The 235,000-nt window shown below is 41.4% G+C and overlaps 19 protein-coding genes and 2 long non-coding RNA genes across 56 annotated transcripts in view; 12 read left to right on the forward strand and 9 right to left on the reverse strand.

Annotated features, from left to right (window-relative positions):
- Nucleotides 1-15,537: 15,537 nt before the first annotated feature.
- Nucleotides 15,538-19,955, reverse strand: LOC124953815 (15-hydroxyprostaglandin dehydrogenase [NAD(+)]-like). Of its 7 annotated transcripts, XR_007102346.1 has the most exons (9): nucleotides 19,809-19,955; nucleotides 19,599-19,651; nucleotides 18,253-18,386; nucleotides 17,911-18,034; nucleotides 17,729-17,835; nucleotides 17,458-17,631; nucleotides 17,198-17,352; nucleotides 16,603-17,009; nucleotides 15,538-15,764 (listed from the first exon to the last, which is right to left on the reverse strand). XR_007102346.1 is itself a non-coding variant. In XM_047505758.1 (8 exons), exons 3-8 carry the CDS (start codon nucleotides 18,343-18,345, stop codon nucleotides 16,895-16,897), a joined length of 768 nt encoding a protein of 255 aa, XP_047361714.1. In that variant the 5' UTR covers nucleotides 18,346-18,386; nucleotides 19,599-19,651; nucleotides 19,809-19,955; the 3' UTR covers nucleotides 15,538-16,894. The 7 variants fall into 7 exon arrangements, 6 of the variants coding, with proteins under 6 accessions (XP_047361714.1, XP_047361716.1, XP_047361715.1 ...); XM_047505758.1 differs by having other exon boundaries at nucleotides 15,538-17,009; XM_047505760.1 differs by lacking the exon at nucleotides 19,599-19,651 and having other exon boundaries at nucleotides 15,538-17,009; nucleotides 19,809-19,952.
- Nucleotides 18,714-24,855, forward strand: LOC124953819 (kelch-like protein 10). The gene is made up of 9 exons (XM_047505771.1): nucleotides 18,714-21,083; nucleotides 21,332-21,669; nucleotides 21,751-22,082; nucleotides 22,157-22,338; nucleotides 22,609-22,820; nucleotides 22,882-23,217; nucleotides 23,306-23,428; nucleotides 23,518-23,685; nucleotides 23,806-24,855. Exons 1-9 carry the CDS (start codon nucleotides 20,683-20,685, stop codon nucleotides 24,000-24,002), a joined length of 2,289 nt encoding a protein of 762 aa, XP_047361727.1. The 5' UTR covers nucleotides 18,714-20,682; the 3' UTR covers nucleotides 24,003-24,855.
- On the reverse strand, nucleotides 24,816-45,990 carry LOC124953801. Of its 11 annotated transcripts, none has more exons than XM_047505720.1 (18): nucleotides 45,918-45,990; nucleotides 35,402-35,651; nucleotides 35,101-35,177; nucleotides 34,584-34,797; nucleotides 34,046-34,180; nucleotides 33,862-33,891; nucleotides 33,703-33,784; nucleotides 33,424-33,618; nucleotides 33,212-33,346; nucleotides 32,906-33,146; nucleotides 32,569-32,797; nucleotides 32,033-32,478; nucleotides 30,926-31,881; nucleotides 30,043-30,827; nucleotides 29,403-29,715; nucleotides 29,062-29,311; nucleotides 28,661-28,888; nucleotides 24,816-28,492 (listed from the first exon to the last, which is right to left on the reverse strand). In XM_047505720.1, the coding sequence occupies exons 2-18, from the start codon at nucleotides 35,476-35,478 to the stop codon at nucleotides 28,287-28,289; spliced, it is 4,599 nt and encodes a 1,532-aa protein (XP_047361676.1). In that variant the 5' UTR covers nucleotides 35,479-35,651; nucleotides 45,918-45,990; the 3' UTR covers nucleotides 24,816-28,286. The 11 variants fall into 11 exon arrangements, with proteins under 11 accessions (XP_047361676.1, XP_047361677.1, XP_047361674.1 ...); XM_047505721.1 differs by lacking the exon at nucleotides 45,918-45,990 and adding an exon at nucleotides 45,673-45,691; XM_047505718.1 differs by lacking the exon at nucleotides 45,918-45,990 and adding an exon at nucleotides 45,533-45,647.
- Nucleotides 45,991-46,360: 370 nt separating this feature from the next.
- On the forward strand, nucleotides 46,361-48,808 carry LOC124953809 (galactosylgalactosylxylosylprotein 3-beta-glucuronosyltransferase I). The gene is made up of 4 exons (XM_047505746.1): nucleotides 46,361-46,625; nucleotides 47,156-47,676; nucleotides 47,826-48,122; nucleotides 48,209-48,808. Exons 1-4 carry the CDS (start codon nucleotides 46,490-46,492, stop codon nucleotides 48,305-48,307), a joined length of 1,053 nt encoding a protein of 350 aa, XP_047361702.1. The 5' UTR covers nucleotides 46,361-46,489; the 3' UTR covers nucleotides 48,308-48,808.
- LOC124953802 (fasciclin-2) lies at nucleotides 48,538-116,430 on the reverse strand. Of its 6 annotated transcripts, none has more exons than XM_047505732.1 (11): nucleotides 116,382-116,430; nucleotides 66,950-67,115; nucleotides 66,103-66,126; nucleotides 65,022-65,191; nucleotides 64,410-64,675; nucleotides 63,203-64,262; nucleotides 62,578-63,036; nucleotides 55,476-55,607; nucleotides 55,263-55,332; nucleotides 54,201-54,326; nucleotides 48,538-52,883 (listed from the first exon to the last, which is right to left on the reverse strand). In XM_047505732.1, the coding sequence occupies exons 1-11, from the start codon at nucleotides 116,413-116,415 to the stop codon at nucleotides 52,742-52,744; spliced, it is 2,649 nt and encodes an 882-aa protein (XP_047361688.1). In that variant the 5' UTR covers nucleotides 116,416-116,430; the 3' UTR covers nucleotides 48,538-52,741. The 6 variants fall into 6 exon arrangements, with proteins under 6 accessions (XP_047361688.1, XP_047361687.1, XP_047361684.1 ...); XM_047505731.1 differs by lacking the exon at nucleotides 116,382-116,430 and adding an exon at nucleotides 101,701-102,161; XM_047505728.1 differs by lacking the exon at nucleotides 116,382-116,430 and adding an exon at nucleotides 67,308-67,661.
- Nucleotides 116,431-128,186: 11,756 nt separating this feature from the next.
- LOC124953820 lies at nucleotides 128,187-130,343 on the forward strand. Its single transcript, XR_007102348.1, has 2 exons — nucleotides 128,187-129,287; nucleotides 129,765-130,343. It is a non-coding gene; the product is annotated as an uncharacterized LOC124953820 (long non-coding RNA).
- On the reverse strand, nucleotides 129,644-131,599 carry LOC124953808 (mitochondrial genome maintenance exonuclease 1-like). Its single transcript, XM_047505745.1, has 5 exons — nucleotides 131,441-131,599; nucleotides 130,468-131,359; nucleotides 130,171-130,378; nucleotides 129,892-130,024; nucleotides 129,644-129,807 (listed from the first exon to the last, which is right to left on the reverse strand). Exons 2-5 carry the CDS (start codon nucleotides 131,288-131,290, stop codon nucleotides 129,664-129,666), a joined length of 1,308 nt encoding a protein of 435 aa, XP_047361701.1. The 5' UTR covers nucleotides 131,291-131,359; nucleotides 131,441-131,599; the 3' UTR covers nucleotides 129,644-129,663.
- On the forward strand, nucleotides 131,088-134,109 carry LOC124953818 (glycine-rich protein-like). The gene is made up of 5 exons (XM_047505769.1): nucleotides 131,088-131,367; nucleotides 131,505-131,653; nucleotides 132,380-133,224; nucleotides 133,360-133,495; nucleotides 133,721-134,109. The coding sequence occupies exons 3-5, from the start codon at nucleotides 133,213-133,215 to the stop codon at nucleotides 133,939-133,941; spliced, it is 369 nt and encodes a 122-aa protein (XP_047361725.1). The 5' UTR covers nucleotides 131,088-131,367; nucleotides 131,505-131,653; nucleotides 132,380-133,212; the 3' UTR covers nucleotides 133,942-134,109.
- Nucleotides 134,110-134,414: 305 nt separating this feature from the next.
- On the forward strand, nucleotides 134,415-138,350 carry LOC124953816 (40S ribosomal protein S12, mitochondrial). 3 transcript variants are annotated; one of them, XM_047505766.1, is made up of 6 exons: nucleotides 134,415-134,578; nucleotides 134,933-134,980; nucleotides 135,062-135,109; nucleotides 137,277-137,501; nucleotides 137,579-137,707; nucleotides 138,037-138,350. In XM_047505766.1, the coding sequence occupies exons 1-5, from the start codon at nucleotides 134,515-134,517 to the stop codon at nucleotides 137,704-137,706; spliced, it is 513 nt and encodes a 170-aa protein (XP_047361722.1). In that variant the 5' UTR covers nucleotides 134,415-134,514; the 3' UTR covers nucleotide 137,707; nucleotides 138,037-138,350. The 3 variants fall into 3 exon arrangements, with proteins under 3 accessions (XP_047361722.1, XP_047361723.1, XP_047361721.1); XM_047505767.1 differs by having other exon boundaries at nucleotides 138,049-138,350; XM_047505765.1 differs by having other exon boundaries at nucleotides 134,416-134,578; nucleotides 138,084-138,350.
- LOC124953813 (zinc finger protein 511) lies at nucleotides 134,744-145,408 on the reverse strand. Of its 5 annotated transcripts, XM_047505757.1 has the most exons (5): nucleotides 145,268-145,408; nucleotides 145,035-145,179; nucleotides 144,705-144,906; nucleotides 144,171-144,631; nucleotides 134,744-135,026 (listed from the first exon to the last, which is right to left on the reverse strand). In XM_047505757.1, the coding sequence occupies exons 2-4, from the start codon at nucleotides 145,082-145,084 to the stop codon at nucleotides 144,194-144,196; spliced, it is 690 nt and encodes a 229-aa protein (XP_047361713.1). In that variant the 5' UTR covers nucleotides 145,085-145,179; nucleotides 145,268-145,408; the 3' UTR covers nucleotides 134,744-135,026; nucleotides 144,171-144,193. The 5 variants fall into 5 exon arrangements, with proteins under 5 accessions (XP_047361713.1, XP_047361710.1, XP_047361709.1 ...); XM_047505754.1 differs by having other exon boundaries at nucleotides 134,828-135,022; nucleotides 145,060-145,395; XM_047505753.1 differs by having other exon boundaries at nucleotides 134,831-135,026; nucleotides 145,060-145,395.
- On the forward strand, nucleotides 141,697-143,951 carry LOC124953810 (transcription factor VBP). Of its 2 annotated transcripts, none has more exons than XM_047505749.1 (2): nucleotides 141,697-142,122; nucleotides 142,381-143,951. In XM_047505749.1, the coding sequence occupies exon 2, from the start codon at nucleotides 142,411-142,413 to the stop codon at nucleotides 143,437-143,439; it is 1,029 nt and encodes a 342-aa protein (XP_047361705.1). In that variant the 5' UTR covers nucleotides 141,697-142,122; nucleotides 142,381-142,410; the 3' UTR covers nucleotides 143,440-143,951. The 2 variants fall into 2 exon arrangements, with proteins under 2 accessions (XP_047361705.1, XP_047361704.1); XM_047505748.1 differs by having other exon boundaries at nucleotides 141,699-142,122; nucleotides 142,377-143,950.
- A 116-nt stretch (nucleotides 145,409-145,524) lies between the features above and the next one.
- On the forward strand, nucleotides 145,525-148,815 carry LOC124953803 (kanadaptin). The gene is made up of 6 exons (XM_047505735.1): nucleotides 145,525-146,823; nucleotides 146,955-147,259; nucleotides 147,343-147,485; nucleotides 147,578-147,741; nucleotides 147,836-148,204; nucleotides 148,321-148,815. Exons 1-6 carry the CDS (start codon nucleotides 145,909-145,911, stop codon nucleotides 148,753-148,755), a joined length of 2,331 nt encoding a protein of 776 aa, XP_047361691.1. The 5' UTR covers nucleotides 145,525-145,908; the 3' UTR covers nucleotides 148,756-148,815.
- A 657-nt stretch (nucleotides 148,816-149,472) lies between these two features.
- On the forward strand, nucleotides 149,473-152,883 carry LOC124953807 (protein DDI1 homolog 2). 2 transcript variants are annotated; one of them, XM_047505743.1, is made up of 6 exons: nucleotides 149,473-149,886; nucleotides 150,241-150,462; nucleotides 150,525-150,794; nucleotides 151,091-151,396; nucleotides 151,505-151,624; nucleotides 151,714-152,883. In XM_047505743.1, exons 1-6 carry the CDS (start codon nucleotides 149,625-149,627, stop codon nucleotides 151,935-151,937), a joined length of 1,404 nt encoding a protein of 467 aa, XP_047361699.1. In that variant the 5' UTR covers nucleotides 149,473-149,624; the 3' UTR covers nucleotides 151,938-152,883. The 2 variants fall into 2 exon arrangements, with proteins under 2 accessions (XP_047361699.1, XP_047361700.1); XM_047505744.1 differs by having other exon boundaries at nucleotides 149,479-149,886; nucleotides 150,540-150,794.
- A 595-nt stretch (nucleotides 152,884-153,478) lies between these two features.
- Nucleotides 153,479-161,151, forward strand: LOC124953862. Its single transcript, XM_047505863.1, has 20 exons — nucleotides 153,479-153,704; nucleotides 153,776-153,902; nucleotides 154,016-154,122; nucleotides 154,200-154,376; nucleotides 154,529-154,674; nucleotides 154,758-154,890; nucleotides 156,111-156,203; nucleotides 156,413-156,539; nucleotides 156,631-156,737; nucleotides 156,847-157,020; nucleotides 157,117-157,247; nucleotides 157,321-157,471; nucleotides 158,786-159,026; nucleotides 159,126-159,158; nucleotides 159,239-159,396; nucleotides 159,482-159,608; nucleotides 159,719-159,825; nucleotides 159,924-160,097; nucleotides 160,216-160,370; nucleotides 160,489-161,151. The coding sequence occupies exons 1-20, from the start codon at nucleotides 153,609-153,611 to the stop codon at nucleotides 160,718-160,720; spliced, it is 2,796 nt and encodes a 931-aa protein (XP_047361819.1). The 5' UTR covers nucleotides 153,479-153,608; the 3' UTR covers nucleotides 160,721-161,151.
- LOC124953805 (protein LSM14 homolog A) lies at nucleotides 160,937-168,927 on the reverse strand. Of its 3 annotated transcripts, XR_007102345.1 has the most exons (8): nucleotides 168,701-168,927; nucleotides 167,142-167,296; nucleotides 166,714-167,014; nucleotides 165,619-165,832; nucleotides 165,165-165,449; nucleotides 164,731-164,910; nucleotides 163,455-164,642; nucleotides 160,937-162,983 (listed from the first exon to the last, which is right to left on the reverse strand). XR_007102345.1 is itself a non-coding variant. In XM_047505740.1 (7 exons), the coding sequence occupies exons 1-7, from the start codon at nucleotides 168,819-168,821 to the stop codon at nucleotides 164,330-164,332; spliced, it is 1,569 nt and encodes a 522-aa protein (XP_047361696.1). In that variant the 5' UTR covers nucleotides 168,822-168,927; the 3' UTR covers nucleotides 160,937-164,329. The 3 variants fall into 3 exon arrangements, 2 of the variants coding, with proteins under 2 accessions (XP_047361696.1, XP_047361697.1); XM_047505740.1 differs by having other exon boundaries at nucleotides 160,937-164,642; XM_047505741.1 differs by having other exon boundaries at nucleotides 160,937-164,642; nucleotides 166,819-167,014; nucleotides 168,701-168,926.
- On the forward strand, nucleotides 168,662-172,319 carry LOC124953811 (cytochrome c1, heme protein, mitochondrial). 2 transcript variants are annotated; one of them, XM_047505751.1, is made up of 9 exons: nucleotides 168,662-168,665; nucleotides 169,693-169,778; nucleotides 170,402-170,449; nucleotides 170,707-170,855; nucleotides 170,932-171,064; nucleotides 171,221-171,385; nucleotides 171,444-171,557; nucleotides 171,665-171,799; nucleotides 171,883-172,319. In XM_047505751.1, the coding sequence occupies exons 2-9, from the start codon at nucleotides 169,707-169,709 to the stop codon at nucleotides 171,985-171,987; spliced, it is 921 nt and encodes a 306-aa protein (XP_047361707.1). In that variant the 5' UTR covers nucleotides 168,662-168,665; nucleotides 169,693-169,706; the 3' UTR covers nucleotides 171,988-172,319. The 2 variants fall into 2 exon arrangements, with proteins under 2 accessions (XP_047361707.1, XP_047361706.1); XM_047505750.1 differs by lacking the exons at nucleotides 168,662-168,665; nucleotides 169,693-169,778; nucleotides 170,402-170,449 and adding an exon at nucleotides 170,464-170,550.
- A 1,514-nt stretch (nucleotides 172,320-173,833) lies between these two features.
- On the reverse strand, nucleotides 173,834-175,815 carry LOC124953817 (ubiquitin-conjugating enzyme E2 variant 2). Of its 2 annotated transcripts, XR_007102347.1 has the most exons (5): nucleotides 175,546-175,815; nucleotides 174,879-175,021; nucleotides 174,656-174,781; nucleotides 174,202-174,522; nucleotides 173,834-174,111 (listed from the first exon to the last, which is right to left on the reverse strand). XR_007102347.1 is itself a non-coding variant. In XM_047505768.1 (4 exons), the coding sequence occupies exons 1-4, from the start codon at nucleotides 175,568-175,570 to the stop codon at nucleotides 174,382-174,384; spliced, it is 435 nt and encodes a 144-aa protein (XP_047361724.1). In that variant the 5' UTR covers nucleotides 175,571-175,815; the 3' UTR covers nucleotides 173,834-174,381. The 2 variants fall into 2 exon arrangements, 1 of the variants encoding a protein (XP_047361724.1); XM_047505768.1 differs by having other exon boundaries at nucleotides 173,834-174,522.
- A 546-nt stretch (nucleotides 175,816-176,361) lies between these two features.
- Nucleotides 176,362-201,605, forward strand: LOC124953804 (tyrosine-protein kinase Src64B). Of its 3 annotated transcripts, none has more exons than XM_047505736.1 (7): nucleotides 176,362-176,760; nucleotides 195,648-195,846; nucleotides 195,923-196,114; nucleotides 196,398-196,608; nucleotides 196,724-196,977; nucleotides 197,062-197,772; nucleotides 197,861-201,605. In XM_047505736.1, exons 2-7 carry the CDS (start codon nucleotides 195,804-195,806, stop codon nucleotides 198,073-198,075), a joined length of 1,626 nt encoding a protein of 541 aa, XP_047361692.1. In that variant the 5' UTR covers nucleotides 176,362-176,760; nucleotides 195,648-195,803; the 3' UTR covers nucleotides 198,076-201,605. The 3 variants fall into 3 exon arrangements, with proteins under 3 accessions (XP_047361692.1, XP_047361694.1, XP_047361693.1); XM_047505738.1 differs by having other exon boundaries at nucleotides 176,364-176,760; nucleotides 195,923-196,054; XM_047505737.1 differs by lacking the exon at nucleotides 176,362-176,760 and adding an exon at nucleotides 189,300-189,320.
- LOC124953812 lies at nucleotides 199,799-203,990 on the reverse strand. The gene is made up of 2 exons (XM_047505752.1): nucleotides 203,451-203,990; nucleotides 199,799-202,841 (listed from the first exon to the last, which is right to left on the reverse strand). The coding sequence occupies exons 1-2, from the start codon at nucleotides 203,564-203,566 to the stop codon at nucleotides 202,154-202,156; spliced, it is 804 nt and encodes a 267-aa protein (XP_047361708.1). The 5' UTR covers nucleotides 203,567-203,990; the 3' UTR covers nucleotides 199,799-202,153.
- Nucleotides 203,991-216,395: 12,405 nt separating this feature from the next.
- Nucleotides 216,396-235,000, reverse strand: part of LOC124953806 (AF4/FMR2 family member lilli-like) — a 52,092-nt gene continuing 33,487 nt past the window's right edge. Inside the window, exons 3-4 of the mRNA XM_047505742.1 lie at nucleotides 223,667-224,005; nucleotides 216,396-222,861 (exon numbers count right to left, since the gene is read on the reverse strand). Coding sequence (XP_047361698.1) covers nucleotides 222,475-222,861; nucleotides 223,667-224,005 — 726 coding nt within the window. The 3' untranslated portion in view covers nucleotides 216,396-222,474. The remainder of the gene's footprint in view (nucleotides 222,862-223,666; nucleotides 224,006-235,000) is intronic.
- The window catches only part of LOC124953822, a 1,537-nt gene continuing 649 nt past the window's right edge, over nucleotides 234,113-235,000 (forward strand). Inside the window, exon 1 of the long non-coding RNA XR_007102350.1 lies at nucleotides 234,113-235,000. This exon is cut by the window's right edge and continues 356 nt beyond it. This is a non-coding gene — a long non-coding RNA (uncharacterized LOC124953822).

Here is a 235,000-nt window from a genome sequence, read left to right on the forward strand (position 1 = left end):
CTGACGCAACCCTGACGCAACCCTGACGCAACCCTGACGCAACCCTGACGCAACCCTGACGCAACCCTGACGCAACCCTGACGCAACCCTGACGCAACCCTGACGCAACCCTGACGCAACCCTGACGCAACCCTGACGCAACCCTGACGCAACCCTGACGCAACCCTGACGCAACCCTGACGCAACCCTGACGCAACCCTGACGCAACCCTGACGCAACCCTGACGCAACCCTGACGCAACCCTGACGCAACCCTGACGCAACCCTGACGCAACCCTGACGCAACCCTGACGCAACCCTGACGCAACCCTGACGCAACCCTGACGCAACCCTGACGCAACCCTGACGCAACCCTGACGCAACCCTGACGCAACCCTGACGCAACCCTGACGCAACCCTGACGCAACCCTGACGCAACCCTGACGCAACCCTGACGCAACCCTGACGCAACCCTGACGCAACCCTGACGCAACCCTGACGCAACCCTGACGCAACCCTGACGCAACCCTGACGCAACCCTGACGCAACCCTGACGCAACCCTGACGCAACCCTGACGCAACCCTGACGCAACCCTGACGCAACCCTGACGCAACCCTGACGCAACCCTGACGCAACCCTGACGCAACCCTGACGCAACCCTGACGCAACCCTGACGCAACCCTGACGCAACCCTGACGCAACCCTGACGCAACCCTGACGCAACCCTGACGCAACCCTGACGCAACCCTGACGCAACCCTGACGCAACCCTGACGCAACCCTGACGCAACCCTGACGCAACCCTGACGCAACCCTGACGCAACCCTGACGCAACCCTGACGCAACCCTGACGCAACCCTGACGCAACCCTGACGCAACCCTGACGCAACCCTGACGCAACCCTGACGCAACCCTGACGCAACCCTGACGCAACCCTGACGCAACCCTGACGCAACCCTGACGCAACCCTGACGCAACCCTGACGCAACCCTGACGCAACCCTGACGCAACCCTGACGCAACCCTGACGCAACCCTGACGCAACCCTGACGCAACCCTGACGCAACCCTGACGCAACCCTGACGCAACCCTGACGCAACCCTGACGCAACCCTGACGCAACCCTGACGCAACCCTGACGCAACCCTGACGCAACCCTGACGCAACCCTGACGCAACCCTGACGCAACCCTGACGCAACCCTGACGCAACCCTGACGCAACCCTGACGCAACCCTGACGCAACCCTGACGCAACCCTGACGCAACCCTGACGCAACCCTGACGCAACCCTGACGCAACCCTGACGCAACCCTGACGCAACCCTGACGCAACCCTGACGCAACCCTGACGCAACCCTGACGCAACCCTGACGCAACCCTGACGCAACCCTGACGCAACCCTGACGCAACCCTGACGCAACCCTGACGCAACCCTGACGCAACCCTGACGCAACCCTGACGCAACCCTGACGCAACCCTGACGCAACCCTGACGCAACCCTGACGCAACCCTGACGCAACCCTGACGCAACCCTGACGCAACCCTGACGCAACCCTGACGCAACCCTGACGCAACCCTGACGCAACCCTGACGCAACCCTGACGCAACCCTGACGCAACCCTGACGCAACCCTGACGCAACCCTGACGCAACCCTGACGCAACCCTGACGCAACCCTGACGCAACCCTGACGCAACCCTGACGCAACCCTGACGCAACCCTGACGCAACCCTGACGCAACCCTGACGCAACCCTGACGCAACCCTGACGCAACCCTGACGCAACCCTGACGCAACCCTGACGCAACCCTGACGCAACCCTGACGCAACCCTGACGCAACCCTGACGCAACCCTGACGCAACCCTGACGCAACCCTGACGCAACCCTGACGCAACCCTGACGCAACCCTGACGCAACCCTGACGCAACCCTGACGCAACCCTGACGCAACCCTGACGCAACCCTGACGCAACCCTGACGCAACCCTGACGCAACCCTGACGCAACCCTGACGCAACCCTGACGCAACCCTGACGCAACCCTGACGCAACCCTGACGCAACCCTGACGCAACCCTGACGCAACCCTGACGCAACCCTGACGCAACCCTGACGCAACCCTGACGCAACCCTGACGCAACCCTGACGCAACCCTGACGCAACCCTGACGCAACCCTGACGCAACCCTGACGCAACCCTGACGCAACCCTGACGCAACCCTGACGCAACCCTGACGCAACCCTGACGCAACCCTGACGCAACCCTGACGCAACCCTGACGCAACCCTGACGCAACCCTGACGCAACCCTGACGCAACCCTGACGCAACCCTGACGCAACCCTGACGCAACCCTGACGCAACCCTGACGCAACCCTGACGCAACCCTGACGCAACCCTGACGCAACCCTGACGCAACCCTGACGCAACCCTGACGCAACCCTGACGCAACCCTGACGCAACCCTGACGCAACCCTGACGCAACCCTGACGCAACCCTGACGCAACCCTGACGCAACCCTGACGCAACCCTGACGCAACCCTGACGCAACCCTGACGCAACCCTGACGCAACCCTGACGCAACCCTGACGCAACCCTGACGCAACCCTGACGCAACCCTGACGCAACCCTGACGCAACCCTGACGCAACCCTGACGCAACCCTGACGCAACCCTGACGCAACCCTGACGCAACCCTGACGCAACCCTGACGCAACCCTGACGCAACCCTGACGCAACCCTGACGCAACCCTGACGCAACCCTGACGCAACCCTGACGCAACCCTGACGCAACCCTGACGCAACCCTGACGCAACCCTGACGCAACCCTGACGCAACCCTGACGCAACCCTGACGCAACCCTGACGCAACCCTGACGCAACCCTGACGCAACCCTGACGCAACCCTGACGCAACCCTGACGCAACCCTGACGCAACCCTGACGCAACCCTGACGCAACCCTGACGCAACCCTGACGCAACCCTGACGCAACCCTGACGCAACCCTGACGCAACCCTGACGCAACCCTGACGCAACCCTGACGCAACCCTGACGCAACCCTGACGCAACCCTGACGCAACCCTGACGCAACCCTGACGCAACCCTGACGCAACCCTGACGCAACCCTGACGCAACCCTGACGCAACCCTGACGCAACCCTGACGCAACCCTGACGCAACCCTGACGCAACCCTGACGCAACCCTGACGCAACCCTGACGCAACCCTGACGCAACCCTGACGCAACCCTGACGCAACCCTGACGCAACCCTGACGCAACCCTGACGCAACCCTGACGCAACCCTGACGCAACCCTGACGCAACCCTGACGCAACCCTGACGCAACCCTGACGCAACCCTGACGCAACCCTGACGCAACCCTGACGCAACCCTGACGCAACCCTGACGCAACCCTGACGCAACCCTGACGCAACCCTGACGCAACCCTGACGCAACCCTGACGCAACCCTGACGCAACCCTGACGCAACCCTGACGCAACCCTGACGCAACCCTGACGCAACCCTGACGCAACCCTGACGCAACCCTGACGCAACCCTGACGCAACCCTGACGCAACCCTGACGCAACCCTGACGCAACCCTGACGCAACCCTGACGCAACCCTGACGCAACCCTGACGCAACCCTGACGCAACCCTGACGCAACCCTGACGCAACCCTGACGCAACCCTGACGCAACCCTGACGCAACCCTGACGCAACCCTGACGCAACCCTGACGCAACCCTGACGCAACCCTGACGCAACCCTGACGCAACCCTGACGCAACCCTGACGCAACCCTGACGCAACCCTGACGCAACCCTGACGCAACCCTGACGCAACCCTGACGCAACCCTGACGCAACCCTGACGCAACCCTGACGCAACCCTGACGCAACCCTGACGCAACCCTGACGCAACCCTGACGCAACCCTGACGCAACCCTGACGCAACCCTGACGCAACCCTGACGCAACCCTGACGCAACCCTGACGCAACCCTGACGCAACCCTGACGCAACCCTGACGCAACCCTGACGCAACCCTGACGCAACCCTGACGCAACCCTGACGCAACCCTGACGCAACCCTGACGCAACCCTGACGCAACCCTGACGCAACCCTGACGCAACCCTGACGCAACCCTGACGCAACCCTGACGCAACCCTGACGCAACCCTGACGCAACCCTGACGCAACCCTGACGCAACCCTGACGCAACCCTGACGCAACCCTGACGCAACCCTGACGCAACCCTGACGCAACCCTGACGCAACCCTGACGCAACCCTGACGCAACCCTGACGCAACCCTGACGCAACCCTGACGCAACCCTGACGCAACCCTGACGCAACCCTGACGCAACCCTGACGCAACCCTGACGCAACCCTGACGCAACCCTGACGCAACCCTGACGCAACCCTGACGCAACCCTGACGCAACCCTGACGCAACCCTGACGCAACCCTGACGCAACCCTGACGCAACCCTGACGCAACCCTGACGCAACCCTGACGCAACCCTGACGCAACCCTGACGCAACCCTGACGCAACCCTGACGCAACCCTGACGCAACCCTGACGCAACCCTGACGCAACCCTGACGCAACCCTGACGCAACCCTGACGCAACCCTGACGCAACCCTGACGCAACCCTGACGCAACCCTGACGCAACCCTGACGCAACCCTGACGCAACCCTGACGCAACCCTGACGCAACCCTGACGCAACCCTGACGCAACCCTGACGCAACCCTGACGCAACCCTGACGCAACCCTGACGCAACCCTGACGCAACCCTGACGCAACCCTGACGCAACCCTGACGCAACCCTGACGCAACCCTGACGCAACCCTGACGCAACCCTGACGCAACCCTGACGCAACCCTGACGCCACCCTGACGCAACCCTGACGCAACCCTGACGCAACCCTGACGCAACCCTGACGCAACCCTGACGCAACCCTGACGCAACCCTGACGCAACCCTGACGCAACCCTGACGCAACCCTGACGCAACCCTGACGCAACCCTGACGCAACCCTGACGCAACCCTGACGCAACCCTGACGCAACCCTGACGCAACCCTGACGCAACCCTGACGCAACCCTGACGCAACCCTGACGCAACCCTGACGCAACCCTGACGCAACCCTGACGCAACCCTGACGCAACCCTGACGCAACCCTGACGCAACCCTGACGCAACCCTGACGCAACCCTGACGCAACCCTGACGCAACCCTGACGCAACCCTGACGCAACCCTGACGCAACCCTGACGCAACCCTGACGCAACCCTGACGCAACCCTGACGCAACCCTGACGCAACCCTGACGCAACCCTGACGCAACCCTGACGCAACCCTGACGCAACCCTGACGCAACCCTGACGCAACCCTGACGCAACCCTGACGCAACCCTGACGCAACCCTGACGCAACCCTGACGCAACCCTGACGCAACCCTGACGCAACCCTGACGCAACCCTGACGCAACCCTGACGCAACCCTGACGCAACCCTGACGCAACCCTGACGCAACCCTGACGCAACCCTGACGCAACCCTGACGCAACCCTGACGCAACCCTGACGCAACCCTGACGCAACCCTGACGCAACCCTGACGCAACCCTGACGCAACCCTGACGCAACCCTGACGCAACCCTGACGCAACCCTGACGCAACCCTGACGCAACCCTGACGCAACCCTGACGCAACCCTGACGCAACCCTGACGCAACCCTGACGCAACCCTGACGCAACCCTGACGCAACCCTGACGCAACCCTGACGCAACCCTGACGCAACCCTGACGCAACCCTGACGCAACCCTGACGCAACCCTGACGCAACCCTGACGCAACCCTGACGCAACCCTGACGCAACCCTGACGCAACCCTGACGCAACCCTGACGCAACCCTGACGCAACCCTGACGCAACCCTGACGCAACCCTGACGCAACCCTGACGCAACCCTGACGCAACCCTGACGCAACCCTGACGCAACCCTGACGCAACCCTGACGCAACCCTGACGCAACCCTGACGCAACCCTGACGCAACCCTGACGCAACCCTGACGCAACCCTGACGCAACCCTGACGCAACCCTGACGCAACCCTGACGCAACCCTGACGCAACCCTGACGCAACCCTGACGCAACCCTGACGCAACCCTGACGCAACCCTGACGCAACCCTGACGCAACCCTGACGCAACCCTGACGCAACCCTGACGCAACCCTGACGCAACCCTGACGCAACCCTGACGCAACCCTGACGCAACCCTGACGCAACCCTGACGCAACCCTGACGCAACCCTGACGCAACCCTGACGCAACCCTGACGCAACCCTTTTTTTTTTTTTTTTTTTTTTTTTTGTTTCGTCAGGAGGAAAAACCTTCAAAAGGCACCCTGAGCCCGGTACTCAGGGTAGTGTCGGATTCAACCCGCCTGAACATACATTCAGGATCGGATCGCCTACCGACTAAAAAACCTCCCGATTCTTAATACTACCATGCAGAGAAGAAAGGGGATTGGGCGGGATCGCGCATGTGCGTATTACAAATTCACCCAATCCCCTCCTCGGTGAGCCAGGCCGGAATTCGCCTTACTCTCATTCATTCATGCATTCACACACATACCAGTACGGCACACTCGACAGGGAGCCATGTGTCCCCGGAGACGCATTTACTTACTAACTATCTACAATAGTATCTGTGACCCAGTCTCCACCCCATGGTGCACTGACCAGGCCCATTCACTCCCGCGTGTTGTACGTCTATGAAAAAGCGACGCTTGAGTCAGGCGCCGCCTGAGCCGCTCGGAGCCTTGCCCGAGGTGGCCGCACTGGAGCCATTCTCCTATGCGGCCTATCGTTCGCACTTCCTTCCACACAAACACTATCACTCATAGGTCTTTGACCACGCGACCGCTCCCGGCGCCTCTCAGCGTCCTCTTTGGTTCGCATGACACGCCCAGCGAAGGTCCGAAAGGCCGCCCATACCCCCGGAACAGTCAGGGAGACCCCGACTATCCCGGGCAGCGTTAGCCGCCCTCCACCTATTGCCTCGATCAATTCGCTCCTAGCATCCGTCCATGCCGGGCAGTCGATCAAGGTGTGCTCCGCCGTATCCTCATTCCCCCCACAGTGGAAGCACCGTGGGGAGGGGATCTTCTTCATACTATATAAATACGCTGAAAAGCAGCCATGGCCGGTCATCAGTTGAGTAGTGTGGAATGTCGTCCCGATGGAGAACGGCCTCCCAATCCACTCAACCAACCGTTCGGCAATAGCAGCCCTCGCGCGCACCCCCGTTGCTGCAGTGATACCTGCTAATGCAAGCTCCTCAGCCTTCCATGCTTCCATTGCCCTCCTTCTGGCAAGAGCACCCAATACAGCCTTAGCACGCGGGGAAGCTGGTTCTTCCGCGTCTCTAACAGCCGCGTACGCCTCCGCCAGCCGGGGTGCCAGATGAGCGAGAGGAATTATCCCCGCAATCATCATGGCCGCATGGAAGGAGACCGTTCTATAGGCACAGCACACCCGGATCGCCACCTTCCTCTGGAGGCTCCGAACTGCCCGCCCGATCTTCGTATCCTCCACGACGGCGCGCCACCACACCGGCACCCCATAAAGGAGCACCGAGTGGATCACGCCGCCGTAGAGGAGTCGCTTCTTCTCCCCCGGTCCGTGAAGATTCGGAAGGAGTCTCCTAAGGGACCGAAGGATACCCTCCGCCTTAGGGATTAGGGCCTCAAAGTGGGGCCTAAATGACATCCCCGAGTCTATCACTATGCCCAGGTATTTCACGCTGGGCCTGATATCTACGAAAACCCCCCTAAGGCAAATCTTAGGGGGTGGGACAGTCCTGCGTTTGCGTAAGGCAGAGGCAGGGAAGGCCATGGCCTCCGTCTTGTGCAGCGCCACTTTAAGACCCAGTCCCTCGATCTCCCTCACAAGGACGTCCAGGTCCCGCTCGGCGTTCGCGATCGCTTGAGACAGGTCCCATCCCGTTGACAGGAGGGCCGTGTCATCCGCGTAGCAGACAACACGGGAGCCACCCGGCAACGGGATTCGGAGGACACTGTTATAGGCAATGTTCCACAATGTAGGTCCCAACACAGATCCCTGTGGGACCCCACAATAGACGCGCCTTTCCACATAGCGTCCATGCCTATTCGTATAGGCAATCGCGCGCTTGTCCAGATAGCTCCTGATGATCTTAATCAGGTAATCCGGAAAGCCCCCACGCTCCATCGCCCCGACGATAACGTCCCACGGCAGGGAGTTGAAAGCGTTCGAAATATCCAGACTCACCAGGATAACCACCTTCCTGATCCGCGTCGATGCCTCCACGAAGTTTTTAACATCGAGGACGGCATCCACGGTGGATCTTCCCGTTCTAAACCCATATTGCGATGGCGCCAGGGCTCGAGTCTCCTCCAGGTATCTGTTGATACGACCAACAACTACCCGCTCGAACAGTTTCCCCAATTCGCCAATCACACATATGGGTCTATACGATCCCGGTGAGTCCGGGGGCGCGTCCCTTCTTTTTTTAATAAGGACGAGCCTCGCTATCTTCCACGCTGTCGGGAATCGACCCGTCCTCAGGCATGCGGTAAAGCAACGCGCCAACCCGTTTCCACAGTATGTCGACGCAGCACGCACAACCACACCCGGTATTCCGTCCAGTCCAGGAGCCTTTCTTCCTTTTCCCTTCTTGGCGGAAGCCAAGACCTCCTCCGCAGAGACGACCACCTCTGCGAGCGTAGGATCCTGCAGCTCATCAGTTCCCGGTTCTCCTGGGAATAGCTCGGAGAGGATGTTTTCCAGTACTTCATCCTCCAACGTTTCAGTTACTGGTGGGGCATATGGCCTTAGTTTCCCCAAGACCAGCTTATAGGGTCTGCCCCATGGATCCTCTTCTATGGAGTCCAGCAGGTCCCTCCATGAGTTCTTCTTGGCTTCTTTAATAGCCCTAGCCAGTGCCCTCCTAGCGTCTCTTCGAGCGTCCAAGCACCGCACTATTTCCTCACTGTTCTTCTTTTTCTTCCTGGCTCTGGAAAGTTTCCTTACTGTGGTCGTCGCAACGGCCCTAAGGTTCGTTAATTCGTCCGACCACCAGTAAGTACTTTTACTACCACGGGTCTGTCCCCTCACCCGGGGCATGGCCATGTCACATGCTTGCTTCAGCGTAGATTGTGCCCACTTCACTAGCTTGTCCACACAAACTACGCCGGCCGCACTTTCCTCGCACAAGTTTTCACCTGTCCACTCCCCTGAGATAAGGGCCGCATCCAGGTAGTCCTCCTTCATGGAGTTAACCTTCCAACGAGGGAGCTTTCTTCCTTGTGGACGAGAAATTCGGTCCCTTGCAGCCCCGTGCCTGTAGCTATAGCTAATGTACAGGTGGTCTGACAGGGACTCAACCTGATCCACCCTCCAGTCCGAGAGGCGGACGCCGGCCGCTGGCGTGCCCCACGTTAGATCTACCACGCTCGAACCCTGCGGACGAACGCACGTGGGACAGCCAACCCGGCTCAACAGACCCAGATTCACTCTGTTGGCCCATGCATAGAGCAACTCACCTCTGCAGTTACTCCTGCCTTTCGGGTCCCATCTGCTGAACCGGGCATTAAAATCGCCAGCCACCAGCGCTGGGAGAGTGGGGAATGTCTCTAAGAGCTCCTCGAGCTCGTCAAGGAGCCTACCGAACATGTTAATGTTCTCGCTGGGAGGAAAGTAGACGGAGACTACCAGCGAGTCCCCCCATTTAACTGCTACGTAATAGAGACCCCGACGCACCAGGCTGCAGGGTCTTCCATTTTCGCCCACAAGCACCGCGGAAAGTGAAGTCCCTCCTAGGGATGAGAACCACCTCTCATCCCCCGAGGGGACCCACCATGGCTCCGCAATAACAGCTATCTCCACATTGTTCTCGCGCATACGCTGTAACAATATGTCCTGCGCACGGCGCGCGTGGTTCAAGTTTATTTGTAGAACAGCAGAAGCCATTGTCTAGAGATCTTCCGCTGCTTCTACACCTATTGAGGTGTCCGGTTCACCGTGTTCCACCTCCATATCTTCGTCACCACCACTATTGTCCTCCTCAGTCGCACTCACTGCTTTTGTCGCAGTTCTTTCCACGACATTACGCGGGTCATTCTGTGTTGTCTCCCCGCGGACATTTGTTCCATTCCCGTATACCTTGTCCACCCATTTCTTGGGAGGCACTATCGGGCATTCCCAAGAACCAGCACGATGGTTGGTCGGCTTCCGGCCGGCATCCGTACAAACCGGGCACGCTGCCCTGTTTGTACAACTGCTTGCCAAATGGTCCGATTTTCCGCAGACATAGCATAAGTCCGCCCGGGGCTTCGTAGCCGGGCATCTTACTGCAACGTGCCCTCGCGCAAGGCACCGGTGGCATCTGAGGGGCTGCTGTCTGAGCTCTTGCACCCTCGCTACAGAAAGTCCCAGGAGTATTCTCTCCTTCTTCAGTGCCGCCTGGATGACAGGTGTCGGAGCCGTGACTATCGTCGAGCCGACATTACCCCTGCCTATCCTGATCTCTCCCACCTTGATGAGGTTGGGGTTTGTTCCGGGATGCAACTCCAGGAGTGCATTCCTGATCCAGGTACCATTGGCGGCCGGATCTAGTCCCACCATCCTCATGGTACTCGTACGCTGGGGGCGTGTGACCCTTACCCCTGGGACTGACCTCCTTAAGACCTCCGCTACCTGGTCGGCCTTCTCGTTCGCCCCTTTGCCTCTTAGTTGCCATATAAAGGCACCTGTGAGGGCTCTCTTACAGATCAAACCACCGCCGATCCCCAGATCCTTGAGGTTGACCTTTTCCGTGGCCCGAAGGATTACGTCTCTATACGTAGTCTCCTCGGCACACGATAGGGAAATAGCGGCCACTTCTCTTTCCCTTCTTTCCCTCTTCCTTCTTCGCTGCGCGTCCTTCTTCCTCTTCCCATCCATCCTAGATGCTGCCTGTCCAGGCAAAGGATGACGGTCGCTGACTCCATCCTTAGGTGTAGTTAGAGGGAGAGAATTCGCGTTCTTCTTTTGCGCCCGTCTCTCCTTCCGGCCAAGTACCTGGACAAAGCTCTCCTGTCCGATCAGTGGCTTATCTCTACTTACCTCTTGTAACTGGAGCCGAGTGGGCTCAGCACGGGGTGTAGGACCTTTGTGTGGCCCACCAACTCCCGTCGCTGCTCCACCCGTTGTCTGCTGCCGCTGCTGCTGCTGCTGCTGCTGTTGCTGCTGCTGTGTTTGCTGATGCTGTTGCCACTGCTGCTGCTGCTGCTGCTGCTGCCGTATCTCCTTTATCTCCTGCTGCACATTGCGGAGAGCCTCCGTCAATGCCTTCATAGACTCCCTTATGTCCGGAGACTTTGATCGGCTGTTCCCGGCCGATGGATTCTCCAGAGCCTTCTCCATCTTCTTATTCGCCCTCTTGAGGCGAACGTTTTCCTCCATGACCTCTTTAGTGCGCAGATCCTTGGCCCGCAATTCGGCCTTCAGCTGCGCAATGGTCTCCTTAGCTGATGGAGGATCGTCCGTCTCGGTTTCGCGCCTCTCAATCAGGGTGTTAATTCCCTCCATAATGGCCGCATAGGAGTTCTTCATTATTCCAGATAGCTCCCCCTTAAGGTTACGGCTTTTCAGCCTGGCACCTTCTGCCGCCTTGGAGGCATCCAGCATGGTACTAAGCACCCTACCAGTCTCCATTTTAGATATGGGAGTCTCCGTCGGGCAACTCTCATCTAGTGCGGGCCAGCCAGCCCGCGGCTCATCCTCCTCAGAGGAGTATATCATCTGCCTTGCACGTTTGTTCCTTCTCCCCTGCTTTGGGGAGGTCGGACCAGAGAGCCGCATGCTCTCAACCGCAGTGGCAGTCCTCTCTAACTCCTCCTGGGATTCCTCATACTCCATACTTCCTGGCGCATTCGAAACACCGCAGGCCAGGTCGCCTACCTGTGATGCCCTTCCTGACGCAATATCCAGAGCTGAGGCCAGGTTGCCTACCCCGAGCTCCTGGCAGTCGTTGGATGACGACGGCGGGTGGCCTGCCCTATCACCACCTGACACCGCCGTGGCGTGGGTATCCCTCCCACGCCCGCTTATTGTTTCCGTTGAGCTGTCCATCATAGTTTAAACTTAATTATTGGGAGCCAAGCTCCACAGCAGAAAGGAACGGAACGGAAGGAAGCTGGTGAGAAAGAGATAGAATAGAAAAGAAAAAGATGTCTAGAAGTATAAAGGAAGGAATAGCCATACAAGAACATTCATACACCATTCACTCAGTCCCTTTTAGTCGCCTCTTACGACAAGCAGGGAATACTGTGGGAGTATTCTACTTCCCCCCACCAACGGGGGGAACCCCCTACCCACGGGGGGAACCCTGACGCAACCCTGACGCAACCCTGACGCAACCCTGACGCAACCCTGACGCAACCCTGACGCAACCCTGACGCAACCCTGACGCAACCCTGACGCAACCCTGACGCAACCCTGACGCAACCCTGACGCAACCCTGACGCAACCCTGACGCAACCAGACACAACTTTGAAAAACAACCAGACGCAACGTCAGTCGCTACCCTGTTGCCACCCGGACGTAACCAGACGCAACTGCAGTCGGAACCAGACACAACTTTTAAACACAACCAGACGCAAGGTCAGTCGCTACCCTGACGCTACTCGGACGTAACCAGACGCAACTGCAGTCGCAACCAGACACAACTTTGAAAAACAACCAGACGCAACGTCAGTCGCTACCCTGACGCTACCCGGACGTAACCAGACGCAACTGCTGTCGCAACCAGACACAACTTTGAAAAACAACCAGACGCAACGTCAGTCGCTACCCTGTTGCCACCCGGACGTAACCAGACGCAACTGCAGTCGGAACCAGACACAACTTTTAAACACTACCAGACGCAAGGTCAGTCGCTACCCTGACGCTACTCGGACGTAACCAGACGCAACTGCAGTCGCAACCAGACACAACTTTGGAAAACAACCAGACGCAACGTCAGTCGCTACCCTGACGCTACTCGGACGTAACCAGACGCAACTGCAGTCGCAACCCGACACAACTTTGAAAAACAACCAGACGCAACGTCAGTCGCTACCCTGTTGCCACCCGGACGTAACCAGACGCAACTGCAGTCGCTACCAGACGCAACTTTGAAACACAACCAGACGCAACGTTAGTCGCTACCCTGTCGCCACTCGGACGTAACCAGACGCAACTGCAGTCGGAACCAGACACAACTTTTAAACACAACCAGACGCAAGGTCAGTCGCTACCTTGACGCTACTCGGACGTAACCAGACGCAACTGCAGTCGCTACCAGACACAACTTTTAAACACAACCAGACGCAACGTCAGTCGCAACCCTGACGCTACTTGGACGTAACCAGACGCAACTAGTAGGCAAACTTTTTTTTTTTATTTTTTTTTTTTCAACTTGCCTGTATGGTTGACCTTTTTTAACTAGCCTCTATTAGACGAACAGACAAGGGTTAGGTACAGCGAAGACGCGACCAGGCTATACTATGAAGTGAATAAGAAGTATTTAAGAGGTTATTAAGAAATATGTAAGACGTAACTAAGAAACAACTAATACTTCTGTGTGAAACAAGCAGACGTAACTCCTACGCGTGCCAAATAAAATCCAATAATAATAGTTGTTTTCATAAATTTGTTCGTTATTATGAAAACAATATAAATAATGTTTTTTGTTAACTGCAATCATAATAATTCGTATAATAATAATAACAATCTGGATATTGGTAGTATTATTTTGATAATAGTAATAGAAATAAGCACTACAATGTAACAACGTAACTACATCAGGTAAAAATAAAATTTATCTTGAGAAAAAGTGGTGAACGAATGTACGTACTATAAAAGTTTGTATCATTTAATGTGTTGACGTAATTTAATGTTTTAACGCGTTGAATACCATGGTGGAGAGAAATTGCAAAGAACGAAGGCTCTTACGACTACTGCGGCAACGTTCAGGCTAGATGATGCGCACGAACTGTTTATATATTACTTTTATTAAATAAACAATAGTCTCTTTTTCTGAACCTTACGTATACATTTTTTTACGCCAAACGTTTAAAATATTTTCTACGCTTTCTTATTACAACGATGATACCAATAATATTCTTTTTACTTTCCAATTTCCGAACGACATCGCAACTATGTCCGAAGGTAAGGAATCGATTGTTGTACGTTACTATATAAAGGCAATAATCTCGAAGGACGGGCGGGTCTCCTTCTTTCGATAGAGGAAAATTTAAGTGCATTATCCCACTCCGATTTTAACAGAATGCAGAGATCACCGAGATGTCCAAGTTTCGTTATCAGCTACATCGCATCTTCCGACATTCCTTTCTTTTTTTTATAATCTTTTTTTCCACGTTAAATACTCGAGCGATGCAATCGGTGTCGTTGACTTTTTTCCAACCGTGATCCATTACGATAGCTGTGGGATGAGGGTTTTGAAATGATGCCTTCTGGATTCAATCGTGAAGAATCGGAGCTGAATTTTGGTACAAATGGAAAATACGATTAATAGAATATAAATTATTCGGGTAAATACTATTAAATAACAAGAAACATAACGTAAATGAGGAAACTAAGTTACGTATAATTATCATCAATAATTCAAGGTAAAAATGTGCTGTTGGAAACAACGATACCACCAAGGACGAATGATAACTATTCAGAGGAATATCCCTATCAAAAGGTTACAACGACGTCTCGTCGGCTGATCCTCTTCTTTATTTTTTCCTCTTCTATATTTTTTCTTTATGTTTTTATGTTTTTTCTTTATGTTTTTATCTGTTTTCTTTATCTTTTTCTTTATGTTTTTTCTTCTTCCTCTTAACGGGATTCTGAAAGTTTCACTGTGCGACTCTGTAAGAGAAATGATTGCCGGGCCGTAACATGGTATCATATTTTACTCACGGCAAGCGTGGAGCCACGTTTTGTTTTTACTAAATGCTTCGTTCTATTCTTAATATCTTTCGTATTGTTTGCAAAAAACAATATTAAAACGTAAACTACGTACTTTATTACTATTACCAAATCTACGTGATTTTCTTCTCATCTGGAAAACTTCGTTGCAAATCGATTTCATTTTCCTGAATACCCTTTAAAAGCGACAATGCCTAAATTTGCGATTGCGACCTCACGTCTTTAACTATCATTGATATATAAGAAAAGGATCTATGTTAGAAAAAATCTGCAACGTACCTGAACTCAACGAGGACGATACGAAAGCGTATCGAGCTGGTATCGGTCGTACGGATATGTACCGTTTCTGATATTCAAAAACATTTGCTATTTTATCTAACGCCTCTTACGCGCTATGAAACGCTTTACGAAATGTAAAATTATTCAATTAATGTCTGATCGTACTACGAGTGCATTGTACAATGTTTAAATAATTGTAAAATGACCGGTTTTACGTTTGTTCGAGTTTTCTGTTTTTCTCTTTGTTCGTTTTAATCGATACGATGACGACGTAAAGAAAATAAAGGGAGAAAAGACAAATAGGACATGTTCTTCTTTTCGATTTTCTTAAAAAGCTATGCGATTTTATTGGCAAAGCTTGCAACATACATTCTCAGCAAATCATAACAAACAAACCAACAACAGTTTCCACTACCTATGAAGATTTTTTTTTTCTTTTATATCTCGTCGATCCAGAATACGTAATATACATATGTATGTATGTATGCATGTATTTGCTTTGAACGTGTTTCATCCTCCGAAATCTCGCTCGTCACCTATATTATGATATATTGAAATTAACTTAACATATAAAATTATAAATTAATATTGACAATAGAAAATAATCAATTCTAAATCCTCAATTGGTCGAGGCTTAAAACTATATAAATCGTGTATACAAATGTGCGATCGAATAGTCGATAAAGCAATTATGATATTATGCACATTATAAGTATCAAAATTATAAAGTCAGCTCACCCAAATCGTTTTTCGATGATTAATTATTATTAATGATTAAGCTTCGATCTTTAAGATCGTTACTCTGTCGTTCTTAAGCATCATTGGTACAAATAATTATCGGTATAAATAATTATTGACAAATTGTTACTATTATTAACGACGATATCAGTTATTTTATTTTGCAAGTAAAAGAAATGAGCTTTCTATCGTACGGTAAGAATGCTTCGCATCTTCGAAGAAGCGATTTGTGAATATTATTTGTCAGGCCCTCGCTAATTGCCCCAGTCCTTTATTCAAATTTGCTGTCTTTTATTCGGCCGCAAAAATATGTAGAAAAATGTGGTATATTTAATGCTTTCTTATTACTTTTTATAACTTCATGTTTTTATCTTCGTCGACGCACGACGGACGAATAGTACCTATTTACTTATAATACGAGTATGTACTTCATGTGTCAATCGCTCTCTTTCTCTCTCTCTCTCTTTCTCTCTCTCTCACACACACATACACACATACACACAAACACACTCGCTCACTCACTCACACGTACTTTTTTCCATTTTTAAAAGCGGATGATCAACGGACGTATCCGTTAACGTTCAAGCGATCGACGCGATTCTAGCGTGCTAATTTTATCGAATTGGTGCTACTTACAGCTCTGTTGAATGAGTAAAAACGTACAAAATGTCGACAGATCGTCTTTCGACATGATCATCGAGCGAACATCGATCGATCATATCGTAATCGTGATCCTGAGCGTGATCGTCACGGAGTTCGATCGAGAACTTACGATTTCGGCAATGTTCGACTATAAAATCGATACAATTATACGTAATATTATGGTACGGCATAGTTATCTTGTGGTCAAAGCGAGGAAGAATCACGTGTCGTGCAAGACGGACGCGTTAAAACTTATCTTTTTATTATTTTCTCTTAAGTGAATTATTTAATACTTTGGAAAGTTCACTTCGCGAGGTGGTTCACCGTTCTCGACCATCCAAATGCTTCCGCTTTTGCCCATACTCAAAATATGAATCAACGCTTTGGCAACGTGCTCCGCTCTGGAAAAAGAAAAAAGAAAGAAAAGAAAAAGAAGAAAGAAGACAAAGAATATCTTTTATCCAAGGAATACGATATTAATTTGGGTATAAATCGATGATAAAAACAGTAAGGCTAAGTATATGTATCATTTAGCAAATTCGTTTTACTATAACGATTAATTATACGATATTTATTAATTTTTGCTCACTTTTGTGGAACCGAAGAAGCAGTATCTCGACTCCAGGCATCCTGATATCGCGGCGAAAGTAACTGTTTTCCAACATCTGCCACCAAATTACTGTCCGTGGCACTTGGACAAAGTGCCATCACTTTGACGCCCGTTAGCTCCACGTGATACTGATCCTATTTGCAACAATGAACGTCACATTAATAATATCTATTAATTGAAATAATAAAAATGATTTTTCTCATCTATATCCCTTATATAAACTTTACATACTGACGTACCCCAAATGCTCTGGTAAGACTAACGATTGCCGCCTTCGTAGCCGAATAGATGGGCACGCTGACGTAGGGGTTGATACTGATATTGCTTCCGGTATTCACGACTACACCACCCTGTCCACCTTTATCCGTACCCATAAATCGTTGAGCCAAGAGAGTGCCACGTATCACACCGTTCTAAAGAATTAAAAACAATGAGATTCGCCGTATAGAATGTTTCTCGCTATATAAATGGTCGTTCTCGATTGCCATTTAAAGGAAAATATTCACTTACAAGATTGATGTCGACTTCGAGCTCCCAGAATCGATCGTTCATGATACCGGCGTTGTTGATGACGATGTCGATATGTCCAAAAGCAGCGATCGTTGTTTGAAACGACGCTGTGAAAAGAGATCAATCAGAAGAGAAAAATTACTTATGGTACATTTCTATGATCGTGATCGTGATGACGTTACCTTCGAATTGTGGATAATCCGTGACATCGCACTGGGAGAATATCACTCGATCTTTTCCATATTGCACGGTCAGTTCGTCGGCCAATTTCTCACCTTCCGTACTGTTGATATCACAAATCGATACCTGTGTCAAATCGATAGAACGGCCTCATGATCATAAGATTTACACACAGACTACAGAAACGAAGAGAGAGATTACAATGTTTCCAAACGTCTTCTCTAATTAAACATCCTCTATTTTTCTGTTAACTGTCCGTCCACTCTTAAATATAGTATTGTGAACATATAATATTTACAATTACAAGACGCGAAAACAGACAAGAAATATCGCTATTAGCTCACCTTGGCTCCTTGATTTAATAACTCGATGGCGTAAGTTTTGCCGATACCGGAAGCAGCCCCCGTTACCAGGGCAACTCGCCCTTTAACTTCCATCCTTCGATTGATTTCCTAGTTCTGAATCGTAATGCCTCTCCCTAAACATGAAAAAATAAGTACAATTTATTATATATCGTATAATGTTGTGAATCAATCCAAGTCACTTGCCAATGAACTTGGCTGCGACCGATTCGGCATTGCTCGGCCTTGCTCGGCCTTGACAATGCTCACCGGATTGTCGTGCATAAAACGAGATATCGATTCGTAACTTTGAATTTGATTCTCGACGAGTTGATTTTGCTGATGCTATCGAATGTTTCGATTTATCGTGAAAGACCGCGCCATCATTCAGGGTGGAACGGAACAAAAGCGCGTCTACTCCCTCCCTCCTAGTCTCTCTCGCTCTCTCTCTCTCTCTCTCTCTCCTCCTCCCACACACCTCTGTCTCTTTCTCTCTCTCTCTCTCTCTCTCTCTCTCTCTCTCTGGCTCACTGTCTCACTGTATTCACTCGCTCACTCCTCGCATGTGTCGTAAGTAAGTACATGAGTCACTGAATTTAGTTTGAAAGCGTCGTTTACCGCACGCGCTTACTCCCAACGTGCCCTCTTCTTTCTCCGTTCCTTCCTACCAATGCGTCTCCCACCGCGAATCCCCTACGAGGTTTTTGTATCTACATATGTACGAGAGAGGTAACGTGCGTGCGCGTGTGCGTGAGTCTGGGTTGGGATACACGAGACAAAGTTCTAAGCGCTTTACCATACGCACCACATGTCAAACATAGCGCGTATCAAAGTAACTTTGCCGGTTGACACGTGTATGCCCCTTTAGAATAAGACTCGCCGATTGAATGATCGCATATATTTTCCCTCGCGTTTATTTTGTCTCGTCTCGCCGTAAAAAGGAAAGCAAATTGTTCGTCTGATTCGCGTTACGATGTAGAAAGAAAAGAAAGAAAAGAAAAAAAAGAAAAATGAAAAATTAACAAATACTTTCGGAGATGAAAAATCAAATTGTATCACTTTCATTCGAACGAAAATAAAAATCGCCGGCCTATTTAAACGTCTAATTAAACGTCATTCGAACGTATATGATCGTTCTGTAAACGTGAAAAAGGAGAAATCTTAATAAAAAGTCGTCTTGATAAAAACGACGATGAAAAAAAAACGAAGATAAAATTAATAATAATAATAATAATAATAATAATAATAATAATAATAAACGGAGAGAAGGTAAAATCGAAGCAGTAAACAAGATGCAAGCTAGTAGCGCGAAAAGTCTCCCTTTTGTTATATTTAGACGTTTTCCATACCTTTATAATCCCGCTGGTTCTCCCGAAGTCACGAGAAGCCGAGATGATAGAGACTGAAACGAAAGCGAAACGTGTCTCTCGGTTAGAGTACGCGCGCACACAAGCACATACGCAGAGACGCGCGCGCGCGCGCGCGCACGCACGCACGCACGCACGTACGGAAATGGATAAGAGGAAAAGGGGGCAAGAAACGAAGAAACAAACACGCACGAGAGTATCGAGATTCCAGGCTTCAACGAGGTGTGGTTGGTGATCGGGTTCCTACTGAAAGATCGAGACTCGCCTAAATTCCCACGGCAAGTGAATGCGCACACACCCTATATAGCTGGATATTGATTGGCGCGGGGTTGCGTGCCAACACGCGACGCACGTGTGTACGTGTCGACTCGCTGCGTTAGCGACTCGCGCCCCCTAGACAGCCCTTAACCTTCCATCCAATGCTGCTCCTCCTCCCTGTATACCCCTCAGCCGCCGTAAGATTAGGGATTCACCATTTCACGAAGGGCGAGAAAGCGACATCGACCCCGCCCTTGAAATGAGAACCTGCCACCGTCGTCTTCGAACGTCAAATCTTTCATTTGTATTTTCTTAGATTTGCTTAAAAATTATATTTTCAATTCACAAATTTGTCCGTTTTCCTGATAAACTTTTCATCTACATACGCGAGAAGAATTTTCTAATTCAAAAAATATTGTTGAAACATTCGAAATCTTTGATAAAACGATGATATTTGGATGTTCGAATGAAAGGAAGCGTCCGAAGTGTAATTTTCCCCGTATCGGCCAACCTCTCTCGGCTCACAACTAACTATTTAGGAGGAGTGATTTAAAAAAAAAAGAAAAAAAAAAAAAAAAAAAGAAATAGAAAAAAAAAACAAAAGAAAACAGAGAGAGAGAAGAAGAGAAAAATAAAAATGTCTCATTTTCAAATGATATTCATTCAAAATGGAAGAATTCCAATCGGAAGTACGATACGAGTCGAATTCGATTAACGACTTTCTCTCAGCCGCGATCGAACACGATCGATCGAGCTAAGAGTAGTATCAGGCAAACTCGAATGTGGAAATTTTTGGCCTTCGTCTGTCATGGCCGCGAGTCTCCGCGGTTACGTTTGGACAGGGTTTGATAATAACGAGAGCGAAGAGGATTCGAGGGAGGAAGATTTGAGAGGAGTTTTTCGTCGGCGAGGAGGAACCAATAGAGGAAGACCAGCACGAAATCCATTGCTGATCCTCCGGCCGTTACTTTCATCGTTACCAGGTCGTCGACTTGGTTCAAGGCCACGAACCGACGGACAATTACGTCAGGATGACGCTCAGGAAGCTATCGTTGCCCAATCAAATATTACGAGACGTCGTTTTCGTACTGCCGCTGTTCTTGCACTTAAACAGTGCAAGAGAAAACAGGCAGCCAGAGTGAGGAAGTGTGTTTGTCTCCCCTCCAATTACGCCCTGGTCGAGTTCCCAATTGTCTGGTCGGAACTTAGGTTATTTTTTCAGGCTATTATCTAGATCGACCTAGCGGCATGGACTTGGATTATTTCTCTATAAGCTAACATAGATATGAATCGAATGATGATATTGTGCGAACGAGGATTGTCGAATAATACACCCAATAATATCGATTATACAAAAACAAAGAGGCTCTTTTCTTTTTTCCTTTCCTCTTTCTCTCCTTCTTCCTCTTCTACTTGGGAAGGATAGAGCGTACGATCAACGAACGATTTATTTTCAGAGCAAATCGACAACTTTGCGACGGTGCTATCAGATGTGCCAAGGATGAGTTTTTTCCTGTTCATCGAGCCATACTTTCAGCGGTTAGTCCTTACTTCAAAGCCCTCTTCACCAATAGCCTCAAGGGTGGAAAGAGCGAGACTACCGAGGTAGTCATCGACTCGGTACCCAGCGAAATCTTCGCTCTGATACTCGATTATGCTTACACTGGCACCTGCAACGTTAACGCGGACAACGTAGAGCAACTCTTACCTTTGGCAGATCAATTCGAGGTCCTTGGCGTTGTCCAGCTCTGTTGTCAATTTCTCTTGCAAGAACTCAAACCGGACAATTGTCTAGGTATTAGGGAGGTCAATACGCGACATGACTTTGACGAAAAGGAATGTTGATCGATCCTAAGTTCGTTTTGTACGATCGTAGGAATCTTCAAATTTGCACGTCATTATTTCTGCCGGGATCTCGAAGAGAAAGGCCGAAGATACATTCGTCATCACTTCAAACATATACTTTACGAGAGTTCAGAGTTCAAGGAATTGCAGTCGGAGGAATTGGAGTCAATATTAGAGGACGACGAACTCAACGTGAAAAATGAAGAGATAGTATTCGAGGCCGTTAAAACCTGGGTCGAGTATAAAGTGGATGAGAGGAAGATTCACGTGACAAAGTTGCTGGAATGTATTCGTTATGGATCAATGAGCTACAATTATTTCGCTGACAACGTCCTCAATTGGAAACTCATTCGGGAAAACGAAGTAGGTAAAATACGAAGGGAATAAACATAAAACTGGAATGAATTTGAAATGTTTCCGATTTATTTTCCTTCCAGGCCTGTCAACGAACATTGCAGTCGGCAAAAGCTTACCTAACCGAACAAGACAACAAACAGAACGGAGAAATCGACATGAAGAATCCGTTGTCGAGACCACGAGTACCCTACGAAATACTTTTTGCGATTGGCGGTTGGAGTGCCGGTTCACCGACCAGTTTCGTCGAGACTTACGACACGAGGTAAAACTGGTCATGTCGTCGCGAAACAATTGGCCATAGTAAAATAAAGAGAACGTGCGGAGAAAAGAATGAAGGAAATGAAAAAAAAAAAAACAAAAAAAGAAAAACGAATAAAAAAAAGCAAAACAAAAGAAAGAGAAAAATAAAATAAAATAAAATAAAATAAAATAAAATAAAAGGAAACAAAAAGGATAGATAGCGAAGAAAATATCTGCGTAATCCATGCCTTAAGAATCATATTTGTGTAAATGTCAACTGTGTAAACTACAGAGCTGACAGATGGTTTCTATCAGTAAGCACGGATCTGACGCCACGAGCTTATCACGGGATATGCGCTCTCAACGATCTCATCTACATGATTGGAGGATTTGATGGGAATGAACACTTTAACACCGTCCGATGTTTCGATCCAGTGACGAAGGAATGGCGTGAACGAGCTTGCATGTACCACGCTAGGTGTTATGTTAGCGTTTGTACGCACGGTGAGTTATGGTTAAACTTCGAAAATAAGTTAATATCAAGTGCCCTCTATTTTTCCAAAAGGTGGCAAGATATATGCATTAGGAGGATACAATGGAAGAACCAGAATGAATTCGGCCGAACGATACGAACCACAGAAGAATCAATGGGAAATGATACCGCCGATGAATCGACAACGTTCGGACGCTAGTGCGGCTGCACTCCGCAATAAGATTTATATCGTTGGCGGTTTCAATGGTCAGGAAATCCTCGACTCCGCCGAGGTCTACGATCTCGAAAGCAATCAGTGGAGTTACATTCGATCGATGATCAGTCCTAGATCCGGTGTCTCGTTGGTTGCTTTTCGAGATAGTCTTTACGCTCTGGGCGGCTTCAACGGCTTCATTAGGCTAAGTTCCGGTGAAAGTTTCTTCGATACTCGAAACCCGAGCGACAATCAGTTTGTCCTTTCTACTTTTCTTTAGCCATCTCCTTGATCTCCTTTTAGGAGAACGTTACAGTCCTAACAACTCCGAGGATTGGCAGGAAGTCACCGAAATGTTCAGTCCACGAAGTAATTTTGCCACCGTGATCCTCGACGATATGATCTTTGTAGTTGGAGGTTTCAATGGTGAGTCAAAGAGTCTCTAACTGGCTTCTCGATGATCTATTTCAATGATCGAAACGAGAAATAGAATCACTATCGCCCATAACCATTAGGTACAACCACTATCGCCTACGTTGAGTGCTACGATGCGGATAGCAACGAGTGGTACGACGCGTCGCCGATGAATCTCAATCGGAGTGCACTCAGTGCCTGCGTGATATCTGGTCTATCAAACGCACGAGAGTACTCCTACCTCAGCAAAGTACGAGATCTTGGTCAAGGTAAGTCTGATCTATCTTATTTTATTTTACCTTTAATTCTCCTATAATCTTTTTCTCTTTACCGCCTATATATATTTTAAATATTCGATTTATTGTTAATAGTCTCTCATTGATATTTAGGTCAAGCAACTACGAATGGTCGTGTAAAACCGGATCAAGCTGGAGAAGGTCCTACCGAGACGAACATTGCCATGATCATAGACGAAGCAATTGGTATGAATGCTGCTGGACCTATTGACGGTATGGCCGAGGGTGCTCTTGGAAATTTTCACGAGGAAAACGACGAAGCGCCAGAGGACTTTCGTAACGTCGAATAGGACGGAACGCTATCCTTTCTAATTATTTATTATTATTTTAAGAAATTAAAAAAACGCACACACATGCACACGCACACACACGCACACGCACGCACACGCACACGCACAAAAGCACACACAAAATCATATCGTTAATCGGAAGCAAAGCAACATTTCTACAAAAGATTCAAGATCAAACAACTTTACAAATTTTTATCCTTCAATCGATTTAGCAATTTATCGTTTTAGCAAATTTTTTATGCGATATTGATATCTTTTTTATTTTTTTCTTTTTTCTTTTCTTTTTTTTAATCTTTGTAAAATTTACAAGGGACACGTTAATTTCACGCGTGTATATACGATTTTAATTTCTCTGATTATCACGTACGTCTATGACTTTTATCTATAGTGTCTCAAACACGTTTATTTTGAAGATATAAAGAACGAAATGGTGAAAATTATTTCGAATTTTTATTCTCGCACGTGTATCTTCCGATTGTGTTCGTTATCGTGATTGTTATGTAATCAGAGAGATATTTAATCCTATTAATAAAACTATATAAATGTGTCTTTATTCCTTTCTTTTTTTTCTTCTTTATGAAAGTATAGAGCAAGCTGAAGATAAAAATCAGGTTATTGGCATGCAGCCGGTCCCCTTCATTAATAAATCGAGATTTTGTATTAATCTATCTCTTTATGTATAGATTTATTTCATTTTTTCTCATATGTACGCATATATTATGTATAGTGTATACATTGTTACTTCTTCATTGGTGTTTCTCCTTTAACGACAAACTTCTTTACTTCTTGTACTTCTCTCTTCCCCGCCTCTCATTCTCTCTCTCTCTCTCTCTCTCTCTCTCTCTCTCTCTCTCTCTCTCTCTCTCTCTCTCTCTCTCTCTCTCTCTAATCCCTCTCGCACGATACACGATCTTATTCCACAAAACCATACATAGTTGTATTGATAAATACTTGCTGATTTCATTGGTTAAACTGAATTAAAAATATACCACTAATCAACGAACGAACGAGTCAGGCGTGTTCCCCTCTTATTTTTTTCTTTTTTGCCAATCGTAAGATCTCAAACATGATCGAACGTAATGTCGAGCACGCCGATCGTTTGTCGTTTGGTCGATTCTCGTAATTAAAAATAGTATAACAATCGATGCACGTACGCGCGTAAAAAAAGAAATCAGATTAAAATCGATGACGCGCTCGTCCTACTGCCGAGAAATCCATCGAGTAAATTCTTCTAAAATTGCGAATGTGCATTTTTTTCACGGTTAAATGATATACCTACGTGTGTTTATATACATACACACACATGTATATTGATCGATCGATCGATCGATCGATCGTTAGAATCCATCGTCGGATCGTATCTTCGTTTGCAGTTTTCGCAACTGTGTCCTCGTCAAAACGAGTTGCTAGAAATATTGTGCCATGCGTACGACGATAAGAAACTAAAACATTACACAAATCATGTTCATATGTGTGTGGGTGTGTGTGTGTGTGTGTGTGTGTGTGTGTGTATGTATGTATGTGTATACACATATTGACTTATGTAAAATCAATTCAAATGGTACACGTATGTTAATTCTCGATATGATTACAAAGACTCATATGCGAACGAACAACTAATTATGATTTTAATGAAAATTCCTATGGCATATGATTTCACGATGAATGAAAAAATTATCTCTCGAAGATCAATATTCAATATTGCCTAATTTTCTTTATATTATTCGATTTCAAATCTTTTCTTATTATTTTTCCTTTCTTTTGGCGGTCACCGTATTTTTTCTTATAATGCGATGCGACGAAAAAGGGCCGGTTTGCATTTCGTCGAATCGTAAAAATGAAACTTTGTTTACGCTCCAACAAATTCATTTATAATAATCGATTCGTTCATATAATTAATTAATATGCAAATGTCGACATTGTTAATGCCTTTTAAAAATCGTTAATAATTTTTTATCATAGATGGTCATATAATAATTATTTATCTCTCTCCCTCTCTCATGCACACAAACACACACACACACACACACACACAAGCATTCTCTTTCTTTTTATTCTTTCTTTATATGGGATACCAGCCCATTGAAAAAGCAAAAAGGAAATATGATGAGTCGCAAAAATCTATTTAATTTATCGTAAAAAAATCGATCAAGGTTCGCGTTCAATTTCTACTGGATCTCTTTTTCTTTTTCATTAAGCATACACTCGCGATAAAAAGGAACGATATTACCCAAGGCTTTTAATATTACGATAAAAAGCGGAACAAATCGGTCTTGAATATACATATAAATAAATGATGATGAAGAAAGAAATGAAGATTTCGATACTTAGCACCAACGACTTAAGAGTCTTGTAAAGAGTCTTAGCTATAATTAATTAAAAGCTAATCGTACGATAATGATCGACAAGCTACGACGATGATGCTACGAAACTATAACGCCATTTCACTTTTCTTTCTTTATTATTAATATATATGTATATATATATATATATATATATATATATATATATATATATATACATATACTTCGTTTCAGCTTTCTCTCTCTCTCCCTCTCTGGCGCGCGCGCGTCTCTCGTTCCAACGACGATTGATCGATCAATGTAATAGGCGTATCTTCTTATGTAGAACATCCGCAGGTCGAGTTATTTAATTAATTATAATTCTTCATAGATTGTTACGAGCAATTGAGATCTAGTACTGGAGGGATTTCATATACCTGAAACAATTTTTTTTCTTTTCTTCTCTTTCTCTCTTTAGATACGTTTCCGTTTTCTTCGCACGCAAATAGAGCGCCCTTTCATCTTCCATTAGCGCGACATGTATTCTTCGTTCGCAAGCTCGTTCGCGTTACGCTCCTTCAAAAGTTCTAATCGAATTGTGCACGTTTCGTTTCGCCGTGCAACACCAACGAAAATCGCACAAATATAATACTCCAATTCATGTTGTCTTTTCTAGTTTATTTTTTTTTTCTTTTCGTCCATCATCCTTTTTTTCGTTTTCTTATTTGGTTCATCCATCCTCTCCACACGCACGGGACGCACTCACACTTATCTGAGGGTAACAATTGACATGCGTTTCGTAACTTTCCTAACGCCTAGACAATGCTTTCTTTCTCTCTCTCTCTCTCTCTCTCTCTCTCTCTCTCTCTCGCGTACTTTTTATTTTATATTTTATTTTTTTTTTTATTTCTTTTTTTAACTTTTCTCCTTTCTTTTCTTTTAAATACGCGGCGAATCGCTGACTCTTACAAAGAGAATTATCCGTGACTTCATTGACAAAAACTGATCGGAGAAAATTGTATTTGAGGTGTCAATTTAAAAATGTGAAATGAGAATTACGAATATACGAATATTTATTAAATACGATTTTCGATGAATACGATAATCGATCGAGTATCATAATTTTGTTCGTCTCTTAGCGACAAAATGCATTAACAATAACATTCGATTAACGTAATGAAAATTTGAGCGTTGCTGTTAATAGGTTTAACGTGCATGTATGAAAACTAAAACGAGTTATGTTTATATCATTAGCGGGTTAACGATGAACTCTTATGTTAGTCTAACAGAGTCAGCGAAACACTGTCTGCGTACTTTTTAACGCGCGGCAAGTATATTGCGACGAATGACTCGAGTCGATTGCGAGTTTTTTGACATTCTTGAAAAGAAACAAGGAAGAAAAATAGAAAAAGAAATGTACATTGCGACGCATACTTGCCCAACCAATTGACCAATCTCGTTCGACGATCTTACAATTAAATTAATGTAGGTATGTATGACTTTTCGTCGCGACATATCGATGAAATTGGCGTTACGAGGATCCGTCGATGATTCCCGATAATTTTTGCTCGTGATTTTATTTTTATTTTTTTCTTTGATTTTTGTATTCTTTCCTAAAAATCGTCGATCGATCTCGAACTAGGCCGAAAGATTTTTAAACCGATGCGATCGTGGGAAAATCGTTTACTTTTAAAATGTAATCGTTTTTTTTTCTTCGTCGTTAATCAAACTACCTAATCAATAATCATGCGGTGTCTCCCATACTTATGATTAGAAACGGACTAGCTATTAAAGAAGCGACGATAACGCGCCGTTCTCTCTCTCTCTCTCTCTCTTTCTCTCTCTCTCTCTCTCTCTCTCTCTCTCTCTCTCTCTCTCTCTCTCTCCCTATCAACATACTCTTGTTCCTTTTTGTCGTTCATCATTCTTTGGCTTTTATGACTTAGAATACACAACAGATCATGACCGTACTCTCATCCGTGAATGAAACTGTGCCCGTTCCTTATCTGAAATATTTGAGACCAGCAACGAGGAGAAATTTCTCGATGAAAAGCTCGGAGTCAAGGACGGCGATGTGAGCTGCTCGACCGATCAGAGCGTTAGCTGTCGGTGGAAGCGCATGATGGACATCGTATCTGACCAAACTCACACCGGATGCCGACATCACGGGATAGAGTATATTTTGCACCATCTCGCGATACGCTGCCCCTACAAATAAGAAAACTTGTCATGAATTAAATATAATACATATGAAGATAGACACATTTATATATTTGTGTATGTGCGCATAATTATAAAATACTCGATTGAGAGAAAAGAAAAAAAAGTTAAAATATTTTCTGATGGTTTTTTTCCATAGACGAGATATTGGAATACCTTGATCGGACGGATCACGTACGGCAGCCTTGCAGAGTTCTATTCTCGCCGAGTGAAGCGGTACGTACCGATCTTGAGCGCTTCCGCACAAGAGTACGTGCTTGAATTTTTGCAAATTGCTCTTCTGACTTAAACGAAACATGAAGGAACGCCTGACATCTGGCGCGTCCTTCATCGCCAGTTGGAGCAACGATCCGGACTTTTTCCATTTTTGCATGAACCACATACCTAGCGATATATGAAAAAGATATACCAACAGATGTGTGTATATACAAACATATATATATATATATATATATATATATAGATAGATAGATAGATAGATAGATAGATATCTGGCGATATCGATATCGGTACTGCACGTCGCACACCGACTCCCGTTTAAGTATAATCTCACTAACCAGCATTAACCAATCCACTGGTATTATAAAGAGTGCCTAAATGAGGTCCGCTTAAACTAAGGAAGGTATGCAAACGAGGAAGTAATGGCCGAAGTTGTGGTCGCGTTAGAGCACTTCGTATGATGATGGTCCCCAGAGAGTGCCCAATGAAGCTCACTTTCGTTGGATTCAAGCCCGATATTTCGATATGATGACGAATCTCAGCTACTAGTCTATCCGTCATCGTGTCAAAGTCCGAAAAGGTATCACCCTTAAAAGCGATAAGATTTAATTCAACAACAAAGTCATACACAGCAAAGAAGAAAGGAGAATATATATGATGTAAAGATGGAAACACTTACTTGATTCTTTTCGGACATGAGAAAGTCCAAGTGTGCCCCAGGTAGACCCAATTCGAGATAAGTCTTGACGAGACGTAGATCAGCCGCATTACCATCGAGCCCGTGTACGCAAACGATTAGATGAGCACCTTCCGGCGAGAAGAGTCGGTACTCGTCGCTGATGTGGAAATACGGCAAGGTCGAGGCCAGACTCGGGTAATCGCTAAGAGGCACATTCGATCTTAGAGGTTGAATCGACGACGGGGTCAGAAGGTCACCGTATCCGAAAGAACGGGCACGCTTATGGAAGCGATACTGCGCTTCCTTGCGTTCTCTAAATAGGGTAAGGTAGATAAAGAGAACTTAAAATACGAACGGAAAGGTGGAGCGGAGTGAGAGAGAGAGAGAGAGAGAGAGAGAGAGAGAGAGAGAGAGAGAGAGAGACTAGAAACGGCGAATCAAAACGCCTCGACTCAATCCATCCAAGACACAGAACACGCCATATTACAAATACATTCTTGCGTTAGCGGGAAGAAACAAAAGATAAAAATTTCGAGAGAGAGAGAGAGAGAGAGAGAGGATCGTTGCGGTCTGTCGGAAGAGTACCGGAGGAACCGAAAGCATTGGTCAGGACAATCCTCAAAATCCAATAAATACACACCTATAAATCCTTCCAGAGAAGCTCATCTGTCGCTTAAACTCCTCCTTGCATTTTTTAAAATTGATCAAGTCGTCCTGTGTGCTCTGCAAAAGTTCCTTGCCTTCTTGATAACAATCCAAACAGATGTCCCTACCAGCACCGTATGCATTTTCCCGACTACGTTGAGGACTACAGGGTGCCGTCTTGTTTCGCTTGGGACTCCGAGTTCTCTTTACCGTCTCGTAAACGTGATAAAGAGGATTGTCGATAGGGACTGGTGGATCACGAAACTCTTCGGGAGGTGGTGGCTCGTCCTGGAACATCTTGGGTGGCGGCAATCTAACTTCCTCGTAAGAATGTTCGATCGGACTACTCTCCTTTGCCGGACTCTTTTTCCTCGGTACGATCTTGGAAAGCTTCTGACGCAACTGCTCGCTGGACAATCTCGCGTTACGCCTTTGTTCCGAGCTAGACGTGTCGCCGCTGCTGACCCAACCAGAACACTCGGACGTCAAGTTGCTAGAGCTCGAACTCGTCGTAGGACTACTCGGTCGAGTGGACGGCGGACTAAGGGGATTTGGAATGACGGGATGATTGTTACTAAGGCTATCTTTGCTATCGCGTATCGGCATGCATGGTAGCGAAACGGCGCTACGCGGGACTACGATTTTGTTCTGTGCCACGGGTACGCTGGCACACCTCAGTCTTTTCACATTGGGCGGCTGTTCACCGGTACTTGAAATCTCGGACGATGGCGTTTTCCCGTTCGTAACCGATATCTCGATCGGGGACTTTATCGGTTCAACCTGAAAAAGAATATGTTATATGCAGGTATGTATATCGGGTTCGTCGCAAATCAGACGAAACGGAAGAAAAGAATTCGAAAGCAAACCATTATCATTACCTTCAGAATGATCTTATTGTTGTTCTCAACTTCGAGGACACTGGTCGTAGGCGCTGGCGGTGGATGACGATACTTGGGCAAAGGTGCCATAGCCGGATCTTGATAAGCCGGAGGCGGTGGTGCGGCCTTCCTGTTCCTATGCGCACACTTTCTAACGTCCTCGGGTGGACGTTCGGTGTCGAGAACGGGAGCGGAATGTGGCCTCCTACCGTGCTTATCCCTTCTTCTTTCAACGCGCGTTTCCCTCTTTGGTTCGACCTTGAGCGTAATTACCTCGTAGAGAGGCTCGTTAGGTGATTCGATAGTTTTCTTTTCGCGTTGACCTCGCTTCTGCTGTTTCTCCTCCATGTAACAAGACAAAGTTACACCGTTTCGTGGTGACTTTGTCACTCTCTCATCTTTCCGTTTCGTTCTCTCTCTCCTAAACTCGCAACATTCGTTCCTCTCAACCTCATCGACGAGTCTGTCGGTACTCTTTGGTCTCTTTGGTCGATCAGTCTCGTCGCGGGTACGGCCGCTGGTGCCGTTCGTTCGATAAAAGAACGAATCCGTAGTGGTCGAGGAGTAATTCGATACTCTGTACAACGGTTCCATCAGCAACGAATGACTGCTCGTCAGGGTCGTACCGTTCATCGAATTCTGCATTTCCCGATTGCGTTGTCCATGACCCGAGCCAGTTTTTCCGATTGTGTGATAACGTCGTGATTCCAATCCGTTCGTTTGATTGTATTTACCACCTGTTTGATGTGCCTGCTTTCTGCCATTTCCACGATATGTTATCCTGTCGAGAGTGGCCGTGTGAAGAGGCTGTTGTTCGCGCAATAAACCATCAACGTTTGCACCCGACTTGCCAAGAGGAAAATTGTTTTGATCGTTGCCGGTAAGACCTTGGCGATTCAACAATCGATGACTCCTTGGCTCCAATCGTATCCTCCTGGTGTCCAAAGAGTGAAAGTCTGAAAGAAGCACATAAAAGCTCGCCTCAACGTGAGATAATACGTTCGTTCATTCGATATGTAAAGAAAACAAAATTAAGAGAGGGGACCGAAGGAAAGGAAAAAAGAAGAAAAAGAAAAAAAGGAAAGGAAAGAAAGAAAAAGATCATACCTTCGGAGATTTGTGAAGATTTGCTCTCGGTATTCAAGCAATCGGCCAGCTGGGCCAAGTCCAACGTTCTGATATAGGAGGGTACCGTTAGATTCTGTTCGCAGGATTTACCGGACGGCCGATAGCCAGGGAGTCGAGTGTCCGACGGTAGCTCGGGAAACATCGCCACAAGGAGCGAACCGATGGACGCGGATTGCGGATCGACTTGTTGCCGATTTTGCACCAACATCTGCGTGGATTTGGCACGAGGAAGAGGTATCACCGGAGTGGAACTCAACGATGGATTTGGCGCCGAACATGCCTGCTGCTGTCCGGACGGTGGTAAGAGGGTGTTGCCGGACGGTACCGTTGACCTTGGCCTTCCTCCTCTCGACGGAACCGTCGCTGGCGGGGTCGCATTTCTAATTCCGCCACGTTGTTTGGGAAATAATTGCGTCGAGACCGATCTTTAATTATACGCGTAAATCTCGTAAGGAATAAAGATTTTTAATTGGCTCGCACGAGTTGAACGATCGATCAACGAGGCTCAAACAAACCTGGGTAATGTCTTAGGAGACGACCTTGGCTGCAACGGCGCCATTTCGGGGCCCAGCTGATCGAGAGACTTGCTATGCCTGGCCGGCAATGTCGAAGGGCTGGTCGCGAAACGAGCCTGCATCGCTCCAATATCCTGCGCAGCACCTTCGCTTCTCGGCGACCAGATACCCATAGACCTGGACTCCAAAATCGCGGCGATCCCACAGCTGCAATCGTCCATGCTGGGAACTGAAGGATAACACATTCTACGTATAACGTATTATCTCTTTTTCGTTTTAACGAGAAAACGTCCGATAACCGATCTAGATCGTATCAAACGGACGGTCTTCTTCTTACTACTGTTTCTGTGTCTCTGCTGCATGTCGGCATATTGATCCTCGAATATTAAAGGCAACGAATGAAGATCGCCGTCCAATTCCGGGCAATGTACCGGCAACGGTGGCAGCGAGGCGAGATAACGCGATCTTCGTGCGGTCTCGCTCACAGCCTGATACGATTGATAATTTGCGTCGTAACAGCCCGCCGCCGACATTCTTGGATTTTCCAATACGAAGAAACCCTCGGCGAAGCGTTTGACCTGAAAAACGAGCTTGGTGAAAACAAGTACGATCGAGGAAATACGATCGAGCCGCAATATCTTACTCTCAACTGATGATGAATCCTAGCGAGATGTTGATGCACAGCTTCGCGACCAGAGAAAGCTTCCAGAAAGTGTTGCCAGAGGACGATATTTTGTGCGCATAGTTGAGCTATATCTGCCTCTTCCGTATCCATCATCTGCAATCGATTACATACATGACATGTTATTTTCACAATAAACCGATCGGATATTGGATGGCGAACTAACATACGACCTTGGTGATCTCTTTGTGCGTGTTCTGTGCAAGCTCGAGTGCCCTTTGCTGCCAAGAAGGTAAAAGTCTCGCTAGATCGGCCAGATCGTTCAACAGGGATTCCCTAGCGGCTAAAAGTAATCTCGTCACTTCCTGTTGTACCAACCTGGCGTGTTGCATCCTGGTAGCCGAACCGACGCACCTTGTCGTGCTTTCCTACAGCCAACAAAAATGAGGGGAATTCAATCGCAGTCAGTTTAAGGAGAAACCAATGAACCACCACTTGGCTGCTAAACTTACAACGTTCCCGAATGTTGCGTTATTCTCATTGTTCGCTGTCGTCTGTTTAAACTGCAACCAAGGCTTCCCACCGCGTGGTGCGCTACAAATTACGTAAATGGGTTGATCGGCCGAACGGGAAGATTAATAAATATGCAAAGAAGATTTCTCAAAACTTACCAACTCTGAACATAATGCAGGATGCTCTTCCTGATTGTTCGCGCGTGAAAATCCAATATAAGAAACGAAAGAGAATAATGAACAGCGTGCCAATATATAAGCAGAAGACAGAGAGAGAGAGAGAGAGAGAGAGAGAGAGAGAGAGAGAGAGAGAGAGAGAAAGGAGAACGAAAGAGATACCGACTTGATGTACGGCTGATGAAGCGCCACGAGGCAAGCGTGGATCGTGATGGATACGGCGGCGAGATGAAAGTAATCGAAGAGAACCGGGAGATGATAATGGAGGCCCTTCGTTGGCGCGAAGTTTAACTGCAATGCCCTGAAAAGGAATCGAACGGAGAATAATGAAAGAAAAAAACGCGTAAAAGAGAGGGAGAGGAGGAGGAAGAAATAGAGAGAGAGAGAGAGAGAGAGAGAGAGAGAGAGAGAGAGAGAGAGAGAGAGAGAGAGAGAGAGAGAGAAAGGAGTGCACGAGTTGTTCGAAAGTATCGATTTTCGTCCGTTTCATCGGAACACTCATTCGTTGTATCATTTCTAATACGTGCGAGCTTACGTGTGGGTACGTGTGCGTGCATGCATGTGTGCGTGAGCGTATCCACGAGTCCTCGAGTTACGTCAGTGTGTTTCATCGTGATCACGATAAACCGATTGTAAATGAGAGAGAGAGAGAGAGAGAGAGAGGAGGGAGAGAAAGGGAAAGAGGCAGCCGTTAAAGTGCTCACCTCGATGACACGCATGCCATGTTTCCGGGTTGTGTATGTTCACTGAACCATAGTTCGACGCCGAGATTGAAGTGGGTGCGAGACAGGGCCTCCTCGATCTTGTGACTGTGTACAAGCACGTGGGCACGAAATAGGACCGAAGTACCCAGTGTCACCTCTTCGTTTCTGTACAAGATTGGAAAGCGTTTGCTCGTGCCCGGTGCCTCCAACGAATCTAAAACGACGTCTTTACGTTCCCCTATTGCCCAATTAGAGGGTGACGATGATTCGATTAGACCCGAGTAATTGATTTCTTCACTAGCAAGGGAAACTCGTGATCGTTTTATCACAACTTACTCTTATTATAGATTTTTAATTGAACTTGCTACCTCTATCTCTTTTCTTACTTTTATCTATTCTTGAAAAATATATTTCTAATAAAAATTGAAGCAATAAATCTCTGATACGATCTCTGATACATCCGTATCGTCCTTGGTTCGCTATCATTTACCCAGGTCTGATCTCAACGGACACTCACGGTTTCGCGGCTGATTGACTTCCACCTTGACCGGCAATTTTGGCGACACTCGAAGAGCCGTCCGGATTTGGTAATATCTACGTGAACAGAGATCGGACATATTTTCATCGGAGGATTATTACTGGGCAGGGGGGCATGGGAGAGGGAGGGAGGAGGAATGATAAAAGTGAAACTTTAGTTGGGACTTTGATTTCTCTTCTCTCCTTTATCCGTTCGCTTCTATTTCTACGACTCTATCGAACTGGACTGGAGCCTTTTCATAAGTCGTGCAATAAAAGAAGCTTTCAATAATGCTCCTTACCCTCGCTGAAAGAGGTCAACATTGTAGAACTTGCAAAGCTCGAGGGAGAACTCGAGGGTAGCCTGTAGATCGCTCATTTCGATCCTCAGAATGGAAGGAAGCACCCTCTCCCTTGCCAATCACCTTTCTACCTCGATTCTCTCTAATCGTACGGGGGCCAACTTCGTGCAGGACGATGTCTCGTCTGTCTAGATACTATACTCCATCCTCCGGCCATCTTCCTCGGACCTTCCTCAGCGCCAAAGGTCCTCTGCCAAGACAGAAAATAAATACGTGACTTGTCGAATAATTTGTCCGTTTCACAATTCCTCGCGATATCTCGGGGATAGGTCTATGTCGGTTAATATCTACCGTCCTTCGATACAATCATATTATCATCAAATTAAAATACTAGTTAAGAAGTCAAATGAAAAACATTTCAAATCCAAGATTGAACATTTTGTCGCTTTTTAGCAATGAATAAAGGAGAGAAAGGCGAATTTTCATACTGCATCTACGAGAAAATAATGAGAGTCGACGTAGGCACGACCGTTACAAAGCACTTGGACGTAACGATTTCTCGCACTATTCGAAAACGACTTTTTTACTCGGAAATTAAGTAGCCGTGATAAAAAGCCGTTGAAAAGTAGTTCCCTTTAAACACGTCCCAGTGTCAAGGTCGCTCGAAGGCCGTATGCCCACAAACGTGCTCCTCTCTTTTCTCTCTCGCTCGGAAGATCAACGACCTCTTTCAACGGACGAAGACAAGAGATAGACACTGGAACGAGGAGAGAGAGAGAGAGAGAGAGAGAGAGAGAGAGAGAGGGAGGGAGAGAGAGAGCGTTAAAGAAATGGGAGCCGCGCGAAAAATCCCAACCACGCGTCATCTGCTCCATCGCAGCATCCCTCTTCTCTTTTTCTCGATTTTTTTCAGTTTTTCTTACTCACGACACCGTTCATTCCTCGCGATCGACGACGTTACAAAAATATCCTTCTATTCGTCCTAACGATACAATTTTGTTAATCCTTTCCTTTAAAACATCTCCAATGATTTCCGTCTTTCAAAACGTGTATTTACGCCTTATTACGAATTCAACTTTGAAAATAGTTTAGAAAAAAAAGTCAAATGGAAATAATGAATCACATGTTATAGTGAAACATATGTGAATGAAATCATTTTGAACATTTCCTTCGAAGATTCTTGCCAAGATTTTCCTCGCAATTTCTCACCCAAAGCGATAAGTAAATCGCTATTCCTCAAAGGACAAATCCCATCCCGATAGCGTAGAATTCTTTATCTGCGAGATAATGTCGAAGCATCGAAAATGCTTTTATCGAAGGCAACCAAAGAGAAAGAGAGAGAGAGAGAGAAGGATTCTTTTTTTATTGAAGCAATTTCAACCTCCTTAAGGAGATTATATTTTGCACAAAGAAAAGAGGTGATGTTGTATCCTTTTTCTCTCTCCGTCTGTGATAGGCGAGATTGCTCGTGCGAAGAAAATAAAAGAGACGAGGCAAGGCGAGAGATACCATCCATCGAGCCTGCTATGTTAAGCCTTAGGTAAGTTAAAAATATCCCTACGGCGTAAACGGTAGACGGAATCGAAGAAAAAAGGAGAAAAGAAATAGAAAAGAAAAGAACATAAATTTCCGAGACAAATGAATGAACGGACGGACGGATGGACGGCCGGCTGACCAATCGTGCTTTGTCATTCTTTTTCATCTTCGTTTCTTTATCGAGCTTATAGCTTGAACATCCGACGATTTTCTAATCGTTGACGTAGAAGAGAAGAAAGAAGGAGGAGTAAGGGAAGGATCGACAATATTTCTGGTGTCGAGGCCGACGCACCGTGGCCCAGTTTAACCCTCCCCAAACGGAATGATTCGAGACACGACTTACGCGCGAGCTTTCGTACTCTCTGTGACCTACTTACGATCAACGTCGACGACTTCTACTTTCCGAAGAGAAAAAGCTTTCCCAAGCGAGGAAAGACGATACCGATTAGCTTTCTCTTTCGAGCAAATCAATTCTTCAAAAACTCGTTTTGTAGGCAAGTTAAACCGAGCGTTATTAGAGAGAGACAAGATAATTGCTTATCGATCTCTCGAGGGATTAATCGTTTACGTAATTAATCGAGATCAGCATTATCGGATTATCCGTGATCGTTCCAATCTCTAGTATATCGTACTCGTTATCTCTCGATCGAACGTAATCCTAGATATTGCTATTTATTTTTTCCCTTTATCGTTATCTCTTTCCTCGAGAGGAGTACTCTGTCTAGAGAACTACACACAGTATATATATGTATATATATATATATATATATATATATATATATATAGAGAGAGAGAGAGAGAGAGAGAGAGCCTTGGTTGGCTCGAGATCTCGACGCAATCCGAAGGTCGTTGGATAACATCCAAGGGAACGCGATCCAGGCTTCGAACGACCAGGTTCCGCTGATACACACACATATACAACGTATGCTACATATGTAGAGGTAGGACAACGCGTGCATTGTCTTCTTCCTAGAATCGCAAGAGCATTCTTGGACGGGAAAAAAGGACTCTTTTTGTCTTTACGTGCGATCGACGGAGCATCAATCTGTCTGTATAATAAAAAGATCCTCTCAACCCTGAACAAGAGCGTTGCAACATAGCCGATTAAATAAATATGGGCCCTTATAAATATCTTTTTAACCTGAATCCCGATATGCCAAAGGTCGATCAATCTATCGAAGTGGGGAGAAAGAAGAAGAAAAAACATTTTCGAACAATGAAAATATCTGTTGGAAAGCGAAAAACGTAAGAAAGTTATCGGGGTCGATAAACTCTCGCATTTAATATACGATATCTTTCTCTTTCATCCAATTAGGATATAGTCGAAGTTAGCGATTCTACGAGTAAACCGAGTGTGAACGAGTGAAACACAGATTTACGATTTACTCTTTCAATGGATTATAACCTTGAAGAATCTTCCAGTCCAATCTCCGTACTACCACTCGTCACGTAACAATGCTATATAGACTTTTTCTTTATCTTACAAGATTTAGCCGAGGTTCCATTAACAAAGACTAGAAATATCAACGTTGCTCGATATCCTCCCGGCTTAATATATTATTTACGACGAACTGAAAATGTATGCGAAGCAAACGCATTATGCCGGACCGCACGATAGCTGTTTTCCTAATACGAATGCAAACTAATAGAACGATCGAATAGAAATCGAATGGAAAGTGACAGATGAAGTCGGCCATCGCGCACAAGGGATACACCTTCCTCGAAGAGAGGGAGGAAATGAATCTGAGAGGGTGGAAAATTGAAATTTCATATCGATTTGCGACTCATTTCGTTCGACCGACACGAGTCGCAGACCTCTCTACCTCCCATTTCTCTCTCCCTCTCTATTATCACCGGTCGTCGATCGATAGGTCGATAACTTCTTGAATTTGTTCCGTCATTTGTCGCCGACTTTCCCAAGCTCGTACGAAAACGTTTTAACTCGTCGCGCATATCTGTTATTTTCTTCTTCCGCTCTCTACGAAACACTGTCATTCTTTTTAACGAATAGCAGCACCTCGTTATCGTCGTGGATCCAAATTCTTTTTTATCCCACATGTGGCTAGACAATGTAATTCCGTCGCATTGTAAATAACCTTATCGTACAGATAACCTTATCGTAAAGGTCATAAAAGTCTACGATTCTCCCAATATTATTTCCGATATAAAATGGATAGTCGACTAATTCGTTACTCGCAACATCTCTCGATGTTAATCTGTGAATTATAATAGTGGTACCTGAAGATGCGCGCGCGTGTGCGTATTTGCATCAGCGACCTTAAAGTTACAGAATGTTAGCGAAGTTTGATCGTAAAATCGCAAATTCCAAGATGATTCGTACGTTTACGAATGAAATCTTTTTAAGCGGAAGAATTACGAAATGCCCCATTCGTTCTTTCGGGCGTTCGCCTCCTTTGTTTGACCTTCGCTCTTTTTTCTTCCCCCTGCTCTCGCCTCTCTGTCCTCTTTATTAATCTTCCGTATAAAGCAGCAAATCTTTTAAAGCAACTAATATCTAAGATCGTGGGTAAGCGCGTCGTTCGCAATGAGGTATGTTCTATTTGTACCAGAGATTTGAACACCTCTTCCATCTTCCCATCGACTTGGTTGTTCGATCGAATCGATAAAGAATCACCCCACGAAAATAAACAAAGGAATGATGCGAGACGAATTTCTCTCGCGTATCATTTTTTGCATTCGATCAACAAGTTGCATACCGTAATATATACCCAAACATTTGTCACCCGGAAATGTTGGTAATAATTATTTCATTAAAAAACTTGTTTTCATTTTCTTCTTTTCTCTTTTTGTTTTGTTTTTTCTTTTTTTTTCCTATTTCGTAAGTTCTTGAGAAATATTTCTTATCGTCGACTTTATCCCTTTCTCTCTCTCGAAGAAGAAGAAGAAGAAGAAGAAGAAGAAGAAGAAAAAGAAGAAGAGGAGGAAAGAAACTTCTTTTGTCTTGGCACTCGGTACTTTTTTAATATTTTTTCGGTCTCTTCGAACGACTAGAAAAGAAGGCTGCTACGCGAAGAGAAAGAAAAAGAAAAAGAGAGTTCGAGGGTCGGTAAATTGTTGGACAGGAATCCTCGAGATGATGCGAGAAAATACGAAAGGTGTCTTACATAAGTACGAATCTCGACGTATCGTGAGAATGCTCTCTCTCTTTCTCTCTCTCTCTCTCTCTCTCTCTCTCTCTCTCTCTCTCTCTCTCTCTCTCTCTCTCTCTCTCTCTCGTGAACTCGCAAAGCAGAATTCATTGAAATATCAAGATCGCCCCTCTTTTTTTACTTCCCTTCTTGTATCCATTCGGTCTTGAAATGCATAGCTTCGCGATGCCTCTTAAAACAGCAATATGACGAGGCATTATTATTCCTCGACAATAACTTTTCGTATTATTTGTCTCTTTCTCTCTCTTTCTCTCTCTCGCAGTATCGGCAGCAGCAGCAAAGCCCTACTCCGCCGTCGTTCCAACAATAAACCGCAAACTCGATACTAACATTCCGTTCCTTACTTCGTTACGATCACGAATAAATGCATAGAGAAATACTGTTTCGCAAATACTGTTTAATATTATTTCGAGATTACGTCGTACCGACTACGGTACGTGGCCGTCGTATATAGTGCTGAGTAAATCCGCACGGTTCAACCCCGGGCATGCTCGCGTGCTCGTCGAGTTTCGAGCCTAAAACGATAAAGCGTGCTTTATTACGGTGATTCGTAGACAAACGTCACCGTGTTCGAGCCCCATTTATCTATGTCTTTCTCACCCTCCATCTTCGTCTTTCTCCTATTATATATTTTACAGACACGCGCCAAACTGGTAGATAAGCATCGTCTCGGACGAGAGCTCACCGTCGCAACACCCCATCCCCCTAAATTTCTTTTTGTTTCATAAGCGACGCGCGTTCGAATACTCGCCGTCGTTCGAGCAAGTAGAGAAACGGTATTGTAAGATCTTGCCGAGAAATGAGATAAGGTATGCGTGTGCTTATAGTATGGAGGTCAAACAAATTAATATTGCTTATAGTGATGCTAAATCGTAAAAAAAAAGAAACAAGTAATTGATATGAAAATATCTACTGTTGCATTAAACGATAACACGTTCCGAATGCATAGATGAATATATAAATATATGAACAATAGAATGAGCAGGCTTCTGTAAAAGTTAAAGAATATAATATCGAATATCGAAACTTTATCGTACGGCGATCAAACTGAAATGGAAATAAGGCTACCAGCTTTTATACGGAGCTTTTATAATCGTCGTTTAAATGAATTCTTAAACCAAACAACGATAATAATAGATCCTTAATGGTTATCGAGGACGGCGGTGCAATTCGGATCATAATATATAAAAGAAGAAGGAAAGGAAACAAGAAAGTAGAAAATGGGGATTGGCCGTTCGTATGAAATACCCATTCGAAAAGTAAACGAGCATGAAAGATCTTGGAAAGAAACGGGAAGGTCCCGTCGCTAATCGGGCAGGTGGTGCATCGAGCCAAGAATTTAATACATCTTGACCCGAATAGTTTGAAAAAGCGCCTTCGACGCTCGTTATTTCTTTCGTCCATCGTTATGTACCTCTCTCGGTTTCTCTCTCGCTCTTTACCACCGGAGTAGAGTCGGTTGGATTATTTATCCCGTACTCACAAATACCTGCCACAAATACCTCCACACGGAATAAGAATTCGGTACGAGCGGATCGATCGGACTGGAAAGCGTTCGTCGTTCTCTTCTTTCGTGACGTTTCAATAACGGACTTTCTGAAAAGACGAGACACTCTCGTCGGAGTAACTCCGAGAGGACGAGAGAGAGGGTGAGTGAGTGAGAGAGTCTTGTACTCGGCTTGATTGCGAAAGCAGCATCGATTCGTAACGGTGATATCACTTTGAGGAAAATATTACACCAGTAGGAGTTTCCTCCTTTAAATTTATATACAACATCTATTATACGAGGGTTCTTCTCGAATATCCTTTCGAGATCTTCATTGTTCCCACTCGTAAACAAGACACGACGTTTCACCGTACGTTAACCTTTAAGAGTCGGCCAACTCTACGATCTATGTAAGTATGTCGAGTGATGCTCGAGGTTGGACAGTTTTAAGCGTTAACTTTACCCCTCTTAGTATATTCCTTGTTCGCCGCCACTCGATCGATCTCTAAGATTTTATAGGAAAGCTCTTCTAGGATGTGTTCCATTTAAATCGATCGAAATTAACAACATACCGATATTCAATGATCGATAGTTAACGTCATAACGGCTCTTGTGATTTGTAAATTGGAGAAAAGGCCAATCAAGTATACTTGTATCTCTCTCTCTCTCTCTCTCTCTCTCTCTCTCTCTCTCTCTCTCTCTCTCTCTCTCGCACTCCCTTCTTTGTCGATCAAAGATGAATCGTTATAGGCCACTGGATTTTTCATACTTCATTTATAATCTCTCTCATCGAGATAAAGTCACCGATGCGTCCGTGGCTGATTCCCCCTGAGACATTACCTGCCCCAGCTCTCGAAAACAAAAATTGGGGCTGACCTTTCGGTAAGCAACGAGAAATGTCAGGGTGCGAGCTTTGTTCTCTATTTATTGTTCGTATTAAAATCCCTCCTCCTCCACCTCTCTCTCTCTCTCTCTCTCTCTCTCTGCTATTCCTTTTCGTATGTTCGCTGCAGGTCTCCTTCTTTCGAAAATGAAAATGCCGAAGGCAAAGGCGATGCACTTTGCAGGGCGATTCGCTCCGAGCCTTTAAAAGGTTGGTAGACCGAACACGTTCGCTCGAAAGTGGCCAATCGAGGAAAAATTCGAAAGAATGCATCCCTTCTGCTCTGATATTTCGTCGTTGAATAAAGAGCAAACGAGTGGAAACTTCGTATTGAAGTTATTTGTAAGAGATGTCATCTGTGATTAGAAAAGAAAAGGTGAAAAGACGCGCCAACACAGGCGCGGGCGAACAAACAAAGAAGAGAAGGGCGAGCGAAGGTAAAGGTAACAAAAGGGTACTATACGCGTAATTCATTACACGTATCCTGGAATGCTTTATAGCTCGATTCTTGAGTTTTCCCTATCGATCAAGCTTATAAAGTTTCCCTCGTAAAGTGTAGCATGAACGAAATTTCCCCTAGTGCCGACATTGTTTTATATTTCATCTCGCAAAGTCCAAAGTTGTCTTTGTGTCATACTAGAGAAATCTTGCAAAAGCGGTGCTGTAAAGTACACAGAAAGAGAAAGAGAAAAAGAGAGAACGTATATAGGAGTATACTTGATCGGAACGATAACAACGAACTCGATGAATCACGATGAGACACGTTTATCGATACGCCGTGATCGATAAGATCGTACCGACTCGTATACACGTAATCCGGTTCGTGGGTTGCGCGTAAACGTGTTATTAAAATTTTTCCAATCTATCTCCGACTGCTTTTTCTGAAATGTCTGTTTCACTCAGATAGATTGGAAAGATAAAGTGAATGAAGGGGAGCGAAGGGGAGCGAAAGAGAGAGAGAGAGAGAGAGAGAGAGAGAGAGAGAGAGAGAGAGAGAGAGAGAGAGAGAGGATAAAGTCATCTGTGGTACTAAATTACAGGGATGGATATATACACGAGTCAAGTACCTTGATAACTTTTGATCAGTCACAACGTATTCTTTCAACAAAGAACTTAGCCGAGGTACCTCCTAATGCGGAACGATGAACTCGATTATCGAAACAAAAGGAAAACAGATAAAATATAAGTACAAAGGATGTATAAAGCCTTGCCGAATATCGACGACATCGCGAGAAATCATTAAAGTTGTCCTCACGATGGCCTTCGAGCGAACATGGACAAACGTTTGTATGTACGTACATAGGTCGTGGGATGTTGGTGAAAAGAATGGTAGAAGAAAGAGGTTGACGAGCGTGTCGAGATAAAGAGAACGAGAGAAAGAGAGAAAGAGGGAGGAAATGTGAGAAAGAAGGGTCTGAGCTCGATGGTGGGGGATCAATTTAGAAGCCGTGACTCACTCGACACGGTGACGTCGTTAGCGAGTACCCCTCGCAGCCCTGCTTGAAAAAAAGGAATAATCCGGTAGCTCTCTCTCTCTCTCTCTCTCTATAAGCGGGGACTAATCGAGGCCAGTGCACACACCTCTCGGAGGATGGGTGAAAACGTGGGGGAGGTGGAGAGAGAGAGAGAGAGAACGTTCGGTGGAACTCGTGGAGGTAGCGATGAATGTGGAAGTAAAGAGGAAGAGGAAGGGTGAGGTTAGAGGGTTGAGGAGGAGGTGGTGAGGAACTTCTCTCGAGCTGTCGACGGGCCTCGAGTATTATTCTCGGTATTCTAGTGTAACACTCGACGCCGTTTGTAGAGGAGAAGAGGAGAAGGAAGAGATGATGGTAGTGGAAAATAGAAAAGAGAGAGAGTGGATCGCGGCGGTTCAGGAAAAACGTGGAGTGCAAAAGGGCACGAGCACGCTGTATACAATAACGCGACTAGCTTCTCTTCTCGTTACGTCGGAAAGTTCCACTGACGCGAGCTTTGCGCACCGGCGGTCTCCCTCTTCTTTTAGAAAAACAAACGAAAAAAGGAGAGAGAGAGAGAGAGAGAGAGAGAGAGAGAGGGAAGATGGAGGCAAAGAAGGGATGGTCGGAGGTTGATAAGAAGAAGTAAAAAGAGAGAGAGAGAGAGAGAGAGAGGGAGAGGGGCTAGAAAACATCCCAATCTACGTTAGGAGTCTTAACATCCCTTCGCCCCAATTACCGTCTCGTTCGCGATCGTAATTTGCATCCGACCTGTATATTTCCTCGACGAGTACGAAACTATGCGATCCTTCTCGAGTCTCCTCCAATCTCCGCCAACAGAGATGCACCTAAGATTACTCTCGAGCATCCCTTATTCAACGAATTATCCCTTAACGAATTTAATATCGGATATTCGTTGGTAAGCGAAATGCATCGGTAGTACAAATGGCAGATTAATGAGAAAATATTTTCTTCTCTTTAAGAGGCACAACATTAAAAAGATTGACATGACTTACTCACTAAACACGAAATTTACGTCGAGGACGCTTTGATGACGTCGATGACTCGTTGATCGAGAATCAACGAAAAGTGGCATCCTTTTTTAATTCTTTTTCTCTATCTCCTTCTTTATCCTTCGTCGTATTCTAGCACGCCACCACCTGTCCGGGCTCCCGGCATGTCCCTCGGCAGCTCCCGAACGGTCCAACACGTTACTTCGGCAACACCCACTTTCTCCTCTGGCCTCGTAACCTCGAGGGCTATTTCTCTCTCTCTCTCTCTCTCTCTCTCTCTCTCTCTCTCTCTCTCTCTCTCTCTCTCTCTCTCTCTCTCTCTCTCTCTCTCTCGCTAGCTCTACCTATCTTTATCTTTCCCTTTTTCGACGAAGGCGCAGCACAAGCACAAGCACCTGCCACTATCTATCAAACGAGCACAACCACCACGATTATCGCCTCCACAAAAACCTCTATCCTTTAGCAGAAAAAGATAGCAGCAGGAGCTGCGATAACAAACGCTGCCAGCAGCGGTTGCAAATAGCAACTGACCAAAGAAGAGTCGGCTCACTTTTGCAGCAGCCGCTTTGCAATGCGTGGTGGAGCTCACCTCTTGCAAGGTGAGGACTCGACGTTCCCTCTTTCTCTCTCTCTCTCTCTCTCTCTCTCTCTCTCTCTTTCTCTCCTGCCCTATCGACTAGCCCCCGCCGCCGTGACCCATCCCCCCTCTCACCCTCTTGAAAAGCGTACAGTGTTGTGCCGACACTGTCGAGAAGGCTACTGGCGGCGAGCAGAGAGACGCTGCACCGTGGTGACAGAGAGTCCAAGATACGCACGTGCAGTACCACCGTCTCGTCCCCTATCCTACTCCGATATCAAGTTGTTCAAATGCAGACCATAAAATCGTATGGATATACTTAACATTATGAGTGCGAGGCTAGAGATGTTAAAAAAAGAAAAAAAAAAAAAAAGAAAAAGAAAAGAAATAAACCTACCCTCCCATTCCTCGTCCCTTGTGTCTTCGAACAATAATCACAATGATTAACTTTGTTCATCGTTCTCGAGCTTCAAAGTCTGGTAGAATATCGCTCTTCTTCTCTCTGCCGATGGGTATATATTCTTTTTTGCATCATTCTGACCACTCTCGCCACCTACCGTATCATTCACGTTAACATGGCAGAATCGGTTTAGGGACTTTTCTCCGTTGGAAAGAAAGAGAAAGGAAGAGTCAATGGTTTTGTCACTAGAAGGAATGATCGCTTCTAGTCCAGCCTTCTGCGAATGTTGGCTAATAGAATTTTACTTTGTTCAATTTACTTCGCTTATTACAATACATGTGTATGTATGTATGTATATATATATATATAATATTTCGAGATAAGAAGAAAAGAGAGAAAAAAGAAAGAACTCGAATTGATAATTGGCACTCATGACGGAGACACGCTCGAGAGCGCCATCACGAGTGAATGAATCTAAAACTATTGGAAGGATAGAAAGTAAGGGACGTAGATGTCAGCTCATGGTTCGAAGAACATGAACGACCATTTGGACAAGGTGTGACCTAGAGATGAAAGAGTGTGTTTCGTTGAGCGACCAATTTATCATGAAACGCGTTATGCTTTTCGGATACTTGACATACTCCTGTGGGAAGGGCTTCCTCGGTCTCTTCGTAATTAGTCTTATCGCAGTACAACAATTTACTTGTGAGTATGTTTGTCCAATCCGTAGGTTATATTTTCCCCGTGTCTTTGCTTGCTGCTGCTGCTGCGAGTGTATGATGCATGTACAAAGGAAGAGAGAGAGAGAGAGAGAGAGAGAGAGAGAGAGAGAGAGAGAGAGAGAGAACCTTCACGCCAATGGCCGCTTCCGTAGACAGTTTTGATGTCAAATATAAATAGTTCGAAAGAATGTCGATCAGACGAGCGCTCGACTGAAATCAGTGGATAAAAATTTTAGTCTGCGTAAAGTTTAAGTATATAGTTTGTCGGGCTATTCTCGAGGGGGCAAAAGAGAAAAAATATCAGAATGTTGCCCGCTTCGATTCGAATGTACCCGCCTTTTTACGTCTCTTTTCTCTCCTTTTTACGTGGCGGGGAATCGTATACTTTCACGATATCCAAATATAATAGATATTTATTAACGTTGGATTTATTAAAGTCTCGATAAAGGCGAAATTGATTTTGGCCCGAGACGCTTTTTCGAATATTTCTTACGCATGATTTTTCTTTGCTAGATTATCAGGAACTGCAAAGGTGGCAAGAGATGAGGAAAGAAATAGAACTGTTGCTAGCCGATCAACGTGAGACGCAAGATATGCTTCAATATCAAATAATGTTGGTGAGACAAAAGATATTCGATTTGAACAAGACGGTGACGGGGAACGATAAAACAACGGTATACGCGATAACACCGACGTTCGCCAGGGCCGTACAAAAGGCCGAATTGACGCGACTCTCCCAAACTTTTCGACTCGTACCGAACTTCCATTGGATCGTAGTCGAGGACTCGCCCGAGAGGACGAGGCTCGTCTCGAAGTTGCTCGAGGAAAGTTGCTTGATTTACACCCACCTGGCGGCTGCTACGCCTCCCAATTATAAGCTCGGAAAAAATGATCCCAATTGGAAGAAGCCTCGAGGGGTCGAGCAACGAAATGCCGCTTTGCACTGGCTCAGGAAGAATCTAAAGTCGAACGACAACGGCGTAGTGTTCTTCGCCGACGACGACAATACCTATTCCCTGAAATTGTTCCAAGAGGTGAAGAGAGGTCTAGAAAACAATATAAAAAAAATCTATAAAGCTTTTCCTAAACGGACTCTATTGTTCTCTAACCGGCAATTGCTTTCCTCCTCCTCCTCCTCCTCCTCCTCCTCCTCCCTATCCCCCGCCCGCTCCATTGATTTCAGATGAAGAAGATTCGGAAGGTCGGTGTTTGGCCGGTTGGTCTCGTCGGTGGTCTAATGGTGGAGAAACCCATCTGTGATAATGCTACCAATAAAGTAATTGGTTTTAATGCCGCTTGGAAACCCGACAGACCGTTCCCTATTGATATGGCAGGCTTTGCCATTAACCTGAAGCTCCTCTTAGAGAATAACGATGCCGTATTTTCTTACGATGTGCAGGGTGGATATCAGGAGAGCGAGATACTTCGACAAATTGTTACCAGAGATGAGTTAGAGCCTTTAGCAGACTTTTGTACAAAAGTGAGTATCTGGGATAATCTCTATTTTTGGATAATTAAGAATACACAATATTATATGTTTAAATGAACTCTTTACACGAATTTTAGATATACGTTTGGCATACGCGAACAGAACCACCACGGCTGAACGTCGAACAGCTATTGATAAAGAAGGGAAAACGTTCGGATACGGGGATAGAGGTCTAATCGTTAATTCTTATTAATGTTAATGTAATTTTTACTTGCCAACAAAGAAGTGTCTTCGATTACACCTCCTTCTGTCTAAGCACGAATCGAAGCGAGCGATGAGAGCACCGATACGTTTTGCATAGTGAAACGTGTCGTGACCGTGTGCCATCAAGATAATAGTTTCGCATACGAAGACGACGAGACGTCGTTGATTCTTAGGATAAAAGAAAAAGGAAAAAGAAAGAAAAACGAATAAAAAAATTAATATTTTTTCTTTTTTCCTTTTCGCGCGCACAATTAGACGCGCGCGATGGGAATCGTCAATAAGGTAGGAATGTATCATACCAACGAATCATAATGATATATTATCGTCCGATGTTTATGTTTCGTCAGGTCAATCACTATTTAGAGATTTTTTCCTTTTTACAATTTTTCAATATTTATTAATACTTATTAATACTTATTAAATCAACCGCGATAGGGCAATGCTAATAAATTATTTTTTTCTTTCAACGATAATTCACGCCTTTCATTTACTTAGTTTTGATCATTGACGTTTAATTTCATCGATATTGCCTCTTAAGGCAGCTATTTTTGTTCAAATAATTCAAACAATTTTATAATATTCCTTTTATTACGCGCATGCTTCTATCAGACGCGGCGATCCAATTTTTTCCATCTTATATTTTTTCCTGATATTAAAATAAACCAATAAAGGATAAATGTATTTATAAAAAAATTCCTATTAGATTCGATCATTGCGAAAATTTCGCGAGTCCCTTTTATCATCATTCCTTTTTCTCTCCTTTGGCTTTTGGAAATGTCTTTATGTCTTTATTCGGGTACGTTTCTTCGCGTACAGAAAAAGCATACATAAAAAATATGCCTTACACCTACGAACCTTTAATCATAATAATAATAATAATAATAATAATAATAATAATAATAATAATAATAATAATAATAATAGTAATAATAATAATAATAATAATAATAGTAATAATACTAATGATAGTAATAATAATAATAATAATAATAATAATAATAATAGTAATAATAATAATAGTAATAATAATAATAATAATAATCATCGTTAATATTCTTTTTTAAACTGGAAGCTGCGCAGTAATATTTTTTGCCCTCTTTTGATTTTCAGGAGAAGCTGTGCAGAGCTACGCTCCAGTTTCCTTTTTTTTTTCTTTTTTCACTTGTCCCATTTTACGATCATTTTAGCGGTGGATACAAAAATCGCTTGAACGAGTAAAGTGTAACGTTGATGCCTCCTCCAATTTGAAACATCATCGTCGAGAAAGAACAAACAACTTTGCGTCGATCTCGATAATTTTTGTTTCGACTTTTCTCTTTGTCTCGATCGATGCATGTGTATATACATCATACACATATACACACATATATATGTATATGTATATACATATATATATATATATACACACACACACGCATACACGCACGCACATACATCATTAGTTCTCACATGTCGTTACGAGCTAATAAAGACTTAAGAGCTAATAAGTACTTATATATTTGGCAAAACTCTTCCTTGTCACGTTACGTAAAAAAGCTACTCGCGCTGAAAGTCGCCTTCGCAAGATGAAAACTAAAAAATCAAAGTTTCGACGGATCTTTGTAGAATTTTTCGAAATCCAGTTCGAAAGAGACTTTAGTCTTTTGATAAGTTTCTTTCTCGCGAACGCGACTTTCAGCGAACTCGCGTACAATGTTTTAATTCTATCGAAACTTTCCCTAAATTTATCATCCTTAACTCTTACAGGGGAGGGGGCGAAAAACGTTTACAAGCACGTAATTACAAAAACGTATCACATTTTTAACTGCGTTTTTGCAAAGAAGCCGTCTTATACAACATATTTTTAATATATATATATAATATATATATATATATATATATATATTTTTTTTTTTTCTTTCTTTGTTCTTTAGAAAGGGCAAGAAAAGTTCACGCGTGTCTCACGTCGTGAACTTCCTCCTACGGTACAACCTCGAACGTTCGAATTTGATTTTGGAAAGTCTTTTTCTTTTCTTTTCGATATACGAACAATATGTATAAACTCGAACGAGCAAAGTTTTATCGTAGGTGCGGACTCCGTGTACAACAGGCAAATCGTTTCGTGGAACAGGCAAGCTTACGTCCGCATTCTTATTTTTTCTCCTTCTTCTTCTATTTATAATTACCATCTTAAAGAGTTACGAAACGATCCCTCGAAATGCCATCGATTACGTTCACCTTATATACGCATGTATCTAAGTATATTCGAAGAGAGATAGGGAGGAAGGTGAGGAGGAGGAGGAGGAGGAGGAGGAGGAGAGGGGGGGGGGGAAGAGAGAGCGAGCGGATTTTTCGTTTTGTTCCAACGCCAGTTAAAAGTAATATAAAATAAAAATTAAAAAATTACAATTAATAATACTAGAGAGTAGTAGCGGATTGAGTTTCACAAGGTTCATACAATTCCTCTATGTCAAGTACTTGCACGTACATGGATTCGAATAACGATCTCATCAACGAGCAAATTTCTTTTTCTATCGTCAAGTTCGCCAATGTAACGTTCTATAGGGGAACGCGAGTGGTGGTCAGCTACTTTGCAATTCTTCTCAATACTTATCGAAAATTATCGTAAGTACGCACCTTAGTTCGAAACACGCATTAAAAAGAAACGAGAGGGACAAAAACAGGCGCGTTTTTTTGTCGTTGTCCTCGACATAAAATCTTGTCTAACGCGAGAAAAGACAATCCTCTTACTACGAAAATATACACAACGAGAAAAATCGTAGTTTCGCTCGCGAAACGAAATGTACGATTGAAAGACCAAGCGATAACGATTCAGAGAGAGAGAGAGAGAGAGAGAACACGTAAATCTTTTGGCATGTTGGAGGAAACAAAAAGAATGAGCGTTCGATGAAAATAAAATGAATTTCTATGAAACGACGAAGGAAAGAAAAGATTTGAATCTTAATAAATATGATTTCGGGATTAAACGAAAAAGAATCAGTCAGTTAGTCAGTCAGTCTTTAAAAAAACGAAGGATACGAGAGAAAATAAGAAAAAGAAAGAAAGAAAGAAAATGCGGATAATCGCAAATATAATTGAAAATCACAAGATCGACTATCGTTTCTTCAAATCAAGGAGAATACCGAATGGATTTAGATAGATAGACAAGTAAGCGTAGGAGCAGGGAGAATAATATTGAAAAATATATATACACGTTATATAGAGTAATGAAACTCTGCCGACCTTCTTCCGAGGAGCTCTTATTGCTCTCGTCATTGCTTTCTTTTTTTCTTCCACACTTTTCTCATTCAAACGTATCTCTTTGTCTTTTTTTATTCTATTCTTTCTTCTTCGCTTCGGAAGGTCATCGAGAGAAGGTAAGAAACGACAGAGCACGATTCGGATCTCGTCTTCGTGCCTGATATCTCATGAAAAAAATAAGATGATCCGGCATGAACGCACTTATGCTACCCAGCGTACTAGACTGCGTGATTATTCTCTATTTTGTTAAACAGTGCCTCGAAGCAGCATTGATAAACTAATTATCGATACATCCTTCTACCAATGCTCGTGATGAATTTTGTACATTCTTTTTCTCTTACTTATCGTTGCTGTTTTCTTTCATTCTCTTCTTTCCTTCTTCCTCTCATAAAACGATCGATCTAACCCAACTTTAATTTTTTCTCCTCATTTTTGGATATATGTAAGTAATACATTAGAAATACATTCAGAATGCGTTCCTATCTCTAAAACGACGATCCATCGATCGAAATTCTCTATCGTACTTTCGTTTAACTGATTGCCCTTGCTTTTTCGATCTTTTTCTCCAAAAAGGAAAAAAAGATCGTTAAGAGAAAGAGAAGAGGGAGAGAGCGAGCGAGCGAGCGAGCGAGAGCGAGAGCGAGAGCGAGAGCGAGAGCGAGAGCGAGAGAGAGAGAGAAAGAGAGACATAGAGAGTAGAGAAAATTGAAATCTGATCTAAGACTTCCTTTACGATTGTTTATAAACAGCTACGTTAATATTACATACACGCACGCACGCACGCACGCATACCACACTCACAAACGAACGTCTCGAATGCGATCTTCCCTTTTTTCGATCCGAGCGATTAATTGGAATCAAAAGGAAAGAAGGAATACGAATCAAACGTAACGTCGTAAAGTGTAATCGACCGTGGGAAAAATTATTTTAAGAGATCTTTTTACGATAGAAAAAAGATTTTCCCTTGGTACGCGTATATCTGTTATTAGGTTACATGTATGAGCGCGGGTTCACGAATGTACCGTCATCAAAATTTATAATTTTTCGTTGAAATTTTCGAGAACACTTTTTCTTTGAACGATGCCCGAAAAAGAAGGCGTACGTAAATATATATCGTATCTACTTTGAGAGAGGATCTTTTACAATCTAGTACGCCGGAAGAATATCTAGACGGCCGAATCCTTTCCAACGAAACCAGTCTTCGAAACGGATCGTTTGCCATCGAAGGTGACCGACGTTTCCCTACGTAATCCAGAGTCGATGATCGGTGTTATCTTTTTCTCCTCCTTGAGTGGCTCCTTCTCGTCTCTGAAAAATCCACATTTATTATTATTTTTCTCGTTAAAGAGACAGGAAAAGTTTCACGTCGAACGAACTGATTATCTCTTTTCTCGGTAAGCACACCGCGCGCACACACACACACAGAGAGAGAGAAAGAAAGAGAAAGAGAGAGAGAGAGAGAGAGAGAGAGAGAGAGAGAGAGAGAGAGAGAGAGAGCGCGTGTCGAAAGATGCGTCGCAAAGGTGCAACATGGATGCAACGTAATGTACCGTAGCAGGTCAGACATGCTAATCACTCGTGGAACATTATGCACGCGCACAAAGAAAAAAAGAAATAAAATTGATAATCGATGATATTTGTTTTTTCTCTGCTTACGTGAAACACCGGGGATACTCGCAAACGGACCAAACGCGCGCGAGCGCTCATGTGTGCGTGAGTGTGGTATCAAGTATACTCGATGAGAGCTACTTGTTAAGCCCTTTTTTTTCTTTCTCTCTCGTTCAACGTTTCTCATTTGTCCCTTTCGATCGACGAAAATGAGAAGACGTTACGAGCGTTTATTACAACGAGTAAGGAAGAAAAGAAAAGTGGTAAGTGCGCTATTTATAATCGTAAACTAATTATTTCGAGTGTCTATCATGCAACATGGCCAAAGCTCTAGCGATATTAGTTGATCGATTTACGAGAAGCGATGATGAATATGCTCGCGTAGATTGACGAGAAAAATGAAAGGAGAAGGAGAAGGAGAGAAAAAAGAGAATAGAGTATAAGCCGAGCAATAATGACGAGCAAACTAACTGAAACGTAATAAGAGCTGTGAAAAAGAATATAAATATATTTAGCAACGTAGTCGATTACGATGAACCGAGAGCGATGTACGATTTTATTGACGTTTCTTTGGTTGGCGGTAAAAATAACAAAACGTAGGAAGAAAAATTTAATGCAAAGAATCGTTCGCTCTTTCGTCGTTACGAACGTAAACAAAAAATTTTTTTTTCTATATGTACTATTTATCCTTTCTTACTTTCTAGAAATTTCGACATTTTATAGATTCACATATATAAAAAAAAAAAAAAAAAAAAAAAAAAAAAAAAACGACAGATGGTTGAAAAGGGGGGAGAATGCGCGCGCGCGCGCGGGGACAGGGCAGGGATAAAAAAGAAAACAAAAGCAAAAGAAAGAAAAAACGAAAACAGGGAGAGAGAGAGAGAGAGAGAGAGAGAGAGAGAGAGAGAGAGAGAGAGAGAAACATGCCAAGTAGAAAACCGTGTCAGAAAGCCCTCGTACGGGTCATTCATGCTTCTTACTGATTCACTTATATACGTATCGTCATATTTCTCTTACATGGCAGTGTGTTTGACCAATCTAATGGTATTTTTTCCACTACCCGAGTCTTGGATGGCCGTCACCCCGGCGACATTGGCCATTTTTTGGTCGCAATACGGCAATGGAAACCGCCAACCGTAAAGACTACCGGTAAAGAAAAAAAAGAGAGAAAAATGCGAGAGGATCTTTAAAAGTATTTGTCCTATGTGTTGCGTTTTTCATTATATTCTTTTGTTTATTTTTATTTATATTCTCGCGCCTCTAATAAAATTCGAAAAGGCTGTATATGAAATTCCGTCTTATATAACGATCTTCCCATAGTATTTCCGCATTAAAGTCTTTTGCGGAAGAAATTTCTCTCCCGCAGCTTATTATCGAACGAGTAGTAAAGTAGACGCGGTAAGTAAATACGTCGAGATCAAGAGACGCTCGTTGAAAGAAGGAGAGAGAGAGAGAGAGAGAGAGAGAGAGAGAGAGAGAGAGAGAGAGAGAGAGAGAGAGAGAGAAAGAGAGAGAGAGAGAGAGAGAGAGAGTCTTCGGACGGTATAAATTAGAAAAAACATGATGCGATATAGATAAATATCATGTATGTATGTATGTATATAGTATATACTATAGCGCCAGACTTGCCAAAGCATAAATGTAGGATGTAGAAGATGATTTATATAAGGGAGAGCGATTCTCGTTCGATTATTATTCACAAATATTATTATCAACGATGCATATTTATTTCATTTACCTGATTTCATTGGCCTTAAAAAGACTTTAATGAACGTGCCCTGTTAATCTATGTTTCGAGTTACATCGTCGATAATATTCGTAAATAATTATTTATTCGTTTCGTTTTCTTCTTCAATTGGAATCAACGGAACAATCTCGAGATATATATGTATGTACGTATGTATGTATATTCACGAATCGCAAATAGATAAGATATCTTCAAACTATCGGAAAAGTCGATCGTACGACAGATGTACGTGCGCGTGTGCATTTGTCAAAAATATGTCTGTGGATGTACGTAGTGGATACGTAGGGAAAATTTTTCGCGCACGAAAAAATCGATAGAATTAATTAATTTACCTGCCGAGCTTGGCGTCCTCCTCGTCGACGGGCTTCCGTCGAGATCGTTCGCATACATAATATATGATTCCTGAAATCATACCATACGTGATACGAGTGAACGTAGCAACGTTCGATCAATTTGCAATGTTACTTACGCGGGAAAAAAAAGAAAAAAAGAAAAAAAGAAAAAAAGAAAAAAAGAAGGGAGGAAAGTTCTCTCGCTATACGTACCCGTCTTGTGCGCGCAACAGCATATCACGTCAATGATCACGATGATGATGAAGAGCACAGCGATAACGATACCGATTATCGCGGCGCTGGATATCAAAGGACCCTGATGATGTACCACCGTCGTATCTAGACCTTCAAGAGGAACAAAAAAAGAAAAAGGATGAATGTATCAAGAACGTTTTATGTCGAAAGCTTTTGCAAAAATAGTAATAGCCTTTTTCATTGCGGTTTCGTTAGTGCAAAAAGCTCGAGTGTCGCGAAAATGCCTGGTGACAAGTCGAAATAACATTTTCGACGAGACGATTGAACGAGATTTCGTGTACGAATTTCATCTTTCCATCTTTTTTCTTTTTAATTATTTTACACAGTAACTACAATCAACATAATCCTATCGCAATGCTCGTCTCGACTCGTCGACGTCACCTGACACGTTCGCTTCGTACAATCGTTTTTTAGTATCCTGAAAAGAAACAAGACGGTAGGTTCGGCTGATGGGGGCTGGAAGTAAAGGTGATACCGTTGTCGAACATGGGTTTTTGGGTACGTGCCAAAAATCCGTCTTTACCAAAGCGGGTTTTTATGGAAAGACCAAAGTTAACGATGGTTTTACATACGTATGTGTAGTACATGTCACGATTAATAAGTATAGAATATGTGATAATATAAAAAAAAAAAAGAGAGGAATAGCGTACACAAGTCAGGCGTTAACTCTTTACGAGTAGCAGTGCAGCAACAGAGATAAAAGAAGCGGTAGATTAACAACGATACAGCGACGCAATAACAACACTGAGAGAGAGAGAGAGAGAGAGAGAGAGAGAGAGAGAGAAAGAGAATAGGGTTAGACTATTGGTCGCGATAAAGCTGAGAGAAAAGAAAGAAGGGAAGGGAAATATCCGTGTAAGAGGGAAAAAAATGGGATGAAAAAGCTACGTTCGATAAATACGCCTATGACGAATACGCCTAGTGTGTTAATTGTTTACTTGGTTTTTTCCTTTCTCTTTTAATTCCATCTAAGCCTTCGCTAATCTACATAAGTGCTACCTTCACAAAAAAGCATTTCCATCGAGTGCCTCCTCGCGCGCATCCTCCTTTGCTACTTTTTTTATTTTGATTCGTTAGTATTATTATTTTGGTTTTTGGGTTTTTTTTTTTGTTTTTCTTTCAATTACAATTCACACTACTGTAGCAATAAAATGTGATATACATGTGTGCGTGTGCGTGTGCGTGTGTATGCAGATAATAGTAGATACGTGTAATAATACTACTTTGTTGTATCTTCTCTTGTTATGCGTGTGTAGTACAGGCATATTTACCGTCCTTGCTTGCCGCGCGTTGCTTCCCGTTGGACAATTTCGTTTTTCTTTCTTTTTGTATCAAAAAAAAAAAAAAAAAAAAAAAAAAAAAAAAAAAAAAAAAAGAAAAAAAAAGGAAAAAAAAATCAGATGGAGAGTGTATGAGAAGCGAGAAAAACAAATAAAGGAGACGGCTGGCGAAGAAACCATCTCAAATTCGTGCAGATCTTTGGCCCAAATTTTCTTTTGTTTTTTTTAGAGACTCGAGAAACTTAACAGTTTCCTCCCCCATTATTCTTTTCCTTGTAGTTTCGGTCGATCAAAGAAAATGTGAAAAATACTGACGGATTTGACGATGGCTTCTCCCTCGACACGTTTTCGACGAGATCGCTCGTTTTTTTTTTTTTTTTTTTTTTTTTTCTTTCCTTTTCTTTATATCTCTTTTCCTTGGTACATAGACATATATTTTCCGTTTGTTATGCGTCTAATATTTACAATGTTTTGCACGTTCCTCAGGAAGGAAAATGACGGCTACACACACGTTTCTAAATTCTCACCATAAATACGAGCATGTTCATGTAGGCACTAGGCTAATACATAATCCTTAAACGCGCGTGTAAATGCTATCTAAGATTAACATTTAATACAAAGATACGTTTTTTGTACATGTTACATCATATAAGTGTTGTATATTTTACTGGAATACGACCAACGACGCATGTGCTGTTTTTTCTTTTGTTGATTTTCTTCCACTTAATATATCCCGGATAAGAGGACGAGGTGGGTACGAACGGGTGACAGATGAGAGAAAGAGTTTGAGAAAATTGTATGAAAGGCGTAAAAACAAAACACGACAAGAAAAAAAAAAAAGAAAGAAGCATAGACATGAAAAAAAGATAAAACATGAAATATCAAACGGACCGTTCAAAATAAAAATAAAATCCAAATTCTCACGGTTCCTTTTCGATCTTATTTCAGAAGCGAGGAAAAGAGAAGGCTTAAATGTGTTTTCGTCACGAATGCGACCAAGCGATAAACTTTCTAACGTTCGGAACACAAATGAGAGAAAGAGAAAGCCAAACGCTATTATCGCATCAACGTCGTCCATGGCACGCGGGCAAATTCTCTCTCTCTCTCTCTTTCTCTCCCTCTCAAGAGACTTTGGACGAAAGAGCCACTTCGAAAATAGATCTTTGCGGTTTCTTGACCTACGTTTTCTACGTGTTTCTCTCTCTCTCTCTCTCTCTTCTAGCCATCGTTAGCACGCGAATATCACGAATCTTTCCCTTTCCTCGCTATCCTCTCCTCCATCTTTCTCAATTTCCTCTTTAAAGTGTACTATTTATAACAACACCGTTCGTTTCTCTACGAGAGTTCCTTGAACGAATTTGCTTTCAAGAGCATCAATGATATCTCTCTCTCTCTCTCTCTCTCTCTCTCTCTCTCTCTCTCTCTCTCTCTCTCTCTCTTATCGTCGTCTGGTCATCCGTATATCGATAAGATCAAGTAGAAGACCTTTAAAAGACGATGCAACGCAGAAGCTTCGCGAATGCAACAACCCCGAGTATCTTGTATCCACTCGAGAATAATTTTCTTGGTAGAAAGAGAAAGAAAGAAAAGACAGCTTTTCTATACGTTTTTCTTTTCATCTTTTTCGCTCTTCATTATTAGCAGGAATGATTTCTTTCACCTTTCCGACATTGGATCTTTCTCTTTCTCCCTCGATACAAGTGCGTATTTATATACATATATATGTATACATATATGTATGCATGTGTATGTATATTTCTACTATCATCCTCGAATATATTATTATCCTCGGCAGATCGATCATAAATTTCTTAAGAGCTAAGGATATATTTACGTACATACACACATATACACACACACGAGCGCGCGCACGCACGCAGCATATATATATATATATATATATATATACACATGTGTGTATGCGCGCGCGCGTGCGGGCCCGCACGAGCAAACACCCGTGATGACATCAAAGTAGAAACCGAAGTAAAAGGAAAACTAAAAACGAACGAACGAACGAACGAACGAACGAACGAACGAACGAACGAACGAACGAACGAAACAAAAAAATAATAATACGAGATTAAAAAGAGAGAGAAAGCAGCGCATGCCATGCGAGATGGTATAGTGGCCTTTAATATACATAGGTATATGTATGTATATATCCAAAAACCCAGGCACACTCGAATAAATAATAATTTATGTCGTATACGTATACACTAGAGGGAAACAAAATAAAAAGATTCGCAATGAACGTCTTCGACGAAAATCTCGCCGTCGTTTTTCACATTAAATTAGGCACTTGAGTAAAGTCGATAAAGATCGAGACAAATTTCGAATACCAAACGACGAGATTTTCGTTTCGAGTTGTGCTTCGATCGATAGATCAATCTCAATTCGCTGTTCGTGAGAAAAATTGATACTTCCTGTAACAACTAACAATGGTTGCAATAGTAATGGTAATGATAATGGTATTGGTAATTACTAATACTAACGATAATATGTTGTAGTAATACAGTGGTACAATATCAACAGATATTATGATAATATATTGATAATAAAAATAATAATAATAATAATAATAGATTTATAATAACTACTACTTAAAGAGATGATGATGAACATAATAATGTTACCTATGCGTCATCATGATGATGTTGATGATGATGATGATGATGATGATGATGATAATAATAATAATAGTAGTAGTAGTAGTAATAAGTAAATAATAATTATAGTAGTAGTAGTAATAATAATAATAATAATAATAATAATAATAACACATAGACCATGCGCACTAAACACGTATTTTCCAAAAACTAATTAAGCAAAACTAATGACTGAATAAAATCCCAATAAAAAGAAAAAAAGAAAGAAGAGAAAAGAATCGTACGCGACTGCGCGTATAAGTGAGCCCAAAACTAAAATGAGGAAGAAAAAAAGGAAAATATTTAAAAATGCAAGAGTCTATCCAATCGATCGATTCTCTCGTTCGTCCTCGTATGCGCTCGCACAGTAACGTCCGCTTTTCACACATTCGCGTCTTGTTAACGTCGCAATAACGACGTCCGAGATCCGAGATTCGATTGCTTGAGGATTCTTTGGTTCTCGAGAAACACGCGCATCGTGCAGACGAGAGAACATCGAGTGAGTCTCATTTCAACCTTCTGTTAGAAGGGAATACACGGAAAATAGGAAGAAAGAAGGAAAGAAAAAAAAAAAAAAATCGCCAAATTATTCTGCAAATATTATCCGTTGGCTTTTCTTTACGCTTTTCTTTTTTTCTTTTGCTTTTGTAGCATTTAACCTTAGGCCAATCTAAAGCAAGTAACTTTTATTTCTCTTAGATTCCACGTGAAAATAGAAACCTATATGTGTGTATTATATTATCGTATATGCACCAAACTATCGTCACGACTGTACAAAACACGTAGAGCACGCGCAAACGTATGCCGTGGTATAAAAAAGAGAAAAAGATGAAAAAAAACAAAAAAAAAAACAAAAAAAAAAAGAAGAAGAAAAAAACAGGAAGAGAAATAAAACAAAACGGAAAGAACAATTATTCCTCGTTTGTTTCTCACTTTTTATCGTTGCACCGACGTTTCCATTCGACGAATAATTTCGAGCCTGTGTTTTGTACAAGACCGATATATTTCGTTAATAATTATAATAACTATAAATTTATCTTTGCGAAAGAAACTAGACGCACCTATGATCAAAAAATAATTCGCAGTTCATCGTGCCGAGCACTAATATCGCTTCGAATTGAAATATGAAAAGCAAGTTCGTACTCTGTAACCCTTTAAAACTTAAACAACACCGAAGAGACATAGCGCGTTAAGCTTCGTCTATTGAAAAAGAAGGAAAAAAAAAATTGAAGGAAAATCAAAAGGAAGAACTAACGTACTAATAAGTTCGTCTAAAGGAGCGAGCAATTAAGAATAATTATCTATAAATACGCTATGTGTGTGTAACGCACGTATATACGTATATATACATCATATATAAATAATATGGAGATATAAAAATGTGGGTGAATAATTTGCTTTTTCTTTCTTTTTCTTTCCCTTAAACGCTATTTTCGATGCACTACTAAATTCGGAATGTATGTGTATGTGTGCCGATAGTTTTACATCATTTCTATACGGACGAGGAAGAATTTTAACGGAACTCTTTTATCAACTCCTTTCCTTCTTGTCTCTGTTTTGTTTTGTTTCGTTTCACTTTTATCCGTTTTAACGCGTAAATCGACGCATAAAAAGTCGATGCTTCGTAGCGAGAAGAATGTGTATCTTTTCACGCGCGTACTCTGATATACAATGTAATCGTGTACGTATGCGACCGAGTATAGCTCGTTTTCACGGGCGGATTAAAGGCTGGAGGAACCGAAATATTTTCTTGTCTTTTATCCATCGAGAAAAAGAAATGAGAGAAAAAAAAGGGGTCCTGGGGATAGAGGGGCGGGGCGGGGGGGGGGCGGGGACGGAGAGAGAGAAGAAGTAATAATAATAAACGTGAATCGTTGACGGCGATGAACAAATAAAAATCCCGGTAAAACATAAATGTCGAACGATAATAACGTAAGCGATACGCAGTATATTTTTTTTTCTATACGTAGACTCGTCGTATAGCCAGCGGTGTAAGTAACGGGTAGCAGTAAGTGCCGTAGGTGTTTTGTTTCGTTTTCGCTCTGAGAGAGAGTACTAAATTTGCGTGTTATACAATTTACAGAGAAAGAACAACAACAGGAGGGAATTAATTTAATATAACGATACGGTCCTAAGAGAGACGACGATTTTAAATGTTTGAAAATAGAATCATTATTGTCGTGGCAATGGCGGTCACGGCGAGCTTGGAAGTATCCCCAGATGATACTATTGTGTAGTCCACAACGCTGCCTGTAGATTCTGAATGATAAAAAGCGTCTCTTATAAAGGTATGTTTTTTTTTCTCTTTTAGTCGGGAATGTACATTGTGTGTGTGTGTGTGTGTGTGTGTGTATGTGTGGTTTTTTTTCGTTTTTTTTCTTTTTCTTTTTTTGCTTTTCTGTAATTTTTTGTTTCTAACACAATCTACTACGGGGACCCAACGAGATCGGACAGAGATAAAAAAAAACTAGACTAGATGAGAAATCTCAGATGCATGTCTCTACGCGAGGGGCGAAGGGCCTTAAAATTATCATGAAAATCATTCTCTTGCAAACAACATTCGAGCAAAAAAATTAATCGTGAAATTAGAGAGAATCGTGGACAATGCAACGTGGTCGCGCCCTTCTCCCTGCTCATTTTGTTATATAGAAGAAACAGAGGCAAAAGTACGACTTTGAATCGTTAACGTAAAAACAAACAAAAAAAAATATATATATATATATATACACACACACACATATACATACATACATACATACATATATATATATATATATATATATATGCGTGTGTGCGTGTACATACATTCAAGTATATATAATATATGTTAATTGTGCGCGAGAGCCTTGTGCATTGGTTTCTCTAATGTAGATTAATATTTTTAGAGTAAAATATATATATATATATATATATATATATATATACATATATATATTTATACTGAACATCGAAAAATAGTAGGTAATAAACTATACGAAGAAAAAGAAAAAAAGAAAAAAAGATGAATAAATAAATAAATAATAAACAAAGAGAGAGAAAAAAGAACATAAGGGGGTGCGATCGGTGAAGAAGAGAGAGAGAGAGAGAGAGAGAGAGAGAGAGAGAGAGGGAGAGAGAGAAAGAAAGAAAACTTACCCCTGGCAGTCTTGAATTTGGTGACACCCGGGTTGCTAAATCCCATAGCGTTGTGAGCCTTTACTTCGACGCTGTAAAAATTGTCAGAGTGAAGATCCTTTAGCCAATATTTCGTTCTTCCGGCACCCTTAACGTCCAACGTTTTGCAGGTATCCTCCTCGGTTTGCCAGCCACCGTCGGTTACTCGTTTGATCTGACAATATCTAATAAGATACATGTCTATTGGTTCACCGTTGTCCGGTGGAACGGTCCAGAAAAGTTCATACTGATTGCTGAACGCCGAGACGTCGTACTCGCTCGATCCTTTCGTTATGATCTTTGGTTCTTTGGGAAAGGTCCTTCCGGGTGTGGTTTCGCGATAAAACGTACCCCAATTGCCCTGACCGACCTTATTTATCGCAGCAAATCGATAATCGTAAGAGGTTTGAGGTTTCAAGCCTTCGATGACGTAAACGGAATCTAATAGAAGTAAGAAAAGTTTCGTTAAAAAAAAGAAAAAAAGAAAAAAAAGGAAAAAAGAAAAAAGAAAAAAGAAAAAAGAAAAAAAAAAAAACGAAAAAGAAAGAAAAGATCTTCGTTATAAGAGCGTTTTGGCGTAGGGGAATAAAAACTAAAGGAAACTCACCTATCGACCAGGTCCTATTCCTAGCCTCGGCCCAAGTCTGAATCTCCTCTTTGTACTGTACGACGACACTTTTAACGGGCAAATCTGGATGAGTAGGCGGCGGTACGAGATCGAATCGGATGGTAGTGGCCGTGATCTCGGCCATCTTGGCTTGCAAGAGTTCGTTCGGCCTCGTGGCTTGTCTCAATTCGATAATAATCTCTCGCGTGCCGTGCGAATTCGCCGCGATACATTTGTAATCCGTGTAATATCTGCTGTCTAATGGTACGATCATGAGCACCGAGTTCGGGCCCTTGCCGTACTGTTTGATCTCCGGCACGTTCTCGATCTTTTTATTTCCGGACATCATCCACGTGATCGTGGCGTTCGGTATGCTTTCGGCGATGCAGGTCAAATTGACGGGTCTCCTGTCCCAAGACCAGACGGTGTTGTTCTGCATGAAAGCGAACGACGGGGGAAATTCGACGGTTACGTGACCATTTTTATGAGCCACCCCACCGGCGTTCTCGGCCACGCACTCGTAAAGACCATCGTACGATCTAAGAACGTCGCGAATGTTAAGAGTGCCAACCGTCTCGCCGGTAACCTCGTCCGGTTGATTAACCAAAACTATTCTGCTGTCGTCCGCCTGTGTTCCGATGACGTAAGCTTTCTCGGCGGTGTGCTTCCTGAAGGTCACCCTGGGTGGTGGCCTACCAAACGCTTTGCACCTGACATCAACCTCGTTACCCTGTATCACCGTCACATTAGGGAACTCCATGATTTTTGGCTTTACGATCACGTTTACGACTATGTTGCTGGTGGCCGAACCTGCCGCGTTCGTCGCGGTGCACTGATACTCTCCGGCGTCTTCGCGATTTACAGTGATAATGGCCAGGTCACCGGTATCCGGATTAACGGTAAAACGATCGGCGTTCGAAAGATTTTGCTTCGTAAGGGATTTCACCCAGGTATACTTTGGCGGTGGCTTGCCTTTCCCTTTGCACTCGATGTTCGCGTTTTCTCCTTCGATTATGTCGACCGGAGTGGAACGTTCCTCGATGGTTGGACGTACGTGGACCTGACATAACACGTATTAAAATCTTAATAAGACATCCTCTAACAACGTTCTCTATAAACGTTCTTCCTAAAAGAGTTCGTAATGTATGGCTGCGAACGAATAAATATCTACAAAGGGGATAAATAAACGATTATCGTCGATATTTACCTCAACGCGTATTGGCCGTTCCCGGAGTTCACCGGTAGTCGGCACGGAGGCGCGACACGTGTAAATACCGTCGTCGGACTCTTGAACATTTTTTATCTTTAGCGCATGGGTGTCGATGATGTAATGATCGTTCGTCTTTACCAGCTCCCCGTTGTAAAGCCAATCGACGGAGGGTGAGGGCCTGGCGCGGACTTTGCAAAGGATCGAGAAATCCTCACCGAGGATCGGATATTGATTTTTCGGTGCGTCGTCCCAGGTAATCGCAACTGTGACATAGACACGTCGTCCATTTTCAATCTCTCCTAACTGCGATCAAAGTGTTAGCAAACTGTGCTAATTGACGTTTCTCGTTGACGTTTCTCGTGGGCGATTAAAGGAAAGAAGAAGAAGAAGAAGAAGAAGAAGAAGAAGAAGAAGAAGAAGAAGAAGAAGGAGAAGAAGAAACAAACAAAAACAAAAGAAAGAAAAGAAAAAGGAAAGGTTTGCGCGAAAGAATTAGATGTCATTCGTTATAGATTCTCTATCGAGATATCGGTTAGAGAATCTTCTTCGGCGGATTAAAATACCCATTGATATTCTATCCTCATTGCGACTAAGCTTCGAAAAACTCACCAATGGTATCGATCGTGACCGATTTATTTAGAGGCACCGAGTTCGCGTACGTTCCCTTGCAGGTATATCTCCCTGCCTGTTCCTCTTGAAGCGAGTTGAAGAAGAGAGAGAGACTGTTGTCCTGATGCAATTCCGTATACATGGCCGGCTTCGAATGGCCCGGCGACGTACTGCGAAAAAGAATTGTCCTCAAGAGTCAGTCGTTACGAAGAAGGTGACGCTCGTCGAATAAAATCATCGAGGCAAACGATTATAACTAGATTATAACTCGAGTTACAATTGGATTATCATCGCGCACAATGAGAAAGAGAGCAAGGAAGCAAGTAAACTACGAAGAAACGTAGTTAACGTGACTTTGCACGATATTCGCATGGGATATTGCATGACGTGTGTATGTGTGTAACGATGCTGCGATAGGATAATAAACAGGCATAATTGGAAATGTACTTATAGGCGCGCGGGTAGGTGTGATGACACGCGCTCGATTAATTGACGTTTTTAAGATACCGATCATAGCCTTTTTAACTGTATACTACACTGTTTGTATTTTATAAATTTAATGACAGCCGCGCTATGGCGCCCACTTGCGTGCTATATCGCTAGGCCACGATTACGAATTAACTAACGATCGAAGAAACGAAATTGTCACGAAAATTTGTTCGAATAATGACGAGAGAAAAGTACAAGTTAAGTAAACGTTGTTAAGCGCAGTTGTACGCATGAACTACGTTACGTTATCGTCGACGTTGAAATTTCCAAAGGCACAAGTGTGTTTCGAATATTTACAAGTTTGTAATCATCGAGCAAACGATAACTTTTATCGTTGGTGGGTATTCGTACGGAAGCTCGGAGACGTTTGTTTAAAAAGATGTAATTAACGAGACACGACGCGTTTCGATAGCGAATCCGAATCGATGCCGGGGATGTTCGATGATTGTACGTAGGACCGACGCATATGTATTCTCTTTTTCTTACTAAATGTGTATGCGCTTGATAACATAATGAGAGAAAAAAAACAAAAGAAAAATCTGATACGCTATGATTACATGTAAAAATCTTGTTTAAATATGTGTATACTCGCCTTTCGATCGGCAATACGACGAATCTGTGTGTGTGTGCGATAGAAATGAAGAGAAATTCGTTAACATTAGTGCTCTCGTTGGTTGTCGGTTCGCTGCCTTTCATTTTTTTCTTTTTTCTTTTTAATACTGCATAGTATTAAACAACAACAAGCAACAATATATATACATACATATATATATATATATATATATATATATATATATATATACACACACATATATACAAAAATATCATACATAAAGAGGGAGAAACGGTACGCAAGATCGCAAGTGGTTATATCCACTTTATTCTCGGTCAAATTGAATTTAACTCCGTACAGTGCGGATACGTACTGCGGTACCTCGATTATCCAAATTCGATTACGCTTCTCTTTCGTTCGAATTCACTCATTGTCGGATATTCGCGGCCGAGTTCCCATTACCATGGAAATAGCGAAACATAATGCTGTAATATACGTGTGCCGAATAGAAGGAAGAATAATTGGGGATAATCGAGTTTCGTCCGTGTTGGAAAGAAAGAGAGAGAGAGAGAGAGAGAGAGAGAGAGAGAGAGAGAGAGAGAGAGAGAGAGAGAGATCTAACGAGCGAATAAAACGCTTTTCAACTTTTATCCGAGAAAAGATTAATACATAGAGAATAATTATCTCTATGTATTTCGTATGCACGTACGTATAATATATACTGGATCGATCGTTGGACAATTCCGCACACGGACGTGGAGAACAAGCATCCTTAATTAATGCAAACTCGCGTATTACCGGCGACTCTAAAACGCGTATACTCGATTGGAATTTTTCGACTGGACGATAAAAAAAAAAAAGAAACTATACTTTAATCGCTACTCACTTGAGAGACTCTATAACGCGATTCTGCGGATCGAGCCATTGCATGTTGGTGATCAGCTCGAAGTTATCGACGTTCGGCTTGCACATAAAAATGTTGCTAGATCCGATAGGCTTTGTTTGCGTTTCGCCGCTCGGCAAAATCTCCAGAGAAGCCGCATTCGCGTACGCTGAAAAAAAATTAACAATTTCATTATTACAATTCACATTTGATTTCATCATTTCATAATCCAAGAGGTGGGGAGTGGGGAGAATCCAAGAGGTGTGGAGAGAGAGAGAGAGAGAGAGAGAGAGAGAGAGAGAGAGAGAAGACACGGTATATTAAGTTTAATTAGATGCAACACCAGAGGGTTCCTTCTTACCTAATCGAGCCGTGGCAAGTGACGGCTGTTGCTGTTGCGGAAGCGGCGCTAGCACGTAAACGCAGAGTACGGAGATGCAGATCGACATCTCGGTACTCATGCTCGTGACGCGATGCCTGCCATAACCATTAGATCTCTCTCTCTCTCTCTCTCTCTCTCTCTCTCATCATCCGGAGGTAGGTAGGTCGGTAAACGCGCGAAGCGAACTACGTTACGCGGAATGTGCGCTGGCATGCGTGCGTGCGTGACGGGCCTGAAACGCCTCCTCTCCCTTCACCGCTCACTTGATAATACATCCAAGACAACAGGAAGCGAGAATTAAGCTAATTAATTGCGACGAGCGAAAGTGTGCGGAATTGCCCTAACTAGGAAACGCGAGGGACCTCGCCTTTTTCCTAACCTATCGCTATTGCTTCCGACGACGAGTTTCTTTTACCGAGTCCGTCTCTTAGATCGGAGATCCTTGTCAAGTGATCCTCATGTTAATTATGTAATCATCGATTCCCGTGCGATCAATCCTTTTCCCTTTCGATTGATCCTTCGACAAATTTACATTGAAAATAATATATATGTCGCTTTTTACGCGCTTCCAAAAGCTTACGAATCGTTAAACCAAATTGAAATTATTTCGAGTACTTGAAAAGTTAGATTTCTTTTACGATCTCCTCGTGATATAATCCACGTGCGAGCGAAACGCGTTTGACGCGTAAAATGACTTCCACGGTGACTGACGTAATCGCCAATTGTGAGATAATTAAAACGGTTTGACCGCGTCAAACGCGGTGAGGACGACGACGACGACGACGACGGTAAAAATGTAAAAATGTAAAACAATGTAAAAACGTCCTTCTAGCTTTTCACAATCTTACAACAACCGTGTGATATTCTCCTCCTCGATTTCGAGACCGTATTTGTAATGACCGAGGGAATTATCACGCACTCCAAGAGAGAGAACAAGAAACGACGAACAATGAAGATTTCTTCTTCGAACTAAAACAACAACGCAGCAAATACGACTACACCGTTTAGGATCGCTCGATATCGATTGCAAATATTTTCTACTAAACGATATAACGCCGACGAAATGTTCCTTGTATTTTTATTTAAATTATCAAGCTTTTCATCGATTTATATATGCGAGTTTTCACATGACGAGATCGAAACGAATTAATTCGTATAGGCGGAAATTACCTTACCTAGAACATACCGCTACACTCCTCGGTAATGCGATATAATATAGGATAACGTGTTTTGCGCGATAATCAGCGGAAGAAAGACGGTGGGTAGTAACGTAATGAATCGAAATCAATGCCGATGATTTCCAAGAATTTTCCAAGCCACGTAGTACTTATATACTTACATACTTATGTGGACCGGTAAGCACACGGAGTAATTACGTGCCTTTACTTTTTCCGCTCGGTATAATTGATCGCACACATGGACGGACGCGTTATAGATCGATCCTCTCGTTCATGAAATATGTTCAAGAAAGTTCCTTAATCGGTTTGCGAAGGTTATATAATACGCGTACAAGGGAAAATAATATTCTCGTTCGATCGACAAATTTCTCCTTGCTTTTTGATCTGCGTCTGGATTTGCGATCGAGTCGAAATCGTTTCGAAATTACGTTCGACGAGAGTAAGAGAGATGATTACGATTTCTGCCAGAGGTTTGATTTTGAATTTCACGAGCTCCGTTGTTCTCTCATCGAAATACGAGTGGTCTTTAGTAATCGAAAGAAAATGAAACGAGCAACCCCTCGTACAGATTCGTATCCTAAATACAAAGGAGGAATAAGGTATAGTAAAAGCAAGTTCTTCGTTCTTCTCCCCTTTCCATCGCGATAACTCTACCATCTTTCTCTCTCCTTTCTCTCTCCTTTCTCTCCCGATAAGCCTCGCAAATTCGTCATCTCCTGCTGCTGCTGCTGCTTTACACCAAGAAAGAGAGATAGAGAGAAAAGTATCAGGGGTCGAGTCTCCTATGACAGGGAGGAGAAATTAATGATTTTCTTATATATGTATATGAGAGAGAGAGAGAGAGAGAGAGAGAGAGAGTTTAATGTGTTTCGGAGAGCGAAATAATGGGGATGGTTGGGAGAGCATTCTCAAAGTCATTTCGTTCGGCACGAAATAACTGATAACTTGAAAGTTAAAAAACGACTGCCCTAAATATAACTGCGCTAAATATAAATGTGAAATAGATAAGAATGTACCGTGTTCGATTAATAAAACTACCGGCAATAAAGCGACATGGAGTACACGCATGCACGTACATATGCAAGTCTCATCGTCGACGCAGACCGAGCAACTCGAAAACGTTTGATCTATATCGTTTCTCTGTCGTTCCTCCTAGAGAACAAATCTACGATGTTATCCGAAGAAAGAAGAGAACGATAAGAGAATCTCTTAGCGAAAACGTTAAATCATCTCCCTCGACGATGTGTAACTACATATCGTATCTATCAGCGTGACATTTTTCGAGCTGGGTACGCTGTTCCAACCCATTATAAAAATATCGTCGTATATATAATAATAAACGCCCTCGATAAAAAAGCGAATCCTCTCTCCGCCTCTCTTTCGAGGGCAAATTCTATAATCGCTTAACAAATTTGGACGAGTCACTGGGCACAACAGAACGTTTTCCAAGCCTGCAAAAGCACTCCCTTCTATACATACACGAACTATTGTACGTTATTACGTTGGCCCTTTCGTGAAATTCGCGAAATCATCGTTTTCGTCGTATGCATTCGTAGGATAATCGTTAGGGCGTGCGAGAGAGAGAGAGAGAGAGACAAGTTTCTCCTCCGGAAATTTTCGCGAAGAAATCCCATAATTGGCCGGAGGGTTGCCTTCGGACTGCGAGAGATAGAAGGAACGAGATAGTTGAGAGAGAGAGAGAGAGAGAGAGGCGGAAGGGAGGAATAACTATAGTCAAGATGTTAGAAATAGAAGAAGATAGCTAGAGGGCGAGATCTACCCTCGTAGGACATCTTATTTACGTTAGTTAGGGTTTGTTGGCACAACCACCCTAGGGGCCATTCGACGACGAAAGCACCCCTCCCCCGAGCCCGGGCCATTTTAGCTACTCCACGCGTACATATATATTCCTCTTTCTCAGCCCCTGACTGCTTTAGGAAAAGCCAAGGGGGTATCGAAAAGACCGGTGTAAGTGCTTGTATATACGCGCACGTGTAGATACGCATGTATACCGGAGAGAGTACATTGCCTTCAAAGTGTCATCGGTGGGCGTTTCTGTACGTGTATCGGAAGGTGGTTCCTTTGGTTACAAACGCATTCCCCCGTTGGCCGGTATATGCAAGGCGCATCGCGGGAGGTATCCACCACTACGTGGGGGGGCTCGGGTAAACTCGCCGACATGTTGTCACTCGAGCTGGAAGAATTCGATCTAGGAGGGTTCGAGAAACAGAACGAGCCTCCTCTGTTCGTGGATACGTTTTCCTGTCAGGGTAGCGTTTTCTCTGACGCGAAGAGACGAAAATAGAGGGGGCCAAGAGGATTTGATCAAATTCCACGATATCGAATTGGCTGTATAAGAACGAGGTCTGGCTTCCTGAATTTTCAAACTACGACCATACCTGCCAAACTTGAAAGATATGAAAAGAATCGGCCCGATCGTCCTTCTTTCTTTCCCTCATTCCGCGAGAACTCTTTCTTAAGAATGCTCTTAATCAGAGCTTTTATCAGAGCTATGTACATACGTAACGAAGATACGATCGATGCTCATCTTATATCAGGGTAAATATACATAATGCGTTCTAAAAAATAAAGACAATTGCTTTCCCAGAGATAATAAGTCTAACCGAGACAATTCGATATATACTCCATGGGTAGTTTCTCAAAGTTTCTCGATTAGGAAATCCTAATTCCCGTTCTAATCCTCTAGATAAATTCTACCGATTAAGGAAGCTCGATACAATCGATCGAGCTAGGATAATTCAGAACGAAACGATCCGAACATTTCTCATCGGCGATCGTTTAATGTCTCGTCTCTCTCTCTCTCTCTCTCTCTCTCTCTCTCTCTATCTCTGTTCCAACGAAACACTTAATTTTAAACATCGACAAATGTATGAAATTGTTTTACATCGAAAAGAAGAATAGGAAAGTATATAAAAAAACTTTCTACTTATACGACTTATCCTCGAGATCATTGAATGGCGCGAAAGATGTAAGAAATTCGATTGCAAAAATGGTCGGGAAAAATATGCGAAAAGAGATGAGAAGCGTAGATATATCGATCGTTTTCGATGACCGGTTCTTCCGTACAAAGTTCCGGTCATGCGATACAAACTTTTAGCCGCATCTGCGAAGAGGACGCACACATCCGGTCGAACATGATCCAACGTGTGGAAGTAAGGTGAGCGTAACGATAAAATTCGCTCGCCGGAAACGGATTGGAAATTATTATCAGCTAGATAGAAATTTGTTTTATTTTTTTTACATAGACATTTTGCAATGGAAAAAAAGTTACAAATCGAAAAAAAAAGGAATACAGGATCGGTCTTTCTATTTTGCACGTTTCTCTTTGCAAGATTTACCTCATAAACCTTTTATCTCCGATAAAAGTTCCAAGGATCGAGCCAACGTGCGACAATAGAGTAAAGCTCGAGCAAAGCTCGCGTGTGCGTTAAAGGTGACGCGTAAAGGTATAGGATTAACCCTTTTCTCGTAAAATTACGAGAGCGGAGCTACTCGTTTACTAACAACCGGCTTCTTCAAAGCGATCTCGTTAAACGCAAGCCTTTTCTCTCTCTCTCTCTCTCTCTCTCTCTCTCTCTCTCTCTCTCTCTCTCTCTCTCTCTCTCTCTCTCTACCGAGAGAAAGACAGGACACACTCGTTACACCGCTTGCACGTGTTTATCGCGTTACGCGAGTGCACAGACGAGCTGGAACTCGAGCGGTCACACGCTTGGATTCGTGCACGTGAACGACGAGTGCGTCTCTTTCTTTCTCTGTTCTTTCCAACTAGACCGAGCCAAACGTATACGCGTACGCACGCGCATCGTGTTAAATCCATATATGTTTACGCTAGGTATATCTATTATCGAGTCAACGCGCTTATATCGACTATTTTAATTAACTACTCGAATAAGAAATTTCGCGAAAGGACAGTTTTCCATTTACTTTTGCAGAAAAAAAAAAAATTACTCTTAGGATTAAGATTAAGTTCCTCGATAAGTGAACGCGCATCTGCGCGACACCGCGGTGTATATAGATATATAAGTATAGTGTATAGTCAGTGTGTGCGAGAGAGAGAGAGAGAGAGAGAGAGAGAAAGAGAGAAAACGCATATACCCGGGCAACACAGGATCTAGAGATACCCAGCAATTTCGGTAAAAGGGTTCTGCTATATAACGGAGCAGCCTGTCGCTGCTCGTACACCTGATGACGCTACTACCGTTACCATCGCGGTAGTGGTACCTCAACTAAAAGCTATTTTCCCCTAATTCATGGGCTTGTCTCCTATGGAAACGGCTTCCACGTGAATGGTACACGCAACGTTCCGCTTTCCATCGATTTTCGCGACGTTCCGGGGTATTCCTCTCATCTCTCGTCTCTCTCACCCTCTCCCTTCGAGTGTACGAGTCGTAATTCACTACCTCCTTCTGCCCACTTTCCGTTCTTCCAAGAGAGCTCGCGAAGAAGAGGAGCTTCTGCAAGCCCTCTTCTCTCTCTCTCTCTCTCTCTCTCTCTCTCTCTCTCTCTCTCTCTCTCTCATCCCTCCCCCGACTTTCTTTCCTTCATTCGGTGCCGACACGTTTCTCTGACACTTGAAATTTAGGTGATTCCTTTCCCCAACTTTTTTTCTCTTCGGCCCCGATAGCTGGTAGAAGCTAAGTTGATAAGTTCAGTTACGTTTGGGAGAACTTTACATTTTTCATTTCTTCCCCTTAATTCTATAGAAAACGACGTTGGGAAGAAAGTGAATTAGGAAGGTGCACTTGAAACATCGAAATTAGAGATAAAGGAAATGTAAATGGATATCAGAGGAAATGGCGTTTGATTAGTTTTCGAGTTCGTGCATGTTCGGGCTAAAAAAAGGAACTAAAATCTTCATGTTGACTAGTTTATCTCGATGGTCCGATTCTACTCGCGAGTAGAATTCAGTAATTTTCCGAAACTAAAACGAGAAACGGCAAGCTGATTCCAAGGAGTGACTGAGGCGCAAAGGTCGGACCGAACTTTCGAGAAACATTAAACGTATCCTCGAAGGGGTGCTCGCCGGTCCGGGAAATTCGGCTTCAACGAGACAAACCTTCTTTGCTCCTTGGTTCGAGAAAGAAAGACGCAACCCAGACGCAAAGATGGAAAGAACAAAGACAGATGGATGGATAGACATGGATAGATAGTTAAAGAGAAAGACAGAGAGAGAGAGAGAGAGCATGAAATCAGACTTAACGCAAAAGGGACTGCACAATTTTCTCTGGACGTGTAAATGAAATTTACATGTTCCGTCTAAGAGAAAAAAGACAGTGCGAGCGCTATTGGGATTTTATTTCGCTCCGAAAGAGCGAAAATAAAAATCGTCTTCCATTATTTTCTCACTATAATAATAAATTGGTATCTCTTTTTTTTCTGGCACACGAAATATTTTCTTGTTTTCGAATATACTCTTCTGTTATACGAGTATTAAAATTTCAGCTAGATTTTAATCACGTTATATCCTCTTTTTCATCTCTATCTACATCTCTTTCTCATCGTTCAACTGCAACGCGAAGTAGGCAACGCTAAAGCTAAAGCTAAATTAAAAGAAAAGTGCAATTTCTTTATCGTCATTTCAAAGTCGCGTCAAAAAGAAAGAAAATCTTTATAAGTGTCGAATATCTAATAAATACGAAAGGTGACTATCAGAAAATGGTAAAGATCCGATTACACTGAACTCGAAGGAATGGAGAAACGTAATGTCTCAATAACGAGATGTTAAAAAAGAAGAGATAATAAGAGAATATCAAGGGAAAAAGAGAGAGAGAGAGAGAGAGAATCTAAAAATGGGATCACGGCAAATACGTGTAATAAAACGAATACGTATCTAACGCATACACATATCTATCTATGTGCATACGTTGCTCTTACATCCGAGTGGTATAAATCTTGAATTCGATTTATTGCCTCTACTAAATTACGTTATAAATTCTTTCTCTGTGAATGTTTCGAATTCTTTCTCTCGATATTTCGAAATCTTATCGGATTTCCCAATATTCTCGTGGCGAGAAGGAATTTCAAATTAAATTTAATACATGAAAGAGCGAACGTCGAGATCGCGTTAGAGTACTTGAAAAGGTATATTTAACTTTTGTTTTTTTCTTTTTTTCTTTTTTCCTTTTCCGATAGATTGAGTGTTTTGTTAAGACTTCTCTTTAAACGATCTCGTTAGGGCCAATTAAAAACGATTTCTAGAGTTAGCGAGAAAGACAAGGAGGATGAGTGGTTCTCCGGAAGAAAAAGCATGGCTCGAGACAAGAGAGAGAAAGAAGGAGGAAGGACCGTTTCTACTTCTCCAAGAGGGACAAAATTAAATTTCCTTCGAGAACTCACAGCGGTAAGGGAAGAGATAGAGTTAGTCGAGGGTTGGACGAGCTAAGAGAAAAGAAGAGAAGATGAGAGAGAGAGAGAGAGAGAGAGAGAGAGGGATCGTCGGTTAAGATGGGCCACGAGACTTAAATAATTCACTCGTGAGACTCTTCGCGAGGCCTCCAACAACTTTCTCTTCTCGAGCTTCTCCACCCTTCATCATGGGAGAGCACCGCACAGCTGCCATTTCGCATTCCGCCAGTTTTTCGTGCCATCCGCCCACAAAGGGCGAGAGAGAGAGAGAGAGAGAGAGAGAGAGAGAGAGAGAGAGAGAAGCCGAGGGAAAACCGAGAGAAAACTGGAAGGTTCTTTTAGATAAGAAATCCAAACGTTCTCTCCCTCTCTCTCTCTCTCTCTTCTCTACTTTTATCACGTTTTAGCAAGGACAAAACGAGTCGGAAAAAAAAAAGAAAAAAGAATTTTTTCCATCCGTTTCCATCGTTCGCACGTGTCGAGAAAAAAATCTGCGTCACCGTTTCGAAATTGCATGAGGACATGGTGATTAATGATAATTCGAAAAAATATACGAGTATAATATTCCGTTGATTTCGTGTTTCAAATAAAAAAGATCATTATTTGCGACACAAATATTCTAAATACAACGTACGTTTCCAACGTACAAAATTGCGTTAAAATATGGAGAGACGATATTTTTAAATAAAAATCTTCCAATTCTCCATATTGATTATATAATCCGGAAAATCGCTACTGCACACGGATTATTAATAGAAATGAAAAAGAAAAAAAAAAAATGGCGCGATGCATGGTGCGTATACAAGCCACGTACGTACCGAGCGCGCACAACACTTCTCTCTCTTTTTTTCTCTCATCTTTATGGAAAAATGCAATTATACATATTTTATCTCCGATCGTGGAACGGATACATGAATATTTATAAACACGAAATATCTATTATACGAGAAAGAGAAGAGAAACATGGAAATATTTATTTTCTCGCGCTAGCTAAGTATCGAATGAATGTTGTTTTACTACGGCAGTAATGAAAAAATGAAGGAAAAGAAGAAAAAAAGTATTCGTCAAAGTTTCACGTCGAAATGAAGAAAGTTTTTGCAAAGGAGAGAGCTAAAGATTCGTGGGTGTCCAATTAAGTCCCTCTGATAATAATAAATCCGGAGAGGCGGCAAAGGCACAACGCTGATGTTTAACTCCATTAACTTATTTTACGATAAGTTTTCTCAACGATAGGAAGGATAAAGAATTCGAAAGATGGAAGAAATTAACGATGAGTTATTTATTTCTCAGCCGGTACATGAGCAAAGTTTTCATCAACGCGAAAATAGCTTAAGAAGGCATATGGAGGAAACGAAGTAAATTGAGCGTCCCAGCAAACTCGATTTCCTCTCTCTCTCTCTCTCTCTCTCTCTCTCTCTGCGCGTAATCCGAAGCTTCCGCTTTTAAGGGGTGCCTCGTCGTGCACCCTTTAGCTGTCCGAGAGTTAGAGAGAGGAGCCGCCGTTCCGGCGGGATGTTGCAGAGATTAAAAGCGCCACCCATGTCGAAAACGAGAATAATTCTCGCGCATGGTGTGACCACGAAGGCGCGAAGACTACTGATATTAATAAATTCATTCTCGAGAGGTCCACTGGCTTAAAAGGTGGTGCTCTTTTAATTCGTTCGTTGTTCTCGTGACGCGTAAAAAGAAAACAAAAAAAGGACAAAGCGAAAGGACCGAATGAAAAATCGTAGCGAACGTTAGTTCGTTTGGAAAGATTAGCACCGCTCGAACCATCTTCGACATCTCCTTCGATATCTCCTACAGAACATGGGATCTTTAATGGGATATTTTAGGCGGGATCTCTCCTCGATGGTTGAACTTGGTTCGGCCGAGCGGAAGGTCAATCTCGACGCTTCGAAATTTCGGACCAGCCAGCAGCAACAAAAGCGGCACACACAGCGGCACAGGACGTAGGACGACGAAATTAACTGTCAATCTCAATTTCTCCTTCTCCTCTTTGGGTTTACCCTCCTTCACTTCACACACACGCGCGCGCGCGCGCATACACACGTACACGCACACGCACACGCACACACATGTCAGACACTCATATGTCAGAGGGAAACAGGCGGTATGAGCTTAGGAGCCCACCCCCGAGAAACGTCAATTATAAAGCAATGTGACTGCCAGAAACGTCAAGATCCCCTCCCCTCCATTCTTCACCCTCGCTGTTATATTTAATGAAAAGAAGGCTAATCCACGATCGGTCATAATACGCGGACGGAAGAACGACGACAAGTACGACAACTACGACAATGGGTTGGGTGAATTCTCTCTCTTCTTTCGACGAGAGTTTCGCGCTCGTACGTACGCGCGATCGAGCCCTCTTTCCTTCTTCCGGGCTACTGACCCCGTTTATGTTCCTCTTTGCTCCTATGTGTATAGATATATACAATACTATGTATTATACACAATATGGCATATGCCAAGCGTTATCCATCGCGTCGATTTACAACGAAGTGCTACGACCATTCGGCTATCTGTTGCTTCGCGTATAAAACACCCAAGTCTTTGTCGATCGTATCACGCGACTCGGCTAACAAATGCTTTTCTGGACATACATACGTATGTACAAGACTCTCTCTCTCTCTCTCTCTCTCTCTCTCTCTCTGTCTCTCTCTCTCTCTCCCTCCCTCTCTCCCTCTCTCTCTCCGCATCGCATCGCATAAAAAAAAAGAACAAAGAGTCCCGTAGTTTTTATTTCCCGTCGAATTTTGTTCAGCGATGCGTTATTATATTGCTTTTCGGTGGTCAGCACGACGCCCCACCGCCATCGAGTCACGTATGTTTGTCAGACAGACAGGCGCGGGCAGGCGAACGGTCGTTTTGTTTTATTTTCAAATAGAAAGGGTTTGTCATTTTTTACGAGCGTCACTCGTGGTGACGGTGGTGGGTAGGTGTATATTATCTTTTACAGTACATTATCGCTATGTCGACGATAAAGCGATAAATTATTGACTTTTGCATTTGTTGGGGTAATAAAAAAGGCAACGAAATAATTTAACGTTGGACAGTAGCCTGAAATTCGATTCGTCCGTTATCGAAACTTATAGGAAAAGTCATAAAAGGGCAACGACGTTCCACGTAGACGATCAAATACAGAAAGTGGAACAGCGATACTTTACTAGACTCGGCTCGACCGATCGTAATTTTCTCTTAGGTCATAATTCTTAAGTCGTAAGAGTTCACTCTAGGATCAAGGTTTAAGGGTAGCTATTTCTCTCTCTCTCTCTCTCTCTCTCTCTCTCTCTCTATCTCTGCCTTAATGGCTCTACGGTGCAACGATCTCATGCCGCAGGCACGCCCACGAGATCATCCGTGAACAAGAGTCGTATATATATATAAAGGTACTTATCAGCTTCCTCGAGCTCGAAGAGAGCAACGCGCAAGGCCGACGACGACGCAACGTAAGCGGTAACGGCAATAGCAGCGGCAATGCAAATGGCACACCATTGTTATTAACTCGATACATCCTTTAAAGTCTCAACCCTCATTGTTCGCCTACGAACTTTGATTGCTCTTTCGTTTAGCGACGTCCGCCTCTTGGCTTCTTTGCGATAATTTATGCTCCCTGCAAAAATGACCATCTCAAGAAAGATAAAGACTCGTCGAAAAATATACGCCTAAGTACGTATCTATGTAGTTTTCCTTTTCTCTCGAGCGTGGAAACGCAAGTAGAAAAATCCCTAGGTCGAAATTTCTATGAAAACGAAGCAAGCGAACGTTAACGAGTAACGTACCGTTGCTAAAGCACTTACTCGAGAGAGCTCGGAATGTTCTCACGAGAAATATACGTATGTACATACATACAGACGGACAACACGAGAGAGGGAGAGAGAGAGAGAGAGAGAGAGAGAAGTGGAATGTTCGACTTCTCGCGGGTGCAATTTATAGGGAGCGCATAGGGACCCTATAGCGGAGTGTTACGGGTTTACGTGTTCGTATCGTGCCAATCTACTCTGGACACGGAAAAAGAACGTAATAGATATATACGTATATACCCATAGGATCTCAACGAAATATCCCATAGACGCTACGTATTAGATATAGCGAGAGGAAAGAAGAATACAGTACATACGTACCGTACGTTGGTCGATCGATCAAACTCACGTGGAAAGTGACTAAATTTCCTTTTCGTGGCCAACGATAACACAACGGGACTCGTGATAAATTGCGTAGATCTTTCGATAACATCGTAAGAAAATCATAGTCAAAGTCGATCCAAAAATGCACCCTCCGAGATTCAATAGATCCCCGCGATCTATATAAATATATAGCGCATATGTGTCATAGATCCTATACGACAATAATTCCGAGAGAGAGAGAGAGAGAGAGAGAGAGAGAGAGAGAGAGAGAGAGAGAGAGAATAAAGATTAATATGGAAATCGTGACGAATCGTCGATGGGCTACTTCTCTCTCCCTCTCTCTCTCTCTCTCTCTCTCTCTCTCTCTCTCTCTCTCTCTCTCTCTCTCTGTGGCTCATGGCGAGGGTGCCAAAACGATTTTTATTCCGAGATAATAGACGATCTGAGAATTGGACAGGAAATTGGCGTCTCCCTCTGGTCGGCATATTTACATATTAACGAGAGCAGATATGGAACATATTTTGTCCATGTCCACTTTTTGAATTTTGCACCGCGTACCGACAAAGAGAGAAAGATATACTACAGGCCTTTTGATTTTCGGAAACGTCCACGGAATGTTGACTTTGGCGCTAGTTTAGCATTACGATCGATGCTATTGAACGTATGGTTCGTTGGTTCAGACGCGATAAGAATAAAACCGTCAAAATAGTCGAAAATGGCGATATTTTGACTATGCGAGGATACTTGATAAAATTGAAAAAAATCTTTAGGCCCGTAGGTGGATGTGAATTCTCTATCGACCAAAGGTTTTGTGGATCCACGAGAGAGAGAGAGAGAGAGAGAGAGAGAGAGAGAGAGAGAGAGAGAGAGAGAGAGAGAGAGAGAAAGAACAAATACGTTTGTTATTCGCAACGCGGACGACGCGGATCGATTGCATAGAGCAGCTCAACGCTCGTTTCTGTTTGCTCCAGCGATCAAATGTCTCTTCGATGATTGTCCCTCGGTCCGTCATTCGATACGATATGAATTTCCTCGGAATCCACCCACCTCTTCTCCTCGTCCATTCTCGCCCTCGTCTCGGTCGCGTTAGTTTTTGCACGGCGTTTTTGTTCGATCCCTTCTCTTCCGGCTCGCAACCGAACGGAAACGCTTTAGAATTCGACGCAACCGAAATTCACGACGACGAACTATTCGACTACGAAAAGTCGGCTAAGCGATCAAACTAATGGCAATGCTATATTAATGGACTTTAACATGAAAGAAAGAAAGAAAGAAAGAAAGAAAGAAAGAAAAAACAAAAAAGTCGATTTTTAACTTGGAATCGAACAAACGTTTCTCGATAAGCCCTCGCGTATACGCATTTACGATGCTACCTAACTGAATTGGATCGCGTTTCAAGGGAACATTTCGCCAAAATATCGAGAAATGGGGAGAAGAAGAACAATGATAAGGAACGAGAGAGAGAGAGAGAGAGAAAGTAGAACGTATCGAGTGTCGTCTACGCTTCTCGTACTTCTCGATACACGCCTATCGAGTAGGGTTGTTTGCATATCATTTCCTGGAGCTACGACGACTCTCATCCCTATAGACAATTTTTATCCTCGATATCAGCTCACATAATTCCCTCCTTACTTCGCTCCATTCTTTTTCCACTCATCGATTTCAAAGGGCTTCCTCGTTGTTCGTCTCAACTTACTTCTTTTGCATTTCGCTTTTTTTCGAGGATCTCGGACAAAAGTTCGTTATCCCTTGATCCCACGATGACATTATTTCTTTTCCCCGGTTTCCTCTTCTCCTACTCGAGCGTTTTATCGAGCGTGCTTCGTTAAAGCAGCGCTCGTGTATCTTAATGAAGATGCTCGGAAGGTATTACGCGTCCAGTCTCGAGGCCATTTAAATCGTACTAAACGTCTTTCTCTTTCCGTCTCACGCATTATGAATTAAGTGGAACGGTAGGAACTCAAAGGGTTAAATCTTACATCACGTTGAATGAGTCAGCCTGACCAAGCTGTCTTGTCCTTACTTGAGAATCCTTCTCTCTCGCTCTCTTTCTGAGCCCTTAGTCCGATTCCATTGTTCCCATGACTCATCGCCGATGATCATGGACACTAATAATGGGTCAAAGCTTCGTCGAAAAAAAAAAAACGATCCATTCCTTCCCATCGTTCATACGTTCTCGATGTAGGTATCGAGTAACGCGCCTTCTTCGTTTCTTATTTTCTTCTCGAAACGGCATATAATAACGGACGGTCAATCATCGTTAACCGTTCATAGGATCCTCCCACGTCGAAAGCTCGAAAATTCTGTCTCCGCTTGAACGATAGAGAAAGAGACACTTATTGCTAACTAGCGTGCGCACTGTGCGCGTGGCTCGTAGGACATATATATATATATATATATATATATATTAGGAATAGCTATATGTGCATGGCTTGATTAGGTCGTCGTTGCCCATTAGACCGGATCTGCCAATCCTCGGAGCAATATAAGCCACGACTTTATTTACGCACAGGACATTCTGCACACGAATGTAAAGGTAAATATGAGCCCGTTCGTCTGTGTGCGCGTGTCACGCGTAAAGATGACGAGTGGGGAAAGCGTACCGGCGCACAGCACAGCACAGCGCAGCACAGCACAGCACAGCACAGCCACAGCACAGCACAGTTTCGAATTAAACGCAAGGAAACCACGCCCTTACATAAACAGAGTAATTGCGAGGGCGTTCGCGCGAGAAAAGAGAGAGCATATTTCGAAGAGGGAGAAAAACCCATCCTCTCTCGTCTCTCTTCTTATTCTCCTCTCTTTTCTCTCGCTTTTATCGTCTCATTGTGACGAAACGGCTTGACGCGCAAACAGGGAGTAGCTCTCTCTCTCTCTCTCTCTCTCTCTCTCTCCCTCGTCAGCACCCTCCTCTTCGTCCCTTGTGTATGAGGAACAAACGCCGTACAAGTGCGAAAACGATCTAAGATTTAGCCCTCGCAATAACGTGATACAAATTTAATCGCTCGTGCACTACGCGCGATTCTCCATATCCTAATATTGGATTATACAGAAAACAAATGAAATGTAAAATATTGGATTTGAAAATATTTTTCTCATCTATCACATAGGCATCTTGTTATATACATAAACATATAGGCATATGATCTACCTTGTCGTGCATGGACGAACAAAGGATATGCAACACGTGGTGGCTGGTTCTTCGTAACCATCGAAATAACTTTCGCACGTAATAATAATCGAACTCGTTGAGCATATTATAACGATGCAATGAATGAAAAATGAAATCAAACGAATATCACTGGCGCGCTCTTCTTTCTCGATTAGATAAAAAAAAATGCGTTTATCCGCGACATGTGTACTTTGCTAGGTACGCGCATAAGACTCGAGTGGAAGGGTTTCTAGCTGGCGTCGCCTCTCCTCATTCGATCGAACTTTCCCTTCGTCTAGCTTGATAATACTAGGTTGCACGACGTCCCCTTCCATTCTTTTGTACCAAAATATCACTTTCATCTTTTTCTTTCGAAGGATCCTACCGTTTTCCTTCTCTCTCTCTCTCTCTCTCTCTCTCTCTCATAAAACAACTAGGCGACTAACAACAACCAAAGTGCAATCTTCCGCAACGAAGTTACGTCGGGTCTCTCTCTTTTATGCTACCCATCTTTTTCTTCGGCCATTGTGTCGTCCCAAGCTCGCTTTTTTCTTCTTTTTTCTTTTTCAAGCAGAAGCGCGGCAACGTTCAAAAAATTTGCATTTATATGTTTACCGTGTAAGGGCTTCCATCAAAAAGTATCTCGCTCGATCGCGAGAAGAGAGAAAATCTCTCTTTCTCTTTCTCGTCAGATTACAAAGACACCCTCTCCGTGTTCCGTACCTACAAACACTGACGCATAGATGGGTCAAAGTATAACCCTCGATTCTCAAAGACCACCAAGGTAGAATCTTTTCACGCTTCAAGACCTTCCTTTTTACTCTAAAAATGAACAAGAAAGGAAAGGAGAAAAAAAAAAAAAAAAAAAAAAAAAAAAAAAAAAAAAATAAATAAATAAAAATAAAAATAAAAAAATAAAAAAATAAAAAAATCAGGTTCGATCCGCTGAACGTAATAAAAACACTACAGGCTAGTGATTTCTTTCCCTGATAATTTTCTACCCTAGTGGTTTTTATTACCGATTCTACGGTTGTTTATATTCGTTGTAGTCGTAGGACTCTCTCGCAAGGAGAGGAAGAACGTAATTTCCCTCCCTTCTGTTTCTCTACGCTCATTCGAGTAATAATAATCATAGTTAATCGTAAGTTACGATGCTATATAACATACTTACTCTCCTTTTATCCTTTCGGAAGGTAGGATATATTGCTAACCGTAATAACGTTATCTAGCTACGCAACATAGTCACGTCTCGCGAGTTAAAATATACGAGGTGGAAGAAAGGAGGAAGAGCCAGGAAAAGGTACGATAATAAAGTAACGAGAATCGGCGAATTTTCAAACTTTTTTCGATCGTACGATAAAAGAGATTATACGGACTTTTCTTTTTCTTTTTTTTTTTTTTTTTTTTTTTTTCTTTTTTTTTCGGATAATCCCCAATTTAGGGACGGAAGAAGGAACAAGGCTATAGGCCGATCGACAAAAGTTTACGTTTACTACGTAACGCCGCCTATTATGATTAATAAGTCTCGCTATCTCTCCGTCTGTATCTCCATTGCTCCCGCGTATCCTATGGGAAATGTATTGTTTCAGCCGACAGTAATCGTGATTCATGTATCGAGATACGTTGGCAATCCGATCGCCCAGAGCCGCATGGACAGCATTCGGGAAAGTTAACCAGAGTGGCTAGCTGGTCCTCCTCTCTCTCTCTTTCTCTCTCTCTCTCTCTCTCTCTCTCTCTCTCTCTCTCTCTCTCGACGCGCGAATAGAAATTCCGACGATGCGATAAATCTTGAAGTTGAACGGAGATAGATAGATAGATAGACAGGTAGATAGAGGGGGAGAGACTTCGCGTCAATAAAGAATAAATGCGACTTATTTAAATATTATAAACGATTACTCTTGAACGATACTCTTGACGATGTCATTACGTAGATATATTTAAGAGGCTTGCATTTTGCTCCAATAATATGCAATGGCTCGTAGAAAGAAGGATACTCGAGAACGTGCAACGATTTTCTTTCGAACGAAATCGCACAGTTTATCTTAAACATTCCACTTAATTGCGCGTTCGTTCGAAAAAGAAAACGAAAGAGGAACAAGCATAGCCCCACGACTGGTTTCCTTCAACGTAAAGCGTTGGATTTATAACGGTGAGTAAGAACGGTTCTCGTTGATCCCCACTGGTCAGGATTGAGACTCTCTCCGAGGATTAAAAGGAGGGTCCAGCGAGGCAAGACGGATTTTCTTCTTCGGAACGGTTAATTCGAATCGACCTTTCCTTCGCTCTCGATACCGAGTACTACTACTTTAGCCAACCAAAAAGAAAATAACGATCCGAAGATCGTTCGATTCAGTCTTTCCTGGCAGCTAGGACGGCTACTAAAAAAAAACATCAAACGCTTTCTCCTGCGAAAGGTATAACGAGAGAATACCCTTTAATGCGATCGTCGGATTGTAGCGAACTTTGACCGAGAGCCGACCTCTAATTTCCTTCTCTATCTGACTTCTTCTTAATCGCATTTTCGATGCCAAAGAGCGCGCGCGCGTTCCAGACTCTATCCATAGGATTAATGGCCGGTCAAGTCCGCTCGAAGAGAGCAACAGGGCTAAAGGAGATGGAAGAAAAGTTATCAATTGAAAGGAAGTCGCATGCGCGCGAATCGTCGCGTGAATGAAACATCTGCTCTACGCCATTTTGCGAGACTCCTCTTCTCCTTTCTTTGGCTTCGAAAAGTGAACACCACTCTATGGTGGTTTTCAAGGAGGAAGAAGAAAAAAATAATTCTCGCCAAACTACTCGGAAGATATTCCTTTCCGAGTGCCACGAATTAATGATGCCTCGTGAAATCGACAAACAGAAAGAGAGAGAGAGAGAGAGAGAGAGAGAGAGAGAGAGAGAGAGAGAGAGAGATCAAAGCTAGAGAGCTTAGCGAGACGATGTGAAATATTGAAATCAAAGAGAGATAAGATATTCGCGTAAACGAGGAGCCGAGGAAGAACTAATCTAAGAAGTTAACACCGAGAGATCAAAGACGTTAACGTCGTTCCATATTCGACACCAAGGATCAACAACCGGCGGATCCTTTAATTAAAGAATTACCTTCACCCACGCGCAAACGAATACGAGAGAGAGAGAGAGAGAGAGAGAGAGAGAGAGAGAAAGAGAGGAAGCCGAATTCGATGCGAACGATGGCCAAGGGTACTTTAATTTAAAACGGATCGTATCTGGGCAGTATATAGCCGACAGAAACACATCACACGCGACTCGTTTTACAGCAACCATTGAAGAACGTGAAGCGGATTGAATCAACGAGCGGTGCCTTTAATCCTTTGACGTGCCTATATTTACGTGAGTGTAATACGCACGATGTGCGTGCTCGTCTATCGAAGTTTTGAAATTAAATTTTCAAGCTTCCCGCGAAACGTCTTCTGACATTTTCTATGTCAAAAAGAAAAAGGAAATATTCTACAAATTTTTACCGTATACGTTTGAATTTCATTCCTAAAACCTTGAACGATAAATTGCGGAAGTTTTGAAATCTGGCAACAGATGTCTATGTATATGAGAGGAAAGAGAAGAGGCCTCTAGAACGAGGAGCACGTGAAGGACAGAGAGCCCTTTCTCTCTCCGTGGAAACGGAAACCACGAAGGAAGAGCAAAAGAGCGAGGAAAGAACACGTGGAACGTGGCGTCGGCGCCTAGGCCCCCAAGGAGACACTACAAAAGTACAAGTGGAAACGTAATATAGCTGAGGCTTTGTGTCTACCCCACTCAGACTGTCGGCGAGTATTCCTTTCCTCCACTCTCTCTCTCTCTCTCTCTCTTCCTCTCTTTGTTTCTCTCTCTCTCTCTCTCTTACAAGCTACTAGAACTCGTCTTCGCTTTGGGTCTCTCTCTCTCTCTCTCTTTCCAACGCAACAATGACACTATAGAAAAACCGCGAAGGGATAATATGGCCGGTACGCAAGACCCTAGACAAAATCGATTACACCCTTGGCCATGCCATAGACCGACCCCTCTGCACCTTTTTTTCTTTCCTCACACCCCCGCCCGACCATCTTTTATGCCCCTGCCCCTCTCTCTCTCTCTCTCTCTCTCTCTCTCTCTCTCTCTCTCGACCCATCACCTTTGATTCAGCGAAATTCGAGACGTCTTTCCACGCCACTCTGCCATTGTTTCACGTGGGAAGAGAGGGGAGAGAAAGGGAGAATTTATCGAGAAATTCGAAACTCCACCCTTAACCATCGCTACTCTCTATCTCTCCCCCTCTCATTCTTCTTTTAGCATAGTAGTCTTCTCTTGGCTATTTTTTTTTCTTTTTTTTTTTTTTTTTCCTCTTTAAGAGAAATAGGTCGAACGGAATAGGATAGTTATCGAATTTCGTTCGATTCATTCGCTAAAAAGCCCTTTTTGCTCGGAGTTTGTTCGCCTTTCTTGTACGCTATTATCGAGAAGAGAGACAGAGAGATATAATATCGCGAAAGGATCATCGTCGTTTACGATCCTCGTGGTTAATCTTCTCGCTTACATTTTTGAACGGCCAAAAAGAATCGTAATGGAAAATACGAATTCGGGAGTGTAGGGAGATGAAGTTAAAGACACGTCATCTTCTTCTGAGAATTGCAAGAGAGCAAAAGAAAAAGAAGAAGAAGAAGAAGAAGAGGCATTTGCTGTTGCTTTTCCAGACAAAATATTTTTCACGTAGATCCAATTTTTAATAATTGGTCCAATGACCGATTACTCGAATGAAAATCTCTGAGAGTAGATCTGAAAGAATCAAAGATAAGCCAAGTAGAATTTCGAATCACGTGTCACATAACACTCCTAACAGAAAAAGAGAGAACGATATCTATCCGTTCAAAGTGTGCGGATCGTTCGTGAGGTTGCATAAAACGAACAAAGGATAGAAAAATAAAAGAGAAGAAAGGCAAGAAGGTAGTAGATAGAGGAAAAGGAAGCTGAAAGGAAGGAAGGAAGGAAAGAAAGCGGAACGAGCGGTCGACCAACCAAAGAACACGTACAATATCGCAGCCTGCCTTCTTCTTTCCCTCTCCTTCAGGTATTGATCCTGTTTGCCCACGTGGCTTTAGTATTCGGCGCGCAAACTTTCGCGAAAACGTGTCCCGCATGCCAGTGTCGCTCCATAATTGTAGATTCAAAGGATATAATTCGAAAGAGACACGGAATGGAGTGTGGGAGCCTGGAAGCGAAGGGTGGAAGAAACGAACCGAAGAGGAAAAGGGAGGGTGCTTCCTGGATCCCCGGGGATCTCGCGTTGAGGGAGAGAGAGAGAGAGAGAGAGAGAGAGAGAGAGAGCGCGCGCGAGAAATCGAGGAAATACGCCCTGGCGTTTTAACAAAGTGAAAATTAACCATCATTTTTCCTCGTCGAATATTCGATTTAATTTCTTATTATTTTCTTTTTTCTATATAGATGCATACGTGCTACGTATATTTCATAGGTAATCTTTGCATTTGTCGAGCGAATCGAGAGCAAGAAAAATTTACCTTTATTAAAGAACCAGAGCGCGAACCATTTGTTCGTCCTTTCTTGCTCGCCTCGATGGTTAATTCTCTCTTTTCTTTCGTTGTCAACGTTACCCGATTTTCCCCTCAGCCTGGGGAGGGTCGGAGATTATTGGGTCTTAATTAAGACCAGGAGAGTCCTATCGACTCCTGCAGCGCGAACGTATTAGTCTCTGATCCGCTAATATGGGGTGGTTACATCGAAATTGAGAGAGAGAGAGAGAAAGTATCGGAAGAATCCAGTTACTATTAACACTATCGAGCATTTCCTCGTGAATATACGTATACTCCACGTTAATACCAATCTGTAAATACATCCAACAAATATGATCAATATCGTATATCGTGTTAAGACATGATATACGAAAAAATGAAGAGAAAATGTTCTTGAAATTCCCACATCTTGAAAGGAGAAAGAAGAAAAAAAAAATGTGTAAATAATCCAACGTCTCGTCCAAGAGCCGAGATAAAAAAAAAAAAGAAAAAAAGAAAAAAAGAAAAGAAAAAAATTGTCGACTGGACTCGTGCGACGAGTGTGGGGATCGGTGGCACGCGTTTGGGAAAGCATGGAAGTCGCGTTCACACGGGAGTTTCGGTGTTGCACAACGTAGGCGAAACACGTGTGTGACCACGAGAATAGGTAGTACTTCTTCGACGGTCGTCGCGGAGACAGTCATCGCACTTTCTTTCTCTCTTTCTCTCTCTCGCGCGCGCGCGCGAAGAGGAGCCCGATAAGACGCGGACACACGACGAACTCTTTTGATATCTCATTCTCCTTGTCTCGGCTTTCTGCCAACGCATAAAGAGATACGGCAAAGGAGTTATTCAAAGAACAGCGAGAGCGTGAAAACATTAAAAAAAAAAAAAAAAAAAAAAAGACGTATCGAGATAACGAAGGAAGAAAGAAATGGAAAAATCATAATCGAAAGAAAGTTCGAAGAGTAGCTTGCTCTTGTTTGTTTATTCGTTTGTCCCTTTTTTTTCTTTGTCTCTTTTTTCATCCAAGTATTCTCCAATAATGCTCGAATGCAAACGCTTGCGGTTTGACAGCTATTGAAAACATCTATCTGTCCAATTAAAATAGGACGATGACAAGTGGATTCGCGATTTCATATGCTCTGAACGCGTAATCAAAGATCGCGAAAAGATTTATGAGCTTCGACCTCCTGTCTGTCCTCTTCTATCTGTCTATAAAAAAGGAACAAGAAAGAAACAAGTTTTTTCTATTATTCTCCATGACCGTTCGTCTTTCCAATTTTTGCAAACGTCCAAGCTGACACTCAAAACCAGCGCCCGCTTGTCGCTCGAGGTATAAAAACAGAAATAACGAATTCTCTAGAAAGAAGAATTTCTCTATTCGAAATTCACAGTTTCTTGGCCGGTCGCCAAGTATCGGATACGTTACGAGAGAGATCGAATTCGGGGGAGAAGCTGGGAGGAAAAATGGCAAAACTATTGTAAAAGACTTGCTTTAATTTCTTTCTCGTTACAGACGAAACGATAAGAAAAAAAGAACGAAAAAAAGATTTCACCTCGAGCAACACTTTGTTGTAAGAACCTCTAAAGTTTCTACTCTTTCTCGAGAGTACGAGCCTAAACAGGTCGTGCTTGCCTACGCGCGTCTCTCTTTTCGTTTCTTTCGCTGAACGAAAACAATGTAACTAGGAAGAGGAGGGGCAAGGGGGGAGGAGAGAGAGAGAGAGTAAATTGAACTAGTTCCGAGGCAACTTCGGAATTGCCCGAAGCACAAAGTGTGCTTCGCCGTTATCTCGAATTTTCTCATTCCGTCTTTCACAATTTAATTCGAGATCGTTGAAGCGTGTGTCCCGAAAAATTAACAGTACTTACGCTACAGCACCGCTACTATTGCAGTTACCATTACAATTTCTTTTTCCATTTCTATCACTTGTAACTCTGAAAAAGTTTCTCTTAAAAAACTTTCTAATAAATCCGCTCGCTCTTTCGACTTCTTTTTAGTTCGATTAATCTTCCTTCGTACTTTTTCAATGAGTAGCAGATAACAACAAAGGTAGCGGCAGTAAGGCGAACTCGTAAAATTCTTACCGAGAACGCTTTCGAGTTGTAGAAAAAGAATTGGCTCTCCTTCTTTCTCTTTTTTCCTTCTTACTTCTTCACGTTTACTACGAGTCGACTACGAGAAACGCGACGTAAAGCATTAGTTGACTTAGGACGCCTCATTTATCAGCTTTAATTACCAGGATTTTCTAGAAAAGCCTACAAGTAGAAAATTGTTATTTTCTAACGTTGGGAGGGAAAAAAACTTAGACACAAAAGTACATATTTTTTACAGACGAGACAAAGAGCGATACTAACAAGACGAAACTACGGTTAACGTACTGACGTCGGATATAATCTTTCAAAATCCGATCTACTAGTAAGAAGATCTCACTGAGAGTCACGAGAGACGACGAGTCTTTTAATGATTCGGGCAAAGTGTACCAAAAGGAAATGCGAAAGATAGAGTAGTGCGAGAGCGAGAGCGAAAGAAAGAAAAGTACGCTGTGTATCCTCTTCTGTCGTAACGAAGGCTCTCGTGTTTCCGCAAAACGTCTACTAGGCCAACAAACGGACTCGTAAAAAAGCCGGGGAATTCTTCATTTCTTTTTTTACGGTACACGCGACCCTCGGAACACTCTGTTAACGTTTCCGTGTCACTTTCCACTTCTCGCCTCGAGCTTCTGAAAGATGGGTCACGAGATTATACGAAGGATATCGAAGGCTCTACTGCGACGACGACGACGACGACGACGACGACGACGACGACGACGACAAAGAGAGAGAGAGAGAGGCATTGCGAGTAAGAGGCATTGCGAGATTTCCTGGTACTCGAGTTACAAACGCTTTGTCTGCCCTTAAATCCAAGTAGTTAGTGTCATGTTATAGAAGTCTGCAGTATCTAACATCACGATTTGAACAACGAACTGAACAGTCGTGATTTTTGCGTGAGCTGAAAATCACATTTTCTACATCGTCGCAAAGTTTGCAGATATAATTAGTAAGATACTTGGTAAATATACATAAAAAAGTACATCAAAGCCTTTTTTTATTTACCTTTTTCTCCTTAAGTTGTTTCATAAAGAGCATTTTCTTCCGTCGGAAAAATACTCTCGAAGCTCTCTCGCAAACGATCCTTCGGAACACCGTGGTTGACGCACGGGGGATCCATTAAACGTAATACATCATTAATCTCATCATTAATCCTACGAGAAATTACCAGTGTATTCGCCCCACTCTTTCTCTCGAGCCGACTTTTCGATCGTGTTTTCTTACTCAGCTTCAGATCGAACTTGGTTACGTCACGAAGCGAATTTTCGATTTCGCTTGATAAAAATGTTCTTTCGATTAACGATATATGCATATGTATGTATGTATGTATTTATCTATGCATATATGTATGCACGCATGCACGTACATATCTTTAGTCGACGAAAGCGCAGAAAAGGACGAGAGAGCGAACAAGAAGGAGATTCACCGTGTCCTGGAAATTATTAGGTATAGATATTCCTCTAGACTGCCGATAGACATATTTATCAACGAAAGTAGAAAACGCGAGAGCAATGAAAGTGGCTAATGAAAAATACTTTATTTACGATAGTACATAATCTACGCAGTCTCTACTGGATTACTCTCTCTTTCTCTCTCATACGTGGGTACACGCAGACGCAGGCAGGAGTCATTAATAATTCATTTCGCACGCACGTTCGTAAATTCCGCGACGCATTCCATTGCCCCGAGGACGACGACGCAAGTCGCAATTTAAAAAGTGGAAAAGAAAGGAAAAAATTGTCGGGGGAACAGAAATGAGAAACGTTCTCTCCATTTCCATGTTTGTCCGACGAATAAAACGATGGAGAAGAGAAGGAAGGAAGGAAGGAAGACGCGTAATAATCTTTATCATTGTCTCCTCTTTCGATTGAAGAAAAGACGAAAGTCTCTGCTTACACTCAAATTGAGACAAAAATGATGGCACATGGAGTTGGAGTCGTTATAATCGTCCGTTTTTCCCCTTCTAATCTCTTTCAACTCTTTCCTTTTCTTCCCACAATTTGCAGGATCATTTTAAAAAATTATATATATATTATTTTACGACTTCTTTTAAAAATCCTTCAAATTTTTTACAAACAGTTAATCTCCTTTTTTTTTTTTTGCATTCAATTTCCTTTCAATGAGCCATATCGAAGCTCATTCGAAATAGTATATTTGATTATCGATAGATCGAGAGAGAAAGGCCAAGGGTAGAGGACAAAGCAAGTGAGAGACGGCAAAGAAAACAATGCAGAGTCATTGGACAGTGTTTTTCCAAGCGCGGAAGACTTACAAGGGATGAATCCCGAGAAAAAGTCTCCCAAGGTAGGGGGAGCGAAGATGAGGATAGGCACGCGAGAGAAGCCTCACAAATTAATTGAGGAAGCGAAGCGACCGTAAAAAGAGAAAGAGACTGACTACGACGAGTGACAACACAGCCCTTCGATCTAAATTCAATTATTGTATTTCCTTTGGCGTCTCCCTTGCCCGTACGCGGTACGTACGGTATTATATCGGCGTTCGTACGCTCGAAAAACTCACAGCATGCGATTCCCAAAAGTCCCGTCTATCTAATAATCCGAATGGGCAAAAATGATTTAAAGACTTTTATTATTCGTTCGATCGTGCGGGATGCGCCCGATTTATAAGTAAAAATGAACGATTCAACGTTCTCGAGAACAAATTCTATCCGAAGGAAAAACTTTGGCCAGGAATATGTCCCTATTAGAAACTCGCAATCTCAAGTTGAGTGCCTTTCTATGTCCTGTCTATGTCGAGCGAAGAGAGCTCTCGTCTGGTCAGATCCCACGGGAAGAAATTCGTCGAAATTCTCTCCCGGCAACGGAACAAGGATAGGATGATATCACCGAACGATCCATCAAAATCGGCCCTGCGCGCAATTTCTCGTTCTCTGTGCCGTAGGCCGACAAGATGGCTGCGTGCGTCGTCCTAACAACGACGACGACGACGACGACGACGACGACGACGACAAGGAGGCAGGCGAATCAAGCTCTATTCACAAAGAAATCACAAGTCCACGACCGAATTACGTTCCATTCAATTGAAAACGAGTCTCCTTCTCTCCTTTAATTCTCTCCTTTTCCATCTCTTTTTTGCCGTCGTAGGACTTTGCGGGCTATTAATTACAATGAACTCTCTCTCCCTCTCTCTCTCTCTCTCTCTCTCTCTCTCTCTCTCTCTCTCTCTCTCTCTCTCTCTCTCTCTCTCCATTTTCATTCCTCTCAAAAATGCTTCTACTTGTCCAGCGTCCTTCCCGCTCTATCACGTCTCTCTCTCTCTCTCTCTCTTCCATCCGAGGGTAAATATTTGGAGTCGAGAATAAATAAATCGTTCCTTTGACGAAGCATCGAACGGGTAGCACGGCGAAAAAGTCGATGACGAATCGCGACTACGCGACGCGACGGCGCTTCGAAAATAAATGCGTCGAAAGAGGAGAGAGGGAGGGGGAGAAGGATTGCCCCAATGAATGAATGAAGACGTTGATCGGGAAATTTATTACTATGAACGTTCCTCTACGAACGAAATAATCAATTTAACACGACTACTAATCGCGACGTCCCTGTATCGAACGTTCGACGAAAAAAATGAAATAAAAAACGAAATACGTACCAAATTGCGAAATAGACGGCCGCAGAATAGAGAGAAAAAGAGAGAGAGAGAGAGAGAGAGAGAGAGGATCCTTTCGGTCGTGCATTCGCGCACGAATCATACTCTCCTCCGCATATATCGTTTATTAAGCGAAATTCGATTTCTCTCACCCTTCGACCATTTCCTCTCGTCTCTCTTTCGTTGGATGAATACACGGCCCATACAGGATGCAATGACGCGATTAATGGCCGATAAGCTTCGAAAAATAAAGCCGGGAAATTATCGAGACCGAAATGAACGAAATGAATATGAAATCTTGACATATTTTTTGTTAGTCCTTATCACGACTACGAGGAGATGAAAAGGTAAAAGGGAAGGAACGACGAGGAAAACTCTAATCTAAGAAAATGGAGGAATTTCCAATTGAATCGACTCGGAAGTAGCACGACGACGAGTATCGCCATCCGATCGAGGTCTCAGTTTGTAACTTTGTCTCGTTCCGAGATACTCTCGCTCGCGATCTCATAAGCGCGATCGAATGGACCCAGACATCTTCCTCCTCGATCTCTACTTACGCTCTACTTTTCTCCTTCTTCCTTTTCTTTTCCTTTCTTTTTTCCATCGCGACAACGTCGAGAACGGGAAGAGGGAAGAAGCTAAGAAATAAAAAGAGATAAAGGAAGGGGGCCTATTCTATACGGAATAAAATAGATAATCTCTTTATCCTCATCGATAAGGAAACGTTCAAAGTATAGCGTGCCTCCTATTTACCACCAATGGCTCTCTCTCCCTCTATCTCTCGGTTTACAACATCGAAACTTTTAATAGCCTTCGATCGTTTGGCGGGCATTCCATGAAAAAGCCGTTAGCCGAGGACTCGACGATTATTAGAAACTTTTTCCTCGTTTCATTTCCGACGACGAGCAAGGTGACAGAGGTTAACAAGGAGGATGACGATTTCCCTCAGACTCATTAACGACGTCCCTTCGCGATCGCTGACTTTACGCTAGGTCCGCTCAATGAAAACTAGAGGTTCGAAATGAAGTGGGCAAAAGCGAGAGACGTAGAGAGATGAAAGAGATCGATGAACGGGAAAGCAGAAAGTCTGTTTGGTCTGTTGCAATACAAAGAGAGAGAGAGAGAGAGGGACGAACGCGAGCAACCCTCTTTACTACGATTCGTACGTACAACGCATTACGGTTAACAGAGCGCGCGCACGCGCGAGAGAGAGAGAAAACGCGAGAGTGAGAGTTCATGAGGCGCATCCCATATACTCCCTGGATTTTCGATAATTACGAGATTCGATGCGCCGTACTAATTTATTAATCGAACCGATGACCCTCGATCGAGAGTGTAAGCTACGTTTTCTACCTGCTGGTGTGATGTTGGCCACGTTCATACGTGAGAGTGAGAGAGAGAGAGAGAGAGAGAGAGAGAGCTAGAGGAACTCGTATGTTTCACGTTCTCTTTTAGAACGCACCAGGGGTGAGAGAAGGAAGGTTACAATTTTCGATCGATTCCCGCGCGAAAACCCCTGTTTTATGCAAATCTCGCTGCGCACCGCACTCTGGTAATAAATTATTCGCTCGACCGGCTCCGTTTATGGTACACAGCTTCTCTCTCTCTCTCTCTCATATATCGTTAGAGGTACACTCCCGACTATTATTTGTCGCTGCTACCGCCGTAATACGGCCAAATATTTGCTGGCAATAGCCCGTAGCGAAGGATAAATATTTATAGAGACCGTCGACGATCCTCGATCGTTTCGTTTGTTCCAGGATCCTTTGGATGGAAAAAGAAGGAACAGAGAGAGAGAGAGAGAGAGAGAGAGAGAATTGCAGATAAAATGAAAAAGAAAAAAAAGTAGAGTTGAAAAAATACAACACAAAAAAGTAGATAACATTAGAAATTATTACTAAAACGATTAAGAACGTCGATTAAGATCTTATCGTCCCCAAGAGGATATTCTCAGATTGGAAAGTAGTAAGTACAAGCGTCTTCTCCGTGGAAAAAAATTGCAAAATGCTCGTGAAAATTAGTCATCGATATCACATCCAGAATTCTAGAAATCCATTATTCATCGATTACGCGCGTTAAAGGGAACGCAAACTTGACATCGTTCTTGGTCATCGTGCTCTTTTCTTCTTTCTCTATCTCCCCCTTCCTTGCTCGATTATCTATATCTCATCGATGCTTTATCGATTATCTCGTCGCTCTCGTTATCGGTCGCGCGTAAAATTACTACGAAAAAGGAGAGAGAGAGAGAGAGAGAATCATACGCGAGGTCGTTAACGCGCGTGTCTAGATTTACGATAAAATTATGAAGCACTGGCAGAGAACTAGACTAGATTTATACTGGTTTCGTCTAAGTATACAAGTTTGAAAAAAAAATTCAAGCGGAGGAGCTTGGCTTCAATTTTAATAAGCCGACGCAAAAGTCCCGTAGGTAGGTACAAGTATGTATCCTGTAGGAGCAACGCGAGAGTTCCTTTCTACCGTGGGTACCTCGTGCGCTGCTTGAATACCACTTAGGACCAGATATTTCAACAAATTGGAGAGAGAAAGATGAAACGAGCTCGTTTCAAAGCGTTTACTTCTATGGAGAGGGACTCGTACCAAAGATTTACTTTTCCTTATGCCCTTTTTTTGTCGAAACGACCCTTTGAATGCACTATCGGCAATAATAGAGAAGGAAAGGGAGGTGGTCGACAATTTTTAATAAAAGGGAAAAAAGGAAAGAAAAATAATAATAAAAAGAAAATAATGATTACAATAATCGGCCTAAATAACACGTCGTTTATCGCGCGGCATTCGCTTCTCGACGAAAGCAATTAAGCGATCGTTCCTCGCTTAAAAAAGATGACAATAAAGCTCTCGCAGTAGATGAGACAATTGCGAAAGCGCCACCGACGATTCCTCCTCCTCTCTCTTTCTCCTTATCCTCTCGAAGATGAAAAAGGGAAAACGATGAAATCCTTCAAAAGGATGAAAAGAAAAATTAAAATTAAGAGCATCTTATCGCTTTCAAGAAGAAACCTTTGCTAAACTAGCTCTATTATCGTAAAGGGTGAGTAATATAGAACTTGGAGGGTGGGGGGAGACCACACTCGACTCTTTGACACCGAAGATTCTGATTTATTCTCACGTTCGTATCGGTCGACGCGAAACTAACGGAAAGGAGCTTAGAACCATGGGGAGTCACGGCTGACCTCGCGTCGTAACAACGACGAACTTTCTCTCCCCCCGTCGACTCAAAGGAGAGAAGACTTCCTCCAACGGGCTCCGAAAACGAACAAAAAAAAAAAAAAAAAAGAAAACTCGAGGGGCGAGAGAGGGCGGTTTTATGGGTTCTCCTTTCTTACGTTTCTTCGACGGTTAACGAGCCTTCGAAATAAATTTCCACGGCGTCGTAGAAAATGACGAGTTCCTGAGAACTTTCGATACGATCGATCGAGAAAGAGAGTAACTTTCAATGGTCCCGCGGATGAGATGCGGAGAAAAAAAAAAGTTCGAGTTTCTTTTATCTCGCGTGATAATTGCAAAATGCAACAAAGTCGGTTGTTCCCGATTCTGTACTTAGGACAAATTACGTCGTGAACGTTTCGTGCTCGACGACTTACGATTTAGTTTAGACACCCGATATAGAACGAGGCCTTTCCTTCCTACCTACCTACCTACCTACCTACCTACCTACCTACGAAAGGCACGCACTATCTCGAAGGGGAAGCAGCACTCGGTGGTCCGTTGAAAAGTTGAAGAAGGGGCCCTTTGTCCGTACAGGTGCACACGGCAGGTTGCTGGCAGAAGCCCAAAACAGGTTTCCACAAAAATCCGCGCAAGGGACAAGGCATTGAAATTCGACGGATCCGTCCTTTCTCTATTTCTTCCTCGTGGAGGGAATGCGTTTTGAATTGGAAAACACAGCGAGGAGAGCTCTAGGCAGCGAATTCTATCATCAAAGAGAAGAGAAATACGTCGCTAACTTCTCTTACCTCGAGCAATTTAAAACGAACGTTTCGTAGGATCTTTCCAAGACCATTTTGAAGCTATTTCGAACCTCGATATACATATTCGCTCCGTCTCTTTGCGATCGAGTTCCGTGCTTGGGAAAATAAAAGGAGACGCGGCGAGCGAGGGAGAGAGAGAGAGAGATAACACAGGAAGGAAATACATGCCAAGAGGGTTTTAATTACCTAGAATGTCTCATTTATCCCGTGAGATAAGAGGTCTACCGTTTCTCTCGCCTTTCCCGAAGATATCTCACCTTTTCTTTTTTTTTTTTCTTTTTCCTTTTTCCTTTTTTTTAACCGGGATGATTTCGAACAGCTATCCTCTTTTTTCTACCGGTTTAATAGCAATAACTGGCGAGGAAGAAACAAACGGTGCTGGGGAATATTTTAATTAAATTCTATTTCCACAATGTCTCAAGCTTCTTTTTTTTTTCCCCATCTCGCCGAGGACAGCGTTGTAAAATACGAGGCGAGGAAAAAACGAAAAAGAATCGTCGTATAATGTCTAGGAGCGATTCGGGCATCGTTATTTGTCTCTTTTAAACTAGGACGCGTTTAAAGGATTCGTCAAAAACGAATATTCGACGAGAGAGCAACGTCGGAAGCGCATGGAAGTGAAAAGAGTCCTATTGTTATAAACGGGGAAGAAGAAAAAAGAAAAAAATTACGTGCGTAAATGAAGAATCTGAAATCGGTTGAGTTCTAAATCCTCAAATTTCGTATTAACCACGACGTCGTCGACGACGATGACGAGTCCACTCCTATATTTTCCTCCTCGAGAGAGCGATCCATGCGTTCTCCCTTTCTCTCATTAAATAACAACGTCTGTTATTTTAGTAAGTCACCGTCCGACGTGCCTTCGACGAACGCACGGGTGGGCAGTGGATTTAATTCGCGTCAAGTATTTAACTGTTTGATCCTACGGGTTGCTCGATGACGTCACATTTCGGCTCGTCAAGAGATACAGAGGGCGGGAAGAGAGATGGAGAGAGGAAGAGATAGAGACCAGAGGAAATGCGTGCATCTAGTCGTAGTACGTCTTCTTTCTACGTCCTTTCATTTCTCCCCCTTCTCCTTTTTCTTTTTCATTTTCTTTTCTTTTCTTTTCTTTTCTTTTCTTTTCTTTTCTTTTCTTTTCTTTTCTTGCCTGCTGGTATCTCTAATATCCCTCCTCTCCAAACGCATGCTTCCTCTCTCAAACGATAAACCCTTGGTATGGCTCGCTACGATTCAAATCAATCTCCCTTTCCTATTACGTCCATTAACGTCGATATCGGTGATAAAAGAAAACGTTTAATCGATTAATTATCCAAACAAAACGTTCCCAATTATCTTCTTTCCTTTTTGCATATATAATCGATTCAATCTTTTTATTAAAAACGTAAAACGTTTTTATCTCGTACAACAACTCGTTCGACGGTCTAGAGTCGATTAAAGTTATTTTGAGTCGTTCAAAGGATATATCGTTGAAAGGTCCAACGATAGTGTTGTAAAAGAAAAGAAAAAAAAAAGAAAAAAAAAGAAAAGAAAAGAAAGAAAATCAAAAAGACTACAAATTCCCTTATAATGACTCGAAATGGTAGTTAGGGAGGCGGGCGGGCGGGCGGGGATCGTGAATTTAAGAATTAACAGAAAAAAAGCGAAGCTTCAGGATTTTGGTCTTTCTAAAGGTGGTCTTAAATTCGAGATCGAGAAAAAAGATGGCTGTCTCGTTCTCTCTCGTCTAACACGGAGAGCGATGTGCGTGACGATCGAAATAAAAGGTCTCGTGAGAACGAAAGAGGATATCATTGTCTCGAAAGTATAAAGAAATATCTTTCACGCTTCGAGAACACGCTCTTCTCTACGCATATTTCGCCATCGTAATCTTTGTCGTAGAAATTGAAAGAAAAAGATCGTTTAATGTAACTTAATGATTTTACTACCATAGTAGTACTCGTTTTCCATTGATTCCGATTTATCTCGTCGTTTTATCGATAAGATAATATATATATATATATATATATATATATATATATATATATATGTACGCACGCATATATCGCTATCTTTTCACGTTAATGTTCCAACGAATTATCGCGTTCCCGTCTTTTCTTATTACATCGAGTGGAAAAAGCGTGCACAACGAGACATGCCATTTTCTTTCGGAAAATTCCAACATAATGGAATAAATTCCCTATAGAGGTGTACTCGAAACGCGGAATTGTTCGAATAGGAAGTTTCTTGCGACGACGACGACGACGACGACGACGACGACGACGACGACGACGACGACTACCGGAGGAAGGCACTTCGCGTCGAACGTACATAGATACACCGTAGGTATGTAAAATATTGTCGTCGAGCGAAGAAAGAACGGAATGTGGAGAATCCGTAATCCATAGGCGCGCGCGGGTCACGGTACGACAATACCGTGTGTTAAAAGAGAGAAGTAGAAGATTGACGACCTCCTCGCTCGCTTCTTCTTCATACACACGCGCATGCTTATTACAACGCAACAAGAGAAAGAGAAGAAAAAGCGCGCGCGCGTGTGTGCGTGCTTGTCAGGGAATGAAGCTTCTTTATCATCCATACGATACGCTTTTCACCTTTCCATCGTTTATTGTACGCTGAAAAAGAGAGATAGATAGAGAGAAAGTGTATGAAAAGAAGAGGAAAGGTGTTCCTTCCTCGGCTTTGTAGCAATGCCCGCGCGCACCAACAAGGCGATCTTTGCTTTCGCCTCGAATAAAAGGAGCGCCTTTTTCACGCCACTATTTCTACATTTCCTCTTATAACGCTTTCCTTAGAAGGAGGAGGAGGAGGAGGAGGAGGAGAGAGCTCGAACGATATCGGTAAGAGCTCGAACAATTCGATATGGAATGATATATGATCGTTGTACTTCCTCTCGATCGGTAAGACGAAATATTTCATTTTCGCGAACGGACTGTAGGGTGTCGCAAACCACTTTTTTCGTCGCATCGAAATCGCTCGAAAGTGAAACCTGATATCGAAGGAACGTTAATACATATATATATATATATGCGCGCGCGTATCGTATACAAGCGCTATCCTTCGGCTATCTACCTTCTCTCTCTTTCTCTCTCGGCACGCTCCTTTAAAACGTAAATTAAAATCTACGAGAGGCTACGAGCAGTAACGCGCTCGTACGCTTGGAAACCAAAGGGACAAGAAGAGAAAAAGAAGAAAAGCAGGACGAGCTCTCGGAGGCTAGCCGTTTGAAACCGGACCAAGAGAAGCGAGAGAAAGATAGAAAGAACGAAAGAGCAAAGGACGAAAGGGAAAGAGAGTTTAACGCACGGCCTCGCAGAAAAGACGGGGGGATAGTAAAGGAACGAAACGAATCGCGTTCGAGAAATGAGAGAAAGAGTCCCCCCCGCCATCTCTCTTCGACGTCTTTCGACGATTAGCACCGGTCGTAGAAAAAGAAGCAATTTTTCTATCTACGTGACGATTTTTTAAGAAACGAGTCGTTACCGAAAGAGTTTCCTCCTTTCTCCGAAGGTATATAAAAAAGATGAGAGAAAAAAAAAAGAAGAAAAAAAGAAAGAAAGAAAGAAAGAAATGCTCGTCGATTTCTCTCTCTTTTCCGTTCGAGAGGTGTCGTAATCCGAAGCGCCGCCTCTAACAGGTGCGTGGCAAGGCCCAACGAGCCCTTTAGAAAAGAAATTCTCTGTGCGCGCGTAAATACGTACGTAGGTACGTGGAAAGAGAGACGAGGGTCAACGTACGTCCTTTCTTAATGCGTACTAGGTTTTACGTTGCCGTCTAATTAGCCTCGAACGACACAAGTTCACGCTTATTAAAGAAGACGATGAATCACCGCTAAGAAGGTTGAGAACGTGGTACCGCGAGACGAAGTCATGGCAAAGAGACGATTCTAAAAGGTAGCGATCGCTCGAACCAGGCGGCGATCTTCTCCTTTCTCTTTCTCTCTCTCTCTCTCTCTCTCTCTCTCTCTCTCTCTCACTCTCACTCTCTCTCTCTCTCTCTCTTTCTCTCTTCGCCTTCTGTCGCTAACTTACGAGGAAAAACGTGGTTGAAATCACGGCGCCAACAGCGTATGAATCCGCGATCGCCAACGAATTCCAACCAATGTAACCGCCATCTACCAATGGCGGAATAGAGAGAGAGAGAGAGAGAGAAGAAAAAAGACGCAAGTGTTTTTCGCCGCCTATGCGAGATCGAGCGTCGTCTTTTTCGAGACGAGACTTTTGCTAATATATCTCGATGATGAAGTTGGTGGTGGGGGAAAAAAAAAAAAAAAAAAAAAAAAAAAAAAAAGAAAAAAAAAAGAAGAAAAACAGAAAAGAGAAATGAAAAAAAGAAATAAAATTTATCCTTTTCTTTATGCGCTTACCTATAAGATAAAATAACGCAAAGAGCCATACTGGTGGAGCCGGATGCCCGTGATCTGCCATCGTGGATTAACCGATCGCCTTTTCTTTCCTTTTCGTCTCTCCACTCTGATTCCACTCTTTTTCTTCTTCTTGACTGTCGTCGACGGTAAAATATATTCTTCTTCTACTATAGTGGAATCTCACCGTTCTCCGATCTCTCTCGCACTATCGTTTTTTCACCACACGCGAACTCTCTATTATCTTGGTCAACGAGCGACGGTTAATAATCACGAATGTAAAATAAAAAAAATTCGTTATATACTTTGCATTTTGTGCGCCATCACCGGCATAAGAAGAGAAAAGAGGGGAAAAAAAAATGCAAAGGTGAGAGTCCACACGGTGCGCCTCCTCTTTCTCTTTCTTTCTTACTTGATTTCCACGTCGTATCGTCACGCTGGCCGATCTCAAACTGTGACGGGGAGCGCCGCGAACGCGCTCGGCTCGGCCTTCGTTCGAAATCGTCGACCTTCGGCTGTGCTCGTATTCTCTCTCTCTCTCTCCTCTGCCTACACGTATTTCGTTGTATACGCACGCGTATACGTACACACATACGCGTGACGGTAGTAGATATATATATATATATATATATATATATATATATATATATATACGTTATAATACGCATTTTCCGTTCGTACATACCTCCTACACGCAAACGCGTTTATACACGGTGTACAGGTAACGAAATTCGCGAAAGAGAATTTCTACGCCAAATGTAGAGTTTGCTTTACTAAAAAAGAGTATAAAAGAGAAAGATAACGAACTAACTTTACTACGGCCTGTTATGCATTGTCGAACGTAAAAAAAAGTCAGTATTTAATACAGATAAATTTGAACAATGAAACGTCTTGTCCTTGGTATATTAGTATCATTTTCGACTGCGTTGTCGTTTTCAATGAATTGCTGCTATTGCTACTAGAAAGAAAGAAAAAAGAAAGAAAGAGTGATATCGATGAAGCAATCGACGATACGTAAAACGGGGATACGTTAGAAAGCGTAACGTAAACGATAGAAAAGCCGATGGCGTATCGATCGACATTATCCATCATAGACTATAAAGAAAGTGTATATATCTCGCCACAAATATTATTCGAATCAATTAAGGGTTGTATTAATGAACGATTCTGTTAGCTAATTAAACTATACGACAAAAGCAAAGAACACGTATTCGTGGAAAGGAGGCAGGCGGGCGGGCGAGTGTCGACGCGTCCTATTTGCATTTATTTCTATAGACGCGCAAACGCTACGATATTTCATTGTGTACATCGTATATATTAGTCACGTTTTACGTCAATATATTTGGTAAATTGTTTACATTTCCTAAAATTTACCTCGATTCGACATTACCTCCGTTCGATTTCACTCCCCCTTCTCTTTCTCTCCCTCTCGTTCTGGTAAATACGAGATAAAATACAATACTGTCGAGAGAAACTGATACGTAAACGATATTTAGCTATGCTGCGTGCATTATATATCGTTTAGCTTTGTAACAATGCTATGACTACTACCATATTGTTACGAACGAGCAAGCTTATGTTGTAATTCTGTGAGCGATCCATTTTGAAGAAAAAAAGGCATGAAATATCACGTAATCGAGGTTAGGTACGATTTTACGAATCGGGTTATGTCTTCTTTGATACGGCACACGTTTCCACGGATATATATATATATATATATATATATATATATATATATATATATATATATTTCTTTATCGCGACACGGCACGATCTCTATCTTTCTTTGTTGACACGCGTAAAAAATGAAAGATAAAAGATTTCGAGTCGAAGAGGTAAAAATTAAATCGTGTAGCAGGTTGCTAAGTGCGACCTATACTCGACGTCGAAGATTTTGCCCCTCTCGTTAACTGACGAGCAAGGAGAACCAGAGAGAGAGAGAGAGAGAGAGAGAGAGAGAGAGAGAGAGAGAGAGAGAGAATTACGAATGGTCGATGATTCTCGAAGATCTGGAAGATTGATGGGCTCCGTCGTAAAACTCGAACAAATATCGCCATCGCGATACGACTCTTCCATTGTAATTAGGCGCGTGATAATAGCTCGTGTGTATAATGCCGAGCATGTGATAGTACCTAGTTCAGCATTATTCGAGCCAGACGCCTAGAATCGGTGTGCTGTTTGCACGAAGATTTGCTTATGATGCTTGGAAAATTATCTCTTTCTCTCTCTCTCTCTCTCTATCCATCCATCTACTCATGTATCTTGCTCTCGATCGTAGAACACAGAACGAGTGAAAAGTAAAGACGCAGGTACTCCTCTGGAGTCGAATTATACGACTTCGTTTAAAGCTCGCGTTATATATGAGAGGAAAGATAAATCTGCAAATTTATGCGAATAATCGAGTTATCATGACAAAATACCTCGTGCAATTTGCATATTGCTTTATGATCGGCCAAACACGCGTAACGACAACCAACCGACTCTCCCCCGAACAAATCAATTAGAATTTGATCGTATGGTCGTAGTAGTAGCTATAAATTATTTTCAAGGCATATTTATGTTCGATTAACATAAATTTAATTCGACGATGGGAAAGTAAAAGAAGACAAAGAAGAGAAATTAAAAGGCATCTATGTGCGAATATCAAAAGATACGATAGCGATGCAAATTAAGAGGCGGTCCGATTACGAGGCGAGACGACAAACCTACGTTCCGACACTGAACGATACTCAAAGTCAGGGCTTCTTTCGAGTGCTTTTCTCTTATTTAGAAAAACACCCTCTCTCCTCCATTTCTCTTTTCCTTCCTTCCCTTTATCTTCTTCTTGGCCCAAACCGAGCCTTTTTGTCTTTCTCCCTCTCCCTTCTGTCTCTCGAGATTCGTACTTGTTCAAATAAACTCGTCGACCCCACAGTGATGGTTTATGTTCTCGCGTGTACCCTCCTCCGCTCGCTCGCGGCATCAACTTGCCTCTCGTGACGCAAGGAAACGCGATGCTGCCGAGTCTAACCGACTATCCACCTCGGCAGAAAGAAAAGAGAGGATTGGAGAGGAAGGAGAGGAGATGAGAGAGGGCTCTTTACATATTTGTCATTTGTCACGGTGCGTGGCGTGATGTTTACAAACTGAAGTAAGAGAGAGAGAGAGAGAGAGAGAGAGAGAGAGAGAGAGAGGGCCGTTCATTTTTTAAGTAAAAAACTTCTCGTTAGCAGAACGTTTATTCTTCGAACCGAAAAGACGATTCTCTTTTTCCCACGTATTTTCCATCTTCTTCGTCCGTTTATCTCTTTCGCAAGCGATCTATCAAAAAGATCTCACTCTTTCGAGTCGATTCTTTCAAACTTTGCCACGAAAGTAATTCGTTTTTAATTCAAAAAAAGACAAATTTCTTCGTTGTTTTCGCGTCACAATCGGCGTGATTGATAATCCAAACGTTTATATAGGTTTATGCGCGTGCCGGTGCACGCGTTCTACATAAAGCGGAAGAACAACGGAGAAAAACTTTTTAACGATTCCTCCTCTTACGATTCCCCTTTCAAAGACCGTTTGCAAACGTTCTCTAGAATGAGGAGCAGTTGGAACATTCCAATAGTCAATCCAATAATTCCATTCGAATAACATATTGTAGTTAATGTCGAAATGCACGAGCAATATCGACGTTGATCGACGACATTCCATGAGAATTTTTCAAAGGTATTCTATTCTCTAGAAAAAGACGACCCCTTTTTGCATGGCTTTTCTTATTCGAACAGCCCTTGTTCGATTTTTTACCCTTCTCGAATGGTTTTATTTCATTTTCTAGAGCGGCACCGTTGCACCGACGGAAGGCACGATTAATAAACGCCTGTCGAGGGTATCGTCGATTCATGGAGACACGTCAGAGGCGAAGGCAATGAAGGAGGAAAGGCCAGAGAGAGAGAGAGAGAGAGAGAGAGAGAGAGAGAGAGAGAGAGAAGTAAAGTGCCATCGATGCCCGATGAACGTCGACTAGAATTTTTTCTTTCCGTTTCTCTTGAACGCCGCGAGAGAAATTTTCGGTTATTAAACACTTAAATCTTCCTGCCTGGATAGAAAAGCATTGCTTTTGAGAATGGGGATCGGGGAAAAAGGAAAAATATACAACGGGTCAAGAAACTTCGAAAGAAGAAAATACGAACGTTAAATAAATATTTGCGTTACGTTGCGATCGAGAAAAGTGTCGTGCGATTCGAAGAGGTTCGTCGAACTTTTAAAGAACGTAAAAGAGCGCAGCTAGGTGGAAGGGCTCGAGGGTGAGCTCGGAACGACGAACGCGAAGAAATGGATGACTCATAGGATGAGATAAATCAACTCGAAGAGTCTACCTCTAAAAGAGGTAAAAGTCGAAAGAAAAAAATGTGCCTTGAAAAGTGTAGCGCGGAGTAGCCCGTTGGAACGACATATGAATTTTCCATATAATATAATTTTGCTTCTTTATCATTTAGAAAAGTATGAGGTAGGTGTAACTATTGGAAGAAATGAAACGAAACAAAATGGATCAAAGGAAAGAGGAGGAGAAAAGGAAGACGCGCAGGATGGATGAAAAAGAAGGAGATGATGCACCGCTAGCTGATTTTCTCTCTTTCTCTTTCCCTCTTTATCTCCCACTACTCTTCCTTCGAACTAGGTTTGCTGGCGCCTGAAAGGCAGGCAGCCAGGCGGGCGCCTCTGCTCGAAAGGGTTTCGCATCGACCAGACGAGGACAGCATCTGTCGTCGGTATACGTATTCTTGGTTAGAGCAACCGAGACGCGAGACGATATTGCGGGGAGTGAAAGATATTTGTGTCGTCCTACTTCGACGAGAGCGAGAGCGAGAGCGAGAGAAAGAGCGAGAGAGAGAGAGAGAGAGAGAGAGAGAGAGAGAGAGAGAGAGAGGAAAGCATTTACAAAGAGAAACTAAATGTTGCCGAACAAGAACCGATACCAAATCGCGTTGCAAAGACGATTATCGTTGATTCGCCGATATAAGAATTTTTCCAATGTTTTAATGCTTTTTCTCAGTACCGAGAGGAAGATAAGAATGCCGGGATCTACGTTGAAAATCAAAGTCTCTCTGGACTCACCGAATCGGAATATTCCGCGGGACAAATCGATAGGTCCGCTGTTCGAAGGAAAAGGAGGACACGTAGAATTTAGGTAGGGTGGACTGAGTTGAGAAATATTGCTCCTGAGACTACCCTACCCCACCCCACCCCTTTGGGGAAAAAGAGAGAGAGAGAGAGAGAGAGAGAGAGAGAGAGAGAGAGAAGGGCGAGGCCGTGAATCGTCTTAAGGAGGAAGCCGCACCGTCCCGGTAAAGTTACATTTATTCGGTCCTACGAGCACGACCAAAAGAAAGGTGCTATTTCTCCGAGGGGAAAACTTTCGAACGTAGACAGTAACCGCTTTTTATCCGTAAAAAGGCAGCATTGTTCGTGTCTTCTTGGTGCGTACTTACCTACTCCTTCTTTAACCTTTTCTCCCTCTCCTCCTCCTCCTCCTTCTCCTCCTCCACCTACCCCTCCCCTTCGAGGATATATAAACACTTTTCGACTGGCGGAAGTAAAAAGTTTAGATTTCTAGATACGTATATAGATGTGGATTTATTTCTCTTCCCTTTTCTTCGTAGTTATCAATATTAATAGGAAAAGTGGTTACGACGATGTACGATAAAAAGGAAAACTTTTTAATATTGTTTTGATATCGATAAGGTTTAAAAATAATCTAAAGGAAATATACTCCGGATAAAAGATTTAGTTTCCCTTCAAGTTGGAAAATAATCGGCATTCTACCGTAACGATCGTCTGTTCCCTGTCGAAACCGTTAAAGTAGAAATTCCCTTTCTCGGAGATATAGAGAGTATATCGTCCCCGAGTTTCGAAGGAATTTTTGCCAATTAAAGTTTACATCCTTGAAATTGTAGCGTCTATTAAGCAAGCCTATCCATGCAATTGGATAACTCCGAGGGATCGCGAAACAACGTATTTCGATTATCGTACCTTCTTGCCGTACCTTAAGCAGATGTTTCCTTATCATCGTTGTCCCTCGGTCGAGAAATTCGATCACGATAAAGGACGATAACGCGCTAGAAACGGTAATCGCTTATCGTCCTGCGAAGAATTCTTTTTTATATCGTGTAAAATGATGCATTTGCGTCTGCGTTTACTCAGGGAATCTTGGAACGAGTAATCGTTTTCTATTTAAATATTTTCATGACATCTTTATCGAGCGTTTCTGAAAAAAGGAACCAAGAGATTTTTTTACGATCGTCGGCTCTTCCTCGAAAAATACATTTTATGAAAGAAAAACGAAGAAGGGGATGACGATCGTAAATGACGATTATTAATTAAGAGGGAAGTCGCCTAATAAAAATTCGACGTCCAGTAATGTGGACCTCTTCGTTGTCGGGTGATATTCGATCGATGCAAATCGGACATATGCACGGTACGTAGGCCATGGCATATCCTTGGAAAAAGAGAGACCGACAGCAGATGCAAACGGCATGGAACGTTACACATTTGCAACAAAGAGAGAAGAAGAAGGGTGCATTGTGCCGATCCTAATCGGATTACACAGCCCATTGAAGTCAGAAGTGCGATCTTTTAAAAGGGGCTAACGTAATGCGCTTGTTAAACGTCCAGAAGAGAAGGAAGATCGATATTTTCCGCGATGCGCCGTCCGAGGGGGTTTCAACGATACACGCGAACCCTCCTGCCAAGTTCTCTCTCTCTCTCTCTCTCTCTCTCAATATACGTTTATACATAGATGTGCGCGTGTACATATATCTCCCTTTCAGCCCTCCCAGGTCGCCAGCGAGCGCCAGATAATCCGACAGGAACCTCGTTACCCTCGTCCGACGGCGTATCCTGGAATTACCGGACTTGGCGAATTTGTAGCGCGCGAGTTCGGGGAGAAAGGGATGCTGCGCTATCTTTCCTCGATTTCCAGTAGAAAACAGGGAAACAGGATTTTGACCTTTACCCATATAATCGAGAAAAGATTGTTTTTTCGCAAGAGTATTACCTGTCTCTACCTGTTTCCGTGCCGTTAAAATTTTAACGAGTAGCTTTTCATGCACACATGCGCGCCTTTTATCGAGCGTCTTGTCGATATCGGTGTTTTACGTGCGCACCGATAAAGATGTAACTACGCAAAGAAAGTGCTCTTTCAGTTTTGTGCGATTTGAATAGGAACGGTACAATTGCGATATTTTTCTGTACTTGTCCTCGATAAATTGTCCGGATAAATTTTTTAAACGTTTCTCGTCCATGTGCGTCACACGCAACCGCTTATTTTCTTCTATGACTTATCAACCGTCTTAACCGAACCGAGATATTATTATCGTTGCCGTCGTTGCTTTCCTATTTTTCCTCTTTGCTTCTTTCCTGAACGAATACAATAGAGCAAAGAACGTTAGAACGGGGAAAATGAGGAAGGCAGCGAGCGCGGAAATTGCTATGCAAATTACGAATATGACTGGTGCGTTATGCAAACGGAATTCATTCATTTCTGTCAACATTCTTTTGTGAAGAAAATACACGTATCTTCGCTTAGAGGAAGGGAAGGGGGTAGGCTAGGTACGATCACGTACCGAGTTCATCCGTGCGCTGAATTATCCTGACAAATTGAAAGAAAAAATGTTGGCAAGTAATTAAAGGGGGAAAAAAAAAAGAAAAAAAAAAAAAAAAGAAGAAGAGACACACAAAGTCCCTCCTCCTTGATGTCTCGAAAATAAATGACAAGTTCTGTGCATCGACTCGCGATCATTTATCGTTCCTTACTTGGATGCTTCTCGATCGGTCGCGGATGGAAGAGCACAGCGAGGATCGTTCGGCACTTAAATAAAGGGAAACTTGGTCGTCCGGAACTCCGTGGACGTCTAAATAGATGGGCAATGGGTTCTTGAATTATCGCGCTGGAACGTCGCTTCGACCTAATGCAATTATTGCATTAGCAGAGTGTATTGCCTCCACTTACGTATTAAATTCAAATTCTTCCACGGGATACTTGTCTATTGTATGTACAAGCGTGGCACAAAAACGGGTCGGATTAGCTCCCGTGATGTTCCATGTTCCGAAAGGACAGAGCGATTTAATGGATTTTAATCCGCGTAAGTGCTAAATTTAGGAATAGAAAAGATTTCCCCGTCGTCATCTTTTTTTATATCTTTCGTCACGATCTCTTTTGGTCGCGGCTTCCAAACATTGAATACTCTATCCCTCTTCCAGCCCCCCCCCCTCTCTCTCTCTCTCTCTCTCTATCTATCTATCTCTCTGTGCGTATATCGTCGCACAACCCCAATTTATAAATATGCAAAGGGTAATAAAGAATATCATAAATTCACGGTACGTATCAATGTACGTTCTAATTCGAGCTCTAACGCGTATAAACGAGCTTTTATAAATACATAACGATTCGATTCTGGTTTCGAAACGCGTTAAAGTACGCAAGTGTCGTTGTAGAGAGAAAATAAGAGAGAGAGACAGAGTATAGATTTATTAGAATAATAATATATACGTAAATTATAACATTGAAATAATAAATTCGTTTTGCTTATAGGAAAAGTTATAGAAAAGAGAGAAAGCAAGAAAAAAAAGAAAACTAGAACGAGTAAAGTCGAGCAAACATTTTTATCGTCGCCGTCGTCGCCGTCGACGAATAGATCGATGGTTGCAAAAGTACCTAGGTAATACGCAAAGGTTAGATTTTCGAGGCGAGAACAGGCACAAAACTCGGCGCGAAAATCGTTTCTGATCCCTTTTACGAGCGAGCAGAGACACGAATTTTGTTCTCTGCTTGCCGACAAAAAGGTCGGACGAGGCGCTTTTCCATGGCGTTTTGTCGGACTCCGGGTCTCCTGGCAACGAACACCCCGTCGGCTGGACGATCTCCAAGGACGACGATCCGTGTTAACGTCGCGAAATCGTGTCGCCGTTTTCCTCCCGTCTCCCACCATCCACCATCCACCATCATACTCGAGTCTTCTGCCTTCCACGCTCTACGAGTTGCCTTTTCTATGCTTGCTTACGAGATTCAAACAAAATCGATAACTCCCGCCTACGTTCTTAGCTATTCTGACCACGCCAACGAAGAATTTCTACTTTGAAAAAGAAAAGACAAACGCATACTCTTGTTTTCATCATTTTTATATACTCCATCTACCTCAAAAGTTATGTCACCATCCTATATTGTGTAAATTTTTCTCTATCTCACTCTTATCTTTCTTTGCTGTTTTCCTATCTTTATCTGAGAGTGCCGGGAGAGAGAGATTCTAATTGCGAGAATATGATCTCGTTTGCCGTGTGTAAATACAGTTTCCGTGATACGCATATGCAGTCGTTTGTAACATTAATTGCATACTGTGCAAATGTTTAACCAATAAATTAGTCGACATTACGTTAGTCTCATAGAATATAGTATCGTATATCGTATCCGAAGGTATTATGTTTCTGCTTTTGGCAAATATTCTCTTCATCTAAGTCAAAAATGAACGATCCGATCTTGAAAACGATTAATTCTTTCTACGATGCACTCGATAGCTCTCAATTATATTAATTTGATATATAATAATGATTATATAGAATTTATGAATTTCTAAGCATATGCGTGTGTGTATGAGCGCGCATACATATTTGTTCATGAAGCCCACAGGCTAGTTATAACATTATATTTGTCCAAGATCGATGCGTTTAATTCAATCTGTTCTAATGTTTCGTGATACGTGCCAATATGGTTACGCATTGTTTGGCTTTAGGAAGTGCCTGAGAGGGAGAGAGAGAGAGAGAGAGAGAGAGAGGGAGGGAGGGAGAGAAGGCTCGCAGAGCGAAATTATATAGTGCGTTCAACCTGCGGAAGGGTAAACTTGACAGATGCAACGATATCGATTAGAAATACTCCGTCTACCATGACAAATTAGATACCAAAGGGTAACGACGAGTTTTACGGTAGAAAATCGCTCGTATTTTTCCTCGAATATATGACATAACGAATTAACGCTGAAATTCGATAATTTATTTATCAATAATGTAGTTTGGATCGATACGCGTGTGACATAAATGGATATAAACGGATGATAAACGATCCCTCTATCGGTTCGATGTTTCTGTAACGGTACAGATACGTGTACAGGGATACTATTGGATTATATAGGTATAATTATGCGCTCGTGCTCTTTAGATATTTAGACCAACTATCTAGAGTTGGCGGCAGAAGATCTCTCTCATCGAGAAACAAGATTCTCAATGATCGAACTAGCACGGAATTCTAACAAAGGAATATCTCGCGATGTAACTCGATAGTACGGAATAAATGTTACAACGTGGCGGAATCGTCGTTGTCGATTTACATTCATAGAAGGTAGTATCAGAATTATCGAACAGCGTCCTCCTCTCGACGACGTGCTTGGTTGGACGCGAATGGATGGTGCCTGTTCGAATGATCGTTTTCGAAAGCGTTTATCGTTTCTATGCTATTGTCACCATCTTTCTCTCTCTCTCTCTCTCTCTCTCTCTCTCTCTGTCTCGCTCTCTCTCTCTCGCTCTCCCTCTTCTCCTCGCTCTAGACGGTGAGAGCTAGTGAGTCGAGAACGATAGTAATTCGAGGTGTAAAGCTACGTGCCAATCACCTGCAAAATTCTAAACTGCGAGATTCTCGTGTGTTTTTTTTTTTTTTTTTTCTTTCAAATCTGTTATTAAACATTTTCGAAAATTTACCACTTAATCGCAATAAGTTTTCAAGAGGAAACGATGAAAGTGACAGGTGCAAAGAAGAATGAAGAAATACCTATTATACCAAAGTACCTATATAAGCTTATATAATTGTAGTCTCGGAAATTCTCTTTCGTCTCGCAAAGGAGAAAAGACAAGGTGGCTGTCTTCCTTTCCTCGATAGGTGGAAAACGAAAGTAGAAGCTAATTAAGTGCACTTCATTTTAGTAATCGCATTACCTAACGTCTAGGCGAGCGTTAAAGCGCGTCGCTACCTTTACAGATACCGTGTAATTTCTGTCTTTTAATTCCCTTTCTCGCGGAAAGCTCCATGTTTCTTTTCTTCGATAAATCGATGTTAGACAGCGCGAACGATTGAAATGCATCTTGCTGAACTAGTTCCAAAATGATAGTCGAGAGAACGTTCAGGAATACGTATGCGAAGGGATTCTTCGTTCGTGTGTCTGTAAACTTCTTGGAAAAGATATGACGTTCGTTCTTAAACGAGGCCATGTATCGATCTCTCGACGCATCTTTCTGTCCCTTTCTTCCGGTCTCGTCTCTCTCTCTCTCTCTCTCTCTCTCTCTCTCTCTCTCTCTTGACGCATCAGAGAGGATCGCGATACGAAGTCGGATTCTGGGCTTGCGTGCATTTTTCCAACCTAATTTACAGTCTGTCAAATCTACGTGCCACCCCATCGCTCAGGCACTCATATCGCGGAAAATATGCATAATTCATGGAGTACGTCGTGTGTATATATATATAATATTCCGACGAGAGACCGAGGAACGAGAGAGAGAGAGAGAGAGAGAGAGAGAGAGAGAGAGAGAGAGAGAGAGAGACGAGACCGATCAACCACTTGAAAATTCGTTCCTCGTCGAGATTATATGCACCGATGTGAAACGTCATGAAAAAGTGATACTGGGAAAAGCAATGGGTGAAGAGATAAAAAAAAAGAGAGAGATGAAAAGAAGGAGAAAGAAAAACGAGAGTCGTTTATTCGATAACGCTCGACTGAAACCTCTCATCGACGTCAATTAAAAAATACTAAAATGCTCGTTCATTCAACGATATATGTATGTACGATTAAGACGACGACAATGTCGACAAAGGGAATAAATACAACATGGAATATTGAATCGCCATTCCTCCGTGAAACAAATTCATAATAAAGCAACGAGTCTCTCTCCGTTCATCGGTGCTCCACTGGTTGGAAGAAAAAAGGAAAAAAAAAAAAAAAAAAAAAAAAAGAAAAAAGAAAAAACTTGTTGCAACGCGTGCATGATCGTGAAAGGAAAGCAAAAACGTCGGTTGCAATTTTATCGAAACAAGCTGCACTTGTCTCTATTTTATGTGCGCGTGCACGAAACCAGGTATGCAATAACGGATGAATGCTACAACGCAGCGTAGCGTATAACCGAGCTTATTTATTTTTCAAAGCTTTTTAGTACGCGTCAGGTACGCGAGCCGACAGGTAGAAAGAGAGGTTGATCTCGATATGAAATAAAGGAGATGCTCGCTCGCCGACGACGACGACGACGACGACGACGACGACGACGACGACGACGATCGCCTTTAAGCGAAAATCCATAAGAAAATGTGCGCATTAAAAGAAGAAAAGGAGGAGGAGGAGGAGGAGGAGGAAGAATATCTGGACGAGAATTGTACACGTTCTTATAGACGTTATTCGTTGCCTTCTAGTCTATCGACACCCTCTCCTTGTTCGTAAACAACGTGTCATCGATGTAACCTCTTCGTCGGTCAACGTTGTTATCGTCGACGCCCTTTCCACCTCTATATTCTGAAACTTAATCACTCGTGTGCCTGCATCGGAGTACTGTAAAATAAACGAACAAACTTATCTGTTTTCCATCCGAGATGATCGCGAAAACACGTTGCTTATGCGCTTGAAATGGCTTGAAGATTCGAATAAATAATCTGACGTATGCGTATATACAGAGAGTTATTCGAAAGATAAATAATTTTCTAGTATAATAGAAAACTGAAATATATAGAAAAGCATTCATATAAAAGATTAATCCAATGGGATCAAAACAATAGATATTTTTTCATAATTCCAACGTAATCCAAGATATTAAAGAGAATGCATGTCGAATTTTAGGGTCGATTCTCACGAAAAAGGAATTAATGGAAGCATACCCGCCGTCGTCGTTTGTCATGCGTCAAAATTTAAAAGCGTAGAGGAAAGTACGCTGGGCTCGAATCTGATGTAAATTCTCTCAGAATTCGAGACTATGGCGAGAGATTGTGTATCGTTAGGATTTTCATTTGTAGCAGCCGATAGATCTAGACGCCGATAGATTCTAACGACTTAACATTTTTAACATTTTCCTATCCGATTCTCGTTACAGAACGCTAAATAATCCACCATCGACTTTCTCCCCGTCTGAAAATCTCTCTCTCCCTCCCCCGTCTCTCTCTCTCTCTCTCTTCTCTCCCGACGACCGCAAAGGTGGAATAAAATTCATCGACTCCCAAGAGTCTCGGAGTACATCAAAGCCAATGAGAGGGACGATGCGCTTAGCTGTACGCGACGTTGAGAGAAAGAGGAGGAGGTAGAGGGTTGTCCGACTAAATGTAGCGTATAATTTAGACAGCAGCTGCGCCATGCGACAAATATAATTCGACGCATCAATCTGCGGCTTCGGGGGCTTTCGATGAAGGGGGTAAAAAGAGAGGACAAAGTGTTAGGAGAGCCGACCCTGAAAGCGAGTATATGTGAACGTGCACGCGCGTGTCCGATGGGACGAGCAACATCCATGTACGATTCTTTTTCTCGAGCGAGATATTTACGAAAAAAACATAATCATTTATAAATACGTATAATGTTAGTCGTTAATAAATATCGCGTCAAAGCAATTATCGAAAAAGTATCGAGCAAACGTCAGCGAAACAGCGATAATAGATCGATATCTCGCGATTCCTTTCCACGAAGAGAAATTCGATCGGCGCGGTTGATCGCCCTAATAATTTTCGCCCCGTTGAAAAGACTGTGTTGAAAAAAGAAAAACTCCTCTTATATCGGGAACGTGACCGGCTTCGGCTTTCGAAGCCTAAACATCATCTAGAGAGAGCCTTTGATACGGCCCCGTAACAAAAACGATGACGCCATCAGTCTCGAAACGCATTACTTCACGTCGTTACTCCATTCGAGAGGGAGACTCAAAGCTCTGTTAAACCATCGAATAGCCATTTCAATAGTGTACACATAGGCCTACTTAGTCTTATCCATGGACGAAACGATCGAGCCATCATTACTTTCTACATTCTCTCTCTCTCTCTCTCTCTCTCTCTCTCTCTCTCTCTCTGCGTCGGTCATTATTAAATCGAACAAGCCGTAGAATCTACGTATTTACATGTGTATATATATATCTTGCAAGGAAGAAATATTTTATCGAATTTCTATCTACAAATATCGAATCATGCGTCATTTATATCATCAAAGTAATGCATCATGATTCGATAATAGTCGAATGTATTATCGAGAAGAAGAAGAAGAAGAAGAAGAAGAAACTAAAACGATATATATGTATTTACATAACGAAGGAATACATTGTATGTACATAGACGGTGGAAATGAAAAAGAGACCACGACATATATTTTTGGATGCGACGACTAACCTATATAAATTGTAGAACTGGATCGACGTACTGACCTATGTAATTTCTTAGAAAATATCCGATTTCGATGCGGAAGAGAGGACGAAAAAGAACTGTCGCTTTTTTCCACACGGACAATGCAGACGTGTAGACGAACGTCGAGCTCGGCGACGACAATACGCTCGTAATAAGTAGTTTTTTATACACACACTCGCTTATATATATATATATATATATAACCACGTACATAGGCGAACAAATTCTTGGAAAAGCCCAACCTTCCGATCATATAAAATAACAGGTTATGTAGCTTCTTATACAATTATCGAGGAAATATTTAAGAAAGAAATTTACTTACCTGATATATCGTTGATCCTTTGGATTATGAACATCCTCCTGACCAAGGAACACGAAGAAATGATACACCAACAGCTACTTTGGCGCTCTGCTGTTCCATTTCGTGAAATTTTGGGAAATCTCTGAAAAGCGTAAGATCTTGCATTAGTATTAGGATAAGATTAAAAGAGTGCGTGCGTGCGTGCGCGTAGGAAATATATGCGCGTGTGTGTACAGGAGAGTATATATGAAACTCGAATTCGATACAAGAGACATCGCATCTATTGTTATAAAATTATTGATCGTAAAAAGCGAGAAAAGTATCGATATCGTGAAAATAAGAGGAAAAAATCCGAGAGAAGTTATGACGTAATAGACCCCACTCGGAGATTATATCTTCGCAGATATCTTTCGAACGCGTTAATCCCCCGACTCGCGATCACGGCCTGTTAAGTATCGCACGTTCGGCTATCGATTGATATATCGAAAGAGGGTATATGTTAGAAAATAATGTCGTAATTACCTGCAACTATGAGGAGCGATAAAATACCCTGTACATCTGTCAGGACGCGAAGTGGACCCCGTAGTTCGGATAATGGCGTCACTGTGGGTACACAGCGAGTCAATACAAATATTAATTTCTTTGATTAAAAATAATAAAAAATATATAATATGAATACCTAGGTGTATGATATGCACGAAGAATGTAATTAATTTCGATTTTAAATGTAAACAACAATTTTCTAATCAAATAATTAAAGTTTTTAAATAAACAGGCATGTAAAATAGACGCGTACATGTATCGCGCGTACCTTCCCTATAGTTTTTATATTAAACGCGAATTAATGGATAAAGGAAATATAATAAAAGAATTATAATTAATCTCTATTCGTCATATGTCTCTCTCTGAGAGAAGAAGTACGCGTTAAGGATAAATAGATTCGATGGGGACGAGGAAACGAATCGATAACAAATGCCGTTCATCCGTTTAATTCCTTTTTTAGGAGATTTTCCAAGTTCTCCTGTGAGATATCATAAACGAGAGGACATCCTTTTTGGCGTCGAAAGAAGGAAAACGTGAGTAGTACGAAATGAAGGGCCATCGTGGGCCTGTTTTCTAGATAGGGAAGAAGTCGCCCTCGAGGGACGCATCCATGCGAATAGGTTTCTCGTCCTCGATGACTGTTACTACGCGTTGGCACAAGCTAACCTTGCTCATAGGAGCAAACTTGCACCCACCCTTCGCATACCTTTTCACTTCTCTCATATATATTCCATTCATAGTTGCACGCACCCCATAAGAGGAAAATAATCATCTTCATCCGTTATATGACTTTTCCGTTACGCAATCGTTTTCTTATTTGCAAGAATGATGAGCCAGCTTTATATTCTCTCTCTCTCTCTCTCTCTCTCTTAGAAAATGGTACGTTCTATTGTGGGTGTAAAAAATGTATAGCATAATTTCAATAGGAACTCTCTTGCGTTATTTAATGGGCACATTATGTGCATACGTGGGTACGTTAATATTTGCGTTCGTACAGGCGATCGATTAAACAGTTCAGTTTCTACCATTGAATGAACGAACGGTCAAACGGAGCGCTGGCTTTGGAAAGTTTTCCCTTCGGGCAAAAGGTATCCGACGATTTCGATAATTTTTTCATTGCCAGTCAAGTAGCCGTTCGTTAAAGAGGAGAGGGCTTGATTCTTCTTTGTCCTCGGTCCTCGATTTCGAAAGTCGAAATAGAAAAAGAAAAGAGGGACCGAAAGATAATTGAAAGTACTGAATTTCATTAAAAATGCCTTCGTTTGCTTCATTAAAAACTCTCTGCGAGGAGAATACTCGATATTTTATCGGCGAATATTATACGATTATAGTTTCATGAGTAAGGGAGTAACGCGATTCCTACAAACGCATCTCCGTACGATCCATGTTGCACGCGGAAAAAAGGAAGAGATCGAGTAATTCTCGTCCCGTTGCGATTAATTCGACGATTAAATTATTATGCGTTGTTTTTGTCTCTCTAAATTGTACCTCTGCCTACCTCTAACTCCAAAGTTGGGTACGACAATTAACCGACAATTACTTACCTTGCTTCTTTCCAACGTATGCATATTCACGAATGATTTATATCTTTCGTTAAGTACCTTCTCTTATAAACGATCGGGCCAGACCCGATATTTATTTCTCCCTTTAGATCTTCATTAATTATAAGACAGAGCACAAAAGGTATAGGTATAACGGTCATAGGTATAACGGTCTAGACGGTTAAATGTGAAAGTGAGCGCGTCAGAGAAAGAGAAAGTGGAGGGACGATGCAGTCGACAACGATTATTACATGGTTAATGAGAGTACGTTAATTGGCTGTGGGCAACCACGGCCAACGTTCGACCAACGTTCAACAGCCCTTGGCGTACGTCGGGTATTTATCGGGATTCTCCGCGCGATCGTAACACAACCTGTACGTAGAGAGAGAGACCTGTACATACCTAAATGTGCGTTAGACGCCACATAGGCGAGGTAATAGCTGGAAAAATACGAAGGACGTATCTAGGACGCGTTCGGGAAGCCGAGTGAATTGCCTTGCAAATTGTATCGTCGGCTTTATCGATGCGATCGATCAAATCGAGATTAGGATAAATCTTTCCAACGATCCTTCCCTTTTTCTCAAATAGAAACGATGAATGTTCGATTTACGCGCGAGTTCTCTATAAGCATTATTCGAACGAAAGTTACGTGCTTCGAGCTATCCGAGTTGAAACGGGAGGTTAATTTACACGATGAGAAAGTCGACTAAATCAAAATCGCGTTCCGCTCGACACCCGATGTGATTCCATTAAAATCTGTCGTACACGTTTGTAAGGCGATAATAGACTTTTCGCATGATCCACGATTAATCGGATTAATGAGGAAACGGTAATTGGCTGCGGCTAGTTCGTACTGGAGGCTGTGCTCGCCACATTTCCAGCCCTCTCGAGGGCACCCCTTTATAAGCTCCGTACGCGCGTGCGCACATCTCTATGTGTATCAATCTCTATCAGTAAATATATATACTTGTAGTGTCTCTTATGACGTGTCTGTGTGCGTGCGTGCGTGCGTGCGTGCGTGCGTGCGTGCGTGCGTGCGGGAACTCGGACGATCGGATATTAATCCCCATTGCGGAACGTCAATAATCGCAAGACCGTAAGTACAATGATCTCTTCGGATCACTCTCATGGACGGCACGCAAAATGGTATGCAATATCGGCAAGGAAACAAAATCGTAGGTTGACACTGAGTACGGATGCAAAAGCTTCATACAGCATAGAATTGATTCGTAACATTAGCCCGATTTCTTCATGAAGATATAAAAGGGGGTTGGCTCGACGTTAAGACGATAATAGAATTTTCATGTAATCCTTAGTAATTCCCACCGCGGTCTCTCAGAAACCCACGATCCCCAAGGGGCGGGGGCTTCCTTCTCCCCACCCCACCCCCATGAATTTCTATATGTATACGTGTGCCTATCCTATGCTCCGAGTTCTTCCACTCGTTGCTTTTAAATCCCCTCGAGGGTTAATTGGCCGATGTTTTGACGCGCGTTTCAACCGCGAAGGGTTTTTCGGAGAGCCACAACGTTTCACAAACGTTTTATTTCACTTCCACAGTGAAAATTCACGACGTTAACTTTTCAATTTCATTCGATTTGGGCATTCATTCACGTTCGATACCTATTTGATTTTTTCTTTGGCGACGACTCTACGATGATATGCGAAAGAATAAAAGGAGAAAATGTTTTAGGTAAAAAGATTAAAAGATTCTCTTGAATCTTAACGTCGTTCGGAGTCACCCTTTCCTGTATATTATAAAGCTTTCGGAAAGGAAGGAAAAAGGAAGAAAAGTCCGTGCTTAAGAATCTTACGAACTTTCTTCTCCGACGAATTCCTTCCGGTCGGGTGATGGCAAGGAGACGCTTATTTATCGTGGCATCTTGTCCAAGAGGAAAAAGGAAATAAACGCGAAAGAGAAAAGAAAAGATATTACATCTTTCGTATAGTAAGATTCTTCTCTCAGACTTTTTCCTCGTCATAGTGAAAAACCGATTGTCCTATCTCTCTCTCTCTCCCTCTCTCCCTCTCTCCCTCTCTCCCTCTCCCCCGCCCCCCTCCCCCCAATACTCTCCCTTTCGACAATCGCTTCGCACGTGCTCGCAGCTGAGACTACCACGAGTTTCACGAGTAAGGAAAAGGCGACGAGAACTCGACTCGTGCCATTCTTATAATGTTTTTCCAGAATGGATGGGCTTTCCAGCGAGCGCGGTGGCGTTGGTAGCGCCGGTTCCATGGGGTTTCGTCGTCATGGCAACTCCGTAGCGCCATTAACCGGCTACAGGGATTCTCCCGACGAGGGTTTCCACTGGAATACGGTCGTTTTCTCTCTCCCTCTCTCTCTCTCTCTCTCTCTCTCTCTCTCGTTGCCTACCGAGCAACGTAGGGTTCGAATCCTGTAGAAATTTCGCGGAGGAAGGCTAGGGAAAGCCCATAAAAATAAATAACTCGCGAGGCTACGAGTATAAAGGTGATACGCGAGCAGATCCCTTTTTCTTATTCCCGTCGTGACGACCGACCGACCGATCGACCGACCGACTGTTGCGTTGTTTCCTGAGTCGCGAAGAGAGAAAAAGAAAGATGGCGAAGAAATACGATCTAGCATAAAAGGTATAAGAGTTTAGCGAGGCTGGGTAATTCTATATATATATATATACATAAAATGAATGTTACACGAAGCTAGCGTGGATTACACGAGCTTAGGTAAGCAATGGCATTCCCAACGTGCGGCAACTGTGGGCACGATAACCTTCCCTTTGAAAACGTGAGCTGTAAAAATGAGCATAGCAACGTGTTAAGCCGCGGCATTGTCTCATCGGAAAACCAACAAGTACGGAGAAAGTTATTTTTGTTACGCCCAGCCGTTTAATATCATTTTCAGAAAGCTGACTGAACAGTGGGACTCGTAGAGGATAATGGAAGAGCCAATGGAACGATTAGAAAAGTTTCCTTTTCTTTGGCGAACGGAACATAGACGAGGAGCGAACTTGATAAATTCGATCTTCCGTTAATAGGACTCTTTCGAATGCCAACGATTATCCGATCGGTTGTCCGCTTTTATCTCCAAGATAATCTAACCGCCCGTAAATCGTCTCTCTTAATGGCCAGTAGGAGGCCAACGATACCCTAAGATACAAATTATATAGCATTTCGAGCAGACTTGTCATCGACACGTCTATCCATATAACCATCTGTCTGTCTGTCTGTCAGTCTATCTCTATTCATTTCTCTCCCTCCCTTTCTCGTATGTAATACATATGACTCGACTTATGGCGCATTTCGATTCGCGTGCAAACTTAACGTAGCGGAACCCTGTACTCTTCCGTTACTCCGTACGTCTTCTAGCGAAAGAACAGACAGGATAGAAAATTTATTTCGTTCCTTCCGAATGGTTTAGAAGATAGAAATCGAGGGATGCATTCTACGAGAAACGAGTTTTCGAAATGTCTTTGCTCGATACAAAGATGGATATACATATATAAATTACGCGGAAGCACGCGTTATTCATCGCGTTTCTCTCTATTTCTTTCGATCAGACTCGTCGCCTTCTTTGTTCTCTCCCTTCTTCCCCGCCCCCCCCCCTTCCCTCCTCCCCGCAGATTCTCAGACGAAAATTTTCTATCGTAATTATCGTTTCTCGTATTATGGATAAAACGTTGTGCGATCGAGTTCATTTAAATACAGAAAAATATCAGTTTTTCAATAGCCGTAGGACTTTGATTGGGCTCCCATTATATGCTATACCTTCTCTTCTCTTCTCTTTTTGCGATTCATTACATAATTTGAATTCCGATTTAGTCGCTCGAAATGTACCTATTTTCATTATACCCGAATCAAATAATATAATTAGGATTCGTCCTATTATCGAGCTCAACGCGTACTTTCGAAAGGTGTGCTCGAGTTTCTTTCGTGATTTCATCGAAACAAACGACACAATCTTAACTCGAGATCATATTTAATAGCATTACAAATTACACGGCCAGGTATCGAAAGTCATTGTCAAAGTTGCATCGGTTCGTTACTCTCCAATTATTTCGCTGATACCTATATGCGATGGTTTGAACGTTGTACGAATTAGGTCGTTACGAAAATCTGTTTCCAGGAATGGTATAATTAAGGAGAAAGAGACTGGCGTCTGTCGTTGATGTAAATTTCGCCGAGACGAACACCTGTTTGATCGAGGAACGAAACGCGGAAGCCAAGGTAAACGCAAGAGCATTCGATCGTCTCCTTGCTCGATAAGGTGTACAAAGTTAGCGTAGGATCAGCTGGCTTAACCTTCCATTAGCGGGGTTGAACTCGACGATCCGAGCACGCTAAATCTGGGATTAAGCGGAACTACCCCTCTATGCTTCCAGAATCACGTATACGTGGATTTGTATGTGAGTACAGAGAGAGAGAGAGAGAGAGAGAGAGAGAGATGGAAGGACATATTCGACTTTGCGTGTCCCCAATTTGAAACGTCTCAGTTACGAGATCTCGAGCTTTACGAACTCTGCAGTGAGCGTTTTAAAGTTTAGCCAAAGAGCCGAGTCTTTACGCTTTCTGTCTCTCCTTCTTTGCACTTATTGACTTTCCTTTTATCCGAAAGTAGTAAAGCTCGTTTCTCACGAGTTCTTCCTCGTATTTCCACGTAGTTAACAAGCTAGAGTCATTTCTTGATCGAGGTAATACTCCAAAATTCAACATTACCGTTGATCCAATTATTATTAATACAAACGTGGATTTCACGATACAATTTACGAGGGCGAAAAAGGAAGGTACATAGTACTTGATTAAAATGAAATTACTTTGGAAGCCTCGGTCGGTAGGGCAAAAGAATCGATCGAAGGCCTAGCTAGAGCACAATTACCTAATTATGCGTTCCTTCTCCTCTTCTTCTTCCGTTCGCGCCTCCTCCAAGCAAGTTGATCCAATTATCGTTTTACGAAGGCCCACTCTCCCTCCTTCTGGAACGGAGGAAAACGACTCTTCCAACCGTGACGTTTCTCGTCTCTTTGCGTCCTTTCATTTTCCCTCCTGTTCCCTTGGTAAAAAAAAAAAAAAAAAGAAAAAAAAAAGAAAAAAAAACAAAGCTACCCGTTAAAACGAGGACGAGGTATTTGCTTGAATCGCAAGGTAATTCGTCCAGAAAGAGGCTGCTCGCGACCTGGAAGAGTCGACGAGAAAGACAAACGAGTGGTTTGACAAAAGTGTCATCGATGCGTGCACGTTTCCACGCTTTTGTTTCTAACGGGAAAACTTGAAAGATCGAATCGCTATTCGATTTACCGATCGATTCGACTCGAGTTATAGATCATAGAGCGTGTCGGATTGTTTTGCGCCTACTTCGTGCAACAGGGTATAATCACGATCCTCGAGGAATCTCAAGGATCGAACCCACCTCGCATTTGCCCTTTGACGGAATTCAAGGGATTCCGGAGCAACAATGCCACCCGTTGTTCCTCGACGAGGACAACTCGAGGAGAGAATTTGGATTCTTCGTCGTCGTGACTAAAGGATATCGAATTTGTATACTTACACACTTTCGAGACTCCGGCTTAATCGACGATACTCGTACATGTTAGAATATTAGAAAAAGGTCGCGAGAAGAGAAGCATCGAGAGAGGAGAGAGTATATTTAGCGCTACGGTATATCATGAAGTGGGAACGTACATGAAATTAAACTTTCTCGGGAGATGCCAGCGAGAATGTTTCGTGGTCGATTTTATTACTGTCTCTGGGAAAGTTTACGAGCGACCCTTGATCCTAAAACTCGACGAATTACACGATATGGCCGAGTTCGACTCGCGCGTTTGCCGCAATAACACTCGGAAAGTGGAAAGAGAGGAAAATTGAGAGAGAAAGAATGAAAGAGGGAGACTCGATCGATCCTCTTGGGTTCCTTTGGACGCGTATCAACAAAACCCTCAAGAGTTGAAAAAGCTCTTCTTTCTTCCTTCATTGAAAGGTAGAGTCGATGAGTTCATGTTTTTTCTTTTAATTTAGACGATTATGTCAGGGGTGAAAACGGACCGTCGACTTAATTGTAAAGATATTCGTAAAGGGGAGAGGGAAAGATCGATGGATAAATCAATAGAAATTGGTAGATATCGCGAAGAGAAATCAGGGACGAATTAGGGTTGGCCTACGTGAATTGATTTCGAAGGAACGTGAAGCTCGAACGCCCCGTCTGATCGATCCATCGTCTTGCCAAATTTCGACCGACGAAAAGCAGAGATATACGTACTCTGGATGCAACGATCTAATTACGCCCTGAAATATCCGATGCTAGACACGTATCTCATAAGGGGTTCCACTCTCTTGTTGATTACGCACCGCGCATCCAACTTTCTATCAGGTTTCTCCGATACCTTATCGAGATGAGAAAGAGAGAGAGAGAGAGAGAGAGAGACAGGCGCGCGGCGCCCCGTCAGTACTCCTCGTGTCGGAGACTTATCCGAGATATTTCCAAAGGGAAAGGTCAAACGACGTCTCCTGTATGTTTCAAAACGGTCGCTCGAGCGGAGATGACGATTTTCTCCCTAGCGAATTCGTACTACTTTGAGATACTTTGAATGATACAACAAAGTTTGATAGAATTTTTCTTTTAAGAAAGGCATCCCGAGCGAATGCCGTCAGAAATAAATACAATCTATATATGTATGTATGTATGTATGTACGTATATATGTATTTGTAACGCACGCGCGTGCGGTCAGCATCGCCGAGGGTTTAACTCGCGCGCGACAAGATGAAAAGAAGCTTTAGCTCGGCTTCACGGTCCGTATTGATCTCTTTTCGAGGACTGCGTGTCGGGCTGATATATATATATATATATATATCTTCTCTTCCCATATATTTTTTTCGAAAACCAGGCTGATCGCGAGTAACGGATCATCAGCGTTTCAATTAACTGAACGGCTTTAAAATCGATGCGAAATCTATTTAAAATTCGTACCGTGCGTCGCGTCGGTTATTCCTCGATGACCGTGCTCCATTTATTCGTGGTTCATCGAAAACTCGTTAAAACAACGTAAATCGTTCGGAATCGAAATGAACTCGCCAACGTAAATTATTAAATTTTCTCTCTCCATTTTTTCATCATATTTCAAGGAATAAAAAGCATCGGTAGGATCGACGAAAAAGTCCGGCTCTCTTTTCTTTTGTACGCGTTAAGAAGTGAAACAAATTGAAAGGCACGTCGAGAAGAAAATCCGATCTATCTTTGCGCGGGTAGGTAAGCGGAAGAAGAGAAGAAACGCGGTACGGCCTAATCTTCAAACGAACCAAGTCCCTCTCTCTCTCTCTCTCTCTCTCTCGACCCTTCGGTCAAATTCAATCGCTTGTTCATTGCGTTCGCAAGCTCGTACGAGCAACGTCCAATTCTCACTGCCGAGAGTTCGACTTTCCTCGAGGGAGACGAGGCCTTTCTTCTTGCAAAAAAAAAAAAAAAAAAAAAGAAGAAAAAGAAAAGATACGAGGCATCACGGGAAATGTCGTTTCTCGCGAAAACCTTTAATAACGGGAAGGGACGATGTATTTTCTTTGATTTTGCGCCCTTCTCTAAGCCATTTGCATGTGCCAGGTGAATAAGCTCCAAATATATCTTATGGTTATTGTCAGCACGTTTTAGCGATAATCGCGTTTAAAAGAAAAAACTTTCAATTGGAAACGCTAGTCGAAGCCATCGATTTCAAGCACGGCTCGTTGTTTTTTCAAGCGAGACCTATATATCATTGTTAGCGCGATGCAATAGCTATGTTAGAGATATAAGTTACAGTACTATGACATTCGTTGTGCGAGAAATAAATTTGATGAGCGTCGAACATGAATAAGAACCCATCGAGAGGAAGGAGGATATTTATGGTGGCTCAAGTTAGCAGCATGACGAGACAGCATGTATACGTGGTCACACGGTATTACTCTAACGCGAATAGTGGTCACATATTTTGGTGACAAGCGGCGCAATGCCATTTATTACGTTGCGTGCGATCACATCATCGTCCCCGATACAGAGGAGACAATAAAGAACCTTCAATGTTCGCGGGGCCGATACGTTGAGTCGACCTAGTCGGAGGCAGGCAGGCAGCCAGGAAGGAAGGAAGGAAGGAAGGAAGGAAGGAAGGAAGGAAGGAAAAATCTTAGTAGTTCTCCATGAAAGCGGAAAAGCTTACGTCGGAGCATAACTCAGAGAGAGGATTAGGACGTCGAATAAAATTGAAGAGAAGATCTTTTACTGGAACGTCCGAGGATAAATTTTATCGTTAAAGAAAAGGCGGTAGATGAATTGCCAAGTGCCGAGAAATGATAATTTTGGAATATTATGCGATATTTTTCCACCACACGGTCTATGACGATTTTTAAGTTTCGCAATGATTTTTGCTAAGGCGCGACATGCAAACGTTCGAAAACAAAAGAAAGATCCCCTCGAGATAGATTGTCTTTTCCTCTGTGCAAGAATAGCTTCGAAATTTCTTGAACGGATAGAATAGAGAAAAACGGAAAAAGAAAAAGATAAAATCCGAAGAAAATAGGGAGTAGCAGCCAAGAGGCATCCTCGAAAGAAGAGAGGAAACCCTTCTGATAGGCGAGATCGAAGGAAGCGCGTTCGTGCAGCATCCTCCTCCGTAATCTGTATCCGCGTCCTTCTCCTTCTCTCGCAGCTTTCGTATCCCGGACTCTCCTCGTCTTTCCAAAATCGATTTTGGTCGGTGCGGGGCCGCGCCCAGCTCTGACGTACCGAGTTCGACTACGAAGAGGGAAAAGACGGAGGGTGAAGATCGAGAAGGAGGGAGAGAGAGAGAGAGAGAGAGAGAGAGAGAGAGAACTCGAGTTAGCCTCATTTAACCGAGAAGGTTCCTTCACCATCTACCTACGATACTCCCTCTTCCCTTGCCCATTTCATATTTCTAGCCACGCGAGCACAGAACCGAGCTAATTCCTATCTCTTAAACGTTTTACATCTGAGAAATTTTTCATCCCCACATCTATGCATTCTATATCTTCTTATCAAATATCGTTTAATAAAAATTGGAAAAAATTGGGAAAATAAAAAGATTCGAGAGACGATCACATTTTTGACACGATCCAGTTAGAAACTAGTTCTCTTTCTCTCGAGTACCGGAAGGAAGATAAGGCGTTCTTGGAAATGCAACGACATCACGCGTGAAATCGTGCATTTTCCTCCTTTCGTATTGAATCGCGGAATCGCGAAATCGCCAAGGTGAACGAGAGATCCGCTTCCGATTCGAAACTCTCTTTTTTCCAACCTTCTCTGCGTAGAATCCTTTCTATCTTCCTAATGGAACGGACGGACCAATCCGATATCGAGCAGATCGAAATGCTTAAACTTTAAACGGGGCTTTCTATTCTTTGTGGAATAGAAACGGAACGTTTTAAAATGCAATAACGATATTTCGTTTCATACGTCGAGAATACCTACCCTAGAGTCGAAAACAATTTGATTGCAATAGGAAAAATCTCATAGGGAAATATCATTTCTATATTTCATCTATATATATATATATATATGTACATCATCGTCAACTATAAACCTCATTTTCCAGGATCCCAGAAGACAGAATTTTTCGCGAGAGGATTATATTTGGCGTAATCAAAATCAAAGGGATCGCGTCCGATATAATATCGACCGTGACTACTTCTATTGGCTAGCTTACGATATTATATAGCTTACGTAAGCATCACTTTGAGGACCGAACTCGCTTCGATAGGCGACTAATCTCGGAAAGAGGAAACGTCTTCTTCTCGCGTCTCTCAAAATTTTAACCCCTAGGATCCTAGGCCAACAGGAAAGATTTACTAGAGTAGGATGGTCGGACACAGATGATCGGCCATACCAAGGCTTTCTATCCCGTGTGTAGTCCGAGACTCCTTTGTAGATTGGCTCCCGTGGCCGCGCTTCGACGGATTATTAATTATCATTGGCAAGTAAATGTAGCGTAAATTTGTTGGTACGATGACGATCGATCGATAGCCGTTTACGCGAGAAATGTTCCGTCACACCAAGCGGAGAATTAATTCGACGAATATATTAAGCGGTAAAAGCCAACGTGTTCTTGCTGCTCCTCCTTCTCCTAATATCGATCGAAACTTTTGAACATTTCTCGTCCAGTTAGGAAAAGTCGAAGAACATCGTCGGAGGGCGCAAAATGAAAACTTTATCGTTTCGGGTCTATTCCACTTGTTCTCTTTCACACCGACGTTTGACGATCTTGCTTTTAGATAGATCAGCGGTTACGTCTCCAGCTAGCATTATGGCCATCTATTAACGGGGTCAACTAGCGAGGTAGCTACTGGCGCCGCCTCAAAAACAACTAAAAATTCGATAGTTGAACTCTATAAGTTTTATAACCTGAGGACGGGGACAGGAGGAGAAGAGAAGGATGTGTCTCGCAGGAAAATGATCGTTTTCATAACTCATCGGACAGTAGAGTAGAGGGTGATGTGTCGTACCAAAGGGGATGACGGATCAATGGAAATATTTCCTTGTTATGAGAGGATTGGCGAGGATTAGTGAGAAAGATTTAGACTCATCCGAAAGTCAGCGTTCGTTAAACGCCTAAATCCAGATATTCATATATCCTTGTCTTGTATCGTCCTAAGCAGTAAAGCAGTAGTTTGATCCAATGATTATGTGGAAATGCGACAAAGTAAAAATGTTGCTTAAATAAAGAAAAGAAGAAAAAGATTAAAAAGAGTATTGACTCGCGGGATAGATAGATCCGTTAGATCGGAGGAAATACAACGTAAGATATAATTACGAGTAGGCAGCTTTGGCATTAGTTTATGGTACTCGAGGGACAGACGAAGGGTTGTGACCATGTTTCTAGGGCTCTGCTAACGGTGAGTTTTGTTACGTAATTCCATGTTGCGTAGGGATGCCAGCCAAAAGTTATAATTACTATCTATGCTAAATTACCGATGACGTTCAACTTCATACACACACGCACACACACATGCGCGCGCATACACCTGCGCTGGCATTATTCCTTTCTCTCGTACGTTGTTTCGGTCGTTCATTTCTTCGTCGTCCCTTTGTTTAACTCACGCTGCATGTCCACCCGTTGACTCTTCCTTAAGGAATCCGTCGCTTCTTAATCAAGTACAAAGGACAGTTGAAGAAAAGTAACTTGAAAATGAGGGTTTTTTTTTTTTTTTTTTTTTTTTTTTTTTTTTATAGAATTGTCTTTTCCATTTTCTTATTCTAATTCGAACGGTTTTATTGATTATTAACGTTACTCCAATATTGTTTAAGTCTCATCAACCACTTTTCCCAATATGTTTTTAATGCCTTGTCTGACACGATATATATTTTCGCAGGTTTCCCAGTTGTATAACCGACAGCTATCAAGCCGCGGTCGATCTACGATAAAACAATGTACAATTTTACAATTTGGAAAACAAAATATTTGAACAAATCTGCAATGGATAAGGTATGACGTTATACCGTGAATGGATATCTTTTGGAAGAATTAATAGCGCCTATATAAGCAGCAAGCTGTATCGGCGCATCGTACATCGAATTTATATTCTCTTTGTCCTTATCCGACTTTTTCCAATCGATGGCATATAATTTGCCCCTACGCAGAAAATACATTCATTCTAAAGTAAGCTAATCGACATGAGACAGAGTTTACCAAAATAGTGGTAAAGCTTCATTAAGTTCCATAAAGCCATTATTTTACCAATGCAACAATTTTTTACCATGGAACAATAAATAGATTACCTGAACGAAGCTATACAATCGATCTTTCCCTTATAATACAAATCCTTGTGAGAAACAAACGATTCTACCGCTCTAATATCTTCCAATTCATTTATTATATCGCTCAAACTATCATAAGCCGGGTAAATATGTTTTGGTATGTCGACTTTTTTCCCTAATAAAGTATCTTCTATGCAAGAATGAAATTCAGTACCATCGTTCAATAGGTCTGCAAATTGTGAAAAATTCGTTATGTCAAGTCAAGTTATATCGTTATATCTCTCAAGATTTTTTTAGACAATTATTATCAATAATTACCTTGCTGATACTCATTGAATTTCTCTTCCCCCATTTTTCTTATCATTTTTGTTTTCCACAATTCCAAGGCCTTTTGAGATTGCGGTAACATGGTGGCAAATAAAATTTTAGTAACGGAAGGATAATGAAGCGCTTCCGTTTCGTCTTCCAACGAAATCGTTAATATTTCCAATTTATCTCTCGCCATAGGCTCTTCTTTTTCATCGGTAAAAATAGGATAATGATCTATATTATTTAATTGTACATCTTGTAATTTCATATCCTTCTCCTTCAGACTTTCAAAATCATTTGGAATAGCTATCATCGTTACAGTATCGTCATTTTTATTTCCTCCATGTTCTTTATCGCATCTACTTTTTATTTTCTCATGGTCTTTGGATCTTTTTGATTTAATAACACCTTCCTCGGTATCAATTTTATCATTATCGTAAGCAAATAAAGGATCCTTAGAAATTAACTTTATGTGTTTTATATGTCGTCCTCCCTTATAACCTAAACCGTGTGAATTGCTACGTTTAGGTTCCATCAAGTTCAATCTAAATTTACTAAGTTTTAAGTGCCACCATAACTCCCCTGTCCTCGACTTTCTGCCGTTTGAATCGTCTGGCAATTTTTTCCAAGTATTTTTTCTCTCTTTATTCAACGGCCCATACATGAACTTCTCTTCTCTTCTTTTCCGGTGTAATGCAGATATATTACGAGTCTTATGTCCTAACAAATGTCTTGACAAGTGATCATCGTTACAAGCAGAAAAGAATCTGATTAGATTCCGTGGGAATAGAACAAATAAACGATGATATAACGGAACTTGTGTAACCTTCATATTAAATGAAAAATTAACAATAAAGGTAAAAAGTAAAAGACGTGACGAATTTACATGTCAATTTACGATCTAGAAAAGTAAGAAATCCATTATATTCTTCTACTACTATATAATAATAGAGATAGAAATATATTTCAATAATAAACATACATCGTGACATTCCATCGTAATGTAAAGTACAGAATAATTCACCATAACCTCTTGTACTTTATAGGTTATAACATCGAGTACCTATTAGACGAGACGTTCCACCGTTCGATCGAGTAGCGCATGCGACTTCGGCGACACATACGGACAAAATGCGTACTAGATGTAACTGTAATGATATAACTGTTCCCACTATGTGAATATCATATATCACAGGTATGATAAATACGCTTGCGTGTTTTATTTCAATAATATACAACAAGGGCTGTTAATCTAACTAACAAAGGCAGGAAAAGAAAAAATGCCGAATTATACACTTCCTTGAAGATGTATCAATCGAAGAAAGTATTTCTTAAAGTATTTTCTGTTTCTAGTTAAGCTTATAGTTTAAGAATAGTTAAGGCGTATTTATGCCTTAGTCAGTGATATGTGGATAAGTAAGAATAGAAAATATAGTTATATTTAATCTGAGAAAAGGGTAAGCAAACGTGATTAAATATAAGAGGGAATGAGGACCAATGAGAATAATAAAGAAATCAGAATTTTTTGAATGCGTTCATTTTTCAAGAGATTATATTGAAATTCTACGATACCGGTATAATTGACAGGGGATTTAATTACTTAAACGTATAGAGTTGGAATTGGAAAGAATAGATTTTGAAAAGGCATTTACTTTCTGAAACGTACATGGCCAGGAATTATCGTTTAATACCAATGGCGGTGATAAATAAGAAGGAAGTGCGAATCGAAAGAACCCACTGACCACGCGGAAAAATCTCAATACTCGCGTACCTTTTTACGTAACGCTGCAACCGAAAACCAAAAGCCGACAACAAGGCTGCTGCTAGTCCCCTAGTATATATAACGGTGAAAGTTTCCTCTTCGCCTTTTTTTCTTTTTCTTTTTCTTTTTCTTTTTCTTTTTCTTTTTCTTTTTCCGTAGAACAAGAAGGAGGAATGAAATTGGAGATGCGCGGAAAAGAAAGATCCTCCGGCGGGATTTTCTATCGGGATCGAGCGCGCAACCGAGATCGCGTTCGATCGTCCTTTTCTTCTTCCTCTTCTTCTCGTGACAACGAGTCAAACCCGAGCAACGTGCGACTCTTCCTCCTTTTGCCCGACCTAGTTATGCGATATCAATAAGATGCTGTAATGATACCTAATGATCCAATTTTCTTCCGAACGGAATCATTATTATCGGAAATTATTTGAAAGAAAAAGAAGGAAAACAGAAGGATACATAGAAATTAATCTGACGCGAATTCGCTGCATCGATGATGATACTTTTGATTTAATAAAGGCTCTTTAATAAAGCCTATTTTGCCTTATTATACAAGGAGAGATCATCCGACTATATTTCCATTCTGATCGATCTCCATTCTGTCTCCATTATTCCCTTAAAATTCCCATAGATTCCCGCTTTCGACGACGAAATTGTTATAACGTACGATCTCTCAAGAGAGAATTTTTCAAGAGCGAGGAGGTAAAAATTGCTTTAGAAAGGTATCGCCATGGAGACCACGCATCGCCATGTAACACCATACTACTCTCAGTCCTCCTTTGAACCATTTCCCCCGTATGGCATGTACGTATGTATATACGTTTCTAAAACGTACTACACCACCTACTACGTGCGTGCATTCGCGTGTAGGTGTGTACAACTCGGCAGAATCAAATGCTCTGATGGCTAAAGACTCCACTCCGGTGGTATAAAAGGGGTGTGTCTCGTGGTGACCGAATCAGTTTCAGTTCAGCGCCGAACCGTTCATTCTCGACATGAATGCCATAGTGAGTAGCACTCTCTTACGTTATTCCGACGTTCGTTATTCTAACAAAAGTCAGAAAAAGAAAAAATCGATCGTATATACCGTATCGCGCATTAAATGATCATATAATTTCATTTTCTTTTTTTCCCCATTACAGCTATTCTTTACCTTCCTCACTCTGATCCCACCAATTTTCACCGAGGAAGTGCTCCATGCTAAGAAACACGAGAAAAGGGGTATCCTAGGTCTGGGCTATGGTGGTTATTACGGAGGAGGAATTGGTGGACTCGGAGGTAAAGAAAAATGATTTTCCTCTTCCCTCCCCGTTTAAACGTTATCGTAGATTTATCGAAGAAAGCGAACGTAGACGACAACTTTCCTGTCCGGTCATTCGAATCCTGACCTTTTTTTTTTAGAGAGCAAATCGAAACGATCTATTTCGATCCCTTCCGTAATTGAAACATCGAACGAATTGTTGCGCTACCAAACAGTTTTACTTTTTCTCTTTTCCCCTTTAGGATTTGGCCATGCCGGATATGTGGGAAATTCAGCAGCGAGTTACTCTTTAGGCCACGGTTACGGTACTGCTCCTCTCGTCTCTCATGGATACAACAACGTACCGATTCCGTTGTCTCATGGATATAGCGCCCCGGCTTATCCAACGTCGTATCTCGATCATTCCGGTATCGCCCTTGGGCAAGGCTTCGGTGGTCATGGTTTCGGTTACCACGGACTATAAGAGAGCTCAGCATTAATACTCTTAATCAACGTTGTTTCACCTACGTTTATACGACTTAGGTCTCTAACTTATCTTCCCTAGACAATATTTAATAATTATAAATAATTATATAATACTTTTTCTACCAATCAATGTTTGCGTATCTCAAATAAATGCGTTATTTCTGTCGATCGTCTTTCCTTTATTCTATATATCTATAAATGTATCTTCTTTTTTTGCCTTAAATATTATTCGCTATAATTCTAACCTTATTTAATTCCCTTCGAACTCTCACATGCGCGTGGTAGTTATCGTTAATCGAACGTAAGTTTCAATCAACTTCAATTATTCATTACTTCTTTTATTTACTTCTTTTATTTACTTCTTTTATTTACCCGACTTAATATCGCCGGATAAATCGTAGAAAGGAATGCCTAGAGATGTGAAATTAACCGAGGATAAATTGGATTTCTACTTTATCCAGCGAACCATAATTAATTGATTTATTGGCCGATAGGCGTCCGTTGCGGCATCTGGTACGGTGTTTTTTCGAGATAGATAATTGTTTTGAAATATTCGTTAATTAAATTCATCATGAACGTCTTGACAAGAAAAGTACTGAACGTAGCTAAGTCCTTTATAGGAAATTCCATTGGAGGTACTGTTCTGTTACATTTATAATTTCTTACTTTACTTTCTAACCTCCAAAATAAATCCTAATCTAACCTCTTAAGGAAATATTTCTTTCATTGTTTATCCATAATAATAAATAGAAGACGACCAACGTGAGTATTTGTATTGGTTGAACAAGTACCGTTTAAATGTCAATTATTTTTTTGACATTTGCATCATTAATAATGTCTATACATTTATAATATCTTTGTGTCTACAATGTAAAAAATTTTTAACTGCTAACTGGTTGATTTGTCTCAAAGATTTATTTCAATATAGATAACAGAATGTCACTGTTACATTTATTAAGTAATCCTCATTCTTTTTGCTTGTTTCACAGCCAACAAATTTCAAGTCACAGGGCATTATGGCAATATTGGTATTCAAGGTAAATCCATAGAATGGCCTCGATTAAATATCACGTATCTGTCTATCTGCGAATAATGATTTATGTACTTATTTTTTACAGGCGATTTAGTAAATAGTATGAGAGCATCCTTGGGCAATATGTTACAAGGTAAAACATCTCTTCGTTGCAATAAATATCATATGATAACTAAACTTCTATCACGTTTAATATTGTATACGACGATGGATACAATTCCTAGAATTGAATGAATTCAAATTGAGCTTGCGTAAAAATCGTGGCAAAGATCGTCGAGTCGATTACGATTAGATATAACAAGACCGGACGTTCCTAAAGATCGGTCAGTAATATTTCTAGCTCTTGTAGTCTTTCTAACAGATGCATATCTTTTTCCATATACTCGCTGGAGTAGCCTGAGAGAGAGAGAGAGAGGGGGGGGAGGGAGGGAGGGAGGGAGGGAGGGAGGCAAAGGGATAGATGGTCGACTTAAGGAGAGACAAGTTCCCATCGTAGAAAGGAGCACCGTATTCTTTCGGTGAAATGCGCGTGGTCCGCAAAAGAGCACGCAGCTTTTACCTCTTTCATCCGTACGGGATGAAGATCTCGAAATGCAAAAAGGGCGCACCGTAAGAAAGGATTCGAAATAGGGAAGCTATTATGGGCGATCGGTGGGAATCGAAAGGGGGGGTGACGTGTTCATTTGCGGTTGACCAGTTGTTAGAGTTCCGTCATGGGTATGGCTAAGGGTAACACCCTTCTCTTTCACATTTTCCTTGAAAAATCTCCAAGAATCGAAGGAATCATTCAACATTCGAATTTCATTCAGGCTGCCTCCCGAATCAGCGATTTTCTCAAGCTCGTTAAAGTCTGATCTTTGGTAAGATCGATCTCGATGTAAGGCGCAACCCTTAGGCTAGCTAGGTAGACTTTTTTTTTTTTTTTTTTCTTTAAGCCATCTTCCTACAATGATTTCATTGTTTAAGACGACGATTTAGCGATTAATCGGAGTTTCATGCTAAATGTGAAATAGTCGCCTCGAGGGAGAACGACTTTCGAAGGAAATTTTCTTATTTCAAATTTTGCGACAAAGAAAAAAAAAATACGGCAAAGAAAGGCGTAACTTGAAAACTTTTGCGACGTTGAAAATTTTCGCTATGTAATCTTACGCATTGATCTTGGGAAAAAAGGGGTTGCCTTTGCCGTGCATAATAGGTTCTGCTGGTCTCTTGGCTTAGTTGAGTCCAAGTTAGGTCGGATTAGCAGTGCCAATCTTTGGACATCTGTCGTATTGACAATTCGGACGCTGGTCAGCTAGATTTTCAAATGAACAACAATGGTACGGTCTAACAAAAAAAAGAAGAAAAAAAAAAAAACGATCGATGATCAAGAACCGACGACAATTCGAAAATTGTCATGTCATTCGGAATATTTTAGTCGAACGATTCTCTTCACGCGTATAAATCACAATGTCGTTCTGATTTGCGCCCTTCGTTGTAACTTACAGGAGCATAATTTAAAGAAAATTATATTAGACAGGGTTAAATTTTCCACTTTATACTCTACATTATATTCGTCCTTAATCGCTATATCAAATAAGTGTGAATTTTCACGATAGAGTTGAAGTTTTCGAGATTACGAGAAGCCTTGCGAGGGACTTCTTTGTCGCAAAAGAAACGAACGTCGTGTATAAGTTGAACATAGACGTAGCGTTTGTAACAATGTTACTTAATAAGCTTATGCACGCTTGACCAAAAAAGGACTACTCTTGCTGCAAGCGGCTTGCAGATGTCAAACGTCCATCATATTTGATATTTCGATCCCATGCTAAAGAACCCTCTTCTTCTAGGTTCATAAGATTATTTGCGAAAGAGTTTTCGGTTTCGGGCAGTACCGTTACCCCGCCCACTAGATCTCTCATTTTCGTTTTTCGTTGCCCTTGTTGACAATAGCCCCCGTGACTGGACCATACAGGTTCCCGTAAATGTCTTTTCCTTTCTTTCCGTCTGGGTTGTGTCTGTGTAGTCATAATTTTTTCCTTCTTTCAATTCGACGAAACTTTACAAAAATTTCTCGATCTTATCTACTAAGCTATTAAGAAAGGTTAAGAGAATGAAGAGAGAGAGAGAGAGAGAGAGAGAGAGAGAGAGAGAGAGAGATTGAGCCATGTAACAAGGCTGTTAAAGTTCGTCATAAAGCGATTTTGGAATCTTACGAATGTTTCTTGCGACACGTAACAACAACGGTTTTAGTATGATTGAGTAATAGTCGGTGGCATCTCGTTAATCGACCATCAACTTCGTTTATCAATATTTTTCAGTTTTCGAACAGATCAGATGTAAAACTACGTTACAGCGGTTACATAGAATAGGATTGAAAGATAAGAAAATAAAGAAATCGAAGAATCCTTTCAATGGGAAGCCTTTTGCGAAGGGCATCATTCTGAAAACTGTTATTAAAAAGCCAAAAAAGCCAAATTCTGCTAATCGGAAATGTGTTATCGTTAAGTTATCCACCGGAAAGGAAATGACTGCCTACGTACCTGGTAAGATTAATTTTATTCTTTATTGAACCTTTAAGCCAATATTTATGATAGTTCTCTCTTCTTGACCTTGGCTTTAGGAATAGGTCACAATTTACAAGAACACAATGTCGTATTATGTGAAGTGGGAAGATTGCAAGATACGCCCGGTGTTAAAATAAGATGCATTCGTGGAAAATATGATCTTCCGCATGTAAAGAAAACTTAATGTACGTGTGCTTGATAATTGAAGTAAAATATTGTAATAATAATAAAATGTATACATATGCATAGATTTTGTATATACATATATATATATATATATATATATATATATATATATATATATATATGTATATATATATATAAAATCTGTGGAAGAGTTCAAAATGTGTGACGAAAGTAAAGTACAGTTATTTTGCTATTCGATCTCGGCTACGAGTATAAATTTGGCGTGGCCATGTGCTTTTGAATCCTGATGCGCCCGTAAATTGCGACCCTTTGACACACATTTCGAATACCGTATTCTCCTGTATTTCTATCTAACGGTAAACGTTAGTCCTTTACATAGACGTGGACCCACGTACAATGCATTCTGACATCTAGATGCCACAATGGAGAAAGGGTTCTGGTACAGCCCTCGTCTTTCGACGTTATTACGGAAGGGTTGCACGCAGACTTTTACGCATCTGCACTTTTCACGTTCACCCACGCCGGTCACTGCCTGCCTATTGACCATATGACATCCTGACCAACATCTAGATATTTTCGAAAAACTGGCTCTCAACCAGTTTTACGAAATAATTTGTTGTCAACGATTTTATTTATGTATACGATTTATTACAATTAAACGATTTTATGATTTTGTTCTGATTTCTGACATTACAATATATATATATATATATCTTAAAAGGGATGTCGCATTTGTATATAAAATGTTAAGAAAATTTCATTGAATTTTTGCATCTCATTTGGAAAATGACAGTGCTCGCTCGTAAAACTATTTTATATTTTTAAACAAAAGAAAATGTAACTGAAGGGGCGAGATTACGAGAAGTGAAAAATATTATTTAGAAATCTTACTGAGATACTTCTGTACGTGCTTTTTGTCAAGAGTTTCGAGTCTCGTAGGAAAGACGTAGGATACTCGTCCGAAGATGAGAACCCCATATCGAGCACGCCCAAAATCATCTCTTAAGAAGGGATGACGATGACACCGAGATCGCCACGAGGCCTACACGCGCCAACATCGCATCCGTGTGTTTCCTTCAGTTTTTCGATATTGACGGTAAAGCTGACGTCATCGTGGATAATCCGACGAAAATGTTTTTTTTTTTTTTTTTTTTTTTTCAATACTTGAATGCGACAACAGCGATAATTATGAAATTATCGAAGCACGAGATTGCCCTAATTGCGTGGCATATCGCTGTCGTTTGGAATTTGAGAGTCTTTATAAGCATATATCGCCAAATAAGTTTAAGTGCAACGTAAATAATTATCTATGTTGAAGGAAAAACCTATTGTGTTTTATTCGTCTTTATATTGGAAGAAGATGTGGTAAACCTTGCTTGAATTCATTTTTTTCCTTCATTCTCTTGTTTTTTTTGAAGGAAAGTCCTTAACCAAGGCTGAAAAAATACAAGTTGAGCCAATAAAAATAACAACATTTTGGAAAATTCCGTCTTTCTCCTTCTCGAACAGATACACAACGGTGTACGCTTGGTCGTACATAATCGATCTGCATACTTTCTTCGTTCTTTGTTTAAAAGATCGAGAAATGTGAAATTCAAAACTACCTTCTTTAATCTTCTAAATGCTTTTTGCTCGGGGTTGTGTCAACTCTTTACCGTACGGCTTAGTAACGGGACACCGCGAGATTTGCTCTCGAAAGTTTTTGTCGTCAGGACCATGATTTCGAAGGATCTTTGTGGTCCCTCTCATGGATTGTTCGAGATCCATCTTTTGCGATCGCAGATGACCGATCGGCCGACAAGCGTTTCGTATACATACAGATGTGTACGATCGAGCGAAGAAATACGAAAAAGAAAGGAAGTATTTTCAGAGAGGAATCGCGCATTTTCGAGAAGGGCGTGTCACTTAGCAATGCCCAATAAATGAAAAGGAAAGGAAAGATGCTTGTGCTAAGATTGGAAATATGCAAATCTCGAAAAGTCTGTTGGCAAAACTTACGGCCGGTGGTCCATGACCGAAGATAAATCTTAAGTTGAGTAATTATTAGGTTACTAGGTTCCTTTCCTTAATGTTCTTCTTCTTTTCTTTTCTTTTTTTTTTTTTTCTCTTTAATCCTTCTTTTCGATTAATCCTTCAAATCGTCCGACCTCCGTCAAATGCATCTTTGCGTTAATGTACGTAACATATTATAAATAACGAAGCGCAAGATGATTTATTGAGAAAAAAAAAAAAAATATTGTAGAAGAAATGTCTAATGTTGTCGATTTTATATACTGATTATGCCTTGCGTAATGACCAAAGCTTACAGCAAATTATGAAGAAATACTTTTACGTCCTTTAATCGTTAGCAATATCTCGTTTCTACGGGATACCCAATTCTTGCTTAATATCTAACCATTCTACATTTTTAAATGCCCTTAGGTATATATATGTTCATTATCGGAAAGTTATACGAAAATTCTTATGCAATAGCGAACGACTTAGATATTAATTAAGGAAAGAAACTTTGTCCCTCACAAGATTGTGTTGTTACGAATCATCGGTAAAACTTCACGGCCCACCTTTCTTGCCCCTTCCTTTATATCTCCATTGTTCTTTTCTATTATTAGGAAAATCCATAGGTAATTGCTGCGTAATTCCTTCTTCCACTTTTTCACATATAAGTTTTGAGCGTAATTGGAATCATTTATATAATCATTAAATATCACAATCGACGATGAGAATAATCGAGGGTACGTAATTGTGACATTTTTTTGATTCAATGCGTTACGGTCAGCATTTACGGCATCAAAATCGTCGAATTGCGATAGGGAATTATCTTGGAAAATGAGCTAAGAAGCAATAACAGATTGTAGATAACGAACGACGGAAAGAAAGTTTTCGTGGAGAAGCTATTGAAAAATCACGTAGGCGCTATTGTCATCGAAAATGCGAATCGAAGTGCTTCGTCTCTACCTTCGTACGCGGAGCATACGGCGAATGGAAAATATGATTATCGCAGACGCAAAAAGGAAGCACGGTTAAAACTTGAAAATAAGCAGGGTAACCAGGGGACCCGTTCACATTCGCATATCAATGCGAATTGAAATGTGAGAGGAACAAACGGGGAGGAGAAATTTATAAACAAACACAGACAGGTTTCTCCTCTTTTTTCCTTTTCTCAAAGTGATGAGATGCAACTCGCGACGATGAATAAATTTATCGTTATCATATAACGGGAAAGATAAGGATTCCGCGATCTCTTACTTTCGGTCAGATCGGAAAGTAAACGAAAGAGTTACGAAGAAAGATCTAGGACCAGAGAGATTTGGGAGAGAGAGAAAAAAAAAAAAGAGGGATTATTTTGCTCGACATATGCTCGATAAGAAGGATTCATCGAATAATAATGAAGTCTGTTAATTCGTGAAACACAAGTCCGAAAAAGAAGATAGATGTCCTATAGGTCATAAATCACAAAAATGCGAATAAAGAAACGACGTATTATTACCAATGGAATATAGGAAAAATGTGTGGAGGAGGGCTTACTAGCGTGCGAAAGGGTTAAACGAAGCAGGGTATTTAACGAGTTCCTCGACCTGGAACAACGTGACGTCCTATTACAGCTAAGAAAGTTTTCGTCTCTCAACTATGGATTTTCGTGATCTCCTCACTATTGCGTGAAATTTAAAAGGATCCTTGACAAATGGATCTCCATCGGCCAGTGAAATTTTTGACAAATCTTACGGCACGTCGTAGAATTGGACCTATCGTTCCCTTGAGACATTTTATTACAATACTTTTTCCTCCTTGTAAAATACACTTCCCTTCGTTGTCTTTATCTACAAGTATACAGGACACATGCGCACAGTTTTCATTTTCAGGTAGACGCATACATAAATATATATATACATATATATATATATATATATATATATACATATATATATATTTTCGATTCTTATAAAATAATAATTAACAGGCTAGATAATATTACGTAAATAACAATTTCATTTAAGATCGATCGAGGATGAATCGCTTAATAACATGAACGAGAGACATGAACGAGATTTATAGAGCCTATGAATAGATTGTAAACAAAACATTTAGAAGAGATTTAACAACATCCTATCTATTTCTACTTAAGGCTTTCCCCATGCCCTACGCCCCACCACATTTTCTAAGAAAATCTCCTACCTATGGAACGTACAAGGGTTGCCGGGTATATAAGCGAACGAACATCCCCTCTCGTTTTAAACGATCTTGGTAAATCTTCGAGCGAAGACCGTAGTAAGCACCGTAGAACTCTTCAGCAGACCGATTTCTCAATGTCCAAAATCATTTTATTTCGTCTTAGTGACTATCATCGCTTTAGAAAGTATCATTAGTGTTTTCATAAGAGTAATTACGGTGTGACCTCATATTAATAATCATTAAGACCTCAAGGAGTGCTCTCCTCTCTATTCTCTACGTAAAGGTATTAAATCATTATTTACAATCATTATAATTAGCTGCGAACTATATAATAATGATATATATAAATGATGTAATAGGCAAATATTTTCGATCTAATCGTGCAAGTTGTTGTCAATAGACGTAGCGCTTGTAAAAGTCACCTTCGACTTAATCTCAAAATAACATATCGTACTTATTAATCCTGTGATTCATTTCTATCGATAATTACGAATTAATTGAAAACGAGTTAATTGAAAAATTGGATTTTTGCGCCAGAAAGACGAAAGACGAATAACGAAGGACCCGAGAGATGGAGACCAAGATGGAAGATTTGGCGAACGAGATACAACCTTTAGACTTTCGAAACTATTTGCCTTCTTTCGAAGGGAAAAAAGACTCCTCGTCCCCGACACATCAGCCGCTCGACTTTCGATCCCGTTTATCGCTACGAAATAGTTTAAAAGAACCATCACCATTGCAAGAGAAAGAACCGGTTTTAGATTTGTCGTGCAAGAAAACTCTCATTTTAGCCACGACCAGCGAAAATGACGTTCCTGAAGCAACCCAAACTATGCTAGAGTCGTCGACCGAAGAGAGACTATCTACGGACGTAGTTAAAACTAATAGGAGAACGGATAGCAAAAGTCTCTTCGAAGTTCGCAGTTTCATGGTTACCCCGCCATCGGAATCGGAATCGCCGAAGAAAATCAAGTTCAAAGAGGATAGTGGTAGTGCGTCGATAGTGGTCGATGACAACGTCGACAGATATTCTCTTTTGCCGATTAACGTGCCGATAGTGCCACCGATTTTACCCACCTTGCTCACGGCAAATTCCAACGGGACGACAGAAAAAGTACGGGGGAAAATTCAATCGCCCACTACGACGACACCGACGATGTCGGCTAACGCCGTATCGCCAACGGAGGCTCCGAGAAAAATACCTAGGCCTTTTAAAGCTTATCCTCTGGCTCTCACGGTGAACACGCCGGACATGATTTATAATCAAAATTCCAACGAAACATACTCAGAATTTCGAAGTCGCATGCTCGAAAACGTTAGACGTCAGAACGAAACGACGAATCTTAAAATGCGCAGATCTAACAAAAATACAACGATATTGCCGACGAGTACTGTGGATGAGAAGGACGCTGCTTACTGGGAGAGAAGGAAGAAAAATAATGAAGCAGCTAAACGATCGAGAGATGCTAGGAGAGCGAAAGAAGACGAGATCGCGATAAGGGCAGCTTTCCTTGAACAAGAAAATATTAGACTCAAGTACGAATTGGCCGCGCTAAGGAACGAAACTGCTAAGCTCAAGTGTATGATATACTCGACGTAGAACTTTTTATCGAATTTTGATACAAAAATAGTGTCGTTTTTTACATTCTGTTGTCCCTTCATTTCCAACTTATCAAGGAAATAATCGATCATTTTCTGTATATATGCATAATATACATATACATATATATATATATATGTATATATATATACATATATATGTGTTCGCAAAAGGTTATTCGGAGAGTTATTACGTCGTTCAACCTAAGCGAAAGACAATCGACATGGGAACCAACAAAATTAGATTCGATTTCAAATACTCGATTTTTTTTTAAATAGTGTAAAGTTTTAAATTTTATTGCCAATTTTCTCCTTATTTTTAATTATTTCTCAAGCTCCACAATACTTCTCTTTACACAATCCTGTGTAATAATTGTTTAGTTGCATTTAGCGACATGTAAATAAAATGAATTACCGTATTATGTAGCTAGTTCTTACGCTGTGTACTTATATATATATATATATATATATATATATATATATATACACACACGCACACGTACATGCATACATACATACGTATATATATATATATATATGTGTATATATATATATATGTATATATGCACGCACATTATTTTATTATACATATTTAATATATATTTATAATAAAATATTTTTTTAAAATATTACTTTGTGTCTATCTTGTTAAATTATAAGCATATATCTTTTACGCAAAGAAAATGGCCGAGTCTGTTTTAAAATATAAAACTTAGAAAACATTTGCGTTACCTCATACGTATAAAAAATAACTTCTAATAGGGTAGAGATTGCGCTATATCCGACATGCATTCTGCTTCGAGTACATTTCGTTTTCTAGTTTGGTTTTTGCTAAGCGTCGTCGCATAAGATCTGCCCACTTGTCTAGGTACAAACATTAAAGATGCATTCTCATTGATATTAGTAAAAGTCGTGGAACAAGTTGCGCTAGACCTTTCTACGTCACTCATTTTGGATGTTTTATCAAATGTTCTAATTTTTTGATTCTTATTTAATCGAATTTTCTCATTTCTTTTCTCTTTCCGATCTGTAATATCGATATCCATTTTATTACTATTATTTTCTTTTGCTTTGCGGTACGATGCATCGTCAAAGCGACAATTTTTTGGATATTTATGTACATCGACGCAGTGATCCAGCCTTTCGTTCGGATTATTGAATTTCACGTTACATCGTGAAACGTAGCACTGGTACTAAAAAAATATATTTATTATTAACCATACCGTGTTAGAGGAAATATAAATGAGACGCGTAAGACACAAATACCATCGGTTGTTTTTCTGATAAAAGCTTGAAAAACGTATCGTGTGTTTCCTGGATATGAATTTCTAATAACCTAGGATTGGGTTTTGTTCTTTTACACTCCACGCAAATATAACGATGGCAGGAATTATAATGCATTTCAAAGTCTATTAAAGTTTTAAATAACGCCGTACAGTGTGAAATCGGACAAGAAAACTCTGTAATACTGAAACCAATAGAAACAACAATTAATATCAATTGACGGGGTATTTTGGCCTTGTCTTTTATGCATATATATATATATATATATATATATATATATATATATATATACACATATATATATATATATACATATATGTGCGTGAGTGTGTATTACAGATCATGGCATAAATCCTCTTCATCTTCGGCTATGACTCCCTTCCGTTGAAAGATCTTGCAATATTTGTAAGTTTCATTAAAGAAAGGATCATCTACGGACCTCACGCCAACTCCGATACTTCGCAGAAATTCCATGGTAATAAATTTAAATAGCAAGGGAATATTGCCAAGAAATATGTTGAATGATAATAACCAAAGGTATATACTTTTTTTGTCAATTACATAGTATTATACGAAATATATAATATGCGAAATCTCTTTAAACTTTTTCTAACCTAAAACTAAGACACTTCCGAGTTTTCTCTTTCGAACTTAATCTTCGAGAGATTGAAAATCACCTTTAGACTTTTGATCATTTACAAATAAATACGTAACAACGAGAATATGATTGGCTATGTTGTCAGGTTTTCTCTCGGCTTTGGACAAAATTCAGACATCGATACGTTCCTAATTTCATGTCGTATCCAATGCAGATGGCGCAGCGGCCGGAAAAACTCTAAAGCAAAAGGATAGAAATAATAAAAAGCATAAGGAAAAAAAGGAAGCACTCGAAGGAATAAATACCGAAAGATATTTGTTAAGTCGGTAAAGTATCATAGTCGGTCTACGAAGTACATTTATGTGACAAATATAATACCGATATATCTTTTGTATTAATGCATAAATGTAAATAGCGCGTCCATTACTAGATGTTATAATGCGCATAGTATAATAACCTAGTAAATATATCAATTATAATAAAATAATTGGTGGCAAGGTAAATTACGTATTTTCATAAGTTAGTTATAAAAAAGGATTACCGATAGATTCACTTTTTACAAGTGAAAAGATATAACTAAGGAGAATTATGGAGGAGAAGGATAACAGCTCGGGGAAAAATCATTTAGACGATAATGAGGAAAGTAACTTCAAAGACAAGAAGATTAACGTGGAAGTGTCAAATAAAGAAAGGCGCGCAGTAAAGCATAGAGATGGAAAAGAAACGATCGATTCGTCAAATATAGATTGCGATATAAAGAAGGATAATCCTATAGAAAGAGATCCTGATAATATTAAAACAGAATCCGAGAATATTAACGAAGATATAGGGATGGATTCGAAGGAGCTAAATCAAAAAGTTGATGATCTTACTGTGCAAGTAGAGTTTAAGAAACCAACGATTATAATTGGCCCAAGGCGTGGAAAACGCAAGAAGATATCGTCGATTATAAAAGTTGAACAAGAGATTGAACAAAATGAGAAAGAATCGAACGCTCCGTTGGATAAGGTTATGTCAAGCGCAAAGCATACGACGTCTTCAAACGAAAAAGCCATCACTGGCTCATTGAAAAGTCACAAAACAATAGCTTTGAAGTATCAGGAACCTAGTTGGGGTACAAAACCGGATGACGAGTATAAATTGGAAGTATTGAAATCCGGCGTTATCATTCAAACTATCGATTTAACTGAGAAAAGTTATCACGTTGTTGGGAGATTACCAAATTGCGATATATCCCTTGCACATCCAACTATTTCAAGGTTTCATGCGGTCATCCAATACAGAGGTATAGAAGATGAAAGCAATACTAAAGGGCTTTATATATATGATTTAGGAAGCACTCATGGGACTTACTGGAATGGAAATCGAGTACCTCCTAATGCTTATGTGAGACTGCACGATAGTCACATTATTAAGTTTGGTTGTAGCGCTAGGAAATATATATTGCAAGCTCTTCACGAGACAAAAGAGGAAGAATCCGAATTGTCCTTCACGGAATTAAGGGTATTGAGAATCTTCTAAATTAACAATTTATGTGTATATATATATATATATATATATATATATATATATATATATATATTCTTTTTTTATTGCCTTTTCAATTAGGATAAGCATTGTTACGATTTTTTTAGGAAAAACGAATGTTAGAGATACAGGAACGAGAGAAAATAAAGGCGGCGCAGCGTTCGAAAATGATAGAAGAGGAAAGATTAAAAAGGGAGGATGTAGAAGAAAATGAAGGAATTGATTGGGGTATGGGCGAAGACGCGGATGAGGAAACGGATCTAACAGAAAATCCGTATGCTGCTACAAATAACGAGGAACTTTACCTTAACGATCCTAAGAAAAGCTTGAGAGGGTGGTTCGAACGCGAAGGATATGACTTGCAATATCACACGGAAGAAAAAGGATTTGCACAGTTCCTTTGTTGGGTCGAGTAAGTACTTTTTACTTTTGACAAATCTAATAGAAGCAGGATCGTTAATGTTAATAAGGACAATTGAACGTCCATTCTACTAGTTTGCCAATCGAGAGCATTGCCGGACACACGGTGAGGGCCGAGGCTCTCGTTAAGGGAAAGAAGAAAGAATGTGTCGTTCAGTGCGCATTAGAGGCGTGTAAGATTTTGGATAGATACGGATTACTCAGACAAGCGACTCATGGTACGTTAAAAAAAGTTTTCATATTTTCAATAGATTGAACAACGTTTACGAAATAACGATCTATTATAATGCTTGTATAATAATTATTATAGAAGGTAGAAAAAGAAAAGTGAAGAACTGGGAAGAAGATGATTATTATAGTTCGGACGAAGACAATTTCCTTGATAGGACCGGTTCTATAGAAAAGAAGCGTAAACGAAGAATGAGATTAGCAGGAAAATTAGAACCGCAAGAAGAAGACACGTATAATTCATTGGTATTATACAAAATATATTTCATATTACGTACCTCAGGTTTATGTCTTTTTTAATCTTGTTTAATCTGTTTCTATTATCATTTCTTGATTGCAGATGGAAAAGCATACTACAGTTGTAAAAAAGATAACCGATTTGGTCGAATGCATGAGGAGATCGCAAAAGTTTGAGAATGAATCTTCGAAAAGCGTAGAGAATGCGGATGAAGATGCATTAGATGCTTTCATGTCCTCTTTAAATGCAACGGTTTTGACCAAAGCTGATAAACGTAAATTGAAAATCGAATTACAAGATTTACGCCAAGAAGAGGCTAGATTGATAAAATTATTAAATCCCTTGCGACCTACCAATTTGCCTCCTTTAATCATCCACATAGTACCGTTGAACGAAGTAAAGAAGTCAACTGAAATCTTTGATAATGATCAAAGCATGGACCAAAGGAAGAACCGTCAAATTTCAAATGATGTACGTAATGACGATCGATTTTATCATTTATTGATCGTTTTTATTTACCTTAACTGCTATTTAATAATAACAAATTATAACTTTATCTAACGATACGATACGATGGAACTTTATAGGAAACGACGAGCGGACATCATAATAATATTTCACAATCCAAGCAAAATGATTATGATAGTTTGAATGAGGAAGAATCAAGGGAGAACAACGAAGGGGATAATAATTTGAAAACCAATACCGATGAGATTTCGAATAATTTAGATTCTCATCGAGAGGAGACAGAAATTCCGGAAGGTATAAGTGCCAGAGAAGTGGAGGACAATTTGCTTTGTGTAGAAAATCTAAGCGTTGGAAAAACTACTTTGTACGAGGATGCTAATAATGTTTCTTCGAGCGATCGATCGTCTACAAAAAAATCGAAGAGAGTTACGAAAAAAGAAGTAAAAGAGATTTATGATAAGGACGTATACAATGAGAATTACTCCACCTGGGTTCCACCACAAAATCAAACTGGAGATGGAAAAACCAGTTTAAACGATAAATATGGCTATTAAAGTTGACACATAAGAGTCATTCTTGTATAATATTGTAAATATAATCTTTTTAATCTACTACTTCTTTTGAATTTTAAATTAAAAAAATTAAGATCTCTTTTCTCTACCTTTTCCGTCTCCGCGTCGTATAAGCTTCTTCGATTATTTACCCCCTGGCGCCTACTACGTAACGATTGCGCGGTTTTAGAGTAATTGCAGTTTTCGAGTCTTTCACTCTTCAGTCTCTCGCAGGTGAATTATCTTTCTTTGATGGATAATCCAGTGGTTAAATACCGAGATAATCGAATTGTCTTAAGAGTCATAAACATAAATAATAAATACAATTAACGCAATATGACATTATTAAAGGTCTCCTATACCATTTCAATATTAATTTATTCCATTTCGCGTACATCAGATACTTTTTGTCGAAAGATAATTATTGCGCGTGAAGGTGAATTTAAATTTCGCGCCACTCGTTAACGACGACTGTCGATGGTTCTCAATTATAATTCGATAGAATCGATTAGTCGATTGTCATCATTCTCGAATCTCGAGAGAACGTGGAGTCGCGTGTTTTTGCTGAGCTGGATTGTGTTTACATCCCAGAAAACTGTTTATCACTCCATCCTCCCCTCCCTTAGCCCGGCTCACAAGCGGTGGCTACACACACACACACACACACACACACACACGCGCGCGCACGCATGCACACAGTTTTTTTTTTTTTTTCGAAAAATCGCGTTTTTTTCCAAATCGGCTTTTCTTTCAAATTTTAATATTTTCTCCCGCATTTTTTCATATTTTTTGGCTTTACTTTTCGTTGCCGTTAGGACGCGAGTCTGGACGATTCTGAAAAGAGAAGAAAGGAGGCAACAACTTTTGGAAACATGAAGGTGACGGTTACAACGTTAAGTGACGATATCTTTGTCTTGGATGTCAGTGAAGATCTCGAATTGGAGAACTTTAAGGCCTTTTGCGAAATCGAGAGCGGCGTACCGGCTCACGAGATCGTCATTGCCTTCAACGGCCTACCATTAATGGACGATAAGAAGTCTCTTAAGGACCATGGGATTCGTGATGGTGACGCCGTTATCCTTCAGCACATGCATCAGAGTGGCTCCGACTTGAACGTTAACCCCTTTAACGGAGGTCAGCATATAAACGCTAATTGACCGTGTTCCGACAAGAGGTTAGCCTCTCGATTTCAGTTTTTGATCTTTTTTTCATACTTATATGAAAGAAATCGAGGAATTTCAGTTCTCTTTCTCTCTCCCTCTCCCCCGCCTCCCTGCTCGCTCTCTCTCTCTCTCTCTCTCTCTCTCTCTCTCTCAATCTCGTCTTGTACTTTGAATGTAGTATGTATATGTATATATATATATATACATATATATATATATATATATATATATAAAAGTCTTTGTTAGAGTTATAGAATTTGTAATTATAAGTAGGTATTCTGTAGCAAAGAGAAAGGTAACTGAATTTCAAAGCTTGTTACTTTAGTTATTCCTACATTGGACTTCAGTTCCATCAGAGTACCAGGAACATCGAACAATAGGCAAATTCCAACTACAAATAGTACTACTGCTCATAGAGTACAAAATCCACGTAGCGAGGATGATCCAGCCATGATAAGAGACATGTTCTTAGCAAATCCAGATCAGTTGGCATTACTCAAGCAAAATAATCCTAGGCTCGCGGATGCCCTTTTGTCTGGTAATTTAGGTAAATTATTATAATATTTATGATAATTTTCATCTCCAAGCACGCATAATATATAAATAAAGGGGGAAAAATTATAGATAGATTTTCAACTGTACTGAGGGAACAAATCAAGGTCAAAGAAGAACGCCAAGTGCAAAGATTAAGAATGATGAATGCGGATCCGTTAGATACCGAAGCGCAAAGACTGATAGCAGAAGAAATTAGGCAGAAAAACATTGAAGCCAATATGGAAGCAGCAATGGAATATAATCCTGAAACATTCGGCACCGTTGTTATGTTGTATATTAATTGCAAAGTAAATGGATTTCCTGTTAAAGCATTTATTGACTCAGGTATATTTTAACGTTTTAATTCGAGTATATAATCGACTGAATGCGTGAAAAACTGAAAGAAAGGATGCATGGACGAATTTCTCGATCGAATTTATTTTTACATTCCTTTCATTCGATTTGCTGGATATCTATATTTACGTAACTCCATTACCTTGAGTCATCTCGTTCTTTCTTTGTTAGATCCTCAAGGTAATACGAAAGACGCGCTTATCTATCAATAATACGAAATAGTCAAGTATTATAATAATCGTCGTCGAGAGGAGTTGAGAGCTTGAAATTATCGTTTATGTGATTAGGTGCACAAACGACGATAATGTCCGCGGCTTGCGCAGAGAGGTGTCACATTATGCGTCTGGTCGACACTAGATGGGCCGGAGTCGCCAAGGGCGTTGGCGTGCAACGCATCATTGGACGCATTCATATGGTACAAATTCAAATTGGCAATGACCATCTTACGACGTCTTTTAGCGTACTCGAAGAACAAAGAATGGATATGTTACTTGGTTTAGACATGTTGAAAAGGCATCAGTGTTGCATAGACCTAAAGAAAAATTTATTGAAAATCGGAACTACTGGAACTGAAACTCCATTTTTAGCAGAAGGTTAGACTAAGATTGACAATTTTCTCTCATTTGACAATTTCGGATGATCCTCCTTTCCATCAGGTTGCCACCTTTCTGTATTATCTATTTTTATATATTTTCCTATAGGCGATTTGCCAGAATGTGCAAGATTGAGCGGTAACAGCGATGAGTCACTGGACGATAGGGATCTGCACAGGGCTTTGGAAGATAGTACAAGAGATGCGAAGAAGCAAAGACAACAGCATGGTATGTGGTCTTATACCATAATATGTATGCGATATATTAATATGGACGTTTCAAGTATAATACGACGGTCTATTATCGTACATGTGCAGATATCCAGGGTCACAACAATTCCGTTGGCGCATCATCTTCATCCAACAGACTGGCCACGTTAGAAACTACCATTTTTTCGCATGATCCATTTACCGAAGCAACGGTTAAAGAAATTGAAGCTTTAGGTTTCAGTAGAGCCCAGGTTATTAGCGAACTGCGTAGGTTTAATGGCGATAAGGCACAAGCTACGGCAGCATTGTTTGCAAAATCCTTAAAATTCTAATGGCGAAGGCGGCCATCGTATACAATATTTAGCAATATTATATATACAAATCTGTGAATAATAACAAGTCGCATTGCGATGGCATGCAGCGAAGTTTAAGGAAATTTATACCTTTCTTTTTTTTTCTTTTTTTTTTTTTTTTTTCTTTTTTTTTATATGTAGCAATTTTCCATAACGTTCGTTATACAAACCGACTAAACTGAGATGACGTTAAGAAAGTTGATCATCTTTTAGAATCTTCTGTCTGACAGGCTGAGAATCGAACTTGCCGAGGAGTTATATGTCCTCAAGTTTCATGCGTAAACGCATATTTAATACATAAGGGGATTAGTAAAAAGTTATAAGATTTTATACAAGCGATTGAAAGATATTATAATATTGAGATGAGCTAATCTATAATGATGAATGAAAAGGAAGAAAAAAAAAAGTGCTTCTCGTATGATAATCCACAGTATGGTTAAGATGTTTGTAAGTAAAAAAGAAGGGAAAAAAAAAAAAAAAAAAAAAAAGAAAAGAAAAAAGAAGAAAAAAAAACACACACACACACACAATGATGCTTATAAAGTATACAAATGAGAATATATCAAGGATCATAATTTGATAATTTATAATTTTATTCGAAGAAATTTCGTTCTTCGCGCATTTCTTTATATACGTACTCGGTATATATAAACGTTGAGTTGCAAAAATACAACTTCTTTTAAAAGCTATTCTATTAAAGCAATTAAAATTGCTTATTATATTACGAATACTTATCTTTTATACAATGCATTTTCTCCTTTATTAATAGCGCGTTCATTCCTATTATATCGAAAGGAGTTATCGATGATTTTCAGATGATAAGATATGTCTATATTATTTTTTTAAGAAATTCTTTGTATTTGTGGTTTTCCTTCTCCTTCTTCTTCCTCCTTGTTTTAATAATACACGTACTATTGCTTAAAGATATTTGTTATTTACTTCTTCTTAACAAAGTCGCATTCTTATATATGCATATGAAATAATTCAATTCCAATCGTACAAGTTCTAATCGTTCATTTTTTGTATACTTATTTAATAAAATAATTTTTTTCGATACCGTTTATTGCATTTGACCCGTCGTTTACGTTTCAGCCTTTGACGTGCGATAAAATATCGTATATGTTGGTTTATCAATCATAAAAATATAATCTCCTTACTATGATATTCTTCGAGAATTTTTTCCTTTATCTCTTATCTCATTTCGTTACTAACGGCGTTATTTACAAATTTTAATTATATTTAACGTAAACGAATAATAATTCTTTTTCAATCTTCGAATTGAATTTTTAAATGAAATTTCGTTTATTAAAGAAACTGTTATATAACTCTTATATAACTGTTATATAAACTGTTATATATCTTATGTGTATGAAATAAAGCTTAAAATCATAATTTTTAAATTATCATAAATTTATAACTTATTATTATAAGTTATGAGATACGATTTATTATTTTATTATCCAAGTAAACAGAACTATTCGTCAAATGTTAATTCACCATTATGAACCATCTCGCAAAAACATCTTGCCAATCGACTCCCACTCTCGCATTTATATCGATATAAGCGCATCTATATAAGGAAGCATATAAGCTTAAGAGTTTCAATGACAGTGTATTCTTCGTTCGAAATTGAAGGGATTTAACGTAAGAATGAATAACATTAAAGGTAAAACTGTCCTAATTACTGGCGCAGCCGTTGGCCTTGGATATAAATACGCCGAAGATTTGCTAAGGAATGGCGCCAAGGTAAGTGCCAAGTAATTCTCTGATTATGATTGAAACCTATCTCGGTCAAAAATTTATGGGTGAATATTTAGAGTGTTGCCATTTTGGATCTGGCCAGTTCAAAAGGCGACCAGTCTGCGGTAACATTGGAAAAAGAATTTGGCAAAAATCGAGCCATCTTTGTACCTTGCGACGTGTCGAATGCCTCGCAATTTGAAGGCAAGTGTTATTGTACACATGTTAAAATGAAATATTTAAAGTCAGCTGCCATTTGTATGCTAAAAATATACGATAAAAGAAAACAACTGACGATCACTTGTCAACTTTCGTAGAGGCTGTAAAGAAGGTTATCTCTACCTTCAATGTCATTGATATATTTATCAACAATGCTGGAATTTTGGATGAATCTAAATGGATAAAAACAATTGACATTAACGTCGTAAGTTTTCTTCGATCTCGTTCTTTTTCTTGGCTTGATTAGAAGAGGTAAAAAGAAAAAGAAGTCCTTTCTTTCAGACGGGTCTCTTTCGTGGATGCTTTTTAGCCTTGGATCATATGAGCAAGAACAAAGGTGGCAAAGGTGGAACCATCGTAAACATTGCTTCTATCGTTGGAATTTCTAACAAATTTATAAAAGCCCCAGTTTATACGGCATCTAAACACGCCGTCGTTGGATTCAGTAACGTTTTGAAGGTATAATGAAATAAGCTAATGAAATTTCGAAAGTCTATATTTTCTTCCATCGCGAGTTTTAAATTGATCGATTCGAACATTTTCCCTCTTTACGCGTATCTTCTCGCCATTTAATTTATCTATCTGGAAAGCTTGTCTTCTTCTTATTTTAGAATATGGAAGAGAAAACTGGTGTCCGCGTCTTGATCATGTGTCCTGGTGTTACGGAGACATATTTATTCCAGGACGTTGAAAATAAATTTACCAAATTAGTGGATATACCCACTGCAGAATTTTTCCAGAATTACCCTAAGCAAACGTAAGTTTAACGTAAAACTTATACCAAGACATTTTTTCTTGCAAAATTTCTGTTAATGAAATTTTATGTGTGTTTGGATAAAGGGTCGATAATGTTTCACAAGCAATGATGGATCTAATTGAAAAAGGCAAAAATGGAGCGATTTGGGTCAGCGAGGGCGGACAACCGCCTTATCAGATCGAGATTCCTCATTATACGGAGCTTGTCGTGCCTATTTAAAATTGGCTAATAATTGTATTATTATAGAGATATATATTCGTTTTTTTCTTGCCCCCCCCCCCCCCCCCCCCCGCCATCTCTCTGTATATATGTGTATATATATATATATATATATATATATATATATATATATATATATATATATATATATATCTCTGTATATAAATACCTTGTAAACATATAGATCTATCTACGACTGTCGTATTCCTCTGTCAACGATAACTGTATTCTTTTTCTTTAACGAGATGAATAAAATATCTTACAGATTACATAAAAACATTTGCAAACCTTTTGTCAGAATTCGTGAATAATTACGCGACGATTAAGCTAAATTTATTAGATATAACGTGTTAGAAGATCGGCGTGTAGTAAGAACGTACGTAGAAAGAAAAAGTGTCGCGCACTTTAGAAGAAAGAAAAACGAATATAAGATGTACACCCACACAGATAACGGAGCGATCTGCATTCTCAGTTCAAGAGATCTTTTAAGGTGTTGAATTTCTTTACGAGAACGAGAAAAAAATATTCGTCGTGTTGAAAGCACAACATGATCTTTTTCTTATTTGGTAGTATGATGAAGTTAATATTTGATTTGTTTTCTTTTTTTTTTTTTTTTTTTTTGTTCTCTTTTCCATTACGATTGCAAGAAACTTTGTAAAATCTTCGAAAAAGAAATGAAGAAGTAAGCGATACGGTTGAAAATCTATGAGCGTTATGATATTAAAAAAGCAAAAGCAAGTCTTACTCCGATCGATTATTACTTTCTTCTTTGCGAGCCTATTGTAAAAATCAAAGTACAATCAAAGCTTGAGGATTAAAGTTTGATTCCTTTCGGAGAAATCTGAACGAGTTACATAGAAATGAATCTCGCGGCTTTGCGATGAGACGGAATTGGATCATTCGTGTGGGGTCGAAGATCGTCGTAGGAAAAACGGAGGAAGACGATGATTCTTTAGTATTGGCTGACATACGTATCGGGAGAAGTGACGAAGAAGACATGACTCCGTCGTTTCTCGCCCGATCTCCGTCATTTTTTTATTCGCTCCTCAATCAATCTTTCACTTTTTACGACGCATTTAATCGCAAAAAATAAGATCTCTCTTCAGTTTAACTGATTTAATCTTGAAAGAAAATATTCCTCGGAGAAGAAATATTGTTCGAATTTTAAGTGATTATCGGTAAGGCAAAAAATTTCGTTTTGAAAGAAAAAAAAAAAAATGCAAATAAAAGACAAAAGAGCGATCGTAACGGGCGCAGCGAGTAAATTGGGCTTGGCCTTTAGCAGAGAATTGTTACGTAACGGTGCAACTGTAAGTAAATATTTTCTTATCGATCGATCAGTTATGTTTCTGGATAAACAAACAAACATTAGTTTTTCGATCAATTATTAAATTCGTGCTACTTCGAACTCGATCGCGTTATTTGTAAATTATGTAAACCTTATGAGTCGTTTATAAATATGCATATAGAAGAAAATATCACAAGTATTTAGTTCGAATTACTTTTTTTTTTTTTTTAGAAAGTCCTCATGATCGACAATCGCGAGGAGGAGGGGAAAGGGGCGATGGAGAGATTAAATTTTGAATTCGGCCGTAATCGCGCGATTTTTCTTCCCTGCGACGTGACCCGTAGCACCGATTTCAATAGTTCGCATTTTATCTCTCATATTTGATAATTGTATAATAATTGTGTAATAATTTTCTAAGAAAATAACACAATAGAGATCGTTTGCCGTAGTTACATTTAAGGATGCAATCAATATCCTTGGCGGTCTGGATATTTTAATCAACAACGCCAGCGTGATAAATGAGGCTGACTTTGTAAAAGCTATAGACGTTAACGTGGTGAGTTCCTGTGGCCCTTTGATCTTTTCGCATTTTTCTCTATTATAAGTCACAAACGTATCTGCACGCGTTTTTTTCTTTTCTTTTCTTTTCTTTTCTTTTCTCACAGACAGCTCTGATTCGTTCAACTTTACTGGGAATACAACAAATGCGTCGAGATTCAGGTGGAAAAGGAGGCGTTGTCCTGAATGTTTCCTCGATCGCTGGCCTATATGCTTTACCACAACTTCCAGTTTACTCCACCGCAAAACACGCCGTGGTGAATTTTAGCCGTTCCTTCGCCGTATGCGTATTTGCATCTTTCATTTAGATTTTGCTCGATTATTTTTTCCCTCCTTTATGATGCACACCCAACTTTTTTCTTTTTTTTTTCTTTTAGCAACCTTATCATTATCAGAGAACCAAGGTGAGAATCATAGTGCTCTGTCCAGGCGTGACCGAGGCGAATCACGAAGATTTTCGAAGCAATCTTATGGATCCTCAAGTCCTGCAAAAGTACCAACCCCAAAGGTGTGTACGAGCTTGTTTGCGATTTTGATGATTTTTCACGGTATCTTGACCATCGATTATTCTTCACGATCAGAGTGGAATCAGTTGCTCATGGGCTAGTCTATGCGATCAGATGCGCTCAAAATGGAACTATATGGATAAGCGAGCAAGGTAAACCTGTTTATGAAGTTCAACTGTCCGATAGTTTACCCCAAAAAACGGATCAAGGGGAGGAACAACAGAGTTAAATACTTGTAAAATATATTTATGAGAAATAAAATGTTCCTATTTTCACTAGAGAATCTACGAGAATCTACGAGAATCTATGAATTGGTATTAGATTTAAGCAAATGGATATATTTTCTTTCACTGTCGATTATAGAGGGCTATATATACTATCTCTCCGACCGTGCTTCGTTTCGTGCTCCTTAATAATTTGGTCGTCTTCGTACGATAAACTTGAGGCTTATTACCTATTAAAAAAAAAAAAAACTTCGGCTGCAATTTTCACGTTTCGATTCAATTTTCGAAAACTTTTTTGCCAAGTTTTAACGAAAAAAAGAAAAATAACATAATGCATGTCGTTATAATAATTTATTCGCGAATATTGACCTGTGTAAGATCTAACGCGAACCAACTCGAACCGGTTAACAATATCGCGGTTAAAAAAGGTCTAGCTTTTCATATAATTTATAGTTAGTGCGTCCTTCGTCAGATGAGTATTGAAAAAAAGGAAAAAACAAAGAGAAAAGAAAAAAGAAAAAGGATACATTCTTTTTCTCTATAATGAGCTGAGCGCACGACCGTTCATTATCTCTTCGCCTTCTGCCACACGACTCGTCCTAACGGCGAACGTCGCGTCGACATTGTCGAGTGCACCGTTCGTACAATGTATTAAATCGGGATTGATATCAATTGAGATATTGGTAATTATTCCTTGAAAAGCACTTTCATCGATACGACGAAAATAAAGGCAAAAGAGAAACTAGCGAGTCCTAAATCGACCATCCTTGGACTTATTCTTATTGTCGTTGAATAATTATATAAAAAGTACAGCGGTTGTCTCGATAAAAATCATCTTCTCTTTCTCTCCTTCTCCCACAAAATGTATATTCAAGCTGTGAATTGTACATCAATAACATTATCTCCATGACATATCACTTGTTACGTTAAATATCATACGATTGTCTTTCATAGAATACGATTAAGTCGACCTTTTGATACCGCCTATATATTTGTTTAGAAGTAAAAAGATCTGTAATGTTTACATAGTTTACTGTGGCACGTCCGAGGAAAATAATCATACTCCGACTACGATTGTCTCTCTATCGTCTCGCGGTTATCACAATTAGTAAAAAACGTTGATAAGAAAGTTCTCTCTCTCTCTCTCTCATCCTATTTTTTCTCTTTTATCACTTTCTTTTTTTTTTTAATTAAGTAGCAGAGCTATCGACGAACAACGCGTTGCTTCGATTCCTTCGAGATCAGTCTTTCTCTTCTCCCTGCATACACACATACACACACACACACACACACACACACACACACGTACCTCTTGACGAAGAAGCTGGTCAAAGAGGAACCAGCCCGTCCTCTTCCCTCTTTTTTCCTCGAAACGAAGCGTGAAACATCAAGTAATATTAATGCGTCTCCGATTAATGCTATTCGATTTGTATAAATACCATTCGAACAGAGCCTTCGATCTCAGTTTGGTTCTTTGTGATCGCTACGTTCTGTCATCATTCTTTTTTCGATTCTTATCGATTTATTTATTTCGAAAATCCAAAATGGAGATGATGGGTACGATGAGTATTCCTAATTTTTCCTCCAGAAGAAGATACCAGGAAAGAAATATTCTTTTTAAACGATTTCTAACATTTGTATTTTTTTCACCGTTAGCTTTATTCTTATGCGATGGCTTTTATTTATCCGGTATAGAAAATAGAAGGGGAAAAAAAATTATTGAACGACTTACTAAAGGAGAAAAGAATCACGTTGATTTGTCATTGTAGCTCGACGGATGATCAGACGACGATCCTCGGGCTCGGAAAGAGCCAAGGAATTGGAAGAAATCAATGGTGTGGTATCTGGTAAAAATATTTTAATAACTGGCGGTGCTGCTGGTCTAGGTTACGCTTTCGTTAATAGCTTTCTGAAATACGGAGCAAACGTAAGCGATCATCGATCGAAATATCGTTATTTTACAATGATCAATGGTATTCGAACGAAATAAACGATACTTTAATGTGTTATAGAAAATAACTATACTCGATATAGACGGAGAGACTTGTAAGAGGATTGGCTTGGGTATAGAAAAGTCGTACGGTGTAAACAAAGTATACTTCATACAAAGTGACGTAGCTAAACACGAGCAATCGATAGGTTTGTTCGATCGAAAGTTTCAATTCGAAAGTATCGGAAAGGGGGAAAAGAACATTTTTCATTTCTATATATTCTATGTAATGAATATATATAGTTTGTTTATCTTATAGAGGCCTTTGAGGAAGCATCAATATTAATGACCGAAATCGACATAGTGATTAATAATGCTGGAATACTCGACGAACGACGTTGGGAACGTGAGATCGCCGTGAATATTGTAAGTGGAAAAAAAAAAAAAAAAAAAACAAATCTTTATATAATCTGTTATTTATCGTTAAAGATGTTAGTAAGGAAATCTTTTTTCCTTTATGTTAGACTGGAATGATCTCAACAGCAATGTTGGCTGTCAAACACATGAGCAAAGAGAGCGGTGGACACGGTGGAATATTGGTGAATGTCAGTGAACACATGAATATCGGTAATACGGCTCAACTTCCAGTTTATGCGGCCACGAAACACGCGATCATAGGTCTTTCGCAATCTCTCGCAGTGAGTTTTATCGATTATCGATTAATCTCGGTGCTGAATTTTAATTATATTTTTAATCGTTATGTAACGGAACCGATTATAATCATGACGACACGGAAAAGTTTCATTTATTTCTTAGGACCCTGATCATTACGAAAGAACCGGAATAAGGGTAATAACGTTGTGCCCTGGATTAACAGAAACTGGTCTCACCATCGACAGCCCGAACAAATTGCTATCCAGAGTAATGAAAGCGGATTTTGTGAAGAATTTGGAACACGTCCCCATACAAACGTAAGTGTCGTCTTTATTTGCGACGTTCTCTCTTTCTATCTCTATCTATTGCGGATCTCTTCAAATCCGAATTCCTCGATCTGTCCTATGATTGAAGACAAATTTGTTTAATCGATAGACCGTACATCGTCGCGCAAGGCCTGTTAAACGTTCTACGTTTCGGTGAATCTGGTAGCATTTGGGTCATCGAGAGTGGTCGTCAACCTTATGAGATTTATGTACCAAATCCTCGTACTCTACGTCGACGTTACAAGAACAACATGTCATATGTCGAGACTAAAATTGGAAAAGGACGCAAAATAACGAAAGTTTACGATAATAGTACGAGAACTAGCGTAATTTGTGTTTGACCGAAACATGAACGAACTATTTCTTTACCTTTATACGGGAAAAGTTTCTTAAGCGAATTGCACTTCGATGGTAGGAAGAAAAGTAGGAAGAAAATGTTCTGAAATTAAGAAGTAATAAATAATTAATCTGTAAGCGTGTATGAGTATACGAATATACCGTCGTGCACAGCTAACAGATTAAGAAAAAAAAGACACAAAAAAAGAGGTCGATTACTATTACAAAGATCATACACCGCGTATTATTTCATTATTTCAGTATTATTCATAGCATCGGGATTCACAATATCCGCTGTACAAAACAAAAACTTATCGTTGGAAAATCGCGTACATCGTGTAATAATATTCTCCCCATGCATAATGCAAGAAACTTAAAACATATACTTTTTTTCTTCTTATCTGCCTACGTTTAATATACACTTGATTTGTGTTTTTTTTCTGTTTTTATTATTCTCTTTATACTTCGTTTGGCCGCATCGCCGATAGACTATGAAGGTTTATTTTTTTTATTTTTTTTTATTATCATCATTATTATTATTATTATTATTTTATTATTATTATCATTATCAATATGTTATCATTACCACCATCGTCATATATATATATATATATATATATATATATATATATATATATATATATATATACATATATATATATATATATGTAACGTATGTATAACTAAATCTTGGCTTACGTTATGTATACATTTGTATATATGCGTGGATCTTGGCAAGAGCCATAGAAAAATAACAGTCGCAAATAATACACATACTTTTTGTCTTCTCCGCATTATTACACCGTTATCCTTCTTTTCAGACTTGTCTTCCTTCTTCTCCTACTCCTTTTCCTCGTCTAAGGGGCATTGATCATCCAGCTTTTTTTCTAATTTTTTATTACTTTCACGATCGTCAAAGTGCAGCATCGTGTCACGCGGACCATATTCGAAATACGTAAAGACGAAGTTATACGATACATATACATGATTCGCAAAGTTCCTTCGATCGAATGAGATATTAATGGAATTTCACTTGATTCTTAAATTTTGAACATGTAAAATGTATGTAACCCAGATCGAGGAAAAAATAAGAGCAAAATTTGTCGGTAAAAACTATCGAAAAGAAGAAAACAAAAAAGAAAAAAAAGGAGAACGACGTTACCTACCTTCCCTCTATCCTTAGCAATACCCCCAAATCTTTCACATACACACGACAAATATAATAAAACCATGCTGTTAATTAATGATGACGATATATCATCTAGTCTACTGGCGACAGGTTACATTCGTTTTCCTTTTTCTGTATCTTCGATAATTTTCGCCCATCCCCATCCCCATCCTCCTCCTCCTTCTCCTCCTTCTCATTATCAATCTTTATGTTCGAGGAGTCTCTCAATGAAGTTTTATGAATGAGAGAAGGTCAGCAGCAGACTCGACGTGCGTCATACAAGTATAAAGTATTCTTTTTTTTCGTTCATTCTAATTGTAAGTACTTTCTCGAATATCGCGTCGTTATTTTTTAATTTTTCCTATTTTGTTTTGTTTCTTTTTTCTTTCTTCTTCTTTTTTTCTTTTTCTTTTTTTTTCTTTTTTTTTCTTTTTTTTTTTTTTCTTTTTTTTTTTTCTTGGAAACACACACCGCTTTGAAATGGAAGAGTCGAATGAAATGATGATTATGAAAGAGACCAAAGCCATATATTTACCGAAATATCATGTTTTTCTGTTTTTATAATATGGATCGATGGAACTCAAAATAAATGATAAAAAATTAAATGTTAGGCCACTTTTCTAATTACTGATACAGTCACAAAGTCGAAAAAATCTTTACCCTATGCACCGAAGTCAATTTTTCATGCAGAGCGATTCGCGTTTTGGTCTCTTCGCTGCGATTAGTGCACGTTTCACTGTTAAATGTGACTTGTACTTTCAATTTATAATCATCCCCTTAAGCTCGCCATCTGCTTATTGATCTCTTACACACGGTACAACGTACAAACGATTCGTCGTATTCTTGTTTGTCTTTTTTTCTTTCTTTTACCATGTGAATAACGGTCGTCTACGAACGCGTTCGATGACGATTTCGTACATAGGACAGTATCGATTATACATATTTGCATTTTAAAGAGCTCTCACGCATTATCATAAGTTTTATACCTTCGAAAGAATCTTCCATTCGCTTAAAACTAAATATTGTTTGTTTGTTTGTTTATTCTTTTTTTCTTCTCCTTCTATTGTAGAAACTTCTAGTCGGTTATCTCGAAATTTCGTCTGCGTATTCAAAAAATAAAACACGCGATAATTTAGCTATAGTAATAACTCCATTCTCAGCGTCACACATTCTCTTACGATTGATAAGTACCAACGAATATACTCAGTTTCTCTAGTATACCCTTCGAAAAGATATAAAAAGAATATATATGTATAGAATATACATACATATATATATATATACATACATATATATATATATACATACATACATATATATATATATATATATATATATATATATATATATATAACCATATCCACTTAAGGACATAATTATAAATATTATATATACATGCATTCTCTCTATATCTTAAGATACTTCCGTCAAACGAATACAAAGCAACATAGCCCAGAAATAGCCATTAAACGCACGTCTATCCTCTTTTTCATAAGAATATTTTTATTCCGAGGCATCACCGAAACTGAGTATATCCTATCGGTGTTTATAACTAATGCAAATATAATTACCAGTATAATTTTTTTTATCATTTTATTTTTTCTCTGCCACATCTTTATTGACCTATCTCGATCTACTAAACACTTATACGAAAAGACGTGATAATGATTACGATACGAAGCTTATGGGAAACATATTAAACTTGAAACGTCCCCTTGAAAGAGTCGTAGGAAAAATATCTTATAGAGAGAAAGAAATTCGCATTTCAAATAAAATATAAACGAGAAGTTTTAAACTAGAACTTGTAATTTTTCGTCAATTTCTTCTCAATATTATAAACCTGCCTGCGCTTTCAACGTCTCATATGGATCATATTCAAATGTAACGTGTCCTGTATTTGCTCCGATGCCTGTTAGAGAAAAGAAAAAAATTAAAAGCGCAACGATTTCCTCTCGAGAACGCACACGAACTACAAGACTACATTCAATCATATAAACGATTATCAAAGGACGATTCTCGATAAGAGAGAGAGTGTGTGTGTGTGTGTGTGTGTGTGTGTGTGTGTGTGTGTCTGTGCGTGTGTGTGCGTGCGTGTGTGTATGTGTGTGCGTGCGTGCGTGCGTCGTGTGCGCGTGCACGCGCGTATATCGTGATCATTATCCAAAGCTAAGGGGAAAAAGAAAAAAACATTTCTTCCCCGTAGAGTAAACGTCTCCCTTACACCGAAAAAAAGTCTAGATGCGAGAGTTCTGTGCGCCAGCAGAGTCCCACGCGCGAGATTCTTCGCAACATTTCCTTTAACGACAATCTAAAATTTATCAGATTGCCAATTTTTCCAAAATCATTTTCAGTCCGTATGGGCAGAGCATATACCGTAAAAGCCTTATTATCTAAAGAATACTTATACTTAATAGCGCGTTGTTCATAGTGTGGCATATTCCAGGTTTTACGCCGTTCCAGTTACAAGACGGTTGTTCTGCTGCGACTGAGTAGTAGACTGTTCGTTGGTCGCACGAGCTTGACTACCAGGATTATTATTCTGTTGTTGGTTGGTGGGCTTGCGATTGACGCCTCGAGTACCTCTGTACCCACCACGAAAACCAGACGTACCGATATTGCCAGCACCTCTCCCATACATTCCTCCCATACCACGATTATAGTAGCCACGGCCGCGAAAACCGCCACGTCTTGTCGAAGCCACGCCGAACGTCTCAGAGTTCAATTTCCTTTCTGTCCTCCAATCCGTACGCTGGAATCGTCTGTAAATAAAAGTTTCTTCGATCGTCGACATCTAGGCACTCTCATTTATTAACCGGTCAGAACTTGTTATATCAAAGTTATACCAACCCTTTACTCCTCTCGACAGCCTCGCAGCTAATGTTATCAAAGAATGATTTAGATTTATCATAATGAACAACTTCCGGTTCTTCCTCGGGTTCTCCTTCGCCTGCTCCAGTTTCATTACCGCTATCATCTTTCTTCTCGTTATCCGTACCACCGTCGATTTTGGTCTTTGCCAATTGGGATCTAATTATATTTATATAATTATATTTCTTTATTAATAGTTGTGCGCCAACAAATCTATATCAATCTATATAATGATGTGTATGCGATGCGTAAACAGGACACTTATACGTATATTCATGCCTGCATTAATATCGCATATAACCAACTTACTATCGCATGATACATGTATTCCCACTTATTATTACGTATGAAGTGAAATACGCCAAGTAAACATGCATGTATTTGAAAACTTAACTAGACAACCGGATATATACCTTAATTCCTCGAATTCCGTATTAGCTTGTTCGAAATCGTAATCGTTATCAAATTTGAGCGTGTTTTTGGATTTAGCTCCAGCATTACCAGGTTGATTGGCCCTAAAACCACCGCGTCCTCTACCTCGGCCACGTATATTTCCACGATTCATCCAACCACCACGATTTCCTCTGCCACCTCCGGGGTGTCCACTTTGTCCCTGTATCGGACCATCAGATTTCATGGCGTCTCTCTTCATATCGTTATATTGCGACATAGCATTGCTCGTTTTGCCACCAACATGTCTGTATGAGGGGGAGAAAAGAAAAAGAAAAAAATTGGGCGGGGGGAAAAGGGAAGAGAAGAAAAAATGTTTAGCGATTAAACTTTAAGCTTGCCTTAATCTACTTTTAAACGAGTCTAAAGTAAAACAACGAATTGTCAATGGGAATTAATCAATGCCAATTATCCTACCCTTCGTGATCACGACGTGGAGGTTGAACGGTTCTAATGTTTGGCTTTTCAACGTGTTTACCAAGGCTACTTTGCTGTTGCTGTTGTTGTTGTTGCTGCTGTTGCTGTTGATGTCCTACTTGTATGCCCTGATCTATTGTAGGACTTTTTCTAGTCAATAATGAAGATGTCGGAGTTGTTGATCTCGATCCTCCGCTAATAAGATCCAGTACACCTACATAAGAAGGATTCAATTCTTGTCTTTGGTGTACCACGTAAAGTATAAGAAAAATTGACAGGCCAAATATTACAAATTTATATTTCTCACTCTGTATCGTACTACAATCTTACTAATGTCATTGCATTACCGATTAAAAAAGAATATTAGAATAATAGCCAAAACTACTTCAAATTTTAAACTGTTCTTGCTATTCCGTTACTCGACACAGCTTCATGCTCATACGCTGCTCGGATAACAATTAATCGTATTGTCAAAGAAAAATAGAAAAATGCGGATGCAAAGATAGTTCCTTCGAATCCAAAATATAATTCATCCGAGAAAAATATTGCAATTTGTTCGAATATCTCTACACGTAATATATTAATATAATGAAGTCTAACACGCATAATCAAGTTACTGCCATTAATACTTTTCTGCCATATGAATAATATTATGGATTAAGTCAATTAAAGTATAAACGTACGAGAAGGTTAAAGATACATTGTAAATTAATATGAAAGCACGTATGTGCACACAGCAGAAAGCATTTGCAAAGTATTATAAAACATGTATTTATTTATGTAGTTAAGGGACTCGTTCTAGCGTAGAAAATATAGCATATAGATATTTAGATCATTTGGGACAAACTCAATATATCGGCAGAGAAAGTTAAGCGATGCGAATCTGGAATTTGGAATGAATTCCAAGATGACATACAGCTCTTGCAATTACTTAAAAAAATTATTAAAAGAATTATCTATTAAATGCAATCACTTTCAAATATATCCAAAATACATACAATATAATGAAGTAAATTATGTAGCAAGCGTTTTTACCAAAAAGGAAGCAGTAGGCATGCCATTGGCAAGGAAAAGATCATAGCAAAAACAGTTTACCATCTTCCAGAGATTGGTCTTTTGGTAATGGGTCGACATTGGCCGTCGATAGTGAGTTTGGGATAGAGATGGCATTGGGTTCAGCAGGGCCCAAGCTCAACTCACTTGGCTGTTTATTCAGTGGCCCGCGAGGATCTCTGGCAGTAGTCGGCATGCCCATTACTGGTCCCATAGCCCCCATAGTCATACCGTAAGGAGTTCCATATTGACCACCCATAGGGCCCATTTGACCCATCATTGGATGAGCATAAGTCGGTTGCGGTTGATAAGATTGCTGTCCCATCGATGGCTGTACAGTCATCTAAAAATCAATTGCTATCAGATATTTTCAAAGTTAATCATTCACCGTGCAAACATACATTTCATTATATGGACTGTCCCAAAAAAGTAAATATCTTGGAGGTAAGACGCTACATTTATACAATTACCTGGACGATAGCTGGATCATTTGGTATAGAGTTAACATTATTAACAACTCTAATATCTTTTATGTCCGAGCCACGAAATAGAATATATTCGTAGACCTGATTTTGAGGAGCTACGGGCAGTTGAGTTTCTCTGTCTTCTGTTCCAAAGGAACGTACTGTTATAAAAATAAACAAGATCAGATTTTATGCTATATAATGAATATAACCTTAGAAAAATATTTTCTTTTTATCTTCTGCATCTTCAGATTAAATATTTTATCGATTTTCTAATGACGATAGGATGATTTGATGATTATACTAAAAAAAGGTAAAATAAAATAAAAAAAAAAGAAAAAAGAAAAAAAAAAAAAAAAAAAAAAAAAAAAAAAAAGAAAAAAAAAAGAAAAGGAATACTTCGACAATTTGAATAGAATTTGAAATATGTTAAGATAACCTTGATCCTGTACATTTTCCCTATGTTTGAGTTCAATGATGGATAATCTAACAGAGTCGAAGAGGACAAGGGCATTGAAACATTGTAAACAAAGAACTAAGCAAGAGATATAAACCTTCTATACAATGACTCTGTGTGTGTAAAAACAATTATTTGAAACATAAAGCAAATACTAGCTTTTAATATAATCTGTCGACATATCAGAAGGGCATATACTATGTTTGCTTTATTAATTTCTATTAATGGATAATATTTGTAACATGGTGTGATTTTATGAAGCAGAACAATGATAGATCAAATCTAACGCTGTTCGAGGTGCAACGATTTCATTCTTTGAAAATCCAACGTGATAAATAATAAAAATTGTATTTATATGTACATATATACACGTATATACATACACACATACAATACACACATATACGAGCGCGCGCATACGCACGCACACACGCACAGAGACGGGTGGGGAGGGGGAGGGGGAGGGCTGGTGTTTAAGGAGAAATCAACGATATATTAAATAATATTTGTATAATCGAGTTTTAGAAGATTTAAATCTAACATCGTTAGAAAGCTGATCGTTCGTTTGACCTCCAGAAAACGATTCGAAATGATGCCTTTATTGTTTGTATCTACAGAGTTCATAATAGTATATTGCAATGAAGTCCCGTACATAACGTATATGTGTGTGAAGTATTATAAAGTAAAATAAAATCTAATATATCTTTGATATAATTCGAAGACGTAGATTAATCGAGAAACGTATAAATCACTCGTTACAAGAGTAGCGTTAGGAGGGTGACCCCGGTTGTTTTGCATTTGATCTACCGGACAAATCGAAATCTCGTATATTTTGAAGTATTTTCCAATTTAACAAATCTAAAGGAACGATCGAGCGTTAATTTAGGATGAATTGAAAGGAAAAAAAGAAGAAGAAAGCAGCAAGGGAGAGAGAGAGAGAGAGAGAGAGAGAGAGAGAGAGAGAGAGAGAAAGAGAGATAGAAGGTGAGAGAGAGAGAGAGAGAGAGAAAAGCTAGAGAAGAGGATAAAAAGCTATAGGAGGAAAAGAACCGGGAAATGGAGAAGCGGCAAAAGTAGGTTCGGTATCCATCTTGATTTTCATACTCACCATTAGCAAGAGCGATCGTACATTCTTGCGGATCTACGGTAAATAGGCGACCCTCGTAACGAATATCCGCCTTCGATATTAAACTTATCTTTGAGCCAAGCTCCGGCATTCCTCCGCTCATCTTGATGCGTTTTCTTCGGTACGGTGATCGATGCGATATTCTACGATTCACATTACCATCTGACGAACGTAGCAGCTGACACCAATGGTCGACGGCGAACTGCCAAGTCTGCCAACAGATAGGCGCATGCGTCGCGCCCTCTCCCTTGATTATCTTCAAATATCGTAACTAGCTAGGTGGACATCTAAAAAGAATTTCCGTTTCATTTGTAATATCAGCATTCTTTTCAGGAATTAATTCCAATTACGTTGTTTTTACATTTTCCAACTACACGTTCAAATATATCATTAATCAACGTATCATATTACTTCGTTATTCCGATAATCAAAAAAGTGAGTCAAACACATATGAAAATAAGTTCTTCGATATAAAGTTGAAATATTTCTTATTTTACCTGAAATTAATTTCACGCTGGTTTTAATCACCATTCTATAAAAGAAAAAAGAAAAAGAAAAAAAAGAAGAAAAGAAAAAAAAGAGAAAAGAAATGATTTTTATTATATTCTTTGATGATGATTATAATTAATGATAGATTTTTAATCAAGTTTCAACGAATATCATATTTATCGATAACAACCAATTGAAGATATTCAAATAATTTAGAATTTGAAAGAGGGCCATAAAGCGGGAAATTTAAGAGTAACGAATATTTGTATCTCTATATCCAATAATCGTTTGAAAAAGTGATCACTGTCTGAAATCTTTCCAATATAAAAGATTAGGATTTAATTTAAACGAATGTCCACTACTACTGTGTACGATGCAAAAGTATCAACCTTTAGATAAGATATTTTAATCCTCTTCGTCGTACTAAAAAATTTGTCTTCGTGTACTCTTCAGTTGCTTCATTGACTAACGCCTTTTGCACATAGCACCTCTGGCCAAGATGGCGGCTACGTTAGGACGAATTTGTAAATCTGGTCTTTTAAAACCGAATTATGGAACTTTGGTCAATCAGGTAAGAAAAATTGTAATAACAATTAGTCGCGATTAAATACATTTATTTGAGCAATAAGTAATATATTCATGGCTAATTATTGGCCTTATATACGATTGACATAATCGGCCAAGTTTCTATAAGAAGTTTACTCTCGAGCTGTACTACTTGTCGGCTGCTATGACATTTTTATTCGTAATATTTAATCCAAATGGCACCTTTCTTATTAATGCCACACAAGCGTATTGTCTTTTAGAAAGAGATAGATAAATTTTCAAAAGTTTTAAAAGACAATTTAATACATGTTATGTAATAGTAACGTCTAGAGAAAATCATGATGCTGCCATCATTAAACATGTGTTTTATATATACTTTATATATTTATATATACTGTACAAATATATATATATACTTTATATATATATATTTGTACAAAAATTGTAGAAATATAAAGTGTAATATGCCAAATATGATCACAAAAATTAAATACTTTATAATGCATATATATAAAGTTATGTCTAAAGGACAACAATTTTATTGCAAGTGTAATGATATAACGAGAAGATATAACATCCGGGTAATTTTATTTCCATTGAGTAATCTAATCATGAGATAAATCTTAATAATTCATTATGATTTTACAGACCAATAATTTCTCCACTACAAAAGAATGGTCCAGAGGTCGAAAATTGGTAGGTGTTTTTCAATTTGTCAATAGGAAATGTTCCCCTTACCTAGATACCTTTCCTACAACCATCATCTTGAACTTTTTAAAAACTTTATATTTCATATAGTAAGTTATAATATCTTTCATTATGTAATAATTCTAGTCAATCTATATCTCTTTCTACACATCTTAATACGTTTTATTAAACTATAAATGATTTGTCATAATATATATATATATATATGTGTGTATCAAGCTGATAACTTATCCTCTTATTTACAGTTAGTAACGTGTTTAGGAATAACTGCTGGTGGTATTGGAGCTTTAATTTATGCTCTAGATAGTTCTGTAAAAGCCGGCGATTTGGCGGTTCATCCTGCGAGATATAAATGGGATTTTTATGGAATGTTTAACTCGTTGGATCATGCAAGGTACGACATCTGCGTGTTAAATATATAATGAGCTAACAAAACGATTGGTTTGACTGTATTTTTTTGTAAATTTCAGCGTGCGACGAGGATGGGAAGTATATAAAAATGTATGCTCCGCTTGTCACAGTTTGCAGTATGTAGCATATCGTCATCTGGTAGGCGTTAGTCATACAGAAAAAGAAGCGAAAGCTCTTGCTGCTGAAATACAGGTGATCATACAGAGAAAGATCTTTTATTGAGAGTACTTATCTTATTGATCAATCTATATCTATATCTATATCTATATCTATATATATATATATATATATATATATATATATATATATATATATATATATATGCTTTATTGTACGATTTTAAAACAGGTGCAAGATGGTCCAGACGCCACCGGAGAATACTTTATGCGTCCAGGAAAATTATCGGACTATGTTCCAAGCCCATATCCAAATGAGGAGGCCGCTAGAGCGGCTAACAATGGCGCCTTACCACCTGATCTTTCGCTAATCCTCAATGCTAGGCACGACGGAGAGGTAACTTTTTTCATACACAATATTATAATATAACGGACTTATAAATCTATTTTTACAGAACTATATATTCTCTCTATTGACCGGATATTGTGATCCACCGGCTGGAATTAAGCTACAAGAAGGTCAATACTTTAATCCATATTTCTTAGGTGGTGCTATTGGCATGGGACAGGTAATTTTGCAATTATACGAGTAGAAAGTAGAATGACACCACCATCCTGCATTGCACGTTTCTCATTCTGTGTCCTACATTATATATAAATAAAGAAATATCCATAGGTCATTTACGACGAAGTCTTGGAGTTTGAAGATGGTACTCCTGCTACCGCTTCTCAAATAGCTAAAGACGTTACCACTTTCCTTATGTGGACGTCCAATCATGAATATGATGACAGAAAAAGATATACCATCAAGGTAAATTGTTCCCTTTGCTTTTAATTCTAAAGATTATATGATATATCGTAAATATTTCTAACGTTTATATCATTTCTTTTTAGACCATTGGAATAGGTGTTCTTCTCATAAGCGGCGCAATTTACCTAAAGAGGCACACATGGACTACCGTTAAAAACACAAAACTACTTTTCGTCCCTAAAAAGTAGTGTAATTATTTCGAGATAAGTCCGTTGAAGCATCAGCTTAAAGAAATTGTCTTGGCGATGTTAGCATCAAGGGATCTAATGTAGTTTTATAAATTAATTAATATAATCGGAAATTTTTAGCACTTTCCAGACTCGCAAGCTGCCAATATAGCATTTGATGCATGTTCGATTCATTAAAAATTTTCAAGTCAATATACTTGTACATTGTACATAAATAATATGCAAACAATGTTATCATCGGCCGACATAAATAAATTGTTAAAAGTAATAAAGTGTGCTTGTAACTTATAATTATGTTTAAACGACTCGAATAAAGTAATTTGATTATGTTACACTTGAGAAATTAAACGTTGATGCGTTAAAGAGGAAAACATTGTACTAATAATTGACAGATAATTTTTCTAAAGAAATTTTTTTATTTTTAAGTTTCATTTCATCGACATAGAGTAATAATTATTTAATATGAATTGGATTACACTATTACATTAACGATAGTGTAATACTGAAATACAAAGCTGATCTCAGAGGTATGTATAGTATTTCAGGTAGTTAAAGTTTCATAACATTAGCTAATAATAATAATTGTTCAAATACCTTCGTAATTCATACTTTGGTCTAATTGAGTATAGTCTAAAAATGCAATAACAGAGTATACATAATACAATGCAAATCGAAGGTGAGAAATCATGAAATTATATTATATTTATACTGGAAATAATTTATACGATCATAGTTCTCTATCAGTGAGAGGTTAAACGCGACAATAAAAACTTAAAAAAAAAAAAAAAAAAAAAAAAAAAAAAAAAAAAAAAAAAACCGTACTCTTGCATATTTAGTTTGATAAAAGAGGAATAAAACGATACAGCTCATTTAAATTAAATTTGAAAAAGTAAACTCGTTAATCAGGAATTTTATACTCTTGATGAGCTTTGGATCAATATTGAATTTAAAACATAATATTCATAGTACATCAATTATGAAGCTTATAACATAAATACGTATTTATTAAGCATGTACACACTTTCTAAATGGATTACCAAATTTAAATATAATCGGAATATACATAGTCTTGTGTCGCATTTATACTGGAATGAAAAGATAAATGAAAATGTAAGTTGCAATGCTTCATATATCAATGTACTCCTGCCCGGTGCAACGCATATACCCTATATGTTACCCTATCCTCTACTCTGAATCAAATTACGACCTTTTATATTTCTGTTATGATCACCCTCCATTCTTTATTTATTAGACGACATGTGATCCAAGCAGTATGACATATCCTTTTGTATAAAGTAAGAGGCCGTATTTGGGCGATGTCTCAATAAACGGACGTCGAATGTCCAATTCTTTTTATCCCGTTTATACAATATTCTCGACAAGTTAATTTCAACGATCTAACTTTTGTCAGATTTTTCCTAAATTAGATAGATAGAATTTATCTATGGTTAGAGAAAATTCAACTTTTTGCCATTTAGTCATATCAAAAGCGATTATATTCCGATAACGATTTCGTTCTACGAACCACTCCCAACGTATCCGAATTACAAATTCAAGCTACCTACGCGTTACCAATTTTTCAATCGATTTATCAAAATTTACATGGGCTTAGAAATTTTCGTGGCAATCCGCCTCTATAATAATTGAGACAACTCCATGAAATCATAATTTTAAAATCATAAAAGATGGCACTTATCTATAAACAGAAATATTATTTGGCTTGTATTAGAGGCTACTTTTATTTTTTTCCTTTCTTCTCTCTCTCTCTCTCTCTCTCTCTCTCTCTCTTGTTCTTTTTCTTTTTCATTTAAAAAACTTCAAAGGCATAATTTGTTCTTACTGATTATTCTTTTTATTAGACAATCGGTGTATCCAGTTTAAGATTCAAAATATTTGTTGTGTGACATTTTTTTCTTCTTTTTTTCCCTTTTTTTTTCTTTTTTTTTTCTTTTTTTCTTTTTTTCTTTTTTTTTCCTTTTTTCTTTTTTTTTTAATCATAATAGCTTGAAAAGTTGGAAAAATACGTCTTGCAAGCACATACCTCATAAGCATCTCAGAAACAGTAAGCGGTAATAATCTCTTAAGATGAGAAACATTACGGCTATCGCGCAACAGTTTTATTACCTAAAAATTACAAATAACTTTTTACATTAGAAACATGCGAATGATTAAACATGACCTAAAATTTAAAGGACAAACACCTCTCGGGCTTACCTAAACACAAAATTCATATCCAACTTTTCAAGCTATTATCGCCTTTCTTTTGCAAAGGCGTTACATCTTAGCATAAATTTCCATCGGGCACCATTTTATTATTATTTGGTACCTTTATTATTATATCTCGCCTCGTGCTACCATAAAAAGGAAGAAATGATAAATTTATGTGTGGTTAGGCTAAAAAGTACTGCCCTCTGGTGGCTGAGAAAGTTTCATGTTTTCTTTGAGTGTCATCAAACGACGAAGCTCTTGTAGAACTGTCTTGATTGTGTATTCCCTTTGCCATTTTGCAAGTACTGGTACACTGCGATTATCGACCTTTGCGCAAATTACAATACAAATTATAAACCAAAGCTACGAGATAACTGTTCACGACTCTATAAGAAAAAAGGAAGAAAAAAAAAAAAAAAAAAAAAAAAAAAAAAAGAAAAAAAAAAGGGTGAATACTTACGGCTCCGGTAGTGCTATTGATACAATTCATGTTGATTCTGCTTAAAAATCTTACATTGGGCGCATCGTCTGGATATCTTTGACCGCAATCAATTTTCAAACTATACATTCTATTTTCATACGGCGTCTAAAAAAAGATACATTGAATTGTGCTAACGACTGTAACCCATTAGGCTAAATATTGTTTGAAAATATGAAAGTATCATCAAACGCTTGGCACTTACTCTGGGTGGTCCGATTATCATCCCGGTCCAATGTGTAAGAGTCATGTCATCGTCATTTTCCAATCCCCAACTAATTGTACCATCCCCAACACCTTTCTGACCCTGTTCTAGTTCCTCTAGTAAGCGAAAGTTTCGTGGAACAACTGTGAGAAATATCAACGTTGAGAAATATTCATCGTGCTAAAGATTGAAATAATGAAAATTTGGATTTGGTGTGCGATATAGGTTATGGCTCGGAGTATTAGGCATGCAGTAATCTTCCGATCGTCTTTCAAGTTTTCCGTTTAGACCGACCGGAAAAATGAAAGAGAATGAAGTGGCCCGATATCTCTGAGAGATAGGAAAGTTGATATGAAAGTGGAAGAAAAAAAGAAAAAAAAACGAGACGTAGACTCTCGAGGAAAATTGCAAACCTGGCGAAGGTATCTAATTTACAGGAAAGAACGGATCAACCCGTGCCTGGGTTGCGTCTAGCTTAAAAAAAAAAAAAAAAAAAAAAAAAAAAAAAAAAGAAAAAAAAGAAAAGAAAAAAGAAAAGAAAGAAAGAAAGAGAAAAAAAGGAACGAAAAGAGATTTGCAAAGGTGAAGATCGTCTCGAGAGAAACGATGATAAAAAGATTAAATTCGTATCGAGTAAAAAGCAAAGAAGAATGGAAAAAATACTCACCTACACCGGTAGTGGGTACCGCCATATTTCTTATTTCTTATTTCTGCGAAGCACTGTATTTTTTCTTAAAGGAATAACAAGTTTAACGCCGGCCAATGCCGCGAGTCAATCTCCTTTCAATGTACGCGTATTAACTCGAGTATTAACGGACTTTTCATTAGCCAACTGGATGCGAATAAAATAAAATCTTAAGTTTCAAGTGAAATTCACTTTGCGAACATTCAGCCAACCTCCGCGAGGTTGTCTATTTCCACGAACTTTTCAAACTCTAGAAGGGTTTCCTGCCTCGAGAAATTCGATGTCCCATAGAATGTTCCGTTTGCTCACCGGCGTCGCTCCTTCCGAAACACTTTTGCAACTTTCAAACTATTTCTCGGCTTTGATCGAATCGCCTTCGATCGAACATATTTTCCATTGGGAAGAAAAATATAGTCAATTTGATAGCTGAATTGAAAAACGATCGTCTTACCGACAATTTGAACGGTCAACATGGCCGTCTCTTTTCTACGTCTTCGTTCTACGAAAGAGAGCGGGATTTTCGAAAAGCTTTAACGAACGTTTTGAATAGATCTGTCTGGATTTGGAGAAAAAGTATACGATCGAAATGAAACATTGCCTTTTTTCGTTTCTTTTTTTGCGCCTTTTTTTCGTCTTTTTTTTGTTTTTTTTTCGTTTTTCTCTCGAAATAAAAGCTATCGTCTCGAGGATCGATAGATAGAAAGAGGAGGAGGAAGAAGGGTACCGAATTCGACTACGTACGGTGCTGAAGGCGCGAGAAGGAAGTTTAGAGGGGCGAAGGAAGTAAGTGAAATGGCGTCGAGTTGTTGGTAGAGGGGAGAAAGTCGGTAGTATCGTGCCGGCTGCGCAAGAGCAGCCTGCAAAAGGTAGCTTTTCCAATAATGAAGAACCCGTGGTAACTGTCAGTTCGCTCGTGGTACATTTCGTTGATTGTTGTGTGTTGCGCACACGCTCGGTGTGCCTGTGCGTGTGTGCGCGCCGTGTGTTGTTTTTATACGGTGTTTTAGCAGGAAAGACAAGGGCCCGAAACTGACGTAAGAATAAGGAAAAGAAAATGTGATTTGAGAAACACGAGGAATTAACACGCTTTTCTTCTTTCTCCTGGTTCGCGTTTTCGACCGAAAGAGAAAGAGGATTTAATCCAAAAGGAAAACTTTCGTGGTAAACGAAACTACTCGGTTCGTCGCGATAACAAGGGTACGTAAAAACAAACAAACAAAATTCGTTCGAGGAACGACTAGTTCTCATTATTTTTTCTTTCCTTTCTTTTTATTGTGTTTTGCGTTTTGACATTCGCTAAGATACACCTACTTATCTACCTACCTACCTACCTACCTACCTACCTACCTATCTACCTACCTACCTATCTACCTACCTCCTACCTACCTTCCTACCTACCTACCTTCCTACCTACCTACCTTCCTACCTACCTACCTACCTACCTACCTACCTACCTACCTACCTACCGACCGACCGACCGACAATCAACCAACCAACCAACCAACCACTGATGCCCACCATGATAAACAAACGGAACGCCATTGACCTTAAGCTCGCGAGATTTCCTCGTTGAAGATTCGGGATACGTTTTTAGAATACGTTTTCTCTCGTAAAGATTTGATTTCGCGAAAACTTTTCTCTTCTTGATCGTCTCTCTTTTTGATTTTTTATTTCTCGCAAGCGTCTCTCTCTCTCTCTCTCTCTCTCTCTCTCTCTCGCACTCTCGTGTCGCTTCGATCTGCGTATCTCCGGTGTGTGTTGCTATCCGCTCGCTAGAAAATACCCCGGGCCTTTCTAGATATATACATATATACCTTATATATGTATCTGTACTCTATCGGTTACATAGATGTATACATTTTTCGAAACGATCTTTCGTTATAAAAATTGGCAAAACTTACTAAACGATAATGGAAGGTACGCGTTACAATGGAAGAAGAATGTAAAAAACAAAAAAGTTCGCGTAAATTTGTCCCGAGAGATATTCGTACGTCATTAGCCAGTTATCAAAAACCACATAATAATTCAAATAGCAAAGTGTTAGCATTCGAAGTCCATTCGTTAGGGACGAATTGAGCCAGTCTAGAGAGCAGGGCAAAGCAAAAGGACGGAAATGAGGTAGCATTGATTTCGTTTAATTCCATTCTCGCATATGCTCTCTTTTTACGATATTTCATTCTTTTTTCATCTTGTCCATCTTGTAGTTTCATTCGATTGTCGATCGATCGATCGATCGATCGCTCGATCGATCGATCGATCGAAGCTCCAAACGACGCAAAAGGACGTGAAGAAAGTTTGCTCAACGAACGATCTTCTAATTATTACGTTAGGTTTCGAGTTTCCTCCGTTAGATCAACGCGATCGTCACAGCTAATCCGAATAATCCGATATTCGTAGAAATCTCACGTAAATCGTTGTAAATTAATGGCAGAGAAAGGCTTTTCAAATGTTTTTACTTTTAATGAAATATTAGCGATCGCATCGTTACGAATCGATCGAGATCTCGATAGGGTCGTCGCTGAGCCGAGAGAAAGAATATAAAGGGTTAACGTGACTCGGAATCAGGGCAAAGTAGAAGCACGCAACCGGTTGGTCGCGCAAACTTTCCTCGATTGTAAATCCGTCGTTACGTATCTTCTTTGGCATGCGCGCCCGTACGCCATAGCATTATAGCGTTACGACGAGCTTTCACCGCACGCGCTCACTTTGCAACGCGAATTGACCGTTATCATTTCGTATGTTATTTATATGTATGACATATAATACATACGTATCTATATACGCTGATGCAAGATGACAAGAGAAAATATTAAATGGGAAATGAGAGGAATAATTATTTAACGAAGAGCTCATTGAATAGAAGAAGAAATTATTCAATCCCGTTCGTATAGAGATAGAGATTTGAATTTCGCGGCCATCCATCCGTACGATTATGCAAGCTTCGCGTCAATGTCGTTTGTTCGTCAATAATGCCGAGGGTCTTCGCTTGATTTCTCGAAGTGATTAAGGTCAAACGACTTTGCCGATCATGGCATTCACGGCACTGTTGCGCTGAAATTTGAACGTTGCATTTATCGAAAGGAGGAGGAATCGCTCGATTAGATCTTATTCGTCTTCATTGGTTTCTCCTTTTTTAACTCCTTTTTAAACACAGCCCGTGAAAAATGTCCAGAGGAAAGAAAAAAGGTAAGCTCAAAAAATGAGAAATCTCTACTTTCTTATCTCCAGTTATTCGCCGCAAGACATTCTAACGTTTCTCAGCGATACTTTTAAACGCAGCACTCCTTCTTCCACTTCCTCCTCCTATCATTTTTCCATTTCTTATTTATGCGACTTCCCTGCCCGCAGTGCCAAACGAGAATTTAGCCGTTTAAATCTTAGGGAAAGATCGTCTTTTGGATTTTCGCCAGTTACGCGTCGAAAGTCTGGATTTACAGCATGACACCGGTTATAACCTCTCTATCCATTCCTCTATCTTTTTCCATTTTTCCCTCTCATTTCGTTCATCATCGTCGGGAGAGAGGCAATTCGGCCCAGTTTGTCTTGTCGCGTTTGCTTTCTCGAATAAGGATAAGGATAAGGATAAGGATAAAACTTCTCCTTAAAAATCCCAGACGGCGACTTCCTCCTAGAGATTGTAAACGATGAAAATACGACGAGCGGGAACGGCCGGTAGTCTCGTTATGCATTTTTCCAACCAACCTCGTAAAACTCGTCTGCGAAGGAAAACTCGAAAGGCGAGTAAAAAGGGAGGAAAGACTTTCATCGAAAGAGGAATAAGTAAGAAGAAGCAGAAGAAGAAGAAGAGAGATCAAAGAAAAAAAATCGCGTCTCGAAGAGCTAGCATATCGAACGACTAATTCTCAACTAAGGAATATCGGTGAGGATCTCGGTGAAGAAGGTACTCTTTATTATTCGGTACTAGAGCGACTTTCGGATGATGCGCATCTTTAATAGGCCAAAACTATGTTCCTTCGTTTCGTTCGTTATCACTTTATCCGAAAGATAACAACTTTTTCATTATACTTTTAAACGAATTTCTGTCGATCCTTCTGTCGATGTCGTTTTATCCCTCGAAATCCACGAAGAAAGAAGCGAGTCGAGGACGGCCAAGAAAATCGAAGAAAGCTCTGAAATATTGTAAAAGAAAATCGATTGGCTTTTACACTCTCTCTTTCCTTCGTAAAGTATCTTCGGAGGTCATTGAACTTTTTCTCGCCCTTTTTTTTCGGATGACCTTTGAGAGATCTTTGAGAGAATCACACTTCAGAATCGGTAGGTGTTTTGCCTCTCTCAGATAGACTCTTTATTTTTATATCTTTCTTTCCTTCGTGGCCACGAGTCACTCTCGTTTTCGTTGATCGACTCTGTTCGATGAAAGAGAAGGAAAGAAAAAAAAAAAAAAAAAAAAAAAAAAAAAAGGAAAAAAAAAACAAAAAAAGAAGAAGAAGAAGAAATAGCTTCTCCCTTTTGTTTCTTCGCGAAAAGGAAAAGAAATACGTCCGAGAATTCGTGAGTGAGAGAAAGAAAAAATAGCGGAACGAAAGAAAGAAGCCTTTCTTTTCGCGGGAAAAGTGAAAAGAGAAAAAAAGCAAAAGAAGAAAGTACTCTCGACACTCTCGCTTTCGTCGATCGATATTTTGCTCGCTGTCTCTTTCTCTTTACGTATGTATATTGAATAAATGCGTATATGGCTATGTCAGTCGTCATATTTCGAGTTGCTTTCCAAAATATAAAAATTCCTTTTTTTCTGCTTTTTCTCGCAATTTCAACTCAAATTTTCTTCTTCATTTCTCCTACGAGATGTTTCTATGAAAATAAAAAATTCGCATGCGGATCGTGCAAGATACGCGAATCGTGCATACAGCTTTTCACTTTCATCAATGTGCATTACCCCCTTAAAAAGAAGGAGAAGACGATCATCAGTGAACGAAAGACAGAGAGAGAGAGAGAGACAGGTGGATAACAGTCACGACAAACGCAATAATCTCAATGCATTGATTTATTTTTATTTGGATCACTCGCTACTGCATTTTTTTTCGATTCAAAACAATTCTCCTTTAATTCTTAACACGATCAATTAATTCGAAATGTTAAACGTCAGGGGTCGCTCAGTGACACAAAAATAATCCAATGATAAAATGCCCTTCGTTGAATTTCTAGGATGACCGATTATCCCGAAATGTTACAAGTCGACTCCTTCACACGATGACATTATAAAATAGTTCAAAGATTCGCTTTACACACAGGTACATATTATGTACATTATATAAAATCTAAGTTGATCAACACGGTTAATTGGACGCATTGACCTTTAGCTAAACAACCATTCCTTTCTCGATTGTTTGTGGAAAATGGAAAAAGAAAAAAAATATCGCATGGTAATTTAGGGCACAATGGAAATCAAACGGAGGCTTTTTATCTCTCTCTCTCTCTCTCTCTCTCTCTCTCTCTCTCTCTCTATTTCAGATAAATGCTTTCATGCGTACAAAAAATTTTCGATAAAATTCAACATCACTACCCCTTCGCTCTTCAGGGAAGAATATTTTTCAGCGAGCATTGAAATCTCCCTTTGACGAATGTTCGAACTCTGGCCGAATTTCGTGCCACTTTCCTTGCCACTAGTCCGGAAAAGAGAGACTAGAAAAGAATATACGTGTGCGTGTGTGCGTACATATATATATATATATGTATATATATGTATATATGTATATATATATGTATATATGTATATGTATATATATGTATATCTGTATGTAAACCGAGAGCGAAGAGGATTACACGCTTCGTTTTTATTTCTTTCTTTTTTTTGCTTCGATTAAAATCGGACACCCCATATGTGATGGGTTGAACAACGAGATTATATATCCAACGATAACCCTCTCTCCCTTTTTCTACGTGCAAGCGAGAGCAAATAAGTTCTTCCAGGTTCATTAACTATATGTACTGCTAGAGAAAACGTTCTCATGCCGCGTGTATGGACGACTCGGTGGGGAAGAGGGTTGCCAAGCCGGGGAAGGGTGAGGAAAAATGGGGGAAGGGGACACCCCATCGTCGTCGTCGTCGTCGTCGTCGTCGTCGGCGTTGGCGTCGTAGTTGTAGTTGTAGTTGTCGGGGTGGTTGTACTATTGATTTTTTTCGCCCTGTCCCGTTGAATTATCGAGAGTCCGTCTCTTTATGTGGGCGATCCCGCTGGCACATTGTACGCACTCTGACAAAGGCCTAGGAGGGTTCAAGGGAGAGAAAAAGAAAAAGAGAGAAAAAGAGAGGAGAATAATATATGTATAAGTATACGGGTTGCAGTTTAGTTCTAAAAGAGAGAGAGAGAGAGAGAGGAAGAGAGAAAGTTGATATTCAATCCTGACCGAATGATCGTTCTTTGATCTATGCTCAGACGAGAGCTACTATTAATTTGAGAAAAGCAGGCCTGAACCATGTTGCAAAACAGGCTTAAGAGTTGGCACTGGGGACTGTTCGTCGTAGTCAGCCCAGATTGTTAGACTAAAAGAAACTCTCCCAACACCTACGGTACTTGCTATTCTTCTTGCTCGTTTTCTAACACTTTAAGGGTCGAGCTAAAACGTTGACTACTACTACTGCAATGTCTGAAAGCTATTTCTTTTTATGAATATGCAAACTCGATCCGATAAAAGTCGTTCGTCTCTATTATTGTGATTTTATTTAAACGCATTTTAATACAAATCAAAAAGAGAAAAGGAAAGGATAAAATTATTCCTCGATCATATCGGCTGACTCTATGGATTACCGGAACATTTGCTGAATCTTCAGCTTATCCCGATAATAATCATCGTTTGCGAGGATCTCGTGAAACCCCGATTATTCGTTGAAAGAGCTAGTTTGTGTTTGGAACCATCCTCATACCTTGCAAGCTACAACCTCGGTGGTAACTAACTAGGATTAGTTACTTGTTAGACAATGTATACCTAAGCTGCCTGTATTGCTGAGTACAATGAAACGATCGAACACGAAGGTGTCACGGAATGTCGAATTAATCGAGCGAATCGAGCCTACGTAAGGTGTACGGCACGTAAAATCCTCCCCCCTCCCCCCTCCCCCCCTCTCTCTCTCTCTGCTCGATGGATTTATGAACGTCGATAAGTAACTCTGATAGTCGGAAAAGTGCAGGAAAAAAAAAAAGAAGACCTGTTCTAGGCAGAGTGCACATGTACCTACATAGCGATTTAAAAGCCGTCACCAAAAGGGTTGAGATTAAACGTCAAATGGCTGTACTCTTATCGTTTATTCGTAGAATCATTCCCGTAGAAGGTGCTTCGTCGTAGACGCGTCGCTACGAAATAAATTCGATAAACTGAAAAGATCAAAAAGAAGCGAATGCTTGCACTTTCCTGTTTATATCATCGCCCCCCCCCCTTCCCCGTCCCCGTTTCCATCTCTCTCTTTAATTTCATGGGTAGACTCAGACAATAATTTCATCGACAATACGATGTTTTCCACGCGAGTCAGCCGGCTTCTTCGATTGGCTCTCGGTAGTGTTAACATCGTCTGTTTTCTACTTCTCTTTTTTTTTCTGCGTTCTACGTACCTCTCTTTCTTTTTCTCCTTTCAGTTTTCTTTCGATAATTATTCCATCATTGTTTATTTAAAGCTTATACATTTGTATTCGTAACAATAATAGCCAAGAAGAATAAATAGCTCTCCGTTGAACGATAACACGAGCATCTTTTGCTCTTTAAATCTACGTTCTCGTGTTCTCCTTTCGTTACTCGCTCGAAATGCATTACGTCCATGTACTCTACCTCTCTTCTTTATCTTTAGATGGCAAGGAGCAATAATTCGATCGGTGGTAATAACCTCGCCGACAATGGCGAAGCAATGAGGAGAGAGAGAGAGAGAGAGAGAGAGAGAGAGAGAGAGAGAGAGAGCCAGCTGGCCCTCTCCTCGATTTTAACTACCTCTATTCAGCACCTTCCTGCACTCGAGACACGCACGCGAGATGTCGATCTCTCGAAACGTTTAACTTTGTCTTCCATCGTTCTCTTGTTCCACTTTTACTTCAAAACGAAATCGATATAAATTCGATTGTCCAACGAATACTGTTTCTTCTGTTGCCACTATAAATCGTTCGTTATTTTCCGAGTCAATTATCGATGACTTTCTCTTCGTTTTTACAAACTAGAATAATTTTTATTAAAAAATGTCTTGGGAGATATATCGCGTCGTTCGTCATGTATGTGTGAGAGAGAAAGAGAAATGAGAAATGTCAGATCGTAGGCGTTTCAAACGAAATATCACGCGAGTGTTCGCATCGGCGGCGTTGTTCGTGGTTCGTCGCGCATTACACGAGCCAGCTCGTTCGATTTTTATAGCGAAGTAGCCTACGTTAGTCGACATTGACGCGATATTATCCCGATATGCGTTCGAGCTTATCCAAGCGTCAGTCTCTTCACGTACGATCGGACTCGGAGGAGTAAACATCGCTCAGAGAATATGTTTCTGTGTGTACGCTTCGTGTATGTATGTGTGCGAAACACGGGAAGGACGTGTAAATAAAAAAAGGATCTCGAGCGATTTGGAAATGAGAAAGGATGACGCCGACGACGAGGTAAATTCAGCGAGTCTAAAGAAAAATGTGTCAGCGACACGTGTTGCATTTCGATGCAACAGTTTGTGAGAGAGGGAGGACTAGCTATTCTAGTAATTAATGAATTAATCAAATACGGATTTCTTGGTATTGATTTAGGGCCTCGATACCAAAGTTATGGTCAGAGGTTCTGGGTCCGAGGATAATACGCCGGATAGGCCAATGGATTATTCATGCGAAGAGTAAACATTGGCGCATCACGCACGTGACTGGACGAACACATGCGCGGGCACGTGAAAGTGGGCCCAACACGTAACTCCTAGGACCCACGGCGGCTGTGGCATCTGGATACCACGTGCTACCACGGCCCTTTTTATATCTCCTCTTTGTATCAAGAAGAAGGAACATGAGTGAGAGAAAGAGACCAGTCGACTGACTTTTAATAGCGTTCGAGTCAGTCAGTCAGTCACGGTGGCCCGTGCAAAGATCAGAAAAATGTCTTCGATCTTTCGTAGCACATGTTTCTCGTTTGACGGGACATGCTCGAAAGATGCCATTCGAGCTAACGTATATTTCGCACACGTGCCGATCCACGGACTTTTTATTTCTTACTCTTACGAAGGAGACCCTTAAAATCCAATACCACGATTTTCTCGCATTTTCGGAATTCCATCTTAATATTTGTTCTCTAATTTACCTCCGAGAATTTCTCATTTCGAGTCCTCTCGCGATAGGATGGTTTCTTCTACCGACTTAATCGTTCCCAAGATGCCATAGCGTTGGCAGATGTATCGGACGATGATTTCTGTAAACTCGACGAGCCGAGAAAAAAGCGTAACGAAATTGAATTCGGAGCAGATGCGCAACTATGTAGATAAATAAGTACACCTACTCGTTGCGCAAGCTCCTTGCGAAAGTTACACCTGTGGCCGTTTAAAAAACAAGCACGGAATCCGCTCGTCGTTCTTTAATTCGATTCTTTTCTCGGCATTTTAATCACACGTATCTACGCGTAGCGTGGCTTTAATTCCAGGCATTCCGTGATTTGAAAAATAACGAAAGGTAACGCCTCGCAAACTCGCTAAACTCGTCTTAAAGTACCACGTCTGCTCTGTGCCGTGCAAGTCATAAAAGGTTAAAAGAGCTCGCCGAGTTGGAATCTCGGGTAAGTTGGTGCTCCTCGTACTAGGCAAATGTATAAAAGGGGGAAGAGCTCTTTGAGATGGAAATAAAAGGCTCTTTGCGTGGCTTTCGATAAAACTTTTTCGTAGAAACTCGCAATTCTTTTTTTCATTTTTTCAATCTATTCGATCGATCTTCGATCATCGAGATACGTGATTTTCGATTGAAAAAAGAGAAACATACTTTGGTATACTTTCGAAACTAGCACTACATTCCATTTCAGTCTATAGTAGTGTAACTCGCCCAACACACTTTCCATGCGCCTAATTTACAACTATCAAGAGCGTAGCTCGTCCGTATAAAAGAGAGACGAGGAGAAAGGCTGCCGGCAAAAAGCCGAGGCTACCACGTAAAACGCGATTACGGTCAATGCAACATACACTCTTTCTCTCGACAACCTAGACCTTCCGTTTCCGACCGACACACGCACACGCAGCTCTCCGTACATATTTACTCACCGACACATATATATGAATTTTATATACGGTCGTCGTTTCTCTTAAAGTTTTTCGAAGAACAGGAAGTAGCGCGTTAAAGTTTGATCGGAAAGATAGGCGTGATAAAAAGAAAAGGGACTCAGTTTGCAACTAAAAGCTTCGCGACATCGTATGTCTCTTTTACCTTGCACTCTCGCGCTATCGATCGATATATTCGAGAGGAAGGTAAATTTTCGCACGGCAACGAGATATATCCGGAAATAGAGACAGGACGTTAATAGATACCGTCTCCTTCCTCTCCCTCTTTCTCTTCCTCCTTTGTATATTCATCGTTTATCGATAAACATTTATTGAATCTTTTTACTCGCATATAATCCACGTTAAAAAAATCCTTCCTTCTTTCGTCGTGCACTTGCGTTCGAAATATTACGAAGAAATAATATGCAAAAAGGGGGTCAAAGGTCGATCGTGCTGCTCGACCATTTAGCGAGACGCGTTTGGAAATTCTGCTTATCATTAACACGCGGGCAACCACGGCTCGTCACCGGTCGCGTACTCCGGAACGTTAATGCAACGTTACATAGGATAAACGCGAAAATTGATAAATTATTATGATGACGTCCCGAGAAACGAACGAACTATATGACATCGTTTCCACGGGGTCCGACATATCCCGGAATTTCTACTAATAATGCTATCCCAAAACAATATCGAGAAGCGTAATTACAGCGGCTCCGTGTTTGTCCCTCATCAAACTCGCGGTTTTCGCCCTCCAAGGTTTGGGGAACCTTTCGATCGAATCCCATGGAGTATGGGAACGCAAAATGGTTGGAAAATTATGCTCGAGCCGATAATTATAGGCGAGATAAATCGTCGGTTGCACTTGCGATGATACAAAATCAAAACTCGTATCATCGGTTATCTTCGAAGTTTCTTCTTGGTGTCCAAGTGCCGTTTAAAGATCACACTTAATAAAGATGTCTCTCGGTGTGCAAGACGAGAGGAAGAGAGAGAGAGAGAGAGAGAGAGAGAGAGAGAGAGAGAGAGAGAGAGAGAGAGAGAGTTGGGGGGGGGGCAGAGAGTCATCTACGAGAGAATGCAAGACCGAAACGAATGTTTGAAAGGCCGCGTTGGCGCTGCTATCAATAGTTTGGTCGTTGGCGAAGTACCTACTTTACTTTCCAGCCTTTTACACGCGTACATACGCAAGCGTAGAAACATACATGGGGTTTAACGGAGGGAGGCTCGCTTCGTTGGGAAAGAAGGAACGCACATACGTTCGAGAGTGCATACTCTTTTGTCGGTCCTTAACTTAGCGAAGGAGACTGAAAAATATAAATCTCTTAAAACTTACATTCTTTTTTGATGGACGTTTTAAAATTTCAATGAGATATTAAATATCAATAATTATTAAAACGTATCGTCGACGTAACACATAATAATCAAAATAAGTTTTCCAGTAGCCTAGAAAGTTTGACTCTCGTTTGGCAAGCTGGAGTTACTCAGGAAATTTATGCCCCGTTCAGGCTCGTGAAACAAAGTGCTATAAATTTTCCTTCTCGCCTTGCCGCGAACGAGGGCGCAAAAAGTTTGTACGGGCGAAAACGTTAAGTCGAAAATTATCTTTTTCCTTCTTCTTCCTCGTCTTCGTCTTCTTCTTCGTCCTTTTCTCCTCATCGTGGTTGTCCGAACACGACCTAATAGCATTTTCGTGATATCGAGCGGCTTTTACCGGGAGCTCACTTAGCGACGGATATGACGTAAAAGGAAAAGGTTATCGACCTTTAAAACACTGTCCAAGTGCTCCAGAAACCTAAAATTTCGTTCAGCTTTTCTTGCTTACTGCTTTTCTCGTCTCGAGTCGTCTCTATCTCGCGTGTTTTCCGATCAATCGACCGAGCTTAGGCGTCCTCGAATAAACCGGAGGGACCATCGAAACCATGCGTCTATTTTTGGGAGGAAGTCGTGCGATTCGAGTTTCTCTCTCTCTCTCTCTTCCCCCTCCCCTTTCTCCCCTTTCTTCGGTCCGACTTCTCTTCGTCGTTCGAACTTTGCGACGTATCGTCGTGTAACGTATAGAATAGATATTGGTATATTGGTCGATATACCGATGGGATATATCAGAGTTTAACGATACTTTATATCGTATTACTGTTTAAAATTAAAATTATTCTTTTTTTGTACGATCCTCGAAAACGATTGTAATAATGGCGTTGCCAGAGCATCGGGCAGCAGGGCGTTTTCTGATGGTATCCTATTTTTGGAAGGAATCAACGAGCGTGCCAACATGTCGATCGATCGTCGTAGGATCTCCCGACGGATCATTCTTCTCCGATGCTCTCTGGTCGTCCTGACGCGTCTGCTACCTACCTACCTACCTACCGCTTCGGATACATTCGGCACGTATTATCGTCCGAGATAGTCGGAATTATCTCGATATAGAAAAACAAGCAAGTTTTCCCTTTCCCTTCTTGGCAGCATGACGAACAGCGAAATAGAATTTTATATATATATATATATATATATATATATATATATATTTTGTTAACTTGATTGGAAACACGTCGCTCGACAAAAGTATAATAACAATGGAGATAGGAAACGAGTAGAAAACGATTCGATCGATTGAAACATTTGTTTCTTTTCATCCCTCGATATCGAATTAAAAGGAAGAAAGAACGAACAGAGAGAGAGAGAGAGAGAGAGAGAGAAGTGTGCTAGAGAATGAAAACGATGAGTGCTCCTACGAATGAATCGAAAAATTTCATTAAAATCCTTGGACATGTCCCTTCCCTTGTATATCTCTTTCACTCTTCTTCGCTACGTGCTCTCTTCCTCTATTTTCTATTTTCTTCCTCTTTTCCTTTCTTTTTCGTTTGGCGTAAGCACGGCATCAAAGCTTTGTCGGCGCGTTGGCCGGAACAACGAGCAGATTCGGAATTAGCACGGGCCAATGGAGAAGAGAGAGAACTCTCGTCGCCGTAGAAAGATCGAGCGAGAGAGACAATCCTTCCTTGCCCTTTTCCAGGCGCCGACCAGTCTCTTCTTCCTCCAGGGCCTTTGCACTTTTCTTTCTTTCTTTCTTTCTTTCTCTCTCTCTCTCTCTCTCTCTCGCTCTCTAATTCTCCGTCATTACCACGTTAATCGCTCCCCTTATCGAGGGTGAACCTATCGATCTCGCGCAAGCCACGCGGGCTTACGGCTTTAACCCTCGACGACGCACGCTTCTTTCTTCCTTCGAACGAGCCAGACATTATGTGCGCCTCTACTTTTTCTTTGCTCTTTTAAACATAAGAAAGAGAGAGAGAGAGAGAGAGAGAGAGAGAGAAAAGCAATAGTATTTGAGCCGTCTCTTTCCGGCGACGATGTGAATCGTCACGTAGAACGGTCTCTCAAAGTTGGACGAGGACGACGATGACTGCGAGAGTTGCCGCGCCATGCCGGACTGCGACGACCGACACCGTGTCACGAAGGAAGTCCCTTATGTACGCGACTCGAATGCTCGATGTGCTCGACGCTCTCCGTACAACTCAACGACGAATAGATAAATACTGAATAAATAAAACAACGAGAAGGTAAACTACGCTAAATATCGTTACGATGTTTACCAACATCGATGACTTTCGAATAATTCTTGGCTATGGTGTAAAATCATAGGTGCAAAAATGCCTGAAAAATAATTCATCCTATAGGATATTCTTTCATGCAATAGGTATATAACACTTGATAGCTTATTAAAAACTAATGATATTGTATTCACTAATGAGCTGTGTTAAAAATGAAACCGTCGGGAGATATGCATTTGTAATCGATCGATCGTCGAATCAATACTACCGGAAGAGAGAATTCTTCGTCCTGTCTGTATAGACGTCCTGCGGACAGGCTGCAGACCGTTAAGTCGCTCTCTGAATCCTTAATACTCTTCTCTATTCTCTCTCTCTCTCTCTTTCTCTCTCTCTCTCATCTCAATGATCGTCATGGAATTCTCCAAGGACATGCTCCTCGAAAGAGACGATCGAACTCGATTGTTTTAGACGCGAGAGATAAAAACAAAAGTTGGGTCTAGTTTCGGGTCAATGACTCAAGGAGAACGAGGCGATGCAAACAAATCTCACGACGACGTTTGGAGTGCTTTCTGCATCAACTAGAAAATACAAGAATCAAAGGTGGAGAGTTTTGTGTTTTTACTCGTAGACGTAGACGTTCGTCCTCTGTGTTCGCGTGCGCGCTTGCCTCGTCTACAACGACGCAAGAGGAGGTCGAGTGACGAGAAAACGCGTTCAAGTAGGTCCTCGTTCCGACCTTTTTACCTTGACGACACGCGTGCGCGAGCTCGATGAAAATCAGCTCGCGTAAAGAAGCGAGCTAGTGTCAATTTCCTTCAAACTCGTCTCCCTAAAGTTTCAACGTGTAAAAAGAATATCGAATGTTCTCGTAAAAGAGACTTTTCTTCGAGTTTTCGTCATCCGTTTTTAGGTCGACGAGTCCTCTCACTTGGATCGTCCCCTGGGAGGGCAAGTTCCTCTCATTGGTTTTTAAGTACGACCAGGTCGACTTTTTTTTTCTTCTTCGTCTTTCTCTACGGTTGCCGTCTTAACGACGTCTATTCTTCGGCCGCCGAGGAGAAATTACGCTACGACACCGAAAACCCGTCGTGCTTCTCATGACTCAGAGACGTCGTTTCGTGACGTAGTCGTGACTCATGACTCCCTTTTCTCGCCGAATATACACTCGACGATGATGACCGCTTGGTTAGAATCTGCCAGGTATCAGGAGATAGATAGATGGATGGATAGATAGATAGATAGATAGACAGATAGAGAGAGAGAGAGAGAGAGAGAGAGAGAGAGAGAGAGAGAGAGAGAGAGAGAGAGAGAGAGAAGAAAGGTGAAATGTGCTCGGAGGATCAATGTTCTCTTTTAAACACGCAAATATTGCGAGGTATCCAATGTCGACGATCGGTTCTTGACACGAAAAGCGTGATAATCGTTTATTATTCTAATTGACCATTATTTTCTTGCGAATGAATGTTAAATGTAATATTATAATAGACATTTTTTTCGTTCGCGCGACTCATTCGATCGAACGATTTGCTCTTTTTGCTTGATTTGGTATACGCGCTTACTTATGTATACTCGGAATGCTTTCGGAACGAAGATAACTTCCCGTTAAGTTCACGAATATTCAAGGGGAAACGCAGCTGCGGTTCGTCGCGGCTTCTTTCCGAAAAGGAAAACGATCGTCCATACGGGCGCGAGCATATTATCGCGTATACTTATCTCTCCGAGCTAGCTCTCGTATACAGTAAGTATCTTTGTATGTGCATCGTGTCGCTTGACTCACAGTGTACCGCTCGTCCTTCCTCGTAAAATTCAATTTCGGTTTAACATTCTTTTCTCTCTCTCTCTCTCTCTTCACGCGAGCAACCTTCTTAATCGATGAGTTTCTTTCGACGATGTGGAACAAACCAGGAGACCGTAATAGGTAGTTGTTACTAAACGAGGCGTGAAACGATTTCTACTCTCTCGTTTATGCTTATACTCCGAACTCGGGTTAAAAGGAGAAACGATAAATCTCATTATACGCGTTTATATACGAAGAGTAGCGTGAAAAATCTCGAAACGAGAGAGAGAGAGAGAGAGAGAGAGAGAGAGAGAGAGAGAGAGAGAGATAAGAGGGCGATCGTGTATTAGGTACACAGTGGAACGCTCGAAAGCGTTCGCGAGCTTCGAAGAGATCTTTGACCCTAGTGGGTTTCGAATGACGTCACTTTATGAAGACTCGGGCCCATTCCCGTACTTGGATCCTTGGACCCATTCGCATCTCAAGCCCTTCTTCTTTCTCGCTGGAATATTTCGACAATTTCTTATTCTTATCTTTTATCGTTGAAATTTGTTTCTTCAATTTTTTTGAAGAAGACAATTCGTTGGGTAAATTGATCGTCTGAATTGATATACGTTAAGCGAGCTTTCGAGGTTGTAGAATTCTTCCGATAGTTGTTACTTCGACGTAATATTACGACGGGGATATGCAGGACGATCACGAATCGTTTGAATACCGTTAGCAACTCGATACCGATACGCTTCTCTCTTCGGTTAATGCAGCTTAAATGTAAAAATAATGAAGTGAACGCAACTGTCTGGTTATTTTCTCTTATCGTTGATAATTACAAGTTATCCAAACGATATCCGTACAGCTTGTAGCATTGGCACGTTTACAGGGAAAAAGAAAAAAAGAAGAATATTTCCTTTTCGAAGGATAATTCTATTAGGTATTAAATTCGGTATTCGATCTAATCATAACGGTAGTTAAATTTATAAATTTTTCTATAAAAAATGCTCGAATAATTCGACTGGTGTATCGCGCCTGGAGATAGATATCCATTTATAAGTTCATAGCTATCGACCGATTATCACGATTCGATCACCATCTAGCGGCGGAAGGTTGAAACTAACTGTAAAAACGAACCCTTGTAAATGTTTCTTTACGGGCATTCCTATTAATACTAATAATATATATGATGATAAAATATGTATAATAATAATAATGTAAACGAATCGAACGATTTAAACATTTTAGATCGACTTTCCATCAAACTTTCTGCATTCTCTTTATCTATTAAAAATTTAATCTATCCTCCGACACATATACATATCGAATTGCACATTTTCAAGCATCGTCGTCCTTTTCTTTAGCCCCTCGAGGTTTCTTTCTCAATAAATTTTCTTTCCCACGTATCGAGGATATTGCCATTGTAATCGTATTGTAATCTTCCTGGCCAATGAATAGGCGAAAGGGAGGCGACCGAAGGAAAGGGCAAAGAAAAGCGACTCGTAGTCGAGTAGAAGTCAGCGTTTCGAGAGAACGACGCATTTGCATTTCTATCGAAGTGCATCCCGAAGTGCCGGCTTTGCCTTGGCGTTGAACACAGTTTCTATCTTTACTCTGAGAAAAAGCTTTCTCTCTTTCTCTCGCTCGAAACGATCCTACCACGTGCAACGACGACACTATTTCCCGCTTTACTTAATTCCCTAAATATCTTACGAATTTACATCCCCTACGATCCCCTCGTTGTTGTCGTCTTCTTGATTTACGAGCAAAAATAAGAAAGTTGGATGATGAGAGAAAGCAATAGAATGTAAAAAAATTTCACGGTGAGAATTATTAATAAACGAAGAGAGAGGGAGGGAGAGAGAGAGAGAGGGAGAGGGGGAGAGGGAGAGAGAGAGAGAGAGAGAGTAGGCAGAGTCGATATTTTAGGTGCAACGTCGGACTCTTAGAAAACGAGTCCGCGATTTAACGAAAGAAAGAATGAACGAATGAACGAACGAGCAGCCATTGGGGTTATTCTGTCGCGCATGAATCCGGAGATACCCCAGCTACGACGAAAATTAGGGGTTGCAAGGAAGGCCTCCCCTCGAGAGACTCGACAGACTGTTTCAGTAGGGGAGACCGAAACGTAATTTGCAACGCCTTCGATGACTCCTACCTCCTAGGCCTTTCTCCGAGTTTCTCAAAGCTCCTTTTACCGGCTTCCGTGAAATTGTATCATAACTTATAGTTGTAGGGCTCGAATCATATTCAAAGGCGGTATTAAATATTAAATCCAATCTTTTTTTTTGGCTACCTTTCCGCCTTAATCATATTCTATGATTACTATAAAGGAAAAAGTTGGGAAGACCTCTTGTTTTTAGTTCTACACTAATAGTCCCTAGATATCTAATTCGATACTAACGAGAGAGAGAGAGAGAGAGAGAGAGAGAGAGAGAGAGAGAGAGAGAGAGAGAGAGAGAGAAAGTGATAGGGGAGAGGGGAAGGAACGAATCAGTTTTAGGCAGGCGCGTACCTAAGTACGCCCCTGACTCGCGATAATGTCCAATCACCCCTAAAGCGCTACCGAATGGATGTAGGTACGACCAGAAGGACGAGAATTGCGAGGGAAGGGCGTAGTCACGAAATCAAGCTTTACGTGTCCATTCGAAGAAGCTCTCATTCTACAATCTTGCCCGACAAATATAGCCAGAGCTTTTACCCCTAAGACCTAACATCCGGAAGTGTTTATAAATTTATTTCTTTGATAGATAAGAATCTAATGTAAAAAAGAAAGCATCGTGATACTCTTTATGCCTTCGAGGTACATACTTCATTCCTGTCTAAACGAAGAGAAGCCGATCAAACAAGGATGTTTCTACGGAAACTCTTGCGATATTAATGTTTACACGAGCTTTGCGTCAGCCTTCCCCCCTACCCATCCTTCTCTCCCCGCCCCCATCCCCCTCTCTCTTCCTAAAAAACAGAAAAAATAATAAATATCAGATAGCGTGTTTTGAAAAGAAAAGCAAAAAAGCATCTCTATCTTCTCTCTTTCTCTTTTTGTACGTCTCTTTTTTATGGAAAACGAATGAAGCAGCCCTTGGGAAAAACGATCGTTGCTCGAATGGTTCGTTAAAGTGTCGACGGCCGAGCTAGGAAAGAAAATTTTAATTCCTCTTTGTCCATCGTTACGACAAAACGTCGCCATTGTTCGTCACACGAAAGCACCATCGGGATACGGAGTTATATGCAAGAGAGAGAGAGAGAGAGAGAGAGAGAGAGAGAGAGAGCTACTGCGGGAGATATCGACCGACTCGTCCGGCTCGTATATCCGTTCTACGTGATTCCATGTGTGCGCGCGCGTTTGCGAATGTGAGGGTTGATCCTGAAGGTGTTTGTGTCGACCCATACGTACGTACATAACTGTATCCCTACAAGCATAGTTTCTATGGGGGCGGTGGGGGTGGAGCAGGCCATATCCAAATCGACCCTTCAACATCCTTATTCCGTTCGATATTTCTACGTGTACATATGTACTAACTATAGATGTATGCATCCGAGAAAAATCCCTCCAACTGTTTAATTAAAAACTTTCCTCGCGATGCGTCCGGATTCGAGCATCTTCCTGCTTCTATATAATCATGTGTCTCCTTTTTTCGCGTTTGCCGTACTCGAAATGAATTCTTCTTTTAATTGATATTCATTCGCCTATCTTTCCGTTCGACATCGTCGAATGTTCGTGACCTACCTCTGCGATAACGTGCGATTTATACGAACTACGATTAAAGTAACTTATCACCGAGTATACAGGATAATCCTAAGCTCTCGTTGTAATAACATTGGAAATTTGCACAGGAAACGTATTCGTAAACCCTTAAGATAGAGTCGGACTCTCTCTCTCTCTCTCTCTCTCTCTCTCTCTCTCTCTCTCTCTCTCTCTCTGTCCCTCTTTCTCGGTATACACGATTTGTTAATTTCAAAGATTCACATAGATTCGTTATCTTTCTCTCTGTTGCACGTTTCAATCGGGAAAACAGTCACAACGCGTTGGCCGTCCTTGTTAATCGGAAACGTCGAAGGCAATTCCACGTTAGAATAATCCCTCGTGAAATTGCATGCTCGACCATGTTCCGGATCTCTTGGAAAATTAATTAATTGTCTCGGAGCATACGCGTAAAAAGAAAAGAAAAAATGAGTTTAACAAAATTTTGTTATCGACGACTCGGCGACCATCATTACCGACGAGGTACGAAAGGTTGCCGATTTTCAGGCGCAAACGGTTCCCGGTACACGATATAATTAATTTCTAATTTATTTGTCCGATCTAGTCGAGAAAGAAGGATGGAAGGAAATAAAGAAGAAAAAAAGAACGAGCCTTTAAGAATTATACGATTATAATAACGATAATGCATTATTATCGAGTCTCGCTATTTTTCACGCTCGACCGAAGTTGAGTGACAACCGTACATTAACATGCGCGACCTGCATCCTGCGATCGACCTCCATTGCGATTCCACGCGATACAGAGACGATCGGCGGTGGAATGACGATAATCGTATCTGTGATGCGTTTCTTTTTTCCTATCGTAGATACGCACGCCCGCACGCACGCACGCACGCACAGGATGGACAGGTGGAGGAGGATTATTTGAAAAGACGAAGAAATGAAGACATTTCACGGGAATCCTGACGAGATTCGAATGTTCTAACGATTGAGACGGAAGAACGTCAGGAACGTGAAACAAAATGGGCAAGTGTTGTAGCAAACGACAGGAGCCTCAACCGATCGGTAAGTTTCAACGGGATGAAGAAGAATTCGATCCCGATTAAAAGACGAAGTATCTTATTTTCCATATCGTTTGCAGGGTACACGAAAGCAGAAACGGGATTGAGCTCGAAACACAGCAATGGTGGTTCCTTGGACCGATACACAGCCGATCCAAACCAGAGAGGCGTACAAGCCAGGGCGGATATTATCCGTCCGAGGCCAACACCTTGTAAGCTACAGATACAGCATCATCCACGTAAAACAAGCTCGCCTGTCGTTACGCCTGCATGTGTGTATTATTTTACGTTATCATCTTGATTTATCTTTGATCGTAGATCGAACTAGCGGTCCTTCTCCTTTCTTCTTTTCTTTTTCTTTTCTCTTTTTTCTTTTTTCTTTTTTTTCTTTTTTTTCTTTTTTTTTTTTTTTTTTTTTTTTTTTTTTTTTTTTCTCCTTTTTCCACCTTTTCCCTCTTCTTTTCATTCAAAACTTTGTCCTGCTAATGGCAATCGTTGCTCTTCAATAAGGTGCTTCAAAGGTTTTTCGTCAAGTGCGATCATTGTTTTTAATAGCTCACTCCCAACGAGCAAACAAAATCGTCGTGGCTCTGTACAATTATACGGCTCGCGAGAGCACCGACGTGAGCTTCGTCAAGGGCGACAGAATGGAAGTTTTGGATGATTCCGAGCCGGACTGGTGGAAGGTTTTACACCTGACGACCCTGCAGGAAGGTCTAATACCGTGGAATTTCGTAGCGGTCGAACGTTCCGTCGAAAGCGAAGAGTGCGTGTCGGACAATTTCAATTTTTTTTTCAAAATTTTTTCTTAGAATCCAAAGATACGAGACGAATGAAAAATGTAATATTCCATACATATATATTTATATCGTCGTTTGCAGTTGGTTCTTCGAGAACGTCTCGCGCAAGGAAGCAGGAAAGTTATTGCTAGTCGATGAAAATCCACGCGGCACATTTTTGGTAAGACCAAGCGAGCACAATCCAAGGGGTTACAGTCTGTCGGTAAAGGATTGGGAAGAGGGCAGGGGTCATCACGTGAAACACTATAAGATCAAACCTTTAGACAATGGCGGCTTCTTTATCGCCACGAATCAGACATTCCCAACCTTGCCAGCTCTCGTTATGGCGTACAGCAGTGAGTATATACCTCTTAAAGTAAAATTTCTCGTGATCAACGAGGCGATTAAAAAATCAACTTGATTGTTTTTCCATATGTTAGAAAACGCGTTAGGCCTCTGTCACGTTTTATCGAAGCCCTGTCCGAAGCCCCAGCCGGACATGTGGGATCTCGGGCCAGAATTGCGTGACAAATGGGAGATCAACAGGAACGAGATACAGCTGATTAGAAAATTGGGACACGGTAACTTTGGTGAGGTTTATTACGGCAAATGGCGGAACAAAATCGAAGTGGCGGTGAAGACGCTTCGTCCGGGTACCATGTCGACTGAGGCATTCCTTCAAGAAGCCGCGATAATGAAACAATTTCGACACCGGCATTTGGTCGCCTTATATGCGGTCTGCTCGAAAGAGGAACCAATTTACATCGTCCAAGAGTACATGTGTAACGGGAGCCTTTTGGACTTTTTACGTACCGGTGACGGCAAGTATATGCAATTCGAGGACTTGATTTATATCGCTGCCCAGGTTGCCTCCGGTATGGAACACCTCGAGAGCAAACAGTTGATACACAGAGATTTAGCTGCTAGGAACGTTCTCATAGGCGAGAAGAATAAGGCGAAGATTTGCGACTTTGGCCTCGCTAGAGTGATCGAGGACGACGAATACTGTCCTAAACAGGGAAGTAGATTCCCGGTTAAGTGGACCGCTCCCGAAGCCATCGTTTACGGAAGGTTCAGCATCAAGAGCGACGTTTGGTCCTATGGTATTTTACTAATGGAGTTATTCACTTACGGACAAGTTCCTTATCCCGGTAAGTGCAATTTAGACGCAACTCTTCTTATCTCTTCATAACATCTCATATTTTGATAAACGATAAAAGCAACACTTCTTTCCGTCAGGTATGCACGGCCGAGAAGTGATCGAGCAAGTCGACAAAGGTTACCGTATGCCCAAACCACTGAACCATCCGCTGCCGGACAGTATATATCGATTAATGTTACAGTGCTGGGACGCCAGTCCCGAGAAACGGCCCACCTTTGAGTTCCTTAATCATTATTTCGAGTCGTTTAACGTCACTAGTGAAATACCTTATCTCGAGCCACCGACGGACTGATACACAGCCCACATGCAGAGTCACATGGTGCCGCATGGTCATTTTCATCCAGCGCACATCAACTGTGCCATGGAATTTTACGGTATTTATTGCTAAAGAATGAAACGCAAAAACGGCGATAACCAAGTGGGATCGTTATTGTTGACGATGACGTCAGAGAATTGAGAAAAACCATTAATCGAAATCCGTTACTGACGAAGAAAACCAATGAAAAAATAGTAAGGACAAATGTGCGACTTGTTTCTTGACGCAATAGGGATGAATTATGGCGATTTTATAAACACGCGCGACTATTCTTTACGATAGAAATACTCTCTCTCGATGACGGAAAACCTTGTGTGCCATGAACTTTATCAATCTTATAGGTATTATTTATCAGGTTAACGCGAAAGGCAAGAACTTTTCCGATATTCTTCTGACCAATCGTGAATAACTGCCGAAAAATCTTTCGACGTCTTACGTAGGAGGATAATGAAGGAAAAAAGTAAAATGAAAAAAAAAAAAAAAAAAAAAAAAAAAAAAAGAAAAAGAAAAAAAAGAAGATATAAAGAAGGAAACGATTATCTAAAAAGTACCAAATTCAATTAAGCTTCGTGACCAATTGTGAATAACTGCCGGATTTTTGAATCTCATGTGTTATCCCGACTGAAATGAAAGAAAGATATAAAATTTGTCTAGTGCGTGTGCGTGTGCGTGTGCGTGTGCGTGCGCGCGTGTGTGTGTATGTGTGTGCGTGGCGTACGCGCGCGCATTTGTATGTATGTGTGTGTGTTATATATATATATATATATAATACACACACACACACATCTTATATAAAATCCTGAATGAATCGTTGGTTACACGTTTTCACAATTTTGAGAAATATTAAGTGAACGATGTTTGATCGAAATATTACTATTAATTAAGGTGTGTAGAGCAGTAGCGTTGATACGAATTGAAAGGTAGTATAGATAGTATTTAAAAGTCATAGATGATATAATCATATTTTAGACCGTTAGATTATTGTCGATTACGAAGGGACAAAGAGAGAGATAACGATACGTAATAATTTTTGTCATTGATCTCCGATCATAGTCAAGTTTTCCTAATGAAAAAATATCTTTCGACGACACCTTCGAAAATTATCGTACGAATTAAATATTCATCAATCGTTATATCGAATATCGTCGAAAATGCACAAATTAATGTGTGAAATGAAACTAGTGACAAAGAGATTTCGCGACTAGGGTATATGACTGTATATTTACATGGTAAACGTCATACTTGACTTGATTCTTTTTTGTTTCCTTTAAGAAAACGCATATTAGTTTGTTTCTATCAAGGGTATAAGTATTTAATCCAGTATTCGTACGATTATTTTTAGCTGTGATTTTTCCCTAAGTCACGAAAAATACCAGAAAAATGGGAGACCAGACGTGGTCTGCGATTAATCTATTTTCTTTGCGTTTAACAAATTATGGATTAGAACTACAATAGCTGTCGCTAAAACAAGTTATGTACGTGCAAGATTTTTCCTTTAGATTGCACAACATTACGACGCGTGAGATTAGTGTTTTCGTAGTTAATACGAGATGAACGAGAGTGAGTGAGTGAGGAAGAAATGAAAAAAGTTACTAATATTGGTTATAAGCCAGAGTATGCGCGCGCGTGTGTGTACCGTAAAAAAGAAACTTTATATTATCTCCTTGCGTACGCGTGCGTGCGTGGCTGGGGGGGTGTGTGTGTGTGTGTGTGTGCGTGCGTGCGTGCGTGCGTGCGTGCGTGCGTGCGTGCGTTAAAGGCGATCTAGTAAAAAATGGTACGCAAGATATAATAAGCCATCGATGTTATTCGTACAAAATGTCTGAATGAAAGAGAAAGAAAAAGAGAGGAGAATTGTAAATTTTTTACTAAAGATATATACAAATGACAGGTTAAAATTAGAACGTAGATGAAAAAAGGTAGAAACGTTAAAAAATAATTAAACGCGATAGTTATTCGAATCTCCTCCGAAAAAATCGATACGTCATTTAATCTACGTATCCACACGTTTTCCTTTTTAGAGAGGGAGAGGGTGTCCGATATTTCGTCTATTTCATCGTCGTCCCATGCGAAATCGTATCGTTAGGATTAAGTCTATGGATATAAATCATTAGTTTATCGAAATTTCATTGTGAAAGAGAGAGAGAGAGAGAGAGAGAGAGAGAGAGAGAGAGAGAGAGAAAATAATTGTGTTACGCGTGTCCTAACTAAATATTTTTCACGAGCATTTTACTGCGAATTAGTCGATTGGCGCGACATTAAGGAAAATTAAAGAAAAAGTAAAAAAAAAAAAGAAAAAAAAAGAAAAAAAAAATACACGAGAACGTGAGAAAGGAATGAAAGATATAAGCGGTGATATGCGCGTTAAAAATGTCACGTTTTGTAGCTTTAGATAGCTATTACCACGTCCAGTACATTTTTCTATGAGCGTTTTATACTGATCAAAATGTTGTTGTTTTTTCGTGAGGTTTAGAAAAAGAAAGAAGGATGATCATTTGAAAGTTTTGCCGACGATCGAAAGTGTCGCCGTAGTAGTTTGTAGAATACATAGTCGTCTTATGCAAGTTCGATTCCATATAATAATGGATTTAAGAAGAAAAAGAGAAAGATATACAGATTGCAAAAAAAAGAATGATTTCATTGATATACCGAGCGCATCGGTAGTAAATCAGAGAGACTTTTTTTTCCCCACAATCTATTTTAACTTTTCTTTTTTCTTCTAACTTTAGACTCTTGCAAAAGCATCACGTGATCGACGTACTCGTTTCTTCGTCGAAGAGGATAAATCATTTTTAAGAACAAACGATTCGCCAACGCTCCAACTGCCATTCTATAATTAAAAGAATCAAACGTTACGGCGGCAATTCAGAAAGGCATTCTCATTCGTTCTATCGTGTACCTAACGAAACAAAATATGATGAGCGAGCCCCCTGTGGCTCATATCGGTATATATCGTGATACTATCTCGATTCGACAAATTTCTATCTCTATGATTATTAACACGCGTATCTCGCCGTTGCCCCGTTCAAATGAAATCTTGATAAATCTGTGATATAGCAGCAGACCTCACGTTTTGATACAGAGTTTGAACATTGCACGGGATTACCGCGACATTACACGTACTAATGTTGTGTATATAGTAACAAGTTTAACGGTTGGTTATTCGTCGCGAATTACATGCACTTTTGAACAACAACAGCAACAACAGGAGCAGCAGCAGCAGCAGCAGCAGCAGCAGCAGCAGCAACAACAAAATGGTCGTCACGTGGTGCACGAGCAGAGGATAGAAGAAATATTTTTTCATTATATTCGATCGTTTTAACATAACCGGCGCCACGTAAATACGATTCACCGCTATCCTTTGAGATAAAAGAATCTGTATATGTATAACGTCATCATTTTTTATGTACCAAAGCTTATTATCATTAAGTAATTTAATGATTACTTTGTATTATTGGATTAATTACCTTAAGCCTATACAGATAAATATATTATGTACCATATTAGAGGCCGTGAAAATATTTCTTCCCGTTGCCGGACTTACGTATCCACTACTAGGAATCCCATGAGATTATTTCTGTCAATCAATTCTGATCGATCGGAAGGACGTTGCAGTAATGTATGGGTAAAAAGTTGATCGGACTTAACGGGCATAACGTTTTGATCCCAGGAGATTTATTCTAAGACCAATAATTTACCTCGAAATACAAAAAATTCTTAAATAATGAGTGTTTATCTTTACAATTGAAAGGAGACACAGGAAACATATAATGAATAGAAACACAGAGATAGGTCAAATAGCAACATGCATATCTATCATCTTAATAAGTGCAAACAACAACTTCCCTAGTAAAGAAAAAAGAGAGAGAGAGAGAGAGAGAGAGAGAGAGAGAGAGAGAGAGAGAGAGAGAGAGAGAGAGAGAGAAACCCAGAGATAACTCGTGATTATTTTCCGCTCCTCGGCATCGAATAAGCTTTATGAATTATTTTGCCTTTTATTAGATATAATTTAGATACCAAATTAAATCTTGTCACAGGAAACGCGCATTGTCGATTAAATGTACATCATTTCTGCCATGTGAGACATTTTCTTTGGAATATGAACGAACTCCTCAAAGTAGCTGGCAAGTTCGTCTATAGTAACGTCACAGGAAGGCGGTGATATACGCGCTTGTACGGAACAAGTGTTCGTATTTGGGGATTGGCCGGATACAGGGATAGCATCTTGTTGGCCACCCCCGCCTGGACCAGGACCTCTCTTTAAACTTGGCATCGTATTACTGCGAGCGCGTTGAAAACTTCCACCTTGATAATTGTCTTGGATGCTTGTATCGTCTTTAGCTTGTCTAGAGTCCTGACTAATATTTAACGCCTTAAAGTCTTTAGTGACAGAACCGTGACCAAATGTTTTACAATTTCTACCAGGAATACTATATCTGCAGGTCTGTTTGACCAGACTACCAGCTAAATTATCACTTAAACAATTAGTATCGGTAGAACCCAGTTGCAAAACAGCCTCCTTAATGATAGAATTCTTCTTTGTCTTGTCTTGAAGTCTTTCGTTCTTAGAAGGCTTAAAGTTCGTTGTACTTTTTACACCGTACCGGGTAATCGTCGTGGATGGCACTGATCTATTATTAGGCATCGATTTTCTTCTAAACAAGTAACTGCAATCGGGACTTGTGCTCTTGCCTGTCGTTCTAAAAGGATTCGTTGGTTTCAAGGTTTCCGTCGAGGCAATGCTGAAACAGAAAATCGTACGGGTGAAGAATTGGTCTCATTGAATTTTCTTTCAGGAGGTGCCCTTAAAAATAACCCTCAATAGGAAAGAGTATCAATTAATATAACATACTACGTATAGAGATATAAACGCGAATAAAAAAACGAATAAATCGAAAGGAAAGATTATGATGAGTAATTTCTTTTGATTCTTTGAGCCTTGAAATTGCTTGTATCGTTAAGCGTCTGCTTTCTATCGCCTATTATGCAATCGAGCAAAGCAAAATACATCTTGCAATACATCGATCACGTTCGAACGGTGAATATGACTGTGCACGTTTTCTCTCCCTCTCTTTTCCTCTTGCTCGGCAACGTCAGATTCTCGGCACACACACTTTCCTATTTTTCTACGCATCGGGAATACAAACGGCTTCTGTCGTCGAACAAAGTTGACTGGTAATTGGTTAAATGGAAGACCTTGACCGAGAATAGGCCACGAGAGAGAGAGAGAGAGAGAGAGAGAGAGAGAGAGAGAGAGAGAGAGACGTTCCGAGTACGGCGAAAATCAATTACAGATCGAAAAATTAGAAAGGACGATGAATATGATAATAATGTCGGAAGAGAATACTTACTGGGGACAACTCGACGAGAGTCGATCGATTTCGAGTTTCTCCAAACTCGCCGGCAGAACTTCGTCAGCCATGGTTAAGATTTTGAACGCTCGTGGATTCAGAGAACGCGGAAACATGGCATCGTGCCGGAAAATAACGGTGGAGGGCCACTTTGTGCTTTGGCCGAGGGAACCTTGACAATTCCTAGGAAAATTCCAGAACGCCTAGGTACGGCGCTACTGCGCGACTCCTTTCAGAGGTTAGAGTTGTCCAAGGGACAAAGATTCGATGCAGCTACGTATGCGTACGCGAGAGACCACCACCAAGAAAATATTCATTCGGTTGGTATTTTCAAACGTCCTTTTCTATCTTTCCTCCTCGTTTAACCGATCCTCTATCGTTCATTTTCAACGATCCACCAACAAAAGCACTAATCGCTTTCCCGCTCAGCTCGATTACTTTACGATACTTTGTGATCAATCAATCGTAGACAGCACGTAAATAAACACGATTTTGCGCGCAGCTGCCATTTTCTTGCTACTATTTCGGATAGGAAGCGACGAGCCAGATGGCGCTACGCGTACTCCCGACTAGGCGGGCTTTTCGAAAGTTCCTCGTTTTAATCCGAAGGAATACTTTTCATCGTTAAGAAATCAAATTCAATATGCGATATATCTACGATAGCTTCGAACAAAACTATTCTGCCATTATTCTTCTATGATTCGTTTTTTATTTCAACAAAATATTACTAAAACTATTCCATCCGATATAACTATTCAACTCGATAATTCAACATTTCCTTCTACGAACGTGTATGTGCTCATAGGGCGACGAGAATATAATGACGCTAACGAGCTTTACAATCGACGTTTATTGCTCAATATTTCTCTCATTACCATCCTGCATCCAATGATTCTGCGTACGGTTTCGTCGCATTACGCTGTCACATGAGTTAATCATCCTTTGCCCCTTCCTCCTTAGTCTTGGTTTTTCGACTTACACGTACCTACGTGGAAAATGGTAGAGAGAGAGAGAGAGAGAGAGAGAGAGAGAGAGAGAGAAAATAATAGTTAAATATAATATTAAAGAATTCGAAGAGAACACGGGACGTACACGATTCAGTTTGGCCGTGCAGGCGTATGTTATCGGCTCAAAAATCTGATGATTCAGTCGTCGAGGCTAACGAGAGCTGACGCACTCAGGATGGAGCTTTATTTTAGCATACGAACGAAATATTTATGAATTCCGAGCGGCGAAAGGCACTTTGGAGTAGTAGTCTTGTCTATGTAAATCCAAGCGAAACTCGAGGATAAGCCGAATGATATCAATTTTGGATATATTTCAATAAATTCCAGGAAATTTCTAACGCGATCGTTTCGTCCTACACTTATGGACTAACTGTCGTGGAAATGATCAAGTACGTATATATATACACATATACATAAACATGGCTAATCGCGAGTAAGTCGATCTAAATTTTCACAGCCGAACGGATCGATCGTAAAATCATTCTTGAAATTCGCCAGCGAATGAGCGAACGAGCGAGCAAGCACGGCGTTTTCCTGTTTAAACGTTTGGAACCCAATTTTGGATACGGTCCAGAGACGTTCGCGGTGCGTCAGTTTTCGTTACCGTCCCATTACTGTGCCAGCGAAAGAGAAAGAGAGAAATAAAGACTATTAACGTATACGTTGTACCCACATATCGGTGCAGCATGCTGCTCGCAAATTTTCTTGCCATCTGGAAAAGGACTCAACGACGAGCTTAGATTCGGCTTTATACGTTATTTCGGAATCTTATCTTTTTCTTCTCGTTCTAATGAATAAATTGAAAATCTTGTGTTTCATCGCGTCACATTCGAATACTTTCCATCGGAGAAAAAGAATTGCTTTTTAACCAGCACCGTAGTTTTATTCCTCCTTGATGGAATTATACGATTCGCACCATGATTCCTCTCCTTTTTCATTGTTCATTTTACGGAAAACTTTGCTCTTGGATGTCGCCGTAAAGATCCCAAAATGATGTAAGAATCCTGTTGGGCTCGTCAAATCTACGTGCGCTTTTTTTTTCTTTATACATTCTTACATCTTATGATATCCCTTTAATAATAATAATAATAAAGATAACGAGGAAAGGTAAGAAGGATCCTAATATTGGACTTTTGCAGATTGGAATGTATTATATTTAAAGCATCGAAAGAGAGAAACATTTCGGGCACTCTCATAAATCAGCGACAATAGGATCCCAAAAAGAGCGATTAAAATAATGGCCGGAGCTCGCGCACCGGTTTGACTCGGCTCGTGAGTTTCATGATCGATAGTCGCATTCTGAAGATGGTCCATGGCGCATCTACGTGTATTTCTCTCTCTCTCTCTCTCTCTCTCTCTCTCTCTCTCTCTGTGTGTATGTGTGTGTGTGTGCGCGCGCGTGCTGGGAGGCGAAAAATGGGGAGAGAGAGAGAGAGAGAGAGAGAGAGAGAAAACGGTTTGCTCGGTGTTTCAAAGACTATTATACGATGGCAGAAGGGACTCGGCTGATTTATCATTCTGGAAAGTGTTATATAGGTGTGATCGAGGGTAGACTCGTAGACGGAGGAACAGCAGGATTTTTGCTAGCACCGCGATATTCTCTCCTTTGATCTTTCTCTCTCTTTCACGCGCGCGCGCGCGTCGTAACTCGTGATGTCCCAATCAACTAGAAGGAAATCGAGTTGAGTCGTTAGGATTCATTTAAAGAGAACGACAAATTTCCGAGAAAAGAAACTAGGTCAGCGATCTCCGACTACTATCTTTCGTATTGCGAAACGATGAAAAATAATTATTCCTATCTCGTGGACGTCGTAAATGTCATCGAAAATGATTTTACGATCCTTTCGAAGCGACTGAAAATACAAACAGAATGTTAAAAGCACGAAGCTTTCTACTTTTCGATATGGCCCCGATCGTTAACTATTCCTGGCGACATTACATACGACTTCGATAAATACGCGAAATCGAGAATTTTATTCGATCCTGTTACTCTTCATGGTCTCCCATAATAATTTTAGAAGCATTAAATCATCCCCGTAACCTTCTTTCGGCTCTTTTATTTTTTGCGATTGTTTACGATCTTGGGTCAGCGTTACCAGATGCTAACCGATCAACGCGGCCAAGTCGATTTCGCTGCATTCGTGCGTGCCTTTGCGAGAAACGCGAGCTCTCTATAAAAAGCTCCATTCGAAGAGCGAAAATCTCGGGAAATATGAAAGATTTCGATTTAATGGCATTAATCTCTGAGCCTCCGTGAAATATTCATGCTGACTTGATAGCGAAATATCCTCTCTCTCTCTCTCTCTCTCTCTTCTATCTGTCGTGAGTTTATCGTCAAGGAAGAGAGATAAAGAGAAAGAGATAAGATCAACGACGCTTGGTCGAATTCCAAAGGTTTCGGTGTCTAAGTTAATTAACGTCCTCTTAAGATTGACGTGGTTCGTATTATCTATTACCTTTACGATAGGTATAAATCAAGCATGTCGTCGTCCAATCTAACGCGTTACATTTCTTACCTATTTGTGCGTAACGCGCTTTGTCGTTTGCGTCCTTAAACGAATTTTTACAAATAATTCTCAAGAATGATCCATGTAGTCCCGGAATAATTCTTGCTAATTAAATGAAATTCTTAGAAAGTGGTAAGGCGCGAAATAAATCGACGATATAAATTCAATGCGAAATAATTGAAGATAAAGCTTGGGCGTAATGAGCCGAATTTCCAGAGGAATTTAAAGAGATGGAAAAAGGAGAGAAAAAGAAGAGGACCGTTGATGGTGGTGTCACCTAGGCAGGATTCAGAAATGGAACGGTCCGTCCCTTTCCGCGATCTTATAAATCATACGGATGGTAGGTAAGCGTCTCTTATTTGACCAGAGGCCACACGCGCTCACAAAATAACTCTGCCTTCTGTCTCTTCGTTCCTCCTCCTTTAGTCTCCTTTGTCGCAATAGCCGTAGACAATTGCGGACGCGATAATGTAAATTTTCGCTTTCTCACTCGGCTAATGTCATAAATCATTCTCGAACTGGTTGTGATGCGAGGAGACATGGAACGAGCTTTCCGAGGTAAGATCGTGGATGCACGCGTGCTACCTGTCAAATAGATCATTTTTTTTTACATAGATCGGGAGAGAGAGAGAGAGAGAGAGAGAGAGAGAGAGAAAGGTAGAAGAGAGCAGTCTACCTACCGGAATTAAATCACCGTGTACGACGACAGCGTCTGTCGATCTGTCACAGACGATACGAACACTTCTTACGCTTCATTTCCGCTCTAGTAGATTCCTTCTGATCTTCGTCGACAGCCTGCGTACCTGCGACAAAAATAATCACCATCTTTAGAGTCGTTCGCACAGTTAACGCGCAAGACCGCGTTATTAGTTACCAGAAACTTTTCGAGCGGCCGAAGAGAAGACATAGAACGATGGTCCCGATGATCTTGAAGATCTTGATGATTTATTGCGTCGTTTTCACCATCTTCCTCTTGACCTTTTGTTTTTCCTTTACCAAAATCTCCTGCCACATTTACATATATGTATATAGCAAACGAACGACACTGGAAAGATAAAAACTCATAATTATTTCATTTTTAAAGTCAATATCGTTCGTATCACCGATGGTATATGGTCCTATTACGATCGAATATTTTGACGCAAAGATCTTGCCATGAATTTGTTTCGCCTACGCGAAACGAGTATCCCACTGTTTGCTTTGCCAATCAAACGTCAAGACTCTAACCGAGAGATTACATCTCGTCACGCCCAACTCATCGCGAACGTAGCATCACACTCCGTTACGAAAGGACTGCTTAGAGTTGTGTCACGTGTAACGAGCCAAACCGTGAACTATCAATTATTGGATACGAGATACTTGTCATTTTTTGAGAGTCGAGATACGAGAGTAAGAAAGATGATACATGGCGCGTTAAAGTAATAGCAAAATTTGAGCTAATTGGTAGGTTCGAGTGTATCGAAGAAAAACGATCGATTTGGATGTATCATCGTTCGAACGTATCCTAACGGGGATCGTATTTTACCTAGGGGACAGCTGTGGAAACAACGAAGCGATGCCAAACGTGCAACGAAAAGAATAAGTGAATCGAGAAGGAGCTCGATCTCGTCTTTCGAACTTGTCATTGCGACTATAGTTAATCGCGATTATTGATAAAAGTTGGATCAAACGACATCGTTGGATGATCGATGTCTCACACCTTCGGGAAAAGATTTTCTTTGAAGAAAGTAGAAAAGTCGATGATTAATCGGCCGACGCGTACACGGAAGGATCTTAAAGGCTTGGTAACATAATATCTCCTATCTCTCGACTTAAATAACCGAGCGCGACATTACTTTCTATCTTCGCTCAGATAGAGAGCGAGCGAGCGAGCGAGCGAGCGAGAGAGAGAGAGAGAGAGAGAGAGAGAAAGTAAGAGAGTGTTTTTAGAGGCAGATTGAGATACTCCGTTATAACTTTCGCGAGAGGAGTCTGCGAGGGAGGCAGCGAATCGCGCGTAAGCTCGTCGTTCGACGTCCGGACGAAAATATACCTCAAACTCGGCAATGGACTATTAATCCGTCCGACTAAGGAGAACCAACTCTCTTTTCTCTTTCGCTCGCTCGCTCTTTCTCGCCAGCTGTGGATTTTGGAAATTCGAAATCTCCATAAAATGGTCCCTTCGAAAAAGAGCCGAAAGATCGAGCCGATCGAGTGACCGAGAAATACGATATCGGGCAAACGCACATGAGAAGATGGATATTAATACGTCGTGCTCGGTGGCACGCGCGCGCTGCTCTGCACCTGCGGATGCGGATTTATGCCCGCGTCCCTCGTTATTAATACTTCAAAAGCAACGAGATCGTTCCTCAAAGTTTTCGCCCGAAACATTTATTTCTCTCGCGGGAAAGAAAGAGAAAACATGCCACTTACCAACTTTTCCAAAGAGCGCATCCTCGTCCGTTCTAACGACGCGATTGGTTCTTTTCCAATAAGGAAAAGATTATAAGAGCGAAATGAATCCATTTAATGCGGGAGGGTCGGCCTGTTCCCCTTTGCTGGCGAACTCTACTTAAGCGGCAGCAAAGCGGAAAAAGACACACCCTCTGCCAACACCGATCGACGATTTTTTCCTTTCTTCTTTGGATTTCCACCATCCTTTCCTTCTTTGTTCCGTTTCCGCGGACGAATTTATCCAGGCAGGCGCGAAACTCGCGCGCACGAAAATAGAGAGGAGAAAGAAAAGACGCTAGGGAGGGAAGACAAAGCGAGCGTTAATTTATCCGAACAACGGACTACGAATCCTGGTGACGGTCGAACGCCCGTAACAATGGCGGATCTCATGTGCCAAGCATATACGTCTTTCTAATATCTAACGTTGAACGGTCTAGAAATTAAACCATCCAAGCGAATCGGTTCGCGATGTAATTACAATGCGCCTACAAGATTTTCCTTCTAAGATATTTCGGTTCGCCGACGGGACTTTCGCCATTTTGTTCTTTTGAAAAACGAGCATGGTTCTATACCATTATACAGGTATGTATTATAACTGCCGAGCTTTAGAGATACAACGATAAGTTTACTTAGTTGGACGAGCGGCCCGTGCTTGAATTGTTGCTTTTATGCTATTTCTCCTCTATTACGTGCACCTTGAGATACGCCGAAAGAGAGAGAGAGAGAGAGAGAGAGAGAGAGAGAGAGAGAGAGAGAGAGAGAGAGAGAGAGAGAGCAAGAGAAAGATAGCTTCGGTGAAATCTTCCTTCGCTCCGTCTAAATTTAAAGTTCCAAACGGCTGCGAGATATACGCGCCAATTCGAAAAAAGATTCTCCCGAGGGAGATTTTTACAATATCGTTCGGTCATTTTCTTCGAGGCATCGCAACCGACCAAGGATTTATCGATTCTTAGCCGTTTGTGTATTGTTACACCGGATTAGAACGATCCGCTCTTAAATTTCTTCGTCCGTGGAGGATAGGATTCATTGCGCGTATTCGAGCGTATTTTTATCATTTAATTCGAACATTTATTTGTTTTTCCTTTTTCGTAAATGGAAAGAACAGCCTCGCTCTATTAATTCCATCATTTTTTTGTCATTTTATTGAAACATCGATTTCCTCTTGAAACTTTTAACTCGATTCATCGCTTAATTCATCGCTATTTTTATCGGCACTCGGTCATTGGATACGAGCCACGGATTAATCGTTAAATTCTCTGTTTGTGAGAGAGACTTGATAACTTCCATCGTGTTCCTTCCTTTGGCCGAGGATGCAAAAATTTTATTTCCCATTTTCTCTCTCGCGGCCCGTCCCCCGTCCCCGCCGCTCCCCTCTCTCTTTCTCTTACGTCGCGCTGCGCCGAGGAATACCTGTTGCTTTCGAAAATTGTAAACCTTCGGAGAATTTTCGCTCGAACCTAAAGTACGTTCGAAAAAAGGCGCTTTTATCGCGGCTAACGATAATGACTAAACGCGCCTCGGTTAAAAATGGTCAGCCGCGAACGACAACGTGGTATCGATGATAATAAGAGGTATCCAGAGAAAGAAAGAAACGACAATTTTCTCCTATCGTTTGCTTCTCAGGATGAATGTATAAGAAGCTGGAAGAACGTAAGCGGTTGTCGTCGACGTAGCTGGAGCCGAGGCCAGTGACCTACGGTGAAAGGAGAGCCCCCTCGAAGGCCACGCCCTCCTTCCTCTTTCTCTTCTTCGACGATGTCGTCTAATGCCACGTTAAATTGCGCGCATCTGTCGAGCGTATAACGCCCTCTACTTCTCTCGCTTAACCATTCGATTATGTCTCGCTTATCGATCTCGACCGGCATTCAATTCATATCCTGAATCCTTTCGTATCGATCATCGAGATACGACGTGATAACGTACCTCGAGACGAGAAAAGATATATTACTATTACGGGTAAATCGACTTATCTTTGCACATCGGTTTCTTTACTTGCGGTGCGCTTGCCTGCGTCTAATGTATTCCCCTCTTTCTCTCTCGCCTATGAATATGGCTAAGGTCCAGCGAGTGTTCGCTATATTAAGACCGCCTTATATAACGTTTACTCATATCTATGCTGCTACGTTGATGTGTACGGATCTTTAACATGTACGGTAAAATCGACAATAACCACCCTTTCTTTCACACGTCCTCTTTCGTTCTACTCTTACTTTCGTTCCTATCCTTCGAACGTATCCCGAAGCGTTCGTACGCGATCATTGAAATCCAACACGTCATTGACATTTAATCTATGACTATTATGTATTATTAATGACTAATTGATTAACGACACGTTGACGAATGTAATCTCTTCTACGAGCGATCTTTAGACATACGTACGCACCTACGTAAATACGGAGACCACTTGCTTCGGCCAATTGGATTTTCCTGGAAACTAGGCTACTCGTTGGTCCGTCGATGAGAACGCGCCAACTTTCCGGAACATGGATTCGGTACTTCCGCTTGGACCATATTATATCTCCAGACACTTTCCATTTTACATTTTCTTTTTTTATTTCTCGTCTCCTCGTTGCTCCAACGTGTTCGCTCTGACGTACAGACAGAGGTTTGCTCGTAGATATTTCTTCGAGATCAATCGAGCGTCGTCTTTTTACGAACGTAATAATCCCCCCCCAATTATTATCCTCGATTATTGTCCTCAATTCCTGGATAGAGAAAAAGTGCGCTCGTTCGATGGAAACTTCTGACTCTATCGTCGGTCTAATTGTACGGTTTTATCACTAGACTTTTCATTAGAAACGTCTAGCACATATGCTCGAGTCTAATGGCCGAATAAAAAAGCAAAGAAAGAAACGACTCGATAGTTCCGACGCCAGGACTCCTAGGACAACGTCCCTCTCTCACTCTCTCTCTCTCTCTCTCTCTCTCTCTCTCGTATTTCTGATCTACGTTGTGACATGTAACATCTTCGGTGTGACTGTTCGAACGATTAACGATCGACCGTGGGCGTTAATTTCCACGGCAAATATACGACACCCCGTGGTGCGCGCTTTGCTGGAAAAGTAAAAGAGCTTTACGAGGGATCCCTTACACGTACGAATTAAAGTCCGGTGGATCCATATAATGGAGCGTCCTTTATCTGGGTCATCAAATGTTAAAATCGTAAAGCGCGATTCGATAAGTTTTGTCGATTATCGCGAAAAGACGCTTTTAGCATTTTCCCAGCCTCGTTTCGATCAATCGTCGATGTTACTCTTTCAAAAAGGCAAAATTCTTTTTGCCTGATTAATTGCCAGAAAAAAAAAATATATATATATATATATACATGTACGTTTCGTGGAGCCAACGTTTCTTTGCCTTCCACGTGCGAGGGGATCGAGCGAAAAGGAATCGGGAAAGTGCATGCTCGTGTTATCTAAAAGTGGGACCGATTGTTTGTACGATCGCCAATCTCGGCGAGTCTAGCTGGCCTATCGTTTGTTTGAGTTGGCGTGAAAATCACCGACGTCGATCTAATAGGCACCGATCGAAAAGAAAATATGCAACGATCGAGATCGCGATGATGAAAGGAGGCGGCCTCGCTTCCGCCCCAAAAGAACCGCCGGTCTCTCCGATAGATAACCGACGGCTATTTTTTAAGGATACACTCTTCTCTCGTTAATTTAATATCATATAACGCGCGCGCGTTTGAAAAACCATTGAAAAGGGTATTAGGATGGACGATGTAACGGATGGAAAGTTTAAATGAAAATGCGGTTTGCCGTAACGACAAAAAAATGTAGGAAATTAAAAGCGAAGAAAAGAGGTGGGGGAGGGCGGGAAAAAGTAGGAAGAATTAGTTATTAGTGAAAGAAGAAATGAATGATCCTACCTGCGTACGTTGCATCTTTCCAAAAAAAAGAAATGATTTATCCCGTCGGGAGGTCACTTGGCCCTGGCTGAGACCATACGAGAATATAAAGTCCGTGAAAGTGAAAGCGAGGGTGGACGCCTTGATGCGAACTGACTGCCGCGACGGTTTCATTCAAGAAGGCGTCTGGGTTGCGTCGCGACGCTTCGCGCGCACGCGCCCCGCCTCGGCGACGTCGTCTAAACACGACCAAACTGACTTTTACTTTTTTTCCTATCCATTCCTCGAAACGCAACCCCCTCGCTAACGGTACCAATGACGATACCGAAAATTATAAAGCGGTAATACAGGTAATTCGTATTAAAACGCTAATAGGAGAGTAGCTAATATAATAATATATAAAGAAAGTGAAGAAGAAAAGTTGACATTTTCTTCGGCTTTGTCAATGAATAAAAGTGTCCTTTGAGATCTTCGCTCGAAAGAACGAATATTTATTCGAGTCTTTTAACGCAGGCGCCAAATTTGGCTTGTCTCCAGTCCACGGACGGTTGTTCCGGTCCACGTCCGCGAGAATAAATATTGTCGATATTATCGGGAGCCTGCCAATCCTTTTAATGCGAATTATTCTCGAATAAAATTTCCGGGACAACGGTACGGTTAGATGGACGCGACGTATCCCAACATTTCCACGAACGTGTTCATTCAATTTGCGTGCTTAACTCGCTTCTAATGGTTCTAAAAATAAATGAGAGGGTTACTAGTCTCTCGATGCTAAACTCATGCGGAATGTTCATTCATTACGAGACCTAGATTCGTGCTTGATAATTAAAATCTACGTTAAGGTTTCCTCAAACGGCGCAACGCTAGAAAAGAAATTCGCCAAAGAGCATTGACGTTCGATCGAATCTTAAAGGGTTCGCATCGACCGTACCTAAAAATAATTAACAAGCCCTTCGTTAAAAATGCACCAACACAGCGTTTGCCGTGGTTGATACTAAAAAAAGAAATCCCTCGGCGATGAAGTGAAACGGTTTCTATTCATTTCTATCATTCAATCCCGGAGCTAAAGTCACGTTTCCTAATCCTAAAAATAAATGACTGGGGTATCAACGGTGCTAGGTTTCTAGTTTCCGATAGAGTCCATGGAGTGCCTGTTTCCTACAAGATGCAATTTAGCATCTTTTCGTCGTTCCCAATCGAGGAGGGGTGGGAGGGGGTGGCCGAGAGAGAGAGGGGGGGAAGGGAGGGGAAGGGAGGGGAAGGGGGAGGGGAAGGGAGGGAGAGGGGGAGAGTAAGGGGAGAGAGATTTTTTCGAGCAACGCGCGCGCAGTCGTTTCTCTCGCGACGAGGAGGATTCAAAACAAGTCCCCTTAGAAGCTTCTCCGTCGTTCAAAAATAGAGCGATGGAATGACACGGAGAAGCGGATACAGTAATATTTTAGAGTGTCACCGGAATAAAACACGTCGGGGTAACCAGGCAATTATCCAAATGCATAGATTACCGTTCCTGGCTATTGGTCCTTTGTCCGTTTGCGATTGACTCGATAGACTTACGTGCACGTTTGATATATGGGCTATTGTTTTTCACGAAAATCGCCTTAAGGGAGGAGGAGGGTAAGGAAGCCGTGAAGGCAGGACCGTTTGTAAACGCGGGTGGTGGCGTCGTTTAAATTTGGAACGTCGTCCGCTCGGAAATAGACGTCTTTCCTTGCCTTACCTTGCGAACGTGATACCACCACTTATCCCTGGATCATGTTCCTTCAATTTTTACGATCTCCTCTCTTCGTTCCTTTACGGCTTCTCATCACCGAGAAGCTTCTTTTATGTCTACGTTGTTCGATCGTTGATCCAACTAAATCAACTAAATCTTAGTCGTCGTCCAACCTATTATTATTCATGGCTCTGATAATCTTTTCTTTTTATTTCACATATCTCGTAGTAAATCACGAACTAAGATAGATAATCTTTGACACGATAATTTCAAGTCTCTGTTAAAACAAGTATATCCGTTCTAACGCATCAAGCGATTCTGAAGAAGATTTTGAAGAAAAAAGAGAAAAAAGAAAAAAAAAAAAAAAAAAAAAAAAAAAAAAAAAAAGAAAAAAAACGTACGAATTAGTGAAAATCGATGAAAATCAAGTGTGAATAAAAGGCAACATAAAAGGTTTTAAACTACCTTGAAAAAGTAAGCTTATTGCGCGTAATATTTATTGATTTCCTCGAGTACACGCGTGTACGATCGTTGCCACTCGTCAGGGGTAGATTTTGTTTCAGCGGATTGCCGTCGGATGGCGCTCGAAACTGCTATCATCGATCGTTGACATCGAGCGCTAAAGATCATTATCAGGATCTCTGGAATTTCAATGATTGACGCGTCGCTAGACTCTTCTATCCTTGGCCGACTTTTTTTTTCGAAGAAAAGCAAAGCTGAAAAGGTTGCAAAAATGGTCGTTAGAAGAAAAATAAAATACTTGCGGTATATGTGGCTCGTGTTATCATTCTTTTTTTTTTTTTTCAAAATCGTTTTCTTTATTTTGTAGAAAACTGCGTGATAAGTACACCAATAATCTTGCAATGTCGAAATGTTGCCGATTTATATCGATGGGCACACGAAGGGGACTGTCCGGAACAAGTTATACTTTCGATTGAATTTACATAGATAGGCTTATATTCGATCGATTATTTTTTACTTTTTTTCTCTTCTTCCAATACGACGCCTCTCTCTCTCTCTCTCTCTCTCTCACCCTCCCCCTCTCTTTCTTTCTTACTTTTTCTCTTCTGATCCGAACAGTCTCCGAGAGGCCCGAATATACTTTTTTTTTTTTATTTTTTTTTTTTTATTTTTTTATTTTTTTTTTTTTTTTTCTAGCAAGCCAGAGCAGTGAACAACGAACATCTTTTTTCCCTATGTGGTATTGGTACAATTCTACTGTATAAAAAACCGTTGAGTACGCGACACGGCGCAGCGCGCCCGAAAGTGCACGCGAGCTTGCACGCGCATGCAAGCGCCCATGCCACGTTGTACAGTGACTCGCGTCATACCTCGAGCGCGCTCGCGAAGCGCGCGATTTTCGAATAACGTTGAGCTTCGTACCTTTTCTGGATGAGTCTCGTTTTATTTTACTTTAGTTTAGTTTAGTTTAGTTAGTTTACTTTACTTTACTTTTTTTTTTTTTTCCTGTAGAAGCGACCTACTACTTTAAAATGACACTGTTTCTACAACATCGATCGATTACTTTGAAAAAAGGTTTTCCCAATTTCTTTCTCTCACTCACTCTCTCTCTCTCTCTCTCTCTCTCTCTCTCTCTCTTTCTCTCTCTCTCTCTCTCCCTCTCTCATCTTTTTCTGCTTCGTATAATCGCGACAATGAAAAGTCATTACTTCGTTCGAAGGACACACGACGCGGTCTCATTTTATTTCCCTATTCTTTCCTCCCGTTTCCCCACTTTTCCACAATTCCTTTCTTTCTCTCTTTCTTTTCTCTTTTTCCTTTTTTTTTTTTTCTTTTTTTTTGTCAAAGACACTGCGCGTTCCCGAAACAACAACGAGACATTTACGAATTTTGATTAGGAAACATTTTTAATTCCGTCAGTCAGCGGGTCTGTGCATTGATGATGTTAATGATGATGTGATTATTATTATTATTATTATTATTTATTATTATTATTTATTATTATTTATTTATTATTATTATTATTATTATTATTATTATTATTATTATTATTATTATTATTATTGTTGTTGTTGTTATTATTCTTTGCTTAATTTTTTTCTCTCGCTCTTTCCCTTTACGCGTGTTTTTTTTTTTTTAATTTTTTTTTTTAACAAGAAAAATGTACGCTCTACGATGAGGAGTCTCGAAGGAGTTTTGGACGTTATTTCTTCGCACCAAAATTTGTTCTATCTATCTCTCTTTCCGTCTCTCTCTCTCTCTCTCTCTCTCGCTCTCTCTGTCGAGTACATTCTCTCATCGCGAGGGACTAGACACACCAATCTTATTAACAGTACGATATAATTATAGCTTAGAAACGAAACAAAAAAAAAGATATAGAAAAAATTTTCTTTTTTCTCTACTTCTTCCGCTCTTTCTTTCGTTTTCTTTTTCTTGGCGCGCACGAGCACGTCAAATTCGAAACTCCGTTGCGCGTCTCAAATGACTCGGAGTTGGCTCGTTAAAACTCGACGCTACGAATAAATTTTGTTTAGAACACACCTCGTGAAATCACATTATTATTCTTATTTAATTATAATTATTATCTCATTGTTATTATTATAATTATTTTCTGCCTAAGATGACCGCCGTTATCGCCGCCGAGGAAAGAAAAGAAAAAGAAAATAATGATTGAAACAACGTTATTTTTTTTCTTTCTTTTTAAACACGTTCCTTTTCTCTCTCTCTCTCTCTCTCCCTCGACGGTTCGGTCGACGGTCTATTTCAATATTTTTAATGACAATAGCTAGAGTTTATCGACCGATTTACTTCGACGAGCGGACGTACGGCTCGGCGTGACTAGATTCATTGGAGAATTCTCGTTGACTCGAGTACGACGATAAGGAACGACCGGATCTACTATTTTCGTAAAAATCACGAAATTTCAACGCGTATTTACGCTTTACGCCAATCCCACGTACGTAGCAGGACGCACACATGATATCGCGATGATTTATTTTGTCAAATCGCGTCTGTCCGAGCTTAATTTATTATTATTTCGATGCTCGTCGATCGTTCCTACGCGCTTTTTTATGGCTATGATGAACGCGAAACGGAGAAACAGAAGAAAAAAGAAAAACAAAAAGAAAAAAAAAAAAAAAAAAGGAAGGAAAAACTAATAATCAGATGATATGTATTTTCCAATATACCAAGGAACGTCCTAAAACGTGAGACGTCTTGTTACACATATTAACAATATATAAAAAACAAATACAAAAAAATAACAAATCGAAGGGTCAAAGAATAATGGTCGAAACAATGATCTTGTCGATGAATTCTCCCATTTGCTTTGGCTCTCGACAAGATCTTTCCGAGATCGACAAAATGCGAGAGAAGAAAATAATAAAGCGTCGTCTTCAAAGTCGTGCATTTCGATAAGTATCGAACCGAGATCCAACGCTCGAACCGAGCCGTTCGTCCGAATGAAACAGCTAATTGGACTCTCTCCAATGGAAGATCGTGTCTCTTCGATTGGCGGGCGAGTTTGAAATACCTCCTCGTCGTTCGTCCTCTTCCTTTTTTTCTTTCTTTCTTTTCTTTTCTCTCTCTCTCTCTCTCTCTCTCTCTCTCTCTCTCTCTCTCACTCTCTCGTTTGTGTCGAAAGGCCACGATTTCATAATCTTTCGCTCGTACGGCGAATCTCGTTAACAAATCGTTAAATTATCGCGCTCTATAGAATCTTCTAATGATTAATGATAATTAAGAGATTTTTACCTAGACGAATTTCTTTAGGATTTACTTTCCATTAATCGCCCGCGCATAAACTCGGTCTAGTAAGCGATCTAAGGTAACTTCCATTGTCATTTCACTCCTTACTTCTTTTTTTTTTCTCTATTTTTTTCTTTAAATTCAATCTAAGTTAATAACATTTACAATTTAATTGAGACTTGCACAGAACCCATTGCATTTTCTTTTCTTTCTCTATCTTTCTCCCTGTCTTATCTCTTCGCTGAACGCGTATCATCTCACTCGATCGCAAGGCCACGTCGATGACCCAATCGTTAAATAATACGGTTACGATTGATCCTCGCCATTTAAATATTGCATGCGCGTTGAACACATTTTGAGCGATGGAGAAACCATTTCTTTACTTTTTTATTTGCCCCTCTTCAACTCCATACGAAAACTTTGCCAATGCGAACGTTATTGCGAACGTTGTTTCGCAACGTGCGTCGAGAGAAACACGGGGTCAAATTTCGTTTGTAAAACTGCCCGGACATGTATATTTTCTCAAAAGGCATGATAGCGGTCTTTTGGATAAACACTTTGCTCTCTCTCTCTCTCTCTCTCTCTCTCTCTCTCTGAAACAACCCTTTTCTTTCATCACGTCCTCTCTCTTCCGCTTCTCTGTCGTCGTTATACGTTATTTTTTACGAGCCAAACGAATTCGATTATCGAATCGCGGTGGGTCGATTCACGGTCACGTGATTCGTGGTAGAAGTCGCGAGATTCGAAGGAACGCGATATCCTGAGAATCGCCTAGAACCGGAACCGCGCGAATATCTCTTTATTTAGAAGAAAATTATACTAGGGTAGAATACGAGTTTCATTCGAGTTTCGCCGATTATAGATACGAGCCTTGAATGGTCGTATATTCCAAAATATCAACAGTCAAACTTTAGAATAACTTTACATGGAATTTTTCCAATTGCAATCGCTGCGAACGAAAATATCATCTTCCAAAATTGATCGATTTACTCGTAGGAAAAATATTCTACATGATAAGACCATTCGTGATTTCATCGAGTCGAGAGTTTCTCGAAGGATGAAACGACGAGTAAGCCTACGAAGATATTTTTTATGACGTATTACGTAATTTCAAACAACGATACAATAGTTGCAATGCGCAGTTAAATACAATTTCCTATTGTAAAAAATGAGAACGGGATAGAACATCCTCTACGAGTAATAATAAGTCATAATAAGTAGGTTTGAGGTATTTCCGAATCTCGGACGACGATACTTTGGCTCGCAATGATCATCATAGAAAAATACTCGAGCCTGATCGTTTGGCTTGTTAACATTTTTCTACGTACGATAAGCTTAAGTTTCGTTTGAAGAAACGTCAAACATTTGGGAAATTATGATCTTTGTCCGAGGGGGGGGGGGGGGGTTTGTGTCAGCTTGTTCGCAAATAAAAGATTCTTTTTAAAAACACTTTTTCCTATCATACTCAGCGCGCTCCAGTTTTAGTCGATTTTTTATTCGTTCGTTCGTTTGTTTGTTTGTCGAATCGATCTCGCGGCAAACTCGTGACACGCGACGCACGCAATCCGCGAATCGTTGGAGGGAAACGCGTCGGAAAATAGTTCGCATCTGTTTAAACTTTCTTTCCCCTTCGTCGGATTTCTTTTCGTTTAAAATTACAATAATTGGTGACTTCTCATGAGATACTCGGGTGATTCGTTCCGTCCCGGGAAGCATATATCGGAGTTCGGGCTCGACGAGACGCGCGAGTCGATCTACCAAATTCTCTATCTATCATTTTACTTAATTTTTCTTCTTTTTTCTTTCTTCTTCTTCTTCATCCTCTTCGTCTTCTTCTTCAGTCGTCTTCCTCTTTCACGTATCAGAAACAAATCGTCGAAGAAAAGATCGCGGGTAGGAACTTTGGAGAATACAACGGAGACCTACGACATATTGTTCTGTATCTTTTAACTCGTTTACCGGATTTAAACTACGCGCCTAGGAATTAATCTCGAACCCTAATTCATTCGCGTCGGCCTATTGTACGAAAATAGATCGACGAAGGTCGCCGTGTAAACAATTTCTTCTAGCTATTAATCGATTAGTTAATTAATTAATTACTTGATCTCGCGCAACTCCTCTCGTCGACGCCGAGACTCGAAAAGGCAACGACCGGGTACGGATCTCGTCCTATTTCGTCGAAAACTGAGGCCTTATCTATTCGAATAATAATAAAAGTAGCGTGTGTTTATATCAGACGTATGTACGCAGGGCCGTACGAAACGTGGAGACGCCGCCGCCGATCAAATTCGAAGGCGACTCTGGCTAGCCGATGGCCACGCACGCGTCTTTTTTCCTAAATCGATTCGTAGCTTTTCAAAGCGTTTGGAAAAGAAGAAGAGTGCGCCATCGATCGATCACTAAAACGTGAACGTCTCTGGCTTTCTCTTTGCTTTCGAAGAAAGGAAAATACAAAGGTATATCCTTTGCAACGAGAAAAACTACGAGAATGAAAACTTACGTGCTTAGATAGGGGAAAGACAAGGGACGAATTAACGATCGCTAAAAAAACGTGGCCATCTTTGAAAAGAGAAAAACACGCGTGTCCCGCGAAGAAAAAGAACGTCACTTTCGTACGGCCCGGCACTGAGAGCGTGCCAGCTCACATTTTTAAATGGTATGCGTGTTCGTAACGTATATTGGATGTTTACTTTTAATCGGTATTGTAGCATATAATTTTTAGTCGTAATAATTATATTGTAATATTGAACTACCTAATCTAATATTTACAATGTTTCTTTCCTTCTTATTTTCGCTCTTGGCACTACTTTTTCAGCTCTTTCTCTCTGTTTTATATTTTTTCGTTTTTTTTAGCCCTTTTAGCTCTCAATTGGTCTTCCTTTCCCTAACATGCTCGCATTTATTCCTCTCTCTCTCTCTCTCTCTCTCTCTCATTCTCACTCATTCACTCTCGTCTGCCAGAATCTCTCGGTACGAGAAGGCAGGACGCGAATATCGCCAATAAATAATTTACTAAGTCTTTTCTCGAAGAAAACTTTTGCGACACTGTTGCGAATCGTCCATTAGTCGATCGCATCGACGTCGAAGGGGAGGCGAGCGATTTTCTTCTCCCTTATTACGTCTCTCTCCAGTACCATGTCTCTCTCCCTTTCCTCATCTCTCTCTCTCTCTCTCTCTCTCTCTCTCTCTCTCTCTCTCTCTCTCTCTCTCTCTCTCTCTCTCTTGGAAGGAGATTACGTGGAAATAAAATAGCAACATCTCAGCTTATACGATCTCTTTGCCTCTCTGTCTCTCTCTCTCTCTCTCTCTCAGCAAGATTTAATCTTTCCCTCTCCTATATATCACGCTTTGGAATAAGTATGAGATCTGCAGGATAGTGTTTATATAGTAAAAAGAGAAAGAAACAAAGAAAGAGCGAACGAGAGAGAGAGAGAGAGAGAGAGAGAGAGAGAAGAAAAAGAAGAGGGCCAGGGTTCTCTCCTGTTCTCCTCTCTTGTTCTCTCTGTCTCTCTTTCTCTTTCTGTACTCTACTCTCTCTTTCGGCGCCGTTCTCGCTTGGTCCTCGAACCAAAAGCAATGGAGAGAGAAGTCTTGCGTTGCCGTTGCTATTGGTCGTAGTTCAGTCTTCAAGTGGCGCACCGCGAAGAAAGAGTAGGAGGATCATCGTGTCGTCGGTGTTGATGGTCGATGACGACGCTGCTGAAAGGAGAGTCTTCTTCTTCTTCTTCTTGGTCTTCTTGTTGAAAGGAAGGAACGCTCGCCTCTTCCTCGGGCACGAGGATCCACCACCACCACCACTGGCCTCGGATCAGACGCGTTTCTGCCGATGGTGATGTTGCTCCTGTTGACTCTCGTCCGTTTCACAGGGCACCACCGTCAAAGTGGACAGGTTGCTACTGGACTCGGAATAGCTGGACAGGGTGGACTTTTTCGGTGGCGTCGGTGCCCCCACCGCCGCCGCCGCCGCCGCCGCCGCCGCCGACGACGACGACGACGACGACGTACTACTACTACTAGCAGAACTTGGAAACTTGCGAAACATTTTCAGCAGGGAGCTACCCGCGCTGTGACAGCGTACTATTTGTTCCGGTGGCTCCAACAGTGCCGACTGGCTACGATACGGGGGTGGACTCTCGCTATCGAAGATAGTCCGGTTTGGTGGTGGCCGTATGCACTTTTGGTAGATCTCGCTTTCCTAAAAAGTTGACATTTTGTTTTCTTAAAACGTTCGCTCTTTGAATAGAATTAATGATAGATAAGTTAAACAATGCGCGTGTGAGTATTTACCAAGCGAAATACGATATAAAGTAAATGAATGGTTAAACGATCTTAAAGTATTTTTATCAAAATCAATACTCTCCCCCGTTTGGCGCTAACGCTTAACGAGATGATTATATATTATTCGTAATAGAACGTTAGGAGAATGGCGCGCGTACCAGCACTCGGGGAGCGGTTTATTCAAAAGCGGGGGTATTCCACTGCGCGCACCGTATAAAGCATTTTCAACTTCCGCACCAATCGCACATAAACGTACAACAGCCAGGAAGGAGGATACCCTACGTCTACGTATATATGTATATATAGAGGCGGCGCGCGCGCGCGTTCGTTCCGTAACGAGTAGCGAGACGTTTTAAAGTTAAATAACCGTATTCTCTAGCGGATCGCGTAAAATTTCCGCGTTCTCGATCGTGGCTTTTAACGTTTTCGATAACGATCGTCCGACCGGATAATATCGATTTAGTTGGATCTCGCCGGGTCAACGCCGGGATACATGATGGAGTCGCGTCTCTTTCCTCGAAGTAAATATGAAAATAAATGGAAGATGTTGCGTCTTTGTTCGCGTCAGAAATCGCGCGTTATCGCGTGTTTTGACTACGAGATAGAGTAGGGGGCGCGGCGATGGCGGCAGCGGCGGCGGCGGCGGCGGCGGCGGCGGCAGCGGCAAAGGAGGAGGAGGAGGCGGAGGAGGAGGAGAAGGAGGATAAGGAAAAAGAACTCACCTGCAAGGGGTCACGAAGATGCAAATTGGTTTGCGCCCCGTAAGGGCGTTCCTCCCCATCCGGTAGCTCCAGCCGCGGAGGTAAATTGAGGGCGAGATCTTGCCTCACGCTACCTGTCCTGATCGCCCTGTCTCTCGCTGCGGCGACCATTGCTTCTTGTTGCAGGACATCACCCTGTCCACGAACGGCGGCTGCAGCTATTCGAACGCCTCGGGCCAATGCGTTTCCGTTTGTTGCCTCGCCAGCCCCTCCGTCTCTACGTCCACCTCCACCTCCTCCTACTTCACCTCCTTCTCTTCCTCCTCTACGAACGTCCAATGCCGAACCCATCGATAGCATCTGTTTAAAAGACATAAAAGTACATGGTTCCGTTAGTTTCGTCGTAGTCATATTAGGGTCGCTAGCCAAGAAACAAGGTACGATTGGATCGTCTGAAGTGTAAGAGATTTTCCGTCCCGTTTTCTCTTGCTCGTAAAAGCGTCTGAGTTCGGTCTAGCCGGCGAGCGGAGCCAATTTAAGGTCACTCTTCGAGAGAGAGAGAGAGAGAGAGAGAGAGAGAGAGAAATTGTCTTTGCTCGAAGCGTGTCGAGAAAGTGTCATTTTTTTTTCTTTTTCATTTTAAATGCGCCAATAAATTCTGAGAGAGTCGACGAGACGTTCATTGTTCGACAAAGCTAAACCGATGAGTTGCCCAATTTTGCTTTTCCTTTAGAAGTCTGCTTATCCAACGTTAATTAATCCCTATCGCTAGTACGGCGTTCGTATAATAATAACGCGAATGCATCCGCGCGTCAGAATCTCTTTGACGTAAGCCGGAAGTTTCTATGAATATGTTAAAGCTGCGCCAAGATATAAAGCTCTCGTGTAGAACCTGTCCTTTGGCTTTCGTTGCTTCCTCCTCCCTGTGAAACTCTCGTAACGTACGATATCCAAATTTCCATCCCGCTTTCTCGTCGATTCTCCTGCACTTTTTCTTTTTTTTTTTGTTTTTTGTTTTCTTATTTAGCAAGAACAGAAAGAAAAAATGTCTGCGACCGTAGGATCGTTTCTAACGTTGCTCATGGCACAAATCGCAATTCCTTAATTCCTATCTCTCGCGCATTATTAATCTTAATGATCGATCTCGGTTTAAGGATAATCGCTCGCATAATTGAGGCGTTCACGCGGAGGAGAAGGCATGACGCGGTCGCGATTGACGCAAATGTGCTCGACCGAGCGGAACGAGCGCGTTCGACCATTTCGAGTAATCGTGGTTCGAACGCATGCCAAATTTAAAAATCATGCCAATTTCCGTGAGAACTTGTTACGGTATCCAAGCGCTTTATTCCGTTCGCTTGGCTTTTATTCGTTGCTTCGATAGAATAAAAAAGAAACAAGGAAAATTGGGTGGAGACAAGCCATCGACTGGCTGCCAGTATGTCTGAAACGATCGTCGATCTCGTCTCGAGGTCGTATTTCGGCAGTGGCAAATCACACCCAAAGAACACGCATACACATAACGTCGGCGACGAACGCATTCACAGCTATTATATATGCAATTCGTACCGTAACGAAGACAATTGTCCGTGACCAGCTCGACATATAAATTCTTTGGCCACGCCACTGTTTCTTCGATAATCGCAATTTCTACGATCGCAATTATAATTTCATCGACATGCCGTTGGTAATAAGGAAATCTTCAAGCCGTAAGGAATGATCGAGAGACAGGAAATCGATTTGACGAAAGAAAGAAAATAACGGAAAATGGAAAAAAATGTGCAGATTAAAGACGTCGGAGTGGCGATAATGCAGTAATGAAAAAAGTAAAAAAATCGTCGCTTTTCTCGAGGGCGGCGCTATCGAGAAACGACAAACGTAGAATGTTTCTGTCTGTTGTCCGCGCGCGCGCGCGCGCGCGTGTGTGTGTGTGAGAGAGTGCGTTGCGAATTCCGAGGTTATCGATAGTCTCGAGTCGTTTGCTCTCAATGACGTCTTATCGTACGAGTTGAAATTTGTCTCTCCATCTCGACGTCAAATGAATGTATCGAAGGGAACGCGTGCGTGCGTGGGAAGTTTGAAAAAAAATGAAGAAAGTAGAGAAATGTACAATTCGATGTAGCGTGAGAGAGAGAGAGAGAGAGAGAGAGAGAGAGAGAGAGAGAGAGAGAGAGAGAGCGAGCAGTGTGGCGCCCTAGATTCGTACGTTCCTATCACAACGATCGACCGCCCTCGTTTCTTCTCCCTATCGTATATAGGAGCGTACGCCATTGGAAGAGCTTCTTAGGTTTAACCCAAAGAAACGTCTCGCGTTGCTCATCCCTTGGCCCTTTTTTCTCCATTTTCTTTTTCGGCCGTTAGATACGGTGAAGCGCGCGAAACTCGATTCGAAAAAGAGCTTTCGCCGAGTGGCTCGAGTTAAAGCTTTAAAGGGGTTCTCCGCGTTTCCACGGAGGCCGTCGAAAGGGAAAGCTCAAGCGGGTGTAGTTGGAGCGTTAGCAGGAGAGTAGCAACGGGAAGAGAAGGACGAGGTGTTTGAGGGGTGGTGAGACGCCTGCTGCTGTGCCTCGCACTGGTATTGATCGGACACTACGGCTCCAGAGAAGACTAGAGACGCGTATAATGTCCACGGGGTACGTCCTGAGAGCGAGAGCGAGAGAGGGTGAAGCTGGTCGATCGATCGACAAGAGAGACGATGCGAGAGAGAGAGAGAGAGAGAGAGAGAGAGAAAGATCGACTTCTCGAGGGTGCTGATGCTGCTGATTCTCCATGAACGTTTCTCTAAACACGTGGTATGTGTGCCTGTGATTCCCTTTGAGATCTTCCAATTAATCGAATAATTTCCTTTCTGAACGATTAATTGGATTCGTTGAATCTAGACCAAAGTGGATGCTGCGCGAGAAAAAATACTGCTCTTCTTCTTCCAATACAACTGTAGTTGCATCGACAAAGATAGATAGATAGATAGATAAATAGAGAGAGAGAGAGAGAGAGAGAGAGAAGTTGATAAGGATATAAATGTTTTTTCTTGGATTATCGCATCGACTTGCTCGTCTCGACAGTCGTATAAAATCAAGATTTGCGCTGATGGATCGAGATCAATCGGATCGATAGTTGTCCTAGGTCCGTTGATATAACCGTCGATACATATACATATACATATATACATATATACATATATACATATATACATATATATATATATATATATACATATGTACATGTATGTATATACATACAGACGCACGCGCAACACACATGTTCGCTAGATATAACACATATAGAGAAGTCTAACATAGGCGAGCTACATAGATTCGATCCGGCGTAGCACGTGTAATCGGGCTGCCAATTATCGTTATCGCCCAAGGCCACGAGACGGATAGGTTCCATCGGACGGTGGACGATAACTACGACGACGCTGTCTTTGCGCGTCTCTACGAGAGAGGTTACGCGCGACGCGACGATGCGATTAAAATTTTTTTACAAATGTACAAACTTTCTTTTTTCCTCTATAAAAACGCGCTAATCCCCAAACTGCACGATAAGCGGCATAACAAATTTACGTAGACGTTGACAAAGAAAAAAATTCGATAGCGATAACGCTGGCATCTGAACGCTGGCCCCGCTCTCTCGTGATCTGAAAATAATGGTGACTAAGGGTGGGGGAAGTGGCGAGGACGAGTCCGATGATAACCACGACTATATTGTTTCAACTATGTCGGTGCTATCATACTTTTTTTCTCTCGTTTATGAAGAAGGACGATAACTAACTTTTCTTAACGACGAAATTCTATAACTCGTAATGCCAGGAAGAGAAAGGATTTTCTCGCCTCCCTCGTCGTCCGATCGTCGATTGCGACGTAAAAGCTTCGAACGTGACGCAACCTGTGGCCATTTTCACGAGTACCCGCATGCAACTCTCATACGCGGATCATAGATACATACGCACACGTACACACTTACGTAACTTTCCAACAGACGCTTCCCGTTTGACGGAGATAACGCTAACGAGGGCCAGATAATAGTGTCGGGAGTCTAGACGGTTAATTACAAGAAGACCTTTAAAATGGCGTGCGCGAGCGAGTGCGAGCGCACTTACGTGCTCCCGCACTTTTAGTTTTCGCGTCTACGTACGCGTACTCTGAAACGCGTTTGTTCGTTCTCCTCCGTGCCGTTAGCCTCCTAGTTTCAAAGGGAATTTCTCCCGATCTTCGACTCGTATAGTAGTTTTCTTCCGATATATCTTCCTTTCCTGTCATTTTTTTTTCAAATCGAGGGAGTTCCGTCTAGTCTCGACATCGAACTCCGTATCTCGAATTAATCATACACGAAGAGTGTTATTAGCCAAAGCCGAGCGCACGTGCGAAGGTTCTCGTCGTTCGCGAGTGCAAAAGTCCAAATCGATTTCAAAAGAGAAGAAAAAAAAAAAGTACATCCTTTTCTCTTCTCTTTCATCCTTTTCATCGATTTTACTCGCGCTAAACCGTCAAGGTAATTTCCTGCGAAGGCTTGCCTTTTGTAACCGTCCAATAAGTCAACGGGAATCGTGGAATTAGAGGCATTGTTGTGTCGGGAAGATCGACGTAAATGCATTCTCGTAAATTGTATCCGTACAATGGGAAAGCGACGAGTGGCAATGGCGCGTAACGTGCCTTCCTCCTCCTCCTCGTCGTCGTTTTCGTCGTCGCCGTCGTCGCCGTCGTCGCCGTCGTCGCCGTAGTCTCGTCGTCATCGTACAGGTGCACCGGTAGACTCGTACGAGACTCATCGTATTATAATTAAGCTATGCTTCCCCAAAACTCTTCTTCTCGCTTGCGTTTCACGAGACCCTGCGAACGAATGAAATCGGCCAAAAATGCTTAAGATAGTGCCGATAAACGCTTTATCCTTATCGTGCGAGTCGATAAAGACACGTCACACGATTGATCGTTCAATGAATCCAAGCTTACGTTGCTCGCGCTTAACGAAAAGAATAAATAACGAATTAAACGGAGAAATTTTATAAAAATGATTTAACGCGATCGTAGAAAGAGCGACAGCCTGCGACTCTACCAACTTTCTCTATGCTTCTCCACCTACGTACCGTCGTACCCTCATTAACGCTCAATTAAATTAACGTGAAGTACGAGGCCCCGTGTTTAAAAATAGATAGGAGGAGTTTGTTGCGAGCGTGAATCGACCCATTTTTTTCCGGCTGACGAAAGAGAGGACGTCGTCGTCGTCGTCGTCGTCGTCGTCGTCGTCGTCGTCGTCGTCGTCGTCGTCGTCGAGAGACTTTACGGTCTCTCGAAAGGAACGATCGATAAGAGAGAAAACAGAGCGCGAGAGGGAAAGAGAAAGAGGAAAAAAGAGTGGAAAAGGTGATACTCGAATAATCATTGCGGCTGTTTCCGGTAGAGACGATGCGTGGAACGAGTAACGAAAGGGTTAACGAGCCTCGACGATAAGTCGACTGCGAGGGAAACTCGATACGTCACGGTGAATCGAACTCTATTCAGCGAGCAGCAACCCGAGCCTCGTGATTTCCTATTGAAAAGGGAGCTTCGATAGATCGATCAGTTTAGATCATCGACGTGTTCGACACTTGCGCAAACGTTGGCCTACTGCCTCTCTCTCTCTCTCTCCCCTATGTCTCTCTTTCTTAAAGAATCGACTGACCTTAATTTGCCACTTTGACAAGGTATTTATTCTTTCGCTGACGTACGACGAAAGAAACACGTGTATACTTTTTTCCTATCGATTTCTATATGTGTACCCGTGTAAACGATTATGGATGAGGAAATTACGTGCTGTCTATAATTTCCAGGCACGCTGTCTGATACGTATGTCGAAACTCTTATTAGAATTCATTTATATTTCATTTGGTCCGATAAGGGTCGTTCGATTCGATCAACGGATTAGGGGGCAATTGGAGAATAGTTTGCACGTGCGGATCAACGTGTAGATTTTGCCCGTTCATTCCCATCGCTCCTTTGCGAGGGAAGGTTTAAAAGAAAAGTCCTACCTAAGAAAGAAAAGGAGCGTATCTCTCTCTCTTTCTCTCTCTCTCTCTCTCTCTCTCTCTCTCTCTCTCTCTCTCTCTCTCTCTCTCTCTCTCTCTCGCTTCTCGTTCTATACTCGAGAAGCTCGGAAAGACTCGCACGAAGGCTGATGACATTTAAAAGTGCAACGCGAAGGTATCGACCGACGAGACGTGAGCGAAAGAGAGAGAGAGAGAGAGAGAGAGAGAGAGAGATGAATGGAGAAGGGACGTAAGAAGAGAGAGAGAGAGAGAGAGACGGGCTGCCGACCCAGACGAGAAAACTGCAGTGAAAGCCCGGTTCGCATTCTGGGCCAGACGGAAGAAACACGAGGCAGACGGTGTAACGGCCTCTCTCTTTCTCCCTCCTCTTATATTTCCCCTCGTACTTCTCTCTCTCTCTCTCTTTCCCTCTCGCTCTCGCTCTCTCTATCTCCAACTTATATTCGCTAGCTGCAAAATCGGCGCTCTCGTACACATACAGAGGGGCACATAGAATTTTTCCTCTTTTTCCAGAACTCACGAGCGTATTACCGACGTCTGCGATTCCATCGGGGATAAAGACATGAGAAGAAAGAAAAGTAGAAATTACAGGGACGTTAAAAATCCCTCTCTCTTTTTCTCTTTCTTTCATGACGACGACGACGACGACGACGACGACGACGACGACGTTGCTCGGTATTGAGTATTATTCGAGAATAGCAAGTACAGTGACGAGTAGAACGTTTTAAAGAACCGACGTGTTTACGTTATCGACGCAAAGACGGTAGTACAACAGAATGATAAAAAAAAGAAAGAAAAAGAAAAAAGAAGAAGAGGAAAGAAACACAGAGATACTATTTGTTTTCGTTAATAGAAAACTCGATGAAACGTACGTACACCGTTGTTGCAAAATTTTCTTGGGCACTCGTAACCCCACCTATAAATATGTACATTTTCGTAAACTGTAAACATACCAAGTATCGCGTTATGAATAATAAGCGATAGAATGTGAGTGCGTGAATATGCGTACGTCACAAAAATCACGTCCCTCGACCGAGTGTGCCTGCTTAACGAGTTTAACGCTAATTTATTAAACGTCGAGAGGAGCGCATAGACAACGACGTTTGATTTTTCTTTTTCTTTTCCTTCTACTCTTCTCTCGCTTCGGCATTGTCGTCCGTCGGTCGATCGAAGAGACCGTCTACGTCTGCCTCTCCCTCCCCCCCCCACCGCCCCTACCTATCTCTCTCTCTCTCTCTCTCTCTCTCTTTCCCTCTACCGTAGTTTAAAGTGGATAGAAACGAAAGCTTCCCTCTCTAATGGAACGAACGCGGATCGAAGCGAAGAATCAACTTTGAGACGTGCTTTTTTAAATTCGACGTTATAAAATTAATAGTCGCTCTCGCGACTTTTCCATCGTTTCGTTATTTCTCATGGAAATGATTCGCCTATCGATTAACGACGAATACGGTGGGTCTTTTTTTGGCTGTATGAAAGGGATAAAAGAAAGAAAAAAATAATGCGCAGATATATGTTTTTGTTGGTGAAAAGCCACAAAACGTACCACCAAGGCCATGTCGCGCGGTTTCGAGCCCTGTGCGTGTAATATGCGTGCGCCCAACTCGAAGAGCTTTCTCCTCAACTGTTTGACGGAGACGCCGAGCGTCTGCATGCAGCGACGCCTCAGCTTCATTTGAACGGAGCCGCCAGGTTGCCGAGGAAACTGGAAACTAGCTAGACACCACACCACCACCGTCAGCTGTCAAGCTGCCACCACGTCGACGAGTCTCTTCTCTATCGTTGCACTTTCAACTCCTCACCTCTTAAATCTTTATCTCTTCTGACCAACGCCACCCTCTTTTTCGTGACTCGAAGATACAAGAGAAAAAAGAAACAATGATATTACTTCTTTTCTCTCTCACCCCTCCCCGCACTCTCTCTCTCTCTCTCTCTCGCTCTCTCTCTCTCTCTCTCTCTCTCTCTCTCTCTCGCGCGCGCGTAAAGAAGTAATCGAAACACAGAAATTTTGTCTCCGACACTCGCGTTCGAATATCTTCGATTCCGTCCTTTCCCTCGCGCACTGATATCCGCAAGACACACGATATCTTTTTCTTTTTTCTGCGTCGAAGAAAGAGAAGAAAAAGATGAGGACGAATAACGAAGAGAAATGCTTGTAGAAGAATAGACGACGTTTTTCTTAGGTACACGTCTTTATTGGCCAACTTCCACCGATGCGATTCGCGGAAACGTCACTCTTCTACTACATCCGAGTTTTTCGCGAAAGTCTTTTTTCGTTTTTATCTTCGTAGCTGGATTCTTCGTTCGACGAAGGACGATGGAGAGATATCGTAAAGGACCGTCGATATTTCTACAGAAGGTACGTGGAATGATAGGACGATGCTTGGCCGATGCTTGGGAAAAGGAGGAAAAGAAATAATAAGAAGAAGAGCGAAAAGAGGAGAGGAGAAGAAGAAGAAGAAGAGAGAGTATATAATGTCGTATCGTTGTGCGTAAATGCGCGTTTGTTGGCGCACAACGAAACCCAACGGGTTCCAAGTCCGGCGGCAGACTGAACTCGTCCGGTGGCTGTCAGGCTGCAGCACCGTCGAGTTACCCCCACCTACTCGACTTCCCCACTCGACGGCGCTCGCGTTTACCCCTACCAATGCGCATTCGTCTCTCTGAGTTTTCTATGTGTGAGGTGTGTTTGTGTGCGTATCGACGAAGAGAACGACGACGCGACGCTCCCGCACCGCCCCCCTCCTATCACTCTCTCTCTCTCCCTCTCTCTGTTCCTCGTGTGGCTCGACGCGACCATCGTCAGCCGGTCGGCTCCTCTCCCTCTTCCACGTTCTTCTTCGGCTCACCTCCTCCGCCGCCACCACCTCCTCCTCCACCACCACCACCACCTCCTCCTCCTCCTCCTCCTCCTCCTCCTCCTCCTCATTCTCGTTCGTGTCTTGCACGGGCGACGGAAAAATCAGCCGCGAAGCGGTGGCAGGCGACCTAAGAGAGAGAGAGAGAGAGAGAGAGAGAGAGAGAGAGAGAGAGAGACGAGAGACGAGACTTTGCGAACGACTCGCGCATATACATGTATGTACGTATATATGTACGTACAAGGAGAGTATGTATGATACAATGTACGTAGAGACTGGCAAAGAAAGATCGAGGGTGGTCTCGATTTTCAACGTCGAAGTTACTTCATTCTTTCGATGTGACGAAAGAAAGAAATAAAGAAAGAGAAAAATGAAAAAGAGAAAAAAGATTCTTTGGAATTTTGACAAGAATTGTAAACACGTGCCATACTCTTTCTCATTTGATTTCATTGATTCGAGTATATTATATCCTTCCAATCGAAGAGAAATTACCCTTGAAATTATAACAGCTTTAATATTGCTACAACACTCGAATCGATAGGCAAACCCTACGATTTTAATCGTAAAATCGTTTAGATCAATGAAATCATTATACGAGTAGCGAGAAAGAGAGGAGGAGATTGGTGTTGCCCTCGATTGCGACAGTCTCGTGCGAATACACGTATACTCGTCGTCTAGGGGGTACTACTAACAGACGCTCGTTTCCCCCACCATTCGACTGTGACACCAAACGAGAGAGACAGAGAGTCTCACAGACGCAACCCACCACAGACGAGATCGTGGAAGCGTAAGAGAAAGCGCGCGCGCGCCCGCGCGTGCGAGCGAGAGCGAGAGAGAGAGAGAGAGAGAGAGAGAGAGAAAGAGAGGTATATAGGTAGAGTCTCGCGAAACTGCAGAAGAGACGCGCTTTAAGGAGCCTCAGAGGTTGACCTTACCTCGGCCAAGGTCGCGAGCAGTGACGGCAAAACGACTACCTCTCGGTCTTTCTTTCTCTAATGTCGTTTTGACCGACTGTCGCTTTCTGTTTTGACGAGTCGAAAGCAGCGCGTGCCACTCGCCCTCTCCCTCCCCCCTCTCTTTTTGCTAGAGAGAAGACCACTCAAGCCCCCACCACTATCCTCGCCACCTGCTCTTCTCCTCCTTGTTTTCATCCTTCTCTTACTTTTACTCCCACCTACTCCTTTTATACTCCTCGCTTATATGCGTGCACGCGCAACTTTTGCTCGATCCTACTCTAGATCGATCGATCTCCCTCTCCCTCTCTCCTTCTTTCTCTCGAAAGTAAAATTATATTTCGCAGTTTGGGATTGCTTAAAAAGGTATAAACTTTCGATTTAATATAGTTGCGTAATAACGATTAAAGTTAACAACATGGAGAAGCTCGAGAAAACAAAGAAAACGTAAAGGGAAAATCGGAGTCGCACAAAACGGAGAAGAAAATAAGAAAAGGAAGAAGAATCTGCTTTTCTTCCGATTCGCGCGACTCTATCTCGCAAGGGACGAAGGAAGAAAAAGAGAGAAGGGGCGAGAGAGAGAGAGAGAGAGCGGGAGAGAGGGAGGGAGGGAGGGAGGGAGGGGGGCGACCGTGGGGAGAGAAAGAGAGGGACGATGCGAAGGCGCGTCAGTGTGTGCGCGCCGTCTAGACGACCGGTTGTCGGCGAGACGGTAGAAAGGAGGGGATGGAGGGCAAAAGAAGGAGAGAAGAGAGGGTAACGGAGGTATAGCGGGGAGGTATGATAACCGGCTATCATATCTCAGGGCCGTCGCTACGACTACTACCTCTCCCTCCCTTATCTCCCCGCCCCTCTACCCTTCGTCGCTTCGTCGTTTTCTCTTCTTCGTTACTCTTGGTTACATCTAGAGAGAGAGAGAGAGAGAGAGAGAGAGAAAGAGAGAAACGTTACGAAGCAACGTTCTTCTTCTTCTCGTCCGTTCTTTTTCTTCCTTCATTTAAATCATCCCAATTCTTTGAAAATTATTAACGAATATCGATAGACGATCACTGCTGTAATGGTCGATCGGAAAGAAAGAAAAATTGAATAAAAGATATATTTCGCATTTTGTTAAAAAGGACGATGAAATCGTTTAATCCAAAGTCGGGGAAGATACGAAGAAGAGCTCGAAGAAAGCGAAGAGATAGGATGGGCCGTGTCTTTCCTACGGCAAGGAATATTCTACGAAAGAAAGAGACGGAGAACGAGGGACGACGACTCTTTGATATTCCGAATCGAAAGGGAACGATAAATCTGGCGATCGTACACGCGCGAGTAAATTCGCAGACGTGGCGAAGGAGTCGAATTCGTTTTCGTTCGGTTTTTTCTTCTAAAACGCTCCTCGATACTCGATAAGAGAAAGAAAAGTAGCTTGAAAAATATTCTCCGAGGACCGACCGAGGGACGAACCTTCCAAACGAGACTCGTTCACGTCTTGCCAACATTGCAGAGAGAGAGAGAGAGAGAGAGAGAGAGAGAGAGGGAGAGA

Source organism: Vespa velutina, chromosome 13 (genome assembly GCF_912470025.1).
Source record: "Vespa velutina chromosome 13, iVesVel2.1, whole genome shotgun sequence".
Taxonomy (NCBI): Eukaryota; Metazoa; Arthropoda; class Insecta; order Hymenoptera; family Vespidae; genus Vespa; species Vespa velutina.

Excerpts from the sequence above, each read along its gene's own strand:
- LOC124953815 (XM_047505758.1), bottom strand. The coding sequence starts at position 18,345 with ATGGAAGTTAAAGGGCGAGTTGCCCTGGTAACGGGGGCTGCTTCCGGT. Across the intron at positions 17,836-17,910 it reads GGATTATCCACAATTCGAAG|CGTCGTTTCAAACAACGATC; the intron begins GTAACGTCATCA and ends CTCTTTTCACAG. Across the intron at positions 17,010-17,197 it reads GCTTCTTCGGTTCCACAAAA|AGCGGAGCACGTTGCCAAAG; the intron begins GTGAGCAAAAAT and ends TTCTTTTTCCAG.
- LOC124953819 (XM_047505771.1), top strand. The coding sequence starts at position 20,683 with ATGGCCGCGAGTCTCCGCGGTTACGTTTGGACAGGGTTTGATAATAAC. Across the intron at positions 23,429-23,517 it reads TGTAGTTGGAGGTTTCAATG|GTACAACCACTATCGCCTAC; the intron begins GTGAGTCAAAGA and ends CATAACCATTAG. Across the intron at positions 23,686-23,805 it reads AGTACGAGATCTTGGTCAAG|GTCAAGCAACTACGAATGGT; the intron begins GTAAGTCTGATC and ends ATTGATATTTAG.
- LOC124953801 (XM_047505720.1), bottom strand. The coding sequence starts at position 35,478 with ATGAGCGATCTACAGGCTACCCTCGAGTTCTCCCTCGAGCTTTGCAAG. Across the intron at positions 33,147-33,211 it reads GGATTCATCATCAGTTGAGA|GTCAAACGCTTCGCCGAGGG; the intron begins GTAAGATATTGC and ends CTCGTTTTTCAG. Across the intron at positions 32,798-32,905 it reads GCAGAGACACAGAAACAGTA|TTCCCAGCATGGACGATTGC; the intron begins GTAAGAAGAAGA and ends GTTATCCTTCAG.
- LOC124953809 (XM_047505746.1), top strand. The coding sequence starts at position 46,490 with ATGAAAGAGTGTGTTTCGTTGAGCGACCAATTTATCATGAAACGCGTT. Across the intron at positions 46,626-47,155 it reads CGCAGTACAACAATTTACTT|ATTATCAGGAACTGCAAAGG; the intron begins GTGAGTATGTTT and ends TTTCTTTGCTAG. Across the intron at positions 47,677-47,825 it reads CCCTGAAATTGTTCCAAGAG|ATGAAGAAGATTCGGAAGGT; the intron begins GTGAAGAGAGGT and ends CATTGATTTCAG.
- LOC124953802 (XM_047505728.1), bottom strand. The coding sequence starts at position 67,407 with ATGAGTACCGAGATGTCGATCTGCATCTCCGTACTCTGCGTTTACGTG. Across the intron at positions 65,192-66,102 it reads GTCGTATTGCCGATCGAAAG|TACGTCGCCGGGCCATTCGA; the intron begins GCGAGTATACAC and ends TCTTTTTCGCAG. Across the intron at positions 55,333-55,475 it reads CTGTTGCGCGCACAAGACGG|GAATCATATATTATGTATGC; the intron begins GTACGTATAGCG and ends GTATGATTTCAG.
- LOC124953808 (XM_047505745.1), bottom strand. The coding sequence starts at position 131,290 with ATGAAGGTTACACAAGTTCCGTTATATCATCGTTTATTTGTTCTATTC. Across the intron at positions 130,379-130,467 it reads ATTCAATGAGTATCAGCAAG|ACCTATTGAACGATGGTACT; the intron begins GTAATTATTGAT and ends CACAATTTGCAG. Across the intron at positions 130,025-130,170 it reads GATTGTATAGCTTCGTTCAG|GGGCAAATTATATGCCATCG; the intron begins GTAATCTATTTA and ends TTTTCTGCGTAG.
- LOC124953818 (XM_047505769.1), top strand. Across the intron at positions 133,496-133,720 it reads AGGAATTGGTGGACTCGGAG|GATTTGGCCATGCCGGATAT; the intron begins GTAAAGAAAAAT and ends TTTCCCCTTTAG.
- LOC124953816 (XM_047505766.1), top strand. The coding sequence starts at position 134,515 with ATGAACGTCTTGACAAGAAAAGTACTGAACGTAGCTAAGTCCTTTATA. Across the intron at positions 134,981-135,061 it reads TGGCAATATTGGTATTCAAG|GCGATTTAGTAAATAGTATG; the intron begins GTAAATCCATAG and ends TATTTTTTACAG. Across the intron at positions 135,110-137,276 it reads CTTGGGCAATATGTTACAAG|TTTTCGAACAGATCAGATGT; the intron begins GTAAAACATCTC and ends AATATTTTTCAG.
- LOC124953810 (XM_047505749.1), top strand. The coding sequence starts at position 142,411 with ATGGAGACCAAGATGGAAGATTTGGCGAACGAGATACAACCTTTAGAC.
- LOC124953813 (XM_047505754.1), bottom strand. The coding sequence starts at position 145,196 with ATGGAATTTCTGCGAAGTATCGGAGTTGGCGTGAGGTCCGTAGATGAT. Across the intron at positions 144,907-145,059 it reads GAGGATTTATGCCATGATCT|TATTACAGAGTTTTCTTGTC; the intron begins GTAATACACACT and ends TATTGGTTTCAG. Across the intron at positions 144,632-144,704 it reads TATCAGAAAAACAACCGATG|TACCAGTGCTACGTTTCACG; the intron begins GTATTTGTGTCT and ends ATATTTTTTTAG.
- LOC124953803 (XM_047505735.1), top strand. The coding sequence starts at position 145,909 with ATGGAGGAGAAGGATAACAGCTCGGGGAAAAATCATTTAGACGATAAT. Across the intron at positions 147,260-147,342 it reads CAGTTCCTTTGTTGGGTCGA|TTTGCCAATCGAGAGCATTG; the intron begins GTAAGTACTTTT and ends CCATTCTACTAG. Across the intron at positions 148,205-148,320 it reads ACCGTCAAATTTCAAATGAT|GAAACGACGAGCGGACATCA; the intron begins GTACGTAATGAC and ends GGAACTTTATAG.
- LOC124953807 (XM_047505743.1), top strand. The coding sequence starts at position 149,625 with ATGAAGGTGACGGTTACAACGTTAAGTGACGATATCTTTGTCTTGGAT. Across the intron at positions 151,397-151,504 it reads AACTCCATTTTTAGCAGAAG|GCGATTTGCCAGAATGTGCA; the intron begins GTTAGACTAAGA and ends ATTTTCCTATAG. Across the intron at positions 151,625-151,713 it reads GAAGCAAAGACAACAGCATG|ATATCCAGGGTCACAACAAT; the intron begins GTATGTGGTCTT and ends GTACATGTGCAG.
- LOC124953862 (XM_047505863.1), top strand. The coding sequence starts at position 153,609 with ATGAATAACATTAAAGGTAAAACTGTCCTAATTACTGGCGCAGCCGTT. Across the intron at positions 154,377-154,528 it reads GATTCAGTAACGTTTTGAAG|AATATGGAAGAGAAAACTGG; the intron begins GTATAATGAAAT and ends TTCTTATTTTAG. Across the intron at positions 157,021-157,116 it reads ATTTTAGCCGTTCCTTCGCC|CAACCTTATCATTATCAGAG; the intron begins GTATGCGTATTT and ends TTTTTCTTTTAG.
- LOC124953805 (XM_047505740.1), bottom strand. The coding sequence starts at position 168,821 with ATGAGCGGAGGAATGCCGGAGCTTGGCTCAAAGATAAGTTTAATATCG. Across the intron at positions 165,833-166,713 it reads AGACCAATCTCTGGAAGATG|GTGTACTGGATCTTATTAGC; the intron begins GTAAACTGTTTT and ends CTTCTTATGTAG. Across the intron at positions 164,643-164,730 it reads GCTGTCGAGAGGAGTAAAGG|ACGATTCCAGCGTACGGATT; the intron begins GTTGGTATAACT and ends TTTTATTTACAG.
- LOC124953811 (XM_047505751.1), top strand. The coding sequence starts at position 169,707 with ATGGCGGCTACGTTAGGACGAATTTGTAAATCTGGTCTTTTAAAACCG. Across the intron at positions 169,779-170,401 it reads ATGGAACTTTGGTCAATCAG|ACCAATAATTTCTCCACTAC; the intron begins GTAAGAAAAATT and ends ATGATTTTACAG. Across the intron at positions 171,800-171,882 it reads GAAAAAGATATACCATCAAG|ACCATTGGAATAGGTGTTCT; the intron begins GTAAATTGTTCC and ends ATTTCTTTTTAG.
- LOC124953817 (XM_047505768.1), bottom strand. The coding sequence starts at position 175,570 with ATGGCGGTACCCACTACCGGTGTAG. Across the intron at positions 175,022-175,545 it reads GGTACCCACTACCGGTGTAG|TTGTTCCACGAAACTTTCGC; the intron begins GTGAGTATTTTT and ends TATTTCTCACAG. Across the intron at positions 174,782-174,878 it reads TGATAATCGGACCACCCAGA|ACGCCGTATGAAAATAGAAT; the intron begins GTAAGTGCCAAG and ends ATCTTTTTTTAG.
- LOC124953804 (XM_047505736.1), top strand. The coding sequence starts at position 195,804 with ATGGGCAAGTGTTGTAGCAAACGACAGGAGCCTCAACCGATCG. Across the intron at positions 196,115-196,397 it reads GCCTGTCGTTACGCCTGCAT|CTCACTCCCAACGAGCAAAC; the intron begins GTGTGTATTATT and ends TGTTTTTAATAG. Across the intron at positions 197,773-197,860 it reads CGGACAAGTTCCTTATCCCG|GTATGCACGGCCGAGAAGTG; the intron begins GTAAGTGCAATT and ends TCTTTCCGTCAG.
- LOC124953812 (XM_047505752.1), bottom strand. The coding sequence starts at position 203,566 with ATGTTTCCGCGTTCTCTGAATCCACGAGCGTTCAAAATCTTAACCATG. Across the intron at positions 202,842-203,450 it reads CTCTCGTCGAGTTGTCCCCA|CATTGCCTCGACGGAAACCT; the intron begins GTAAGTATTCTC and ends TTTCTGTTTCAG.